A 203,307-nucleotide genomic window follows, 5' to 3' on the forward strand; every position below is an offset into this window, starting at 1 on the left:
GATGCCTGTTAGTAGGAACTAGTAATGAACCACCCAGGATGAAAGCAGAGAGGAAGAGGCCAAGCAGATGTCCAAGGAGGCCGATGCGTGCCAGGGACTGAGATGACAGAGGTAGGTTGTACATTCTGGCTTCTAGAAAGATCTGAGGACAATTCTGAGATATAATCCATGTACCACACTATAAATCAGTGTAAGGGCGCAGTCCAGTGGCTTTTAGTCTATTCATGGACAAGTGTGGCCGTCACCATAGTCCATTCTAGTGTAGCCTCATCACCTCCAGAACACCAAGTCCTCAGCGATTGCCTCCCTCCAATCATCCCAAGCAACAACTGAATTCCTTTCTGTGTATATGAAGGGCTCTCTGTGGTTTGTGTGTGTGTGTGTGTATGAATATCCATATATATGTGGATACATGTGTCTATGTGGATGTCTATGTATTCATTTTGCAAATTCTGACTAATACAGTGTGGGTGGACACTGGCCTGTGTATGCTTGTACGTGTGAACAACCACAAGTGTCGTTATTCAGGAGCTGTCCTTTGTGCCTGGGTCTTTTTTAAAGATTTTTTTTTTTATGGTCTTGCTTTTGAGTGCGTGTGTGTGTGTGTGTGTGTGTGTGTGTGTGTGTGTGTGTACCATGTGCATGCAGTGACAGCATAGGCCAGAAGAGGGCGTTGGATCACCTGGAACTGAAGTTATAGATAGCTGTGAGCTGTCCTGTTTGTGCAGTGAGCAGAAACTAGGTCCTCCACAAGAGGACCTAGTGCTCTTGATGAGTGAGCGTTCTTTCCAGCACCCTCTTTGGGTTTTGAGGAGGGATCCTTACTAATCTCAGGAACTTACCTCTTGAGCTACACTGGCTGGCCAGGGAGCCTCAGGGAGCTTCCTGTCTCCTCTTCCTCAGTGCTGTGATTGCAAACATGGGCTGCCACCACACATGTGGCTTCTGGAGATCGAACTTAGTTCTTCACATTTTCACAATAAGCACCCACCCACTGAGCCCTGTTCCCAGCCCAGCTTATCTACCATCTATCTATGTATGTCCCACTCTGCATTTCCACAGGGCCAGGACCCCAGTATGAGACTTAGTGCCTGGCTTCTTTGTGGAGCACTTGATTAGGACCCTATCACATCATAGCACCAATCTGTTTACATCCATCCCTCCCCAGACAAGGTCTCATAGGATGACTTTGAACTTCTGATCCCCTTGCCTTCACCTCTTGAGTGCTAATGTTACAGGCATGTACCACCATGCCTGGTTTATGTGATACTGGGGATGAAGCCCAGGGCTTCACACATGCTAGGCACACAGTACATCAACTCTGTTTTTAGCCCTATAAATGGAGCAGTCTGGTCAACCATGTACACAGTAGTTGCTGGTGCCAGGACAGAGGCCTGGGCTGGGTCTGTTGATGTTTCTGGACATCATAGTAGAAACTTCTAGTATTTCCCAAGTCTTCTACTTTTTAGTCTTTTATAACTGGTTACTTTGTCAAGTAACTCTAAGACTACATTTCCCAGTTCCCCTTGCAGTGAGGCATTCCAGTGTGATTTTGCTCCATCACTAAAATATAAGTCTAAAAGGGGATGTAGAATGTGACACATACTCTCTTCTTCTCTTACTGAGTACAGATAAAATGACTGGAGCTCAAGCAGCCATCATGAGCCATGACAGGAGACAGAGGGAATAAACCCAACAGTTTAGGTAGAGGGACTCAGAGGAAAAACCAGTGTTGGAAATGAAAAGTGGAGACACATCAGATTTAACTGGATGCAGGAACATTGGCAGATAATGACCAAAGCTGAGCAGAGGTACCTAGGCTATATCTGACTCCAGAATTGGAGTTCCAGCCTCCTCAGCCCCACAAAGAAGCCCCAGTGCCTGCCTTTGGAGACCTTTATCTGTAACTGTCAGGATTCTTGGGTGTTTACTCAGTCCCCAAGGCTAAGTGTGAGCACTGAGTCAGAAGGCTGGAACCTCCAGCCCCAACCTACCCACACCTCAGGGAAACAGGCCACTATCTACCTGAGCATCTCCAGGGATTCAGGCAAAGAGTCCAGCCTTCCCCAAGCTCAGAACAATGTCTGCTATGTGTAAGTAATTAGATTTCTCTAGTCATGGCTGTAAGCTTCACAGAAAAGACACGTTCTCATGGAAGGAAGAGGGGGATAAAAGGGAGGGAGGGAGATAGAGGGGGAAGGAGAGAGAAGGAGGGAAAGAAGATGGAAAGAAAGAGGAAGAAAGGAAGGAAAGAAGAGGGATTCACCTAAAATGTTCCCACAGCTGTGGCCTAGAAGGTGAGGGGAGGGTGCTGCGGTGCTCACCTTTAATCCCAGTACTCAAAAGACAGAGGCTGGAGGATTTCTGTGACTTTGAGTCAAGACTGTCTGTGTATAGCAAGTTCCAGGTTAGCCAGAGCTACATAGTGAGATTTTTGTCTTAGAAAACAATCAAGCTGGGCAGTGGTGGTGCACACCTATAATCCCAGAACTTGGGAGGCAGGGGCAGGCAAATTCAGGCAGATTTCTGAGTTCGAGGCCAGCCTGGTCTACAGAGTGAGTTTCAGGACATCCAGGGCTACACAGAGAAATTCTGTCTCGAAAAACCAAAAGAAGAAGAAGAAGAAGAAGAAGAAGAAGAAGAAGAAGAAGAAGAAGAAGAAGAAGAAGAAGAAGAAGAAGAAGAGGAGGAGGAGGAGGAGGAGGAGGAGGAGGAGGAGGAGGAGGAGGAGGAAGAAAAGAAGAAGGAAAGAAAGAAAGAGAGAGAAAGAAAGAAAGAAAGAAAAAGAAAGAAAGGAAGGAAGGAAGGAAGGAAGGAAGGAAGGAAGGAAGGAAAGAAAAACAGAGAGGATTCATTTATTGGTTGGTTTCAGATTCTCCAGGCCTTCTCAAGCCGTCTGTGACTCACCCTCATCTATGGTGCCTTTGGTCATGGAGCCATTGGCTAAGTGCTAAGGTCCCAGCCCTTTCCAGGGCTGAGTCTGCCCAGTGAGCTTGGGAAGGCTATTCAGAGTGGTTTGTCAATGTAAGCATGTAAGACACCCCGGCTGGCTTGATCACTTTAATGTAGAACTTTTGACTCCTGATCCAAGATCACTGTTGCAATATCAACCATAAACCATATCCTAACAAGGCTGGAAGAACTAAAGTCAAAAAAAAAATGCATTGGATCTCCCTTTAAAAACAATTTTCAGAGGTGGTTCACACACCTGACTATATTGGTAAAACACTGGTTCTTTTTCCCTTCTCATGTAGCATTCGAGCTGTCATTGGGGCCAAATACCTGCTGGAGACAAACTAAGGGAGGAGTAAGAGTTTATCTGTGCTCAGGGTTTCAGTGGGATCAGACCTGGTCCCTCAGCCCATGCTCTTAGGAAGAGCATCATGGCAGTTGGGAGAGTAGCAGGGAGGCAATTCACTCCTCAGCAGACAGGAAGCAGAGAGAGGGAAATATGGGGAGGTACCAGGGCAAGAATATGTCCCCAATGACTTCTTTCCTCCAAGAAGGCCCTGCCCCCTGCCAATCACTACCTGCCAATAACACCATATGACTTCACCAAGGGGTGAGTTTTTCATCAGGCTGGAGCTCCCAGGATCTAATTGTTTCTGGGAATGCCCACAATCATCCCCACAGAAGTGTTTGAATCACACACACCCCCAATTATTTCTTTTTAAAAATAATTTATTTTTTATTCTACAAATAAGTCGGTGTCTATGTGGGTATGTGTCCATGAATGTCATGCCTTCAGAATCCAGAAGAGGGTGTTCCATCTCCCTGAAGCTGTAGCTACAGGTCCTTGTGAGCTGCTCTACATGAGTGCTAGGAACAGAACTTGGGTCCTCTTAACCACTAGGCCATCTTTCCAGCCCACTAAGTATGTCTTAATCCAATAAGGTTACCTGTTAAAATGGACCATTACACAGAGTGATGAAATTTATAATCAGTTAGCTTTTTCTGTTTGTCTTCTTTCTTTGAAATATGCTCTCAACTAGCCCAAGCTACCCTCAAACTGGAATATAACCAAGGCTAGTTTTGAAAACTGATCCTCCTGCCTCAACCCCCTGATTGCAGATATTACAAGTTTGTGCCACCACGCCTCATTTATGTGGTGCTGGGGGTCAAATCCAGGGCTTTGTGCAGACCTGGTAAACTTTTCTACCAAGTTATGTCCCCAGCCCACACTGGGCCACTTTTTACCATCCCTTCCTCTCAGCCCTGTGAGGTAGCTATTGTGTGGGGGAAGTAGGGTATCTATGGTACTGAAAGCCTAAAGAAGGTATCTCCAGAGAAGCCAGTGAGCTGCAAACAGAATGAGGGCTCTGGGTTCTTTGCAGGAGTGTGTATGAGTGTGTGTGTGTGTGTGTGTGTGTGTGTGTGTGTGTGTGTGTGTGTGTGTGTGTGTGTGTGTGTGTGTTCAAGTGAACATGTGCCTGGCCAGGAAGAGGAATAGCAAAGCCAGAAGCTACTGTTCTCCTCATGGGCCCTGCTCTGAAATGAGCTCACACATCACGCTTGTGGTTCCCTGGGAAAATAACACAATCCCACGAGCAGTCAAAACAACAATATTTGTGCAGTGTGGTATTAACTGATGGCCTCCTCCCTCTAGGCTAGCTGGCAGTACCTGGCCCTGGGCTGGCTCCTCAGCCGCCCCAAGGCCTCCTTCCTTTAACACTCTGGCTTCTGGCCTAAAACCTCAGCCCTGAGATGCCTCCCTCACCTCTGCTCTGGGTGGGACGTAGCATTCCCCTGACCTCTGTAACCTCTAGGACAAGAGAGGCCCTGGCTCTCCCTCAGCGTTAGCTGGAGGATGGAGATCATTATGTTTATTTTTCAGTTTTTGCCATGTTGGAGTTGGAAGTCGTCGCCTATGTTTACTGGGCAAGTTTTCAACCTCTGGGTCAAACCCCCAGCCCTCCCTTTCTCTTTTCCACCCTCCTTCCCTCCCTCCCTCCCTCTCTCCCTCTCTCCTTTTTCCCCTCTATGCCCCCTTCCTTCCTTTCATCTTTCTATTTTTGAAACAGGGTCTCAGGTAGCCCAGGCTGGCCTCCAACTCACTGTAGCCAAGGATGACCTCAAAATCCTGATCCTCCTATCTCCAGATTCTCAGTGCTGGGCTGACAGGCATGCACCACCCCACCTGGCTTGTGATGAACTTCCTCTTGTCACCTTTTCTTCTGTGTCAGACTCTTTTCCTCCCTCTCCTCTCTCTTCCTTTCTCATTTCTTCCCTCCCTACTTTCTGCTCCTTCTGCTCATTCCCTCTCCTCTCCCCTCATCCTCCCTCAACATCTTTTTCTTACCCTTGCCTCTTGGCTCTTGATCGCTCCTCCCTCTGTCCCTCTGCTTTCCCAGACACGCCTCTTCTCCTCAGCTGCCTTGAGGCCCCTCCTAGGCAGGTGTCGTCTCTGCTCTCACACCTCCCCGCACCTTGTATGAACATGAATGGTGAGGGAGATCGTGGCTGACGCTGGCAGAGCAGCCCACTATGTATCCACCACATGTATCCATGTATCCTTCATGCACTTTGCCACCTCTAAGCCACAGAGCTGGGAGTTAGTGTCCCTGCCCTCCCTGAGAAGACGCTTCTTCTTGTCCCTCGGAGGCTGCCTCAGGAGACACGCTTTGCCCAGCCTTTCAAGAATGTCCTGTAGCTGATTTGGTTGCTTACAGATGCCAGCTGCTTGCCACTGTTCTGTGTGTCTTTCTAAGTCTTCTTTAATTCTGTGTTTCTTACAGTCAGTCCCCAGATAAGATGCTTGTGGCTAGCTAGATCCTTCCTGTTCTTAGCTGTTGGGGAATGCAAACAGGAGACAGGTGTTATAGAAAGTTCTTGGCGCTGGATCTAGAACTCCCACGAGCTAGGAGCCTCCAAGTCCCCTTCTGTGACCACTTGGAATGAAACCCTTGCTCCCTGTGAGGACCTACGGACAGACCTCCTCTTTGCATGGATGGGGCAGCTGAGTGGGTGAAGGCCAGGACATTTGTTCCACTGTTCCTAAGACTAAGGGAAACCTTGGGTGTGGTGCTTTTCCAGAATGATTCCAGGAACCATGGGATGAGTGGGTCACCCCAAGGACAGGTGACTGACCCAGGGGTACACAGATTGGAATGATACAATACTGGAAGAGAACCCAGGTAGGATTGGAAGGCACAATTTAGCAAATTTCCTCCTGCTCCAAAGGCCTTTGACTTGAGTGGTTTCCTGCTAGGAGGCAGGAGGATCACTCTCTGAACTTCTAGGCCTTTCCATGACAGTGGGTATTGTAAGACTAGAAATTTCAGGAAACCTTTTATTTCCCTCTTGTCACTGTCAACAGGACAGATGCAAGCACAGTTGGCTTATTTCGTGGGCACCTTGTAGTCTAACAGGGTTTCTGTTATTATCTTGCCGACCTTTCCATCACTGGAGTGGCCCTGGGGTCAGGGTAATCACATGTCACTCTCCACTGCTTGAGTCTGTGTTCCTGATGCTGCAGGAGCCTGATGCTCTCTGGGTAATGAACCTGGCAGGACCTTGCAGGGAGCAACTGATCCTTTTTCTAGGCTGTATTAAGAACATATAATGCAGAGGAAATGTCCAGTGTGTCGGGGGGGGGGGTCAGCTCTGAGGATGGTGCAGCTTCCAGCAATGGCAATAGTGGACAGTCTAAGCCAAGGTCAGAGGGATAAGGCACCACACTAGGGGAAGGACCACTCAGATAGACACTATGTCCTTAAGCCAGGTGAGCAGGCCCTGTTCAAAGCAGAGTCTTCAGGGAGGGGGATGAATGGATATACGGATCTCCTCTTGTCTACAGAGGATAGATTCTGAGACCACAGTGGATACTTACGATTATAGATGGGGCCCTGACCATGGGCTTCATGGTTACCTGCCATCGTCTATTTAATAACCATACCAGTGAACGAGTGACCAACAGGTTGGTGGCAGCTATAGAGAAGATACACCTGTCAAAGAAAAGACTCCTGTACAAATGGGTCAGAGGGTTGTAGGGGGACACAGGTGTCTTCATCAGTGGTTCTCAACCTGTGGGTCGTGACCCCTTTAGGGATCAAATGACCCTTTCACAGAGGTTGCACATCAGATACCCTGCATATCAGATACTTACATTATGGTTCATAACAATAGCAAAATTATAGTTATGAAGTAACAACAAAAATTATTTTGGGGTATGAGGGCAACATGAGGAACTGTATCAAAAGGCCGTAGCATTAGGAAAGTTGAGAAGCACTAGTCTTCATGCTCTGGCCAGTTTGTTTGTGACATAGGAAAGGAACAGGTTCCACTCTGGTTGGACATCAGCACCAGGCCCCAGATATAGGATGAGATATAGAGGTTAAGTCTGGGGATGTCTCTGTGGCTCCAAGAAAGATTTTACTCAGAAATTTGTCCAGCCAACTATGAAGGAAGGCAGGAGACAAGTGCAGGGAGGGAGGCTGGAGCAGTGTGGGTGGGTGGGGAAAAGCCCTGTGGGTGGCCTGATGAGGGTGGAGGTCAGCAGGCCTACTTCAAGACAGCGAGCTCCTGGCCTGGAGCCCAGGGTGGGGATCTGGTGAGATAAGGGCTCAGGGGCCTTGGGGATGGGCGTCTCATAAAATTGGCTCAGTCTTAAGAGTTCACAAGCTTCTGTGGGGTAGATCAAGTACTTTTGTGGCTGGCTCCTGGCATTGTTGGATACCTTTCTCCAGCGGCCTGAAGATCCTGAGAAGGCGACTGGGGGTCAGGGGGACTGAGGGGGCGGAGGCCCGGTGAACTTAAGGCCTGGTGAACATGGCCAAGGCTTCTTCCTTTCAGAGAGAGGAGGAGGGGTCGGAAGGGGATTGGTTGGTTGTTAATTGGCTGGGTAAAGTGGGGAGCTCCTTGAAGTGAGGAGACAGATATGAAGGCAAAGACTTCGGCACCACCTCCTCTCTCATAGGTGGAGAGATGATTGACATTGTAGGACATGAAGGACGTCTCTCTGGACTCCCTGAAAGAACTATTTTGTATTTGCTGTTGCCTTCTGAACCCAGGACTTTGAACATGCTGGGCAAGCACTCTGCCACTGAGCTACAACCCCAGCCCTTGTCTCACTTTTTACTTTAGGACAGGCTCTTGGCAAGTTGCCTAAGCTGCCCTTGAACTCAAGCCCAGACTGGCTTTGAACTTGCAGTCATTCTGCCTTAGCCTCCTAAGTAGCTTACAGATCTACACCACCACGCCTGACTTGGCTAGAATTTATTTATCGATTACTTGTATTGGGGCGCAGTGCTTATGTCCCATGGCATGCATGTGGAAGTCAGAAGATTATTTACAGGAGCTGGGTCTCTCCTTCCACCATGTAGGGCCTGGGGGCTAAGCTGAGGTCATCAGACTGGTGGCCAAGGGCTTTTATTCACTGGACCATCTCGTTGACTTTAAAAAAAAAAAAAAAAAAAGACAGTGTCTTACTATGTATCTCTCTGGCTGGCCTGAATATGTAGATCAGGCTGTCCTCAGATTCATAGAGATCTGCCTATCTCTGTCTCCCAAATGTTGGGATTAAAGTTGTGTGCCCAGTAACATGTTCTTGATGGCCTTAGCAACTACTGTCCCTCCAGAATAATTTTGGAGACTAAAACAGTGCTCGAGATCATGTGCACATTTTTAGTCCTAATACTTGGGAGGTAGAGACAGAAAAATTAGGAGTTCAGAATCATCCTTAACTATACAGTTTGTTCAAGACCAGCCTGGATCCCACGAGACCTGATTTCAAAAACTCAAAACCAAACCTGAGCAAAACAAGATGTGAATGATGATAAAGGTGTCTTAAAGGGAAGTGTCCCTGTGATTGGGTCATGTCAGAAGCAATGTAGTCAGGACAGCAAGTGCTGGAGGGACAGAAGAGCAAACTCTGGCTGCAGGAAGCATCTTGGAGCAGCTGTGGCCAATCCCTGGAGCACATCTGCACACTTGGCCCACATTTCTTGGACTCTGCCTGGATGCTCCCCCATGAGTCACATATGTCCAGAGTCCCTCATCCTGGCCAGCATGCGATAATGTCAGCAGGGAGCCCCCCCAGGGGCAGAGCCCAGATCAACCCTGGCTACTGCGAAGAGGTCAGCAGAGGTGCCACGTCAGCCGGGGCCTGAAGAGCAGTGCTTCCTCCTGCCTTGGTCCACTGACCTGGCTGAGAAGCATGCGTGCTTGCAGGGGCTGACGCATTGCTTAAAGTTTTTTTGCAAGCCTTAGTCATCAATCCTGGGAGATCTTATCTGTGTTGCAGAGGAAAACTGATAATCACTCCCGAGCTTGCCTGGGGTAGCAGAGCCTGACAGGGCAGAATCAAGGCTCCTACCCAGGAAGGTGGGCTGCACGCCTGCCTGGCCCCAAAGGCCTGCTTCAGAGCATCCTTTCTGTCTGTGGCCAGAGGGTGGCCACATCTGAGCCTGCCAGGAAGGCAGAATGATGCTGGTCCTCCTGCAGGCAGCAAGTCAGACTCAGCCTCTCTGTGTAGCCTCTCCTTACTTCCTTGCCTCCCTCTGTACACCCTTCCCAATGGTGATTTTTTTTTTCCTTTCCTTTCCTTTCCTTTCCTTTCCTTTCCTTTCCTTTCCTTTCTTTTCTTTTCTTTTGGTTTCTGAGACAGACTAGCCTCAAACTTAAAGTGTAGCTGAGGATAACCTGGAACTGCTGATCCTTCTGCCTCCACCTTCCCCAATGCTGGGAATGCAGGCGTGGCCTACTGTGCTGGCTATTATTGAGGCAGATTTGGAGGGCAGAACATCAACAGTTCTTCCCATTGGTGCACAAGTGCAAGAATCTGGCCAATCACCAGCCTTCTCTTGGACACCCTCCCTATTAAGTTGTCTTCTGCTGGAAGCAAGTCCTTCTGAGCACCAGGGTCCTGGAGGGGTAGAATGGGAAAGGAGAAAGGGCTTTTCCAAGAGGACCTGGCTGGAGGAGAAAGGAACAGAGGCCAATAGAGACTCCTGAGCATTGAATTGTCAGGTCCTATTTCTGGAAAGCACACCTCTGCATCATCCTTGCTTCCTCTATCCAGACCCAAGGTCTCTGGAAGAGGGCCTGGGCCATGGCCTTTACTCTGGTCTGGCTCTGGACCTGCCGGCCTTGGCCCACCTAGGAGTGGATCAGATGGCGCAAACAGGGTGGTGCAACAGCCTTCCAGGCTTTCTTGGCCAAAAGGCTGCCACTGATCCAGTTCCAGGAGGCCCTAGGTCTGAGGAGTTAGTACACAGAGGGTAGAACCCTATCGAAGTGAGGGAGGAAAGAGTCATAGGTGCCCACTAGGGCCAAGAACCCCAACAGCTGAGGTAAACCCAGGGTGCTACCTAGGCCTGGGGAGCATGCATGTGCATGGTCGGATTGCAGAGACCCACTCTGTGCTGTTGTAGTTGCAGGGTCAGAGGAAAGGCAGAAAAACTACAGACATGGGGAGAACACAGTGCAGACAGTTGGGCTGTTTAAATTGAGCCAAGGCAAAGAACGGAGTGGAGGCAGGGACAGGTCATAGGTCCACCCATGCTTCTCTGTGGCTTAAGGATCCAGTAGTTATCCAGGTTCTTGCTATACCTGTTTTCTGGATTGGCCCTGGGAATCATCAAAAAGCCCTGTGAACTCCCCTGTAGTGTCTGAGGGTGGGGGGGGCTCAGGAATCTCTAGCCTCCTCTGTCAATCCCTCCACCAAACCTGGGCAAGCTCTGCCGGAGCAGGCATTGCCATTCTGTGTAGGTGACAGCCTTCGTTGTAGTCTGTTTTGGGGTACGTATGTAAAATTGTGAATTTAGATTTCACTGTGTCATAGACACTCAAACGACAGTTTCAAATATGACATTTATTGCTTTCACATGAATCAAGTCAAGTGGTGCTTAGCTCCTGTCTGCTACAATGACATTGTGATGACCAGGGGTCCAAGCTTCTTTTGTTACTGTGCAACCAATTTCAGTTACCATGGTCTCTACCTCATGCAGTACAGTTGCTAGAGTTTCAGCCAGCAGGTCAGCATTGCAGAAGGACCACATCAACACTGCAGAAGATAAAAAAGTAAGGAAAGAGGGGGGAGTTCTTTATTTCCAAAGTCACATCCCATAAGTTGCATAGTAAGTAACCTATGGATGGACTTGAATTATTATCTAGCTGAACCTAGCTGGAAGGAAGGGAGGATGGTATATATTGATTAAAATCAGAACTCTGGGAAGGAAGACCCAGAGACTGTGAAATACAGCTAGTTGTCCTTTCCCCAGCTCATAATCTGAGCAGAAGTTTCAAGATGCTGTGTGACTCCCTCAGACCCCTCATAGCAGCAGCCCACACACAGAACTCCATGTTTCCCTTCTTGGCCTGGCCTCCACTTTCTGACCTTCAAATTCCTCTTGAGCAGTATGAGCAGGTGCCCACATCCCCCGGAATTGCCAACTGGAACAGGATCGACCCGCAGGGACACAATACTCTTGTACCACAGAGGGTACTCTCGAGAAGGATCCATGCCCGAGGAAAGGTGAGGTCAGAGGAGGATGACCTGTGGTTGGTCAGACAGAAACTGGGAGCCCTGAGTGTTTTTGACAGCGTGTATGACTGTGTACCGTGTGTGTGCCTGGTACTCTTGGAGATCAGAAGAAGGCATCAGATCCCCTGGAACTGATAGTTGTGAGCCACCAGGTAGGTGCAGGAAACTAAACTTAGGTCCTCCACAAGTGCAGCAAGTGATCTTAACCACTGAGCCATTTCTCTAACCCATTTGATTATTTTTGAGGCAGGGTCTAACCTAGCCCAATCTGTCCTCGAACTTGTTAGGTAGCTGAAGATGATGTTGAATTTCTGATCCTCCTTGCCTCCACCTTCTGAATGCTGGGATTATAGGTGTGTGCCACCACACCCAGTTATATGATGCTGGCGATCAACCCCGGAGCCTGAAGCATGCTAAGGAAACACTCTACTCAGCTACATCCCCACTCCATATATTCTGGGTTTGTTTTGACTGAAATAGGACAGGTAGCAGTAGCCAGGGAGTTTAGGAAGACCCATGGAGCTGGTAAAGACGCGTCCTGCCTCCATTCCTAGCAGCAATGACTGCCATCTGAGTACCCTGAACCCATGACAAAGAAGAGAGTCTCCCCTCTTGGATTTAGAAACCACCTTACATCTGGGCTTCCAGGCTCTATCAGTTCTCCAGTTTCTCTTTCCCTGTTTTATGATCCTTTTTTCTGGATCCTTGCATCCACAGTTCCCTCAGCTCCCACAGTTGCTCTGGGAATGTGATCTTTCCCATCATCCTTGAATCCTGGCTCAGACATCCTTCTCAGAGAACAGCCTGCCACACTCTTGAAGCTTGAGTGTCTTTGCTTTGTCTTCTTCCTTGTGACAAAACAAACAAACAAACAAACAAACAAAACCCCTTTCCCATGACTATCTCTGGGATCATATATGCAAAAAAACCACTGGGCACTGGGTGCTGCTGCACTGGGTGCTGCATACTCCCAAGGTCTGGAGCTGCTCATCGAGTACTTACCCATGATGCCCTGACGTACTGGATCAGAAATGGCCCAGAAGTGAAACAGAAGGGATTGCCCTGAGACTTAGCTGACTCTTGTCATAGTCCTGCTCTGTAACATGCTTCCTTTTTCTCTATATGCTTCTGGGAGCCTGACCCACCTCCTTCAACAAATTGGGACCCTGTGCGAAGACAGCCTTTCCTGTCTTGACCATCCTCCATCCCCATCCTATCCTTCTGGCCCTGCATCAGACCTGGCCAGCGTCCCTGGCCCTGGCTGGCCCCCTGGCTTACACTGATAGGGTTATGTGGCTAGCTGATTCCTCTGCGGTACCAAATGTGAGCAGCAGAACTAGCACTGAACCCAGGCAGCAGCTCCAGCTCCTGGCCACAGGAGCGGGGGAGGTGCTTTCTCCCCTTGATTTCATTTTTTGGCAGGAGGGTTGGCAGCTGGCAAGGCACTCCACTGAGCAGCTAAAGCAATTGCAGACCGCAGGAGGAACTAGTGGCTGGGGTCTAGGGTGACTCTGGCTATTGGCTTTAGACAGGGACAATGATGCTCCATGACTCTGTGTGTGTGTGTGTGTGTGTGTGTGTGTGTGTGTGTGTGTGTGTGTGTGTGTGTAGGGGATCAGCATTCCCACCCAAAAAAGAGGTTAGTCCGTTTCTAAAAAAACAAGAGATCTGAGGTTTGGAAACGAGGTGTGGAAATTTCCAGAACACTTACAATTTGGGGATCCACCCTAGATTTGCCCTGACTTGCCTGGTGGGGCCTTACTCTGCCATTCTCCAGGCCTCAGTTTCTCCATGTACATAAGCAAGAGCCCTTGCAGACAAAGCAGTGTGGGCTCTCTGTAGCGTCCTCTGCAGCAATGCTGGGCAGATAAGGAGGACCATGGTGGGCTTCTCTGCTTTCCCAGCAGCCCCTCTGGCATCCAGAACTTCAGATTAGGCTCAGGACAGGGAGCTATGGTGCAAGAGACTGAGCAGTTTGTCCCACTTTCCACAGAGTGGCTTCCTGAGCAGAGGAACCTTTGTGTCCCCTCACTCCTATGGTCACAGGCGATGGCACCATGTCTCTGCTGCTCCCTAGAGGGTGGTTGATGTTTATTCTATTTCCAGAATGCTGATGTCTACAGAATATTGCCTAATTGAGAAATTCTCTCTCTCTCTCTCTCTCTCTCTCTCTCTCTCTCTCTCTCTTTCTCTCTCTCTCTTTAAGACGGGATCTTATGAATCTTATGATATATATAAACCAGACTATCTTTGAACTCACGATCCTCTTCCTTTTATTTTTTTAGAAAAATGCTGGGATGGCTGGGGTGAACCATAGCTGGGTTTAGTTGTAGAATTTGAGGTCCATCCTAAAATTACAGGGAAACCTTGAAGTCTTTCAAAGGCGCTAAACATGATATATGATCTTAAGCGCCAAGGGGGACAGGAGAAGAGGACGTGCTAACCCCTGAGGGCTAAGCCTAACTACGCTGTGTGGATGGGAACCATTTAAGGCTGTGTGGTGCCCAACCTGTGCAGTCTTATGCGACAGTCCTGGCCTGACAGGAAATAGCAGTGGAAAAGAAAGAGATGTGAAACAGCCTCCAGGAGTGTCTCCTAAACTGGAAGGCTGGAGGGGGAAAGCCTGGTCCTCCATGCTGGCTTCAGCTTTCCTCAGACACATGCTCCCACCATGAGGGTGGATGTGAGCACCTGACCCAGTTGGAAGAAATCTATTCAAGTCAGTTCTTCCTGGGCCACAAGCTGGAGAAAACTAGACTGGGGTACAGAGCCCCCAGTTATGAGACCCTCCTTTCAGGGGAGGAAAGGCCCAAGGCAGGGGACCTTGAACCCTGAGGCCAGAAGGCAGTGGTGGGTTCTCAACAAGCCCCAAGCTAGATCCTTTCAGTTACAAATCCTGAGGTGCAGAGAGGGCTCCAGAAACAGCTTAAGTCTTGGAATCAAACAGATTAGAAGTTTGTGTATCACTGTGCTATTTCAGGAAGATACGGTTGGCTCTCTGAATCCAGCTTTCTCTTTGTGAAAATGGGATGACACACTCACTCTGGGTTGTAGATTGAGTGGCTTGCCATCCTGGCAGAGCCTCAACTGTCCACTGAAAAATCACAGGGAGGGCCCTGTTGTACAGGACAACCATCCAAGTCAAACTGCTAATATCTTCACCGTATCAGCTGGACCACTTGCCAGAGATCATCCCAGCTGGGCTTGTGGACTGCTGATACTCCCTCATAGAAGACGGGGGTGAGGAGACTCACTGGGTTCTCATCTGAGTGTGTGGTGTATGGTATATAGGCTGGGAAGGACTAGGAGAGAGGCTCCATCTATGTAGTCATGAGGGAGTCACCCATCATCCATAATGGGTGAAAACCTTCCAGTACAGTGCTTTGAGATCACCCATACTCCTTCTTGACTGTAACCCCTCACCGATGTTCTGCAAGTAAGCCCAATAGATGCATAATTCCCAGGGGCAATTTTGAAGAAGTCAAACTTTGTTTTGTCTTTGGAACCTCAGAAAAAAAATGGGAACAGGTGTTGCCTAACCCTGTCTCCCTGTTGCTAGCCCCAGGAGAAAATTCTCATGACAGACTCCTCTTCACTCTAGGTTCGGCTGAGGATGTGGCATCCCCAGTGCCAGTCTGGTGGTGGAGGAGCCTGTGACCTTCACTCTTAGGGGCTCTTCAGGACCAGCAGGGGAGAGAGATGCCAGGGTTAGCTACACTTAGCCACCGGCCTTCTTGACAGACTCATACCTTGGTTCTTGTTCCACCACCCCCACCCCAACCCCCACCCCCACCCCCACCCCCACCCCCACCCCCCCACCCCCGCCCAGGTGGCAAGCTGTGTGCCAAGTTCACCAAATCACTCTCATGGGATACCAACCAGATACCTGAGGTGGATGCCAAAGCCTAGAAGGTGCAGACAGCTGAGTCCCAACCCTGCCAGCCCCAAGCCTCTCAACGATCATGTAGTCCCCGAAGGCCACAGCGCTAAGTGTGATGAAAGTGAAGGAGAAGCTCTCCACGCGGCTCCAGCCCTCCATGTGGGAGAAGAGAAGCACAGGCAGCAACAGGAAGAGCAGGAGACCTGAGAGCAACTTAGTGGAGCCTAACCACCGTGCCCCCGAGGAGTCCTGTAGTGCACACCACTGGCCTGTGGCTCTGGGTGAAGGATCGAGAAGGGGGTGGCCTATTCCCACCTCTCCAGCTTTGTGTTTCTCCACATTTCCTGCCAAGATCCTATGGCAGCTTTGATGTCTTCCATCATTCTCACCCCCATGATGGGCGTCCTAACAATCAAAGACCCTATTCTGGACTTCATTCCCCTAATCCTACCAATCCCCTCATTTTCCCATCTCATTCCTCCTAGTCTTGCACCCCATTTCCACCACAGTTCCTCCTACTGGAAATGGTTCATCTCGGCTCCCGATCACTCCCCTTACCTGCCAACTGTCCTCCAGCCGGTGGGCACATCTGTGCACCCCACACTTCATGAGGTGGTTGAGCACCACAAGGTTGAACAGAATCCAAGGAGAGCAAAGAATACACAGAAGAGATGGGCAGCCATGGTCTGCAAGCTCAGGTTGCTGTTGACAGGTGGGGGTGGGGGGAGAGTATTGAAGGAGATTCTTCCCCTGGCTCTACACATGGCCACTCTAGCCCTTTCTCTATCCATGCCACCCAGCTCCCAGGATACCACTCCCGTGGTGGTGAAGTGGCAGCTTGGGTAACGACTCAGAGCTCTCTTTGCTCAAGGCTGCCCCGAATGTGCCTGTCCCCTGCATGGCTGGGGGGCTTTGATATTTTTGAGTCTGTTTCCTTGGACTTAAAATGGGGTGCAGACATTCACTTGGCACAGCTGTAAGGAAGCCACAGTGGGGACATGCTGTCGATGGGAATGTGAATCCCTGAGCAGGCAATGTGTGCAAAGGCTGCGTGTATGGACCGATGGGTGCTGGAAAGCTGCTCCATACTGGCATCTGTCCCAAGAACCTCTTCAGAATCTCTTTCTCTGGAGCTCCCATCATCTCTCACTTTTTGTTTTATTTTGTTTGCCTTAAAACAAGGTCTCTAAGCCTGGCATAGTGGCACATGCCTTTAATCCCAGTGCCCAGGAGACAGATGCAGGCAGATCTCTGTGAGTCCAAGGACAGCATGGTCTATATAATAAGTTCCAGGACAGTTAGAGCTACATAGTACTCTGTTTCAAAAAAAAACAAAGACAAAGAACTAAGCCCAGGCAGGAAAGTACCCGCTTCACAAGCAAGATGACTCGTGTACTGACCCCAGGAAACCTTCACATAAAAAGCAGGGTGTGGTGCTGTGTGTCTGTAATCTCAGTACTGGGGTGGAGGGGGTAGAGATAGGAAAATCCCTGGGGGGTTCTCCAGCCAGTTAGTTCAGCTAATTTGGTGAGTCTTGGGTCACAGTAAGAGACCTTGTCTCAACAAAACAAGGTGGATGGCTACTGGGGAAAAATAAAGACAATTGGACACACACGGACACACACACACACACACACACACACGCACGCACACATGCAGGGGCTCGTGTGCACATTAAATAAATAAATATTTAAATAGAGATGTACAAACACTAGAATGGTTGGTTCTTCCAGGGTCTGGTCCATGAAGACACAGTTGTCTCAAAGATTGCCCATGCCCCCTGGAGTCGTCAGCGCTCCCTCCCAATAGTGGCGGAATTAAAACCACACAGAGGACTCTGTACAATGCAATTCACCTACTCACTCTTGGTTGGACAAGGTAAGGATGCCGCTGGTCAGAGAAGCTGGAAGCTGCAAACTGAAATTGAATCATAGTTGGTGTGAGCCTGCCACCTGATGGTAAGTCCTGGGTAGTGCAGGGGATGCCAAGAGAAAGGGCGTTAGGGCCCTGACAGGCATTATTTCGTGAGATTCAGAACTGCGGGAACCCAGTGCTTTCTGTTCCACATTGTTTCCACACAACAGTTCCCAGGGACCCTTTTCTGATGAGTCCCACTTCGGCTTGGCTCTGGACAGGAAGTGGGTCTGGAGAACGATGACAGGGAGGACAGGTGATGGTGGGCTAGGAGAGGCTGTAAGAGGTGCAGGGTGGAATGACTAAAGTTCCATAGGGAAGCAGCTTCCAAACTTGAAAGTGTGCACAGTACCCCAGGTGCCTGGAGAAAGGCAGAAACTAAGTCTACAGGTCCTGAGGCAGGGGGTGCTGCTTATGGGAGGGTGGGGGTTGTGCTGTAGAACTGACTGAATTATAGATGTAACATCCTGGATCAGATCCCTCAAATGCCTCTCAGGGAGGCTCCATTGACTCTCAGGGAGAAGCCACTTCCCCAGCCCCACCAGACTGTCCCTATCCAGCCATTACTAATAATGGTGATGGTGGACACGAAAAAGAAGAAAGAGTCCACAAACTCCCAGCTCCCCAAGCTGGTGGTATTTCCTAGGAGGCTGGTCCCATCTGTATACTCTGGTGATGCCCAGAGAAGAAGCTGAAGTGACCAACAGAATCTTGGGAGGGGGGTTTGGCTCCTGCATCCCAAGACATCCATGTACCCACATCTATACTCGTGCCTACACTCGTACTCTGGCAGACTTCACATTATATTAGACAATTTCTACAAAGTGAGACACTTATTTTTGGAATGGAAAAGAGACACTCAAAGGACTTACTGTGAGGTCTCAAACTCAGGACAAATGGCCGATTGAGATGCCTATCAACATATTGAAGTGGACACTGTCTGCCAGCCTCTCAGCGTCACCAGCACATGTTATGAAGATGTCCTGGCTGGCATACTCTGCCCCCTGCCTTAAACCCTCTTGGGCCCTGTATAACCCAGCCATTTTGGCTACCTCTTGGTCTCTTGACTACTGCTCTTGGTTCCTAGTCCCCTCTCCTCTTCCCTTCCCTCCACATGGTTCCCTCATTGTCCATTTCAGTCTTGACTCTTCCAGATGCCTCTCTCTGTTTATTCTCTCCATCATACTTACAATAAACCTTCCCCTCTATCTAGGAGCTGCATGCACTCGTCTTCATTTCTTCATTCACTTACAAGGCTCTAAGGCTCAGAAGGTTACAGGATTCATAATGGCCCTCCTCCATGTTATATGCATAGTAACTGGGGTAAAGAACTGGTGTTCACGTGCCCCCAGGAAAACACACAGTCCCTCATTCTTGACTCCAAGCCTGGCAAGGAGTTTCTACCCATCCTGCCAATCTAGGGCTCCCCAGAGGCAGGGATCCTGAGGATAGCCCCTTCCATCCTAGAGCTGGGTCAGGATGGGTTCTGGACTATCTCTACTCATTTGCTGCCCAGTTCATTCCCAGTCTTGCAGGAAGCAATAGGCTGGGTGTCACTGGAAGAAGACAGAGACAGGACCTTAGCCTTCAGTGGGACAGAGGACGAAATTAACTCTGACACAGGCCATCAAGGCTTCCTTATCTGTAAAATATTAATATTAACAATGGCTCATCCTTTTTGTGAAGGTTAAATCTGTGGAGCATACCTAGGAATTCTGGGAAACAACCACATGTATGTATAGGTGTGCACAGAAGAAGCCTCTGGGCGGTCAATGGCCTCAGCTCTTGGCTGTGCAGGCTTGCATTCACACTAACCCTCTCTGAGCCGTGGCTCATCTCCAAATGGGGATGATCTCTGCTAGTGATGACTCCTGAGAAGGAAATGGCAGCTGAGCAAGGGAAGGGCTGCCACAGAAGTGTTTACTGATTGTGTTGGTTGTGAGTAGACATAGCCCCTCCCCTGTCTAGCTCTGGATCCTGCCCAATTGGTCTGTCCTTGAGTTTGGAAGTCTGTCTCCACTGAGCTGACCTCCTGTTCCACCCCCAACAATTTCCTCTTCCATTCTGGTATCTGGCCTCAGCCTAGAGAGGTGGGGCACAGGAGAGTGAAGATTCTTCACCCAGGTATGTGGGTCTAAGTTCTGTCCCCGTGCTCTGTGTGAATATTAATGCAAACACTGACTTGCTCAGCTGCCTGGCCCCATGTTCCTTGCAGGCCAGAGTGGAAGAGACCTCCATGGGAAGCCCTGCCAAGATGAGCCACCTTCTGCCTCCCTACCCTTTAGCATCCTCATCAGCTGAAGGGCCCACGGGGTGGGAGTGGGGAAAATAGGAACCTTGGGGATGGCTCTAAGGAGGGGCAGGACCCAAGGCCCGAACCTGACCAGGAGCCTCTGATCAGTGATCTATGCACCTTCTGCCCACTAGTTTCATCCTGGTCCTCACTGCAGGTGGGGCAGGATGTCCTCTAGAAAAACTGGATCCTCCGATCCAGCCTAGGCCCCTCACTCGCAGCCCCTCTCTCCTTTGTCCCCGGCCAGGGGCAAACACAATTTGACTATTTTACTCACCCCTATTGGATGAGCCCCTTCCCAAGCGTCAAGAATTCTGTTCGGGCCCTGGGTCCTGCCCCTCCTTAGAGCCAAATCTAGCCCCAACGTTCCTATTTTCCTCACCCCCACCCCGTGCACCCTTCAGAAAAGGCTAGATTTGACTTTTCATCCTTTGCCCTTGATCCCACAGGGCAGTCCTACACAGAGCTGCCACCAGATCAAATGCTGTCTTGACCCTATCACAACTGCCCTGTAGCTTGTGAACCAGGGAAGCACACCTGTATTCTTTATTTCCAAATTTAGGATGGCTGTGTTCTTACAAGGCTAGCCATGCCCTCCCATTTCCTTAAGGTAGAGGCCTTTTCCATTGCTGTCCAGCCCAACCCATGGCCACCCATCCCCCAACCGCACAGACCTGCTGTTCCCAGACCTGTGCCCTCTACCTCTCCATGGGATAACAGCTCCCAGGATCCCGGGCCAGAGCATCCTTCATCCCTACCATGCATCCCGTGAGCCCCTGCCCAATCCACTTTTTCCCCAGGCTGGCCCCTAACCGGGATCAGCAGGTCTAGCGCAGGGCCATCCAAACACATGTAGTCCTGTAGCAGCTGCCACTTGTCGCGCTGGAAGCTGCTCCTGGGGTCCCCGAACACTCGACACTCCAGAGCCCAGAACACTCCAATGCCCAGCAACAAATAAGCCAGGACGGAGAGCAGCTGGAGCCCGGTGCCCCGCATGCATGCCGCAGTCCCTACCCCACCAAGGCACCGTGGGAGATCGCGGTCCACAGGTGATGGAATAGAAGGAGCCTTCGTGTGCTAACCTAACTAGAGATGCCAGAGCTCTGGAGAAGCGTGGTGTTCAGGAGCCAGGCTGGGCAGAAAGGGCCAGGAGAGGCCCTTCTCTAAGCAAAACGCCTTTCTCTTTCGTTTCCCTGTTCAGGAGTACTGGAGGATGAGATGGCCCTGCCCCCTACCCTCACGGATCCAATCCCTGGGACAACAAAACATAAAGATGCTCCTAGAAGAGTGTGATGTGCCCACTCCCACATCAGAGGACAGGAGAGGGCTGCTGGGTGGCAGCCACAGCCCTGGGGGAGAAGGGCCCAGAGACCTCCCTCTCCCCGACACCCCACCCCACCCCGGCGCTTCCACGACGCAGTAGGAGAGATTCCTGCAACCCACTGCAGAGAAGAAACAGCAGCCAAGTTTATTATCACAGGACTGCTTCCTAAGCTGAGGGGCCAGGGGCTTCCTCCAAGTGCTTGCTTGTGTCACCCTAGATCTCCCTACAGCTAGTGTACTAAAAGAAATAAAATAGGGGCCAGTTGGGTATGGTTTGTCTGTGCTGTCGCGGGTTGGTAGGTTAATCGAATTTTCCTTGCTGCTTTGGAGGGAAGTCCCTGCATCTCCACCTACCCAGAACAGAAGTAGGGTCAGCATGTGTAGAGGTGTTGGAGACGTCAGATTTCAACCCTTTCCTGGGTGACAGTAAGACTTGGGTGCTGGGAACCCTCTGTCCATGTGGGTCCTTCCCTGGGACTCCCTTCAACCTCTGGGGTTCACAGTCCCACCCCACCTTTAGTGCTATAAAGAGGATACAGAACTTGGGAACCCCCCCTGTCACTGGAGAGGTGAAGGAAGTCCAAACAAAAATCAGTTCCTAATCCTGTGAGTCTGGGCCAAACCTCTCCTCCCTTCTGGCCCACAGTGTCACAATCTGGCAGAAGGACCAGGCTCAGATGAAGAGTGTTCCCGTGGGAGTCCATGCCACCAGGGAGCTCACAGGCTATGAAGCTCTTGGGATCTGCTGCCCATCCCCCAGCTTCTGGGGGGAGGGTGCAGGGGGAGTAAAGAGGTCTAAGTGTGCTCTGAGGGTCAGGGGAGGTCATGTTCAGGAGAGTGGTGGGACCTCTGGAAGGGGTCCCCCCATGTTGTTCTAGGATTCCTCTCCACTTGTGGGCAAGGAGAGCTGGAAAATTCTGACTGGCAGCCGTCTTGTTCCTTAGCTCAGAGACTCCTGAGGACGGCTTCCTGTATGCACCAAAGGCGTCCCCAGGTGTGTGTCCATCTGCCCTCCTCCAGCCACTGTCCTGAACTTTCGTTCTCCCTAGGTTTATTCCCATCAAGGATGAGGATGCCTTGGGGCTCCTTCAAGACTGACCACAAGTGAAGGCAGAAACCATCACTGTCAAAGCACTAGAGCCAGGCACAGTGCCTACTACCTAGTAGGGACCTGTTAAGAGCCTATCGTGTATGTAGTAAGTAATAGAAAAGTCAAGTCCACCTTTGCTTGCAGGGCTCCCGTGACTATGTTAAGATGGCAGTAGTGACTTGGCCACCATGATCCATGTCAGGTTTAACTTCTCCAGGTTCTCTTTGGGAGACAGGGGAAGCTCCAAGGGCAACCTTCACATCTCCATCCATGCAGATCTTAGATTTTTGTCTCCTCATCTCCCTTCGGTTACTTTGTAGGTACATCTGTCTCCTTTCTCTCTCTGGAGAGTTGCTGGGTAGTGTGTGGGTTGAAAAGAAAGGGGGAAGGGCAGGGAATGTCATGGGTTTGGGGAGGTCAGGACACTTGGGTCTCATGCAGAGATGGGGATTTTCTGTGATCTGGGCTCAGAGTCAGGGGCTGCTCCATCCTTAAGGTCCAGGCCTCTGATGAGCTGCCAGAGCCGGGAGCATCTGTGCAGAAGCAAGGATCCCAGGCTGAGGACCACCGCCAGCCACGCCAGTCCTAGGAGGATCCATATCGCTGCCAAGCTCCGATACACAGCGATGTAATGCTTGCTGGGGTCTGTGCCTGCCGGGGAAAGTGATGGCTTGTGTCTGAGGGCACTGCTACCCCCAGCTTCCATAGGAATGCGCTATCCCTGGTCCTCATACCAAGGACTACTAATAGAGGAAGCAGTGACAGCTACTATACCAGAGACTTCTGAGGAAGCCACCAAGAGTTCACAGTGGCTACAGAAGTAACCAACCTCACACAGTTGCTACCTCCATGTTCATCATCCTAGTGGGTGCCCACCAAGATAACCTGATTATCCCATTCTCACCGACAACATAGTCCCCGAAGCCAATGGTGCTGAGGGTGATGAAGGCGAAGTAAAAGCCCTCACGGAAGCTCCAGCCCTCCACATGGCTGAAGAACATGGGTGGAAAGATGAGAATGACCAGGGTCCCCAAGGTCAGGAACAGAGCCAGGCCCAGGACCTGCAGGAGCTGGAAGAGGAAGAGTCTGCCCTTGAGACCACTTAGAAGGTTCTGGAAGTATATGGGGGGGAGGTCTGGGAAAAGTCAGGTGTGTGCAGGGCAATGTTTAAACTCCACCCCACCCCATCCCTGCTGCAGACTTTTGGGTGGGACTGCACCCATGGGTGTGGGACTTGTCTGTGCCAAGCTTTCCTGAGCAGGGGAATGTGTTAGCAGGTCAAGGAAGGAGGCAAAGACCCTTTTAAACTTTAGAGTCACACTTGAGCAGGCTCCCTGAGGTCTACTCGAGCAGACTACTGTCACCCACAAACTGTTCCAGATCCCTCTGTGGGGCATGCTGGGTATCCTGGGGACTGTTTTGAACCACATGAAAGAATGTTGAATACCCATGATGACCATGGAGAGATACATAGTGTTCAGGTTCTCCATCAAAGAAGGATGCAGCACAGAGCTGCCTAGCACACAGGGACAATCCTCTCAGTCATACCCAGTGGCTGGCCCTCAGCCCTTTACGGGTAAACTCCATAGTCAAGGTGCTATGGAGCCCTTTGAGACCATGCCCTGCCCAGTCTGTATGACCCTTCTACTTATCTTTCTTCCCATACTGAATCTGTCAGGTGTCTGTATACCCAAGCCCAGCTCCCAATTCTCAACCATCTGTCCCCAGGGTCCTGGAGGGGAGGGAGGACTCTGAGAATCTGGAGGGGAGGGAGGACGGTGCCTTACCTGGGAATGCCTGGGGTGGTCCTCCCACCTGTCCAGTGTGGTCAGGTGGGCACGCAGCCCTGTGCCCAGATGGTTGAGGAAGACCACGTTGAGTGGGATGCCCATTAGGGCATAGAAGACACAGAAGACCTGCCCTGCCTCCGTGCTGGGTGCCAGGTTTCCATAACCTACAGGGCAAACAAATGTGCAGATCCAGGGAAGGGAGAACCCAGACCTGGCTCCCACCCCCAACCACCGGTTCTAGCATAGGTTTGTCTCCATCACCTCTGTGGGAAGATGAAGAGTTCCCTGTTTCCATGAACACTCACCCTATTCTCTGATAGAACAGTCTCTACTTACAGAAAGCTCATCTCCAGTGATGAAGCCCTCCTGACTGCCACTCTCTGCCTCCCTGACAGGCATGATTCCCTGAGATGCTTCATGTCATTTCTATCTAATTACCCACTTTGCCTTGTGTAATTATAACAATCTAATCCCTCTTTGGTGGATTGGAAGCTCAGAAAGCCAAGCCTGGGACAGATCCAAGTCTGTATCCCACCCCTCCTCTGTCACTCTTGCCAAGGAAGACGGATGAAACTGGACTTGGACTTAACTGAATGGAAGAGAGGTCTGTGTAAGAGAGGCCTGGAGGTTCACCAGGAGTGAGTAGAGTGGGCTTTCTGTTGGTAGCCCCTCTTTTCAGGACACTGAGCTATCAACTGCCACCTTGAGGAACAGTTCCTGTGCACAAACACCCTCCCACCTCTATCTCTCCCCCCTGAGAGAACCCTAATCCCAGGTGTGAGCTCCTCCTGTGGCCAGGTATGAAATGTTAACACACCAGGCCCAGCTATCAGCTGGTCAGGTGAAGTCAATAGGAGGGCTCTCATTCCTGCCTTTATGCAGCTGAGCTGAGGAATGGCTCTGTCTAACCTCAGTGTGACCCAGGGAAGTGAGTCTGGGCAACTACAGCTGCAGCCAGCCTGGCTGCCTTCCTTTTTCTTGGATGTCCCCTATCCACCTCCCCATCTGTGCCCTGTGTGCCACCTCGGGGATAAGCCACATCCTCGTCCCAGTGATGGCATTTAGAATAGATCCCAAGCTGAGCAAGGCCTAGGGAGGCCCCTCGCTACTCTCCCCTTTACCTATGGTGGTGACCACTGTGCCTGCAAAGAAGAAACTGCTCCCGAAGTCCCAGTTACTGGGGTTGGTGGAGTTGCCTTTGGGGTTCACACCCTTCACCCAGGCTTCCAGGATGACCTGTGGAAGTAGCAGGGTCAGCAGGGTCAGCAGTTACTGAGTGCAGCCTGTCACAAAGCTCTCAGGAGAATGCTCTCCTGTCTCTTACGTAGCATTGTTCCTGTTTCACAGAAATGGACACGAAGGCTTTTGGGGCTCTGTCCACTTACTAAGTGGCTAGCAGTTGACAGAAGTGTGTGCTCTAATGAGCCAGTGGAAAGCCAGGACCTAAGGAGGTGCTGTGGAGATGCTCTTGCTAGCTAGGAAAATCTCTCTCTCGGAGAGAGAGAGAGAGAGAGAGAGAGAGAGAGAGAGAGAGAGAGAGAGAGAGAGAGAGAGAGAGAGAAGACAAGACAGGTTTTGTGTTGAATGCTTATGGGAATGTTTGCTGCCCAAAGTAGGGTCTGGGGCTGGTAATGGGAATGAGAGCTTTTCTGGACATGGAGTGTGTGTGGGTGCTGGCAACCTCATTCTCTGGCACTCTCTAGTGAGTGCAACCCATGCCTGCTGGAGAAATCCTATCAGAGAGTCCCACAAGTGTGTGTGTGTGTGTGTGTGTGTAGTAATACTGTACACATGTGGTGTGTTAATTGCATGTGCTATGTAGTGCTGTAAGTTGTGTGTGTGTGTGTGTGTGTGTGTGTGTGTGTGTATGCTTGTGTGCTTTATGTGTCCATGTTTTGTGTTTCTAGAACAGAAACCTTAACAGGCTCGAACTTGTGCCCTCAACCTCTCATGGGGAAATGGGCAGGGTTCTCTCCCCGCAAACTCTAGCCTTCTCCCTTTAGCTGGGAATTTGTCTTAGGGTGGTGGCAGCTCAGCCTTGGTATCTGCCGGTGCCCCAAAGCCATTGGGAAGTACGGCTGCTCCTGCCTCTCTTTCCTGTGGGAACTGATGTTCACCGGCTGGGTAGAGGCCTTCTGGCCCTCACTTGGACAGGAACTAACTAACCTCTTACAGTACAGACTTTGTCTTTCCCACGAACCCAGGGAGCTGGGGCAGGCATTCCAGAGTATATTCCCTCCCTGGAGACTCTCACCCTTGGGCACAGCATTTGCCTAGGACCCTGGCTGCCCTCAGTGCATCTCTGAGCCTTCCAACATGTGGAAAAGGGGTTCTGACTCCTCTGACAGCTCTGAGTGTGGGTGAGTGACCTCAGGGAATCCAATGGTAACGGAGAAAGGGGTTGATGTACAAGCTTCCTCCCTCACTGAGCCAAGTTTGAACACTACAATCAGCACTGTGTGTGTCTCATCCTGTGAGTTCCCCAGGAACTGGATTCCCCCAAATCTGATTTCCAGGCTCCACTTGCCCTGGGAGGCAAGGGTTTGTCCTGCAACTGAGGACTTTCAGGGATGTGTCTGTTTCATCTTTCCTAGTGAGTCCTTGACTAAGCACTGGCCCCTCAGGATGCAGTCAGACCTCGTCCATCCTTGCCCCTTGACTACAGAGCTGGTTTAAGCCTTGCCACCTGTATGCCCACTCCTCATTCCGGACTCCACCACCAGCCCAGGGCAGAAGGAGGTTTGGGGGCCTTCCTGACTCAGCCTTACTTCTCGGATATTGTGGGGGCTGGAGGTGAAAAATCATACCTAAGTAACTCTATATTCAGAGTATATCCACATACAGAACAACAGTCCCCTCTGTTCATATCTCATCTAGTAGGCCTGTTGCTCTCAGTCCCAAGAGAAGTCTTGGGGCCTCAGCACCACCTGGTGAGCTCACCCAAAGCGCCTGAGTCAGCAGGTCTGGGTGGATGCTGACGCTTGCTTTCCTGACATGCTCTCAGGCGTTGCTGCTGGTGAGAGAGGACCACAGACTTCACCTTACAAATTCTTGCTTTCAGCAGTACCCTGTCCTCAGCAGGTGAGCTAGTTCAGGTAATTCACTAAGGGTTCCCCAGTAAGAAGCATGGGTGTGAGTTCTGCCTCAGCCAGTGACTGTGCAGCCTTGGCCACACCCTGTGTCTCTCACCTGCAAGATGAAGACAGTGGTTGCAGTAAGCAGCTAGGAAGAAAGCACCGCAGGGTGCTCAGACCCAGGTGCCAAATCACGATTGCCCAGAGCCCTGTCCCTACCCATGAACACACATTCTCACTGGGCCAACTGTGCTTAGCCTGCTGTTTGCCGTTCACTAATACTACCTGTTCCACCTGTCTGTCCATCTTCTCAGTGTCCCACCTTTCTGTGTGACTCCACCCTGGGACATAAGCTGGGAGCTAGCCCGAGCAGCAGTCCTGAGAAGTGGAGGAGTGTGAGAGAGGACATCTCTAGAGTGTTGCTGACTGACAGCTCATGCATGTCAACTGCAGATGCATTTTCTGTGTGGATGCATGTGTGTCTATATGCACTTGCTCATGTGCAGAGAGTTGTGTACGTGTATGTATGTGCAGGTGGCCAGGACTCAACTGCTGGTGTCATTCCACCAGTCTTGTTTGGTTTTTGCCTTGAGGCAGAGTCCCTCGCCAAACGAGAAGCTTGCCCTTTTGGTTAGGCTGGTCTGGCCTAGCCAGTGAACTCTCAAGATCCACCTGTCTCCCCAGCCAACCAACCCAATACTGGGGTCACAAGCACTTGCAGCCATACCCAGAGTTATACATGGGGGCTAGGGATCCAAATTCAGGTCCCTATGCTTACAAAACACTCTTTCCCACTAAGTTGTCTGCCTAGCTGTCTAGCTTTTTTTGTTTTCTGAGACAGGCTCTCTTGTTGGTCTGAGGCTTGACCATTTGGCAAGGCTAGCTGGCCAGAGAGCCCAAGGGATCTGCCTGTCTGGGACGTTCCAGTGCTGGGATTACAAGCCACCGCACCTGGCTTTTTTTTTTTTTAATTACATTTTAATTAGTACATAGCAGTATGTGTGGGTGTGTTTATATGTGTGTGGAAATGCATGCGCCATTGCATTTATGTCAAGCTCAGAGGACAACTTCCAGGAGTTGGTTCTCTCCTTTCCCCATGTGAGCTCCAGGAATTAATCACCAGTCATCATGCTCGGCTCAGTGCCAAGTGCCTTTACTCACTGAGCCATCTTACCTGCCCACCCCTGGCTTTTTAACAGGGAATCTGGGTCTAGAACTCAGGTCCTCATATTTGTTTGGCAGATACTTGACTGAACCGCCTCCCCAACCCCATATATGTGTGTGTGTGTGTGTGTGTGTGTATGTATGTATGTATGTATGTATATTATTTTTTTCTCATTTTACTGACGAGGACATTTAGGTGAAGTGACTGGATCAAGGTCACATAACAGACATGAGAATCAGGGCCCTGAACTAGATCTCTCCAGGCTCCAGGCTCCTCCACACTCTGCTTCCAAACAGAGAACCAATCTCTGGGTGGTAGCTCTGCACCTGTCATCAGCCCCTCCATCACCTCCCCACTCTTCCTGTCCCACCCTTTCCTACTCCCTCACCTGTACAAACTGCTCCAGAGCCTGCTGGTCCAGGCAGGTGTAGTTCTCTAAGAAGCGTAGCTTTTCCAGCTGGAACTGGTCCCTGGATTGAGCCTCTGCCTGCTTCTCCAGCAGCTGGAAGATTGTGGCCCCAAGCAGCAGGTAGCAGACATAGGCCAGAAGCAGGGGCAATACTTGGCCACCCCAGCAGCTGCAGACCCCAGCACGGGGCATGATGTGGCCAGGACCCTGCAGTGGCTGTCAGGGTGGCTGTGGGGAGAGTTGAAAGAGGTGAGAGCCCCTGCTACTGCCTGCCCTGTCCTCCACCGCACAGGTGTCTGCGGCAGGGGAGTCTGTTTGAACAGTGCGGTGTGCAAACAGGCCTGCCATCCCCCACCCAGCCTTGTTTTTCCATGCAGAGCAGCAAGGCAGCAAATGCATGGGCCCCTCAGGGACACCTACTGGCTTCTCCTGAGCTCATCTGGTCTTATCTTCTGCTTCCAAGTGAGGCTGAGTGTCTGGGAGAGAATCTGTTCAGGAGCCCACTCTGCTGGGAATGAGGGATCTTGACAACTTCAGATTCCTCACTTGGGAAGGCTCCCAGCTCAAACACAGGAGGCTGGGAGGGAAGTCTCACAAGGGTGTGGGTTGGCCTTGCTTACAGAAGGGAATAGGGAGGATTGACCTGCCTATTGGGGGAACCTGGGGCTGAGTAAACCGGAGTAAAACAAATCACAGCAAAGTAAACAGGCAGATGACAGCTTTGCTTAGCAGCAGTATCAGTTGGTGCTACTGATACTCGGGCGACCCTAGTTACTACCAGCCATCACTTCAGCCAACGGTTGAACGGTCTTGCTTGAGACCCTTGAGCAGGTTGTCTAGAGGACACTGAACTCAGGAGATGAAAGTGTGGAGAAGACAGAAACCGGACATGAGCCTCCACCCACATGGTACTGTTAGTGGCTCCTTTTTCCACAGGAAGACCCACAGTGCCTCAGTTGATTTTTGGTGGATGTGACTACTTTATTGACATTATATAATAATTCACCTAACATGCTGCACATGTTTGCAATTACTGATTTACTTTTTCTTTTCAGTTGTTAGCATAGCCTTTAACAGCTGACCCTTCTCCCCAGACTTACCTATCTGTCTGTCTGTCTGGTTTTGGTTTTAAAACAAAGACTCAAAGTAGCCCTGGCTGGCCCGGAGCAGGGTATGTAGACCAGGCTGGCTTTAAATCCACGTAGATCCACTGTCTTCTGAGTGTCAAGATTAAATGCATGACCAACTCCCATTTTATTTATTTAAAAGTATTTAGCTTTATTTTGTATATATGGGTGTTTTGCCTACATGTACACCTGTGTGCCATGTGCAGGCCAGAAGAGAGTGTCAGATCCCTTGGAACTGGAGTTGCAGGTGGTTGTGAGCTGGTATGTAGGTGCTGGGAATCGAACCTGCGTCCTCTGGAAGAGCAGAGTGTGTGCTCTTAACCATTGAGCCATCTTCTCAGGCTTATTGTTTATCAATTTTTTAAAATATTTATTTTTATGTATATGTATGTTTGTGGGTGTGGATTATGCTATGTGTGAGTGGTGTCCATAGAGTCCAAGAAGGTGTCAAATGTCCTGGAGTTGGAATTACTTGCAGTTGTGAGCTAACAAATGTGGGTGCTAAAGTTTTAACCACTGAAACACCTCTCCAGCCCCTCCTTTTTCTTTTGAAACAAAATCTCATCTAGCCCAGGATGACCTCAAACTTGGCATTTAGTTGAGCCTGACCTTGAGCTGATGATCCTCTTGTTCTGCACCTCTTTGCGGATGGGATTACATGTGTGTGCTCTACGGTTGGTTTATAGGATGCTGGGGTCTAAGCTAGGGCTTGGCGAGTGCTAGGCATGCATTCTACCAACTAAACTACATCCCCAGCCTGTATGTTTGGTGTCTGAGACACTTAGCACAATGCCAGCTCTTGGACAGCTTGTTTGTTAAGGTGCCCGACTTGGATGCTGGGAACTAACCCTCAGGTCCTCTGGTAGAACAGGAAGTACTCTTAACTGCTGAGCCATCTCCTCAGATATCTCTACTTATAGTGTACATAAATACATTTTATTGCCTAAGACAAACAGCTTGAAAAATAGAAACCTTCTGGCTCAGTGGTTAAGAGCACTGGGTGCTCTTTCAGAGGACCTGGGTTGGGTTCCCAGCACTCACATGGCAGCTCACCACGATGTAACTGCAGTCCCAGGGGGTCCAACACCCTCCTCTGGCCTCCTGGGATGCTAGCTGCATGTAATGCACAGATAAATACCCCCAGGCAAAAAACACACACCTAAAATTAAAAATAAAGGAAACAAACTTTAAAAAAGAAAAATAAACCCTCACATCCCCATACTTCTATATGCCTATTTATCTTTCTAGTGGGAAGTTTGCTTTGGTGGGTACATGTAATTGTTTTAATAAGTGCATTTATTTCCATTAAATCTTTAAGTTGACTTCTAAAGTAATGGGCTTAATTATGGCAGTTTCATCTATAGATGTCATCGTACTTTATTCTTACTCATCTCTCTCCATTACTGCCTCCCCCATTATTTTAATTTCATTTCTGTTGCTGTAATAAAATACCCTGACAGAAGGCAATTTATGAGTTGTTTATTCTGAGGGGGTCTATTTTACTTATTATTCCAGGTCTTTGTGAGGAAGTCAAGGCAGGAACTCAAGCCAGTCAAGAGCAGAGAGAAAAAAGGGGGGTATTTATGGATCCTTGCTTGCTTGCTTTTGAACTACTCAGTTTCATCACCCATACAGTTCAGGACCCCTGCCTAGGGAATGGTGCTGCCCACAATGGGCTGGGTCTTCCTACACAAATTAACAATCAAGAAAGTCCCCAACAGACATGTCCCTATAGAGAATTCCTCATGAAGACTCTCTTCCCAAGGAATACTAGACTGTGTCAAGTTGATGGTTAAAACTAACCAGCACATGCACACCCACTTCGCTCTTTATCTGATATACTACCACCCTCTGTTTTTATGTCAATGCATTCCATTACCCTTCCCCAGCCTTACTTCCTCAAGGCCCAATTTCTACTTCCTCATAGAAATAGAAACATACACACACACACTTAAATTTAGCAGTACTGTCACTCTGAGTCTGGCTCACTTCAGAGTGTCACATAATCTTCAGTTCTGTGCATTTTCCTACCAATGTCTTGATTTTACATTTTTTAATGGACAAGCAGTATTCCATGGTGTGTAGATACCGCATCTTCTTTGTCCATCATCTGTGGTTGGCAGTATATTTCACTGAATTTTTTCCTTCACATTCACCTTGAAAGTAGTCACCCCGCCACACACACACACACACACACACACACACACACACACACGTGTAGTAGTTAATTTTCTCATTGCCGAGACAATACCTGACAAAAGCAACTTAGGGAAGGAAGGGTCTATTTTAGTTCACAATGTGGGGGTATATCATGTTCATCATGGCAGGAGAGGAGGCATGGCTACAGGAGTGTGAGGCAACTGGTCACATCACGTTGGAAGTCAGGAAGCAAAGAGAGATGAGTCCTATGGTCAGATTGCCTTCTTTTTTTCCTTTCTTTCTTTTTTTTTTTTTTTCTCATTCTGGGATTCCAGCTATCAGGTGGAGTCCTGCTCTCATTTAGCAAGGATCTTCCCACGTCAACAAATTCGATCTAGAAACTCCCTGGTGGAGGTTTGTAACACACAGAATTTTGTCTCCTAGATCCTGTCAAGTTGACAGTCAACACTGACCATCACACATGATTTGTACTATATCCACAGAGTTATAAAAGCACTGTTACCAACTATTGCTTCAAAGAGGAGCACTGCTCTCATTAGCTTTTGCTCCTCTTTCACACAAGCCTGGTCCCTCAGCCTACGGGAACCTGTTTTCTATCTCTATTAGATTTCCCTATTCTGGAAATTTCATACAAAAGAAGTGTGACAAAGATGAGCACCAGGACCACTCCTTGGCATCTGGACGGAACCAACTCCTGCCACTCTCTGCCTTCCTCTATTTGTGTTTCCTGGCTCGGATCCTGGCTCTGTAGAAAGGCAGAGTGTTCATAAGAACATTTACATGGTCAGGTCACAGGTGTCCGGCACCAGATGGGACATCTTTGGGTCAAGTAACTAAACAGGCAAGAATCTGGAAGTAAGCTTCTACCATCAAAGGGGGTGTGGACATCACAGGTATAGGTACCACTTCGTAGAAGCTCTGGTGTGCAGATGCTATGGCTATCCTGTCAGAACAAACAACCACCACTATTTTTATAATAAGGTGGAGATGAGAGTATACACGTGCAGGTGTAGAGGAATGTGGTGGCTTGAATGGAAATGCCCTCCCCCCATACTCTTCTCATATATTTGAATGGTTAGTCCCTAATCAGTGAAAATATTTAGGAATGATTAATAGGTATGGCTTTGTTAGAGAGGGTGTATCACTGGGGTGGACTTTGAGGCTTCAAATATAAATATATAAATATATAAATATATAAATATATAAATATATAAATATATAAATATATAAATGTGTGTGTGTGTGTGTGTGTGTGTGTGTGTGTGTGTGTGTATGAATGTGTGTGTGTATGTCAGGCCCAGTTAGCACTCTCTCTGCTCCATGCTTGTGGATCAAGATATAGGTTCTTAGAGCTGGAGAGATGTCCCAGCAGTTAAGAGCACTGGCTGCTCTTCCAGAGGTCCTGCATTCAATTCCCAGTAATCACATGGTGGCTCATGACCATCTCCAATGCAATCTGATGCACTCTTCTGGCATGCAGGTGTACATGCAGATAGAGTATGTATGCATATATGATAAATAAAAATAAATCTTAAAAAACAAAGATGTAAGCTCTCAGCTACTGCTATAAGTGTTATGTCTGCCTGCCACCATGCTCCCTGTCAGGATGGTCATCAACTTGCCCTCTGAAACTGTAAGAAAAGGGCCAGTAAACTCTTTCTTCTGTACGTTTCCTTGGTCATGGGGTCTCTTAACAACAACAGAAAAAAATAACTAAGACAATGGACCTTTCAGAAAACTAAAGCAAGGGGAAGAATGCTTATGTTTTTCAAACATATGAAAGGGGGGGGGTGTTTCTCCTCTGCTACAAAGCCCAACATGAAACACAAGACAACATCACTGGGGTGAGATGAGGCAGGAGCACAGCTACTTAGCACTAAAAGTGAAAAAAGATGTGGTACATTTGAGAGGCAGTTATGAGGAGAACTGGGGAGCCATCTTTTCTGAAACCTCTCTGCTTGCCTGCATGGCCATGTGGAAGGGGTGACATGACACAGTTCTCACCCCTGGAGCAGAGCCAGCAAGGTGTGGTCCTCCACGAGTGTTGACAGTTGCTGTGGGCATAGGGCTTGTTTGTATAGTAATGTATATAATTTACTGTATGTTCCTCTTTTGGGAAATACTCCCCCTGCCAAAGTTAATGACTCTATGATAATTAGAAGCAGTACAAGTCCGGGAGGTAAGACTGTGTCTATGTCCTTAGCAAAATTGGTAAACACTATGACCTTCAGAAAAGCCCTTAAGGCTGTGGGAAAGAACTCTAAAATCATGAGTTCAAAAATATATAATTTCTCACCTATGCAAAATATAAGGATGCAGTATGAATCATATGAGGAGCTTCATGGACCTAAAAGAACAGAGGCAGATGCATTATGAGCCAGCTTGTCAGAAAGATACAAAAGCAAGCAGAAACAAAGGCAGACAGATTTCTGCATTCAAGGTCAACCTAGGACTAGGACAGAGTAAATTTAGACCCAGGTGTGGTGGGAATGGTGAACTCAGAGACAAATCCCACCCAGCTAGCTTATTGTCTGTGCTTACAAAGGCAGGCAGTCTCTGAATTCACTTGCATTGTTAAGAAAAATGTGATTTCTGTCTTTTTCTAGGAGTTAAGGTGCTAATATCAAAATGCAGATTTATGGGATAATCAGAAGGGAACCTTAGGTGGATGATTGATTTGATATGTAAATAAAAGACTGGGCTTTGGTCTGTGAGAGCTGAGCTGTCTGGTGATCTTTAGAAAGCTGTCTCGACCAGAGCACAGGCTGTCAGCTTGTACCCACAATTTGGCTTCAAGTCATTCTTTTTGTTGTCCCAAACACTCTTTCTTCAGAAACCCTCTCTAAGCTGAGGCTGGTCCTTGGCATCTGCTGGTTCTGGCTTTCTGATGCATCCAAGATATGGATGAAGACTCTCTCAAGAACACGTCTATGTGATTAGGGAAATTCTTGAAACCCATTGTTGTTGTTTTGAGACTGTTGTATATAACCCTGGTTGGCTTGGAACTCATAGCATAGATCAGGCTGGCCTCGAACTCACAGAGATCCATCTGGCTCTGCCTCCTGAGTAGTGGGATTAAAAGCAGGTGCTACCACACCTAGCAGATTTTCTGAAAACAGAGTCTAAGATTTAGCCCATAAAATCCACAGGTATTGGAATACATACGTGAGCCTAATGGTAGTGGCGCATGCCTTTGATCCTAGCGCTTGGGAGGCAGAGGCAGGTGGATCTCTGAATTTGAGGACAACCTGGTCTACAGAGTGAGTTCCAGAATGGCCAGGGCTACACAGAGAAACCCTGTCTTGAAAAGCCAACCAATCAACAAACAAAAGACAAAGGTGAAATGTGAGTGAAAACAAGTCATGGGGTCCTTAAAGCTCTCTGTCCTATTGAAGAGACCCTCACCTCCACCCCTTCTTTCTCATTCCCTCACAAGGTTCAGGAAGCTCAGAAACAGAGTCATAAAGCTGCACCCACAGGTTAGATAGGCAGTAAATATTTTGTAGAAAGAGAAGACTCTTCCTCAGAGCTGCCTTCCAGTTGGACAGAGAGCTCCAGGGATGCACCTTGTAGGTTGTCACCCATGCCGGGGTGAGCTTTTTAGAGAGATTCAGCCACCTTTGAGTCATGTATACTCCCCAGGAAGCTCATTGGCTCACCAAGCTGGCCTTCGGTGGGATGGTTTCTTAGGTCTGTATAGTTCATGGTCTATCTGGAGTGAACAGAAATTTTTTTTACATCTCTCCAGGGAAAGCCACACAGCCTTCTGACTCTTCCTTCTTCTTTCCTTCCCTCTATTCCATCTACATATCCAAAGTGAGTATCCTCTATGTGTTGGGATCTGTTGGCCTTTAGTGTGTGGGCTATTGCGTCCTCCCCATCCCCAACACACCAGCCCCAGCCCAGTATGCCCTTGTGTAGATACTGCTCTTCTGTGAGCAAGAGCTACTAGACATGAGGCATGATTTATGACCCCTTTCGGAGAAGTATTACTGCTAACGGGCAGAGCCAATTTGTGCTTCCCAAGTGGGGAGGGCAAAATCAATTAATGACAAATGTAAAATGGCCAGGCAGGTTTGATGGCAGAGAGTGGGCTAACATCTGGAGATGATAAGAGATTTTCTGAAGCTGAACTAATAGAGAGATTGGAGGGGGAAAAAAGATCAATCCCATGTACAATGGACAGGGAATCCAGAGTAAACAGATAGCTGGCCTCGGGCTTCCTTCCATCTGAATGAGCCCCAAGATAAGGAAAAGGACAGGCCACCCACATGACCATCCAACATAGGTATTTGCTTATGGACTCATTCAACCGACATGTCTGCATAGAGGTAAAAGGATGCTGGCCAAACAGGAGTCAAGGGGAGAGGATGAGGCCCACATGCCCCAGGTTTGTGTTCTGTATGAGAAAGGGTAGGAGAGAGGAGGGGCCACCTTAATGACCTACTTAATAGAACCAAGTGGCTGAAGTGCTGAGTTGTAGGCAAGGATGCTGGGGGCTCCTGGACATTTCCTTACAGTGGTAATGTAAGAGAACATTTTATGTGGGACAGATGGTACAGTCTTTCTTTATGAGTCTTTATTTATCTGGCAGGTCAATCTCAGATGAGAGCCAGCTTGATGTGACCAGAAGTGAGAATGTGGGATGGTGAGGGGTGATTTGAGAGGACTCTCCTATTAAATAAGCAGCCATGCATGTTGTTGATGTTTTTAAAGATGTGTTTACTGGATTGTTTTATGTGCATAAATGATTTGCTCTCATAAATGTATGCACACCATATGGGTACCTGGTACTAAAAGATAGTGTTGGATCCCCTAGAACTGGAGTTACAGATGGTTGTGAGGCCTGTGCTGGATAGTTTTATGTGAACTTGACACAATCTAGAGTCATTTGAAAGGAAGGAACCTCAACTAAGAACGTGCCTCCATAAGATGGGGCTGTAGGCAAGCTGGTAGTCTCACTAGAACAGCCCTTGGAGTTGGCTGTGACTTGACTTGCCTGGGAAATGCTGCTCCAGTCTCCAAGCTGACTTGGCATTGCTTTCTATATCTTCCAGGATATGGGATGTGAGGACAACAGCTATCAAATGAATCTTAAAGCATCACTGGAGTGAAAGAAGCAAGCCTAAGCAAGCCTAACCATGCAGACACATGTCCAGCCTCTGCTTGTGTCTCCAAAGCAGATCACAGAGCTAAGCCCACATTTACTGTGTGTGTGGAAGGAGTTCTTATCCTGTGAGTCTTTGCTAATGAAAGCTTTGGATGTAAATTCTATAAAGGCAGAGAAAATTTACCACCAGTTATTCAGTATCCCAGTTTCTTGATCTGATTTCTAGAACTCACTCTTAAAAACAAAAACAGCTACCATGTTCAGCCACCATGTTTTTCTTTAAAAAAAAAAAAAAAACTATTAGCTGGGCAGTGGTGGTGCATACCTTTAGTTCCAGCACTCAGGAGGCAGGGGCAGGCAGATCTTTGTGTATTTGAGGCCAGCCTTGTCTACAGTGTGTTTCAGTATAGCCAGGGATACACAAAGAAACCTTATCTCAAAATCAAAAATTAACAAAAATAATAAAGAATCAAATAATAAACAAATAAATATAATACTCTTATTGCTATCGTGAAGAGGGCACATTGTGTGTATGTGGGTAAGTATGCCACAACACACCAGCGGAGATCAGAGGACAAGTGAGAATCAGGCCTCTTCCTTCCGTGTGGGCACTGGAGCTCAATCTCAGGCCATCAGGATTGGCAAGAAATGCCTTTAGTTGCTGAGCCATCTCTCTGGCCTCCAGAAATCCCTTTTGCAAGATCTGAGAATGCACTTCCCACGTTACTCTCCTCCTGAGGAGGGAATGACAGAGGCTGAATTAGATCAGGGGTTGGACCAGGGTCACTGGCCATGCTGCTTTCCAGAGAAGCTTTTTTTTTTTTTTTTTTTTTTTTGATTTTTCGAGACAGGGTTTCTCTGTGTAGCCCTTGGCTGCCCTGGAACTCACTCTGTAGACCAGGCTGGCCTCGAACTCAGAAATCCGCCTGCCTCTGCCTCCCAAGTGCTGGGATTAAAGGCGTGCGCCACCACCGCCCGGCTTCCAGAGAAGCTTTTAATCTCCACATTTGGACTCAAACATTCCTCGTTGTCCCTGTCCACTGAGCTGAGGATAGGTACTAGAGCATCCTTTCAAAGTATTCATCTCTTCTTCCCATTTGGGGAACCGCTGGGGAAAGGTTCACTGTGGTCCAGCCCCGGTCCACATCAAAGGTCCAACATCCACTGAGAGGTGTCAGGTAGGTTGACTGACAGTGACATATACCAGGCTGTGTTTCTCTCTTCCTTGCTTCCTGTCCTGCCTGGGTGGCTATTTCACACCCTGTGTGTCAGGCTGTATCACATTTAGAAAGTCAACAGACCCCAGCAAGTTCTAGGAAATGGAGACATCAAGGTTTTCCAGGGACATAGATACCAATCACAAGGGACTCTGGCAAGTTCTGTGTTATCTCCAGGGACCTGAGTAAATACAGATTCACACAAATCCTGTGGAATCATGGGGAGTCTTTAAGAGTCAGGTTGTAAAGGCTGCGTTTGGTTTTTACCTCATACTATTAGCTTTACTAGGGACTTTACTGAATGGTAGGGCTAAGAGGACCATGAGTGGCACCCTTCCCTGTTGGGACTCAATCATTAATCCACAGGGAAGCAGAAAGAGTGACTGTAGCCCAAGAAGTGGGCGTGGGTTCTGGCTGTGGCACACACAGAAGGAGGGGCTGTTTAGTAAGCACCGGCTCTGCACCGGGAGCACAGAAAGGAGCCAAGAAACAGGCCCTGGCTGTTATAGAGCTCTGGCATTTAACACCTGTGGCAGCTCAGGAAACCAGCCATGGAAAGGCAAGCCCAGTCTGCCCTGTGCTTCTGGTTCCTAACCATATAAGCCAGGCAATGGCTAAGAAGAGTGTTGCAGACCTGCTTAGCTTCAAGGTGCCTAAAGAGGAGAAAACCAAACAAATAAACAAAACTAGAAGTCCATGTCACTGTGTCACCTCCTTGTTATACTTCTGGAACAGACATACCAGGAGCATTGGAGTGTATCTTTATTCAGGTGTCATCATCTCTAGGCACTTCTCTCCTTCCTCAGCCCCACCCAACTATAGCTGGGTTGGGACCCCAGCACAGGCAGCACCTGACTCTGCTCCCTCCTTCCCTCTTCTGTTCACCTACCTGCATCACAGAGCCAGAGTGAGGAGTGCTGGGAGAGTCACTGAGGCAAGACTACTAGGCAGTTATGCTCTCCCTGTGTGGATGGGAGTTTCAGCCTTAATTCTGTAGAGTCTCGTGCAATTGAGTGGGATGAGAGCCCATGTACTGATGGCCACAGGGCTCTGGGGAGCTTCTCAGTATTCTCTTGTCCTGTGAGATACTCAGACTACAGGGTACATAGCTCCCTAGGGACAAGGCAAGAGCAGGTTCTGCCTATAAGGGTTGGGACCCTGACCGTCAAAGTACTGTGCATGCTACTGTCTTATCTGAGGCTCTGAAGCCCTGCCTGGCCTGCCACGGCATTCCTGAGCTTCTCGGCTAGGAGTAGGCTAGAGTGGTGGGCTGATGGATAGTTATAATGGATTATTATCCTCCTGAGTCACTGCCTGAAGCTTTCCCTACCCGTACACTATGATGGTGTGTTGCACTATCTCTAGTTGTCACAAACCTGCAGTGAACCGGAACCTCCATCCTGCCCTGAGCTCCCTAGCTTTTCCCATCCTGCCAATAGCTCTATCAGGACCTCCCAACAACCCCGCCCATCCTCTGACATCATCCTCAAAAAAGTATCCCTGTCCTCCTCTGGCCTCAAATTCCCCAATCACTCCCAACTGGCTGATGTCATATCCAAGGTCACTAGTGAGGGGTGGGGTCTTCATCTTCATGTCAATCATTCTATCTGCATTCAGGCTTGGACTCCCAAGAGAAAGTTGCTTCCCAGGCCTGAAGAGATAGGGTTGGTTAGCTCAAGGAACATTTCCAGGACTGGCTGGTGCTCAGGGGAAGCTGGCCAGCAATCAACTCACCCTGAACCCTCCCTGCCAGACAGAATTTACTCCCCAGGCTCCGAGGCAGAAGGTGAAAACCAAAACCACCCTATGGTTTTCACTGATGTGTCTACTTTACACACACACACACACACACACACACACACACACACACACACACACACACACTTTAAAATAAATCTTCAAACATTCAGTGTTGAGTTCCACCCTAGACTTACAGGCTTAAGTTTGAATCCTTACAGAGTCCTTCTGTGGCACACAAAACTGCAAGCACTGGAATTGATGGTGCGTAGCTCATCTGCTCAAAGTTTGGCTGATAAAATAGGTGCAAGAAGGGACTTCTGAGAGATCCGCTGGGTGAAGTGATGACTACAACATTTTAAAGCATTTTGGTGCACAGGGGGCTGAGGGGTGAGGTTGGTGAAGGCACAGCAAAGAGGCAGCTGCAGCCATCCAGAACTGGACTGTGGAACCTGGCCACAAGTAAGGATCGTGCTCTCTGCCTCTGTGGTATGAGTGAGCAGAATGGGCGATCAGCAAAGTCCACTGAATATGGGGACTAAGCAGATAGAACAATGTTGCTTGTGCCTGTAGTCTGAGGGGCTAGCACTGTGTGTGAGCCCATTGTGAAATTTAGCAGATTGTTCTTTATTTTTTTAACATATTCTTACTGATTAATTAAGTAATTAGTTAATTAATTTATTTAGCTTGCGTGCATGCGCACCTGTGCCTGTATGCCTGCAGGCCACATTCTGCATTAGGAGGTCAGAAGACAATCTATGGACATCAGCTCTCTCCTTTCACCATGAAGACACTGAAGAGGGAATTTGGGCCATCAACCTCCCCAGCCTGGGTTTCAATTAGTTAATGCTGTTGTTGGAAGATGGCTGGGAGTCTGAGCCAGCTCCAACCTCAGCTCCCCTAACTCCCCATAGATACCACATGCAGCAGTGCCCAGGAGGTTGATGAGACAAGAGTACACAGCAGAGCCCAGAGCACACCGTACTCTGTAACACAGTTCGTCACATGAGCAGACCACCATATAGCTTCCCATCAATGGATCGCCACACAGCCTACAAGTGCCACCTCTGGTGCATACACTGTACCAGCTAAGTGATGGGACTGGAGTAGCATAGGGTTGACATGATGGTGTATCCCTGGAATGGAGGGTATTGTCACAGCCATATCACTAAAATGGGGCCAGGTCTGATCACCAAGGAAGACCACCTTCCCTGCTGCCAACTCTCCTGCCTGGCACAGTATGAAAGACTCCAGGGGACTTTATTTCTGAAGAGGTTCACTAACCAAGGGAGGGCAGATGGCGCCTGTGACAAACTCTGAGAGGCTCTTATTGTAATATGGCATGCTCAAGGCCACAAATGGCAGAGATTGGATTGAGATCTTGTTTCTCCTAATCTCCTAAGCAGTCTCCTGACCTCAGGAAGGGCCCCAGAAACCAAATGGGAATTAGAGGTTTAATGGGAGGGCCAGGAGCCCTTGGCAGGCCTTTTCCTGGCATCTTTTTAAAGGGGGGGATTGTGGTTATAGAGACTCTTCAAGGAACCTTTCTGGATGGAAATACTTCCAAATGGGAGCATTAAGGGAGATTATACAAGGGGCCCCCAGAAAGGAGCTAATCTTATTTCCTTAGATGTAAAACCCATGCGTGGCAGTGGAAGGTCAGATTTGATGCCATGGGTGATTAACACCCATGTGGGGGACATATACCTGTCTGCAGGTGCCCTTGGCAGGGATTAAAATTTCCGCTGGTGCTTCCCTGAGTTCTAAATCAAGCTGATTCATCCTGGCTCTTATCACAAGCTCAGGGCAGGGAGCCTTATGTTAAATTGTTCTCTCTGGGCTCCCGTTCCCTCTGTAGCCACACATTCACAGTAATGAGTGCTGGAAGAACTCATGATAGGACAGCACAGTAAACCCCCAGCAGCGGGATGTTTGCTTAGGCTGTGATGGTGCTGGCCTGGCTACTGTTTGCCTGGTGGTGGGATCTGATAAGTGAGCTGAGCACAAAATACTACATAATTGGCCCTGGGACACCTGCTGTGTGTCTGGACAGGTTAAGCCTACTGGCCTTTCAGTCCTGACTTGGTGGGAAATGGCCCCAGCATCTCCCTCTCTATGGTTTCCTTTGAGGTTGCACAGTCCAGGATTTTTTTTTTCCTTTGAGAATAAAAACTGGATCCTAGGAATTCTGCGTGTTTCGATGAATTACTTCTAGGTTTCTCTTTGTTTGGAGAATAATATCCAGTTGCAGGGGAGGAGGGAGGCTGTGGTTCTGCCCTCTAATACCTCTTGGCCCTTTTCCCTGAGGACAAAAGGCACAGCAGAGAGAGCAGCTCGTTCAGGCTGTGGCTTTAGAGATAGTGTAGTCCAGTGGAGAGAGCAGAACACCTAAGCTACATTAGCTGCACAGACTTGGGAGGCTTCTTCAACTGCCTCAGTTTCCTTGTTTGTCAGAATAAGGGTCAAGATCTTTCCTCTGTGTGCCTTAGGGGTATGAGTGCATTGAGAGCATAAAGTAGTGAAGTAACATAAATGAAAAGCTTTATTGGTGCCAATTGTGTGTGCATTTGTGTGTGTGTGTGTGTGTGTGTGTGTGTGTGCTGAGAGATCTTGTCTTAAAAACCCATGTGGACAGTGCCTGAAGGATGATGCCCAAGGCTGTCCAATGGCCTACACACACAGACACACACACAGACACACACAGACACACACACACACACACTTAAAAAACACAATGGCTAGCCAGTTAACTAGGTCTGCTCTCTTTTTTCTAATAATTTTTCTAATAATAATATGTTAACTATATGCAGGATTTAGTGACCTTGTCCCTTGCAGTGGTTCTTTTTAAATGTTCTCTTATTCTGCTTAAACCCTTTGGTGACATTCTACTCGTCTTGGAGTAAAGTCAGACCATTATAATGGCTTTATAAGCACATAGTATTTGTGGGGCTCCATGTGATCTAATGCCTGTCTATTATTTGACCTCATCTCTAATGATCTGTCCTAGCTTTCTTTATTTTACCTTTTATTTTTATGTGTTATGGGTGTTTTGTCTGCATGTGTACTGTGTAAGACATCCGAGCGTGCCCACAGAGGCCAGAAGAGGACCTCAGATCCCTTGGAACTAGAGTTCCAGAAAGTTGTAAGCTGCCATATTGGTCCTCTGGAAGAATAATCAAGGCTCTAACCCATTGTGCCATTTCTCCAGCACCAGTTCTAGACTTTCTTTAAACCTACCAGGCACATTTCCACTCCGAGGCCTTTGCATGAGCTCATTTTGTTCTGTCTACAAGTCTCCCCCCATAAATCCTAAGTTGGCTATTCCTGTAGCTCCATCAAACTCCTTATTCAAATCTTGCCTTAACAATGAGGCTATCCATCCTACATAATTAGCCAACTCATTCCTCCTCTTAACATGCTTTAATTTCTGCCCAAGCACTTACAAACATTTACTTATTTTGTTTCCTCCCATAGAATTTGGTTTACATATGGATACGTATTTTATGTATTCTGTACTTTTAATAGATGCAAAAATATTTTGTGCTCATTAATTATATTTTGAGGAGCTAGGAAAATGGCTCAGTGGTTAAGAGCACTGGCTTCTCTTCCAGAGAATCTGAGTGTGATTACCAATACTCACATTTGGAAGCTAATAATTATCTTTAACCCCGGTTCCAGGGGATTTGACACCCTCTTCTGGCTTGCAAGAACCATGTGTATATCGTACACAGACACATTTGCAGGCAAAATGCCCACACACGAAAATTAAAGGCTAATGATAAACATATTTTGAATGAGTGGCTTATAGCAGTGACTTCTCATAGAAGCAAGCACCTTCAATAGTAAGGAGAGGGCAGCACCAAGTAGCTTTACTGGAGACTTGTTAACTTTAGTTAGATGTTGATTGATCTGACTGATTAATCAAGGTAGGAATTTTTCCTAAAGCTTCTATAGACCTAAACACAGTCCTCTCATTTATTTAAGACAAGGTCTCAGTATGCACCCCTTGATAACCTGTAGCCCATTATGTACACTAGGCTGACCTCAAATTCAGAGGGCTCTGCCTCTGTCTCCTGGGATTAAAGGCAGACCTGGAACTCTTAGCCTTAAAAAAAAAGGGGGGGGTTGCATGTTCAGATGTATATGTGGGTTCATGTACACGGTTCATGTGTGTCCATGGGGTGCACATTCAAGTGTGTGGATGTAGAGGGTGAAGTTGACACGGAATGTCTTCCGCTATGGCTTTCTCCTCTGTTTATTGAGACAGGGTCTCCCGCTGAACCTGGAGCTCACCAATTCAGCTAAGCAACATCTAAATAGTACCTCTAGACCAGAAGATCTGGAAACTGTGAAAGCTACTTGGTTGTGGTGGTTTTTACTATAAGCTTTGACAGCCCAGCCGAGGTTAACTTTGTAATCCAAGGTCACAACGCCCTGCCTGAAAATTGAACTACAATTCCCAGAGTACATGGCAACCTCTCGGAGAATGCTGGGAAGTGTGGTAGATTTTTTTTTTCCCTCACCCGCCCCCGCTGTGCGCCCTCGCACTGTAGCGATTAAATTACATTTCCCATAGTGCATCTTTAGGAGGATTCTGGGAGGAGTGGCAAAAGCATCAATCCCACTGGGAAGGGAAAAGAGAAACCATTTGAACTCGAACATTTGGAGTTTCCAGGGGTTTACAGACCGTTGGGGCATTGAAGGCACCTCGAAAAGAACTCAGAGTGAGTACAGGAAGCGAAACCTGTTCTAGGTACAACCAGTATGTAGTAAGGAACCATAATCAAAACTTGGCAGACCTCTCAGTTACAAAGTTTGACAGTTTTAACTTAAACCTTTCTTACCTCGAGAAACCGGACCATTTTGTACTCAACATTGAGCACCTCTGAATAGTTTCTGAAATGTTTTTTGAAGAGCTGTTTAAAAATGGAATTTTCCAATATCTCACCTTTTCTCTTAATTTTTTAAATGGTTGTGGGATCTTTTAGGAATAAACCATAAAGCTTTTCATATAGACCAGAGCACAGAGACCTTGAAGTCTGCATCACGGTGGCTCATCAGCTTCCAGCGTTCCCAGCTCATTGAAGTCCACAGTGGAGTGGATGCCCCCTGGGCACCTGTGAAAATTCAGGATAAACCCACGGTCACGCTTTATGCCTTATAAGTCATTCCTCTTGGAAAGATGAACAGAATGAGAAATGTGTGTGTGTGGATGGCACAGAAGCCGTTAGTTCATAAGGATCTTGCCTTGGCATTTATTAGTTTTGAGTAAAAACAACGTTACCTTTCATCTCATTTATAATTCTTTGTACACACACACACACACACACACACACACACACACCAGGGGTGTGGAGTGGGGGGATGCTATTTGACAAATTGCGAAGTCTTCAGGCCATGATAATCTACAATTGATTAAACCTACAGTTGACTAAAACTAATTTGGGAGCAGATATTAGGCAAAAAACCAGGTAGCCATACAGCCGTATAAGAGTAGTGAGTAGTTACAGCCCAGTTCCTGGACCCATTAACCTCATCAGAGGAATTCCAGTAGCCTAGAAATAACTTCCTTTAGCTGTTAGTCCCAGAAACTACTGGTTTTGTTATACATTATTGTATGTATATATGCATGTGCTTAAAAATCTAAAGATAGCCTATAATCCCTCCTGCTGAAGCAAAACAGTTGCTATGAGTCTGAGGCCAGCCTGGGTTACAGAGTAAGACCTGGTCTCAAAAATAAATAAATAAATGGAATTTAAAATCAGTACAAATAAATAAGTAAATTTTAGCCAGGGCTGGGAAGGTGGCTCAGAAGGTGAGGTGTTTGCTGAGTTTGATTCCCCAGGACCCATGTAAAGTGGGGTGCAAAAGTACACATCTGTAACTCTCTGGAAGCTCACAGGCTAGCCAGCCTGGTGTACACAGTGATGAACAGACATATCCTGTCTCAAAATAAGGTGGAGGGTGAGGAACAACACCTGAGGGTGTCCTCTGACCTGTACACATATCCTGTGGTATGTGTGTGCCTACAGCCTCTCTCTCTCTCTCTCTCTCTCTCTCTCTCTCTCTCTCTCTCTCTCTCTTTCTCTCTGTCTCTCTCTCACACACACACACATGCAGTCACATGCATATGCATCATACACAGGCACAGGCAGTCACATACTTAGGCACCAGACACACATGCATCACACACATACACACACACAAATGTAAGAGTACAAATGAACAGTTGAATTGCATGTGCCCCTCTCAACCCTCCTCCTCCTCTCTTCTTCTAAACTAGCCACTGTCTATAGTCTGTGTACTTCTAGTCACTTGAAAAATATAAATGTCTAACTATAGTCCCAGCATTCAATAGGCAGTAAGAGGCAGATCAGTGAGTTAAAGGCCAGCTTGGGTTATGTGAGACCCTCTCAAAACTAGAAAACAAACAAACAAAAAACCCAACGGTAACAAATCCATGTAACTTCAGACGAGTGAAGTAATCTCAGCACTCTAGAGTCAGAGGCAGGAGGATGCCATAGTTCAAGGCCAGCCTAGCCCACCTAAGCAAAGATCCAATCTCAAAATATCAAAACAAAACAAAAATTAATTTATGTGCCCTGGAATGTTTACCTGTTCTTTTGATTATAAATGAGTTAGGTAATGGTGACCAATCAAATATTACTTGTCTTTTCCACCTGTTTAGCTGAATATATAATTGGCAAATAAAGCCAGGTATGGTGCTGAGTATATGTGTTATCTTAGCATGTAGGGGGTTGATATAGGAGGATTGCCTCTAGTTCAAGGCCAGCCTAGGCTATATTGTGAGTTCTAGGCCAGACTCATCTAAAAAAAAACCCAACAATAATAACAGTAAATTGATAAAAATATATATTTATAGTATATTGTATAATATTTTGGTATTTGTATATCTTATTAAATAAATCAAGCTAATAGTATATCTATCACCTGACATATTTATAGTTGTTTGTTTCGGTAAGTGCATCTAAGATATCTTAGTATTAAAGTGTCTTTCAAGTGTATATGGTGACCATCAGTGCTACAGATCTGCAGAACTTACATATCCTGTCCAAGTGAAACTGTGTGCCCTTTGACCAGCATCTCCCCATTGCCTTATGGGTGTTTCTCTTTTAATAATAGGTTATGAATATTCTTTCCTGCTACTATACAGATCATTCTTAATTTAGAAGCTATTTATTATTCTATTTAATCATAATTTGGGGGAGTTAATGAAGATAAAACTCTGGGCCCCATGTATATTAGGCGAGTAGTCTACAGTTGAGCCACATCCTAGAGCTACATCCCAATCCCCATTAAACGTTTTATTTTATTATTATTATTATGTGTGTGTGTGTGTGATGTGTGTGCGTGCAGATGCAAGCATGCTATAGCACATGGAGGCCGCTGGACAGCTTTGGGGAGTCAGTTCTCTCCTTCCACCATGGGTTCCAGGAACCAAAGTCAGGCTTATGTGTATCCATGTATGTCTATGTATGTACCACATGTGTGCCTGATGCCTGTGGAGGCCAGAAGTGAGCGTTGAATCCTGTGGGACTGGGCTTACTGGAGTTGTGAGTTGCCATGGGGGTGCTGGGAACAGAATAGGTTCTCTGGAAGAGCGGCCAGTGCCTTTAAATGCCGAATCATCTCCAGCCCCTATAATTTTTTATTAACATTCTTAAATTTATCCTCCCTAAGATAAATTCTTAGAAGTAGAATTTTTTTTAAAGAATTATTTATTTATTTTATGTATGTGAGTACACCATACATACATTTTATGTATGGTGAGACACACCAGAAGAGGGCATCAGATCTCATTACAGATGGTTGCGAGCCACCCTGTGGTTGCTGGGAATCGAACTCAGAACCTCTGGAAGAGCAGTCAGTGCTCTTAATCACTGAGCCATCTCTCCAGCCCAGAAGTAGAATTTTTATTAAAAGAATGTTTAACACATTAATAGTTATTCCTAAACTAACTTTAAAATATTGGAACAATGTACATTTCTGAGTTATTATATTCTGAATTAGTAAAGTTGACCTTATACACATACCTTTATATTATTAAAGTTATACCTTTAACACCATCTCAGAGTGCTTCATAACCCACATAGCACATCTGCCTTCTGTGAATATGATTCATACTGTATATTTTTGTTTGTTAAGCAACCTTGTATAACATCAGTCCCTAATATTTTGTTTACTTTCATTTGCTAAATATATCTTACCCTTGCCTATGTCATAGATTGCAAGCAAGACTATTCAAGGATTAGTCATCAGTGACTCATAATTGTGCAACCAAAAAGCAGGCCTGAATGGTAAATGTTTCTCCATAGGCCCGTGTCAAAGCTTGCTTCCCTTGGGCACAGTTGAAAGGTAGTTGGTTGTTTGATTGTACTAGTGGTCTAACTTTCTCAGTGGAATTTCTTGACATTTTTACTACTAATATGAAAGTTACCTTGCACAGGAAGACAACAGATACATAATTTAAAAGGAAACTTTGGGCTGGGGATGTAGGGGATATAGCTCAGTGGTAGAGAACTTGCCTGGGATACAGATGGGTAGTACTCAGATGCATGAGGCCCTGGGTTCAATCCCTAGAAATGTAAAAACAGAGTCAAATAAACACAATTTTGAAATGGATTTTTGAGAGAATGAATATACTAAAAGAAATTAAAAACTAATGTGGATTCCTGTGGATCTTCATAGCTTCCTACTGAAATATTTTCCTAATGGCCATGATATTAATTTTTTTTTAATCTACATCAGTGGTTCTCAACCTTCCTAATACTGTGACCCTTTAATACAGCTCCTCATGTTGTAATGACCCCAACAATAAAATTATTTCATTGCTGCTTCATAACTGTAATTTTGTGTTATGAATCATAATGTAAATATCTGATATGCAACCACCCAAAGGGGTCACAATCCAAAGGTTGAGAACCACTGATCTACAGGATTTTTTTTCTCATACTTTATTCTCTAAGAGATGTTGGATCTTAAAATTTTTATTACACTTTAAATGTATTTACTTTGTATGTGTGTGCATGCCACGGTGCATTTGTGGAGGTCAGAAGACAGCTTGTGGGAATTGGCTCTTCACTTCCACTGTGTGGGTCCTGGGGACTGAACTTGGGTTGTCAGGCTTGGTGGCCTGGAACTTTCCCTGCAGAGCCATCCCATCAGCCTGGAATGCTCTTTTTCATGGATGAGAAACTTGGATTCAGGAGTCTGAACACATCTTAGAATTGTCATTAATTCTACTAGGATAATGCCGTTGGCCATAATAAATTTCAGTGGTCAGGAGACCGGGGTAGAGCTCAGTGGTAGACTGCATGGCTTGCATCTGCACTCAACCCCCAGAACCAAAATAAAAATAATAAATAAACATTTTTAGGTTCTTTTAGGTTTTTGAAGACAGGGTTTCTCTCTGTAGCCTTGGCTGTCCCTATAGATCAGACTAACCTTGAACTCATAGAGATTAGCCTGCCTCTGCCTCTGCCTCTGCCTCTGCCTCTGCCTCTGCCTCTGCCTCTGCCTCTGCCTCTGCCTCTGCCTCTGCCCTCTGGCCTCTGGCCTCTGGCCTCTGGCCTCTGGCCTCTGGCCTCTGCCCTCTGCCCTCTGCCCTCTGCCCTCTGCCCTCTGCCCTCTGCCCTCTGCCCTCTGCCCTCTGCCCTCTGCCCTCTGCCCTCTGCCCTCTGCCCTCTGCCCTCTGCCCTCTGCCCTCTGCCTGGATTAAAGGTACACTCCTCTGTCACCACACCTATCACCATCTGGCTATTTTTTAGCTTCTTAACATGGTAGGAGCCAAATGACCCCACTCCCACTGCTACCCAATATGTTCAAAGTTCATTTCTTACAGTCTGATGTAGGAGAGTTTTGATTGGTGGGGAGCTTTTCTCCATGTGTCAAGGATCCAAGCTATTCCATCTAATGGCTCTGCCTTTTCCACTGGAGTCTTCCAGACAATAGAGAAGCCATATTCACTGCTAATTGCTTCATCCTAGAAGGGACACACACCATTTCCACTTATACCATGTTGTTAAGACCCAGGCATGGCCCTACTTAGGGACAAGGGAGGAGAGAGAGAGATGGTTGGTTTTGCACCCGGCCTCCCAGCACCTGCTTCACAGCACAAAGGAGGAAACAACAACCTATGTTAATTAGCTGATTCTCATAACTCACTAGTTTAGCTGAACAGGTTTCAATTTTGTACATTAGACAATAAGCACCAGAGCTGGGTGTGGTGGCGCACACCCTGGGAGGCAGAAGCAGGTGGATCTCTGTGAGTTCAAGGTCAGCCTGGTCTACACAGAGAAACCCTGTCACTGGGAATTTGAGATCAGTTTAGTGATAAGATGCATTGAAGGCCAGGGGTGGTTTTGCACATGTTGTTGTTTTATTTTGCTTTTTCCTGATATTGCAAATCGATTCTGTCTAGGCTTAAACTCTAACTCTCTTGTTGATTTATTACTTTAAATGCATACTATGATCAAAACAAACAACAACAAAAAAAAAAAAAACAACCAACAAAACAAAACCAAACAAAAAAAGCCAATGAAACAAAAACCCTTCATTTTTTTCTAGGAACCCAACAATGTCTCTGTATTGTGGAACATTTTTCAGGAGGAAGTCTTTTGGGTGCTGTAGGCTGCTATCAACCTATGTCACTAAGGCACGGTGAGTTCTGACCAGTCTAGTTATTTTTGGCCTATTAAATACAAAAATGTAAACTCTTTAAAACTCCTTATTAAGAATTAAATGTATGAGACAAAAATTACACAAAATTACATCCACTGTAAATTATTTACAATTGGAAGCCATTTGGTACTAAATTTAAAAATATGTAAAATGTTTCATACGCTTGACTATAAGCTCTACTCAAATAAGACATTGTCCTTTTGCCTGAGAGAGGTGATGCACACCTGTGGTCCCAGCATGTAGATGACTGAGGCAGGAGGATCTGGAATTCAAGATCATTCTTACCTACATAGAGAATGTGAGGTCACCCCAGGTTATATGAAACATATTCTCTCTCTCTCTCTCTCTCTCTCTCTCTCTCTCTCTCTCTCTCTCTCTCTCTAAAGAAGACTATTCTTTGTTGTTATTATTTCTCTTTTGAGACAGGGTCTAGCTGCATTTTTTCATGTGTGTGCACATATTATGGCAACCCTTGTGGAGAAGGGTGATTATATACAGATGTGCAGATGCAGATGCAGATGCAGGCAGAGGTTGACCAGATGTCTTTCTCAGTCACTTCTCCGCCTTACTATTTTCCTTAAGTTTTATGTGCATGGGTATTTGGCCTGCGTGTGTTTATGTGCTCTGTCTGTGCAGCATCCACAAAAGAGGGAGCTAGATCCTCTGGAACTCACATAAATGGTTGTGAGCTGCCACATAGGTGCTGTGAACTGAACCTGGCTCCTCTGGATGAGCAGCCAGTGCTCTTAACTACAGAGCCATTTCTTTAGTCCCCCACTTTATTTTTTGAGATGGGATCCTAGAGCTAGATGAACCTAGAGCTCCATGACTGGCTAGCCAGCAAGTCCCAGGTATCCTCTTGTCTCTCCCTCCCCAGCACTGGGATTATAGAGCTCTGCCCAGCCTTTTCTGTGTGTCAGAGATACAAACTCGGGTCTTCATGTTGATAAAGAAAGCACTTTACTGGCTGAGTCATCTCCAAATCTCCTACTTGTCTTTTGAGGCAGGGTCTTACTGTGTAGCTCAGGATGGCTGAATACCTGTTCCTCTGCACCAGCCTCTCAAGTGCAGAGACTGCCTGTGTGTATCACCACATCCAGCTAAGACTTGGACTTTTCTGTGTGGCATCTTGTGGCATGAAACAGTACTTCATGAATAACAGCATTAAAATGTTAGATGACACAGGAAGGGAGATGTTAAAGCAGACTGGTTTAGTGAGATTTTTTTTTAACAAACACAGTTTAAAACGATATTGAATAATATAGTTTTGTTTCCTGAAATAGCAAGGATAACTCCAAGATCGTCCCTTTCTCAACAGAGATAGACTTCAGTGAAAGGCAGAACAGGGGGGAAAATGGCTGGAGCAAAGTCTCAGTAGTTAAGAATACCTGCTACTCCTGTAGAAGACGACTCTGATTCAATCTGTAAAGCTGGTGGACGGACTCCCACCACCCTAAATGAAGCTACTAGAGAAGCCTAGAACTTGATTCATTATTATCTCTTTTTGAGAAACCAGTAAGTTTTCTTTCTTCCTTCCTCTTCTTCTTCCTCCTCTTCTTCCTCCTCCTCTTCCTCCTACACCTTAGTGTCTCTCTACATAGCCCTTGATGTCCCAGAACTCACAGATATCTACTGCCTCTGCCTCCTGAGTACTGGGATTATAGGCGTGTACTACCATGCCCAGCCCAGAAAGTTTCTTAGTCCACATTTTTATTTTGGCTACTGAGAATATTATCACTATGAATTAGATCAGTCAAGAATGGACTTTCCCATTCTCTCTATGGTACATTTAAGAAGCTAAAGGAGTTCATTTCTGAACAAGGGTGCACTGATGTCAGTTGTGTGCCCCATCTTCCCTAGACTGAATGAGAATTCCTAAAAGTCCAGCATTTGCGCTCTGCAGCAGTGCAGCCCGCTCCCATCTGTGGCCCTTCTGTGCTGAGGAGATTTTATCATCGTGCTCATTTTCCTTTCAGTCCACTGGCTGCAAATTTTTGCCTCACTGTGTAACACTGGCAAAGTTCCTTAAGGTTTAATTCAGTATTTATGGCCCTTGAAGTTCAAGTCAATAGATATGTATTGAGCTAAGCCATCCATTACGCTAATTACAGAGATAAAAAGCAAAGAATGGGGGACCCTGTGCTTGCACAGGTCACAGTCAGCTTGGGGAGACAGACAATGAACAAATAGTACAATGACACACAGAGGGACGAACGAGAGCGCAGGATGGAGAGCACAGTGCACTTGCCTGTAGCCACCTCAGCTTGGGAGCAAACTGGGATGAAAATAAATGCATGGAGCTTGGCATGATGGCACAGCCTCATAGTCATGGCTACACTAGAAGCTGAGGCAGGAGGATTATCTTCAAGGCCTTGCTGAACTACAGAGTGAGTTCAAGACCAGCCAGGGCAACTTAGTGATAAAAGGTGAAAAAGAATTGAGCACATAGCTCAGTGTTAGAGAGCTTGCCTAGCATGTCCATGTCCCTGGGTTCAGGCCCCAGTTCTGTAATACATATATACATGCATACATACATACATACATACATACAAACAAACATACATAAGACTGCAGGAGAGTTAAGAAGAATGTTCCCAGATGAATGATAGATAAACAACCAAGTGTGATTTATTTATGTTTGCTTGGTTATTTAACTTGGGACCTATCTGGATATGTCGTCATGGCATGCATGAAGAGGTCAGAGGTTAACATGAGGGGACTGGGTCTGTCCTTCACCACATGGGCTCTGGAGACTGAACTCAGGTCTTCAGGCTAGACAACAAGCCCCTTTTACCTGCTGAGTCATCACACTAGCTTAAGTATGGTCTTCCAATGGCTTATTTCCCAAATACAGATACTTATTTGAATTGAAAGAAGATGATGAGGCCTGCAGGAAGGCTCTGCAGACGGGAGTGTTTTACCTCTTTCATGACCTGGATCCTTTGCTCCAGGCATCAGGACATCGATACCTGGTGCCCCAGCTTAGCCGAGCAGGTAAGGTCAAAGTGTACCAGTGGAGTAGGTGAGTCTTCGGCTACCAGGTGGGATTCAGGTAGTTCCAAAAGAAATCCTTGCATTTTAGAGTTCAGATTTTTCAAACAGCTCCTGAGTCTCAAGCTTACATAACCATTTCTGCTAATTAATAACTCATTATATGAACTTGAATTGTCAGCTATTCTTGGTGGTGATATGAACCAGGAGTGCCTAAAACAGAGGTCCATGAAGCTACTGTTCCAGTGGGAGAGGCCCTCTGCCCTTTTTGTCAATAAAATTGTAACACAGCCACACTGGTTCCTGGACATCCTGTGTCCAGCTGCATTTATGCTGCAATAGCAGTTGGGTAGTCACAGCAGACTACATTATAAACTCTAGAAGACTTGGTGTCTCTTTTCATAGAAGGTTTACCCAGCCTTGCCTTAGGCTGGGGATTTCTAGCTGCAGGAAACTGCACGGTTACATAGTTTAAGATTTGCATCCTAACTTGATTCTGCTAAGGTCAAAACTGAATACAAATTAGTTTTGAGACCCCTTTCAGTACCTTCTAGAGATATAAGCCTCTGGATTTGGGGGTTTTATCTTTGAGATTAGAGTGTGAATTGAGAATACTTTATAGCCTGATTGCTATGAGAGTGTGTGTGTGTGTGTGTGTGTGTGTGTGTGTGTGTGTGTGTGTGTGTGAATGTGCTTGAGTCAGTGGAGAACACTTGTCTAGCACACATGAGGGTCTTGGTTGCTTTTCTGTTGCTGTGATAAAACACATGACCAAGGCAACTTACAGAAGAAGGCATGTATTTGGGCTTACAATGTCAGAGGGATGAAAGCATTATCACAGAGAACATAGCAGCAAGCAGACAGGCATGGCACTAAAGCAGCAGCTGAGAAATTACATCTTGAGAGCAGGAGGCAGAGAAGACCCTGGAAACAGCATGGGGTTTTGAAACCTCAAAGCCCTACTGTGCTCCCCAATCCCCACACAGTAATAGCACCTCCCCCAGCAAGGCCACACTTCCTTCCCAAACAGTTCTACTAACTGCGGACCAATTATCAAACATAGGAGTCTACAAGGGTCATTCTTATTCAGTCCTCCACTTGGGGTTCCTAGATTCAATCTCAGTAACAAGAAAAAAGTCCTGCAATCATCTATTTGAGGATAAATACCAATTAAAAAAATAATCTGTGGTATACCAAACTTGGTCAGATGTTCATCCTTGTCATTATTCCCTAAATAGTGTAAAACAGTTGAATACATAGTTGCATTGTTATTTGATACTTTAAGCAACCAAGAGCTATTTTAAAGTATTGGCAAATACTGCCTTGTTTCATATAATGGGTTTGAGAACAGGCAATTTTTGGAATATAAGCAGTATTCCATAAACAATCCCAGCGGATGCTGAGGGAAGCAACCTTGTACTCTAAGCAGAAGTCCTTTCTGTGGGTCTCACATGGTGATGCAACTAAGATCCAAGTCTTACTTTTCCTCTCCCTCTTCTTTCTTGTTGTTTAGAGTTGGAAGGGCTGCTGGGTAAGTTCGGACAGGATTCGAAAAGAATAGAAGACTCGGTGCTGGTTGGATGCTCCAACCAGCAGGAAGCATGGTTTGCTTTGGATCTAGGTTTGAAGAGTGCCTCCTCCATCAGTGGTATGTGCCCCCTTTCCTGATAGGTACTCCTCTGCTGCTCTCAGACTTCAGAGTCTTGTGTAATATCATCTCAAGGAAAATTTTACACATAGAAGCACATTATCAGTTTTCCTCTTTAAATAAGGATATAAAAACAGTATTATCCGGTGGTATCATCACTATGAAATGTTCGATGGCCCTGAACTTGCTTTATAGCCCACACTGGCCTCCAATTCAGCCCTTCTGGCTCAGTCTCCCGTATGGTGGGATAACAGACATGTACTACCTTACCTGGCTGAAAATCAAAGGCTTCATAATGATTTCTTTCCAAGTGGTGGGGACACACTTGCTTATTATTCTGCATACATTTATATATTTTCTATCTTAACTATTTAATAAATATTTTTAAATTCATGTCTTCAAAACTGAATATGGCAGTATGTAATCCCAGTACTTGGAAGAGGCTAAGGCCAAAGAATTTTGAATTCTAGTCCAGTTTAGCCTACATAGTGAGTCTCCCTAAAAAAAAAAAAAAAAAAAAAAAAAAAAAAAAAAAAAAAGCCAAAGCAAAACAAAACAAAAAACCCAGAACAACAGCAACGACAACAAACAGAGCAAAAGCTTGGCCGGGTAGCACATTCCTGCAGTCTTAGGACTTAAGAAGTAAAACAGCAGAATCAGAAGTTCAAGGGCATCCTTAGCTACCTAGAGCATGAAGCCAGGCTGGCTATACAATACTCTATCTCAAAAACAAACAAAATCATGATATTGTTTTCATAAGAATGTTACCATGGAGTAATTCTGGGTCCTCACCACTGCAATGCAGAGTTGGTTGACCTGGTTCATGGATCCTACCATGTATTCCTTCTCCCTTCAGTGTCTGGGGTGTGAATGTGATGGTGGATGAGTTAGACACCCCATTTTATCTTTCCCAAGCACAGGTATCGATGCTCCAGCAGCTTGACCACTGTAAAGAGGATCTGGAGAATTACTGTGCCACACCATTTCCCAAAGTGACCCAAAAGTCACCCAATACTTAATACTTGTTTAAAGTGATTTTACTTTACTCTTCCAACATTCAGATGTGGGGACCCGGAGCCCCTATTCAGAGTGTGTGTAACAATGTAACACACACTCCTGTGCATACATATTCTCTCTCTCTCTCTCTCTCTCTCTCTCTCTCTCTCTCTCTCTCTCTCTCCACAACCTTTCTCCCCACCCCCAGCTCCCTCAGGTAGAATCTTGGGAACCTGTGTAATTTCTAGATGAGTCTTTTGGGCAAGTTTGGGGAGCAGTGCTCTGACGGATGCATTGCTTTAATTACATTTTCTTACATTCTCTTTTCTAATTTTTTAGCCTCCTTGCCAAAATCCGAAATAGAGGCAGAGCTCGGAGGTTCTTTCATCAAGCTGAGGCAGGCTCTTTTCCAGCTGAACTCGGTGGACTCCTCCTTGCTGTTCACGGTAGTTCCGGTTCCTCAGTTCTGTGGGAAGTATAACAACGTTGTGTGCATGGGCGAGGACACGCGTGTGCCTGTGCATGCTATCTTGGTTTCTCATGGATCACAGAGGGCAGCAGTGTACAGTGAAGGATTGTTCACTGTTGCTTGCTTTGCTTTTAGCAGAGCTGCAGTGAAGGTTTGCCTCGTAAGAACATGGCAACAGAGTGTGTCAGTCTCCTAAGTGTTTTTTAAAAAAAAGGTTTTATTTTTAATTGTGTGTGGCTGGATGCCTGAGTGCAGATATGTACATATGAGTGTGGTATCTGCAGAGGCCAAAGGGGTCACTGGCTCATTATGAATGACTGTGAACAGCCAATTAGAAGTCATATGTGCTGGGAACCAAACCCTGGTCCTCTTCCAGTGCAGCGTGCAGTCTTAACCACTCAGCCATCTCTCCAGGCAGCCAGGCAGCCCCGTAGATATTTTAACTCCACAGCATGATACACTTTATGTCTGCAGCATGATACACATTACGTTATAGTTTACTCTGCTTTAATAACTTAATCTCACAGCTTTAGGTCTCAACTGTTATTTTTATTGTTGATTTTTAATTATTTTCTGAAACAGGGTTTTATCTCTCTCTCTCTCTTTCTCTCTCTCTCTCTCTCTCTCTCTCTCTTTTTTTTTTTTTTTTTTTGGTTTTTCAAGACAGGGTTTCTCTGTATAGCCCTGGCTGTCCTGGAACTCACTCTGTAGACCAGGCTGGCCTCGAACTCAGAAATCCGCCTGCCTCTGCCTCCCAAGTGCTGGGATTAAAGGCGTGCGCCACTACCGCCCAGCCTTATCTCCTTTTTATTCCAGGCAGGACCCCCAGCCCATGAAATGGTCTCAGACACAATTAGAGTGGGTCTTCTCAGCTCAGTTAAACTAATCTAGATCACCTTTCCCGGATATGCTCAAGAATATTTTTCCATGGGGATTCTAAATCCTACCAAGTTAACAAGACTTATCATCATACCAGCCTTTAATGTTTTTCTTTGGTTTGTTTTCATTTTAAAGGCGGGCCTTCAACTTACTGTATAGTTGAGGGTAACCTTGAGTTCCCCGTTGCCCCAGTACTGGGATTACAGGCATCTACACACAGGTGCCACCACCCCTGGATGCTGGGGTGCTTGGTTGCCTGTTCTAAATTAAACAGAAACCCCTATGACTTTTTTTTCCCCCTAAGACGTTTTTAACTGAAAAAAAAAAAAAAATCACAACTTGAGTTGGGGAAAGGCTCAGTGGGTGAAAGCACACTGCACAAACCTGACTGGAGTTCCATCCTGGTACCCATATAAAAGCCAGATGCTGTGCTGTGCCTCTGGAATCCCAGTAGTCCTGAGGCAAGACCTCAGGCAGAGGCAGGGAATGGCTGAAAGTTCAGGGGCTACTAACATGGAGACACTGCACAGCAAAGCCATCGAGACTGTCATCACAGTAGAAGGCAGGAACTGGTTCCCAAAGCTATCCTATCTCACACACACACACACACACACTTAAAAAAACTCATAACTTCATTGAGGAATAAATATAAAAGAAATGCTTAACTATAATGGAAATTGAAATATTTCCTTTCTAAGTTGGGTCATGTTTCATGGGCATGTATTATGTTGCTGCATATTTTGTTTTATATTATATTTATATTTTTTGTGTGTATATGTATATTGTATATATTAATACTTATGTGTATTTTGTTGTATTTTATGTTTTAAACAGTTCATAATGCATTTCAAAATGCCATTTAGGCTAGTAATATAGCTCAATAGATTACTTCCTACTATATGTGTAGATTCCTGGTACTGCAAAAAAAATTTTAAAAAAACACAAAATATGCTTCCTCTTAGATTTTTGATGCTAGGAAAATATATTTAGATCATTTCCTTATTTCACAGTTTAAAGCCACTTGAAGTAGGTGAGCTAGGACCAGTGAGATGGCCCAGCAGGTAAAGGTGCTTGCCATGCAAGCCTGGTGAGCTGGGATGGCTTCTATAAAGGCAGAAGAGAAAAACGAACTCTACAGAGTTCCCTGTAACCCATCCACATACAGAGTTCCCTGTAACCCATCCATGTACAGAGTTCCCTGTAACCCATCCATGTACAGAGTTCCCTGTAACCCATCCACGCACCTTGGCAGATGCACCACCACCCCCAACCCCATTAAAAACACAATTAAATAACTTTTTTTTTTTTTTGAAGTAAGTGAAATAGAAAAAGATTCCCCCACAAATTGTACTAGGTACCTTTCTCTAAAGCCACACCCACCTTTGTGTCTGCAGGCTCAGGCTCTTCTCCGCTGGCATGACGGTCATCAGTTCTGTAGCAAGAGTGGGCAGCCCACCCAGAAGAACATGGCGGGCAGCAAGCGAGTGTGTCCCTCCAATCAAATCATCTATTATCCACAGGTGGGGCCATGGGGGTGAACATACCTGCAATCCCAGTACATGGAAGGGACTATATGAGGTACTCTCACAAAAAGAAAAAAAGGCTCAGCAGTTAAGAGCACTGTCTGCTCTTCTGGTGGGGTTGATCCCTAGCAACCGCATGGCAGCTCCCAATCCTCTGTAACTCGAGTTCCAGAAGATCCAGTGCTCTCTTCTGGCCTCCTCAGGTACTAGGCATGCATGTCATGCACATACACACATGCAGGCAAAGCATTCATACATTTAAAGTAAAAAAATAAACAGCCAGGAGCTGCGGTCAGCACTTGAGAGGCAGAAACAGGTGGGTCCCCATGAGTTCGAGGCCACCCTGGTCTCTATAGTGAGTTCCAGGACAACCAGGGCTATGTAGAGAAACCTTGTCTATAAATAAATAAATAAATAAATAAATAAATAAAATTAATCTCAATTTTTTTTCTCTCTCTTCACTTTTTGAAAGAGGGGCCCTATGTCACCCACCCTGGCTCTCCTAGAATTTGCTATGTAAAACAAAAAGAGAAGAAACAGAAAATTGGGGACAGTAGTCCGAAAAGACTGTTGCTACTCTGTCACAGGGAAGGAAGCCTGTGTGCTCAAAAGGCTCCCACAATTGTCCATTCCTGTTGCCCTCCAGGCCCAAAGTGCCAGCCTCTCAACTTCCACTCTTCTGTCCTAGATGGCGCCCGTGGTGATCACCCTGGTGTCAGATGGGGCCCGCTGCCTACTCGCCCGCCAGAGCTTCTTTCCCAAGGGCTTATATTCTGCCCTGGCCGGTTTCTGTGACATAGGTAAGGCGTTTAGGGGAGGAGCTACTGGTGACCCTGGAAGATAAAACATCTCTCCTACTGCCATCATGCTTAGCATCCATTCCAGAAAAGTATCCTGGAATTATATATAGTTTTCCTACATAACAGGAGGCAGCATTTCCAACATGCATAGCTGGAAGAATTATACAGTGAGTGCCTCTACACCCACTGCCTCAGTTCTGTAATATTTAATGCACTTTTCTCCTATCTGCATCTTTCTCTCTGCCCTGCCATCAGCCCATCTTATTTTTCTGATGAACAAACTGCAGACATTAGCATACTTCCCCCTGAGTCTTTCAGTACACACAGGGATGAGAACTCCATGCTTATTTACATTTTCCCTCACACTGTTTTCTCCTTTAGTTTTCAGGGGAAAGTCTACAGATGGCAAAAAGCAGCACAGTCACAGCCAAGGGCAGCAGTAACCTCTCTCGTAGCTACATTCCCCTGCAGTATAACTAACCGGCTAGACTTGAGCACTTGCTATACTCAGGGTCTGATTCCTAGTGCTGAGAACTGAGACTTGGGATGCTTCTGGGAGCATGAGCTATCAGGATGCAGATAGATAACACGATTTTCCTGCTCCAGGGGCTGTCTGGAATTAATGTGAGCGTTTGCAGGTGAAACTGTGGAAGAGGCTGTCCAGCGGGAAGTTGCCGAAGAGGTGGGCCTGGAAGTGGAAAACATACAGTACTCTGCGTCCCAGCACTGGCCTTTTCCCAATAGCTCACTCATGATCGCTTGTCATGCAACCGTGAAACCAGGACACACAGAGGTAAAGTCTTAACTTTCCTTTGTACTGCTATATCTCCTTTGTCCTGCAACATGTGCTTTCTGAGCACTTGTCTTGAGGAGTAATGTCTGGGTTATGTGGTGATATAGAAGACAGTCACTATCCTGAAGGAATTAGCATTTGAGAATGAAAACAGATAACTATCATTATGTATCAGGTATGAGACAGCTTCCCTTCCAGCTGCTTTGTTGAAATATAATGAACACTGAGTTTGTCAATGCACTGGGGGTGAAGCTCGGATGGTAGAGTGCTAGCATAACAAGCAGAGCCAGGGGTTCAGTCTTCAACACCATAGAAACCCAGCCTGGCAGTATCCACTTACAGCCCCATCACCGGAAGTGGAGGCAGGGGATCAGAAGTTTGGGACCAGCCTAGATTACATAAGACCTTGTTTTGTTTTGTTTTGTTTTGTTTTTAAAGACTTGTCTACAGATGTCTATAGACATCTAATGCATCTAGCCTGCTGGGTTTGGAAATCAGGAACCATTGATAAGTCATTACTAGCTGGAACCTTCAATCAGTCATTAGTATCAGTGTTATAAGATTACCCGTTACTTTCTGTGCCCGCCCCTTACCTCTGTGCTTAAGAACATTTAACATAAGCAGTACTTTAATGTATTTGATACAATGTTGCTAACTGTAGATGGTGTACAGGCCTCCTGAACTTACTATGTAAAGTGAAACTTTGTATCCTTTGTTCGATACTTGCCCATTTCTCTCCTTCCAGGCCTTGGGAACAAGTACTCCACCCTTCGCCGCCTCTTCGTGCTTGACTATTTTATAGTCCCCCTGCTCCAGAGACCATGCACAATTTGCATCAGGGTTATTCTACTTAGCATGTCTTCCAGGTCCATCACTTTATTATAAATGTACAATTCCCTTCATTTAAAAAAAATTTAGTAATGCCAGCCAAAGTAACAAGTACCTGTTACTTCAGTTCTTGGGGAGCAGAAGGAAAATCCAGGAGTCCCAGGCCAGCTTTGATTGACATAGCAAGTTAGAGGTAACCTAAAACTACATTGGAACCTCTCCAAAAACAACACACCACCCTCAGTACTATGACAATATGTATGTCACACTTTCTTCATTAACAGGCATTTAGACAGTTTTTATACCATGGGTGGTTTTTTTTTATGATGATTTTTTAAAACTTTTTTTGGATATTATATTTACATTTCAGATGTTATCCCCTTACCCCACTCCCCCTCCCCACCCAGGAACCCCCATCCCATCCCCCCTTCTTCTGCTTCTATGAGGATGTATCCCCACCCACCCTACCACTCCCACCTTCCCACCCTCGAATTCCCCCACACTTGGTGTGGTGTTCAGCCTTCATGGGACCAAGGATCTCTCCCACCTATGCCAGACAAGGCCATCCTCCCCTACATATACAACTGGAGCCATGGGTCCCTCCCTATGTTCTCCCAGGCTGGTGGTTTGGACCCTGGGAGCTCTGGTTGGTTGGTATTGTTGCTCTCCCCATTGGGCCGCAAATTCTTTCAGCTTCTTCAGTCTTCTAACTCCTCCATTGGGAACCCCATGATCAGTTCAGTGGTTAGCTGTGAGCGTCCGCCTCTGAATATGTCAGACTCCGGCAGACCTCTAAGGAGACAGCTATATCAGGCCCTTGTCAGCATGCACTTCCTGACATCCACATCAGCTTCTACCTTTGGTGACTGCACATGGGATGGATACCCAGGTGGAATGATCTCCAGACGGCCTCTCCTTCAGTTTCTGTTCCACACTTTGTCTCCATATTTGCGCCCTTGAGTATTTTGTTACTCTTTTTTTTTTTTTTTTTTTTTTTTTTTGAGACAGGGTTTCTCTGTGTAGCCCTGGCTATCCTGGAACTTGCCCAGTAGACTTGGCTGGCCTGTAACTCAGAGATCCACTTGCCTCTGCCTCCCAAGTGCTGGAATTAAAAGCATGTGCCACCATGCCTAGCCTTGTTTTTTGATGGTAGCCATCTGATTTAACTACTTTTCTATTGTTGTGAAGATATATAAAACAACTTATAAAAGAAAGCATTTAATTGGGGGCTTACTTAACAGTTTGAGAGGAAGCATAGCAGCAGGCAGACAGATAGGCACGGTGCTGGAAAAGTAGCTGGGGGGGTTACATCTGATTCACAAACAGGAGGGAGGGAGGGAGGGAGGGAGGGAGGGAGGGAGAGAGAGAGAGAGAGAGAGAGAGAGAGAGAGAGAGAGAGAGAACCCTAACTGGGAATGGCCTAGGCTTTGAAACCTCAACTGCCACCCCCCCCAGTGACACATCCCCTAATCCTTTCTAAACAGTTCCACCTACTGGGAACCAAACATTGAAACATACGCACCTATAGAGGCCATTCTCAGTCACACTGCCACACCATCTTAGGAGGTGTGCAGGACCTCTCATAGCCTTGTGTTGCATTTCCCTGATTACTGACACTTGGTACTTTGTCACACATTTGTTGGCCATATGTATGTATATCTTCTTCTTCTTCTTCTTCTTCTTCTTCTTCTTCTTCTTCTTCTTCTTCTTCTTCTTCTTCTCCTCCTCCTCCTCCTCCTCTTCCTCCTCCTCCTCCTCCTCCCCTTCTCCTTCTCCTTCTCCTCTTCCTCCTACTCCTCCTCTTCCTCCTCCTCTTCTTCTTCCTTCTCCTCTTCCTCCTCTTCCTTCTCCTCTTCCTCCTCCTCCCCCTCCCCTTCCTTCCTTCCTTTTTTTTGAGACAGGGTTTCTCTGTGTGGTATGCACCTTGAATTTAAGCACTAGGGAGGCAGACGCAGGCAAATCTCTGATCTAGGTCACCTTTCCTGGATATGTTCAAGGATTTGTTTCCATGGGGATTCTAAATCTTACCAAGTTAACAAGACTTATCATATCAGCTGTCATGGTTTGAATAAGCTTAGGCAAGGGAATGGCACTATTTGGAGGTATGGCCTTGTTGGAGCAGGAGTGTCACTGTAGGTGTGGGCTTTAAGACCCTCATTCTAACTTCCTGGAAGTTAGTATTCTGCTAGCAGCCTTCAGATGAAAATGTAGAACTCTCAGCTCCTCCTGCATCATGCCTGCCATGGTCCTGCCTGGATGATAATGGACTGAACCTCTGAACCTGTAAGCCAGCCCCAATTAAATGTTGTCCTTATAAGAGTTGCTTTGGTCATGGTGTCTGTTCACAGGAGTAAAACCCTAAGACACCAGCCTTTAATGTTTTGCTTTGTTTTGTTTTCATTTTAAAGACAGGTCTTCAACTTACTGTATAGCTGAGGGCAGCCTTGAGTTCCCCGTTGCCCCAGTACTGGGATTTCAGGGAGTTTACAGAGGGAGCCTTGTCTGCAGAGGGAGTCCAGGACAGGCGGGGCCACACAGAGAAACCCTGTCTCAAAAACAAAACAAAAGGTTGTAAAATATTTCTTCTTTTAGGAACCATCTGTCAAGGTGTTGTGTCTTTTTCCAATACTAGGGACCGGAAGCAGAGCCTCAAAGGTGCATGGTACCGCTCCAATACATTCTGTCTGTGCTGTTGAACTGCAAGGGATCCTTACGTATTTTGGACATTAATTCTTTATATTTGTTCTACAAACCTTCTCTCACCTAAATTTTGTGCTTGCTTTGCTGTCTAAGTTTTTATTCTGGCTTCACCATGTCTACTTTAGCTCTTCCTGCCTTTGCTTTTAATGCAACATCTAAAAATGTCAGTGCCCAGTTCAGTATCACAGGCTTTGGAGTAGTTTCTTCTAAGAGGGCGTCACCTCCTACATGTACATTTAATTTTTAATCCATTTTGTGTTGGGTTTTAGTACAAAGGGTCCAGTTTCACTCTTCTGCCTGTGTATTCATATGCCAACTCCATGTATGCTGTGATGTATTTTTCACCTTCAGTTTTTAACAGTTCCTTACATAGAGACAGAATGCACATACTCACTTAACGGTTTGGGAATTGGTGCTCCTGTCCAAGGAATTGAAGATGTTGGGGACTAGTGATAAAAAATTATAGGAACCTCTGGTTGACAGGGACTTTGATGTCTTACCTAAATTCACCTTGCTTGTTTGTGGCATGTCTGACAGATGGAAGTCACTGAAGGCCCTGCCTACAGTCAGTTTGCCTGTTCTGTCCTCTGGTTTTTATGGGCTCCCTAATCTGCTTCCACTTCCTGGGACAGTCTGTGTTTACCTTGCTTTCAGTTATCATTAACCTTTATCCTTTAAAGAGAATAGCATTTGTATAAATGTTAATTCTTTAAAAAAAACTCTGTATTTGTGTGTGTACATATATGGACATCTGAGACAAGCTGTGGCAGTCTGTTCTCTCCTTTGCATCCTGGGAACCAAGCTCAGGTTGGCAGCAAGTGCCTTTACCCACTGAGCCAGCCCGCTGACCCTGCAGCTCGTTTTTAATTGAAAGGGTTATATACTTGATGCAGACACACTTACTCATGACTTGCCACTCGATAGTTTAGTATCTGTGCTTTAGGATTTTATGTGTATGTGCACTGGGGACTGAATCTGGCTTAACAAATGCTATCAGCTTTGGACAAGTAGGATTTTAAATATATATATATATATATATAATATAATATATATATATATATATATATATATATATATAATTGTACAAATAGGATTTTTAAAAATTTATCTTTTTTTAGAACTATTTCAAAATACATTTAATTCTCTGTTCAGTTTCTGAACATTATCTAGAACTGATTTTAACCTAGCCATTGGTCCCAGACCATCTAAGACTGCATAGTCCTCTGAACTTTCTCACTTTGGCCATAGTATTTTACATTTTATAGTTCCTAACTTTACCCCCACCCTAAAGCCCTTCCTTGTCTTTCAGATCCAGGTGAACTTGAAGGAACTAGAGGCAGCCGCCTGGTTCAGTCTTGATGAGGTGGCCACAGCCCTGAGGAGAAAGGGCTCCTTGGCTCAGCAGCAGAGTGAGGCGTCCCCACTGCTGCTGCCTCCTAAGTTAGCTATTGCTCACCACATGATTAAGACATGGGTGGAGAAGCAGAGCTGTTCCTCCCTGGCTGCTTAGCTCACACGAGCTGTCCGGATCCCTCCTGGGCATTGCTGCAGGGCACTCTCGAGATGAACTGCGAAGGGAGGTGACTAAGCTGACTCCAGGACAGCCTCCCAGGGCAGAGGCCCTCTGAGAAGTTCTACTGCCAAAAGAGGTGTCTTTTAACGCTCCACCAAAAATGCCTGGCATAAGCTGGATAGAGCAGCTTGTACCTGTACTTGTCCCCGCTACTGTGGAGGCGGAGGCGAGAGCATCACTTTTGCCTAGGACAACCGGGGCAACACATTAGACACTGTCACTTAAAAACAAAACAAAAACTGTAAGAAGAGTTGATTGATAAGATGCTAACTGTGAAAAGCAGAGGGAAGGGTGCTGATTCAGTTGGGTGTAGCCCGTTGTTTCCAAGTCTGTAGGAACAAGCATCCTCTGGCCTGGACTGGTTGATGTTGCATTTATAGGAACTGCCAAATGTGCCCAGGGTGATTTATCTTACTGCCAAAATTTTAATGATTCTCAGCTCATGTTTGAGCTGCTTCTGTCCTCACAGAAAAATAACATTCTATATGCTTTCAAATTCATGTGTAGGTGTATTTTTTTATTTTATTTTTATTATTATTTGTGTAAGTGTTTGCCTGCATATGTGTCTCTGCACAACATGCATGCTAGTTCCTGTGAAGGCCAGAAGGTATCGATCCCCTGGAACTGAAGTTAGACTGTGGTGAGCTGTCAAATGGGTGCTGGGAATCAAGCCTGGATCCTCTGGAGGAGCAGCCACTGAGCCATCTCTCCATATTCTCATATGTGGCAGTCAAATAAAGGGTGGCTTTTTAGTAGTCGTTGCTGCAGATCAAACCTAGGGCTTCATGCTTGGCAGAGACATGCTCTACCACAAAGGCGCATCCTCTGCCCAAAAGTTATGGTTTTGTTTTTAAGCTCTCAAGGGAAGAGGAGTGGGAGCAAAGGTCTTCCTTGGAGTATTCTGCAGACAAGAGGTGGTGGTGTTTTTAAAGTAGCTAAATCCCAGAAGGACATGAGATGACTTAAGACTATGTTGTCTTTCCTTCTCTTTCACTTGCTCTGTTTGTGACCGGGGGGGGGGGGGGGGGGGGGGTAGGGAACTAAACATGAATCAGTACTGGAATCTGCACTGGAGGGTGCTGCTTCAGTGAGGGATTAGTAAGGGTAAGTAAGTACCAAGTCTGAAGCTGACTTGGGATTCCTCCCCACAAATACGACCCTGCACTCCCTTCCCCTCCCATGGTGCTAGAGACTGAACTCGGACCTCATGCATCTAGGCAAGCCTGTCACTGACATGTATCCCAGACCCCTGTGTCGTCTGTATCTTGCCATTGTAAGAGAGAAGCTTCTCTGGAGGAAATAAATTTCTATGCCTTTATTAAGACTTCTTTTTTTCGGGCTGGAGAGATGGCTCAGTGGTTAAAGAGCAGTGACTGCACTTCCAGAGTTCCTGAGTTCAAAACCCAGCAACCACATGGTGGCTCACAACCATCTGTAATGAGATCTGATGCCCTCTTGTGGTGTGTCTGAAGACAGCTACAGTGTACTCATATATAATAAACAAAATCTTTAAAAAAAAAAAAAAAAGACTTTTTTTCCTATGACCCAAATTTTAGAAAATGAGAATGGGGTGGGGATGAAGAAAGACCTTTGGGGTTTTTTGTTTGTTTTGTTTTTGTTTTGTTTTTTTGGTTTTTGGTTGGTTGGTTGGTTGGTTTTGGTTTTTCCAGACAGGGTTTCTCTGTGTAGCCTTGGCTGTCCTGGAACTCACTTTGTAGACCAGGCTGGCCTTGAACTCAGAAATCTGCCTGCCTCTGCCTCCCAAGCACTGGGATTAAAGGTGTGTGCCACCACTGCCCAGCAGGGGAAAAGACCTTTGTGTGTGATGGTAAAATATTTAAGTTTAGATTTCCAGGCTGTGACATCACTGAGAAAATATGCAGAAGAAACTATCAGAGGGTCAGTTGGAAAGGGTTCCTAATTTCAGATAACGGTGCCAATTTATGGCTAAAAGACAAAAGACCCAACCACCCTCAGCTTACATATTAGAGCCCCACAGCAGGAGGCAGAAATTTCTGGAAGTAAAAAAGCTGAAGCTGTGAATTTCCTTTTGACCCAGAAGGATCAGTCCTGAGAAAACCTAAATGCATTTGTCTAGAGTTCTTGAATGATAGTATGTGCCTGGCCTGATGGCAGCTTCCTTCCTTCACCATGATGAAACACAGATAGAGAAAAGCACTTGAGAAAGGGGACTTGAGATTTCTTCACATCCTGCAGTCATAAACAGTTGAGGGTCTGTGTGCACCGCCCTCTATCCATGCTATGAGGGGTGTGTTGGTGAGCCCGTGCATCCGTCTGAAATCACTGGTAAGAGAGAGGAATGCTCGGGCTCCTAGTGAATTGTTTGCTTTTTGATAAACCTGCTTTTTCAAAACAACATTTAAAAGATGGGGGAAGCTAATAGGAGCAACTGCAACCCTGACCTTCGTTTTCCCAGTACAAGCTGTGTAGACGGGCCTGGCTGCAGACCAAGGTTGTCTGCAGATGGCAGGTAAGCTGGCATGGGGCGCGAGTCCACCCACATACACATGCATGCATGGACATGCACACGCACACAACAGATTAGAGAAGTGCGCGGGTTAGAGTGGCTGACTGCTGGGACCACGAGGCAGATTAGCAAAACCAGGCAGAACCTTCTCACAAATGTACTTGTCACCAGAGGGAGTCTGGTTCAAGATCAGTTAGTTTTGGTAATGGGAATAGAAAAGTGGCCCACTCTCTAGCAGGGTGGTGGTGGTGATACACCTTTAATCCCAGCACTTGGGAGGCAGAAGCAAGTGGATCTCTGTGAGTTCAAGGCCAGCCTGGTCTACAGAACTAGGTTGAGAATAGCCAGGGCTACACAGAATAACCCTGTCTAAATCAATCAATCTTAAAAGTAGTCCATCATGCCTTAGTTTGATCTGTTTCCCCTTTCCTCAACTTTTAGTCCTCAATGAAGATATAATAAACATACATCCATACATTGAGGAAAAGGCCTTTTCTCACAATCAAGCTAGGAATGCTAATGTGGGAACTAAATTTCAATACAAACTATAAGGATATCTTCACTTTTTTGTTGTTTGTATTTATTTTTAGCATTTTAATTAAAATGCTAAAATGTTGCCTAACAAAAAACCATTTTATCTATGCTTCTGTATGTGTGTATGTGTGCATGCAGGCCAACCAGCCTTCCTGTGTGGAGACCAGATGTCATTCTCATGAGCCATCCACATGGTTTTCTGAGAAAGGATCTCACTGGCCTGGAGCTTGCTGGTTCGGCTAGGCTAGCTTGCCAGCAAGTGTTAGGATTATAAGCATTGCCACCATGCCTGGCTTTTTTAGGTGGATTTTTTTTTTAATGTGCACTGGTGTTTTGCCTGCATGGTATGTCTGTGAAGGTACCAATTCCCTCCAAATTAGAGCTACAAATAGTTGTAAGCTGCCATTGTGGGTGCTGAGGATTGAACCTGGGGCCTCTGGAAGAGCTGCCAGTGCTCTTAACCACTGAGTCATCTCTCCAGCCCCTTTAGGTGGATTCTGGGGAACTTGAAAGGTGTGGCAATCATTTTATTTGACAAAGTTCTCCACCCACTCTGGTGCTTTTGTTTGTAATTAATTTATTTATATTTTATGTGTATGTGTTTTGTTATATGTAGACTACATGCATGCAGTGCCAACAGAGGCCAGAATAGGGCATCAGAACCTTGTGTAGCTGGATTTCCAGGTGGGTGTGAGCCACCTTGTGGGTGCTGGGAATGGAACTCTGTCTTCTGCAAGAACAGCAAGCACTCTAGACCACTGAGCCATTTCTCCAGTCCCCAGCATGTTGCTTTCACAGGACAATACACAGTAAGTGTATACAGCAAGAATAAAGTGTGACTGCCAACACCTGTAATTCTAGGACTTAGGGGGTAAAAAAGGAGGTATCAAAAACTTATCAATATGATGAACAGGAAGCAAAAGTATAAATTTCAAATGAAGTAAATCAGTTCCCTTCAATGTGTCCCAGCAACAGAAAACGTGAGGCCACCCTGGCCACAAGACTCTTAATAAACCAAAAAAAAAAGTAAATGTGAACCAAGAGAGGGCAATGAGGACAAACAAAGAAATGCCACATCTCCCTGCCCACGGAACCACGACTTCAACGTATATACATAAGACGGGAGGCATGGCAGCCTGAGGAGAGGGGACAGAAGCCAAGTGAGGCACCCAGGTGTAAGATGCCTCAGTCAGACCCAGTCGGTATGCTAATGTCTTTAATTGGGTAATTAAAGAATAATAGTTCTTTACCCTGAATTAGGAGCACATGTGGAGAATGTCACTTTAAGTTTTAGGACTTTTTATCTCATTAAAAAGTAAATGAGATGGGATTTTGCCAACTTAGAATTCTGACCTGTAGAGGAACACACCTAAGAGAGAAACTGAATATTCAGAATTACGCCAACAGCACAGTGTTTTACTGAACTACAAGGGAGACCATGTCTTGGGAGAATTTAAAGCAAACCAAACAAGTTCCAGGTCACAGGACTTGGGAGAGAGTGGCACTGGGACTCTTATGAAGAGTCGATTAGAATGAACACACTTGAGCTCTTGTTTATTCAGTGAGAAGAGCAGCTGGTGTGCAGGCTAATCCTTCACTGGCTGACTTGGGTTGTGATCAGCGTTGTCAGGCAGTCGCACACCCATGCTGTGTAGCAGATTGGAAGCAGGTCCTGCCAGGCCAGCTTGGGAGCTGTAGGATTCCAGTATATTTGAAACCAGGTTCAGGTCTACATCCACTGCTTCAACAGCGCAATCTCCTGCACCAGAATCTTCCTCATCTGAATTGTCATTTGCAATCTGGGATGGAGGATCCTTATTCTAGAGAGTGGAAAAGAGGGAGAGAGAACAACATGAGAAAGTGATAACCCCTTTAGGTTACATGTTGGTTATAGTAAAATGCATTATATTTGAATTCCAAATTTAAAATAAAATTTCCAATCCTCAGTGACACAAAGTCAAATGAGCTCTAATAATGTAATTTAATAAATATATGAACACCTGGCTCTATCAGGCATGGTGGCACACGCCTGTAATCCCAGTATTGGGAGGTGGAAGCCAGAGGTCAGTCACCCTCAACTGCACAAGGAGCTCCAGGTCAATGTGAACCAATATCCTGTCTTAAAACAAAACAGAAGAAACTTAGCTCGAAAGATTGTGACACATTTCTTTGCAAAAGAATTTCTACAAATTGAACATGTCTGTCCCTACTCTGAAATAATCCCCAAGAGATAACTATCATTAAAGAGGTACATTCATAGCCTGCAATAATATTAATAATTAATAAAAGACAAAAATCTAAATCTTGCAAATGAAAAAAACCTGGATTCCCTTTTTGTTCCCTGATCTCAGTGTTGAAAGTGGTGTCTAGCTACAAATCACCAGCCTAGCTACAAATTACCAGCCTGTTACTCAGGCCTCCAACTTCACAGGCTGGGAAAGATCTGAAAAACTGCATCCTGACCTAAATACTTTCTATCTTTGTCATTCAAACTGTGGTCCATGGACCAACAGTCTGCCTCTCTCAAGACTTCCCCAAACTAAAAATTTCAGCTTTTTGTCCATTTTGCTTAATAAAAGCCTGTATTGTATCAAGATCCTTAGGCAATATTTATTTACAATTAAGCCTAATTTTTATCAGGTTGAAAGCAACTATAGTTTGAAATGTGGTTTGGATGATTAAGCAAAGAGTTTATATTAACCATGAGCTCTCATGGACTCTGTCATTTCACACTAACTCTGACATGAGGACTGCTGGTTAGTGAGATAATGCACAGGAGATGGCTAAGCTCTATTTCACACTCTGATCCATGACACTCCAGTGTCTGTGCTATTCCCATAATGCCTCTTGCTGATAAACAGTTTTGGCAAAAACACTGAGAGAAATATGTAAATGGAAGTTCTAAATTTGGCTCTTAACTGGGGGGGATATGAAACAATTAAAATTGAAGTTATTTGGATATCTAAGTCCCTCTTAGCTGTCTTTAATTCTTTATTTTTTGGTTTGTTGAGACAGGGTCTCTCCATGTAGCCCTGCTGTCCTAGAACTTGCTCTGTAGACCAAGATGGCCTCACACTCAGAGATCTGCTGCCTCTGTCTTCTAAGTACTGGGATTAAAGGTGTGTACCTCTATGCTTGGGCTCTTTAAAATATTTTAAAGGTTTATTTATTCCCCTGACCCCATGTGTGTGTGAGTGAGTGTGTATGTGTAGTTGCTATGTACATGAGTATTCAGAAGTCAGAGATCAATTTGGGGGATTTGGTCCTCTCCTTCTGCCATGTAGATTCCAGGGATTGAACCCAGGTTGTCAGGCCTCAAAACAAAAACCCTTATCCACTGAGATATTACTCCAGCCTCTCTTCAGACACACACACAACCACATATACATACACCACACAAACTATACACCTATACACACACACACACACACACACACTCTACAGACAAAAGAAGATTCATTTGTAATGGCAGTAGTGGTAATAATCACATGCTAATTTGAGTACATAATGACTCTTAAATTCACATAGAGAATATAACTATAGGGCCTGGAGGGATGGCTCAACTCGAAGAGCATCTGTGTGCCACCGTGAAGAGCAGAGTTTCAGCTACAGCACCCAAGAGACAAGCCAGGCGTCCTGCAAACACTGGCTACTCTGCTCTAAGGGAGTCAATGGCTTGTCTCACCTCAGCACATGCACAGTGATATGCACTTTCATACACATGTGCATACATACATACTATACACAGAGACACACAATAAATCTTAAAAAATTGGAGACGGCTCAGTGGTTGGGAGCACTATCTGATTATCTAGAGGGCCCAGGATTGATTTCCAGCACCCACTTGGCAGCTTACAACTGATGTAATTCCAGTTCCATCTGTAACTTCAGTCCTAGAAAATCTGATGCCCTCTTCTGGCCTCCCTGGGCACCAGGCATACACATGGTGCACAGACATACATGCACACAAAACATCCACAGATATACTTTTAAAGAAATTAAATATTCTGAGTTTTTTTGGTAAGATGTATTTATGTGTACGAATATTTTGCTTGCATGGATCTATATTCACCAAGGGTGTGCCTGGTGTCTTCAGAGATAGGAAGAGGGTGTCAGGTCCCCTGGAACTGGAGTTGTAAGCTACGCTGCTGAATCCAGGTCCTCTGCAGGAGCAGCCAGTGCTCTAAGTGGCTGAACATCTCTCCAGTCCCCCTCTCCTCTTTAAGAATATAATTATAACCAGGCCCATGTCCGTAGTCCCACAGTCTCAGGAGGCTGAGCTAGGAGAATCACTTGAGCCCAAAAGTTTAAAACCACTTTGGGCAACTTACTACAGTGAAGGAAAGGGCAGGACAGAGAAGGGGAAGGGAGAGGAAGAAGCAGTCATTACATTTGTATTTAGAAAACCAAGTTTATAATCTGCTTTTTCCTTTCAGTGGTGAGGACTCAACCGAAGGCTTTGTGCACGTCAGATCCCTGCTGTACCACTGAGCTACCTGCCCTTCTTTCATAGACTCAGTATGTGTGTGGCTCCTCCACAGGCCTCAAACTCTTGGGCTCCATTAATCCTCCCTTCTCGGCCTTGTCAGCAGCTGTGAACTACAGACACATGTCATTGCACCTGGCCTCTATAATCTTTCATTACATCAATGTTAAGCAAAAACTAGCACTCTTGGGTTGGGAGCATAGCTCAGTGATGAACTATGTGCTTAGTATGTACCCCAGGTCCTGGGGCCAATTCTTAGCATTAATCAGTCAGTTACTACAATTAGCACTCATTTATTTCAAATCTCACAAATCAAAAAGAAAGGAAAACTCAGATGATATATGACTTACTCTCCTACACATACTTAGAGAAGGAGAGGTTAAAAAACACTTACCAATTGCTTCCGGGTACTAAAGCTCTTGCCCATGCTGGTGTGAGCCAGTTCCTGGTCCATCTGGGCCATGTAGGACTTGAGACTGCCAAGAGTTCCTTTCAGAGATTCAGACTCCTGAGCTTCAAAGCCCAAGTCATCATCGCTGTCTAAACATTCAAAGTCATCTTCATGCAGATCATCAGAGTCTGACTCCTGAGGCAGATCATCAGAGTCTGACTCCTGAGGCTTTGTCCCTATAATCATCGAGACACAGAAAGAACCACTTGGTGAAATTTTTTGAACAGGGTTATACCTCTCGAAAGGATTGGGATATTCCACCAGGACCACGTGACTTAATCCAAATACTTTGTAAATCCTTTCAAGCTGGACAGTGGTGACACATGCCTTTGATCCCAGCACTTGGGAGGCAGAGGCAGGCAGATCTCTGAGTTCCAGGACAGCCAGGGTTACACCAAGAAACCATGTCTCAAAAAAAAAAAAAAAAAAAAAAAAAAAAAAATCTTTCCCAAAACAGTAATTCAGGGACATTTATAGAATGGAGAACAGGCTGAGCCAAGAGATTCAACTTTAGTTTTCGATGTGAATTTGATGACTTAAAAGCTTTTCTCTTAAACAGATGGAAAGCTGGGCTGTTGGGACAGCTCCCAAGGGCAGGCGCTGGCAGTGACCTGCTGACCCAGAGGCACAAGAAGACAATGCTCCATAAAGTTGTCCTCTGCTCTTTATAACCAAGTTGTTGCACACACACTCCCATACACGTAATACATACACACACTGATGATGATGATAATAATAATAACAACAACAACAACAACAAAATTTTAATTTAAACACTGGGCTGGGAGTATAGCTCAGAGGTAGAGAACCTGAGTAGCAGGAATTAGGCCCTGGGTTTGCTCCCTAAAACATAAAAAATACAAATAAAAATCTGGGAGCTGGAGAGACGGCTCAGAGGTTAAGAGCACTTGTTGTCTTGCAGAGAACTTGCATTTGATTCCCAGCACCCACATGGTCATTCACAACTATCTGGAACTCCAGTTCTAGGATATCCAGTACCCATTCTGGCCATCTTGGGGATCAGGCACACATATTGTGCACATAAACAGACACAGACAAGATACTTATACATCAAACAACTCTTTAAAAAATACAAATACACATTACAAAATTAGTAAATCACATAAACATATATTGATGTCAACATTCAACCACCCAGAGACACTAGTTCCTAGCTCACTGACTTCTCTGAGACATCCCTGAACACTTGGTTGGTGTCCAGATGTCAGATGAAACAGCTACAGCTCTGTGTACAGGCATATGCAAATAAGCTTTATTTTCATTTGTGTGTGTACATGCATATGCCCATGTGTGCAGGAACCTACATGGGCCAGAAGAGGGCACCAGATTCCCTAGAGCTGGATTTATAGGAGGTTGTGCGCTGCCTGACTTGACTTCTCAGAACCAAACTCCATCCCTTGACAGACCAGTAAGGCAGCCCATGGTTTTCTTTCTTAACTTAGATGTACTCATACTGAACTATGGTCTGCTTTTCTACATACTATGTCTTGTAGGCCTTCTTCCTGCAGAATACATAGGTGACTTCATACTTTATTATAGCTGTGTAAATTCATAATACAGTGATTTATTTACCCAATTCTCTCTTGGTGGTCATTAGAATTTTGGTACTACAAAAAAGCACTACAGTGACCATCAGTGACCACTTACCTCTTTCACAGAGAGAACCCCTGAAGTGTGAAATTGCTAAGTGAAAAATGACGGGCTTCCTAGAGTCTCAAATTGTCCAGTGAAAAGACAGCTTATATTTCTTGCAGAGTTTGATGATATTCATTTCTCCAGCCCTTACAAATAACTGATTGTTGGCTTCTTCAATAAGGTAAGAGAAAAAAATCATGCTTTTATTTTGCCTGCTTACTAAGAAGAGTTGACAACTTTCAAACATGTGCTGTTACCCTCCAGTGTGCAGTCTATTCACACTCTGCGTTTCTGTTTTGTGTGTGTATATGTGTGTATGCACACATGTGTGCCAGTGTGTCTGCATGTGCATACACATGCAGGTGGAGGACAAAGCTGATATCAGGTGTCTTCTGTCAGTCTTCTCCTTGTATTCTGACTCACAGCCTCTCACTAGCAAGCTCCAGGGATCAGCCTATCTATTTCTGTGACTTCAGTCCGGGAACTAGGGGCCTATTCATCTGTGCTTGGCTTTTTTCGAGAGTGCCAGCAATCTGCACTCAGGCCCTCATACTCCCATGCAGCAAGCACATCACGACCTGAGCCATCTCCCCAGCCCTCTGTGCTGTTTAGTTTTCTTACTGAACATTAAGTCTGAAAGACAAAACAAAGACATAATATGGAAGTCACACTAAAACCCTTCCAAAACAGAAAAGGCGCATGCTCTCAGTCAGTGAGCAGCTAGCAGGTCAAGCTGCCTCTGTAAAGTGCTTCAACAGGGCAGTACTTTATGGTTTAAAACAACTTGAAACCATCAGGAAAAAGTAGTATCTCGGCTCATAAATGACCTAATGTCCCAGTTCTCCAGAAAGAGTGATAGCCCTTCACAGTTTCAAAGTAAAAGTAAGCACCACACTGTAACTCACCTAAAATCTTATCAAAATAATTCAGAAAAGAATCTGCATCAAAAGTGATTGGAGCTTCTGAAGAGTCTCTGAAAGATAAAGGGAAAAGGGCATGAAATTTCTCCTGATCACAGTTCTTTGAGGTATTTTCAAAGACAGTGTGCTATGCTTATAGAAAGTACCAGAAATATCTAAGAAAAGAATAGCAAAGGAAATTTTAGTTTAAATAAATAAGAAAAATTCCTTGTGCTTATTAATCTTTAATGGCAACAGAAATACACAAATCTGGTGGCAGAAAAGTAAAAACTATACCTTTTTTACATACATTAGAGCATATACATTTGGTGGCCTATCTGTTCTCTACTCCCTACAAGATACTCAGTAAGAGAAATAATTTATCTGAGATCCTTTACTTAACACTTATTCTTATAGGACTTCAAGTTACACCTCTAAGCCCAGCATTTGGGAGTGTAGTCAGGAAGGTCACAATTTCATATGAGGGTTTTTTTTTGGGGGGGGGGGGGATTCGAGACAGGGTTTCTCTGTGTAGCCCTGGCTGTCCTGGAACTCACTCTGTAGACCAGGCTGGCCTCAAACTCAGAGATCTGCATGCCTCTGCCTTCCAAGTGCTGGGATTAAAGGCCTGTGACACCACTGCCCAGCGATTTCATGAGTTTAAGGCAAGAAAATAACAATAACAAAAATCAAAGCTTATCAAATTGATAAAATTACACATTCTCTTCTTCTTTCTTTCTTTGAAAGTAATCTTTTTAAAAAAGATTTATTTATTTATTCATTTATTTATTTTATTTATTTATATACATACACTGTAGCTGTCTTCAGACACACCAAAAGAGGGCATCAGATCCCATTACAGATGGTTGTGAGCCACCATGTGGTTGCTGGGAATTGAACTCAGGACCTCTGGAAGAGCAGTCAGTGCCCTTAACTGCTGAGCCACCTCTCCAGCCCCCTATTCTTTCTTTCTTAGCAACAAACAATGAGCATAAACTTGTATCTTTTCTTACAGTCCAGGAATAACCACACTGACCAGGTCCGCTGGGCTGAGGAAGGAGCCCACCAGGATGCACTAGTTAGTGAGCACAGCCTCTGGGTCAATCCCATTACCACCAAAAGGAAAAGAAGAGAGACATTTGCTGTGTGGGTAACAATCTATCTACTCTTTTCCCTAGTTAGTTGCCACAAAGAAGCTCTGTGATTACTTCTGCCCCTGATAGGTTCCTTAAATCCTTCTCTTTGAGTTTCAAGACTCCAATCTGCTATATGGTAGGAGATTAGAAGCTTGAGTTGATTGAGAGCTACATGCTATAGAGTCTGAATTAGAGTCTAAAGAAGTTGGGCATGGGAGCCCACAACTTTAAAAATACCAATACTCTGGAGGCAGAGGCATGTGAACAGTTGTAATTTCAAGGTTATCCTGGTCTATATAGTGAGTAACAGGACAGCCAGGGCTATATAAAGAGACCTATCTAAAACAAAACCCCAAAAAACAAAAAAACCCACAAAACCAAAACAAAACCCAAGTAATTAACAAACAAACTAGAGCGAAGTTAAAGTGCCAGAGTTCTGGTGCTAGCTTTTAAATCCTTCCAGTTTTCTGCCTTACTTGAGGAATTACAAAGGCTACTTGAAATCTCTTTCACCTCAGATAAGAAATAAGGAATATCGAAACAGGACAGAAGAAAGTCAAAGTGGACATGATACTTTCCATGGACAATGACTTCGACCTCTGGAATAACTAACTGCTCCAGTGCACTCACCTGGGCAGCTCTGCCCCCTTGTGGGTTGACACTTTGGAGATGAAGGCCTTCATGCTGTCTGAGACCTGTGCCACATCATAGTTCTGCTGCTCCTCCTTCTGGGGACTGGGCTGAGATTCTTTTCTGCCAGCAGTGTCTTGCAGCAGCTGGTCCAGCTGGTCTGGTGAGAGGTCTAACCACTGATCATCTGAGAAAGAAAGCAGGTATGCTGTGTCACAGGGAAGGCCCTCCTGGAAAGGCCTCTCAGTGCAGACCTTCCCGATATGCTCCTGCCCTGGCTCACCATCCTCAGGAGGAAGGTCAGCTTCTTCTGTCTTGAGCTCGTCAACATCAAATGGCATCGTCTGTAGCATGGTTAAGATCTCTTCACCTGGGCTCATAGCAAGTGAACTATAAAAAATGAAAGATACCAGCATTTCTTATAAAGGTGACATGACTCACTATCCACACCGATGGAACCATCTCAGCCATTTAGATGAAGCAAACTCATTAACAGCTGGGTACTTTGATAAATCACATGAGTAAATTATCCCTACCCCATGTTATGCAAGCATTACTGGACAAGAAAAGAAATCATAAATGGAAAAACACAGGTGGATGTGATAGTGCATGTTGTAACCACAGTGCTTGAGAGGCAGAGGCAGGAGGATCAGGATTTCCAAACCAGTCTCAGATATACAACAGGTTTAAGGCCAGCCTGGGCTTTAAAAAAAAAAAACCAAAAAAAAAAGATACTGGAAATTAACCAATATAACAAACCCTAAAATGGCAAAATACTGTCATTTGAGAACAGCAATACTAAAGAGATATAGAAGAAGGCAATTAATTACTTTTAGTGGGGTATGGACAAGTTTTTTTTTTGTTTTGTTTTTTTTGTTTTTTTTAAGAATAGACAGGGCCTGCAACATGGCTCAGTGATGACCTGTGTTTGATCGATCCTCAGGACCCACAGTGGAAGGAGAAGACTGGCTCTGCAGGGTGTCCTCTAACCTCCACAAGTATGCTGTGGCTGGCACATATGCACCCAGAACATTCACAATTCACTCTGTGGGTTTAAGTACATTAACAAGTATATGAGGTAATATTTATGTTACTTATACTTAAACATTCTGCAGTGGACACACACTTTAAAACACCACAGTGTAAATAAAACATAGGCACAATTTTATCTGTCACTTAAAAATAAGTCTGAAAAAAATACATTGCAATTCATATTTTGGATGAATACTTCGGGTACTTGTAAATTTTCATTATTATAATTGCCAATAAACTTTAAGAGATGTGAGAACAGCATGATCAGAGAGATATTTTCCTGGCTCTAATGGTTGAATTGAAAGAGAAGACTCACTAGAGGCTGAGAACCAGGTTTATATATGGATACAGTTGAAGAGATTAGGACCTAGGCTGTGGCAGGACAGCAAGGGGTGTGCAGAACATGGAGAATAATAACCAGAGCTACAGACTGGATCCACGGACAATGAGGATGAGAGTGGTTAGTCCTAGTAAAAGATTATGAGATTAGTCCCCAGGGTTGCATTTGCCTTGGGAAGGTAGGAGATCAAGAGTTCAAGGTTAACCTCAGCTACCCTGTAAATTCAAGGTCAGCTCTGGCTATACAAGACCCTGTCTCAAAACAGACACAAAAAAGTCACGAACCCCATTATTAAAAGGCTCTAAAACCTGGAGAGATTGCTCAGAGGTTAAGAACACTTAACTCTTGCAGAGCTTCCAGATGTGTTTCCCTGCACTCACGTGATAGCTCACAATCATTAGTAACTCCAGTTCCAGGGTTCTAGTTCTCTCTACTGTTCTCTGAAGGCACCGGGAACAAACATGGAACACAAACATATAGCTGGGCAGCACTCATAGGCATTAAATGAAATGAATTTAAATAAATGAAAGAAGATGTTTAAGTACTGGGACTCAAGACCAGGTTTGGAGAAAGAGTTTGGTTCATAACAGTTTAAAGGGCCAGAATGGTAGCTCATGTTCCAGAACTTGGGAGGAGGCAGGAGGAACGGGAATACACAGTAAAACTCTGACTCAAATATCAAAAGACTAAACCAAAGCAAATCAGAATGAAACAGCTAAAAAATGATTATTTTTTAATAATCCCTGAGAAATGGGAGTCTCTCTTAAAACTTTCACATTCTGGTTGTTTTGTTTCTTGAGTTAAGGTTTCTCTTTAAGAGCCAGGTTGGCCTAGAAACTATGTAGCTAGCTTCAAGCTTCTTCGAGACCGTCCTCCATTAGCTTCCTGAGTGCTAGGACGACACCAGTGAACCATCACACCCAGCTTAATGTATTAGATGTTTAGAGTAGCTTGTATATCTTCCTCAGTAGCAAAAACAGTTGTGTGCCCTATGTACTCCATTTCCTTAAATATAAAGAACTGTAGAGGTGACTCAGACAGAGGTTAAGAGTACTGGTTGCTTTTCCAAAGGAACTGGGTTCAATTACCAGCACCATCATGGCAGCTTTCAACCGTCTATAACGAAGCTCCATGGGATCTGACAACCTCTTCTGGCTTCCTTAGGGAGCCAGGCATGCATGGTACACAGATATACATACAGGCAAATTTCTCTCTCTCTCTCTCTCTCTCTCTCTCTCTCTCTCTCTCTCTCTCTCACACACACACACACACACACACACACACACACGCACACACTCACACACATATATAACACAATAAATTTAAAAAAGGAACTGTATGTACTCAGGCAATGATGGCACACACCATTAGTTCCAGCAGGAGACAGAGACAGGTAGATCTCTGAGTTTGAAGCCACCCTGATCTACAGAGCAGGTTCCAGGATAGCCAGGGCTACACAGAAAAACCCTGTCTTGAAAAACCAAAAGAAAAAAAAAAGTACTCAGAAAAATAAATAAATAAAATTAGGAATAAAAATCTATAATCTCTAGAAGGAAATAAATCAAAATAATAGTGGTCAACTTTGGAATAAATATTTTCCTTCTCACATCATTCTCGATTTGTACTAGAGTATCTTTGTTTTTTTATAACAATAACAAAGGTCTTACTTATGGCAGGCAAGATGCCGCTGGGAGCCTGATGACGTGGGTTTGATCTCCAGAAGCCACCGAGGACAATTTTTCAAAGTTTGAATCTTTGAAAGTTGTCCTTTAACTTTTACACACACACACACATACACACACACACACACACACACACATACACACACACATGCACACACACCACAGCATGCTTGTGCCTGCATTCACACACATCTTACACATACATACAACCATGATAAATAGGTTTTTAAAATATATTATTCAGAAAGAACTACCCAGCTGCTAGCCTGCCTTACTCTGTGATGGGTCCTGGCTATACTCACCTTTCTGGCCGATGTATGGAGAGCTGGAAATAGTTCTTTGCCATTTCGAGTCTCTCCTGGTACTGAGCAGAACCTTCCAGTAGTCCCTTGAAAACACAATAACAATACCTGACATTAGAACAGTACTTATATGTTATATCATTAAACAGCACACCTACTAGTGACGTTGAAAAAAGCAGCATGTGACACTCAGGAACTCAGAGGTCCCAGGCCTCACATATGTTTTCTCATTAATTTATATGTGTGGACTCCAATATCTTCCAAGCAAGTAAGGTACTAAGCTGGATGCAGTCTTAGGTTTTGTTTGTTTTGTTTTGTTTTGTTTGAGACAAGTTCTCATTATATATCCCTGGTTGCCTGGAATCCACTATGTAGAACAGATCAGCTTCAGAGTCAGAGGTCTGAATGCATTTGGTGGGATTAAAGACTATGCTCCAATAATTAACATTTTACCAATCAGAAACCTTTTCTAGTCTGGAGGATTCTCTACCAATTTATTTATTTACAACTGACTAATTAGTAACTAACTTCTAAAACAAGACAAGTTTGCCAAACAGAACCAAAAGTCACATTATCCCACCATAGTCTTCCTTCTGTTGTCTACACCATTTTCACAGTAGCTGTCACACCTACTATTTTACTCTTTAGAAACATACCACACGGGCTGGAGAGATGGCTCAGTGGTTAAGAGCACTGACTGCTCTTCCAGAGGTCCTGAGTTCAATTCCCAGCAACCACATGGTGGCTCACAACCATCTGTAATGGGATCTGATGCCCTCTTCTGGTATGTCTGAAGACAGCTACAGTGTACTCACATAAATAAATAAATAAATCTTAAAAAGGAAACAGACCACACTCTCCCACGCTGTTTCATACTGCCACACAATCGTTAGAATCATAATATTCCTACAGGCTTCCGACACTTCGGATGTTTCTCATAAAAGATCATCCGAAATGAAGGTTCTGAGTGAAAGTTACCAGAGTTTCTGGGACACATTCTCAAATGTTCTTTCTCTCTGTTTCTAGGTTTCAACCCGAGTCTTGCATAGATCATGTAAGTGCTCCACACTGGGCGACATTCTCAGTCCAATTTTACTATTGTATAGAAAATAGGGCTTGTAAGTGGCTCAGCTGGCCCTGAAACAGCTACACAATCAGGCCTTGAGCTTAGAACTTCCTATTTAAGCCTCTAGGTAACTAGGATTGTGTGTGTATGCTACCACAGCTGGCCTGAATTTGGTTGTTTTAGTGTTTCACTAGATATGTTAATTATAAATAGTGATGGGTTTCAGGACATTTTCATACATACATCTAATGCAGTTTGGTCATCCTTACTCTACCACACTCGCAAATCACTTTCATTTAAAGGTCTGTTGATGAGGATAGCGGCTGTGTATAAGAGCATTCCCTTTACCTGGCCTTCAGTACTGTGCTCCCATGCTTATATCTGCCACCTGTGAGCTGGTCTTACTGCTGTTCGCATTAGTTCTCTGGGACAAGGCTGGCCTGGAACTCATGAAGATGCACATGTCTTTGAACTCTGATCACCCTGTCTCCACTTCCCACGTGCTAGGATTGGAGGCATGAGCCACCACACTCAGCATTGAAGATAAATATTTTCTCAGAAATTTACTATTCTTCTTTGTGTGATTTTTCTTTCTCCTTTTTGTTTTACCTTGTTTGTTTGGGTTAGGATCTTACTAAGTAGCTTTGACTGCCTGAAATTTACAATGTAGACCAGGCTGGCCTTGAACTGGCATTGATTCCTATGTCTGTCTTCTGAGTGCTGGAATTAGAGGCATGTGTCACCACACCTGCCTTGTAACTTTTAATTTCGTGAGAATTTCATACATGTACATGAGGTGTTGTATCAAGTCCACCCTCTCACGTTCCTTCAGCTTCTCTGCCTTCTACCATTACTCCTTCCCAGCTTTCTATCTGTTTGTGTTTAAGCCCACTGAGTCTAATTCACGCTAGCATGTGATGGGTGTAGGGCCATCTGTCTGAGTAGCCTCTCAGAGACAGAACCTTCAAGAAAACCGGCTCTCCCTCTGCCAGCAGCCATCAACTATCCTCAGCGAGGGTAGGACTTTGTGACCACTTCCCTCTTGCATGCTGGGGTTTTGTCTAGCTTGATCTTGTGCAGGTCTTGTGCATGCTGTCACAGCTGCTGTGGGTTCAAATGTGCGGCTGCCCTGCTTTGTCTGAAAACACTGTTTTGCTGTCCTCTCCTATCTCCGGTTCTTACAGTCTTTTGAGATGATCCCTGAGCCTTGAGCTATGTGTAAAGTAAGTGTCCCACTTAGAGATGAGCACCCTGCAGTCTCTCGTTCTCTCTGTAGACCACTTGTGGTTTGTAGTTTTTAGTATCACTTTCTTTGCTAATGTTCTTGTCTAGTAGCTTCATGTTGCTTTTTCAATTTTTACAAGTTGCTCATCAGATAGAAGTCATAAATTTTATCACTTGACAAATATAAAATTAGAATTCTCTAGTATTAGGCTGGTGAGATAGTAAAGCACCTGCTGCCAAGCCTGATGACCTGAGTTCAACCCTGAGACCCCTACAGAAAACTGACTCTCACAAGTCGTCTTCTGACCTCCACCTGCTGTAGCATATACACAGCCCCTCAACTAAATTAAAAAAAAAAAAAATGCAATTTTAAAGATTTTAAAAAATAAAACTGGCCGGGTGGTGGTGGCGGCACACGCCTTTAATCCCAGCACTTGGGAGGCAGAGGCAGGTGGATTTCTGAGTTCGAGGCCAGCCTGGTCTACAGAGTGAGTTCCAGGACAGCCAGGGATACACAGAGAAACCCTGTCTCGGAAAAAAAAAAAAACAAAACACAAAAAACAAAAAAACAATAACAACAAAAAACTGGGTGTGGTTTTAGCCTCTCAGCATTTGGGAGGCAGAAGCAGGAGGGTCTTTTTGAATTTGAAGCCAAACTGGTCCACATAATAAGCTCCCAGACAGCCAGGATTACAGAAGAGACCTTGTCTCAAACAACAATAATTTTAAAATAATCCTCTAGTATCATAGATATTGAATAAATACTATCTCATTGCCTACTTCCTATGCCTGGATATCATTGAAGTGCCCTTCTATTTGAGCTTCTATAATTATATTTTACTTTTAAATAAGACATGACTTGATTTTCTGTGAGTTGTAGATTTTAAAATTAAGCACTACAGAGGCTGGGGAGATGGCAGTGGACAAAGGCCTTTCTGTGTAAGCATAAGAACCTGCGTTGGAATCCCCAGAACCCACATCAAACAAACAAACAACAATACAGGAGTGATAGCACACACCTGGAAGCCCAGAGCTGAGGGGAGAGCTGGAAAATCCTGGGCATGCCCTGGACAGCCAGTGCAGCCATTTGGTAAGTCCAATGAGAGGAAGACATCCTCCACCCATGTCTGGCCTCCATACATGAAAACACCTCTCTCTCTCTCTCTCTCTCTCTCTCTCTCTCTCTCTCTCTCTCTCTCTCTCTCTCACACACACACACACACACACACACACACACACACACACACTCATGAGAATAAGCACAAGTCTCACCTTAAAGTAATCATTCCTTTTCAGACTTTCAAGGAAGCTGGCCCAGAGCGGTGAAGCAGTCACAAGGGATTTCCTGGAGTCAGAAAAATGTGGGCTACATTTGGAGCACAAAATCTCAAATCCATGAGCCTAGATGAGGCAGACAGAATTTTTATTATGTTACCTTGTTTTCTTTTTTTCTCTACCATCTTAAATTAACTTCTTCTCATTCAGCCCCAATCTAGAACTAGGTGACCAGACACAAGAGCATGTGAACACTTAACACATGTTTTGGTTTTGTGGTTGTTTTCAGACAGGGTTTCACTATGTAGCTTTGGGTGGCCTGGAACTCAGAGATCCACCCACCTGCCTCTGCCTCCCAAGTACTGGGAACAAAGTATGTACCACTTAGAACACTTTTTAAATTTTATGAAAAGTAAGAATTGATTTCTGAGCTAGCAAGTTGGCTCAGTGCTTGCCACTAAGCCTGACAACCTGTGTTCAGTCCCTGGAACCCACATGGTAGAAGAGAAAAGACAGCTCCTCTGACCCTCAGGTGCACCACAGCAGGCTCCCCAACCCTGCCGTGCACACAAAATAAATAAACAGAAATTTATTTTTACTTATTGAAATATATATTGAGGCCAGACAGTGATGGCGCATGCCTTTAATCCCAGCACTTGGGAGGCAGAGGCAGGAGGATTTCTGAGTTCAAGGCCAGCCTGGTCTACAGAGTAAGTTCCAGGACAGCCAGGGCTACACAGAGAAACCCTATCTCGAAAAACAAAAACAAAAACAAAAAAATTAAAAAAAAAAAAAAAGAAAGAAAGAAATATATATTGAAATAAAATGTGAAAATAAGTAAGTTGAGCATATTTTCAAACACAGAAGAGAATTTCATTTTATGATCATTTAAAAAATAATATGCCACAACAATTCAGATATTTCCAACGCCCAGCCTCTGACCTCAGAAGTAAGCTGGGAGCTCAGGTAGATTTCCATGACATCGCTCTATTCCACCCCTTTTGTGACCCAAGAGGACCACACACTATCTGTGTAGCTGTGCAGTGTGGAGAGAATTTCCCAGCAGCACACATCAATCTGTCCACTTCACTTCACAGACAGGCCATAATTCACCTACTCTCCCACTGCAGACTTGGTGTTTGTGAGCTCAGTACTACAATGTTCCTGAGCTTCTGTCTGTGTTTTTGCACCTGAAAATACCTTTCTAGAAGTGAGAATGATAAGGAAACTGGCCAGTGCAGTTTCAGTGTGGGTGGATATTGGCACACCACTCCTCACCGGGACCCAATCAGCTCTTCCTCCTTTCTGTCTCTTTCTTTCTCTCTTTTCCTTCCTTCCTTCCTTCCTTCCTTCCTTCCTTCCTTCCTTCCTTTTTTCCTTCCTTATGGATTTTCAAGACAGGGTCTCACTCTGAGCCCCTGACCATCCTGAAACTCTTCCTCCTGAGTCCTAAGATTAAAAGGGTGCACACCATGCCTGGCATATTAAAGTATCCTTTTCCTTTATATATTCTTATAATTTCTTACAAACTCGGTATATGTTCTCATACTTTTTATACTTGCCAGTCTTGTGGTAAAAAAAAAACAAAAAAAAAACAAAAAAAACCTAATTGTAGCTTTAAATTATATTAACTTTTAAGAACAGAAGTCAACATTTTTAAATTTTTAATTAAAATTCATTTGTATTTCTTTTTCTGTGAACTATCTGTTTAGCTTCTGAACAATTAATATCATTTTCTCTAGGAATACCTAATAGTCCTTCTTCAGGTTTTCTAGTATCTTTTGAGTTCATGATATTTTTTTTCCGTGCATAATTTCTCTTCTCCATTACTGTCATGTTGTTATTTGAGGCAGTTGCTATCTGTTATCCAGCTGTGCTCTGTCTCCTGAACTCTAATTAGGTTCACAGATACACACTGTGCTTATCTAGAAATCTTTATAAAATCAAATTAGTCAATCTTTTATTCTGGTTCCAAGTCATGCTTAAAAAGGCCTTTCTTAGTCAGATGATACTTTTCCTATATTTTCTAATTTTATAGTTTCAGTTTTTATATTTAATCAAAGTAGAACTTATTTTGCTCTAAGTGTGAAGACACCGACTTTCATTCTCAGACGGCCCCACAGCTGTTGGATCACTGAGGCCCCGATGAAATGATGAACTTTACTACACTGTCACACAAGAGGGCGTGTTTCCAGTTCCTACACTGTGTCATTCATCATCAGGGGAAAACGACACGCAGCTGAACTGTTGCTGAACAGCAGGAAACTGTTGCCTACAGGGATCTGAGTAATTTCTGTCTCTATCATTAATGCTCAAGGGTGTGTGTGTGTGTGTGTGTGTGTGTGTGTGTGTAGACGGGTATGTACATGTGGATGCAGGTACTCAGAGAGGCCTAAAGCCTGGGAATGCCCTGGATCTGGAATCACAGGCTGCTGTGAGCCACCTGGTGTAAATGCTGGCAATCAACCCACTCCTCTGCAAGAGCAGAATGTACTTTTTAGCCCCTGAGCCATTTCTCCAGCCCTTATCACTCTTCCATATTAGAGAAAGAAAGGAAGGTAAGAAAGTGGGGGAAGGAGGGAAGTAGGGAGGGAAGAAGAGAAGAGAAAGAAGGTAGGTAGTTTTCTTGTTCAACATTACCAACTTCATGCCCAGTTCATAGGCTCGGTACTGGCAATGTGACGGAGGTGGAAGCCCGTAGCCACTCCGCCGGTCTGGCACAAACTTCTGTTGTACCAGCTGTGCATACAAACATTTGGTGAAAGTGACCTGGGCATTGGGATACAAAATATATGAGTCTTTTCCAGAAATTGAGTTTTGAATATCATTTCATAGTTAGTACAACAATCAGTCCACTCATGGGCTTCATGCTTATATACTCATAGGGGAAGCGCAGAGGGGATGCAGCCCCCTTCACTTCCTTCACTTCCCGCTTGTTTTCAGAAACAGCTAGTGAGATACACATTCATATACTATGAAATTTATTCTACTGCCCACTTTGGAGTTGGCACTAATGGAATTATCACTAATTACATTACAGCAACTTAAGAGGGTAGAAGATAATAATTCTGAAGGGATGAGCTGTTTTATTGCTAAGAAGGAAACAAATACAAAAGTAAGGAAAATACGGTCCATATGTACAAGAGGCATTTCTTAACATCCCTACATTTGGATTTTTTTTTAAAGAAAGAGAGAGAGAGAGAGAGAGAGAGAGAGAGAGAGAAGGGGAAAGGAAAGGAAAAGGAAAGGAAAGGAAAGGAAAGGAAAGGAAAGGAAAGGAAAAGAAAGAAAAAAGGAAAGGAAGACAGGCCACTAACTTTCTAAGAGAACTAGTAAAACTGTAACAAAAACTATATGACTAAGAAAGATATCTCACAGAGGCCATTATTCGTGTTTCAGGTAAAAATGTCTTGAAGACGCGACAGGCTCTCAGGTCAATGGGGTCCCGTAGGTAGAAGGCCTGGACGGCTGCTGACACCAGCCTGGGCCGTTGTTTGAGCACCGCCACAATGGCAGCTGGAAGGAAGCAGTGTGCTCGGTGGAGAGAGGCTTCAATTTTTTCTGGGTACCTGTGACAGGGAGCAAAATGCTTTTAATTTATATGTATTTTTTATATTTATCTTATATGTAAATATCAGGATTTTTTTCAGGGTCTCACTGGGTACTCCAGACACTGGTCTTGCTTTGTAGACTAGGCTGGCCTGGAACTCACAGAGATCCTCCTGCCTCTGACTCCACAGTGCTAGGATTAAAGATGTAAGCTAGCACATCCTGCTTACAAAAAAACTGTAGTATTATTAAGACAATACCTTGAGCCAAAGTACTTCCCTTCTCTTAAAAATGCAGCCTAAAGGGTCCACACAGGTCAAAGGGTCATAAAGAAGCTCCAGATCCAAAAGCCAGCGAAACAAAAAGCCAAATGTATTGCATTGCATTCTTTAGGTTTTCATCTTTAACAAAATCTCAATTTTTATTTTATTTTTTAAAATTTATTATTTCATATGTATAAATGGTTTGCCTATATGTATCTCTGTATACCAAATGTATACCCAGTGCTCACTGAGGCCTGAAATGGGTATTAGAGTCGCTGAGATTGTGTGAAGTCAGGTCTTTGGGAAGAGCAGGCAGTGTGTTTAACCATGAAGTCATGTCTCCTATTCCAATATCAAATTTTCATAGACAATATTTGCTTGACACCTAAGGTAAAGAAAAGATATTTTTGGATGGGAAGACAAACTACACCTAAGTCAGGCACAGTGACACTCCTGGAACCACAGCTCCTCAGGAGGTTGAGGAAGGAGTTAACATGAGACCAGGGGTTCAAAGCCAGCCCGGGCAACATAGCAAGATCCTATGTCATTCAGTCAGTCAATCAACCAATCAGTCGATCTGTTTTCTGATTTTAAATTCCATAAATTTAACTGTCAGTTTCATGAACAGTGAGGCCAATAATGTACAGATAGCATTAACCTAGGTTGAAGGCATTCTATGTGCAAATAAGAACCTGTGCTGCACTGAACCAAAACATTCCTCAGCTAAGAGAATCAGTGTTCCCTCTCTTACCCACTAATGCGCCTGTCCACAGCAGCTTGTATAGATTCTGAAGCCAAAACAGCTTCTGGGTGTGCTGAGATTATACTCAAAGCTTGCTGGACTGTTGGTGGTGTCCTGGGTAACCAGGACATCCTTTCCGATTTCCTTGGCACAGGAATAATGCACAGCTCCCCACGATGAAAAAACACCTGAAAAATAGCAAACTTAGTCTCTTCATGAGCTCCAGGAAGCCTGGGGACACAGGAAATGACGCAGCAGATTTTATCTCTGCATCCTCTAAGCTGGGGTGAACTTACCCTGTTGGCACTATTATCAGGATCCAACCACTTAGGGAGAAAGTCGGCCGCTTCTATTAACAAGAACTCACCATCATTGTCTTCAATCCTAGTGAAAGAGAAGATCTATTTTCACATTCACAGAGTATGAACAGCTTTAATCAAATACATTTTCCCTTCTTCTCAGAAAAATCTTAAGTATGTACTATGTACAGATTGTTTAAAAAAAAAAAAAAAGGCAAAATTTAACATATAGTCAAACAGGGCTGGTAAATGGTTCAGCAATTAAGAGCATGTTCTACTCTGGTACAGGACCCAGGCTTGGTTCACAGCCCCTGTATCAGGCAGCTCACAAATGCCTGTAAATCCAGCTTCATGACATCTACTGATCCAGCTCCCACCTGCACCTGCACTCACATGTATGTATATAACTTCTTCACACACACACACACACACACACACACACACACACACACACACACACCTGAAAGCAATAAAAATAAATCTTAAAAAATACAGGAAAAGGCTGGAGAGATGACTCAACAGTTTAGAACACTGCTTTTCCAGAGGTCCTGAGTTCAATCCCAGCAGTATAATGGGATCTGATGCTCTCTTCTGGTGTGTCTGAAGACAGCTACAGTGTACTCATATAGATAAAATAAATATCTCTTTTTAAAAAAAAATACAGGGAAAGCCTATATGAAACATAAGATTGTTAGGAGATTAAGAGATATTAACAAGAGAAAATCAAGGTATTATGTTAGACAGAAATATGAAAATATATAGGTACTAAAGGCTGGGGGGGGGACTACTTATAAGTGAAATTAGGAAGGCCTTCATATAGAAAGTGTTACTTGTATCTACAAAGAAATTTTTGTCTCATCTGTTTTTAATTTTTGAGCAACAATGTCACATGGTTAATTTTTTTTGGTATGTATAAAGTTCGAGTGGGAAGCTGGAGCGATGGCCAGCTGGTAAGGGCACCTGCTGTGTGCAAGCACGGCAACCTGTAGTTGACTCCAGGAACCCACAAAAAGATGGAAGGAAGAGACTGCATAAAGTTATCCTGAGGATCCACACTTGCACTGTGCACACAAGGTCTCCTTTCCCCCAAGATATCCTGTGCATGCATGCAAACACACCCAGCAATACTAGTATTAAAAAATTTAAACTATTTTTATTTTATGTATATTTTGCCTGCAAGTACGTATGTGCATGATGTGTGTGCAGTGTCCACAGAGGCCAGAAGAAAGTGCTGGGTCCCTGAGTACTAGAGTTATAGACAGTTGTGTTATTTATTTGGGGGATGGCGACTCATAAAGAACAAGACTTAAAAAGCAATGCTACCATGAGAACTCGTGCGTGAGCATGCGCTATATTTCACAGACAACATTTTTTAAAAAGTAAAAAGTAGAGCGGGTAGCAAAATAGTTAGAACTTTCCTTTAGAAAGAGTTATCTGACAGGAACGTAAAGCAAGTGTTTCTGTCTTTTTTTAAAATTTAAACACAAAAAAATATGGATGGTAATGCATATGTTAATGGGCTCAATTTAGCCATTCCATGATGTATATATATTTCAAAATACACATTGCATAGAAAGTATATATATAATCTTTATTTGTCAATCAAAAACAAATGTAAAGTTTAGAAATAAAAGTAATCTGAAAACATTACAAAAACTATAGTCCTTGCTATTAGTAGGGTTAAGGGGGAATATAGCTAAATCCCAGGGGTTCCAGCCAGCCTGAGCAATGCAGCAAGATACCATCTCAAAAAAAAAAAAAAAAAAAAAAAAAAAAAAAAAGTAAATGTAGAGAATTATCTACTAGATCTACAGTCTGAATTACTTAAGGGCCAAATGGCACAGCACTAGATATTTATTTCAAAATACTCTTCCTGGCTGGGCAGCGATGGTGCATGCCTTTAACCACAGCACTTTCTGTATAACGGAGTCGGCAGGACACAGGTGAAACGGGGGTGATGTAACTTGATGGTTGTTGAAGTTAGATGATGGGTACACATGGGTCCTTTTTTTTTTCTACTTTTATGTGTGTTTTACATTTCAACAAGAACAACAACAACAAAAAAAAAACCATTTTCCAACTTTTTGCTCCCTTCTCTTTTGTTCTGCTGGAGAAAGGATTTGTGGGAACAGTATCCAGTTTGATGGGCTGAAAAGGAAAGTCAGTATCAAAAAGGATACTGTGGTGCCCTCTGCTGGCACTGGTCGGTAATTACAGAGAACTATTTATAGCATGGTACATATTTTGTTTCCCATGTTGATTTCTCTTAAATTTCTGTGTATGACTTCTCAAAAATTGTATCATTGGCCAGGTGTACACGCCTTTAATGCCAGCACTTGGAAGGCAGAGGCAGGCGGTTTCTGAGTTTAGGGCCAGCCTGATCTACAACGCAAGGATAGCCAGGGCTATTATACAGAGAAATCCTATCTCGAAAAATCGAAAAAACAAAACCAACACACAAAACAAAACAAAAAAAACAAAACAAAAAAACAAAACAAAAAAACAAAAAAAAGAGGAGAAGAAAGAGGAGGAGAAAGAGGAAGAAGGAGAAGGAATAGAAGGAGAATGAGAAGAAGGAGGAAGAAGAAGAGGAGGAGGAGAAGAAAAAATCATTAGTTAATAAGAAAGAAAATATTACAGAAGTCTGTGAAACACGTATTACTGAGATTACATTATTACACCGTCAGGCCAAGCGTGCATATCACGTGTTCTGGCTGTACATGAGACTCAGGGTAAGAATACTATACACAAAGATTCTTAATTATTTAATCCGTATAATCCAATAACTCAGGACAGAGTAAATATACAGAAAAGATTACAAATGAAGATCTAGATGTGGTGAAAGTGGAACCAGAAGAGAAAAATGAGAAGGTGTGGTTTTCAGGGAGGCTGAGAAGAGGAGAAGCTTCAGGCTGCAATGAGCTGAGTCTTGTAAGAGACGTATTACAGTGGAAACCACCGAGGCCATTAGTGGATGGGCTTTCCTGCCGACTAGTGGGACTGCTGATATGAATAATCCTTCAGTATCTGTGATGGGCAAATAGAGTAACTATGTGTCCTTAAAAATGTGTCCATGCTGCTGACATTTAGGAGACTGTGTGTGTGTGTGTGTGTGTGTGTGTGTGTGTGTGTTAGCCTGAAACTTGATGTGTAGACCAGACTAGCCTTGAACTCATAGAGATCCAACTACCTTTGCCCATTAAGTGCTGGTATTAAAGGTGTATACCACCAAGTTAGAACTCTTTTTTTCATACACACTAAAAGTTCATGAGACTTGTGGACTGGGGGCAGGTAGGGATGGGAACAGGAGGGGTCAGGTGGGTGGGGTGGAGGGACAACTGGAACTGAGGAGCATCTCAGGGGTGAGGGAGAAACTTAGTGCACTAGAATCTGCCTGGAATTTACAAGAGTGACCCTAGTGAAGACTCCTCGTAGTTGGAGATATGGAGCCATCTTCTGTAACCAGGCAAGGCTTCCAGTGGAGGGACTGTGACATCAACTCAGCCACAGAACTTTCAATGCACAGTTTGTTCTGCTTACAAGATGTGCTGGGGCAAAGGCAGTGCAGAACTGTAGAAGCAGTCAACCAATGACTGGTCCAACCTGAGACCTACTCCACAAGAGTAGCCCACACCTGACATTGCCTGGGGGGCTAGGAATCAGAGGCTAGATAGCCTGACATCTAGAATAGAGCCAAATATGACTAGCCATGGGGGGTGGGGGGCAATGAAATGATTCCTAGTGATAATCTGCTCTACTCATAGACTATAACCTAGCCTAACCATCATCAGAGAAGCTTCACCCAGCAACTGATAGGAGCAGATGCACAGACCCATAGCCAAACCTCAGGTGAAGCTTGGAGGAGGAAGAATTGTAGAAACCAGAGGGGTTAAGGACACCACAAGAAAACCCACAGAATCAACTAGGACTCACAGGGCTCACAGAGACTGAACCAACAATCAGGGAGCCTTGTATGGGTCTGACCTGAGTCCTCTGCATATATGTTATGGTTGTGTAGCTTGGTGTTCTTGTGAGACTCCTAACAGTGGGAAGGGCACAGGGAGGCTGTCTCTGACTCTTTCACCTGCTCTTAGGACCCTTTTCCTCCTGCTGGGTTGCCTCATTCAGTCTTAATATGAGGGGAGGTGTCTAGTCTTACTGTAACTTGTTGTGCTATGTTTGATTGATGTCTCTGGGACATCTGATCTCTTCTGAAAGGAAATGGAAGAGGAATGATCTAGGGAACAGAAGTGGGGGTTTAGAGGGAGAGGAACTGGGAGGAGAGGAGAGAGGGGAAACTGGCTGGATGTAGTATGTGAGAAAAATAAAATAAAATTTGGCTATTCAAGAAAGGAGGAGGAAGAGTGTGGATTGCTGTCTATTTGCAGGTGAGGGCAGGGACAAGATAAGGTGAGAGCCTGTGATTGGGCAGTGCAAAAGAAAGGCGGGCTGAGAGTTTTAGAGATGGGTGCAGAGAGTACAGAGAGGGAGAGGAACGGACAGAGAGGAGGAGATAAGATGGGACCTATAGGAGAGGAAGAAGAGCCAGAACCACACAGCCCTGGGAACCATAAGTATTGGGGATTTCTTAGATAGCTGATTAAATAATAAGTCAGGTGCATCTGCCCCATCTAGGGGTGTAGTTTGTGTTTATATCAATTGAGTTTTGAGTTCATTGTGTAGGCGTTTTTGGGGGTTGAGAATTTACTAATATAAATCTGACTGATAAATTATAAGCCTCTAGAGTTTTGATTTTACCTGGTTATGGGGATTTGTGACCACTAACCACAGGGGACGGATGGCTGGGAATGTGAGCAGAATCCGAAGCAAGAGAACCATGAGATGGGTGGTTGCTCCATGGGGCTAGCCATGGAGGTGGTAAGACGGCCAGGGCCAGAGAGTAGCTGGCAATAGCATAGGATGGTGCCTCATTTATATTTCATGAAACAGAGGAGGAAGAGGAGAAGGAGGAGGAGTAATTGTTGTTCATGATGAACTGGGCTTGGTGGCACATGCCTTTAATTCCAGCATTCAGAAGGCAGAGGTAGATGGATCTCTGAGTTTGAGGCCAGCCTGGCCTACAGAGTGAGTTCTAGGACATCCAGGTCTTGAGAAAACAACAAACACAGAGTTCATGATGGTAACTTGGGAAGCCACCAGCAAAGCACCACCTTTTATGCTGTTTCACATTTTATTTAACCACAACTAGCTGTTCTCTTATGATTAGAGCTTACTGTTTCTTTAAAGCAGGGTCTTCATGGCATAAGCCAGGCTGTCTTGAAACCCCCAATCCTGCTCCCTTTTCCTCCTAAGCACTGACACCATACACATCCATGATGCCAAGCAATAATTAGAATTCAAAACAACAAAATCTAAAATAAGAAGGGCTTGCTTGAAGTATTTGAGGAACTGAACTCTCCAGTATCTTTCTTTTTTTCTTCTTCTTTTTTTTGGTTTTTCGAGACAGGGTTTCTCTGTGTAGCCCTGGAACTCACTCTGTAGACCAGGCTGGCCTCGAACTCAGAAATCTGCCTGCCTCTGCCTCCCAAGTGCTGGGATTAAAGGTGTGAGCCACCACCAACCGGCTGGAGTATCTTTCTTAAGAAAACAAAGTCACAAGAGAATAGAAAGGAAACAGTCAGCTTTTCAATCTGCCCCAAATTGAATAGTTTCTACCAGAGCTCAGACAAAAATTACTAAAAGAACCCAAATATAATCACTTATGCTTTAAAATGAGAATTCTTTTAGAATAATTAAAATAATGACAATACCTTGCCACTAACTCTGGAAATTCCTTTGTAATCTGCTTTATTACATAAACAATAAACCATTCATCCTCAATGTTATCTCCAAACTTTGTCATGCCATACATATGAGCAGGAACACCTCCTATAAACAAGAGAGCAGTGATTGTAAGCCAGGCAAGTACGTCTGTGCAAGGGAAAACATATGTAAGCATTCATTAATAGCTACGAACTAAGTTCCCAGAATTATTCTGGGAGCTGGGGTTGCAATTCTGAGCAAGGCATGCAATGTGTATTTCTGAGGAGTTTGGGTCTAAAACAGAGAACAGAGAACCAAACCATCTTTAAAAGCATACTAAAGGTTATGTGAACATACAAGAGGCTCCTGATTCATTTTGTACAGTAGTGATGGCTGAGGAATGACCAGAGCTGGACTCTCCAGAGAGAAGAACATGGCCAGAGGCACGGAGTTACAGTAGATAAGTGAGTATCACGGGATATAAGGATTCTATTCTAGAGGTGCAAAACATCCCAACCAAGTGCAACATCCCTAAGTATACAGAAGTTAAACATCACACTCTTAAATAACCAGGAGCCAAAAAGGAAATCACAGGTGAAGTGAAAAAATACCTTGGAAAAAATGAAAATGAAAGTATTATATATGAAAATTCATAAACTTTAGCAAAAACCATGAAAGTAACAGTTTGCAGTTATGTATAATTTCAAACTGGCGCTCCAACTTTAGGAAAGAAAACAAACATCAAACAAAGCATAAATCTAGCAGGAGAAAAGATAATTACAGCAGAGGTAAATGAAACAATCAGGATTGTTCTTTTTCTTTTTCTTTTTCTTAAATGGGGGAAGAGGTCAATAAGATTAAATAAGAAGAGACAACTAAAGTCAGATATGAAAGAAGAAACACTATACTCTTTCTATAGAGTATAAAAGATTACAAGGGAATCTATGGATGTCTTATTCCAAGAAATTGGGAAAGCTGTAAGAAACTAATAAATCCTGAATTAAGGTCTTGATGCAATCATGAAGAAGTAGAAAGTATTATCAGACCTATAAATACAGAGGATATCGAATCAGTAATCAAAAGCCTCTAACAGCTGAGCGTAGCAGCCCACACTTGCAGTCCTAGCACTGGGGAGATTGAGGCAGGAGGATCATGAGTTTGAGAGCAGGCCGAGTTACAGCAGAGCCAAGTGATCTGTCTGAAACCATAAGCTAAAAGAAGTCCTCTTCAGTTGATATTTCTCAGGTAATTTTTATCATGACACTGAAAAACTGTCTAACCAAATTCAACAACACATTGAAAGGGGCTATAATACCATAATGGAGTGGGATTTATTCCCACACTACAAAATGGTTCAACATATAAAAGTCAATCAATGTCTCAGTGGTTAAGAGTACTGGCTGCTCTCACAGTACTCAAACAGTGGCTCACAACCATTGGTGACTCCAGTTCCAGGGGATCCGACACTCTCCTCTGTCTCTGAGGGCACTATATAAACATGGTGCACAGACATACATATAGGCAAACACCCATACACATAAAATAAACTAAAATTTAAGAAATCAATTGATGTAATGTACCACATGAAGGTCAAATAAATGTACCATGGGGTCTACCACAGCAACCACAGCAAAAACCAAACCAAACAAACAGAAAACCAAAAGATGTGAAATGAACAGCTGCTTAACTCTGCTGCTCTCACCAAATCCCCTTATCTCCCCAGTTAGAGGAGCTCAGAGTAGAGTATGATTTTCATTTACATTACATAATCAGACTTCAACTGAAATCTCTCTCCTTACCCCCCCCACTCTCCCCCATATCCCCCTCCCCCGCCCCCCACAGTCACAGGGAAACAAAGCCAGGAAGCTGCATAGTCCAATCTTTGCTCTACAAAGGTACCTGCCAATGGTGTGAGGAGCTCAAGAGACTGAAGCTAGAGAGGGAAGTTAGGAAGCTGTAGTTCTCCAGATGAAAGAATAGAGTATCCACACTGAGACCAGACCCGTGTCGAAAGGGAGATTCTGGAAGTGCTCACACTAGGCCTTCCTGCTCAGCTCCTCACTAAACATAGCAAAGCAAGGACTGTAAATCTGAAATACTAACTAGCTTGGGTAACAGTCAGCAATGCCATTACACAGTGAGAGAATACAGGGAAGCATGGTTTTCTAAAAGATAATAAGTTGCTTCTGTTTTAAAACTGGCTATCATCCTTTGACCCAGGCTGGCCTCAAACTAGTGAGTCTCCTGCCTTAGCTCTAGAGTGCTAAGATCACAGGTGTTTGCCACCATTATCTGTCTAATGGGCTCATTTTAATTTCCTCATCTCCGTGTCAGTAAACATTGCCTGTATTCTAGAAAACAAAGTTAGAGTTGGGGAAATAGCTCAGTGGCAGACCAGTTGCTTAGCAATGCACAAGGCCCCAGGTTCAATGCCTAGTGCTGGAAAAAGTTCAGTAAAAGTAGTAGCAAAGGAGAAACTGAGTGGTTGCTAGCCAAATATAACACATCAGCACTGAAGTATGAACAAGAATGGCAGGATCAAAAGATACCAGGCTCCTCATCCTAAACAGACCCCACACAAGTCACTGAGCAGTGCTCATTCATTTTTATACAGTTAGAAGAAATAGAACAGATTACTGTATTTTGCTAGAGTTGGCCATAAGCACTGGTGACAACAGTAAAGGACACTGGAAATGCTTCTGGGTGGGAACTTTCAGTAACAAAAACCATTTAGTTGTCTTTATCAACCAGACAAAGTCACACTCTGATTCTCAGAAAAACAACTACATGAAACAAAGCAGCCTACCAAAGGCATCATCCAGATAAGCACTGGGTAGTAAAACAGAACTGTGACTAAGATACAGACAGGTGAGCCTGGATCTATGCAGCACCAGCACTCGCACGAAGGCATAGTAAGTAAGTTCAGCCACAACAACAGCCACAGTCCCCACATTCTCAGCCATAAAAATATTTTTAAATAGTTAAAGTTAGGGGCTTAGATGTATGCGCAAATGTCACTGATTTTTTAAATTGTAGGAACAAGTCTCTCTCAGACAACACTGAATGGAAGGATTACTTTACCTTTTGCAGGCTTATATTTGAGATTGAAAGGCTGATTCTGCCAGATATAAGGGACCAGTATGGGTGCAAACTGGGTCATTATTCGTTCAATGTACTTCTGAAGAATCTCTCTGTGCTCTTCTGTGTCTCTGGCTTTATCTGGTATCAGGAACAGGTGGTACCCCACAACATCCTCAACCATTGTGAGCTTCCCATTGCCCTCCATTCTTCTCTGGAAATGGCCTTCAAAGTTCCAGTGACATAAACCACATAAAAGGAGAAATAGCAGCATTCTCAAACTTCTTCTAGGTGACTACAATATTTCCCCAAAATTTGATATGCACTTACCATCATCATGGTTCTGGCCTTTACCAGACACTAGACTTATTAGCCTCTGAATGACATTTATACTTAAAACTATGTTCCTTAAATTTAAATTATGTGAAATGGACACCTTGATATTATGGAGTGAGTGGAAATCCAACAACTCACTTCCCAAATCAAGTAAGTATGTAAGGATAAAAATTAAAAATAGTTAGGTGCAATGGGTGTGCCTATGGTTTCGGCTGAGAGACTGAAGCAAAAGGATCACCTGGACCCAGGGTCTGAGGCTAGCCTAGGCAACTTAGCAAGACCCTTTCTCACAAACAAATAAATGCTTGCCCTTAAATCAGTAGCAGTGTGTATCACACAGTTTGAAAACATTACATTACTATCCATTATTTTCTCTCAAAACTTCCAACTGTGCTTCAATTAGTTGCATATTTTGGGCACTTTACTTTCTTGAACTTTCTAATTAATCGTGAATTGAAAGTGTTACTCGGCCATCTCTAAAAGACCTCCTTACTTTAAAATTGTGTTATTTGGTGCGTTAAAAAGCAATGTCCCTTGCTCTACAGGACTTCTATAGAAGAATTAAAACTGCAAACATTTGTGTGTTAGAGTTTCGTCCCAAAATAATTCGCCATGGTTCTAGACGCCCACCTAGTGCAGCAATTTAATTCTTAAGCTTACTTTGGCTTTGCAATGAACCAATACGGAACCCGCATCTTCTATGCAACTACCCACTCACTCACCACTGTAAATAAGAATCATGCTGCCTCTTAACCCGGAGGATCAAGTACAAATTCTACCTACCCTCCCCCTAAATCCAAGCAGGACTCTTTCTGTAGAATTTACAGAGTCAGAATTGGACTTGAGATCGTGCGGGTTAATGACAAATGACATACCTGAGAGCACAGAAGAAGCGACCAAGGAGCACTATCCTGGCGTAGTCTAGTACTCTTTCACCAAACTAGACTCTCTTCTTCCACAAAAGTAAAGCGATTCCTTTTACTAGCTCTCTCGTGCGTCTCTGCTCTGGCGCCTTTCCTTGGCCGCCTCTTCCACTAGGACACTTGGTTAGAAGCTACCGCCAACCGCCCCATCCCGGCCCATACTGGGTCCTCACGTTCGCTTGGGCCCTGACCCACGCTTGAAAGCCTGGAAGTCATCAGTCTCCGGAACCTTGGGGTAGTCAATAATCCGCATCGGAGCCAATTTCTGAACGGTGCCGTGTTCCTTCGTCACTTCCGCTAATGAGAGGAAAGAGGCAGATCGGAAGACTATAGAGTGGGAACTCTGGGAGGTGGCGGTCCGGAATCTAAGCGACGGGGCGAGACGGGGCGAGACGGGGCCGGTAGGTGGCAGGAGGGGGCCGGGCCTGAGCCGGCGGGAGGGCCAGGCCCCGAGGCCCCCGCCCTGGCTTGCCCGCCCTGGACACGGAGGAGAAAAAGGAGGATGATCTCCAGATACACTCGGAAGGCCGTGCCACAGAGCGTGGAGCTGTGAGTGGATTGCTCTGCTCGCCCAGCCAGGGCCGCAGGAGCTCAAGGGACCCTCTTTAACCCGTCCTCTCTTTTCCGGTCCCAGGCGTAGGGAGGGAAAATATCCCGAATTCTCACCTCCCAGCCCTGGCGGAAGCTGCCTTTTGTCCTTGGGTCACCAGCTGAGAGTGTGTCATCTATGGTATCCTAAGACTGCCTTTTGAACTGTTACTACCTGAATTGAGGGAGTGGGTCTTAAGAAGAATTTATTGGTCCCACAGTGCTTTTGACCCCACTGAAGATAATAGCTGAATGCTACAGTAAAGTTGAACGTGTCTAGTTCAAAACACCGTGCAAAGCTGTTTGCTTGAATGCAAAAGCAAAGTCAGATTGAGACAAACTTTGCACATCTTACCAATAAAAATCACAGATATAAAGATTGTATCTAGAAGGGGGTGTGGCTCAGAAGTACAAACCAAGTGTCAATCCGATTCTAAAGCCTGTTATCAAGCCATTATACACATTGTTGTCACACCCCCTGCAAATCATCAGTTTTGTTTGTAGCTAGAAAGCAGGCACTTGTAGTTTAAAGACCTGCTTTGTACCCTTAGTGTAACTTGGCGTCTTACGTTTACTGGTATATTGCAATTTTAAAAGAACCTTCAGTTTCTTGATCCTTTCACCAGTTCCGAAAGATGGCTATTACTAGCTTCTACTTCTCAGATAAAATTAAAAAGTTTCTACATCTGAAGCCAATAGAGCCTGAACTTTTAAAAATCCAAGTCCCATTGTTTCTCCTCATTGAACTAAGCAATTTCAACAGCCATACACTTATTGTGCATGCCGATAACATTCATTTAAAGTCACACCTGAGATTTTTAGATGGACACTTTTCTTGCCATGTAGCTTTTAGGAAAATTATTAGATCTGGGCCTTCCTGTCTATGTCTACAAATGAGATCTAAAGGTATACCTAAAATGATGGCATAGGGCTGGTACATAGTAGGTCCTCAGTAAGTGATAACACTACTTTCCTCTTCCCACCTTTACTTGGTAAAAGAGCCATATAAAGAAAAGAACCTCTCCTTGCTTTTCAGAAGCATGTTATCTATTAAGGACTATGTTATTTACATAACAGCAAATCAGATCATAAGCTCTTTAGGGAATACAACTAAGGAACAGCCATTTCCTTAAAGTGAGAAGGGTTTAATTTAAAATCTGCTTTTAATTTTTAAAATTCCATTTAGTGTATGCATGCACGTGTGCATGTACATGCACTATGGCACATCTTTGGGGATTAGAAGACAGCTTACAAGAGTCACTCCTTCCACTATGGGAGTTTTGTGGATTGAACTCAGGTCATGAGGCTTGGTGGCAAGTACCTTTATTTACTGGGCCATCACATCAGCCCTGGATTTGCCTTTATAATTATTTCTAACCGGATATGTTAAAAATATATTTTGTATGAAGAAGCTTTGGATAGACGTTTTCTGAGCTGGAATTACTGAGCCTGTGTAGTTACACTACTTGTTCTTGATGCTTTTTTTTTTTTTTTTAAGTTTCTAAAAATAACCTTTCCGAAAGGGAATCATAGTGGAGTGAACAATGAGGTTTAAATGCATAGAAATGAATGATAGTGAATTTAAGTGAATTTTTAATGTTAGATGATACAGTGTCCATCCATTTTGAAGCAGTAGCCTTTTCTAACAGTTACTCGTTATAGATGTTAAGAAGAGTTCAGCAAAATTGATTTTATCTATGTATAGCCTCCCACCCCATTTTTTGGTGTTGAGAATTGAACTTCCACTGCTAAGCTACATTTCCAGCCTTCACTTTCATTTAAAATTGTTACTTAAACATATAAGCAAGGTGTGATGTTTGTGTGTGTGTATGACCATCTGAAAATGTAAAAGATTCATAATTATCTATCTGTTGGGCACGACTCCTCTGGAATCTGTTTTCTGCTGGGCTTGTCTGCTGGAATAAACTATATATCAGTTACTATATCTTCCAGACATAATTATCTAGAGTAGGCATCATTTCCCCACAAAATTCTCTAGTCAGATATATTCAGGAGACATTGTAGGCTAAACAGAGTCTTACAAGTTTCTTTACAGGGAGTCTGCCCAGGCCACATCACGAATCCCTAGCACATGTATTTCACTTGAAGCACAGGATTAAATAACTGCTTATGATAATATGATTAGTAAGTTATGGAATCAATGTTAAATCTAAGTAGTCTGGCTCCAAGGCTTCTCGCTGGAGATGAACATTCTGAGATTCTAGTGAATTGTACTGTATTTATTTGTAAAGCTAAGAATGTGCACTTTAATTTTTTTCTCTTTCTAGTGGTAGGCATGATTAAAAAGTATATGGGGCTAAAAAAAAGGTGGCTCAAAAGTTACTTACTATTCTTGCAGAGGACTGAGTTTAGTTCCAGTAGCCATATCAGGGGCTCACAGTTGCCTGTAATTCAAGGCCAAGTCCTTGCCACCAAGGTTGACAACCAGGTTCAGTTCCAGGACTCACAAGGTGGAAGGAAAGAACCAATTCTGACAGGTTGGTCCCAGCCTTCCCATGCACACCATGGCATGCATGTACATGGAGAATAGTAGGAATAATAAATACTGTAAGCGTGACCTCTTTACTGGAAATGTAAAATGTAAAGAGAGGACTGTTTTTTTATCTCTCACAGGAAAGGACTAACAAAGCATGCTCTTAACCACCATCCCCTTCCAGAGCAGCTGGATGACATCTCCTCTACCAACGACAGCCAGGAGAAAGATACAAGTTCTCAAAGGTATGAGCACAAAGCATACTTGCTTGCTCATTGCACTTGCTAATGGCAAAGGTTTTGTTCTTTGGGACCACGCCTGTGCTAGTGAGACAAAACAAGAAATCTTATCTCTGTGAGAGCCTGAGGCAGGAGGCTTGCTGGAAGTTGGACTTGTAAAGCCTGCCCCCCAACCCCATCTCCTGTGTGTGGGGTGTTTGTGTCTGTGTATGAGAGAGAGAGACAGATATATATATATATATATATATATATATATATATATATATATATATATATAGAGAGAGAGAGAGAGAGAGAGAGAGAGAGAGAGAGAGAGAGAGAACACGAACTTGTACAGACACCTGCAGGTGCCCAGAGAGGCTGGTACTGTGTGTGAGATGCCCAGCATGGGTGCTGAGAATTGAACTTGGACCCTCTAGTAAAGAGACAGCCCTCCAGCCCACCAGAAGTAATATTATATAATTGTTAAGTAATTAAATTAAGGGCTGGAGAGATGGCTCAGCAGTTAGGAACACCTGTTTCTCTTCCAGAGGTCCTGAGTTCAATTTGCAGCAACCATATGGTGGCTCACAACCATCTGTAATGGGATCTGATGCTGTTTTCTCGTGTGTTGAAGACAGCCACAGTGTACTCATATACATAAGTCTTTTTTTTTAAAGTTAAGTTTAAAAAATGGATCAGATATGTGGTCTTAATTCCATTCCTGACATTTATTAGTTGAGTACCATTGAGCAAGTGAGATGATGGAAAATGAAATAGTGAAAGAACAATCAGAAGTTGGTTCTTTGGAAGCTAGTCAGAAAAGTGACAAATCTTTAGTTGTCAAGTCAAGAAAAAGAAGACACTATTAACAATAAATCAGATGAAGTATGTAAAACTTCATGCAGCACTTATCATAAAGTAAGTACCGAGTAAATAATAATTTCAGTTATTAAGAAAGGGAATTAGGAGACTAGCTTTCAAAGAGAGTTCTGAGGAACAGCATGCTGTCATAGGAAAAACTGTAAAGTCAAAATCTAGTGTCAAACCTGGAAATAAAACTCAGATTCCTTGACTTTTAAAGAGAGTTAATGAGACCTGCACTGGCAGCATTGGCAGTGTCAGGGTTTAAATGAAATGGGTGTCTGTAAGTGTCCTTGAGGAGCTCGAGAGGCCCTGAACAAGTTCAGACATTCTGTTAGATTGCTGAAACGTCTCTAGTGGGAAAGACTGCACTGTACAGGTGAATAGTAAATGCAAACAAACTTGACAGGCATTATTCAGCCCAGCTGCCATCCATACTATACAGAATATGGTTTATTTTTGCCTCTACTGATACATTTTATACATTCTTACTGCCTGATAAGTTGCTGAGGAAACATAAGAATTTTTCTTTTTTCCTCCCCTTCTCTCAAATTATCCATTTAGTGAATCTGACATCACCCAAGAATCACCTATTACATCCACTGACACTGGGAATTCGCGTTCTGCTTTTCCAAGCTATGCAGGCACAGGGATCTCAACAGAAGGCAGCTCCGACTTCTCTTGGGGATATGGTGTGAGTTTTCTGCTAATCATTCTGCTTCAGTTCTAGGAACTGAGGAATCATCATTCATCATTCCTTCACTCTGCACTGTGTGTGTGTGTGTGTGTGTGTGTGTGTGGTGTAGAAGTATGCTTGCCTTGCAAACAAGTATGGAGGTCAGAGGTCAACATTAGGTGTTTTTCTTGATCACTTTTCACCTTATTGTTTGTTTATTGTTTTTTAAGTGTATAGTAGGCTGAGACTTAGAACTGAAGAGGTGATCATGTGAAGAAAGAGAAAAGGACTTTCAGACAGATAAATGTCTGAGGGGTGGGGATGGGAGGGACTGGCAAAATAGTTCAGTGGTTAAATATCACTGGGACCAGAGTCTAGATCCCAGTATCCATATAACAAGTTGGGTGCCTCCCTGCCTCCTAGTGCCTGTAATCTCAGCTCTAGTGGGGTGAAGACAGGAAGATTGCTGATACTTGCTGGCTTCCAGCCTAGCTGAGACTCAAGCCCCAGACTCAGGAAGAGACTCTGCCTCAGGCACAGAGTGATGGAGAAGAAAGTATAATGCCCTAGGCCCTTCTGGCCTCACACAGACACATGTACCCTTAAAATAGAAGAGTTGTAAGAGGAGAAGAAACTTGTATTTTGTAGGTAAACATTGTTGGAACTGAAGAGAAGGTGGGTGGGTAGAGGAGATCTGAGATGGAGAATCTGGGAGGAAGTACAGATGATACGGAGCAGGTGAGCAGGACTGCATCTGTGGAACCTCAAAGGTGGGCGTGGGCATCAAACTATTCCTGGTGAATTAATCTGATTAGTCAGGAGGATTCAGTGACCTGGCTGAACAGTCCCATTATCTCTGTGTTGTGATCAGTCTTCTTACGTTTTAAATGTTAGGTACATGTTTCCTATCCCTTCCATTCCTTTCAGCATTAGTGTACAATGAACACTAAAATGTACATTTAGTATACATTTTTTAATTATTTTAAAAATGTTATTCTGTAAGTCGTCCTTACCAAAAAAAGAAAAGAAACATCTGAAAATTCCTTGAGATATGAAAGCTTCCTAACTTAGCTTTCCTTTTATATAAACACAGTATCTCAAATGAACTCTTTAAAACAAAGCAAAATATGATTGCTTTTATTTTTATTTTGCAGTAGTGGAGACTGAAATATTCCCTCCCCTCATGTGTGTCTGTTTCAGAGGCTGTGCCTGTGTGTATGTCTATCTCTGTGTGTGTGTGTGTGTGTGTGTGTGTGTGTGTGTGTGTGTGTGTATCTGTGTTCTTACGTGTGTGTATGTTTGTGTTGGGAGCACAATGCTATGGTATGAATATAGAGTTCAGAAAACAACTTATGGGGGGCTGGAAAGATGGCTCAGCAATTAAGAGCACTGGCTCCTCTTCAGACAACCCAGTTACAGGTTCCACATGGCAGCTCACAGCTGTCTGTAACACTAGTTCCAGGGGATCTGTCACTCTTGCATGTAAGCAAAACAACACATAAAAATAAATAAATCTTTTTTTTAATTAAAAAAAAAAAGAAGTTGACAATTTGTGAGCATGAGTTAGCTTAAAAATAGAAAATTCAACATTATCCACTGGCACTCCTTCTGTAATACACTGTACAGATTTTTTTAAAATTAAAACTTAATTATAAAGAATTTGCCAAAAACAGCACACACCAAAATTAATCAGACACAAAGTCTATACATCTCAGTGACTCTTAAGTGCATAAAAAATATTTGATAGTGAATTCATAAAGTCAAATGCAAAATGCCACAGCTTCAGAATAGCTAATCTAACCATGTAGAAGGTTATCAAACTTATTAATAACTTGTCTAAATTTGGGGGGGATGGGGTTTGTTTGTTTCTAGGAACTTGACCAAAATGCCACTGAGAAAGTCCAGGCCATGTTCACAGCCATCGACGAGCTCCTGTATGAGCAGAAGCTGAGCATGCATACACAGAGCCTGCAGAGAGAGTGCCAGCAGTGGGCATCCAGCTTTCCTCACCTCAGGTATCATCAGCTCATGGATTCAGAAACCTTTACCAGCCGTAGAGTTTTTCTTTTTTGAGATAGGGTCTCACTATAAAGTATTGGCTGGATAGGAGCTCACTTTGTAGACTTAGACTGGCCTTGACTCTCAGAGATCCTCCTCTTTGTCTCCAGAGTGCTGGGATTTAAAGGCTCACCTGGCCTAAGCATGTTTTTTGTTTTGCTTTTTGGTCTGTTTGTTTGTTTTTAATGTACATGATTTTGATGAAATTATCTAAAGCCATGTTGTGTAAAGACTCAGCGGAAAGAAAATTCAAGTCAGTACGAGGACCTATCCTAACAACATGTCATTCTAATGGAACAATTTTTTTTTCTTTTTTTTGAGAACAGGGCCTTACTGTATATACCACACTTGCTTTCAACTCATTTATCTGCCTGTCTCTTCTTCCTTGGTGTATGGGCCACCACATTTAGCTATGAGTAAAACTTTTAAAAATGTGCCTGTGTACATATGAGAAAAGGTCTTAGGTAGCCCAGGTTGACTTTGAATTTTTTAAAAAATATTTTTTCTTAGGCTGAGTATGGTTTCACATGCCTTTAGTCCCAGCATTCCAGAGGCAGGTGGATCTCTGTGAGTTCAGGGCCAACCTGATCTACATAGTGGGATCCAGGAAAGCTAGAGCTACATAGTGTAACCCTGTCTCAAAACAAAACAAAAAAGAACAACGAACAAACAAAAGCCCTCCTTATATGTTAGAAATGTTTTGTGTAAATGTATGTAAATGTACTGCACATGTACCTGGTGCCCATGGAGACCAGAAGCGTGTCTGATTCTCTGAAACTGGAGTTACATACGTTGTGAACTGCCATGTAGGTGTTGGAAACCAAACCTAGTCCTCTGCAAGAGCAGAAAGTCCTGGGACTGCAGACATGAGCCATCATGTCACAAGTAAAATACATCTGTAGCTGGCTTTTGAGTGTCAGGACATTCCAGAGAACCTTTCTTTTGAAAGGTGCGCATGTGGGGGTGGAGTATGCGGTGTGTGGTGTGTGCTGGGATTGAACCCAGAGCCTTGTCAAGCTAGGCAGATATTCTATACTGCACTGCATCCCTAACTTTTCTTGGATCATAAATTCCTGGCTTATGATGGCTTTATCTCTTCCATAAATATTCTATCTAAGGAAAGAGTCGTTCTTAATCTGTGTCTGACTGAGTTTGTAGGCTTTCTATGGAGAGCCATTGGATTTGTTGCTAAAGTGCTTAGCTTTTACATGCATGCCAAGAGAAGGTACCTCACTGTGTCTGTGTTGTGTTTGAAGGATTCTGGGTAAGCAGATAATCACTCCGAGTGAAGGCTATGGATTGTATCCTAGATCCCCTTCTGCTGTGTCAGCTTCACATGAAGCAACCTTGTCTCAAGAAAGAGAGTCTACCATGTAAGTGTTTTATGATGCAAACATGTCAGTCCGTCCTCTAGCTTACAGTAATGGCTCCTTTGGGAGGATGGTAACACAGAAGAGCAAAGCCTAGATGTGTGTGCTGGCTCTGCTCTTTGGCCACATTTTGTTCTAGGAGGTATCATAGAAATGTATCCTGAGTGTTTTAGGTTAACATAGCAGGTTGCCATAAAATAAGGTTTATCAATGGCTACGAGTCTCTATGAAAACCCTATCAATTTGTCATAGTGTATTTCAAAAGCTTCCAATAGATTCCCATTGCCTTTAAGATAAAATATAAAATTATAAGCTGGCCCTGCTTACAACTCTGTTTTTACCTGGCACTTTCTTGTCTCTTATTCCGCAATCCCCCAATGTTAGCTGTCTCTCATATCTTCATACATTAAAATAGGGTTGGTCCATTTTCAGTTTTGGAAGTGTTCTTGGACTGGGAGGAAGCCACACATAAGCAATTCAGTGATTATCTGTATGTCCGACTGACACCTAGTACAGGGGGATACCATTGACATTCTTCAACTTCCTTTTTTTTTTTAATCTAAATGAAAATGTAACATGTTTACATGATAACAGAATACACAGAAAAGCAGACTGATATGTAAATTGAGATTATGGTTTCAAATAAGGTTGTCTTCAACATAAATAGTAGTGTGTAGGTCAAAATGGTAGTCCAGGAAGTTAAAGCACAAGCAAGCAAGGAAAGAAGGAAAGAAAGAAGGAAGGAAACATGAAAAGTTGAGTTTGCAGGAATAAAACTATGAATTCTTCTGAAAGTATTCCCAGGACAAAGAGAGTTTGTTCCAAAAGTTATGTCACTTGCTGTGTGAGAACTGTTTTAATATGTCATTAATACTGCTTTTTCTTCCCTCGCCAAGATTTGGTATAAGGGGAAAGAAGTTACATTTCTCATCTTCTTACAAAGCATCTCCCACCATCAAAGCCTCTGACTTATGTGCTATTGGAGGAGAGGAGACAGACTGTATAATCTTTTCTGAAGGAATAATAGAGGAGTACCTAGCTTTTGACCACACTGATATGTGAGTACTGCCTTTTAAGATTTTCACTCTGGTTTATGTGTATTAGCATCTACTTTTTTGAAACTGATGATTGATATCACCTATAAGTAGACTTGTAACAATTTGGAATCTGTTTCCAGTTAGCTCCAACATGCGGAGCTCCTGTCTGTTGCTCACACACACCAAGGATCCCGCCACACCTTCTTCACTTGTTTTGCCTTTTCCTACAAACAAAGGTTTTTGAATGACTAATTTTATCTACATAATTTGATTTTATCCTTTTACAAGTTACCACCAGTGGAAACTGAAATGTCAAAGAGTAGTTGAAGAGATGTGAACTTCGTGCAGTTATTCTTGTTTTGAGACAGGATTTCACTCTGTAGTCTTAGCTGGCCTTGAACTCATAGAAATCGACCTGCCTCTGCCTTCCAAGTGCTAGGATTAAAGGTGTGCACCACCATGGCCATCTAATTCTTACTTTAAAAGGATATATAGTTTATCAGTTAATAATGCTTATTAATATCTATGGTTTTTGTTTTGTTTTGTTTGGTTTGGTTTGGTTTTTTTGAGACAGGGTTTCTCTGTGTAGCTCTGGCTGTCCTGGAACTCACTCTGTAGACCAGGCTGGCCTCGAACTCATAGATCCGCCTGCCTCTGCCTCCCAAGTGCTGGGATTAAAGGCGTGTGCCACCACTGCCTGGCTAATAAGTAATATCTACTTATATTCTGACAGTAGTCATAGATCAAATGTTACCTGGAAATGGGACAGGTGAGACCCAGTGTTGAAGTGATCTGTCTGAGGTAAAGTTAAACCAAAACCTCATTCCTCTGCTAAACTCGGTGCTCTCATCAGGCCACATGCTACCTCTCTGAAATGTAGACTGTTTCTCATTGAAAGTTATTAAAGGCTGTAGAATTACTGGGGTGTGGCTCACTTGGTAAACTGTCTTCCCAACAAATAAAACTCTGGGTTCAATCCCTAGTACCACATAAACTGGGAATAGTGGCTCTTGCTTGTAATCCCAGTATTCAGAAAGTAGTGATAGGAGAATCAGAGGTTCCCATCCTCAAATACAGAGAAGATTAAAGACAAGTCTGGGCCATGTGAGACCTTGTCTCAAAAATTAAAAAATAAAAAAAAAACCATATATATATATATACATGTATATATATATATATATATATATATGTATACACACACACACACACACACACACATGCGCCTAAGGAGACGGCTCAGTGGGTAAAGTGCTTGTCATACAAGCCTGACAAACTGACTCAGATCCCTAGGACCCGCATAAGCTAAATGCAGTAGCACAGATGTCTGTCATTCCAGATTTTTTTTTTTTTTTGTACAGGGAATTGAGAGACAGCAACAAGAGAATCTCCAAAAGCTGATGGAGCAATTAGCATGGTATACCCTACTAGTGAGCAAGAGAAATCCCATCTCAAACAAGATGGAAGGCAAAGACCGCCACCTAAAGTTGTTCTCTAGCCACTACATGTGTACCATGGCATGCACATATCTTCACTCACATGCACAAACATATCACACACAAAACTCCTTAATGAGAAATGACCCCTTGTTTAGAAAAATAATATTTCCAGAATGAATAGTTGTAACAGCATATCTGGAGGTGTCGGCACTGTATTAGGCTGTGTGGTTGCCTCTGGTGATTGTGTCATTTGATTATCGACATCTCTTCTTCCTGTGGTATTTTCTACAGCCATGTTCACTCCTGTGCTCACTCATGTGCACACAGCTCTACAGCCAGCAAACAGGCAGATTGCTGTACCAAAACCACTGAGCTAGCTCTGTGTGTAAGGGAATTTGGAATAAGTGCTTTGATTATCTAGAAACCCCTCCTTCCCTGGCCTTTCTCATCTACTTCTGTCTTTTGGTGTTTTTTGTTTTTGTTTTCAAATCAGAAAGTTTTCCCCTTTGGCCCTTCCTCTTAAGTTATAAAGAATCAAGTTGACTGACTAACTAAAATGTGGTACAAATGGCTGGTGTGTACTCCTAGAGCACCTTTCCTTTTTCCTGACGAGAGAAAACACAAATGAGTCTTCAGGTAATATGGGCAAGACTTTGAAAGGCAGCCTTATTAGAGAAACTACCAAAATATATTCTTGTAAAGTGACACAGTAGGCGGGCCTTTAGAATGTTACTAGCTAAAGTTGGCCTTCTAGAGCAGACCTATAATCACAGTTACTCAGGAAACTGAGTCAAGGAGAGTCACAAGTTCAAAGCCAGCTTTGGTTACAAAGTGAGATCAGGCTAGCTTATAAAACCTGGGGAGATACTGCCTCAAAATAAAAAGTTAAAAAGTTGGAGCTATATAACTCAGTGGTAGAGAACTGCAGAAGATTCTGGGCTGAAACTCCAGGACCACAGGGAAAAAATGTTCCTAATAGAAGACATTGATGTTCACACATAAGTGAGCATGCCTGCAGGAAATGAGGATATGTGGTAGCTGTAGCAAGTAGCTTCATACAAGTAGAGACATCTCCAGGAAAAAGTCACATTCCTAACTTATTCATTCTACAAAATTTAAATTTCATATACAAAATGTGTATGTAACAGATTAAATCATGTAGGCTTAATGAATATGGGAGCCTTTGTTTGTTTGTGACAAGAGATCACTATATAGCCCTTCCTGGCCTGTAACTTGATCTATAGACTGTGTTGGCCTTGAACTCACAAAGATCCACCTGTTTCTGTCTTCCAAGTGCTGGAATTAAAATTATGTGCCACTATTTTAGGGCTCAAAGTCATTTTTAAAGCCTAATACAAAATTTTTGAGTAATATAAGAAGTTCTTAAGTGATAATATTAGGTGGCATTTCTGCATAGAAAAAAGAAACACAAAGTCAAAAGTGACAAATGAGGCAAAAATATCTGCACTACATTCATAGAGTTAATAAGGATTAAACAGGAAAAGGACATGAACAGAAAGGTCTTATGAGCAGAAAAACATTTAAATTTATGAAATTCAGCCATATTTTCATTAGATAAAAAATGTCAGACAATAACGAGATACTGTGATATCCATCAGGTTGAGAGGAAATTAGGCAAAGTCTTATCCTTAAATGGCATATTCTTTCACTGTTGGAATATAGACGCTTTTGAGAGGATGGTGGACCTGGTTTTCAAGTTGCAAAGCAGATGCCCTTTACCTCACTAATAGTATTTACAGGAATCTATTCTATAGATGTAATCACTCATGAAATGAAGCACTGTATAACAATTATAGTACTGACCATAGTGGAAAAAAAAAATCCTGACTAGTTGGATACACATGGTGTATCTGCTAGAATGCTCCAGCTGTTCTCTAAGAGACAGGCTAATCTGTACTGTTAGAGAGAACAGTTCCCAGTGCACTGGTAAATAAATTGAGGTGCAGTGTAACACATGATGGGATTAGTTCTCTGGAACAGTATAGAAGAACATTTGCTTCTACTGATGGCGACCAGGAGTCAGAGATGTAAAAGACATCTTTTTCTTCTTCTTCTTCTTTTTTTTTTTTTTCTTTTGGTTTTTTGAGACAGGGTTTCTCTATGTAGACCAGGCTGGCCTCAAACTCAGAAATCTGCCTGCCTCTGCCTCCCAAGTGCTGGGATTAAAGGCGTGCGCCACCACCGCCCGGCCTAAAAGACATCTTTTTCACTATGAGTCTTTCTATGCAATTTGATTTTTTTTTCACTAAATGATGTTATATGCCTGTATTTCCAACATTTGTTACTTAAGGGCAAGTCTGATCACCACAGATTTAAGACCAGCCTGGTCTACATAGTGAGTTGTAGTCAATCAGGGCTACATAGCAACACATTTAAAAATTAAAACAAGTAAATACAGCTCAGCACAATCATTCTGATCCTCTTAGGTCACCTACTAATGCCAAGCTAGTTCTTCCTTAGGTCACTGCCCTGCATGAGCCTCTGTCCTGCCTACGTCATTCTGGAACCTCTGCTGCCTGAGGGCAGTCTTCACTGTAGAAATCTGGAACGTTTCTCCCTTTCTAAGCCACTTCCTACATTTGCTTTGTCTTTCTGTCTGTGGTAACTAAGCACATGCCAGCCAGCCCCTCCTCAGCCCAGACTGTTGGGATTTTCCTTAGAGAAGCAGATAGACTGGCTCGTGAGGAATGCCAGGAATTCCTGTCTATTTCAGTCCCCAATTTTTTTTTTTTTTTTTTTTTTTTGTAGGGTTCTAGGACAGGGTGGAGATAAAGAAGGAACCTAGTTTTTCTACTGAGAATCCTTTACCTCCCAAGGCAGCTTCAGGTGCTACAGTAGCTGAGGGGAGGAGGGTGGAGCAGGCACACCAAGCACATTTCTGAGTGTCACGGACAATGGGGGTGCTCAGGGAAGAATAATCATGAAATCTTTCCCTCTTGCTTCTATTCCAGGGAAGAGGGATTTCATGGAAACAAATCAGAAGCAGCTACAGAGAAACAGAAATTAGGGTACCCTCCCATTGCACCATTTTACTGCATGAAAGAGGATGTTCTTGCTTATGTGTTTGACAACGTGTGGAGCAAGGTTGTGGGCTGTATGGAGCAGTTGACACGTAGTCACTGGGAGGGATTTGCCTCTGGTAAGGATCCAAATGAAACCAATGTAAAAAATAACTATTTATGATTTACAAATCCTAGTCAGTCTTTTTCCATATGTGTGGTGCTGGTCAAACCCAGAACCCTGTGTGTGCTAGGCAAACACTACCAAGTTATATCACAACCCTTTTTTTCTTTTTTTACTTTTTAATTTTGACACACAGCTTCACTGAGTTAGGCAGGCAGGCATTGAACTTGTGATCCCCCTGCTTCAGCCTCTTGAGTAGCTGGTATTTACAGGCCTGTGCTATCAAGTCTGGCTCTAAGAAGTCAAGGTTATATGCTTTATTATAACAGTACCTAGGTATGAGAGATAGCAAAAACCATTATTTTTTCCTGTACACACACACCCCACAACACTTCTGACACTAACTGTGTAGGGTTATTCCCACACTTACTTAATAGATTCTCACACACCATCTGAGTATCCTATGGTTCAGTTCTCATACTGCCTGGAAGATAGCTTTAGATTAAAGGATTATCTGTCCCACCTGGTACCTCATTTGATACTTTCAAGCCTCAGCCTATGATCTGTGCTTCTAGTCAGAAATTAGAATTTATGAGATACCCTTCCTTAGGTTTTTTTTTAATTTGCTAGAGTGTTGTACAGAACTCAGAAACTTAGGCTTGCTGGCTTGTAAAGAATACCACAAAGAACATGGGTGAACAGCCAAATAAGAGATGCAAAGGACAGTGTAGGGAGACGGAAGAGGTGTATCCATACCACTCTCCAAGCACCTTCATGTGTTGAATAGTCTGGAAGCTCCCCCTATCAATTAATTCTCCCTTGCCCCTATCCTGAAACTCTCCAGACTCTCCCAACCACCATCCACATTTTCAGAACATAGAAAGATACTATTTGAAGACTCTAAGGGTTTTAGGAGCTATGTGCCAGAAACTAGGTAGAGACCAAATAAGGGTTTTTTTTCGTTTTTGTTTTTGTATTCTATCAAATAAGTCTGATTAATATTGGTGTTTCTCACAGAAACTAGCAAAGAACTTAGTAAATATTTGAGACTGGGTGGAGGAGTAATGAGACCTCATCTGTGGTCATCAGAGTTTGTACTTTCTCCTCCAACATTCTCTGTGAGGAAACCATGTAAGTGGTGCATGCTTCTCAGACTGTTTCAGTGAAGAGTAATTAACACACAAGATACTTCACATACATGAAGTGTAAAGCTTGGTAAGTTCTGTTCTATGTAGTATATACCTATGAAGCCCTCACCACAGTCAGTACCATCCATTACTCCCAGAGGTTCATGTCCTTTATAATATAAGCCCCTGCTTCTGCTATGTTGTATCTGTTCCCAAAAAATGCTTCTGCTGAGAGAAGCCAGACAGAGTATATGGTGGTTTGGATGAAAATGGCCCCATAAGCTCAAAGAGAGTGGCATTATTTGAAAGGATTAGGACTTGTGGCCTTGTTGGAGTACATGTGGCATTGTTAGAGGAAATGTGTCACTGGGAGTAGGCTTTGGGGTTTCAAATGCTCAGAGTCAGGCCCAGTGCCACATTCTCTTCCCGCTGCCTGCCAATCCAGATGTAGAACTCTCAGCTACTTCTCCACACTTTGTTTGCCTGCACACTGCCATGTTTCCACCATGATGGTAATAAATGTTTTCCTCTATTAGAGTTGCTGTGGTCATGGTGTCTCTTCACAGCAATAAAACCCTAACTAAGACAGAGTACATATCATTTAACTCCATTTACATAGACATCTACAAAAGCTAAAGGATTTGCAGTGACAGAAAGGAGATGACTCCTCTGTCAGGTTCTTCCACCTCAGTATAATGATTTGAGATTTAGCTACCTTGCTTTGTGTATCTGTAATTCCTTTTATTACTGGGTGTTATTTCATGAAGCCTCATTTTATCAATTTACCTATTGATGGACATTTGAATTGCTTTCCACTTTAGCTGGTACAGACACTAATGTACAAGAATTTAGGGGTAGATATTTCTGTTTCTTTAAGCAAATTACTAGTACTAGAATGACTGGGTTATATGGTTATATATATATTTTGTTACAAATTATGTTTCTCTTTACCATTCAAATTATTCTAGACCTCACAGTTTTAAGTAACACATACTATTATCTCACACATTTGTGAATTAGAAAGCCTAGAACAACTTAATGAGTCCTTTGCTTAGGGTCTCACAAGACTGAGGTCAAAGTATTGGCCAATGCTACATTTTCATGTGGAGGCTAAGCTAGGAAAGGGTCCATGTTTATTCCTGTGTACACAAGGATTGTATACAAATCCTTGTGACTGTGAGTTTATAGCAACTTTATTTTTCAAAGTCAGCCAGTCAAAAACAGAATTAAGCAATTCATTTATTTATAATATCAGTTTCAGGAGGATCTCATGCCTTCTGGATTCCACAGGCACTGCATGTACATTGTACATGGACACAAAATAAAAATGAATAATAGCTTTATGTCTCTAATTATCCTCCTCTTCTTTTTATACTGCCAGTTTTCTAGTCTACTAAAATGTTTAGAAATAAAATTAACTCTCAAAATGGAAGAGTTGTGTACTGAAACCATAAAAAAAAAAAAAAACAACAACAACAACAAAAAACACCACATGAAATTACAGAAGACCAAAACCTAAAGAAGCATGGGAAAGATAGCCCATATCCATGGGTTGGAAGACATCATACTGTTAAGGTGACAGTACTTCCAAGTAGAACTGTAGGTCTAGTGTGGTCCCTATCAAAACTCCAACTGCCTGAGCTGGGAGTATGATCATACAGAAATTGATAAGAGTGCTTGACTCTCATATGCAAAATCCACCAACACAAAAACAAATTCAGCTGCTTTTTTTTTTTTTTTTTGAGAAATGGGCAAGCAGATCCTGACTGTCTTCTGGAACTACAAGGGACTCTCCACAGCTAAAACAATATTTAAAAAGAACAAAGTTAGAGAACTAACTTTTTTTTTTTTTAAATACTTAAAATACCTCTTTGATTAAGACTAACAGAGGACAGATGTATCAGTATAGTAAAAACAAATATACCCAAACATCTACTTCCAACAGTTTTAACAGGGCTGCTGAGATTAGTCAGTGCAGGTGACATCTTTTCAATAAATGCAGCTGGAGCAAGTGGATTCCATACAGAAAAAAGTCAGGTTGGACTCTAACATCCCACTATTTACAAAAGTTAACTCAAAAGTGGATAAACTGGCTGGTGAGATGACTCGGTGGCTAAGGGGGCCTGCCTGTCAGGCCTGACAACCTGAGTTCAGTCCTTGGAGCCTATATAAAAGAAGGAGAGAAACAAATCTAACACATTGTCGTTTGACTTCCACACACGTGCTGTGGTGCATGTACGTCCATACACATAGCAATAAGTAAATGAATAAATGTAAACATTTAAAATTGTAAAAGTGCTCTTACAATTGATCAAAAACTAAATTTGAGTGAAAACTATGAAACTTTCAGAGAAAGCTTATAACAAAGTTTGGATTTGACAGTGAGCTCTTAGATGGGACAGCAAGAGCAAGTATAACGGAAAAAAATAAGTTGAACTTCATCAACATTAAAAACTCTTTCTGAGTTCGAGGCCAGCCTGGTCTACAGAGTGAGCTCCAGGACAGCCGCCAGGGCTACACAGAGAAACCCTGTCTCGAAAAATAATAAAAAAAAAAAAAAAAAAAAAAACCACATTAAAAACTTGTACATCAAAAGACATTCTCCAGATTGTGAAAGACAAACCACACATGATATATGATTATAATATATACATATATATATGTGTATATGTATGTGTATATGTATATATTATATACATATGAAAATATAGGTATATATGTATATATGTGTACATATGTGTGTATGTTATATGCATATATATATTATAAACATATGAATATATTATCATATATCTGATAAGAAACTGGTATCCAGAGAAGATAAAGAACTGCAACTTAATTTTAAAAAGGACACACAACTCAGTTACTCAGTTTTTAATGAAAAGCTTTTTTTAATGAAAAGTTTTTAATGAAAGCAAATGCTTTCAACAGATATTTCCCCAAAGATCTATAAATGGTCAAAAATCACATGAAAAGATGGTGTAGATTAATTAATCATTAGGGGAATGCAGATAAAAACCACAGTGAAATGCCTCTTTTGCCCACTAGGGTGTGTGTGTGTGTGTGTGAGAGAGAGGGAGAGGGAGAGGGAGAGGGAGAGGGAGAGGGAGAGGGAGAGAGGGAACTTTTACTAAAATATAGTGAATCTTACTTTTGAGGATAAACAAATGGGGAAAGGTTTGCAAAAACTGGAGCCCTCTTGGATTGCTGATGCAAAAATTAAAGATGTACAGCCATTGTGGAAAGTTCCTGAAATGTTAAATTATCATAAAACCTAGAAATTCCTCTACAAAATATATTACCAAGGGAACTGAAAACACTGTTTACACAAGAACCTCCATATGTGTGTTCATAGAGGCATTGTCCGAAATAGACCTAAAGTGGAAACTCATGTCCATCAGCTAATAGATAAACAAAATGTTGACATATACACATGTTATAGACTAAATTGTGTACCCTCTAAAATTCCTCTGTTGAAGCTCTACCCCCCAGTGTGCTTTTAGGGTATCTAGTGAGGTACTTGAAGTTAAGTGAGGCCATGGGATAGCAGCACCCTAAACCAGTAGGCTGGTGTCCTTATAAGAAGATGAAGAGACACCAGAGATCTCTTTCTCTTTCCACACATGCACAGAGAAGAGGCCGAATGAGAACACAGCAAGCAGGTGGCCATCTACAAGCCAGAAAGAGAAGCCTTAAGAGAGCCCAGCCCTGATGGCATCTTGATCTTGGACCCCAGAACTGTGAGAAAATAAGTGTCTATTGTGTATGCCACGCAGCCTGTTATTTTGTTAAAGCAGTCCTGACAAACTAATACACCACACAGTAGAACATTATTCATCCACAAAAAGGAATTACATACCCAACTATTATTACAGCATGAGTGAGCCTTGAGAATATACCAAATGAAGGGATACAGACACAGAAAGACGTATCTTATTAATGTATTGTTTAGTTCATATAAAACATTCAGAACAGACAAAAGTGCAGACACAGAGTTGAGGGGATGGAAGAAGAAGGGCCTTGGAGTGATGGGAGTTTTCTAAATGACACTGTGGTGATGGCAGCACAGCACTGAGTGCTGGGAAAACTGCCATAGATTTTAAAGTTACTTGTCTTACCTTGTTACAAAACACTTACTTTAAAACTCACACACACACACACACACACACACACACACACACACACACACACAAAACTTCTAGCCTGGGGCTGGAGAGGAGGCTCAGTGGTTAAGAGTATTTGCTGCTCTTGGAAAGAGTTCAGATTTTAGCACCCACATGGTAGGTGGTTCACAATCATCTATAACTCCAGTTCCAAAAGATCTTATGCCCTCTTCTGGCCACCCTGTGTACTACATGCATGTGGTGCACATATATACATGTAGATAAACACTCAAATATAGAAAATAAAAAATTAATAAAAGATTTCAAAGACTAGTCTGAAAAAATGTTCTTTAACATTATTTGTGCACAGATCTGCCAGTTATTCTTTTTGTATGTAAATGTTCTCTAGTCTACCAACAGTTTACCTCCTAGTACTTTAAAGATACTGTCTGTGGTCTTCTGCTTTGCATTACTTCTAACAAGAAGCCTGATGTCATCTTGTCCCTATATATCTCCCAAGACTTGGGATCGAGGGCACACATCACCACACCTAGCCTCTGGACACTTGTAATATTTTTTCCTTATCGCTGATATCAAGCCGTTTGATGATGTCCTTTGATGTAGTTTTCTTCCCGAGTGGCTGGATTTCCTGCTTCCGTAGCTCTAGTAAACTTTCATTGAAGTTTTCGGCCATTATTTCTTCACGTTTTTCCTTTTTCTAATCATCTGTCATGACTTGGGTCACTCAGAAGTGGATTTGTCTGATCACAGAACCCTCAGATAACTTAGGCTTTAAAAACCTTTTTCTTAGGCCATCCTCTCTGAGAAGCTCATGCCACCCTTGGTGTGTATACAGCTGTGTTTTTGTTGTATCTGTCTGCCTGTAGTAGCCTCTGTCTCTCTCCCTCTTAGTGCCCATACTCAAATCTATATTAATACATTTTTTATTTTTAATAAACCCCAACCTTGCTTTAAATTTCTTTTTCCCCTCTGTTTTCTTTGTGACACTGCATACTGTGCCTTCTCATTCATCAGTCCTGTCTGTGCTTTAAGTATGCTATTAAGTTTATTCACTGGACTTAAATTTCACCAGTGTGAGCTCAGAGATGATCTGTATGATCTTTATGCTTCCATGCCTCCATCTCATGACTTGAAACAGTAGAATAATGCTGGGTGTTTTATCACATGCCTGTAATGTCAATACTCAAAGGCTGAAGTAGAAGGATGCTGAGTTCAAGACCAACATGGGCTCCATAGTGAGACCCTGACAAAAGGTGGAGAAACTTGAAATCTGTTACTACCTGTGGTCTTGCTTCTGGTACCCGCTTCACCACGAGTTGTATTTTCCTGTCTCTTATCTTTGAGTTTTTGATCTTGGAAACCATCTTAGGCAATTGTAGGTCATGTCTCATTTGTTTACATCTCCAGGATGTGCTATATTGTTACCCATTGTCCACTGTATGAAAGCCAATGTCTTATGGCTTTATTGGCTATTTTAAGCAAGTGAGTAAGTAAATCCTGTCACTGTTACATCTTGTCTAGAAGCAAAAGTCTAGCAAATAGGGTTTTTTTTTTTTTTTGAGACAATGAAGATTGGACTCAAATTTACTAGATAGCTGGGTACAAGTACTCTTAAGTGCTGAGCCATCTCTCCAGCCTCAAATTGAATACTTTTGAGGTGGGGTGTAGCTCAGTGATAGAGCACTTTCCTAGCCTGTGCAAGGTTCTGAGTTCAATGACAAAATACTGCATACAAATAGAATAATTTTAAAGTAGATATTCCTGAATGAACAGCATCCAAATCAAGAAAAAAAAAATGCTACCAACACTTCAGAAGCTCCTCTTGACTTCCAATACCACAGATTAATTTTGTTTTAAATTTATGTAAGAATAGCCAGGTGTGATGATGTATGCATGTGATCCCAGCTTAGAGGCAAAGGAGGGGAATCAGGAGTTTCAGGCCAGCTTAACTACATAGAATCCAATACTTCCCAAAGCTAGGAATGGTGACACACCCCTTTAATCCCACCACTTGGGATGCAGAAGATCAAGGCCAGCTTGGTCTACAGAGTGAGTTCCAGGACAGTCAGAACTACACAGAGAAACCCTGTTCCAAAAACAAAATTAAAAAAAAAAAAAAAAAAAAAAAAAAGATCATTCCCCTAAACTAGGTCTAGAGTACATACTTTCATTCTCAGTAGTTGAGAGGCAGAGACAGGAGGATCTCTGTGAATTCAAGGTAAGCTAGGGATACAAAGAGAGACTCTATCTCAAGAAAGAAATGAAAGAAAGAGAGAGAGAAGGAAGAAAGGAAAGAAGAAACCTTCCTTCAGTTATTTGGGTAGTTTATGGTGTTTTGCATATAATATACATAGAATTGGTGGTCATGTGATAAACTATGCCAGTATCAGTGGCATCTTCCTCCCAGATTTTTCTTATGTGACTTTATCTATGCACACTCTCTCAGCTATTGTTAATTCCAGTTGTCCAACCTTTGCTGTGTTTGATGTTGTCTATGTGTGTTCCCTTCTGAGACCCAAGAGAACAGGACTAATGCTCTTCATTAAAATTACCTGGCCAGGGCCAGTGCGAGTGCTCAGCAGTAGAGGTGTGTGTGTGCAAGCCTGTTGATCTTTGTCCAATCTCATGAGGGGGCAAGAGAGAGCTGATTCCTTAGTGTTGCTCTCTGACCTTTGCACATGTCCACACATGCCTTGGCACATGATGCCCACCAGCACATGCTCATGCTCGCTTCCCCACCCCCTCATAGACAAACAAATGGAAAATAAACCAACTGCTTAGCTTGTAGTGGCACACTCCTAGATCTTAGCACTTTGGTGGAGGAAGGAGGATGAGGCATTGAAAAATCAGGTCAGGCTACATAAAACCCTGTTTCTAAGATCTAAATTCTAAGTCTAATTGACTTGAAAGAGAGTGAACTTTTGTCACACAGAGCCAGACAAAAACCCCTTTCAAGGACAGTTACCTATTCTCATTGCCACTCTGCTTTGCCCTCCAGAGCAAAGGAAACTAGGAACAGCCTGTAGATGAACACTCCTGTACTTGGTGCAAAGATAGCACTGGAATTCAGGTCTTCCACATAGACCAAGTGGTTCTTTGCATGAGAGCACACTGGCACTGGAACAAACCAGTAGAGCAACATCTCCTCCTGGTATATAAGGAAGAAAGCTGATCTAGTTTGCTTTTGTTGCTGTGATAAACACCATGACCAAAGGCAACTTAGGGAAGAAAGGGTAGAATTTGTCCTGATCTTAGTCAGTTACCAAGGAAAACAAGGTAGGAACTGAAGCAAAGGCCATGGAGGCATGCTACCTTCTGGCTTGTTCTCCATAGCTTGTTCAACCTTTCTTTCCTTTTTATTTTTTAAGATTATTTTTATTTTATGTTTATGTTTACATGTATTTGCCTGCATGCATGTCTGAACACCATTTGCATACAATACCTATAGAGACCAGGAAGATGGTGTCAGACCCCCTGAGACTGGAGTTATAGACAACTGTGAGCCATCTAGCAGTCTTACACACTCCAGAATATCACTTGCCCAGGGGTGGCACCACCTACCATGGGCTGGGCCCACCCACATCAATCATTAAAAAAAAAAAAAAAAAAAAAAAAAAAAGTGCTGTAGAGATATATCTATAGACCAGTCATATGGAAGCAGTTCCTCAACTGAGTTCCCTCTCTTCAGGTAACTCTAAATTGTGTTGACAAAAATCTAACCTGCAGTTTAGTTACATGACAGCCTGTTATGCTTTATGTTTTTCTATAAGCCAAAAATATATAAAACTGAGTAATATAACCAGTATTTTTATATGCATTGGTTTTTTGCCTGCATGTATGTCTATGTGAGGGTGTCAGATACCCTGGAATTGGAGTTAAAGACAGGTGTGAGCTGCCATGTGGGTGCCAGGAATTGAACCCCGTCCTCTGGAAGTGCAGCCAGAGCTGTTAACAACTGAGCCATCTTTCCAGCCCACAAACAGTATTCTTAATCTCTCACAAATGCAGATGTATAAAAAGGGCCTCTGTTTCTCACAGGAGCTTCAGCATTTGCCTGCACATAGAATTTAATACTCTGCCACCCTCACCCAGTGCACTCTGGGCCACCCATGCTGAAGATACTTACCACAGAACTAACTAGAGCTCTCAGAGGCCTCGCAGCTCATGTTTGTTATCGTTCTCAATCAAGATGCTAAATTAGGAAGAAAATACTTCACTTTAAAGTATTACCAGGATTTGAACCCTAATTTGCTAGTGGGGAAACAGGCTTCACTGCTCGTTTATGAAGAGGTATTCCATCTCTGAATTAGATAGGAAACAAATGACGATGATGGAAATGATTTAGATTTAGAGCAATGGCTACTACAGAGTTCATATTGGTTTCACTCAGAAACATGGTTTGTCCTCAAGTTCATTTTCAATTGTGCTTAATGTTGAAAAGTGTGAAAATCCCAGTTTATGGTGGTAAGGTTACTTTTGAGAGTAAAGGAGCTTGCTGTCAAGTCATCCTCTGATAGGACGTCAATAGGAGCACCATGGCACATGGATACATACACATACAAACAAATAAATGTAAGCGGAAACAATTCTTGATTTGGTTTTTCAAGGCAGGGTTTCTCTGTGTAGCCCTGGCTGTCCTGGAACTCACTCTGTAGACCAGGCTGGCCTTGAACTCAAAGAGATCTGCCTGCCTCTGCCTCCCAAGTGCTGGGACGTGCACCACCCCCCCCCCAGCTGAACTACAAAAATCTTGAATATCAGTTTGTTTTAGAAATAGTACAATGTAATTTGGCAGCTATGACATTAATGCTGTGAACATCCTTGCATATTTCTTGTCATACATATGTAGTCTTCTTACCAAGGAGTGGTGGGTTGATCACTGTTCAGTAGACAACAGTTATCCAAAGTGATGGTGAGTCTGTAGTCCCACTACTCGGACACAGTCGTGGACTACAGTGTTCCTGTGCTCAATCTTGTAAATCTTGCTCTTCAAGCTTTAATTTTTTTATTTGTATAGAAAAGGATATTTTTGTGCATTTTTTAAAACTAAAGTATAATTTGCATACAGGAAAAATCCTTTTAACATTTAAGATTTTCCCTTTTTAAAAATTTATTTTTATTTGTGTGTGTGTGTGTGTATGTGTGTATCTGCATGCAGTTGTGTGTGCATATGTGTATGCTGGTGCTGCAGAGCTGCAGGAGATTATTGGAATCCCTAGAGCTATGGTTTCAGGTGGTTGTGAGCTGCCTGATGTGGGTGCTGGAAACCAAACTCTGGGTTCTCTTAGAGAGCAGCAGGCGTTCCTAACTGTGGAGCTGTCTCTGCAGCCCCAGATTTCTCTCCTAGTTTTCTATAGCTTTAACCCTCTGCTCACATTTTAGTGTAGATTTTGTAGACTTACTGTGTTTTTTTAAAAATTGCTTTTTATAGTTTGCACTTACTCATATTTTCAGGGTGTTTTGTTGTTTTTTGTTTTTGTTTTGTTTTTTGGTTTGTTTCTTTGTGAGAAAATCTTTGGTATACATTTGATGTCTGTTCATTCCAATTTTTGAAGTCTTTCCAGAGCTGATAGTGCTCCTTTTTCAGAGGACTTGCTCTTCTTGTAGAAAACATGATTTTTAACGCTTTCTAGTTTCACTGGCATTGTCTATGGGACCTGAGGTCAGGATTAATGATCTGAAGGTTCTAGAGTTATACTGCTGAATACAGCATTTTAAGTGTCCCATGGCCTCTTATGGCCACCACATTGGGCAGCACCGATGTAAAATATTCCGAAGGTTGTCATAGATCTTTGCTTATCCTTCTGCTTGGTACCACCAGCCATCGTCAGCCTGGAAACCACTTTAAATTACACTCTGAGCTTGAGGGTTTATAACTTATACAGGTGTATGCAATTGATCTGTAGATGTAAGTGAGGCCTTTCTTGAGACTACTAGCTGTCAGGGAGATTTTCTCAGTGCTTCCCATCAGAAGATATCTGTAGATAATAGATCCTGTTCCTTTGCTCAGATGATGAGAGTAACGTTGAAATTACCAGACTGGATTCGGGAAGTCCCTATGTGCTGAACGAACAGCATCCTTTGGTCTTACCTCGAGTGCCGCAGTCTAAGGTGCTGTCAATCACCTCAAATCCGGTAAGCCCCAGAGCGGATTGTGAGAACTCAGCACTGTTCTTGCCAGAGGAAGCTTGCTTGGGTGTTTGCCTTGGTTGCATTATTTCTAGCAAGAAATTTTATAACAACATACTTATTTTGAGAGATGGTTTCATTATGTAGCCCAGCCCAGCCTTGAATTCACAATGCCCCCTGTCTCAGCTTCTCAAGTGCTGGGATTAGAAGTGGTTACAGCTAGTTCTTGAGAAAGAGAGGAAGGAAAATGTTTTAAGACAAAAGAGATCGTTAAAGGCCACATTAGAACAACTATGATTAACTCCTATAAAGCCTTAGGAATTTAGGTTATTAAATAGGACCTGGGGAGACATGCACCTTGTACCTCTGGCTACTCAGACGGCTGGCACAAGAAGATTACTTGAGCCCATCATTTCAAGGCCCACCTGTACAACACAGAGAGACACTGTCATGAACATTTAAAAATAAAAAAGCAGCCGGGCGGTGGTGGCGCACGCCTTTAATCCCAGCACTTGGGAGGCAGAGGCAGGCGGATTTCTGAGTTCGAGGCCAGCCTGGTCTACAGAGTGAGTTCCAGGACAGCCAGGGCTACACAGAGAAACCCTGTCTCGAAAAACCAAAAAAAACAAGCAAAAAAGCCCAACCAACCAAGAAAAAGAAAGAAAGAAAGAATAGAAAAGAACAGTGGATGGAACCAGCACTCCAGGCTAGTTAAAGATAAGTCTGCAGAGTTCAGAACCATGTGCTGATAAGAATGATCAGTACTTTATACTTATTTTTTTCTACTGTGACTTTAGTATTTAGGTTTTTTTTCTCCTGTAAGCAATAATAATGTTCCTCACTCCCCTATGAGAGTGGCCATTAAGTGCTTTCATCTGTATTGATGAGCTATCGCTTAGAAATACAGAACAACAACAAAAAGAACACTGTTCTCTTGGCAGTGCTCTTTGAGGGCTACTACTGGCCAACTATTCTAAAAGTTAAGGCACAAGGTGAGGGGAATGGATAAATAACCTAACTGGAAATACTAACTTTGCAAATTTAGCAAATCGAGCAAGTGTCTTCACCAATCCATGTCTGCTTTTGACACATAGATGAGTTTCTGTCAAGCAAGTGGTCATCAGCCAAACGTGAATGGCCTCTTGATTCATGGGATGCCTCTGCAGCCAAGGAATCTCTCCCTGATGGATAAGCTCCTGTAAGAAACTCGAATTTGAATACACTGTAGAGCTTAAGTAGGATGCTGAGGAAAAGGAAAGCAGCACTAGTCACCTCTGCGCCACTGAGTGCCAGACACATCCAGGGAGGAAAACATTTAAGGGGCAAGTGGTTCCAATTAGCCAGCACTTTAGAGGTTTCCTTTACTTATGTGTATAAATGGTTGCTTCACATATGTATCTGTACCGCGTGTATGCAGTGTCCACAGAGCTCAGAGGAGGGTTTTAGATCCCCTGCAACTTAACTCTCTATTTTAGTTATCAAAATGAAAGCCACACTGATGCCTCAATATCTAACCCTGAGGACATTTTGTCACTCAAAAAAGTGCCTCAAATCTTGTAGGACCCTGAGTGGGAAGCACTGAGTGCCTGTCAGCCTTGCTTTTCCTGTAACTGAACAAGTGACTGTGTGGCCAGTGGATCATGGGCACTTTCCCAAATCTCCTTTCTAGAAAGTTAGTTGAAGCAGGTCATTGTCAGGTACACACCTATAATCCATGCACTTGACAGGCCAAGCAGAAGGATCTCAAATTTCAGCCTGGCCTAGGCTGTTTAACACTCTCCCCCCTACCCCCTCTTAAAAACAGCCTCCTATGTCTGAATCTTAGATAACCTTCTTGAAGCCAGTTTCCCCTTTTCTTCCCTGAATGTCTCAGGTCAAATCTTTTTACCCTGAGCCTTGTCTTCTTTTATGTAGTGATTTTCATTGTGGGTTTCTGATTTGGCCACTAGAGATCTTGATGACAAGCTACTTATGAGGCCTGGGTCCAGTTCCGTCCTTTCAAACCGAAATTGGCCAAACCGAGCCATGGAGCTTAGTACGTCATCTTTGTCATATGCAACGCAGTCTGCCAGGAGGCGCAATCCCCCACCACGTACTCTTCATCCCATCAGCACAAACCACTCACAAGCTGGAACACCATGGCCTGCAGAAGAAATCCTCAGAGGACCCCGGGTGTAGGTTTCAAACGCAGACTCTCTGAAACTGGTAAAGCTAGTAACAATAATTGTGAGAATCATCATAGAACAGGCTTCAGTAGAAGACTGAGGCTGTGCCCAAAAGTTAATGACTATGTAGTCACACAGTGCATTGTCTGCAGGTTTAATCCAACTCAAAGTTTTACTTAAGTTTTAGTGAAATACAAAACTGGATGAGATCATTCTGTTGATTCAGCTGAAGAGTTACATTTGTGAAATTTAAGGGAGGAAAAAACCCTCTTTGCTGCCTCTAGTCTGAAAATCTCTCCTGAGCACACCGAGTTGAGGGCTTGGTTTACCGAATTTCTCATCACTTTGTGTTGTTGCAACTTTGCTTTCACATATCGGTCTTGCTGCTGGGATCTTCAGTGCAGTGACAGCAGACACACTCTCTTCTCCCTCTCCAATGACCTTGGGTCGGAACAATCTGCTGCCACCTATTGGAACAGCTGAAGTAGAACACCTGAGCACCATGGGGCCACAACGACCAACAGTAAGCCTTTCACCCTGCCTTCCCGGGTTTACTCTGAGCTCTCACCAGCAATAGTAGTTCTGGAGGACTTAACCTTGAATTACACACTCCTCTGCCAAAACCAAACCGGGTTCTAGGCCATGGCAGTGGAGTTGGAGCTGCTTAGGAATGGGTACCACAGCAGCTGATGTTGGGACAGGGTTAATAATATGGAACAGGTGTGGCTCGAAGGGCACAGTTAGCTGTTTCTGTGGCTTTCGTCTCCTCTCCAGAAATCCCACGGTGACTCCAGCCGAGCCCGAAGTGCAGTGGTGGACGAGCCTAACCAGCAGCCCCAAGAAAGGCTCCTTTTGCCTGTCTTCTCTAGACCCAACACAACGCAGTCATTTTTGGTAAAGTGCTTCCTATTTATCTGTTTTAGAGGGATTAACACAGTGTCTCAGCCCATGCTGGTCTTGAACTCCTAATCCTTCTGCCTCAAGCTCTCCTTTGTCTTTGATAGTTAGGGAAAGAAGTGGAGCAAGGGGAATATGTTTGGCAAACTTAAAACTCATCTAGTGGCTTGATTAACTCTAAGAAAAATAGTTGGATGTTCTAATGATGAAATACCATTCTAGGTCTATTTTCCTAAAATCCTAAGTGGTGCCCTGCCTCATTCTTTTGGTGATAAAATACTCTACTTATAAAATAAAAATCTCAGCAACATACTCTGAATATAAGCACATACAAGCTTCACTGCATACCTGCTCAGCCTGACTGCTTTTGTGCAATTTACACTGTAAAGTGGGGTCAGGTGAAGGATCTGGAGTGTGAGCTGAGTTGACCCTCAATGATGGGTGTGTTAAATGCTGACACTCGCCTCCTCAATTATTGTGCACTTACTAGCACTTTTACTTTTAAGGAAGTACTTGAAAAAATCCTGAGGACCAGGGCCATGTGACCTTGCACACCTGTAGGTCAGTACGTGCTTCCTACCTCATCTGCTTTGTGGCAAGAAGGCTTGCCAAGCATAGGGAAATGATTGAGTGCATACTGAGTGCTTACCTAGGGATTCTATGAACTGTGGCAGTTTTCAGAATGGCAGCATTTGTAGCTCATGTACCCAACTTGACCCTTGGACCAGCTACTACCAGTGGTGGGAGCGTGTATTTGTATGTTTCACAGGGCTCCCACAACAAATGACCACAACGTGGGCAGCCGAAACAACAGAAATGTATCACTCTTACAACTACAGAAACTGGAAGCTCTCTGCAAGCTTTAGAGAGGAACCTTTCTTTCTTTTTTATTGGATATTTTATTTATTTACAATACAGATGTCATCCCTTTTCCCCATTTCCCCTCCCTAGAACCCCCTATCCTATACACTTTCTTTCTTTATGCTTTTATACCATTTTGATTACATGCATGTATCAAGGTCAGTTCTAGGTTGAGGGTCTAGCAATACAATAGATGCAAATAGTCAAGGAACAAGCAATACTATAAACACAAATAGTTGAAGAAAAAGCAAGGCATTAAACCCAGTTACGTGAACACTCCCGTGATCACTGTTTCTAAGGGCTCCTCAGGATGACCAAAGTATCTAAGCCTACTTCTCTATCCTAGCCCAAGGTTATTTTCATGTCTGAAGCCTACTTCCTTGTTCTGGCCTAAAATTTAGATTCCTGTCTGAAATTCTTTGTTCTAGCCTAATATTTAGATTTCTGCCTGAGCTGGGCAATGGTGGCGCAGGCCTTTAATCCCAGCACTTGGGAGGCAGAGGCAGGCGGATTTCTGAGTTCGAGGCCAGCCTGGTCTACAGAGTGAGTTCCAGGACAGCCAGGGCTACACAGAGAAACCCTGTCTTAGGTCATTCTGACAAGAATGCCTTCCTTACCCGTCATGGAATATACGTTATCAAAGTCAATGCATTTATGTCTTAGGTTGGTAAGGCTCTGTGCAGAATCTTACCTGTCCTTGGCTTGCCAGCCTGTTAATTTAATAACTCTGTCTGGGGGTCCTCTTTCAGGTTTAAGCCATGTACTTTGGCTGCAAACATGTTGATGTTGTTAAAGATAAGCTTTAACACGATGGGCAGGAATAAAAGTATTCCCAGGACAAGAAGGGCTAGCCTGATCAAGCTATATATGCCATTCCTGAGGTTTGACCAAAATGGAAATACTGAGCTCAGGCCATGGATAATTTTATTGGCATTATCTGCAGCATCAAAGGTCAACAGAGCAGCATTCTTTAAATTCATAATCTCACTATGCAAAGTTAACACACCCAGAGAGGTGTTGGGATTATGCTGAATATCCTACAGGTGTCTTTAAACTTTTTTCTAATTATAATGACAATCATTGTGAATTTCAAAAGTAACACTACTCCAATGACACTACTCCTAACTCTTGAACCCTGAACCTCCTTCAGATAATTTGAATGGGTTCTAGAGCATCATTTGTTGTTCCAGATGCCTATATAAATGCTTTTGTATACTCAATACATTAGTAACATTTTTTTTTTGCTAGATGGTTAACAAAAATAGTTGTCTTAACTCCTTGTGTCAATGCTATTGCAGAAGCAGTGGTGCTAGCAATTAATGGAATTAAAGCTGTTATACCAGCAATAATCAGGCTTCTGCTTAAAGCCTAACTCACTTCTTCCAGCACTTTCAAGCTTTTTTCAGCGAATCAAGATTTTCTAATACTCAGGGCAGTGAGACAAAAGCTGGTTAATAGACCCCCACAACAGACATGGCAGGTTTCAACACACTAACATAATTGGAAATTATACAGTCAATGCAGCTTACAATAAATGCTGTAGGAGACAAAACCAATTTTAGCTTGACAATTAAAAGAGCCTTAAAACATGCACTAACCCTTGTTTGAAATCCAGATCCTGTCCCAACATTATCTCTTGCTATCCTAACATCATAGTGAGCTAAAGCTATCCTCCAAATATGTCTCTGACAGTGTCCAGATCCAGCGAGAAGAACATTTCTTATCTCTCCTAAGCTTTTATGGTTGTCTGCAATGCTTGGGCAGGATGGGTGTGCAGCCTAGCCTAATAGATAAGCCCCAGATCCCAGTGAGAAACTCTGTTGCCAAAACAAGGTGGGCAGCTCCTGAGAACCACACCAAAGGTGGGAGCCTGCCATGTGCACACCTGTGGGTACACGCTTACATTGCTCATAGACACAAAGAAAAATTAATTTAAAAAAACAGTTGAGGTTAGAGAGCTAGTTCAGTTGTTAAAACATTGTCTTTTCGATTCTCAGCACCCACATGGCAGCTCATAAGTGTCTATAACTTCCTGGTGATACATATAGTCAAAGTGCCTATTTCAATAAAACAAAAATTAAAAGAAAATAGCCATTGAATTTATAGTCCACTCTAAAATATGACTTCACCTTAACTTGATTACTTATGCAAAGAAATGGTTTTCTAAATCACATTCACAAGTTCCAGGATGATGTGAGTTTTGAAGGGCACTCACTATTCAACTCAGAATTTCATGAGACTCGAGTTAAGAGGGAAGTCAAGAAAAGGCCAAAAGAGAAATGAAGTTCTAGTTCATAGATTCACTGTGAATCCTGGAAGCCTATGAACTTCTGAATCGGTTTCATAATTGATCAGACCATTTGTTAAGCAATGTTTATGTTCTGTATGTTCTTTCCTTTCAGAATTTAGTTTTAGTTGCTTTAGGAATAAAACTGAACATATGAAAGCACTTAGGAGTGTCTTTAAAAAATAAGCTTATTTTATAACAGTAAAAATTGCCTGCCTTAGCATTATTTTCCCTATTCCCTCTCAGTAAGATAGAGTAGCAGCTCAATATAACTGAAAGTGTGCGTGCTGAGCCATAGAACTGGAGCCATTGCCTGGAACCCTGTTCTTTGGTGCTTTTATCTAGGCTAGGAGTCATTAAATCTTGGTCTGTGATCTCTGCAAGGGCTACTGCCTGTTTTTGTAGATAATACTTTATTGAAGCAGACTCACCAAGCTCATTTGTCTATGGCTACTTTTACCTTTTACTTTTCAACAGCCATGGTAAGTTATTGCAATTGCTGCCATGTGGGCCCTAAAGCAATCTGCTAATCCCTCACCTTTCTGTTGTTTTGGCTGCCCACGTTGTGGTCATTTGTTGTGGGAGCCCTGTGAAACATACAAATACACGCTCCCACCACTGTTAGTAGATAGTTCAAGGGTCAAGTTGGGTACATGAGCTACAAATGCTGCCATTCTGAAAACTGCTGCAGAACATGGAATCTCTAGGTACTGTCCCCTCACAACAGTGCTATTTAAATAGCACACTGTAACATCAGATGGCATGCTTTTGGATGTTGCAAACCTGCAATCCCAATACAGTGGAGGCAAAATAAAATATCTTTTTGTATCTGACTGCAACATTACACCATATAGATTTGTAAATGCTAAGATTTTCTGAAAAATGAAGTAATAGTTGCAGAACATACAGTTCCTACAAGTTAGCAATTTGCTTTGTGACAATCTAGCTTGGAATATTCTACTTGGAATTCAATACAGGTTGGCAGATGAATTTTTCATTGTTAACGTCAAGGTTTTCTTCTGTGTGGTGGTTTGAGTGAGATGTTCCCCATAGTCTAGGGCATTTGAGTACTTGGTCCCTAGCCAGAGAGGCTGTGTGGGCAGTTGAGGAGATATGGCCTGCCTGGGGGAAGTTTATCAATTGATGGTGTGTGCGAGTTTAAAGATTCCTACCAGTTGCTAGATAGATCTCTCTGCTTCCTGCTTGCTTGCAGTTGAAAATGTGGCTTCTCAGCTGTTCTGCCACCATGCTTTCTGCTTCCCTTCCTCGATGGCCTCAACAAACCTTTCCTTCTTTTAGTTGCCTTGCTCATGTTTATCAAAGCAGCAAAGGAACTAATATACTCTGTAAGCCTCAAACAAGTATCTTTTGAGAGAAGCTACATCCTAAGATGCCTTTTCTTTTCTTTTCTTTTCTTTTAGCCAGACACACAGTACCGAAGTTCATGTGCATCTGAGTATCCTCATCAGGCTCGACCTGGCAGGGGGTCTGCAGGTACAGATGGGCTGCAGTTCTTGCTTTTATCTTCTTTATTCCTACATATCTTCCTTTCCTGCAGCCTTTTCTAGATTTAGTTGTCCCCCATCTTTTATACCCCAAGATGGGTATAAAAGAAAGGCCAACTGCTCAAAGCTAAAAAGTTCCTGATTTCTGCTTTTTTAAAAACTACCAAGTAGCTGGGCGGTGGTGGTGCACACCTTTAATCCCAGCACTTGGGAGGCAGAGGCAGGCAGATTTCTGAGTTTGAGGCCAGCCTGGTCTACAGAGTGAGTTCCAGGACAGCCAGAGCGATACAGAGAAACCCTGTCTTAAAACCCTCCACTGCTCCCCCCTAAAAAAACAAGTAAATTGATCTTTAAGGTAAATACTGTTTGTTTTTAACAAAAATATTTGAAGGACCAGAAAAAAAAAAATGGCTCAGTGGTTTTAAGAGTACTTGTTGTTCTTCCAGAGAGCCTAAGGTTCTAGTATCCATGTCAGGCAACTGACATCCACCTGTAAGTCCAGTTCCAAGAGCTCAGACTCCGTCTTCTGGCCCCCATAGGTACCTGTACATGTGTGGCATACACTCTCAGGCACACAGGCACACACACAGGCACACAGGCACACACACACACACACACACACAGGCACACACACACACAGGCACACACACACACACAGGCACACACACACACACACACACACGCACACGCACACGCACACACACACAGGCACACACACACACACACACACACACACACACCTTTTTTGACTTTCAAGACAGGCTTTCACTGTGTAGCCCTGGCTGTCCTGGAACTCACTCCATGGACCAGGCTAGCTGGCCTCGAACCTCCTGAGTGCTGGGATTAAAGGCATGTGCCACCACTATCCAGCATGAGTCTTTTCTTTTTAAGCCTCCAGTCTAGTTACTACAGTCAGCTACACTTTGAGTAAGATGTTAATTAGTTTTAACACCTTTAAGTTGTTGAAACGTGCATCTCAGTTTTTAAAGAGTAAGCTCTCAAGCAAAACTAGGCTACAGTTTTGGTTTTGAGACAAAAGTCTCATTTTTTTCAGCCCTGACAGCCCTGGAACAACTATGCAGACCAGGATGACCTTGAAATAAGAGATCCTCCTGTCTCTGCCTCCCCAGTGCTGAAACTGAGAAGTATGTGATACATCCAGCTTCCTTTTACTTCTTAGACTCTAGTAGTTTTCTCAATAGGGTAAACTATTTAAACATAGTTTTTAATGCCTTGGTGAATATATACTTCTCAGTACTTAAGAGACCATCTCCAAATTTAAAGTCCAACTACAAATTTATGTAAAAGTCCTTGAGACATGTGATGTTTATTAACCAAATATAGACCATTTACTAATGTTATTCTGTGCAATTCTGTGTCCAACAGGTCCTCAGTCACATGGGTCTACAAAACCTCAGAGCAGAGGTGGGCCCATCTCTAGAACCAGGCAGTGATCATAGGGCAAGTGAGACCTGCAAGTTGCAGCAGACTTGAGAACACATGAGAACACATGGAGGCTTTCATGAACCAGCACTCAGGCACCGGATGATGCAAAGCTCCTACAAAAGCAGCTTGGTCCATCAAGAGTTATCTTGGTATAAGTATCCAAGAAATACTACAGAGTATCTGCCAAAGACTGCACGGGTAACTGTCCTATGTGCAGTTACTGTCTTCTTTCAGCTTTAGTTAACCTATTCCATGGGGCAGTAAAGATTGTACCCAAAGACTTGACAATGAAAAACCACCCCAAATCACTGCTCATGTTGTCTGTAACCAATCACCTGTTTGATTCTCGTACAATTCAGTGAGATTACATACAAATGATTCAGATCACTGGGTTCAGAATATTTCTGCTTATTCTAATTTTTGGAGAACTGCAGTTTTAACATATTTTTTAGGAGAAATTGCTGCCAACAATCTGATATATTCATCAAATAAATGTCATTCCTAAACTTGGAAGTTCTTTATTACATTCTTAATTATTTTTGTGTATATGAATGGCAGGGAGGAACATACACATGTGGTCAGAGAACTCTCAGGAGTCAGTCCGAGGGCTGAACTAAGATCATTAGACTTGGGGAGGTGAGGGGGGTGGGGGTAGGTGCCTTTACCTGATGAACAATCTTCCTAGCCAAGCTTTCTCTTTAAAAAGCAGAACAAAAGTAAGATCTAACTAAAGGTATCAACACTGGTATAAACTAATGTTTCTTTCCTAGGTCAGCCTTACATGTCAGCTTGACATCAGTCTTTGTGTGTTCATATTTGTGCAGTTGTGTAGGCAGAGATCACTGGGTGCCCTTCCTAATTGTTTCTCCATCTCATATTTTGAGATAGGATCTCTCACTGAACTTGGAGATCCTCGTCTGTGCACCAAGATAGGTTTGTTTTGCTCTGTCAGTAGTAGGGATCCAGACTCAGTCTTCATGCTTGTAAGCACTTCCTCTGAGCCAGTTCTCCATTCACAGAGCAGTGGGACTGAAGAACTTCTTCCTCTGGTTCCACCACCAGCTTCTCGATGGAACTAGGAACACAGCAATGGTGTCAACTATGACTTGAGTCTGTCTTAAAATGCCACTATTGCGTTAATCATCACACCACTTTGACATTACTAATTTTCAAAGTGGCTAAATTCAAATGGCTGTCCACTGAATCTTAAATCATTCCAAGTTCTTTTGCTATGAAATAGATGTTTCAAATAACCCAGTTATATATTAATTAGTTCTATTGTGCTTGTGATCACAAACTAAATGTGTGATGTGTCCGCCTTAAATTATAATGCTCAATGGGAAGAGGCTTATTACACGCATGATATAAATCAAGACTTGATAGTCAATACAAATATACCACATATTGTAGTGTATAGTTATCAACTCAAGATGTAAATGAAAATCTTTGTCTCAAATCTGTACAATGAATACACTGTTACCAGATCTACATTCATGGCCTCTCTGAGCAGCTATGACTCGGCGTAGCCTCAGGTCACTTAGCCTAGTTTCTTACCCTTCTGTGTGTGTCCCCTCAAAGCTAGTTAGTATCCATCTTCAAAACCCTGAGTATAGTTATACATAGCAAATTGCAGGCTAATAGCTAGAGCTACACACCGAGACTCATCTGAAGCCACACAAAACAGATCAAAACACATAAAAATCCTGCTGTACTTAATAGATGCAATTTAATGAGTTTGGCTCTCACTCTTGCAGATGAAAAGTTCAGACAAGGTCAGTTAAATACCTATCCCTGTGTCCTGCAAAGACAGGACTGTGACATCTATGAGTGCCAAAGCCAGCCTGTCTGTTGCAATGCTGACTAGATTACTTAAGTCTTTTAAATAAAACACTTTATGTTTATAGACCAATGGTGTCATTTAAATAATCCACCAGACCTTTGTTATTTTTTCTTTATTTAGCCATATACAATCTTATGAAGAAGTTTGCAATAATATGAAAACCCACGTCTCCTACTAGAAGGACAGAAGACAAAACCTAATGGTAGAACAAGAAAAGATCTGTAGGATTAAGACCAAAGCAAGCTGGCATTTATTTAGAAGACAGCTGTTCAGCACGTGTCCTGAGGGTGTTTTCCATTGGTAGAGTATCTCTTCAGTGCATGCACACCAGCAAGAGCAGTCCACAGTATTTTAGATAGAGCTCTTTGGGCACAAGGCCAACGGAAGCAAATGTCAAACCCACCCTCCCAACCATCACCATTGTACATCCTTCATCTGAAGCCCTCACACAGTGTTAGGTGAATTCTAGAAACTACTAAGATCAGGTTGATGAATCCTGCTTGGCTTAGGCAAGACAGACAACTTCTCTCAAAGGTAACATTATTGGCTGCCATCACCTTGTCTACACCATACCACTGACAAATAAGGACCCGTGAAGAGAAAAATTCCATTATTTCTTTTCCTTCTTGAGTGCTGTTCTTTTCCCGCCTTTGGAAGGTTTGCAGTATTTTGCCTCCATTTGAGCCAGAAAATTGTCCATTTCCTTTTGCCGATCCTTTTGTCTGCTCTGTTTGAGAAGTTAAAACATAGCTTTCAAAATGCAACACTGTCCGCTGAGACAAAGTATTTCATCATTAGGAGGGGTTGGGGTAAAGCACACCAGTGACTAATAACAGTTTTGTGCTTCCTCTGTAGTGGTGAGAGCTGTCTTTTTTTGGGGGGGGGGAATTTACTGAACTGTACATTCTCAAAAGCATAAATTATATGTAACTGTACCTTAAAAGAAAAACAAAAACAAAAAAAACAAAAAAAAAAAAAAACCAACCTGAAATCCATTCCAAGCAGTATACACAATAATCATGAGGGGCCTGTGAGGGAGCCCGCCACATTTACCTGGATGAGTGCTTTCAGGTTATCCACTCCTTCTTCCAGCCCAAGCTCCTTTCTGGTCAACTCTGCTTCTTTAGCCTCTTCCTGAGCCTGAACAGGAAGCTTTCATCAGACTCCATGGCAATCAAGAAATAAAAGAAACACATTTTTCTTCCCCTTAAAGAAAATGTTAAGAGCTGGAGTTCTATGAACTGCTTAGGGCAAGCAGTCTGACACCTTCTATTTTATCCCCAGTTCTACTTCCTAGAGATCACAAGTACTTCAGATCCCAAATCATATGACGACACAAAGGAACCTACTAGATGAACCGAAGGGTCACAGAGCCAGGTACCAGGCACTTCGGGGTCTTCATCTGAAACCTCACTGGTGGCAGCCTTGTGAGCTGCAGAGATTTAAAGGCTTTCTCTGGAGCTGGCTAGCTGTCCCAGCTGAGAGCAGCATGTTCCAGAGGACGTGCCCAGCACCCACATCAGGTTGTCTGTCACTCTAGCTCCAGGGAATCAAGAGCCTCTTCTGGCTGTGGGCACCCACACTCGTGCACTCACAAAGGCAGGCACAAATACATGCAAACACACACACACATTTAAAATGTTTTCTGAGTAGTCAGAAAAAACATCAGCAAATTCAGTTTTAGCCTTTCTTTACCTGATTTCAAAGCTGTCTTCATTTAACAAAATTTGCCAAAATACCACAACAGCTAACAGCAACAACTGTGAGGCCCTAACTCATTGTAAAACTTTCCAAGTAGCAAAGAATTCCATTACCACTGGGAATAATGATAAACTGGGATCTTGTTATTCCAGAACAAAAACAAGTTTTGTTTTATTATGGTCTCTTAAAATTCAGCATCCTTTAATCCCTATACACAGCTTTCAAACTTCCTTTCCCCCCTCGAATTCTAAGTTTGTCAAACCAAAAACCTAATACAGCTGATCTGTTTTACATGAGAAAATAATTAACAAGCAGCAGCCATGACTCTAAGCCATGAAACAGGGTGGCAGTCTTTTCTCTGTAAAGCAGCCCCTTAAACTCACCCTAAACTCTAAGGTCAGTTTATCTCTCTGCATGTTCTTGTTCTAAAAGCTCCAGGTCTTTGCCCATCAACTTGAGCCACACAAAAGACAACTCAAGTACCCACCAGACACCTAACATGGTAAATTGCCAGCTCTCCAGGCAGCTCCAATTGTGAAAGCCAAGATGAAGCAACTGTTGCTCTAAACAGCAACCCAGGGTAATTTTTCCAAAGAGCACAAGCAGAGATGTTTGCTACCTTCAACTTCTCAGCCATCATCCCCACTATTCCTGGTTAAACAGGGCGGAAGGTATGAAGAATCACAAGTCCCAATCCTAAATTCTAGGCAATTGTGTTCCTCAGAATGAGGACAGGAGAGACCACCTAGTGATTACTTTGAGAGCTGGAGTTATAGACCGTTGTGAGCCACCACCCAGCCTTGGTCCTGGAGGTTAAACTTGGGTCTCTGAAAGAGCCATCTTTCCAGCCCCTTCGTTGTGTGTGTGTGTGTTTTTAAAATAATTATATGTATTTACAGGATTTTTTTAAAAATGTGTTTTCTTCCCTTCTTCTGGGCAGTTTTGGAGAATTAGGAACCTCCCACATAGCAGCCAACCAAGGCAGCACAGATTCATACACCAAAGCCTAATCTCAAAAGCGGCAATCCTCAGTTAGCCTCCTCAGTGTTAAAGTATTGGGAGCACCACCCCACCATTCTACACTTCTAACAACACACAATCACTGCCATCGTCTCCGTGTTCACTAACCACACAAGGCTCACAGCCTTGTAACCAGGCTCCATACAGCCAAGCTACAAGGACTGTTTCACATGAAAAGTTTTTCAGAATCACTCTAGGGTGACTTCAAACAATCCATAAAGTGGAATCATTTTCAGCACGACATACCAAAATAAACAGGGTTTTCTTCCTGACCATCTAGTTAGAGATCACTGCTGCAGGTAAGCAGCTTGTTATTTCGGAAGTCTTTATTTCCATCGGTGTAAATACACCAAGACCCCCTTTGTTTGAAGCAACTGAGATATATTATGAACAACACTCACCCTTCTTTTCCTTGCATTCATCTTTTGTTTAGACTCTTTGACGAAGGCATTGTAGGATGGAACCTCCTTGGCATCAATAGCTTTTTGAATGATGTTTCTTATCCTGGGTTCATCTGTGTATTGTACACAAAGCACAGACTCCATGATCTGATCCATGTTGCCCTTGAAGTCCAGATAGGCCTGCTTAATATCGTTTAGCTCTTCTTCAGAGCCTTTGTATGTCTTTTCAAAAGCTTGAATATCCTCTAGCGATATCTAATAACAAAGAAGACTGCTTTAACTTCGCGAATTGTTCTTGTGGACTGAATGATGGGAATTAGTCAAAGCCACTAAAGCTCTTTACCTTTTTAAAGAGTAATCTCCAATACGCATCCCAGTCCCGGTCTTGGCTGAGGCCAGCAGAGTCTTCGTCCACTGTCCCCTGTTCATCGTACACTGCTTTCTGTTCCTTGTCACTCAGAACCGCATAGACTCTCCCCAAGATCTGCAAGCAGAGCATCCAAAAGTCACCCTGAACCTCCCACTGAAACAGGGCAGCTAGAAAAGCTTAAAAATGCCAGGCCGAGGATCAGCAGTGAGCTGTCCTAGGAGTGGGGGCCCTGAGAGAGCACAAGTCGGGGTAGCCGTCCGAACGCGGGCCCACAAACCTGGAAGCGGCGGGTGGCGTCCTCTTTCTGGTCCTCCTCTACTCTGTCAGGGTGCACTTGCAGGGACACCTTGTGGTAGCCGCGTCGGACCTCGCCGTCGGAAGCCTCGCGCCGCACGCCCAGCACCTGGTAGAGGTCGGCGGTGCCAAACACCTCCTCGCACAGCTCCAGCAGCCCCATGCCGGGGAAGAGGCTGCTCCGCCGCGAACTCAGCGAAGCTGTAGCCACAGGCGCTCCGCCCGCCTGCCGCCTTTTCCCGCCCAAATAGCTCTGGGCGCCTGCGTCACAGGCGCGCCGGGGGCGGGACCAGCCGCACTTTACGGCAGCCGCAAAGCAGCCTCGCGCCCTCGGCTGCGAAGTAAGATTCGGCCCGCAGCGTAAGGAGGGTGGTGTCTTCTGGAGCGGAGGCACGCCCCCTCCCCTCCCCCCCCCCCCCCCCGCCCGCCCGCCCGCCCGCCACAGCTGCCCCTCCTCTCTGTTCCCTGCACAGACGCTCACTGACACGTGAAAGTACACAACAGACCGAAAGTTTTCCTAATAGAAAGCGGTTACTCGGGCTGGCAAGGATGCTCAGCGGGTTGAAGGGCTTGCCACCAGACCTGACGACCACTGGGACCCATAGAGTGGTAGAAGAGAACAGACTCCATCAAGTTGTCTTTTGGCCTACACACACACACACACACACACACACACACTATCATACAAAATTAGGAAAATAAAATACAAGTGGTTATGTATCAAAGTTGAGAAACTTAACATGTTCAACCCAAAGGTTAATGTGTTTTGTTTTTAATGTTGTTTTTGTTTGTTTTACTCTGTATTCAGAGTACAGCTCTAGGCTCAGATGACGTCATCTGAGATAAATCCCTCAGTCCATTCAGGGATAAGCCTGTATCAAACAAAATGCACAAAGCACAACTTTTAAGAATGTCTTTTATCTTACAGGATGTGTATCTTTGGCAGCACAGAATCAATCCCACTTGCCTGCTCCAATCACCTCATACATCGATGGACCTAATTGCATCAACTCATTCTCTCATTTTAAATATTTCAGTGCTTCCTCGGCTGGCTTTTCCCTCTCCTCAGATCTACAAATCAAGGTCAACTAAAGTCAGTCCCTCTCTTACCTACTTTCAAAGTCCCTTCGTGCCCAGTGAAGGAAAACCAGCAGCCACACCAGATGGAAAGCAACCTCTGAATGTACATTAGTAACTATTCTCAGAACCCAGATAAGACAGGCCAGAGCATTAGCAGGCTCCAGAACATTCTCTATGAACTTAGCCTTATGAACTCTAGAACTTGAAACCTACATTATCCAGCATGTGAAAAGCAAACATGTAATTCATGCTTGCAGCTGTAGAATCCCATCGTTCTGGGGCAGTAAGGCAGATGTTACATTTTATTTCATATAGCCTGTCATTTACATACTGAACTCATGATACATAAACACAATTCTGCCACTGACTTTGTTCTGTGTATGTGTGCACATTCATGTATAGTTAAAGTGGGCGTGTGCATGCTTTAACACACATGAAGGCCAGAGAACGGCCTTAAGTGTCAGTCTTTACTTTCTTCCTCATTTGAGACAACATGTCCTGTGTTGTTTTTCCACTGTGCATACCAGCTCGCTCATGAGTGTCTGAGGATTTCTTTGTCCCTGTAAGATGCCGCTACTACAAACTCTTTACTTCCTGTCCAGCTATTACATGGGTTCTAAGGATTTGAACTCAGTACCTCAGAGCTGAGGTAAAAGTAAAGCACTTCTACCCCAAGCCATCTTCTAGGCTTCTATCACTGACATTGAAAGTAAACTTTGGAAAAGCTGTCTTTTCATTTTTCCATTCATATAGGCAATATTTTATATAGGAAAATACTCTGTAGGTATTTGTAGGTATACGGAGTTTACCAAATTGCTATAAACCTTTCCTACTCCTGAGGCATAGCCTCCCTCCTCATCTGTAAGCATGGTTATAACTGACCCACGGTTGTGATACATAATACACAGCAACAGAGTCTCAACACAGAGATGACTATGCGAAGGGGCTGTGTGTTAGCTTCCTTCTAACTACTCTTTAAAAGGTAGTAGAGCATGCCTTTATTTCCAGCATTCAGCAGGCAGAGGCAGGTGATCTCTCTGGTTAAAGGCCAGCCTGGCATACAAAGCAAGTTCTATTACAGAGAAACCAGTCTCAGAAAAGAAAAGAAAACAAAACAAAACAAAAACAACAACAACAACAAAAAAAATAGGTAAGGCTATTAAAGCCCCAAAGCAAACTTTACATCCAGTCTTTGTAAACCTGAGCTCATGTGTCAAAGAAACAATATAAATCCCCATTAACACAGACAATAATAAACAAGGTGATTGATCCCAAGTGATTAAGGAAACATTTGGGCCAGGTACAGAAGCTCTACCTGTAATCCCAGAACTCAGGAGACAGGGGCAAGAGGAGAGCTACAAGTTCAAAGTCAGGCTGGTCTATATACCACACAAAACAAACTCCACACCAGCCAAGGATGCAGAGCGAAACCCTGTCTTTTTGTCTTTTCTAACATCAGACAAAAACAAACCTCTCTGACCCCTTGCTCAGGCTATGCCAGAAGATCATGACTTAGAAAACTCCATTTATTGATCCTCAAACCCAACACAAAATGCTATGCACAAGTTGTACAGGCTCTTGACCTTGCGGCCACAGCCATGTTCACTCAGTCAGCTTGCTTCTGTCTCTTCGGGCTCCGAGTCTGCTTTCTGAGATGCTAAGAGGGCCTCTCGTGCTCTCTTCCTCCGGAGTCTCTCAGCATGGGTGATCATCATTGGATGCAGGGGGAAAAAGCCAGAAAGACCTAAAAGCAACAAGATTTCCATTATAATGTTGCACGTGCCAATGCTTCCAAGAATGTGCTTCCCAGAACTGAGACCCAGCACCTGATCCACAGCATAGACAAGAAATAGGCTCCTGGCTTGGCAAGCTCACTGTCTACTTCCTAACACCCTTCTCACAGATAGATGGGTGGACAGATGGACGGACGGATGGATAGATAGATAGATAGATAGATAGATAGATAGATAAACTGACAGGCACCCAAGTCACATTTGTTCCATTTTTTTGCACAAAAACCCAGTCACTTGGAGTCTTCTAAAGGAGACCACAAAAGGGGTCTCCAGATTTGAAAAGGACAGTTACATCACTTCACCTCCCAGTCCTGTCTATTGCAATGAGGATGGAATAAAAACCAGTCTTCTTTTTCATTATCCCAGAGTTGACCACACTATAAAATCTCTTAAATTATCTAAGCTCAGAGATAGTTTACCTAGGAGTTTCTCCATAGGCTTAGAGAGGTGAGCCCCACAGCCAATCCAATGCCGGATCCGGTCCAGGTTGAGAGCAACTAGTTTTTCTCCGTGACTATTGGGCAGTGGATCATAGGAGCCCAACTGCTCCACAAATCGGCCATCCCTGGGACACTTGTTGTGAGCAGCCACAATGCGGTAAAAAGGCCGGTTGGTGCAGCCACCCAAAGCAAGGCGTATGGTTAGGTGGCCCCCGTGGTAGGCTTTGCAGAAAACGGTTGCTGTAGAGAAACAGCTGGTTAGACGCAAAAACATAAGACTCAAAATAGATCATATAAGGTAAAGGCACAACTCCTCCCTCTACTGCAATGTCCTCACTTCTGATCTATGCTGTCCTCCATCCAACTTAGATACAATCTTGTTTGTGAAACTCCTCTTAACCACTTCAGACGGGACATACCTCCTTTTTTTCTAAATTCAAGTAACACAGACTTGCCGATGTTGGGGGCTACTTTATCTTCAGAGACTCCATCTTGTATACAGTCTCCATTTTGTGCTAAGTTAAAGTCTAAAAAACAGCCGAATTCCCAGAAATAGCTTCTGGCCCAAAGTGTCCCATAGGAACTTAGACCACAATACCCCCACGCCCCACCGCAGGCCTTGTTTTTTATGTTTTAAAAGGTTGCCTTGTCTTGTCCCCCAGTGACACGGTTTGGATCCCGAACCCAGCCATCTCCCTTAAATATCATCTTTTTGAATAAAGAAACTTTTGCTGGTTCGAACTTGGTTTTCATAGTGGATTGTTTCCCAAATTCTCGGATCCTAACACCACTTACTAAGCTGTGACCTTGTCATACCTCATCTGCAAAACGATTTCTACGATTTGCGGTTTAAAAAAAAAAAAAAAAAAAAAAAAAAAACTGAGAGAGGCTGAGCATGGTGACGCACGCCTCTAATCACAGCACATTTGGAAGGCAGAGGCAAACGGTTGTCTAGGAAGGAGTTCGAAGCCAGCCTGTCTTTATACTGCGAGTTCCAGGCCAGCCAGAGTTACACAGTGAGACCATCGCCAAAAGCAGAACGGACTGAGAAGCAGTTCCACTGGAAGGCAGTGTGGCCGCGCCTAGCCCGGGTCGCCGCAGCCCGCACCGCCCGCAAGCCCCGCGCACTCACTAAGGTGGACCATAGTGCTCCGGTAAGCGGCTCTTCGGCTATCCCCCTTGCACAGACCGGCTCCACGGAGCCAGAAGCCTGGAAGAGCGCCCCCAAGTGGCCAAGCGGACACACGCCGCGACAACAACAACACTCTAAAGCCGGAAAGCTATCTGCGGAAGCAGCCGGCCAATCGGCCCGCCCCTTCCGCTTTCTCTTCCAATGCGTACGGGAGTGCGTCAAGACGCCGGCGACTGTTCGTTGGCTGCTGCGGCAGGGGTGTGTCTGTAGGCGTGGGCTGCTGACGGTCTTTAGGTCCTGCGGCGGTGGGGAGTCAGCCCGGCTTGTCCACCGAGATGCTAAGTTCCCTGGAGGCACGTCCATCTTGCGACAGTTCTCATGCCTCCGGAATAGCCTCTGTTCTCTTACCCAGTGACACAGCACAGCTGTATTCTAGGGCCACCTTTGAAGAAGTTGCCTTAATTCCCAAGCCCCAGTAACTAAAGCTTGTCCGGAACCTTGGCGTTGTGCACCTCCAGGGGATCACCTCCAGGCTGATCAGATAAGCTTTCATCAGAAATTGTAATAGTCACACCATTATGCCATATAGCTACCCACAAATAATGTCTATTAATTAGTTATATGATTACATACGAGCATATAAATTATGTGCTACAATACGACTCCAGAAACTCGATAAATTTCTATTTTTTTTAATGTGATCTAATTAATAGCCAACAACTAAAGGGACGCGGGGAATGGGCAGGTTTCATCTGGTGACAATTTGGGAAGGAAAGATGCTTGGGGTTCCATATTAACCACTTGTAAGGCTGTCAGAAAGATGGATTTCCAAAGCCAACCATTTCCTGTACACTGTGGATTTCTTCAAGCAGAGCCTGGTCTTTCAGTTTCAGCTGCAGAAACAAGGCAGGGAAGAAGTCATGTCCAACATACCATGTGGCTTTGAAGAGCCCTAGGATTCGTGAGGCTCCAGATTTGCGGGAGTGGGATGGGCCTTTCCCATAGTCTCTCTTTTTTTCCTTTCCTATATTCTCAACACCCTAGAAGCTCTCATAAAGAATTAGAATGTACTGGTTCTGTGGGTGGAAAGCACTGAGCGCTCTCACAGTCCGTACACTCTCAGAATGGCAATTGTCTGTCTCATACCTTTATTGTGTACTTGTAAGCCTGCTCAGCTTCCAGTTGTCGGCCAACCTGAAAGAAGCACAGCACATTGTTCACAGAACAAGTGTGAATAGGTGATTACTAAGCTCAGTCTTCTTGAGGAGGGACTGCCCCGGGACTGTGCGTGTCCTTTGTCATCAGTAAGTACAATGACAAATCTGGAGCGCCTTAAACTTCAGTTACCTGTTAACAGCCAGCTTACCTTTCTTAGTTGGGCCTTCACCTGATCCCCGGAGAGGGCTTTGTGAAGGGACAATAAGAAACACTCACTTTCAGGCAGACGAGGGCCAGATAGGCCCACACTTCGGCGTTGCAGTTATTCAGCGCATTGGCTTCAGACAGAGCATCCTCAGCTTCAGTGAGCTCCTCCAGCTTGGCAAAAAGGGAGGGTTAGGAGATACAGTCCAAAGTGGTTTCCAGCCAACTAGAGTTGTTAGCATTTCTTCTAGGTTCCACCCCACAGTTACTTGGCAATAGCCAGGTATGCCTGGTTTACTGTTAAAGGGGTTCCCCCTTTTGGCCCCTTCCTCATTCTCAATCTCTTTCTCTCTCTCAATCTCTTCTCTCTCAGACCCCTTCCTTCCTTCCTTTCTTCCCACTCCCTCCCCCCCCCCATGTGTTCCTGGCCCAGCCTTCCCTCCTCTCTTATCTCTCTCCTCCCCATCCCTCTCTTTCTCTGTCTCTGCTCCCTTCTAAACTCCCCTTCCCATGACCTAAATAAACTCTATTCTATTCTGTACTATTGTGTGGCTGGTCCCTCAGAGGGAAGGGATGCCTCAGCATGGGACTGCAGAGGCACCCTCTCCCACCTCACCATACTGTGCCGCTACAAAACATATCCTGGCCTCTTTTATATAAAATACAACAAGAGTCAGCTTAGATGAATCTGCTATTCAGCCAATAGATGTCCATGACCTATACCAGTGCTTTCAAAACAAAACTTCAAAATTCACCAGTGTCTCTTAATTCATATGTAGCATATATTTTATATGTTCTATATAATTATATAACTATTAATAGATATTATTTGTGGATGGATATATGATAGGTATATATCTCTCCTCTAATTTTTTGTTTGATTTTTTTTTTAATTATTTAAGAGTCTGGGTCTTCCTGTTAGTGAAACTCACAGGATTGGCTTGAAAGTCATGTATTTCAGGCTGGCCTTGAACTTGAAACTATCTTCCTTCCTCAGCTGATTCAGACATTGATATTATATTTATGAGCCACGATTTTGTTTTCTGTTTTAAAAGAACAGTGAGTTTCTAAGGCCGTGAAAAGATGAAGCACAGCCTCCCAACCATGTCTGTGTTTTGCCTTGCACTTTAGGTCTTGCTGACACTGTATTCAGTCAACATACATTTGCTGAAGATGTGTTCTCTGCTCAGCAATATACTTGATGCTGAGAACAAAAGTATGTATGTACATATACAGCCCCTGCCCTCAGAGTCCTCACTGCACTGGTAGATATGTAAACAACTCTAATCAAAAATCAAATACATAAACAGTTCTACAAAATAAACATTTCTATAGTAAAAGTACACTTATCATCTAGAGGTGAGACAAAGAGAAATAATATCACATCTACCCTAAAACTGAAGAATAATAGCCTCAGAGAAGAAACATCACTAAATGGACCGTGAGGGATTAGAGTTTATCAGAGGTACAAGGTCAAGAGTTATAAAGGTATGGGGCATGATGGTGTACATGCACATTTAACAACCTTTTGTTTTATTTTCTTGAGACAGAGTCTCACTGCAACCCTGCCTGGCCTGGAACTAGCTGTATAGACCAGACTGGCCTTGGCTTCATAGAGAACCACCTGCTTCTGCCTCCTGAATGATAGGCTCAAAGGCATGTTTACAGTTGTGAAAGTGGTATCCCCAGCCTCAGGCAGGGACTCTGTGAACATGACAGATTATCAATAACATCATGGCTTAGGTAGAAAATCCTGTGTCTGTAATCCCAGTTTTGTTAGGTAAGGGAAAAGATCGGGAGTTCAATGTCACCTTTGGTTATCTAGTGAGTTTGAGACCACCCTGGGTATGTGAGAACTCCATCTTTGGTACTAGGCAAGACAGGAATTGGATTCAAGTTTGAACATGTTAAGGGATTTTCAGATGAGATATGTCGTGTCTAACATTTGACTTGAAAGGCTCCAGAGGGAAAGGCAAAGATGAAGACAATGAGGACCTAAAGTTAATGTCTGCCAAATGAGGGTGACGGTGATAGGGGAGGCATTTTCTTCTCTTTACAACTAAGGACATTTTCAAATTGTCCTTGATAAGAATAATTTTTTTAAAAAGCTAAAAGAAAAACATTGACACTACAACTGTTTGTGTGGCCCTGGGAGCTCACTTCTGTTTCTCTAAGTCTCAAATTTCTCAGGCTAGGTTTTCGTAAGCTTTTTTTTGTTTCCCAAGAATATTTTTAGTCTCCTAGTCCAGGCTTCCGTTTATGAACAATTTTGAAAGACAGTTTTTTTTGTTTGTTTGTTTGTTTTTTTTCATTAGAGCCGACTGCCATCACACCATCACCACAAAATCCCACAATCCACTTGGAGGACCATTGGGCCGGGGCCAGGTTTCTGCCTCTGCTCTCTTACCCGGTAACAGGCAATTCCTAGTCCTAGCCAAGTGAGGCATGAAGGCGATCTCTTACAGGCTTGCATGTACGTTCTCTTTGCGTTCTCATACTGGCAAAAGAAAGTAGCAATAAGCTTCAAACACTGTGTTGCTAAGGTAAACATGAGCTTCTTGACAGTTTTGTTCCAGAATAATCTGAAATTAAGTGAGTCCTTGGATAATATTTTCATGAATACTTTAAAGGAGCTGTTGCAAGCAGATGAGGGGAGTTGGGGAAGGTCGAGTTTCACCTGGGAACAGATCCAAGGATTCAGAACTCATACAGGACATTTTGGGCAAGCACAGTGGTTATTTGAATTCTGTCTAGACTGTATGGACTACATCTTTTCACTTAAAAGTGGCACCATGTGGTGAGGATGGCAGACACAGAGTCTCTGGTCCCTCTGGGAACCTGTTCCCCTAGCAGAAAAGTCTTAACAGTGCTGCGGGAGATATTTAGAGAAATTTAAAAATCAAACTTTTATCCAGATGCAATGCCTACATTTCTAGCTGCCCAGCTTCTAAGAGTTGAGTCCAGAAGTTCAAGGACAGTCTTATACTAAGTTACCATTTTTTTCCAACCTGGTCAATAACAGACTGTTATTACTGGGTCCCTGATGCTGAGAAAATGGCTCTGCCTTTGGTATAAAGGTGGCATGATCATGTAGCCCTTTTTAGGATGGCAATGAAGCAGGAAAAGTCAAGGAAACATGGGGAAGGAAAGAAACGTCCCTGTCCCGGAATCTGTCTGGAAGTCAGAAGCTTCAACTCTGCTGCTAAAATTGGAACCACCCACAGAGATAGCACTTATCTCCTTAGAGACCAGCAAGGGTGCTAAAAACAGGAGGTGGTGTTTCCTTAGCACTGGGAGGGGCTTTAGTTTAACTGCATGGCCACTCCTCTCTCATCCCCAAACCCAAAAGATGCTCCCCATGAAGCCTTGTCAATATCATTTACAAAAGGAAATCCTTTTTTAAAAAAGATTTGTCTTATTTTTAGTCACATGTCTGTGTGTCTGCTTGTGTGAGAGCGAGGCCTGTGCGGGCTGGGATGTAAGATCCCCTGCAACTGGAGTTCCGGGCGGTTTAGAGCTGCCTGGTGTGGGTGCAGGAAATGCACTCTTTGGATGCTGCTACTGTTTTTTGTTGTTGTTTTTTGTTCATTTGTTTCTTTGTTTGTTTCATTTGTTGAGACCTGGTTTCTCTCTATAGTCCTGGCTATTCTGGATCTGTAGATCAGGTTGGACTTGAACTCACAGAGATCCTCCTGCCTCTGTGTCCCAAGTGGTGGGATTAAAAGTGTGTGTGCCACCTTTGCTTGGCTAAAGATTTCTTCTAAAACTGTTCATTTACATATATGAGCATATGCCATGTATGTGCTGATACCCAGGGGTACCTCAAGATGAACTCAGATCCCTTGAAGTTGGAGTTACAGGTGCTTGTGAGCTGCCTGATGTGGGTGCTGGGATCTAAACCTGGGTCCTCTGGAAGAGTAGTATACACTCTCAACCACTGAGCCTTCTCTCAAGCCACAAAAAGGAAACTCTTCAAGTTTAATGAGCCAGGTCGTATTTTAAAAATATTTAATTTTATGTGCATGTTTGTGTGTGCCTGAATATGTCTGTGTGCCATGTGCATGCAGGAGCCTATGGAAATCAGAATCCCTTGGTAGGTGTTTGAGAGCTTTTATGTAAGTGCTGGGATCTAAACCAGGTTCCTCTGCAAAAGGTTCTGCATAGATGCGTGCAGAGCATGTGTTAACCACTTAACCGCTGAGCCACCGCTCCAGCCCCACAACTCAGAATGTTCACTTACAATTTGAACGCCTGATTTTCAAAAACTTGCTTAATCATTAAAGCTTTAAAAAACAAAAACTGACAGCCTAGACTCATACATGTGGATATTGTAAGGACATCCAGAATGCTCTCTGAAGAAGGCCATCCCTATTTGGGATGTGCACTACTCTTAAGTCAGTTTTTCTCTCTCCTTCCCAACTCACATTTAACTAAAGGACGTGCTATTCTGTGTTTCTATTTAACAAACTCCCTAACTCTGCTTCATCCTGACCTGTCCTGAATTTTTTTCTGCAGTGTAGTTAATCATGGATGTGGTTTTACAAAGAGAAGGTCTCTGACAAGCAGAGTGAGGCCGGGAGCTCTTCAGGTTACTGTAGGTGGCAGCGTTGAGCTACTTTGCTCTGGAGCCACGGACAGGGCCTGGACTATAGATCAATACCTTCTCTCTCCCTTACCTCTTTCTCTTCCAGGTAGATGTGTCCCAGGCGTAGGAAGATGAAGTGCATCTCAGAAGCATCAACTACAAAACTAATAGTTCGCTCATAACATTCTTTGGCCTCAGCATGGTTTCCACTCAGGAAGTAGAGATGGCCCTTCACACCCCAGACATTGGGGTTCTGAGGAAGCAGACAAAGAACACACAGGGTGATGTGGTTTTTAAGTCCCTAATGAACTTTGTTAAACATTTAAATCTAGATGAGTGCATTTTTCCTTAAGAGCATGCATACAGAGAGGAAGGACTGTCTTAGTCACGTGGGTGGGTAAGGTCCTGGACATGGTCTCATTCTTGCACTTCTCAAAAGCCATTTTGTCTTTGGGGTGCATAGTAAGACAAATTACTCAAGTATAATCAGCATGATGCTATTAGGAGCAAAGAAAGGTCTAGAGACTTGAAATAATGAGCAACTCCTGCTAAACAACCGCCTATCTGTTCTTTACCTTCTGTAGAACTCATGATTACTTACAGAGACCAAATACACACATAAATATTACCCACACATGACAGAGGTCCCCCTGTGGTGTGGCACCACTACTCTGTTTCCAGACAGAGTATCACGCTGCCCATGCTGACCTCCAGCTCCAGGGCTCATTCTCCCAAGCAGCTGAGACACACACTACTGCGTCCCGCTTTCATCTCTGGTCCAGCATAGAGGGTTCACCCCTTCTTTTTCCCATTCAAAGGCTTTCTCTGGGAAACTCAGTACCAGGTAGTCCATCTGCGCTGCTTGCTGCAGGTACTCCTCTGTCTTGGCAAAGTCTTTCCTGAGAAGGTGTGTCTGGGCCAGAACCAGGTAATACTCACAACTGGGTCCTCCTTGGGGACACAGCAGCTCATGGGCCAGCACTCTGTGCACAAACTGCAAGGAAACCCAGCGGTAAAGAACATAAGGATGGAAGGCAGCTATGCTCACCACTACTCAGCTATTAAAAACAATGAATTTGAGAAAGTCTTAGGTAAATGGATGGAACTAGAAAATATCATCCTGAGTGAGGTAACCCAATTACAAAAGAACACACATGGTATTCACTCACTGATAAGAAGCTTGAAATACCCAAGATTCAACTCACAGACCATATGAAGCTCATGAAGAAGGAAGACCAAAGTGTGGGTGCTTCAGTTCTTCTTAGAGGAGTAACAAAATACAAAGTGTGGGACAGAAACTAAAGGAGGGGCCGTCTGGAGACCATTCCACCTAGGTATCCATCCCATGTGCAGTCACCAAAGGTAGAAGCTGATGTGGATGTCAGGAAGTGCATGCTGACAAGTGCCTGTTATAGCTGTCTCCTTAGAGGTCTACCAGAGCCTGACATATACAGAGGCAGATGCTCACAGCTAACCATTGATCTGACCAAGGGGTTCCCAGTGGAGAAGTCAGAGAGAAGAGTCTGAAGTTGCTGAAAGGGTTTGCAGCCCCATGAGGAGAGCAACAATATCAACCAACCAGAACTCCCAGGGTCTAAACCACCAGCCTGGGAGCACATAGGGAGGGACCCATGACTCCAGCTGTATATGGAGGAGAGGATGGCCTTGTCAGCATAGGTGGGAGAGGAGATCCTTGGTCCCATGAAGGCTTGACACCCAGTTGGGGGAATTCGAGGGTGGGGAGGTGGGAGTGGAGGGATAGGTGGGGGCACATCCTCATAGAAGCAGGATGAGGGGGGATGGGATAGGAGGTTCCTGAGCAGGGGGTGGGGGGAGGAATGGGGTAAAGGGATAAAACCTGAAATGTAAATAAAATATCCAATAAAAAAAATAAATAGAATTAAAACAAAATAATTGTTTTTTTTTATTTTTTGGTTTTTTGAGACAAGGTTTCTCTGTATAGCCTTGGCTGTCCTAGAACTTACTCGGTAGACCAGGCTGGCCTCAAACTCAGAAATCCGCCTGCCTCTGCCTCCCAAGTACTGGGATTAAAGGCGTGTGCCACCACCACCCAGCACAAAATAATTGTTTAAATAAAAAAAGAACATAAGAATGACTGTAGTGCATTAGTTGAGTAGCTTTTAGGGTGGAGGGAGTGTGGCTCTGATGGGAAACAGTGAAGGACATCTTATAGGGTAGAATGACCATCTGCAGGGGTACAGGGACGAGGGAAGCCACAAACAATCAGACAGCAAACACCAACGTTTCCAATGCAGCACAGGCCTTGTGGCCATGAGACTGAGATTCAGAGTGCACTTCGGAGGAGGTGCAGGCAAAGGCACTTCATCAACCTCCCTGCTTACACGTGAAGTAACATTTCCAGACAGTTGACATCTTAAGGAAACTCATAATGAAACAAAACCCACCTCTCTAACATGCTAAGACTTCGGATTTCACAAACACAAACTGCTGCTTTTGCCATAGCACTAAACATTTATGTTTACTAATGCACTTGGGGCTCTTTAGCCCCCTCAAAGGACCTGCCAATCTGGTGCCATCACATGTGCCTGTGACCCTCCCAGGCTTTGCCATCCATTCTAGTCTTAGCCTGAAATTCAGAAGCTTTATGCACACCTTCCCAGGAAACTACCCAGGCAAGATGCACTTGTTCTCTCTACCCGACTCCTGGCACTGACCAGGGAGCTGCATTTATTCACTGAAGAGAAAGATTGTTCCTGCTGGGAAGGGTTCATGTCTAATGTGGTCCAATCCCACCCAGTTCATAATTCTTGAGATTGCGTGCCCTCAAGTGAGGTACATGTTTACAGGATCAGAGTCAACTCCACCAGGTCCCCCTTCCTCCCACGACTTGCTCATGGTACCCCATGTGGGCACGTGATTATTGGATAGACTTCTTTTCTGGGAACAAGACTGATACCCAGATGCTCTGCCTGTGAAAATACGTGTCAGTATATTTGAAAACAGTCATATTCTCTAGCCCAGTTCAAAACATTTTATGTTTATTTGTGTTTGTATGTGTATGTATGTTTGTAGGGATAACAGGAGTTGGGGCACACAGATACCACATTGTGCATATGGAGGTGAGAGAATAACTTACACAAGAGTTAGTTCTCTTCTTCCACCATATGGATTCCAGGAATCAAACTCAAGTCATCAGATTTGGTGGCAAGCCCCTTTACCCACTAAGCCATCTTGCCATACCTATAACCTATAGACTATTTTTACTATTAAAATCATTTAATATTTTAACCCCTTCTCACATGCCACTGTGTATCTGTTTTCAGTTGGTCAGGACATTGTAGGGGGAAGGGGTATAATCACATGCTTATGAATCCCACACTCATAAAGTCCTAAAAGAAAAGGCTCAGGGGCTGACAAGATGGCTCAGTGGGTAAAGGCACTTGCTGCCAAGCCAAATGACCTGAGTTTGATCCCCAGAACCCACATGGTGGGAGGAGAAGGCTGACTTATGCAAGTTGTCCTTTGACCTTACACACATGTGCCTCCTCAGAAATAAGTGAATGCGAAACTATTCTAAACAAGAAAGAAGTCAGGCTGCAGTCACAGAGTCTGACTTTGTTCTGCTGGCCTTCTGCAGGGAGCAAACTTCTCAGTGAGGGCTGCTGATAGCACTGCAGAGGGTGATCGGTGTTTGGATAGTTCTGGCATTTGGTAAGAAACGCCCTGAAGAGAAGATTTGAGGGGTTAGCGATGAACTCAGTGGTGGAGCATGTGCTTAACATGGAGGAGGTCCCGAGCTCAGCCCAGCACCAGAAACGTAGGCTTGGTTTCTGCTGCACACAGATTTAAGTTCACAGGACACTGTTGTGGATAGAGTACACTGTTCCCTGAAATCCTCAGTCTGTGTCCCAGTTCCCAAACATTCTGACCTGTACAGCATTGACCTTCATCAAGAATCGAATGGTTTCCATGAAGATTGTGACAGGAGGCTGGGGAGTGTCGTAATGGGTAGGAGAGAAAAAGGCTGATGAATCTTGACATTTTGATGTTTCTGGAAATAGATCAACAGGATAGAAGACCAGATGCAAATAAGAAACGCCAGAGGTCCAGTTATATTGATAAGGTAGGGAGAAGATTCTGATCTCAGATGAGATAAAAAACCAGAACCTGGAAAGCAGTAGACCATTTCTAGTTATGATCTGGAAAGTGGTCTCAAAGGCCATGGAGCCAGAGGCACTGGGGGTTCTAAGGCAAATCAAGACCACATGAAAGGGCTTCGGAAACTATTCAAAAGGGCCTGGAGATGAAGCAGTCAGTAAAGACCTGAGCTCTGACCTCCATCACCCCACCCTACCCACACACTTAACCAATTAATTTAAAGAAGTATTTAGACCTCCTTGGGTTTGAAACACAATGTATAGATATTCTGAAAATGAAGACTCATTGGAAATTTTCAGTTCTGTTAGCTACTTGTGTGAACAAAATTAGAATCTATACTTATCAGAAGAGTCCCAACACGGGGTCTAGAATTCAGATCCTAGACTAATAGGAAGTGTGGTCAGTGCAACTTCAAGCACTTCAGGATCTCCATACCCATAGTCCTAAGAGTCTTCATGCTCTCCTAGTTGGTTTGCATCCCTCTTTCCAGGGTAAATCTTGTATTCTACTCACCCTTCTTTGTTGTCAGCTCCTTTAATAGCACATTGGATGATTTCTGAGCAAGGGAAGACTCCCGAGGCTGTACAGTGATTATTGGCTCTTGTGATTCAGACTGCGCCTTAGGCGATTCTTCCAAAAACTCGTCTAGACTGGACAAAGCAGTGTTTGGTCCTAAACAGATTAGATTTTGATAAAAAGGAGCTTTTTTCTGGCATTGAAAGGTTATAGGAGAGAAGATGCACAAATGATAAGACAGACATCCCGTAAACACTGAGGGAGCAGGCTAGAGGGTGGGCATCATGAGTAACAGTAAACACCGAGGGAGCAGGCTAGAAGGTGGGCATCGTGAGTGACAAGCACAAAACACCTCCATCCCTTTGAGTCCTTCGTCTTTCCCCCGCAGGCATAGTGACATCACAAGCAGACAATGGAACTGAATGTATCCGATGTGTGAAGACAGGAATTGGGAGGTAAAGGAGAAAGAGAGAAATATGCCCCCATAAGGCACTTCCCACTTTGAAAAGAGGGAAAAAGAGACCACATCAAAGAAACGAAAGAACCATGATGCAAACAATAAAAAGTAAAACAACAAAAAGAACCTTGGGGTTGAGAATGCAGATCCATGGTGAGTCGAGGACTCAGCAGGTGTGAGCTCCTGGGTCTTATCCCTAAATAACAACAAAGGAAAACCTCTTGGCAATTTCTTAGAAGAAGAACAAAACAAAACCAAAAACCCAGTAACTTCAGACACATATGAGATGAAAGCTGAGGGATTACACCAGAAACTGCAACATAACAAAAGATGACAATTTAAAGAGACAGGGGAAATTGTGACAATATTGGAGGGAATAGAAAGATAATGTGGGGGTGGAGAAGTGGCACAGGGGCTTGGGTCACAAACTCCAAGTGGACCTGAGCTTGGTTCCCAGCGCCACATCAGATGGCTCCCGGTTGCCTAGAATGTCTTGGGGATCAGATCCCTCCACAAGCCCCTGAAGTCATGTGGACCCCTGACCCAGACACAGGTACACACATAATTAAAAATAAGATAAAACATTTAAAAACAATATTGTGGGATGAGCATTGGGAGGGAAGAAGATAAAACTATGTCTATTGTGGGTGCTATCAATCATATATATGTTTGGTTGGTTGGTTCATTGGTTTGTTGGTTTTTTTCAAAACAGGGTTTCTTTGTGTAGCTCTGGCTGCCCTGGGATTTGCTCTGTAGACCAGGCTGGCCTCGTGGCCTCAGAGATCCACCTGCCTCTGACTCCTGTGATTAAAAGTGTGGGACACCACATCCAGCTCATAGTCAAAATTTTAAGAAACAACAAAAATAATTAATTTATTAGAGTGGAAAAAAAGGGGGGGAAAGGCTTCCAAGTCCAATAAAAATTATCTGAAACCTAGAAATGACTAGAAGTTTTGTTTACTAAACAGGGCCTCATTAGATAAAATGTTAAAATGTTACTAAAAGAGTAAGAGGAAAACTTGCTCAGTGGAGGGTGTCGTTGCCACACAGGACAGAATGCACTAACATGAAAATGTTAATTATCCCTCAGCTAATCTGTAATTTTAATACAGTCCAAATAAAAATGATAACTACATTTTGAAGATTCACTAAATAAATTCACTATAAAATTCATACAGAGAAATAAAGGTCCACACATAGTCAAGCCAAACAGTCACACGAGAGAAACAGACATGCCAGTTATTAAGTCATTGCCCAAAACCATAGCCATAGAAGACATGGATGCAAGGCTTCCTTGTCTATGTGTTTACCCTTGACAGGTCTGACAGAATGACAATGTCAGGGTTTAGGAATGTTATTCCTCACCTCACAGAGGAAATAACGGGGTTGGAAGAGACTGCTGAGAAAACTATATCCCTATCCAGAGCAAAAAAAAAAAAAAAAAAAAAAAAAAAAAAAAAAAAAAAGGCAATGCCCTCATAGCAGAATATTTTAAACTCAATTCCTTAAAGATCCAAATGTGAGACAATTATAAAGTTAATTGAAGAAAATATTACACAAAGAAGAGAAAGATTATAAAACTAAACTACAGCTAGGCATGCCTGTAATCCCAGCACTTGGGAGCCCCAAGCTGAATGATAGTAAATTCAAAGCTAGCTTGAGATACATGGCAAGTTCAAGACTAGCCTGTGTTACTAAGTGAAACCCTGTTGTGGTGGTTTGAATAAAAATGGCCCCCATAAGACTATAAGAAGTGGCACTCTTAGGGGGTGTGACCTTGTTGGAGAAAGTGCGTCACTGGGGTGGGTGCTGAGGTCTCAGATACTCAAGCCAGGCTGTGTGGCACACAGTCTCTTCCTGCTGCCTGTTGATCCAGATGTAGAACTCTCGGCTCCTTCTCCAGTGCCATGCCTGCCTGCAAACTGCCATGCTTCCTGTCATGACAATAATGGACTAAACCTCTGAACTGTAAGCCACTCTCAATTAAATGTTTTTCTTTATAAGAGTTGCTGTGGTTGTAGTGTATCTTCACAGCAATGGAAGCCCTAACTAACCCACCTATCTTCAAAAATATTCCTAAACTTCAAAGATAAAGAACTACAGTGGATATAGAACTGAAGTACTCTGGCCACAGCACCCCACTGACATCTGCAGAGCACTGCACTTGTCAAGGACATTTATCAGGACAGACTCTGCTGGCCCTTAGAACAAGTTTCAATATTTTTGAAGGATTCCACTTAGAGAAAATGTAATTTCTAGCCACATGAGATTATGTTATAAATAAAAAGCAAAGATATGTGGAGAAACCTCAAAATATTTAGAAAATAAAAACCATCCCACTAATAATCCATAGTCTCAGCTGGTAAATTCCTAGGTGTTTACAGGAGAAAAAAATGAGTCTACCCATGCGAAAATCTGGACCTAATGTCTTCAGTAGCTTAAACTTAATAGTCCCAACATGAAAACAACCAAACACGAAGCAACAGGTGAACAGAGATAAGCATAGGGTGCTTTCTCTATACTAGGGTGTAGTGTGGCAGCATAGATAGATAGCTGGTACAATCAGCACACCGTGGATAAATCTCAAGATAATTATGCTTGGTTAAAAAAAAAAATCAGACCAAAAAAGCACATACCATTTAACTCTAAACACAGTCTAGACTATTTCTAGAATTCTAAAACTTAAAAACCAACAAATTTGGGCTGTTTATATGGCTCAGCAGGTAAACGTGCCTGACACAAGCCTAAAGGCCTGAGTTCTATCCTGGGAGCCCACATGGTGTTAGGACAGAGCCCTGACTCCCCAAGGCTATCCTCTGACCACCACATGAGTGCCAGTGCACATATGCCTTCCGACCCAAGTGAAACAAACAATAGATGCAACTTTAAATTTTTAAAATGCAAATTCCTCCATAGTGAGCACAGATCAGTGGTTACCTTACCTAGGGGCAGATGGAAGGCATCACGAGGGGGCCCGAACATGGCATCGTCTCCATTGTGTTCTCTCAACTTACTAACGTGACCTCACATGTGTGCAGCTTATGACATTTCAATTGAACATTTCTCAGGCAACCTCAACATTTGTATGTCTACAGAATAACAATGCATGCATGTGCAAGAAATACACAAGCAAAGACATATATTAAAAAACATATCAGAGTGACTGATTTCCTAAAATACATGGAAAGCAGCTGGGGAGAAGGCTCAGTGATTGTGACCACTTCCTACTCTTGCAGAGGACCCAAGTTTAATTCCTGGCACCTACATCTGTCAGCAACCAGTGGTCTGTAATCCAGTTCCGGGGCATCTGAACTCTGTGGAGGCCTGCTGCATGTGATGCACAAACTGATGAGCCACACACTCTTATATATACTTATACAATAAAAAATCCCCCTGAAATCTTTAATATACAGGAATAGAGATCGGGGGAGGGAAAACAGGTTGGATGAATACATGCACTTAAAAATTACATGGTGGGGAGAAAAGGAGAGAAGAGCCACATTTTAATGTATTCAGAACAGTACTTGTTTTTAAGGAATATTGATGGAGGGAGTAAATTCTATATGATATGAAAATCAGTGTCAACAGACACTTCAGACCAGATCCCAGGTGATGAGTTATTAATAAATGAGGTATTTCTCCCGATATTGCTGAAATAGCTAAAAGTGTCAGTATCTGTTCAACAAATACTGACTGGTGCCTGCTTTGTTCCAGGTCCTATCCCTTAGGGTAATTAAATTTTCAATGGCCACTTCCCCATCTCCGTGGACTGCTCCCACCTGATAGGCCCTCTGATTTGATGGCTGTGGAAGACTCCTGTGTGACTCCCCAAGGGCCAAAACTGGGCTCTACTTTCACTCCTTCTTCATTGTTCTCTATGGTCGCAGAGCTCTTCAGCTTCGTTTGGAGGGTTCGTGCCTGAAGCTGTTTGAAGGCCTCATGAAATGCCATTTCCATTCGAATATCATTATTCTGAATTTCATAGAACAATCCTGAAGAAATAAAGAAGCTGAGATAAGGGCTGACTCCCACCATCATAGATGAAGAATGGGTACATTTTATTTCTCTCTGCCACGTATGTTTTATTCAAGTTTAAAAATCACATCCTCAGTCATTAGAGTAAATAGGGGGGAAGGGAATCTAGCAACGGGGTTTCCCCATCCCACACCCACATCCACGTCACAGGGAAACAGCATACCGAGTAAAGTCCAGGCAATAACATTGGTAGGTTCCAAGCATGTAGCATCTTCAAAGAAAATTTCTGCTTGCTCATAGTTCTCCAACAAGACAGCCAGGACACCACACAGCAACAAGCTGAGAAGAGACCCACTCAGTTAGCAGTCTGGTCCCGTGTTGCTCCAATGGATCAAAGACAAGCTGGAGTTGCAGCTTATCTGCTGCATCTCACCCATCTCTCCTTCTCTTCTACCTGTGAATATGACTCTCATTCAGAGAAAGGGCTTTCCGGAAACACTCTTGGGCTTTGATGTTGTCTTCAGTGAGGAGGCAGAAAGCACCATAATCCAGCCAGTTTTCCAGGTTCTGGGGCTCCCGAACTAACCTCTAGATACACACAATATTGGGAGGGACAGGGTTATTGCAATACTACACCCTACTTTTTGTGCATATAACACAGAAAATGTTCCATAGGTATCATACTTTCTATGAAAGCCAAAAATACCATTTTTCTTTTGCTTACACAGGACCCAGATCCTAAAGTACTGTTTTAGCTTTGAGTATATAATTGCTGACATCACTTAAAAAATCAAATCCTCAAGAGATTTATTTCTAAACTCAACCAATACCTTAGGAACTAAAGAATCTCTTTATTGCATCAGCCATAGGTAATAATTGCTATCATAATCTTGAGATGGCAAGTATACACAATTATCAATAAATCCAAGAAAAAGGATGATTCGTGTACAAACATGGCTTAAAGAAATTATTCAGGTCTGGTAGCTCATGTCTTTAATCCCAGCATTTGGGAGGCAGAGGCAGGCAGATCTCTGTGAGTTTGAGGCCAGCCTGCTCTACAGAGTGAGTTTCAGGACAACCAGGGCTACAAAGAGAAACCCTGTCTCCCAAACCTAAAAACCGCCCCACCCCACCCCCCCAAAAAAAGGAAAAGAAAAAGACAAAAGAAATTAAAGAAAACATGAATAAATGGGAAGCTACCCCAAGTTCAGGTTAGGAAGGGAAGATTTAGTGTTGCTAAGATGTCAACGCTGCCCAGAGTAACCTACACACAGGGCAATCCCTGTCAACATCCCAACATAAATCCTTAAAAAGTTAAACATAGAATCACTATACAGCCAGCAATTCCACTCTTAGGTATAACCAAAATAATCAAACATTAAAAAGAGTATAAAACAGATGCTAAATAGTTTTACAAAAATGTTGCATTGAGCCTTTTAGTTTGGTTTGGCTTTTCCATGACAGGGTCTCACTATATAGCTCTGGCTGTCCTGAAACTCACTGTAGACCAGGCTGGCCTCCAACTCAGAGATCCATCTGCCTCTGCCTCCTGAGTACTAGGATTAAAGGGGTGTGCCACTTTTGAGTCTTAAATTCTGGATACAAGTTGCTTGAAAAAATATGTTTTATAAATAATTTCTCCTGCTCTGTACTTTCATAGCCCTGACAAGCCTGGAACTTTTTATATATCCCACGATGGCTTCCAAATTTATGGCAATCTTCCTGCCTCTACTTTCTGGTGCTGGGGTGGCAGACATCATTTTTCCCTGTCACCTTCTGCCCTTTGGTCGTCTGCCAAGGTACTTTCCACACAACCCTTGGTCAAAGATTTTTATGAAAGTTCCATGTTTTACACTTATATTTGTTACACGGTCATCATTGATTTTTGCAAAATGTTTAAAGTCACATCAAGGCTCGTTCATTTTGCATGTGGATTACCAGCTGTTCTAGCACTAAATGAAACAACTCATTTATCCATTGAATTTATTTTACAGCTTCATCAAATGTCTAATGCCCTGGGTGCTGGGGAGAAGGCACTTATGCAAACATGAGGACCAGAGTTTGGATCTGTTAGCACCCAAGGAAAAGCCAGGTAGGTGCAGTAGCCTGTCTGTAATCTCAGTGTGAGAGACAGGGGACTGCACACCCTGGGCCCTAGAGCAAGCTGACCAGCCAGACTAGGCAGATTGGCTAGCTCTGGGTTCAAATGAGAGAGCCTGCCACGATATATAAGGTGGAGAAGACCCAGGTTTGAATCACACCACCTCTGTGGTGACTTGCAACTGTTTGTAACTCTAGTCCTAGGAGATCTAAGGCCCTCTGCTGGCCTCCACAGGCACCAGGCATGTACATGGTGCACAGGCTCACGTGGAGACAAAACACTTTAGACACAAAACAATAAAAACAAATTTAAAAAAATAGTCAAGTGACCTGTTGGACACATGGCTTATTTCTCTAATTGTAGAACTCAGGCGGTTGAAACAGGAAGACTTCATAGGACAGCTTGAGATACAGGGAAACACCTTGTCTCAAGTATGTACCTAGCACACTCAAGTCTCCTGTTGGGTCCCAATACTCCATGAACTGGGAGTGCTGTGGGTGCTGCTACGATCCTAACATCGGACAGGTAGAGGGAGGAAGAAGAGATGTTCATGCTCGTCCTTGGCTATATAATGATTTTAAGGTCAGCCTGGGATATACAAGACCCTGTCTCCAAAAAAGAAAAAGATAAATAAATAACAAAACCAAAAACAAAAATCAAATGATCTTATTCATATGGGCATGGTTTTGGTCTCTCCCTTTCTGTCCTACTGATCTGTGTCTACAGTTTGACTGATCAAGTTTAAATTCAATAAAATCCTACAATTTATTGGGTGGTGGTGGCACACACCTTTAATCGCAACACTCAGGAGGCAGAGGCCGGCAGATCTCTTTTGAGTTCAAGGCCAGCCTGGTCTACAGAGTAAGTCCAGGACAGCCAGGGATACACAGAGAAACCCTGTCTCAAAAAACCATAACCAACTAAACAACTCTATAAACAGACAAACAAAAAACTATAATTATACACAGATTCACAAATAACAACAATCACCGAAACATCTGGTTACCTCTTCATAATACACAGCTGCCATTTCAAAGTTCTCATTGACTTCTGCCTCAAACGCAAAGAGTCGAAGCTGATTGCTGCTTGTCTGAATTGTTGAGGTGCTGCTTGGGACATCATCGGGGATGGCCTTGTCATTGAGATTGTAAACAAACAAAATAAACAATTACATGTGAAGATGTTTATAAGAATAAACTGGATATGAGAGCCAGTCATGACATAAATGAAACATAGTGTGTGTGTGCGCGTATGCGTGCGCTTGTGTGTGTGTGTGTGTGTGTGTGTGTGTCCGCACGCACTCATGTATAATGGAAGGAGTGAGCTTGTCCTGAATTCCCTCTGTGGACCATGCAGGCCTTTACCTTTCAATCCTCCTGCCTCAACCTCCAGAGTAACTGGTATTTTTCATTCCTGCAGCTACAGGGCCAGGTTCCATCATCTCAATAACGACTTCTTTCATAGAGATACTAGAAAGGCTGACCATAGCAGGCACTTAGGAGGTGGAGGCAGAAGGATCTATTCAAGGCCATCCTTGGCTACATAGCAAGTTCAGGACTAGCTTAGATTATGTGAAAGAGAGGCTTTAGGCAAGCAACCCTTAATTTCTCAAATGTATTGTACCAGTCTAGGACCTTGCATAAGTCTGGGAAATGCTCTAACTGAGCTGTAGTCCCAGTGTAAACCCTTCTAACCCAGTCTAAACCTTTTTTTTTTTTTTTTTTTAAAAAAAACTATTTTCTTTTTAAGTAAGTTTTTAAAAATATTATGTGTATTGGTGTTTTGCCTGCACACTTCTCTGTGTGAGGGTTAGGGGCAACTGTGAGCTGCCATGTGGGTACTGGGAAGGGAAACCAGGTCCTCTGAAAAAATAATCAGTACCCTTTAACTGCTGAGGCATCTCTCTAGCTACTAACCCCTCAACAGTTAGCTCCCCATCTAAGCTGTTTCTACCTGTGCTCTGTCCTTGTGATCTCAGATGGAGAGTCACCCAAGGTTCTTTTCTCCTTTTTAAGGCTAACCTTTCCGTCTCAAGCCCTGGTTCCCTCAGTTGTCCACCTAGGGCTTTCTGGAGACATGCCTCTATCAAAAGATCTAGCTCATCTGTGTCTCAAGCCTGACTCCTCTTTTAGACAAATGTTCCCAGGGATGGAAGGTGGCAAACAGTTTCCATCTCATGTCAAGAGCTTTCCAAACATATAATACATGCCATCCACACCCACGTCTAAGCAGAATTGCCCTAACCCTACAGCATCGTGCTATCCTGGCTTACCTATTCCGAGAAGACTGAAGCATGTAAAGAAAGGCCAGGAAAGAAAGACTGCAGTGAGGAAAGAGAAAAGAGGACAGACAGAGTCTGTAAGGTGGCGTGGCTGCTCAGAGATTTGTTTCTGTTACACCAAGTAACAATTGACTATAAGCAAGAATGCAGAAAAGCAGGCAAGATGCAAGTGTGCAAACACAGGCACAGACTCGTGAGTACAAAGTGATCGGCAGTCACTAAACTGCGCGTTCTGAGCTGGCCAGGGAGCTCAGTGGGTATAGGACTCTGCTGCCAACCCTAACGACTTAACTCTGGTCTTGGGGAAGAAGGGACCTTGACAAATGCACTGTGGCACACAAAATAAATGAAAATGAAATTTAAAATTTTAAAGGCATATTTTAATTGCTACCATCATCTTTACAGTAGCAATTCAAACATGCCATTTCAAATATCCAAAGATACATTTTCCCTTATTTTTTATTATCCTGAAGAAAAATCAAGACTTGCTCATATTCAGAAAATGTTTCACTTTGTGATTTCCATAGCTTTTATTTAACAATTTTGTCACATTAAAAATCTTTTATTCTTCTTGTGTGTGTGTGTGTGTGTGTGTGTGTGTGTGTGTGTTACTGCATGCATGTCTTGTCTGAAGCCAGGTGAGGGTGCAGAGAGTTATGAGCCACCATGTGGATGCAGAGATCAAACTCTGGAAGAGTTGTCCTCTGGAAGAGCAACCAGTCCTCTTAACCACTGAGCTGTCTCTCCAGTCCTGCGTCACATTCTTTAAAGCTGGAGAACTAATTTTTCTAGGAAACTGAAAGAGCATGCCCCTTCCCCTCCCACTGGACTGTCAGTACCCTGTACAGGACAGGCTACTTCATCGTGTTTGTTGAATAAAGGAAGAAAATGAGCAAAGGAAGGAAGAAAGGTTTACAAAGAAGCCCTGCTGCCCTCCGAGGAGGTGGGCTCTCAGTTGTAAACACCTACCTGGTTCAGGGCCACATGCATTTGATCTACCAAGAACACATAAAGCTCACTGATAAATGTCTGCAGTTCCTCCTGGCTTTCGAATGCTGTTGTCTTCAAGTATTTCTCTCTCACAATCTTTACCACAGCATGCTGCAAGACATACACATTCCCTTCTGACACCGCAGCTCAGCAGTGTACTGACACCCAGGTCTTTAGGACTTCTAATATCGGGCTCATTGGAACCTCAAGTGATAGTTACTTCCCTGTTAACTGTGAGGCTCTCAGTGCTAACAGCTCCCCAGTCAACATGTTCTGAACGGACTTATGTATTTAATGACAGTCTCGATATGTAGCCCAGGCTGGCCTGGAGCGCACTTTGTAGCCCACAGTGCTCTTCAACGCACATCTCTTACCTCGGTCTCCCAAGCACTAGACATGTGCCTCAAGCCTGGGTTGTAAAAAATTCTTTTCGAGTTCGAGGCCAGCCTGGTCTATGGGGTGAGTTCCAGGACAGCCAGGGCTATACAGAGAAACCCTGTCTCGAAAAACAAAAACAAAAACAAAAAACAAAAAACAAAAAACAAAAAAAAAAGAAAAAAAAAGAAATTCTTTTCGAGATTTTGCAACATCACTAACAGAGGAAAGGCTGTGCCCATATCATGTGAAGAGGGTCATGGAGCTGACATAACCTTGAGAGTAGGTTTGTGAGTTGTGTCTTTCCTAGTAACTATGCGGTGTCATGGAGAAAGGTCTGAGAGGCTGGAGAATGGGATTCTGGTTTAAACACTGTCACTGTACTATTTCATGTATTCTTTGCTTGTATGTTTTGTTTTGTCTTGTTTTGGGGGGGAGGACAAGCTCTCTCTCTCTCTCTCTCTCTCTCTCTCTCTCTCTCTCTCTCTCTCTCTCTCTGTAGCTCTGGCTGTCCTGACCCTCTGTAGACCAGGCTGGCCTACAGAGATCCTCCTGCCTCTACCCTTCCAGTGCTGGAATTAAAAGCATGCATTGCCACAGCCAGCATCATATTTGGTCCCCAGGTTTCTCATTATATTTCAGATGGTGACTGAGAAGCTGGACAACGAAAACACAGATAGACGGCTGAAATTACATAAAACTTTGTGTGGTGGCCCATGCCTATAAAGCCAGCACCAGGAGAGCAAAGCCAGGGGAGAGCCATAATTCAAGACAGCCAAGGTTGTATACCCAGACACTGTTTTTTTTTTTTAAAAACAAACAAACAAACAAAAAGTTAGACAAATACAGTAGTCTTGCTGTAGCTGCAGTCCATTCTTCATGGTCAGTTCAGGTTGAAAACAAGTGGAAAATTCCAGAAATGAACAATTCACAAGCTTTAAGTTGACCAGTGTTCTGGGTAGATGTAGAAGTCCCACATTGTATCCAACTCCTTGGATCTGAAGTGCCTTCTGCTTAGCGTTTCATACTGTATAGGACACCAAGCACTAAGCACTCAGTGGACATGCTGTTATCAGACTGACAGTCAAGGTACCATAGCATGTATGTTCAACAGACCCTACTGTTGAATAAAGGCACCAAATAATAAAATAATAAAGAAAGAAAGAAAGAAAGAATAAAGGCACCAAAGCACCAGCAATGAATAATACCAGCAGTTTGGATACACCAAAGAGAAGCCATAAAGTGCTGTTGAGTGAAAAAAAAAATCATAGGCCTGTACGCAGAGGAAAACATACAAGCTTCAGTGTTATTCAAAGTTTAAAGCTATTTACTTATTTCTATTTTATGTATATAGATGTTCTGCCTGCATATATGTCTGTGTGCATGTATGCCTGATGCCCAGCGAGCCAGAAGAGAGTATCAGGTTCCCTGAGATTGTAGTTACAGACGACTATGAGCCTCCATGAGAGTGCCGGAGAGCAAACCTAGTCCTCTGGAGAGCAGCCAGTGTTGTAAACTGCTGAACTATCTCTCCAGCTCCTTATTCACAGTTTTGAACGTCTACTGGGGACCTTAGAACACATACACCACAGATACAGAGAGAATAATATGTAAATTCAGCTTTTTGGGAATGGCCTGACAGCTGTTTCTTTTTTCCCCCACTAAGTCAGGTTAAATACTAAACATCTTCATCATATTAATCATAATAATCATAATAATCCAATGTGACAATATTCTCTCTTACTGCTCAAAAATAACTCATCCCCAAAACTAAAAAAAAAAAAAAAAATTCTGAACATAAATACTAGCCATTACTATTTTAAAAGACTAGGTTTGTTTGTTTGGTTTTGTTTGGACAAGATCTCATCATAGCCCAGAGCCCAGGCTAGCCTCAGACTTGTTCTGTAGCTAAGGCTGGCCTTGAACTTCTGATCCTTCACCTGCTGAGAACTGGCATTACAGGTGTGCAGCACCAGTTCTCAACTCTTACTCTGCAGACAAAGAGGCTTAAGTGAGAGATAAGGAGAATCAGTTACAGTGTCAGGAACATAATTTCTGCTAGTGGAGGGTGTGAAGTTTGCTCTCCAGTCCAACTTCAAATGAAGATTTGGGTCTTACAGGCTCTCATTTGGGATAAATCTATAGCATCCCGAGACTGCAGGAGCGGATTGTTTTCCGACATTCTGTCCCAGAGCATCTAGCGGAGCAGAAACTATTGCGCGCGGGGGGGGGGGGGGGGGGGGGGGGAGCTCCACGGGCTGATAGAATACATAAAGAAATGCATGCTTCACCTTGAGCTGTTCTTTGAAAGCAAAGTACTTTCCAGAGCAATTGAGCTCATAGTTGAGCTGACACTTCTGCTCCTCCATGGTTTCGTTGTCTATGTCACTCTCCAGTTTAGTCCCTTGCTTCCCAAACATGCGGTGGTATTCAGTCAGAATGGCTCTAGAGATGCCCTTGATCTGCGTGTGGTAGTCACTCACAGCCTGGGAAAGCATCAAGGTCCCGCAGGGGACAGATCAGGCATTAGAAGTCCTCAACACACTGCACAGTATTCACTGATCATGAATGGATACACAGACACACACACACACACACACACACACACACACACACACACACACACATTGCCACACCTCAGGAAGCCACACTGAAGAGTTTGTTTTGCCTTCAAATGCATTGTTACCCACAGTTTCGCCCTGGCATTAACACTTGCCTTCTGAGCTCCCCCTGTCCGGCGGGTGAGAGGTGGCCGCGGGGGTATCATTTCCTTGACCCTGTATCAGGAAAAAGCAACAAAAACAACAACAGCTTTATGATCTGCAGGCCTGTGCTCTTTCGTATCTCCCGAGTCCATGTGGACGAGAGCCAAGGTCTGTCTCTCTACTGCACTCGAGGATTTGAGCTCTCACATAAACCCTCAGATCTGAACCCTAGGACAGTATAGAAGATGGTACTGATTTGAGCCTGGCTTTATCCTCACACTTTTTTTTTAAGTATTGGTAAATGGCTTCTGGGCTAAGGGTTAGAAAATAATTTGTATCTGTGTGTTTCTGAATATGTGTTTCTAAAAGCACACAGATTTGGAAAACTAAGTTTCCTTTCCACCTACGATGAAACATGTTTTTGGTTTTGTTTGTTTTGTTTTAAGATTTATTTATTTTTATTTATATAAGTACACTGCAGCTGTCTTCAGACACACCAGAAGAGGGCATCAGATCCCATCACAGATGGTTGTGAGCTACCATGTGGATGCTGGGAATTGAACTCAGGACCTCTGGAAGAGCAGTCAGTGCTCTTAACCTCTGAGCCATCTCTCCAGCCCAAAACAAATGTTCTTAATCATAATTTACACAACTGTATTGTTAAATTACAATAACACTATCAGGCTCTAAGAGAATACTCTTTTTTTTTTTTTTTTTTTTTTTTTTTTTTAAAGATTTGTTTGTTTGAGCCACGTGGTGGTAGTGTACACCTTTAATCCCAGCACTCAGGAGACAGAAGCAGGCTATGATACAGAGTGAGCTCCAAGACAGTTAAGGCTACACAGAAGAAGCCTGTCTCTTAAATAAATAAATATTTACTTGTTTTTATTCTACGTGTGTGAGTGTTTTGCCTCCATTGATAAATATGCACTACATGCAAATGAGTGCAGAGAGAGGCCAGAAGAGGGCACCAGATGCCCTAGAACTGGAGTTACAGCCATTGTTAGCATGTGGGTGCTGGGAACCAAACTCAGGTCCTCTGGAAGAGCAGCCAAGTGCTGTTAGTCACTTAGCCATCTCTCTGGCCCCATGTACCTATAACTTTTCACTATAAGGCAATACATGCCAACATCCTAATGGTTTCTTTCTAGGGAAGCTTATATGAATCTCCAGGGACCAGGTGTGGTGCTGTGCACCTGTGACCCTGAACCTGGAGGACAGAAGCAGGGGAACCAGGAGTTTAAGGTTAGCTTCATCTATAGAGCAAGTCTGGGCTAGTTTGGGCTTCTCGGGCTCTTGTTTCAAAAGCGAAACAAAAGATAATAAAACAGAAGAAAGAATCTTCTTCTATTTCCAAGGGATAAATCAGGTAGCTCTGGTCCCTCAGAGTTTCAGATTCCTATCCAAAAATACTGTACTGCCTTGAGACCCTCAAATGGACAAGTTCAACTTTCCTTTGATGGGACCTAAATAACTGTATAGGACTGCTAGTGATTAGTAAATTTAATCTTATTTATCTTAATAGACAGTAATACAAATTTTAAAGACTTGGAATAATGTGTAGCTAAGTATCTCCTCTCTACTTTGTTGTCAGCCTCCTACCTTCCTCTCCAGAAATAATATTATCAACTCATTTAAAATATATGGAGAGTTCCTAATGTCTCTCAGGAAGTTTTCTAGGCCTGGGGATGGAGCTAAACAACACAAGACTCCTGCCTTTACGGGGTTTACTTTCTGGTAGGGAAAGAAAACTAAGACAAGCATGGTAGTAGCACGTGCCAGAGGAAATGATGTGGGGAGGCAGAGCTATGTTGGGGCTCAGGCTGGCAGGTGCAGGAGAGCAGACTTCACCAGGGAAGGCTTCATTGAGAATATCTGGGCAAAAGCTCAAGGGAAGATAAAGGAAAAGTCATGTGATATTCAGGATAGGGTTATTTCAGGCAAAGCAGCAGCTAGCATGAAGCTTGCTGCAAATGTGAGCTTAGTGTTCGGCAAATGTCTTTAATCCCAGCACAGGGAGGCACAGGCAGATGGATCTTAGTAAGTTCAAGGCCAGCCTGGTCTACATAGTAAAACCCTGTCTCAAAAGTAAAACAAACAAGAATAACAAAATATGAGTCTTACATGTGAGGAAAAGCAAAGACAGTAGTTTGGTTGGACTGAGGGGTGGAGGGCAAAGCAGACGCAGAATGTGCAGGCCACTGTAGGCCTTCGGAAGGACTCAGGGTGAGATGAGGTTTCACTGGTAGTTTCAGAGCAGAGGGATCATATGGGCTGACCTTAATTCTAATATAACCATATTATAATGCTGAATTAATGAGCTGGGATATGGCTCAATAGATAAGAGCACTTGGTGTGCAAGCCAGGAGACCCAAGTTTGAATCCTATCTCTTCTGTAGAAGCACCACCATAAAGAAGCCAGGTAGAGGGGTATGATTCACCTTCAGGAGTGAGAGTGGGCAGAGAAAGGTAGGGAACAGAGGGTTAACTGGGCCCAGCAGTTTAGTTAAAATGTTAAGTTCCATGTTGAGAAAAACAAACAAACAAACAAACAAACAAACAACTCTATCTCAAAAAATAAGGTGAGCCACAGAGATGACTCTGGGGATAAAGGCACTTGCAGTGCAAACTTGAAACCTGAGTTCCATCCCTGGGGCCTATAGTGGAATGAGAGTGCCAACTCTACAGAGTTGTAATCTGACCACACATGCAGCATGGAGTATACACACGCAGCCGCCACCACTGCCGCCGCCACCACCACCACCACCACCACAACTACCACCACCACCACCACAACAACAACAATAATAAATAAAACTTAAAAAAAATAAGGTGAAAGTGACTGAAGAACACTGCCCCCTGGCCTCCACACATGCACACAAATGAGTACACATATACACACATGTGCATACAGACATATACAGCACAAACACACACAGACAGCACACAGAGATGTATGTTCATACATACATGTACATATATTAGTTTACAATGCAAACACATACACACACACTTTATGTGCATACAGGCAAAATACTATTTTTTAATAAAATTGCTGGGCAGTGGTGGTGCACACCTTTAATCCCAGGACCCAAGAGACAGGGACAGGTGGATCTCTATGAGTTTGAGGTTAGTTTGGTCTATAGAGTGAGTTTCAGGATGTTCAGATCTACTCAAAGAAATCTTATCTCAAAAACTCAACCAAACAAACAGCAAATAAAATTCAAAGAAAAAAAAAAAAAAAAAGACAAACCTTTAGCAAGACCTACTAAGAAAAAATAGAGGTTTTTAAAAAAGGATACAAGAAAACTTTGGAACACTATATACCAACAAATTTAGATTACTGCTGAAATAGTAACACATAAACATAGTGATGGTACAGTAAAAACAGTTTTCAAGAAAAAAAAAAAAAAAAATATATATATATATATATATATATATATATATATATGATGCAGGTGCAGAGCATTGTCGTCTATGGCCGTAAAGCAACTCCCAGCCAGACAGCAAGGTGTGAAAATACTGTCACAAGACAGTAGAAATTTGGGTGATTTATACTTTCTTGCTCATGTCAACTGAAAAAAAAATGTCATGACATTTGCAATAAAGAAGTAAACTATCTGTAGCAAAGACAAAAACACTGTTGCTTAGGACAGGGGAAATTACATTTTGGGGACAAACTAAGTGGCCTCTTCTTCATTCCTAAACTGTACCAAACAGGAGAATAAATGCCCCACACCTTCTGGCCAGTTCCTCTGGCATCCGCTTTGGAACCAGGGCTTTGTCCAGCTGGATCTCCAAGACAATGTATGTTCCAGCTTCTATATATTGCTGCAAAGACATGGTTATTTGTTAACCTCATAAAAAGGCAGTGACGAAACATTTTTAGTAACATCAGGTACTACTTACAATATACCGAATAAAAATATGTGTATAAAACTGCATATGTGGTGTGATCTCTGTGGTTCACATATTTTACATGGGTAATAATTTGACAGGAATTTAGCAATAGTGGTTACCTGGCAGAAGAAAGCATTTTCATGGCTGTTCTTGAAATTTCTACTCTAATAGCTCTCATTAAACATACTTTTTTTAAAAAAAATTACTTATTTTTTTTTTGAGACAAAATATCACTATATATCCCTGGTTGACCTGACACTCTCTGTGTGAACCAGGGCCTTGAACTTGAGATCCTCCTGCCTCCCTGGTGTGCACCACCATGCCTGGTGAGCTCATTCATACTGCTCTTGGAACTATTTTAAATGCACGCCACTCTTTCTTCTTTTCTCTGCACAGAGAAACCCTGTCTGGAAAAAAAAAAACACACACACACACACACAACTAAACTAAACTAGTTTGATTCTGGAAAGAAGCTTAACAACAATCTGGTGCCAACTCACTTTGAGGTCGCAGTGAACAAGCTTGCCCAAGGTCGTAGACTATGCATGAGCAAGCACTTGTGGTAACTCATGTCCCACCTCTAGCATTGGCCATGAAAGCTATGTTACTCAGGCAAAGTCTGGGAGAGTTGAGTTTAGTTTTTGAAATGATGAATATAGTTACCTGTCCTTCAAGATTGTGGCTCAGGGGGGCTTCACTTTCCAAAGGGGTGTCTGAGCTCTGCGATTTTATACTAGGCGCTTGCTGAAACAAAAAGAAACATCAAAACGTGGATTGTTTCATGGTCTTCATAGTAGTGGGGACGTTAAGACTCAAAATACATCAATACAATTCTTCAGATGGGAAGCGAGTGCACACATCTGTGCGTAGGGTCTCCAGAGCCTACCAACTCTCCCAGCCGAGGCCGTCCTTCTATGTCCTTCTCTTTCCCTAGTCTCTCTTCTTTCAGGTTCTTGGAGAGAGGTTTGGACAGTGGAGAGTTAAGTCCTCCTGCTTTATTGTTGTGAATCAGATGGTGCCCAGTGTCCCTGAATAAGCTGAACAAGCACTTGGTCTGAAAAGAAACAAGCAAAGCAAGTGAATAATGAGTCATAGGTAATGGACCTTCCGTACCCCCTCAGAGGGACAGCTTCTCCAGATCATTTCAGCAGCCAGACCTTCACTAAACCCCTCCTTATGGAGCACATAAAGTGGCCACTGGAAATGAGCTGCCTCCCTGTTACATAGCATAGTAGGAGGAAGAGACCTGGCACCTACACTTGATTTTGTTGTCATAACTGTAGTCATCAGAAAGATTTCCTCTTTGATACATAATTCTGAATGACCTCAAGTAAAATAACTCATTTATATAAAAGAAACAATATCTGTCTAATTACTATTATCAAATATAACTGGAGAAATAAGGCAAGTTTAAAGCTTACGATAAAACCTTGGTATGTATAGTTCAAACCACAGTCAATTTTTGTCATGTTTTCTAGGGGAAAGTAATCCCCTGTAAAACTTAACAATAAAAATGCATCATACAACCATCACAAAGACAGTTATTTTTTGATAATAAAGTTATGGACGATCCACCAGTCATTTGCATACCAAGCGAACAGCAGACTCTTCTTTTAAAATAGACATCAGCCCAGCTGTGGCGCACACACCTTTATCCCCAGCACTTGGGAGGCAGAGGCAGGCGAATCTCTGAGTTCAGGGCCAGCCTGGTCTACAGAGAGAGTTCCAGGCCAGCCAGGGCTATACAGAGAAAACCTATCTAGAAAATAACCAAAAATAAATAAATATCGAATTTATAAGATTTATCATTAAAATAACTTAAACCCCTTTAATCTACAGTGGTGTACTGCCTGAAAGATACACTAGGGCAATACTGGCACAGAGTTTGTGGGAGTAACCACCAATAGCTGATTGGACATAAGACCCGCTCCCTGAGATAAAACCTATACCTGACATTTCTTAGGTGACTAAGAACGAGAAACTAGATAGGCCAGGACCTAGGGTAAAAACAAATAATACTGATCTAAAAACAGAAAGAAAAAACCTCTAAAAACATAGTAATAAAACGACTCTAATGACATTCTGCTATCCTCATGGCTTGATTAGCCATCATCAGAGAAGCTTCCTCCTGCAGCAGGTGAGAACAGATGCAGAGAGCCTCAGTCAGACATTCCACAGGGTGAGAGACCTTGGAATGCTCTGCCCTAAACGAGACATCTCCATCAAACCCCTCTCCTCAGGGCTCAGGGAACCTGGCAGAAGAGGAGGCAGAAAGAGTGTATGTAAGAGCCCGATGGGGGATGGGGGACACCAAGAAAACAAGGCCCTCTACAGCAACATGAGCAAAGATCATCTAAACTCACAGAGACTGAGGCAGTGTGCACAGGGCCTGCATGGGTCTGCACCATGTCCTCAGTGCATGCACATATGCACATGCACATGCACATGCACATGCACATGCACATGCACATGCATAACGGCTTCCAGTTTAGTGTTTTTACAGGATTCCTAAGTGTGTAAACAAATGAGTCTCTGATTCTTGTGCCTTCTTCTCTTGGGTTCTTTTCCTTCTTTTGTTTTATCCTTCCAACTTCGATGTGGTAGCTTTTGTTTTATTTTATTTTGTTATATTTTTTAAATGAATGAATGAATGAGTGAGTGAAAACTTGGCCACTATAGTGAAGGTTACCAACTGAGTTGTCTGTCATACAGCAACCACTCCAGGTCAGGCCTCATGGTCAGGACTAGTTGAGCAACTATAATGGACTCCACAGTTTCTTGTGTGCTTTTGTTTAGTTATAGTTTGGTGGGTTTGTTTTGTTTTCTTGTTTGGATGTTGTTTTATTTTCTTTTCTTGTTGTATTTGGCTTTTGGTGTTTTGTTTTGTCTTTGAGGAAGAACTTAAAGTTGGGCAGGTAGGGGCACAGGGAAAGGATCCAGAAAGACTTGGGGGAGGAGAAGAATAAGGCCAAATATATTTAAATTTAAAGATTGTTTTAGCCGGGCAGTGGTGGCGCACGCCTTTAATCCCAGAATTTGGGAGGCAGAAGCAGGCAGATTTCTGAGTTCAAGGCCAGCCTGGTCTACAGAGTGAGTTCCAGGACAGTCAGGGCTATACAGAGAAACCCTGTTTCAAAAAACCAAAAAAAAAAAAATTGTTTTAAATAATAAAAAGACAAATAAATAACTTTAATTGTATTAGTTTTATTTGTGTGTGTGTATGTGTCTGTGAGGAAACAACTCTTAAGAGAAGTGCTTCCCTGTTATCCTGTGGGCTCTGGGGATCAAACTCAGGTTGTCAGGCCTGCTTCAAAGTGCCTCTACTCTCTGAGCATCTTGCCAACACAAATAAAAATAATAAAATAGGGTCTGATGACATGGCTCAGCAGTTAAAGCTTAACAGTTAGCTGCTCTTCCAGAGGTCCTGACTTCAATTCCCAGCAACCACATGGTGGTTCACGACCATCTATAAAGGGATCTGATGCCCTCTTCTGGCATGTAGGTGTATATGCAAACAGAGCACTCATTAATAATGATGATGATGATGATGATGATGATGATGATGATGATGATGATGATGATGATGATAATAATAATAATACCATACTCAGGCCTGCCGTGGTGATGCACACCTTTAATCCCAGCGGTTTAGAGGCAGAGGCAGATGAATCTTTGTGAGTTTGAGGCAAGTGCCAGGACAGCCAGGGTGGCACAATGGAACTCTGCCTCCAGAAAAACAAAAACAAAAAATCCAAAATAAAACATGGGTGTGTCCTATAATCTCAAGCACTTGGGAGGCAGAGGCAGAAAAGTTGCAAGTTCAAGAACAGCCTGAGCTACATACAAGAAACCCTGCCTATACTGCAAACTCAGTTAGCAACCAGTGCCTGGGGAGGTCATAAAGGAACTAAATTGACATAGCACTCAAATGACGTCTGAACATGTATGTTTATAACCCAAAGATGAATGCTTTTCTCAGTCTTAATGAAAGAAACCTCTCTTTACAGTACACAGTGGTGAATGCCATGTACTATGGTTCTAAACATCACTGCAAAGATCCGAGTGCTAAAGACACAATCAAATACATATACGGATGATAAATTAAGATGATACATCTTATGCAATTTCTTACCTTTTCAAAGACTGTCCCATCCAGGTAGGGGTACACATGAAAAGCCCCCCTTATCCTCTTCACTCCTGGATACAGGAGTGGGACCATGTTGACGTAAGCCACACCATGAAAGGAAAGCTGGTTTTCATCTTCGGTCTAAGGGAAAACGCGCAGAGTTATCACAGCTACAGAGCAAAGGAGCATATGGTGTGGAGTTCAGACTCGGAGAGCGACGATTTGTTCTAGAAACAAGCTCTGCTAAGCAAGTATCTTTGCTCAATGACAGACACTTTGGGGCCTGGCGTCATTTCCAGGGTGGTTTAACTACCATAAGGTAATGCATATTAGCAGGGTTAATGAGGTAATAATGAGGTTAATAAGGCTGTAGCCAAGTCAACATATATTCAACTGTACTGAAATTATAAATATCCAACCAAAAAATCCATTTCAGCAAATTGCTTCTTAGGAAAACAGTAAAATTTTGTAAAAAAGATAATAACAGAATTTAAGATCATCAGATGGTCTGGTTCAAACTGTATTTCAGAGAGTTCTGTGACATGAGCAGAACCTTCCAGAGCTTTAGTATGGCTTCTGACTAGCATACTTTGGCTTCTCCTCTCAGCTGATATAGGTCATGCTTTGCTGAGAAAAGGTCTCTGGATGTATCAGGTTCCAAAGAGTGTTCCCATTAATCAGCGTCACCCGCCTCAGACTAGGGCCCTGTATCGGCAACTCCTGATTCCACCAAACTCTCACTCCAAAGATAGCGTGCCTGCTACTGAACATATTGTAATGCCATTTTTCCATAAAATATGCTAAGGGAAAATTAAGTTTTAGAGAAATCATTAATTCTAAGCTTAAAAGTAATCTCTTTAAATGTGCCTACTATAAAAACAGATGCAAGATGAAAAAATCTTTTGTTTTCATCATAACATTTCATGCTTTGATATCTAAAGGATATTAACCAATATATATTATAATAAAGAGGGAAATAGTTACATGCTAATGTAACTCTTCCGTTTTAGATAGAGTAGGGCTTCCTTATTTAAAAACTCTTTTGGGAGCGGCTCAGAGGACACGGTGGTTGCCCCACAAGTGTGAGGACCAAAATCTGGATCCCAGCACACCCATAAATACTGATCATGGGGAGCAACCCACTGGAATCCCAACACTGGGTAAGCTGGGACAGGAGATCTCAGAGCAGGCCAGCTAGCTAGACTAGCCCAAGTAGGGAGCTCTGAGTACAAGGTAAGAGATGTGCGGTAACACATAAGGAAGGGGGACATCAAGGAAAACATATACTATCCATACCAGTGCACATATGTGCACATGCACTCACGCGCATGTGCACCTACACACATACAGACACTCATATATGCATGCATATTACACACATAGACAGCATTTAAAAGGACTTTCAAGGGTAGGCATGGTGTCACATGCGTTGGATCCCAGCACTCTGGAGGCAGAAACAGGAGGATCTCTGTGAGTTTGAGGCTAGCCTGGTCTACATAATGAGTTCCAGGATAGCCAGGGCTATGTAGAGAGATTCTGTCTCAAAAGCAAAACAACAACAATAAGGAACAGTTGTTAAGAGCACTGTCTGCTCTTCCAGAGGACTTGGGTTTAATTCCCAGCACCCATATGACCTCTTACAACTGTCTTTAAGTCTAGTCCTAGGGGATCTGATACCCTAATAACAGACATAAATGCAGTCAAAACACTAATGCACATAAAAATGAAAATAAATATATAAACCTAACAAACACAAACCATTTTCATTGTATAGGTCCACAGTACACAGTGCCATGTTACATAAGGACATGTTCAGTCATGGACGTGTGTGCACTGAGTGTGCTCCTCCATACAGCCCTCCCCCTCCCCTTCTTCCCTTAGTAGTTCTTGTCCCCTAATTGGTGTTGCTTCTACTTTCATGTCACATGTACAGACATCACTGTAAGAATCTGTATTAAGTCCAGGAACTCCAAATGACAGAAAATATGTATGTCTCTTTCTGAGACTGATGTAACTGGTATCATATGACTGCATCTATTTTCTTGCAAATGACATTACTTTATACTTTATGGCTGAAAAAAATCCCATTATGTATTTATAGTTTTACCACAGGTACCATAAGAAATGATCATTTTTATCTAGGTCAAAATGAGTAATATACTTCAATCTGGTTAATTTAGACTTACCTACAGAATGTGTTAGACTGCTTGTTAATGTGATAGGATTTGTAGATAAACCACGATTCAGGAAAGACAGGTTCATGAGCAACATGCCTGAATCATCTTTTCCTGTCTGTGTCTCTTTGTTACTCCTTGTGCATAAATCCCATGAGGGTACATGATCATTTAAAATGATCACTGTACCTAAAGGGAAGCTGCACGCCTTTAAAGAGCTCCCTCTGTGGCTGAATGCCTGGGCTGGTTCCGTAGCTTTGCCACTGTGAACTGTGCAGCAATAAACACCCATGTGCCAGTATCTCTGTGATGTGTTGACTTGGAGTCATTTGGGCAAATACTCGGAAGTGGGACAGCTATGACATATGCTAGATCTATTTTTAGCTTTTAAGGAACCTCCATGCTGAGTTCCACAGAGGTCAGACTAGTTCCGTCCCTACCAGTAGTGGATAAGACTGCCTTTTATAATAGTGGTAACATTTTTGTTACACAAAAGAGCCCTTTCAAAACCAAATCAAATAACGTATATGCTTGCTAAGGGCCTGCTGTGAGTTGTGTGTCATGCTAGGTTCCTGTAGACTATAAAAGCAGACTATTGAATGACCCCTACCCTCATGGAAATTATGCACAAGGAATAAGGATGAGACATAGACAGGAAAAATGATACAGAACATGTTGCAGGCTCACAATATCCTGTCTTTCCAAAATTGTGGTTTATCTACGAATTCTATCACATTAATAAGCAGTGTGTAACACCTTTTGTAGGTAAGTCTAAGTTAACTAGACTGAACTGTATCACTCATTTTGACCTAGATAAAAATGATTATTTCTAAAGATTTATTTACTTACTTACTTAATTTTATATATGTGAGTATACTGTCGATCTCTTCAGACACACCTGAAGAGGGCATCAGACCCCATTACAGATGGTTGTGAACCACTATGTGATTGCTAGGAATTGAACTCAGGACCTCTGTAAGAATAGTCAGTGCTCTTAACTGCTGAGCCATTTCTCCAGCCCCTGATTATTTCTTACAGTACCTACGGTAAGACTGTATGTAACACAGGGTCAGGGGAAGTAAGTATTTGAAAATAAGGTTTGAACAAGTATTTGTGAGCTACAGGAAGCTTCAGTGGCCAATCATCCTGGTTTTCCTGAGAAAGGAGCTGTCAGTGCGTACACTAAGAAAGTCCTATGCAAAGAGCCACAAATTGGTTGCGTTGGGGGAAACAGCCAAATAAAATTGGATTAAACACAGAGACGCAGAATAACAGATTTGATTTGATAGGTCACTTCTAATTTTAAAAACTTGAGAGGAAGCCTCTCTCTGTTGTCTAGGCTGCTTTCCAACTCCGGATCTAAAATGATCCTTGTCTCAGTCTCCCAGTGCTGGGAACCAGGGGCAGAAGCCACCACACCCGTTTTATTTTAGGGATCCACATGTTTACCTTCTCAAGTTTGCCTGGTTTGGCTTTCGGCATAACAATCATAGGCACTCTTGTGATCTCCACGGGCCAGAGTCGGCAATCAGCAATTCGCTTCTGTAAACTGCAAATTAAAAACCATCAGCACTATCTGCAAATGCTGAAAAAGAAGGTTTTCTTTTTAAGGAAATTATGAGTAAAATGAGCTGGGATGGGGCTCAGTTGGTCAAGTGAGTGCTTGCCTAGTCCTGGGTTCAGTTCAAAGTACTAAAAATAAAATTTATTGCCTAGAAAGTAATGGAATACATGTGGGGTGTGTGTGTGTGTGTGTGTGTGTGTGTGTGTGTGTGTGTGTGTGTCTGAAGAGAGAGAGAGAGAGAGAGAGAGAGAGAGAGAGAGAGAGAGAGAGAGAAATGTGTGCATGAGAAACAGAGACAAGGACAGAGAGACAGTGAATATCTATCTTATTAGGCAGATGGCTTTACATTTGTTTGTGAGACAGTCTCACTAGTATAGCCCAGTTTGGTCTCACACTTAGAACCCTTCTGTTTCAAGCTCCTGAGAACCTGAATTACAGATGTCCACCACCATACCTGGCTACATTGCTGATTTTTTTAAATGATTATTTTGAATCATGTATATGTCTCTGTGTGGGTTATACACATGTCATTGCAGTGCCTGCTGGTGGCACTGGATGCCCTAGGTCTGGAGCTCCTGGCAGTTGTGAGCTGTTTGATGTGGATGGTAGAACCAAGCCAGTGTCCCCTAGAAGCAGAGACGGTGCTTGTCATAACAGCTGAGCCACCCTTTCAACCCAGGTAGTTGATTTTTAAAAACATTCCTAGGTTTATAGGCTTATAAAAATATTTTTTGATGCTGATAATTTCAAATAACACATCTTTTGGTGACATATGGCAGCATAAGCTCAACAGGAGACTAATACAGGAGGATCCCAAGTTGGAGGGCTGCACAGAGAGTTCCAGGCCAGTCTAGGATACATAGCAAGACCCTGTCTCAAAACCAACAATCCACTGAGAGGTTTGAAGTGGGGGTGCATGTCTTTAATCTTAGTACTGCTAGACAGAAGCCAGAGAGCCAAATTTCAGGTCAGCCTAGCCTTATCTACATAGGGAGCCCCTGTCTAAATAAACAAACACACTGAAAATTGTAATGGTCAATCTCATCAAGTTGGCAGGGCTTATATTTACCATCCTTGGATATATTTCTTAGGATGTTTCTAGACAGGTTTAACTGCACAAGGAAGACCCATACTGACTGAATGTGGCTGACAAGCATCTGGAGAGCTGAGGTCTCTAACTGAGGAGCGACAGCCTTCACCTGTCTCTGTTCCCTAATGCCACCAGACATGTGTGACCTGCTGTTTCAGTGCCTAACTTCCCACCATGACGGACTGTACCTTCAAAGTATGAGACAAAACAACCTTCCCCCTCTTCCCCACTGTGGGGAGCCGACAGAAGGGGGCTATCATCCTTGCAGCCATCTTGAGCCATATACTCTGATAAGAGACTTGATTACAATAGCCTACAACAGCTGAGCACACTCTGATAACATCTTGTTTTAGATACCCAGGATTTTCCCATGGGTGTGTGAGACTTAAAGGTGTGTGACTTAAGGGCGTGACTTAGAGATCAGATTTAGAGACAAGGCCTAAGGGCATGATTTAAAGGTGTGACTTAAAGGTGTGGCTTAGAAGTGAGACATATAAAAGGCTAGAGGCAGACAGAAGAGTTCAGTACAACTTAGAGTACAACTTGGAACTAGGAATTAGGTTAGAGAGTACAACTTACAGAACAACTTGGAGTAGGAATTAGGCACTTGAGTCTTGGTACTTGGAGGAAGAGCTTGGAATTAGACATTAGGCACTTAGCACTTGAAAGAAGAAACTTGGAACTTGGAGGCACCAGGGACTAGAAACTAGGGACTAGGAACTCAAGACTTGGGACTTAGACTAGGAAGAGAGACTGAAGAATAAACAGGATTGAATCACATTCTGTCTGGTCTCCATTCCTCGAGTCCATCCTCACTCTCTCTCTTGCTGAACCCCAACCTGTGGACCTGAGCAGCTTGGGGCAGTGCAGGCTCTAACAGTTTAGCCCCCAAGGCTTTTGGCAGTGCGGGTTTCAACACTGACAGAGCAGTCTGAGACATTTTGGCCCCCAAGTGTGGGGCACAGGGAACAGCTCTCAACATTTTTGGCACCCAACGTGGGGCAGCTCGGGCCGCAACACCCCACAGGAAGATGCTCTGGTCAGGCAATTTTTTATAGCACTAAATAACTGATATAAAAATGTTTGTATCTGTCTAGTGAATTATCCTAAAGAAATAACAAAGTTGGCAAGCGTGTTGAGTGGACTTCCAGCTCAGACACGGCAAACGTGTTTATTTGTACGGTGGTTGAGTGGACTTCCAGCTCAGACACAGCTTGAAAGTGTCTCTGCTGTGCTTACAGCAAGATAAAAAGCTTGTCAACTTAAAAATTTGGCTTTTTTCTCACTTAGCTCCATCAGAGAGTTGAGGTAAAGGAAAAATTATGACCTGCAATGTGGAGAGGCAGGAAAAATACAGAGGATCAGAGTTGAGATCCACTTTACTGATAGCCAAGGCCAGTACACTGCCAGGAAAAAAACAAAAAGAAAAAAAAATCCACCCCCACCCCCCCCCAAAAAAAACCCTCAACTGTAACTTAGACAATTTATTTGAGACTAAGAGTTAAAAAATTCCAGGGCACCCAGATATAAGGGATACCTGCTCTAAATGTAGGAGCCCTGCAGGAGAGAACCTGCAAGCTTCGAGGAGGGCTGGAAAGTAAATGGTGTGAAATGCTCGACAGTGTATTTTTTGTTGTTGTTGTTGTTGTTTTGTTTTTGAGGCAGAGTCTCACTATGTAGCTCTCGCTGGCCTGGAACTTGCTGTGTAGACAAGGCTAGGCTCAAACTCAGACTGAGTTCTACCTCTGTCTCCCCAGTGCTGGGATTAAAGGTGTATACAGTTTGTAGAAAGGCCTTATCTTTAAGGGAAACTACCCGATCCTTGTGTTCTGAGAAGACAGTCGACTACATAATTCCACCTCTGCCCAGCCTTCCTATCTCACAAAAATTTGGAAGGGATGCAAAAAAGACTATGAAACCCTTCTGAGAACAACAGCCCGAAGTCTCAACATTACAGATGGTTGTGAGCCACCATGTGGTTGCTGGGAATTGAACTCAGGACCTCTGGAAGAGCAGTCAGTATTCTTAACACTTGTGAGCGCATGCACACACACACACACACACACACACACACACACACACACACACATCTCTCCAGCCCCTGTTTTTCTTAGTCAATCCATAAAGAACCTGTCTTTATGGGAGGTGTCACAGGTATTTTACAGTTTCAATGTAGTCATGTCTGATCTGTATTCAGCTTGCTTTGTTCCTCAAAGAGATTTAGGTATGCTTGGATGTCCACATGGAACTGTATTGATCTTCACAAGAATAGTTCTTACCAGATTATGCTGTGCTTAAATTAACTAAAAATAAACAACTCCTTAAATTTGAACCAATACCAGCTGCATGGCTCCAGATGGATCTTGCCTTTCCTCTCTGCTGCCCATGAAAGCTGCAAAGACACACTACATGCATGCATGCATGTACACAGGTGTGAGCGCGCGCACACACACGCACACACACACACTCACACATGCACACATGCATTCACGAGCACTAGCAATCTTGAGACATGAGGTAGAGCAAAGGCTGCGTATCAGTTCGAGAATTATTTTATGTGAGTGGAAAAGAAATGCTCACCCTGCCAAGTCTCCATCACTAGGACCTCCGCTATCAGCAGATAAACAAAATGTCAAGCTGATGCAGAGTGGAAGAGAAAGTTTCAAAGGGCCTTAACTCAAATGTAAATAACGTGAAGAACTTCCCTCCCCCACTCCCAGGGGGGCCCCAGGTGGTCTTGCCGTCCTTTGCCGTTCCCACCTCGAAACAGCAGTAGGATGGAGGAAGCAGCGGCTTTCCAAGTCCCAGACGATCCTCTTCTTCGTGCATTCGGCTTGGTTCCTAAATTCCCTGTCCTGTGAAAGAATAAGATGGAAGTTTTTGTTCTCAGTCTGTAGGCGTTCTTATATATGATGGCTACTGCAGCTGCTTCAGTCTGTAAGAGAGCCGACTGACGAATACAGTGCTGAATGCCAAGTGTTTATGCACATAACCTCAGTCTGTGCTTCTCCATTCAGAATGTACATTAAAATCACGGAGGGTCTTAAATAAGGGACCTCCTAGAGAGTAGCAGTGTGTTAACTTATTCGTTTTTAGTGGAATCGTGAAAGCTGAGCACTAGGCTGTGTGCATGAATCCCTTGCTTTTGACTACAGATGTGATGTGACCAGCTTTCTCGGGATGTCTGTGACTTCCCTGACATGACAGACTGCATCCTGGATTCTGTGAGCTGAACACTCCCTTCCTCTCCCCAGTCGCTTGCCTCAGAATATTTTGCCACAACAATAGGAAACGAAACCAACACACCACTGTCATCATCTTAAAAATATTTTCAGGGACCATACGCAGTGGTGCATCTCTGTAACCATGGTTCTGAAGAGGCTGAGGCAGGAAGCTGAGTTCAAGGCCAACCTAGGCAAATGTGGAGATTCAGTCTCATTAAAAACAGATTGTATTTTCAGTTTGAGTTCAGTTAGCCTGGAACTCACTATGTGGACCAGGATGTACTCAAACACACAGAGATCTTCTGCCTCCTGACTCAAGATTAAAGGCATGTGCTAGCACACCTGGCTCCTTTACAAAGTGTGGTCAAGACTGAGAAACAATTATGTAAACTAAAATATAGCATAATATCTAAATATATAAAATAAAATATTAATATAAGGGAATTACAAATATTCACTAAACAAAGGATGCAAAAAGACATGTGAGCAATTTTAAAATATTGCTAGCCTTATTAAGAGTTTGACTATTTAGACTCAACGAAAAGAATTCAACACCCTCATTTCATAATTATTTTTCCGAATGTTTCTCCTGATGTTCGTCTACTAGTACAAGAACTATTTGCAATCACTTTCCTATCATTTTCTGTGTCCTATGTTGAAACAGAAAGAAAAAATTAAACTAAAAATTCTTGGTTGCCACGAGTCAGGGAATAAGTGAGTTAAAGTCTGTCTGCCCAGTGTCATATAATATAGAAGCCACAAGAAAGAAAAAAGAAAATGAATTTAAAAAAAAATTATGTAGTGATGTTAAAAACAAGGCAAGGTATATAATGACCCATAAAAATAATGGGGACAGTATCCATATGCATACACTAATGTCTATTGATATGTGAGGGAAAACTGACATATTTCCCTGCTCCTGGTGTAAGAGAGCACAATCTATACCCAGTCTAGAAACAAAAACAATACTGTAGAATATACAGAAAAACAGGAGTGGCTTCTCGATATGTTTTAGTTCTGGAAATAATATGACTGAATACTTAACAAAAGTCTGGATTCCCTAAAGAAAAGGATTATTTTTCATTAAACACATATGGGTGCTTTGCCTACATGTATAGCTGTGCGCCATGTGTGTGCCTGGTGGCCAGGGAAAGCAGAAGAGGATGTCAGACCTACAGAAACTGGAGTTACAGATGGTTGTGATCCCCCGCATGAGTGCTGAAAATTGAACCTAAGTCTTTGGGAAGAGCAGCCATAACCACTGAGTCATTCCTCCAGGACCAAGAAAAAAATTAGCTGTAAATTTTGCTATAATGCTGTGTGAATATTATTCTACCACCTTTAGAATCATCATCAAAAGGAAAGGCATTTCCCCATTGCAAACAGACTAATATAAACGTAGCCACCTGGAAACTTTTTATTGTTCTCTTTTAAACACTTGTTTTAGTTTGGTAAGCCAGTCCCTCTGAAATCTGACTTCCTTTCCCTCTTTTCTAGGTCAGAGAGACAGGTTCTGTCTCTCAGTCTTCACATCACTGCACTTCTTCTGTACGTACAAGAGGCATCTGGGAGGAACCATCACAGAATAACTACTAAGGTACCGAGATAGAAAAGAATCAGGAAGAAGATGCAAACAGGGGAGAAAGACTTTCACTGTACACTTTTTAACCTTAACTATATACCTCTGTGTTAAAGGCCCCAAGAGTAGTGCTACTGGTAGGTTATGGAGTCTTTAGGAAATGAAGCCTTGGGGTGGGCTCCTTGGGGACAAAACAGAGGGACCCAATCCATCATGGAGCCAAATCTCCAAATGTGAACCAAAATAACCTTTTCTCTTTATAAGTTGATTATCTTGGGTATTTCATTATAGTAACACTGAATAGCATACTTATCAACTCAAAAAAAAAAAAAAGGAAAGAAATGTAAAATAAAGAGTAATTTGGATATAAATCATTCTGTTTGTAGAATTAGATGACATTTGATTTTTGACATGCAACCAGTTTTGACAAAAACTGGTTAGGTGTGTGTGTATATATATAAATTTCAGATTTACAAAGGGTTTATAATTTGTTAACGCACTGTATTTGTCATGAAAACATGTTCTCTCTCACCTCAGGGTGGTTGAGTTCTCCTTCTTCTTCCTCATAGGGACCCCCCACAATGAACGCGTCAGGAATGTTATTAGCTCCTGGAGCAAGAATGTTAGCGATAGGCCATTTTTTAGGCCGGGGAACAGGTTCTTTTTCCCCTCCAAGCTTCAGATTTCCATTCTTGAATATCATAATGTAGTCCTTCTAAAATAATAAATACCAGATGTGAGGACATCTGTAAAGGGCTTTGGAATGTATAAAAAGTCTGCTTAGTACTTTCCCCAGTGGAATTCTGGGTATTATTTCCATGATTATCTGGTTCCATATAGGGGCCTATACCCTCTATTCTATTTGTAATCATGTATAACTCTGTGAATGATAGAAAAGATGATAAAATGCAAATTTCTCTTTTAAAAGTATTTGAGTTATTTACTTAGGTGTGTGTGTGCACATGTGCACCAGTGTGTGTGGAGGTTAGATGAACAACATTTGGGATCTGCTGTTCTCTCTCCCTAGGTAGGTCCAAGGGGTCAAACTCCAGTCATCAGGCTCAGCAGTAAGAAGCTTTGCTCCTTCAGCCATCTCAGCAGCCCAAAGGGGAAAAAAGAGTAGAAACTTGTAGTTGGGAGCAGAACAAGGCACAGATTGCCATGTGCAGTTACAGGGTTATCCTGGATAGGAAGGCAACTGTCCAGGCTCGTCTCAGGTTGTCCCAGCTTTAGAAATGAAAGTCAGGTATTTCTGGAGCCCAATGAAAGTCCCAGCACAAGGACCATGTTATGCAAATTTACATTCAGGCTGTGGCAGTAGCTCAGGTGAGGGCATTAACTATTGCACCTTGGCAATCTCCAGCAAGAACCTTAAGTGTTCCTGTATATAAAAATTGGATCTAAGCACTACTTGGAATTAAAAGAAAGGATTGCACGATGAGATACTTATGCAAAACCCATAAAACAAACAATCCATGTATAAGCATACCAAAGCATGGCAACTTTTAAATGACGCACATATTTTGGACCATAACTATATGTTGACTAATAAACTACATGTAATGTGTAGATTGTAAAATATACATGTGAAATGTGAAGGTATAAATGTAAAACAAAAGTGCTCATTTTTAAGCCTAAAATAAATCTTAGCCACTGGTAGGGTGAGTTTGAATGCAGTCTGGGTAGGGAGGAACATGGCCATGAGTCCAGGCTTGCTTGAGTCCATGTAAACTTCTGGAAGTAGGGCTTTACCTCTCCAACCGACGGAACCTGTAGGCCAACCATGTAGTTCTGCTGAGGCCCGACCGGCATGAATGACTCGGGCACAGAATAGGCTGCCTCCAGCGTGACCTTCAGAAGATTGCTCGCTGAGACCTGGGCTGGGGTCAGTAAGGGCTCTGCCACAAACACCTTCACATCAAGACTGCATTGCTATAAAATAAAATAAAATAAAATAAAATAAAATAAAATAAAATAGAAAGCAACATTTATGAAAATTGACATTGGTCTTGATTCTTTTCATTATCTTCTACCACTGCTCAAGATGATGTAAGTTATTTCCAAACAGAGGAGTTAGAGTCAAAAGGAGAACTGGAGAATCTTACGCTGAACTAGAGTCATTTCGCCCTACAGCAGCAAGGTAAAGTACAAACACAAATATGTCTGGGACAGGAACTGGATGGTTCCATACTGTGTGTACCTAGCAGGCACTCATGAAACAGGATTGAATGCTTTTATATTCCTAGCCTGTACCTTATGATTATGTGGGGTGTGTGCATGTAGGATGTGTGTACATGTGTTCAGGCACGTATGTGCCATCGTAAGCTTGTGAAGGTTAAAGGGTAACCGTAATATGTTTTCACTTTCCACTGGGATGTGAAAGCCCATGTCTGGCTTTCCATGGATTCTAGGAATTTGGACTTAGGTCCTCACACTTGTATGGCAAATGTTTTATACATAAGCCATCTATATCACCATTATCTCTATATCATCATCTTCTTCTTCATCGTTATTGCTATTATTACACAGGGCCTCACAATGTTGATGCCAGTCTAGCCTTAGACTCGTGGAGATCTACCTGATTCTGCCTCCCAAGTGCTGGGATTGAAGACCTGTATCACCATACCCACTCCTGTATGATTATTTATTATAATTTAAATGCAGTGTTTTTATAATAAGATATTTTCAAGTATCTATATATGTGTGTATGTACACCTAACATTCTCACACACAATACAATAAAAAGGTTTAGATATGCATTTACAACTTTAAAATTATCTATTTAAAGTTATTATTTAGTTATATGAATGGGTAGGTAGTCAGAGGACAACTTATGGAAGTTGGTTCTCTTCCTCTACTCTGTAGGTCCCTAGGACTGAGCTCAAGGCTTGGCACCCAAGTTTCCCTCTGAGCCATCTCACTGGCCCCTTAAATGTGTACTGACTGCTAATAATATGCTGGTAAGGAAGACACATTCCCTTTCATTATGAAACTCATATCACAGTTTAGTGTGTATGACAAATCCTGTACAAAATATTCTTGTTGAGAAGCACCAGAGGAAAAGAGAATAATTAGTTACTGAGCTGGCAAAGAATAGGAAACAATGCTATCAGATCTTGCTTTTACAGGCTATCAGGAGTGTGTGGCTTGGATCAACAAGGGAAATAAAGAAAAAATAATTCTAAGTCCAAAGCAAAGGACGTAGTTCGGAATGGGATGCACACTATGCTCTGCACCAAGTCAATCAACTGGGAGGCTCCTGTTGTCAGGAATGCGGGGTGCTTGCAAAGAAATCTGGACCTTGACACACAGTGGATAAGTCCGTGAGCTACACTAAGCAGGGAAAAGATGTAATCAGATTTGCTCTTAAGTCACTATGAAAGCAACAGGAAGGCTAAAGAGGGGTTGGAGGCAAGGTCATGGGCCAAGATTATGCCTAAGGACCCAATGAAAGCTGAGGTAACATCAAGTAGGAAAATAGTATAAAGGCTCTAAAGAAGCTTAGGAGGTAAAATAGGGCTGGAGAGATGGCTCAGCGTTAAAGGCTAGGCTCACAACCAAAAATATAAGAGGAGGTAAAATAGGCCGGATTTGGAGGCCGGTTGTTAGAATCCGTGGCTGTCACTTAGATCCTGTCATGTAATTTCATGGATGGGCAAAGCCATCAGCCCGAGGCACTAAGGTGAGAGAAAGAGCAAGTTCAGGGGAAGAGAGTGAGTTCGGTTTTTGAATGTTGTGTCTTAGATGTTTATAGGGTGTCACTGCAGAGAATTCCAGTGCATTGCAGAGTCTCACATTCTGAAATTCAGGACATGGTGTTGGATGGTACTAATGAATTAGAAGTCTTCAACCAGAGGCAAGCTGCTGTGCCTCCACAGGCAGTATACTGTCATATATAGTTTAACCCACAGGAATATAGCTCAAGAAGCATTTCCAGGGCTGGAGAGGTGGCTCAGGGGTTAAGAGCACTGACTGCTCTTCCAGAGGTCCTGAGTTCAATTCCCAGCAACCACATGGTGGCTCACAACATTCTGTAATGGGATCCGATGTCCTCTTTTGGTGTGTCTGAAGACAGCGACAGTATACTCACATACATTAAATAAATAAATCTTAAAAAAAGAAGCATTTCCATATTAAGCCTTCCCTAATATATTTCTACATGGAGTAGCCAATACCTGCTCTTTGCCTTCTGAGTGCATCACACTGGGTTATAATCCACAGAGTGGGACTTAGTTTATTTATCCTGGCTCACCAAAAACCAGCACCACTGGTGTCATAAAAGGAAGTGGCCAGTGCATTGTACTCACCTGACCTGGACCTTATATCCGGATTATGAGGCAGGCTGAAAACATTAAGACTTAAAATCGGATTACCTTAGAGCCTGGCAAAGGAGTTTCCAAGGGTGACCCCTGCACAGGGTGCAACGGGACTGTTGTTTCAAATGACTCCTCTCCTGTAATGTCAAGTTGAGCCAAAGAAAAAAGGGGTCAGATCAAAGCTGTTATAGGCACAGTCATATCTTCATTTTCCACTAACATCTTTCAAAATTAAGGAGGCTGGGTTGCACACATTGCGGGGTATAAGTTTTGCTTTTTTTTTTTTTTTTTTTTGGCCTTTGGATAGATTATACATCTGACCTTCTAATAAAGGAAGAAGATCCACCACGGCTTGGCCAAGAGTTAAGGTCTTCTCATCTTTCTGTTTCTTTTCCTTTGGTAAAACTTCAGTCACTGTTACTGGAAAAGTCAAAGCAGAGAGGATGAGAACATTTCTAACCACTCCATCAGATGGGAGAGCCTCGGCAAGCGAAGTCTGAGTTTAAGAAAGTAAATTCTGGCGTGGATGTATAGTGCAATGGTAAGAACGCTTGCTTGAGGCTTTAGATCAAACCCCAGAGAGACATCAATAACAGCAGCACTGATAATTATCCTGAAATCCAGGAAGGTGCATCAGGGACTATTGGTGGACAGTGGGAAGTCACTAGCACTGTGACTTCTGAGCTTTCTGACACAAATTATAATGTATATATAATATTTTTGGAAGCTTCTACTGTGTTGAGTTTCTACACTATTCCTCAATGGCCCTTAATCTTAGCTGTCTCTCCTGTGTTCCTTCCTTTGTCCCCTGCTTTCCTCTCCCTCCCTATTTGATCCTTCTGTTTTAGTACCCATCCCCCAACTCCTGAGGCATTGTCATGCCTCCTCGTAGATGACTTGAGCCTATGTCAAGTTAACATGAAACTATCCATACAACGACTATGCCTGGTTTATGTATGGCTGGGGATCAAAGTCAGGGCTGTGTACACACTAGGCAAGCATTCCACCACCCAGTCCTCATCCCCAGCACAGTTTGTGACATTTTCTTAGCATGGATTTCATTGCTGATCAGCTCATTCAGCTTCCTGGAACTTTAGGCTTATAAGCAGGGCATGGTAACACATGCCTTTAGTCCCAGCACTCTGGAGGCAGAGGCACATGGATCTCTGTGAGTTTAAGGCCTACCCAGGTCTACAGAGCTAGTACGAGTCCAGCCAAGGATGATAGTGAGACCCTGTCTTAAGGGGGAATTGGCAGTAGAGATGGCTCAGTGGTTAAGAGACTGGCTGCTCTTCCAGAGGACCAGGATTCAATCCACAGCACCAATAGGGTGACTTAGAACTATCCACAATTCCAGTTCAAAGGAATCCAAGGGCAGTGGGCATTCATACGGTACACACACACCCAGGTTAAGCAATCATACACATAAAAAACAGTAAAAGCAGATTTTTAAAGACTTGAGAATTTTTGAGTTATTGTTTTATTTGAATTACTTTTCAGTTTTACCCTCTTTTTCCTGTCCTGAGACACCAATGACATTAATATTATGCACACTATCACAGTTCCACATGAACACTATATGTGCTGTCACAGTTCCAAAGGACACTAACACTATGTGTGTTGTCATAGTTACAGAAGCCCTGACCTTTCTCATCATTCCTGCCCTACCTCCTCTGTATGGTTTAGATCAGGTAACCTCCATTGCTCTGCTCTCAAGTTTGCTGCTTCTTTCCTGTTTTCTTAATTCTATTGTTGAGCCTATTCATCCAGATTTTCACATGTTATATTTTTTCAATTCTAGTCATTTAAAAATATCTTCGAGTTATTTTATGTGTTTGAGTGTTTGCCTCAGTGTATGTGTGCCACATGTGTGCCCAGTGTCTGTGCGGGCCAGCAGAGGTGTTGAGTCCCCTGGTAATGGATTACAGATGTTAGCTTCGGTGTGAGAACTGAACAAGTCCTGTGCAGGAGCACCCTCTGCTCTTAACTGATGAGCCTTCCATCCTCTAGCACCAATTCTCTTATTTCTGTTTAGTTTTTTTTATGTCTTCTGTTTCTTTCCTAAGTCTTTCTTCTATTTTTTCCACTTGTTCCCAGAATGTCTGCAATTAATTGTTCAATGAAGACCCATCCTTCAGCTTTTAACAAAATCCTTGCCTCGGAGTTGTAACCCAATGGCTACCTTGGTGTCACGTCTGCTGATCGCCTTTGCAACTTAGTTTGAGATCTCTCGTTTCTTAAAATATCCTCACTTGCTGCTGGAACCTAGCCTTTCCCTAGTGGCCTCTGAACCACTGGATTTTACTTACACCTTCTGCTTTGGCTGGTTCTTTCTTTTTCTGATAGTGTTTCAGCAGGAGACAGAGGTACTGCTCTGAGGTACTGAGGCCTGAGCACTCCACCTGAGAGGAGAAACCTACTCTCTTCACTTACTGCTCCTCAGGGAAGCAGTACCCAGTTACTGGGAAAGCGACTGGAATTCTGATTCCTTGGTACCCATGCAGTGGGGGTGGACTTGATCCCACAAGGCCATAATGAAGTCCTGCACTTCACCAAGCCGCCTCTGACACAACCATAAGAGCCCAAGGGTCACACTGCCAATGGCAACTTAAACTAGAATCTCAGGGTCCTCGTGTGGTCCCCACCAGTGCCAACAATCAGCAGAAGAGAACATGTTATCATAGGAGATAAAACTCCTGGCTTCCTGCTTAGTTTCCTCCCATACCACCAGGTGAAGAGCCAGCCCAACTCCATTTTATAATCAGAAGTCCATTTGAGTCTGTGGCTAAGTTTCTGTTTACTGTAAAACATGAGTTTCTGTTTCTCAGAGAGCTGAGCTGCATCCCACCTCATAACCATGAAATGTTCTGTAACAAAAGCTCTAGGAAGATTTCCTTAACTGCTTTGTAAAATCCTAACTACCTGGTCTTGTTTCCGTAACCACACTTGCTGATAAAATCCCCCTCCATAGTTCTGCCGTATAAAAGGAGCCTGAGAAACTAACTCAGAGCTGGTCTCTGGAACCCTGTTTTAAGGGGAGACAAGCGCTAGCTGGCTCTCTGGTAAGTGCACAATAAAGTTTGCTTTAATTTGGCCATAATTGGGTTGGTGGTCTTTCTCCTCAGGTTAACACAGGCTATTTGAGTACATCATTAGCGCTTTGTAAGAATGATCATTTAGGCTCCACTTGGGTAAATGGAGAGCCAGCTTTTATTTCCTCTGGTGCTTGGTAGGAATACAGCAGTTACTGACAGACAGACAGACAGACAGACAGTTGACTGGCTCACTAATATGCCCTTTTGGTACTGTTTTAGTCAGAGGGAAACGAACTTTTACTGGGTTAAACCAAACCAAACCAAACCATTTCAGTACTAGAGAGAGGACTCAGTAGTTAGGGATGCTTGCTGCTCTTCCAGAGGACTACACTGGGCAGCTTACAACCATCAGTGACTCAGATCCAGGGTATCCAATGCTCTCTTCTGGCCTCAACAGGTACTCCAGACACACATTCATGGCATACATGCACATACAGATTTAAATGAACCCGCTGATGGTTTTACGGTATTAGCTTCTTAAGTAGAAAGTCTAGGATTTAGAAGCTAAAAAGGAAATCTATGGAATTTACCAAGTTACTTTGGGTACATATGTCCCTTCTCAACAACCTTCTGTCTCCTAACGCTTTTACACAACGCCCAGCTGTGCTTCTGAGAAATTGAGAAAAGTGTGTCTACTCCATCATCTTAGAAGTTTCGGTCCTTTTTGACTCCTAGTGAACACACTTAAGATCACACCTGTTTCCTCTACTGTGAGTGCACCCACATAAAACTTGGGAGCCTGTGGCAAGCAAAGGTAGACTCATATATTTGAATACTTAGAGAGTAACATTAGGAGGTGTGGCCTTGTTGGAAGAAGTGTATCACTGGGAGTGGATTTGGGGGTTTCAAATGCTCAAGCCAGGCCCAGAGTCTCTTTCTCTTCCTTCTGCTTCCTGATCTGGATGTGGAACTCCCAGCTACCTCTCCAGCACCATGTCTGCCTGTGTGCTGCCATGTTTCCCATCATGACGATAATGAACTAAACTCCTGAATGTAAGCAAGCCCCAATTAAATGCTTTTATATGAGATGCCACGGTTGTGGTGTCTCTTCACAGAAATAGAACATTGACCAAGACACTATGTTAGGGTAGAGGTGGGGTGAGGTAATCTTGAGATAGGTAGATTTTACACACACACACAAACACACACACACACACACACACACACACACACACACACACAGAGAGAGAGAGAGACAGAGAGAGAGAGAGAGAGACAGAGAGAGAGAGAGAGACAGAGAGAGAGAGACAGAGAGACAGAGAGACAGAGAGAGACAGAGAGAGACAGAGAGAGAGAATCGATTAAAACAAAACAAAGTAAAAGGCCTAGCACACAAGTGTAACATTATTACATCAGATATAAAGATATATAACGTGTACATGGAAACCAGAAAAACACAGATGCAGAAACCATCCCCTTCTCTATCTAGCTCACTCAACAAAAACTCCAAGCATTTGTTATGCTACAGATATTTCTAGGAATTGAAAATTGGGAAATAAACTAAATCCAGCTCTGATTTTAAGAAGCGCATCCTTTAGCAGGAGAGGCAAATGAAAAATGGCCACTAGTGATGGTGTATATACAAAAAAATGGGAGGCAGAGGCAGGTGGATTTCTGAGTTCTAGGCCAGCCTGGTCTACAGAGTGAGTTGCAGGACAGCCAGGGCTACACAGAGAAAACTTGTCTCAAAAAACCAAAACCAAACCAAACAAAAACAAAAAAACAAACAAAAAACCCCCAAACCAAATCAAAAAGCCCAAAAGCACAGATAATACAGGATACCCAGTTAGGCTTGAATGTCAAATAAACAATGGGCAATTTTAAAGCTTGCATCAAGTTCTTTAGGTTTTTCTTTTCTTTTTAAAAATAATTTTTCCCTAAAACCTGGCAACCATAAGTATCATGATACAAAGAAAATTGCTAGAAGAAAAGACAAACAAACAAAAAACTGATTAAAATGAGCATGCCATGGTTTTTGGTACCAGAGGCAGATAAAACAAAGCCTATGGTGCTATTACTTCCTGCTTTTGTCTACAAGAAATGCAGGCATGAGGGGTGGGGCAGAGACTGAGGGAATGAACAGCCAATAACTGGCCAGACTTGAGACCCATCCCATGGGCAAGAACCAATCCCTGACACTATTAATGTCTGTTATATTTGCAGACAGGAGCCTAGCATAACTGTCCTTTGAGAGGCTCCACCCAGCAGTTGATCAAAACAGATGCAGACACCCACAGTCAAACAGTGGACAGAGCTTAGGGACTCTTATGGAAGAATAGAAAGAATAATTTTGGGCCCTGCAGGGGATAGGAACTCCACAGGAAGACCAACAGAGCCAACTAACCTGGACCCTTGTTGGTCTAAAAGGCTAAACTAACCAAAGAACATATACAGGCTGGTCCTATGCCTCACCACACATATGTACCAGATGTGCAGCTTGGTCTTCATGTAGGTCCTGAACAACTGGAATGGGAGGGTACCCCAAAAGCTGCCTACGTGTGGAATATGTTCTTTTAGCCAGGCTGCCTTGTCTGGCCTCAGTGGAAGAGGAAGTGCCTAGTCTGATAGAGACTTGAAGTGTCAGGGTGGGGAGATACCCAGGGGGGATGGGTGGCCCATCTACTCAGAGGAGAAGGGGAAGGGGCAATGGGGGAAGGACTAAAGGAGTGGGTGACTGGGAAGTAGGTTAGTGAGCAGGATGTAAAGTGAATAAGAAGAAAAAAAAGCTTGCACTGCTCCCATCACAGGGATTCCATGCTCAGAGGCTCCTAGCAAGGAACTTAGAACCACAAGACTGAGACTTACGGAATAAAGGTTTGTGGGCGAGGTCATCCAAAGTAATCCCTCCATCAGGGCTGAGATCAATGTTGCTAGTAAAGTTGTACTTTGCAGTTCCCTCTGGAGAGACAAGGATCTTTGAGGAGTCTCCGAGAAATGCCTGGTTGAATTCTGCACGGACAAAAGTAACTGGGGTGTCTCCTTTGAAGCCTTTCTGTGGGCACAAACATCACATCACAGTTTCAAATGCCACACATCTTTAAAAAGTGAGAAGACAATAACACAGGGAAATAAACTCCTGTGGCTTTATTCTATTGTGCAGGGACTATTAACATTTCAGAATATATTTTTATGCTTCTGTGAATATGTATACATGTATATATTTTATTTGTGCATTATTAAACAAACAACTTGTTAACTATGCCCCTTTAAACAACAGCTCTGTAAACTCCAGGACATTGAATACTTTCCCCATTTCATTATTCACTTTTATTTTTTGTATAGGATAGAGTTTATTCAGGGCATGGGAAGGGGAGTTAAGAGGGTAGTAGAGCAGAGAAAGGCAGAGAGAGGGAAGAGAGTAGAGAAGTAGAGGCTGGCCATGAGCACGTGAAGAGAGGGGAAAAGGAAGGGGGAGAGGCAAGGGGACAAAGGGAACAAGAGATCAAGAGAGAGCAAGAACTGAGAGCAAGAATATTCACCTAATTGTTAATGGTTATTATTTGAAATCCTAAAATGAAGTTACTCAAAGAGAGAATGCTGGAAGGGTTTAGATCCTTCTCAGAAGAAAGGGAAGGAGGGAATTCTAAGTCAGATGATGTGGCTTGTGCTGTAATTTCAGCATCTAGGAGGTTGAAACTGGAGGATTGCTGTGAATTTGAGGGAGACTCAGCTAGTGAAACTCTGTCTCAGAAGAAAGGATAAGGGGGAAGAAATTACATAGCTAAACAGAAATGATTTGTTTAATTTAAATTTAGCATTCAAAAGGCCAGGTATTCTAGACGCATGACATGATGACTACCAACTCGGAACACTGGGGAGATGATCACTCTGCTTAGAGGGAGAAGATTACACAAACCTTCCGTCTTCCCCTCCCCCCTCCCGCCATGCTCTTGTAAGAATAAATTGTGAAAATGAAATTTTAGGTCTCAACGTGAGAGTTTCTTAGGTTCAGAGTTTCAATTTACACTCAAGTGTTAGCTGCCCCTGGGGTGCATTCCAAGGGCTTGAATAAACATTTCAAAGGCACAAAAGACCCAAGATAGAGGCAATAAAACACCTGGGTAAACGGAAGTCACTTGAAAGGAATTCTCCCAGGAGCAAGATACAGATGTAAATTAGGATAATTGGGATGGGGGCTAGATGGAAACCAGGCTTGGGAACGGATGTTTGATATATCCAATCATATGTAACCGCGCCAAACTTTCCCGCTCTCCCCAACCCCTACCCATAAATATCCCAAGTTTCCTGGGCTTGGGGTCGGAATCTCTATCTCTTGCGTGAGATATATTCCGGCCCGAGGGCCCTCGTCATTAAACCTCCTCTGCAATTGCATCAAGAAGGTTTCTCGTTCGTGCAGGTCCGGACTTGGGTGAGAGTCCCCTTTTGGGGTCTTACACTCTAAATAGGGATTCTGGGTTTCCAAGAGTCAATTTACCAAATCATATCCATTTGTCACAGTGATGTGCACTGTTCTTATCGTGTTTGACGTCTGGTCCATGTCAGCACTTGGTCAAAGTCTCTATGGTCTTCTTTGGCCTCTATAAAGATAACAGAAGAGTTTGTTTTTTTGTGGACGACATAACCAGGACCACAGGAGCTGCAGACACATTACAGGCCAGCACTGTTTATCCCTGTTAAACCTACTTCAAAACCCACTGTTTGCCACTTCTGCTGTTAGACAGAGAGTGCTTTCAGGAAGTTGTCACAGGCATGGCTCCACTAACTGATGTTAAAGGTTCCTCAACACATAACTGGCTCATGAAATACAAATAATCAGAAAACTCAGACTGTCCTTGCTTACTGGTCCACTCACATTTCCTCCGTGGTCTGGGAAGCTGCTTTCCAAGATTATGTCCCAGTTTTTTTGGAATCTTGAAACAACAAAGGCTTTTGACTCTACATCAGTATTTTCAAATAATTTTACAAACAATTTCAAAACTAAATTATTGTCCAGGTGTGATAGCACACACCTCTGTAACTTTGGCACTTGGGAAGCTGAGGCTGGAGGATTGAGAGTTTTAGGACAACCTGGTCTACATAGTGAATTCAAAACCAGTCACTCAGGGCTACACAGACAAACCCTGTCCCACCAGATAGGTAGGTAGGTAGATAGATAGATAATAGATAGATAGATAGATAGATAGATAGATAGATAGATAGATAGATAGAGATACTAAGTGGATGCTTGTTACGAGACAGGATCTTATATAGCCTAGGTTAGCCCTGTGATAATTAGTATTGTCAACTTGACAAATTTATACTCTCCTGGAGTTGTGTGCCTGTAGGGAATAGTCTAAGTTGGGTTGAAGTGGAAAGACTAACCTTCTGTGGGTGGCTCCATTCCCTGGTCTTGGGATCCTGCATGAATAGAGAAAGCCAGCTGAGTGCTAGCAGCAAGTCCACACTGCTCTTTGATGGCTGACAAATGTGACTAGGTTCACCAAGCTTCTGGGGCCTGGCTTCCCCACCATGATGGACTGTAACCTGGAACTGTGGGCTAAGATCAAGCCTTTCTGCTTTAAGTCACTTCTGTCAGAGTATTTTATCACAGTAACAACAACAAAAACAAAAAAGGAACTAAGACAGCTAAGGCTAACCTTGAATTCCCGATTCTCCTACCTCTACCTCCTGGGATTTTTGAAGAGTATGCTGTGCTGGGGGTGGAATCCGGGTCTTCGTGGATGTGCACTGTGTAAGGACTCTGCCAAGGGGACCACACTCTACTATCTCTTTGGTTTGGTTTTGTTTCTTAAAGAGCAGATTTTCTACCTCAATCCAAAGTGGAATATGATGAGGAAAAGCCTTGTACATCGCTGCCAGGAAAGTAAACTAGTGTGGCCATTATGGAAATCTATATGGAAGTTCCTCAAAAAAGTAATAATGGCGGGCAGGAGAGATGGCTCAGTGGTGAAGAGCACCGGCAGCTCTTCCAGGGGACCCAGGTTCCATTCCAGCACCTCCATGCTGGCTCACAACTCTCTGTAATTCCAGTTCCAGCAGATCTGACCTCTGAGGCCACCAGGCATGTTACATGGTGCACAGACATACATTCGAGAAAAACACCCATACATATAAAGAAGGTAAAAATAAAATTGTCATGTTATCCATCATACACAGAGACACTTGTACACCATGTTCATTGTGTCACTATTCACAAGAGCCAAGGTATGGAACCAGCCTGGAAGCTCACAAGATGAATGAAGAAAATATTATATAAGTACCATATACATACATACATACATACATACATACATATCTATCTATCTATCTATCTATCTATCTATCTATCTATCTATCTATACACACACACACCATATATATATTATATATACAATAAAGTGTAAAGAATAATGAACTCATGTTATTAACAAAAAATGGATGGAATTGGATATGATTGTATTAAGGAAAACATCTCAGATTCAGAGAGACAAATCTGTATAGTTTCTCTCATATAAAGTATTTATATTTAAATATGTAATATACATATAACAAGAAGGTAGAAGTGGGTGTGTAGGAGGAAGGTACAAAGACAGGAGGGATAAAGGAGGATAGTGCAAGGGAAAAGAGACAAACATCACTTGTTCCCCATGTAGTACCTAGGTTTAAATACATTACAGGAAAGCAGATGTGAGACTGTTTGGGGGTGGGGGAGGGAAGAGAAAAGTCAGACAAACAGGAGAAAGAATCTAAAGTAAGCACAAGGACTGAGATGTGTGGATCTGTCATAGATTTGTTTTGTGTTTATGGAAAATAAATTTAAAATCGGAAGTAGAACGTATCTGTGAGAACAAATTGTGTGTGTCTATCAGGGATGGGTGATGCCACTTCCAGCCTTCAGTCACCACAGTCACCGTGCTGTTCACTAGAGACTCCCTCAGTCTTGCCCTTGGCTAAAAGACCGATTTGTCACTCAAATGCTTTCAGGCTTTTTCAGGGCCTCAGTGGCACTGGCAATTTCCTTATCAAATGTCTATTTGGGATTGGTACCCTATGAACCGGCTCATCTGTGTTCCCTGTGCTACACTAACATGTCTGAGTCTGACTTTTTATTCCAATCCATTCCATTTCTGTCAAAATCATTAATCGAGCAAACTTTATTAAGTTAGGGCAGGGACAGATGCTGAGGATAACAGAGAAGATATAAGCCCCCAAGTCTAGTGAGGAAGAAAGACATGTTAATAGACCAAGAGGTGTAAGCTTTATGACAGGCAGTCTGACAGATGGCTGGGGAGTGCAGAGTGAATCAGCTTTCGATTATGCCTTGGTACATACTAAAGCCTTCACATATGCCATACAGATAAAAAAGGAAAGTGAGTTTCGGACAAGTTTGCTATTTTACCAGCCCATCACTGAGCAGGGGTGTGCTCTGTTAGCTGGGACCTAACTGGATCTGAGCGTGCATGTGTGAATGTGTGTACCAGGAACATCTCCTCATCAGAGGTGACCTGGAGCTAAAAGAATAGTGTAAAATGGCCGGGCGGTGGCGGCGCACGCCTTTAATCCCAGCACTTGGGAGGCAGAGGCAGGTGGATTTCTGAGTTCGAGGCCAGCCTGGTCTACAGAGTGAGTTCCAGGACAGCCAAAGCTACACAGAGAAACCATGTCTCGAAAAACAACAACAACAACAAAACAAACAAACAAACAAACAAACAAAAGAATAGTGTAAAATGAAGGCTGTTCCAGGCAGAAAGAAAAAAAAAGATCAAAAGTTCAAAGGCAAAGATCAAAAAGCAAATCAATTATCTCAGTATGTGTGGATCATAATGTGAGAATAAATCTGAAGATCAAAGCATTACTATGTCCAACACTCTAGTCTCAGCAAAATAGCTTCTTCATCTATCTAGTCTGTGATCTGGCTTAGGGTGCCTCCTCCCTGCCCCAGCGTATGCATATAATCACTTTGGAACCTTCACATTCTTTGCTTTTTTTTATTCTCTTCTGTTCATCTTTCTTAAAGCAGATAACAAGGCTACTCATTCACTTTATACATCGTAGTCGATGAAGATTTTCTCCAACTCAGGAACATTCACCGTGGCTGTGAATTCAGCTCATTCTCTTCTGGGACATTTGTTTATGAGGATAGGGTTTCGTTGGTTTACCTTGCAGTGCTAGGCAGACAAGAGCCTCATGCATGCCGTGCAAACACTTCACTGACTCAGATCCACAGTCCCAGATGTGGAGATTGACGACTTTCCTACTGAGTAACTGTGACCTTGCACAAATGCCCAACTCTTGCTCTTGCCCTCAACAAGGCACCCATTTCTAATCACTGGCTCAGAGGCGGGACCAAAACCATCGACTGGGGGAAAGGACAGAGGAAGGAGATGGACTGGACCCGGCTCTGGATGAAACGTAATCTTGGGCACAGCTATGCCGAGCGAGAGCTTCAACCTGGCCTTAACTGAAGGGATAGAGCTGGGAATCCTGGAAGAAAAGATCTGGGTCGTGAGAATGACAACTACAGTCTCTTACCTGAGGCAGACGCTGGTTGTTTTCTGTAACTATAGCAACCAGCTAGCTCTCGCGAGACCCTCCCCCCCAATCTGGAGGAGGGAGGTTGCAAGTTTGTGTTCTGAAAACCACGCCCCTTGGGTGTTTCTCCTCGCAAGTTTGGGTAAAAATGCAGTTTTTCTCCGTCAACTCTTGATTTCAATATCCAAAAAAATATAGAATGATAAAATTAAAAAGAGCTTTCTTTAAGAAGCCTAGTTAGATGACTCAAAAAAAAAAAAAAAAGAAAAGAAAAGAAAGTCTTTAATACTAAACATATGCCAACAACACTCATTTTAGCAGGATGCTTAGGCCCTTGTTTCTAGTTCTAGAGACTAACTAGTTCTAATTTGAGTGGACCTTTGAGGCTATACTGGACAATATAAACGTTTTCTGCTCTTTAAAAGGTAAACTAGTAATTTAGATCTTTTTTCAAAATATCTGTATCTTAAATGCTAACTTGTGGATCTAGAGAGATGGTTCAGTGGTTAGGAGACCTTGCACTCTTTCAGAGGGCCCAATCTCAATTCCCAGTACCCACAAGAGCTAACTCCAGCCCCAAGTGGTTCAGTGCCTCCTTCCGGCCTGTGTGTGTGCTCCCAAAGGTAAAAATAAAAGTAAATCTTAAAAAAAGTTGATTCTCAACTGGGTATGCATAGCAAGTTCCAGGCCGGATATGCATAGCCAAATGCTTCCGTGCTTGCAAAGCATGCACTATACCACCAAGCTTGGCCTCCAGCACTGCCGTACCTAATAATATAACCAGAAGTATATGTATAGGGTCTAAGCAATTGCTACCAATATCATAACTGACAGGCCACAAGAATGTGAAGTGCTCTTGCAGAGGCCCAAGTCTGGTCTCAGCACCCATGCTGGGTGGCTCAGAATTGACTCTAGCTCTAGGGGACCCCCAGAGCACCTGATGCCTCTCGTCATCATGGGCAACTGCCTCTATGTGCACATACCCACACAAAGACACACATTCACATACATAATTTGAAACATAAGTCTTTTAAAAAACAACTGCTAACTTTTTGTCAGAGATTAAGAGAATTCACACTTCCCTGTTTCACAACATCCTAAAGAAAGACTGATCTATAAAGTATCATGGCACAAGGACAGGTGATACAGGGCAAAGGAGATGAATTAAGAGCTGAGAAGTACACATGTTTAACAGTCATGACCAACAGATTTTGAACAAGATTGCCAAGACAATCCAAGGAGGTAAAGAACACTCACGTCTACCAAGTCCAGCTTGGTGAACCAATTTGCCTATTCAGCCTTCCTTGCAGGGACATGAAGAACTCGGGTGCTTGCTATGGAACTGTGAGTTTGTGTTGAGCACGTGTCCGTCATCCCAGTGCTAATTACAGAGGATGGTAAGTAGGGACTGCAGATACTCTGGCATCAGATAGCTGGTACACATAGCAGTTGAGAAAGAACTGTCTCAAAACAAGATTGTCCTCTGACCTCTACATGCTGTGGTATATACAACACTTCATGAACACATATGTAATAACACTCACGTGAATTTGTATGTGTATGCACATACAAAACTCTGATATGTAAACACACAATGAAATATTCAGCCTTTGAAAAAGGAAGTCCTATCCACTACCTACCATTTACCACAATGCAGGTGAGCCAGGTATGGTGGTACACACCTTCAAACCCAGCACTAGGGAGGCAAGGGCAGACAGGGCCCTGAGTTGGAGGCCAGGCTGGTCTATACAGCAAGTTCCAGGCCAGCCAGGGCTCTACTGTAATACCCTGTCTAAAAACAGACAATCATAATAACAAACAATACTATAATGCAGATGAACCATGAACTTGAGGAATAATAAATAAATAATAAGCTAGGCCATTTGTATTACAAGTATACGGAGTCCAAAATAGAACTCATAACAAGAGAATAATGATGGTTGCTGGGACAAAGCTC

The 203,307-nt window shown here is 43.5% G+C and overlaps 8 protein-coding genes across 21 annotated transcripts; 2 read left to right on the forward strand and 6 right to left on the reverse strand.

The window, feature by feature from the left end:
* Positions 1 to 9,969: 9,969 nt before the first annotated feature.
* Positions 9,970 to 20,565, reverse strand: Kcnk17 (potassium two pore domain channel subfamily K member 17). The gene is given in 7 exon segments (XM_034498354.1): positions 9,970 to 10,095; positions 11,336 to 11,464; positions 15,441 to 15,611; positions 15,921 to 16,000; positions 16,003 to 16,064; positions 17,819 to 17,945; positions 20,328 to 20,565. Coding segments are annotated over 7 exon segments (933 nt in total).
* Positions 20,566 to 21,028: 463 nt separating this feature from the next.
* LOC117706181 (potassium channel, subfamily K, member 16) lies at positions 21,029 to 28,993 on the reverse strand. Its single transcript, XM_034499043.2, has 6 exons — positions 28,841 to 28,993; positions 28,400 to 28,648; positions 24,894 to 25,008; positions 23,770 to 23,936; positions 22,887 to 23,052; positions 21,029 to 22,633 (listed from the first exon to the last, which is right to left on the reverse strand). The coding sequence occupies exons 2-6, from the start codon at positions 28,610 to 28,612 to the stop codon at positions 22,416 to 22,418; spliced, it is 879 nt and encodes a 292-aa protein (XP_034354934.1). The 5' UTR covers positions 28,613 to 28,648; positions 28,841 to 28,993; the 3' UTR covers positions 21,029 to 22,415.
* Positions 28,994 to 44,348: 15,355 nt separating this feature from the next.
* On the forward strand, positions 44,349 to 66,172 carry Nudt13 (nudix hydrolase 13). Of its 4 annotated transcripts, XM_076931196.1 has the most exons (10): positions 44,349 to 44,495; positions 50,359 to 50,451; positions 53,327 to 53,466; positions 54,977 to 55,111; positions 56,447 to 56,553; positions 58,850 to 58,975; positions 59,667 to 59,778; positions 60,417 to 60,571; positions 63,992 to 64,054; positions 65,409 to 66,172. In XM_076931196.1, exons 2-10 carry the CDS (start codon positions 50,369 to 50,371, stop codon positions 65,607 to 65,609), a joined length of 1,122 nt encoding a protein of 373 aa, XP_076787311.1. In that variant the 5' UTR covers positions 44,349 to 44,495; positions 50,359 to 50,368; the 3' UTR covers positions 65,610 to 66,172. The 4 variants fall into 4 exon arrangements, with proteins under 4 accessions (XP_076787311.1, XP_076787312.1, XP_076787313.1 ...); XM_076931197.1 differs by lacking the exon at positions 63,992 to 64,054 and having other exon boundaries at positions 65,391 to 66,172; XM_076931198.1 differs by lacking the exons at positions 63,992 to 64,054; positions 65,409 to 66,172 and adding an exon at positions 61,317 to 61,815.
* Positions 66,173 to 70,089: 3,917 nt separating this feature from the next.
* On the reverse strand, positions 70,090 to 100,058 carry Ecd (ecdysoneless cell cycle regulator). 2 transcript variants are annotated; one of them, XM_034498780.2, is made up of 14 exons: positions 99,779 to 100,057; positions 98,571 to 98,792; positions 95,498 to 95,615; positions 89,724 to 89,811; positions 89,437 to 89,615; positions 88,250 to 88,442; positions 87,514 to 87,642; positions 84,871 to 84,999; positions 81,309 to 81,394; positions 78,236 to 78,342; positions 77,953 to 78,139; positions 76,193 to 76,260; positions 73,575 to 73,807; positions 70,090 to 70,514 (listed from the first exon to the last, which is right to left on the reverse strand). In XM_034498780.2, the coding sequence occupies exons 2-14, from the start codon at positions 98,773 to 98,775 to the stop codon at positions 70,281 to 70,283; spliced, it is 1,956 nt and encodes a 651-aa protein (XP_034354671.1). In that variant the 5' UTR covers positions 98,776 to 98,792; positions 99,779 to 100,057; the 3' UTR covers positions 70,090 to 70,280. The 2 variants fall into 2 exon arrangements, with proteins under 2 accessions (XP_034354671.1, XP_034354672.1); XM_034498781.2 differs by lacking the exon at positions 98,571 to 98,792 and having other exon boundaries at positions 99,779 to 100,058.
* A 95-nt stretch (positions 100,059 to 100,153) lies between these two features.
* On the forward strand, positions 100,154 to 134,765 carry Fam149b1 (family with sequence similarity 149 member B1). Of its 4 annotated transcripts, XM_034498056.2 has the most exons (14): positions 100,154 to 100,375; positions 103,049 to 103,153; positions 104,555 to 104,684; positions 106,539 to 106,681; positions 107,981 to 108,097; positions 108,991 to 109,152; positions 113,540 to 113,727; positions 124,973 to 125,097; positions 126,186 to 126,289; positions 127,041 to 127,265; positions 127,656 to 127,779; positions 128,031 to 128,150; positions 132,723 to 132,795; positions 134,193 to 134,765. In XM_034498056.2, the coding sequence occupies exons 1-14, from the start codon at positions 100,329 to 100,331 to the stop codon at positions 134,258 to 134,260; spliced, it is 1,731 nt and encodes a 576-aa protein (XP_034353947.1). In that variant the 5' UTR covers positions 100,154 to 100,328; the 3' UTR covers positions 134,261 to 134,765. The 4 variants fall into 4 exon arrangements, with proteins under 4 accessions (XP_034353947.1, XP_034353948.1, XP_034353949.1 ...); XM_034498057.2 differs by lacking the exon at positions 132,723 to 132,795 and having other exon boundaries at positions 100,183 to 100,375; XM_034498058.2 differs by lacking the exon at positions 127,041 to 127,265 and having other exon boundaries at positions 100,183 to 100,375.
* Positions 134,766 to 136,189: 1,424 nt separating this feature from the next.
* On the reverse strand, positions 136,190 to 140,157 carry Dnajc9 (DnaJ heat shock protein family (Hsp40) member C9). Its single transcript, XM_034499217.2, has 5 exons — positions 139,862 to 140,157; positions 139,558 to 139,698; positions 139,215 to 139,469; positions 137,146 to 137,232; positions 136,190 to 136,819 (listed from the first exon to the last, which is right to left on the reverse strand). Exons 1-5 carry the CDS (start codon positions 140,039 to 140,041, stop codon positions 136,703 to 136,705), a joined length of 780 nt encoding a protein of 259 aa, XP_034355108.1. The 5' UTR covers positions 140,042 to 140,157; the 3' UTR covers positions 136,190 to 136,702.
* Positions 140,158 to 142,466: 2,309 nt separating this feature from the next.
* On the reverse strand, positions 142,467 to 144,532 carry Mrps16 (mitochondrial ribosomal protein S16). The gene is made up of 3 exons (XM_034499153.2): positions 144,324 to 144,532; positions 143,171 to 143,431; positions 142,467 to 142,702 (listed from the first exon to the last, which is right to left on the reverse strand). Exons 1-3 carry the CDS (start codon positions 144,334 to 144,336, stop codon positions 142,569 to 142,571), a joined length of 408 nt encoding a protein of 135 aa, XP_034355044.1. The 5' UTR covers positions 144,337 to 144,532; the 3' UTR covers positions 142,467 to 142,568.
* Positions 144,533 to 144,999: 467 nt separating this feature from the next.
* Cfap70 (cilia and flagella associated protein 70) lies at positions 145,000 to 201,406 on the reverse strand. Of its 7 annotated transcripts, XM_076931200.1 has the most exons (30): positions 201,351 to 201,378; positions 198,201 to 198,236; positions 197,314 to 197,416; positions 195,684 to 195,870; positions 190,105 to 190,203; positions 189,841 to 189,920; positions 187,220 to 187,399; positions 186,000 to 186,182; positions 183,425 to 183,519; positions 179,460 to 179,559; positions 175,843 to 175,977; positions 172,597 to 172,764; positions 172,374 to 172,454; positions 171,550 to 171,641; positions 167,822 to 167,882; positions 167,397 to 167,591; positions 164,710 to 164,841; positions 162,466 to 162,591; positions 159,813 to 159,946; positions 159,582 to 159,697; positions 159,163 to 159,375; positions 155,511 to 155,579; positions 154,924 to 155,082; positions 154,182 to 154,303; positions 151,112 to 151,264; positions 150,362 to 150,523; positions 148,093 to 148,182; positions 145,758 to 145,859; positions 145,470 to 145,517; positions 145,000 to 145,216 (listed from the first exon to the last, which is right to left on the reverse strand). In XM_076931200.1, exons 3-30 carry the CDS (start codon positions 197,374 to 197,376, stop codon positions 145,136 to 145,138), a joined length of 3,426 nt encoding a protein of 1,141 aa, XP_076787315.1. In that variant the 5' UTR covers positions 197,377 to 197,416; positions 198,201 to 198,236; positions 201,351 to 201,378; the 3' UTR covers positions 145,000 to 145,135. The 7 variants fall into 7 exon arrangements, with proteins under 7 accessions (XP_076787315.1, XP_034355073.1, XP_076787316.1 ...); XM_034499182.2 differs by lacking the exon at positions 198,201 to 198,236 and having other exon boundaries at positions 201,351 to 201,406; XM_076931201.1 differs by lacking the exon at positions 155,511 to 155,579 and having other exon boundaries at positions 201,351 to 201,381.
* Between the last annotated feature and the right edge of the window lie 1,901 nt (positions 201,407 to 203,307).

The sequence above is a fragment of the Arvicanthis niloticus genome, chromosome 3 (genome assembly GCF_011762505.2).
Source record: "Arvicanthis niloticus isolate mArvNil1 chromosome 3, mArvNil1.pat.X, whole genome shotgun sequence".
NCBI classification, from domain to species: Eukaryota; Metazoa; Chordata; class Mammalia; order Rodentia; family Muridae; genus Arvicanthis; species Arvicanthis niloticus.

Bases quoted from the DNA above. Each gene is read 5' to 3' on its own strand.
- Dnajc9 (XM_034499217.2), bottom strand. From the start codon at position 140,041: ATGGGGCTGCTGGAGCTGTGCGAGGAGGTGTTTGGCACCGCCGACCTC. The intron at 139,699-139,861 runs GTTTGTGGGCCC...CTCTGCTTGCAG, and splicing joins ACGCCACCCGCCGCTTCCAG to ATCTTGGGGAGAGTCTATGC. The intron at 136,820-137,145 runs GTAAATGTGGCG...CTTCTCAAACAG, and splicing joins ACCTGAAAGCACTCATCCAG to AGCAGACAAAAGGATCGGCA.
- Ecd (XM_034498780.2), bottom strand. From the start codon at position 98,775: ATGGAGGGCAATGGGAAGCTCACAATGGTTGAGGATGTTGTGGGGTAC. The intron at 95,616-98,570 runs GTAAAGTAATCC...TCTTGTTTATAG, and splicing joins CAAATATAAGCCTGCAAAAG to GAGGTGTTCCTGCTCATATG. The intron at 78,343-81,308 runs GTGAGTATAGCC...CATTTTTTATAG, and splicing joins TCCATACATCGGCCAGAAAG to TTCACTTGCTATGAGCCCAG.
- LOC117706181 (XM_034499043.2), bottom strand. From the start codon at position 28,612: ATGCCCCGTGCTGGGGTCTGCAGCTGCTGGGGTGGCCAAGTATTGCCC. The intron at 23,937-24,893 runs GTAAAGGGGAGA...TTTGCCCTGTAG, and splicing joins CACAGTGGTCACCACCATAG to GTTATGGAAACCTGGCACCC. The intron at 22,634-22,886 runs GTGAGAATGGGA...TTTCCCCGGCAG, and splicing joins CTTCGGGGACTATGTTGTCG to GCACAGACCCCAGCAAGCAT.
- Cfap70 (XM_034499182.2), bottom strand. From the start codon at position 197,376: ATGGACCAGACGTCAAACACGATAAGAACAGTGCACATCACTGTGACA. The intron at 179,560-183,424 runs GTGGGAACGGCA...TTTAATTTGCAG, and splicing joins CATCCTACTGCTGTTTCGAG to TTTACAGAAGCGAATTGCTG. The intron at 172,455-172,596 runs GTAGGCTCTGGA...TTTTTGTTTCAG, and splicing joins GGCCTCGGCTGGGAGAGTTG to CAAGCGCCTAGTATAAAATC.
- Mrps16 (XM_034499153.2), bottom strand. The intron at 142,703-143,170 runs GTAAACTATCTC...TGTTGCTTTTAG, and splicing joins GCCTATGGAGAAACTCCTAG to GTCTTTCTGGCTTTTTCCCC.
- Nudt13 (XM_076931196.1), top strand. From the start codon at position 50,369: ATGTCTCTGTATTGTGGAACATTTTTCAGGAGGAAGTCTTTTGGGTGC. The intron at 50,452-53,326 runs GTGAGTTCTGAC...TCCCAAATACAG, and splicing joins ACCTATGTCACTAAGGCACG to ATACTTATTTGAATTGAAAG. The intron at 55,112-56,446 runs GTATGTGCCCCC...CTAATTTTTTAG, and splicing joins GAGTGCCTCCTCCATCAGTG to CCTCCTTGCCAAAATCCGAA.
- Fam149b1 (XM_034498056.2), top strand. From the start codon at position 100,329: ATGATCTCCAGATACACTCGGAAGGCCGTGCCACAGAGCGTGGAGCT. The intron at 106,682-107,980 runs GTATCATCAGCT...TTGTGTTTGAAG, and splicing joins TCCAGCTTTCCTCACCTCAG to GATTCTGGGTAAGCAGATAA. The intron at 132,796-134,192 runs GTACAGATGGGC...TGTGTCCAACAG, and splicing joins ACCTGGCAGGGGGTCTGCAG to GTCCTCAGTCACATGGGTCT.